Raw genomic sequence first — 288,358 nt, forward strand, 5'->3', positions numbered from 1 at the left:
GTGCATGTGCAGAAAATTCTCCCACCATGATGCAGCTGCTCCTGTGAGATAGTGCGGGGCATATAGTACCTTCTCGGGATCTGAACATTTTGCAATAATTAATTTTCTCTCCATATCTTGAAGCCAATCCTCGGCTTCAAGAGGCTTGTCAGTATGAGAAAATGTTTGGGAACGTGTCTTCTGTAGCTCAGATAACTTGGAATGCTGCTGATACTGTCCATGGTGATTTCCCATGTTGATGACTTGGTTCATCATTTCCCGATGTTGTTGCTGACTCTGCTCATAAAGGCGACACATTTGTGAAAGTGCCGATTCACTGCCCTGTTGGCTTGACTGTCTCTGTGTGAACTTGGTGCTGGGTTGTGTATCATAATTTTCCTCTGGTGGAGTTGGCATGGAGCGAGTCCAAGGACGAGACATTTTTCACTCTGGGGATATATTTTGTAAAACCCATAAGAAAAGCGAAAAGGGGTCGCAAAAATAATTCCATAAATGCACAAAGCTGGCAAATAAATTAAATAACCAAGCTTACTAAAAAAAATCAATTTGCGCACGGAGAAGGACTGCTCATTACATATCTTACACGCGGGCGGTAATTATACAATACATCACTCAGGATATGCGTACATAATCCTGACATGTTATTTAGGCTAGTGCACTCCTCCAGATCCTACATGATGCGCAAACAGGCTACTTCTCACAACCTATGTACATATAAACATATCGTACAAAGCGGTACATTGCATGGCGGCTAAGCGTACTCAGGCGGAGATGTTGACGATCTCCTTTGCCCTGCCGAGGGTGAGGCGTAGCGAGGCTGGGGACTCGACTTCCTCCTCGCTAATAGGCTCCATACGTGTAGTGTTGCGCCGAGTAGATGGAGTGGGTGCCAGGGGCGGAACAACACGAACAGGAGTGGGCGCGAAGGGTGGTGTAGTGCGCGTTGGAGTGGGCGCAATGACTTGATTGAACTCTTCGGTAGAAGGCAGGCGACGAGTAGGTGCATAAGATGCTGAGGACGAGACAAAAGTCAGTGGCGGTGCGTTGGGTAGGAGTTCCCTCCTGTTGGCGGCACAGCCATGGACTGAGTCCATGCGGGCAGCCACGAAGTCGTCCACCAGGTTGTCGAAGGCTGCCTCCAGGGCCCGGAGATACTCAATAAGCATCTCAAAAGCCTCGTCTCGTTCTCCTCTGGGGCAGGAGAATGAGTAGTGACAGGTGTATGGCACATGGCATGGAAGATAACGGTAACGACGAGTCTTCATCACGGGGAGGACATCCCTGAGACGAGCTATCGCCTCGTGGGCTGCCATCTGCATAGCATGTCTCTCCGTAGGCATGGCTCTTCCCAAGAACCGGAAGCGGCGTAACTCACCACGCCCTCCCTTGAACTGCACCGTGGCCTGGTGCATGGTCAGACTGTCGTTGACTTTGTGCTGGCAGAGTGTGAAGACTGGGCGCACAGATGGCCCCATCGCGACCTGAACGATGAAGGAGAGAAGCTTGACGAACCCATCGGGCACGTTGGCAAAGGTCTGAGACTCGCAGCTGTTGTCGGCCATCTACAAAAGTAGGCAAAAATTCTGAATGGTCAGATCATAAATTTATGCTGACTGTCAGAAAATGACTACAATTGCAAAAATGTGATTTAGCTCTAGCATGCTAATAACCAATTAGCGATCGCACCTAGTGGCTTCCTACAGTCAGCCTGGCTCTGGTACCAAGCTTGTCACGACCGGTTTTCCAATAAAAATGTTTATTGAGAAACCAATCTTTTGAGTCCAGCATGAGAAAGATCCTCCTTACTGGTAGACAAATTCTTGATACAATAAGCCAGTAGCATAAAATATATTACAGGGTCGAGCTACGGTTGCTCAACCAAATTATTACAAGCACGTCAATAATTATACATAATGGCGGACATGACATAGTGGTGTGGAGGCATACTACTGACTCGAGGATAGGGTGGTGGTGGAAAAACACAGCGGGGAGTGAGATACATGACTCTAAAACTGGCATCTCATCGAGCGTCGAGGTGAGGCTCGATGAATTTATTTGGTAGCGGAAGCAGATATAATACAGTGACCAAATCCAGGGTCGCACGAGACTGACTGGGATTCCTCTAGGCGTCGGACTCGCTATCAAATTCTTCATCCATGAGATCGCCTTCGTCAGCATCTGGCCAAATCAACAAGCCAGGTGAGTACTTTGAAAGTACTCGCAAGACAGTTCGGATGGAAGATATAACAAATGCATGCATGGATGCGTCATGATTAATTTACCAATGCACATTCAAAATTTAGCAAGCAAGGTAAGTAAAAAGGGAGTCGGCGGTAGTCCGCCCGGAAACCCAACAGAATAACTGTAAACCCAATTGGGTGTCTGAAGCGACACCTCTATAGGAAGATAAATAAATAAAGCACGCCGCAGTTGGGCGTCTAGGCGACACCACATAAAGGGCTTTAAAGGAAATGCCACAGTCGGGCGTCTGAGCGACGCCACATAAAGGGCTTTAAAAGTAATGCCATAGTCGGGCGTCTGAGCGACGCCACATAAAGGGCTTTAAAAGAAATGCCACAGTCGGGCGTCTGAGCGACGTCGCAGAAAGGGCTTTTATTGAAAGTAAAATATAACAATGCCACAGTCGGACGTCTGAGCGACATCGCAGAAAGGGCTTTCATTGAAAGTAAAATATAACAATGCCACAGTCGGATGTCTGAGCGACATCACAGAAAGGGCTTTTATTGAAAGTAAATAATAACAATGCCACAGTCGGACGTTTGAGCGACATCACAGAAAGGGCTTTTATTCACAAGTAAATAATACTCATAATAAATATTCAATTCATGAAAATAAACGGGTTAGTCCATCCACAGGAATAAACATTTAACCGGACTTAGCACTCATGTGATTCACCGGAGTCTCTGTCATCAAAACTGACATTTGTCAGGATAAGATAATACCGAACTTGGACATGGAATAGATGGTTCAAAGGAATATATGACTCTGCAGAGTTTGTACGAAAATCTTTCCCATAGCCAACGGATTTCCGTAGTCACGAAGGACTAGTTCCGTTTACGGTATTTCGGAAGAAAACACAGCTAACCAGTACACACCCATCCTACCTCTTGATGCCAGGAATCACCCTAGACATCATCCAAGAAAAACTTTTGAGACGGGGAGATCACAATCTCGAATAGCATGGGATCAAATTTATATACGCGCGCTCTAAGGGGTGCCCCCCTCTCGGTCCCAACCGGAAACACCCATGCCCCCTGACCGGATGACTGGCTTTAATCCAGGGCCATGGAACCATCATCACGGCCTCTCCTTTTGGTGTGTACCAAGAAAGCGGTTTGCAACTTACTAAGCCATATTCCTTGCGAAAAACATGTGGTAGTACAGGGAAGGAAAAGTGGAAGGAACTGGATCGATACGGGTTGACACTAACGTCATATAGTCTGGCGTAAGACTGGCATGCTACAACACTGCCATCTTACCCATCCTCATGCCAACACATGGCCATGCATACTCACATCCATCCACTTATGGATTTTCGAAACTCACTTGCCTCATCGTTGCATGTAACATGACATTCGTCGGTATGTTCATCAACATGCCATGAAACTACTTAAAGCAAACATGCCAAAACAATCATCATATCAAAAGTTCAAACATGCTTGCCTGGTTCAGAGTAGTCAGAGCCTAGCTCGGTGAAGTTCGCGGTCCCGTCACCTCCTTCGGTATCTATGGCATAAAGAAAATATACGCGCTATCATGAATACCGTGAGGTGCACAAAAATTATTCCAAATATTTTTCAAATAAATATGATAAAAAACTAGACAAAAATTTGAAGAGGACAGAAAAAGAATCACTCAAAAATTCCTTTCTGTTAAAAAGTTATAAGGGTTTTAACCCAAGGACCCATCTATAATGAAACAGAAAACCTCCAGGGGCTAACTTATAAAAACAGAAAACGTTTCGATTGAAAATACGCCGGCCCAGAGGGGTGACGTACTTTGGCAGAAGACGCCTTTAGAAAATGGTTCGTTTAGAAAGAACTGAGAGGCTGACGGGCGGGTCCCACTCGTCAGGTTTGAATTTTCAAAAGAGGCGGCAGAGCTCGACGGTGCCCGAGAGCTGCGGTGGTCGCCGGCAGCGATCCACGGCGAGGCAGGGAGATCGGAGAGTACCTCCGTGTTCAGGGCGCCATTCCACGTCTGTGGGAGGTGGTGGTGGTCGCCGGCGAGCACCACGTCGACGGCGGCCCTTGCTCCGGCGGACGGTGGTTCGGGCGTTGATGGAGCTCGCCGAGGAGGGCTGCAAGGATCGAATTGAAGTGGGGGTTAGCTCTCTGGTTGCTCGAGGAGGGTACTGACGAAGTTTGGGCGCCGGGGACGGCCTCACCGGAGCGAATCGAGACGGAGGCCGAGGCGGAACGGGGCGGCCGGAGTCGGGGGAGGAGACCTCCTCGAGGTCCTCCTAGTGGCCTTGCGGGGCGTTGGTGAGGTGCAGTGGTGGTGCGTGCTCGAGGGTGAGCTTGGGGTTCCCTTTTATAGGAGATCCGAGGCGGTCGCCGTGGACGGATAAGTCCGGTGGTGGATTACGGCGGCGCAGTGGCTGGACGGGGAGATTAGGGAGTTGGGCGTCATCGTGGAGGTCTACTGGTCCCATTCAGACGCTAAGCGGACTTGGATTAGGAGCTTGAGTGGGTTTCGACGGAACGGGGCGGCGCGGGCCCGTCGGCGGCAGAGAGCATGCCCTGTGCTTGCCGGGCCACGGCGACGGTGCTGCGGGGTGCGCTGGCGTGCATGAGGCCACGCGGAGCTACCAGGAGGGTTGGGCGGCGCCGAACGTCGTTCTGCCGCGGTGTTGCCCCCCTGTCGGCCGTTACGGTGGTTCTGCCGCCGCAAAGCACGCCGGCGCAGGCGGCCCAGGGCGCCACCGATGCCAGGAAGGCGCCAAGCACGCGTGCGGGGTGCTGGCTAGGGAGAAGGGGCTGCGTGCAACGCGCCAGGATGCACTGTTGACAAGTGACAATTCTCTGACGAAGAAACAACACTGAACTTCTCTGAACTTTCTGAATTTTACTGAAAGTGCAAAGTAATAGTGCCGGCCAGGTGTTCGACAGAATGATTCTGGCATGTAGGGATTTTTCCTTGAGCTGATTTTTGGTGGAGTGGCCTCTCATTGCACCAGGAGACTGCGTGAATTTTTGTGGAAATTTTGGAGAAGTGTAGATATGAATTTCACCAAATTTGTCAAATCTGGTCCAAACTTGCAGTGAGTGAAATTTGAAAAATTTGAAAAGAAGAAGAGTGGATCAAGATGGTTCTAGGTTGTGGGTACTAAGGACTATCCAGGGGAGTTGGTTTGGGATCAAGGATCAAAGGCATTAGGGTACTTGCTTTGCAAATCACCTAGGTTCACAAGAAAGGACAGAATTGTTTTGGGAAAAGAAATAATTGGAATAAAATCCAAAAATGGATTTTATTAGTTTGGACAGAATGTTTGGGTTGTACCCAAGTGGGAGGAGAGGTTTTGGGGGAGTTTTACCATAAGAGGCATGGTAAACAAGAATGGACCAGAAATCAAATGAAAGCCCCAAAACAAAAGGTTTTCTTTCTAAAAGAAACTAAATCCAGAAAAAGATTTTTGAGAGGGCAAACTCAGAAGAGGGTTTTTAAGAAGGGTTTAAATGACCTTCTTCAAACCAAGCAAGGCTCTTTCTGAAAACAAAACCACAATTTTTTTTGGAGTGTCACACATATGTACGCGACAATGATCACGAATAGTCTATTGTATTTTTTTCTAGGGGGGGGGGGGCTCCCCGGCCTCTGCATCAGAACGATGCATACAACCAACTTTATAAATAAGCAAATATGTTCAACAAGGTCTTAAAGTCTCAAAAGAAAGTAAAGGAAAGCTCACAAAGAGCCAAAGGGCCAATAACAAAACTAGCCAAAAAAGCCACAACCGGCTGGCATAAGAAAGATAGGTAAACTAATTGCCTATCCTATTACAAGACCGCCAACCAAACCGGTTGAAAATATCCCGTGCTACCATCTCCCACCGGATAGATCCAGTAACCAAACGCCCTTGGCCTCCGTCGGAGTGAGTAGCGACCACATACGGATCAACGGAGTGGCTCGGAAGATAACCTACAAAAAATGAATATTGTTGTTCTGTTAAAAACCAAATCATTTCTGCAGTTTCAGACTGCCCATAATAAAGCACATACTCCTACGCGAATGTGTCTCGCTGTTTCGGACTCTATCCCGTTAAGCCACATTCCAAATAACGTACTGACAGAACTCGGAGGAGTAATATTAAAGGCAATGTGGACCGTCCGTCATAGAACTTTGGCCAATGGGCAATCAAGAAAAAAGTGTTTGATGGTTTCATCCCGATCACAGAAACTACACCTAGTAGGTTCTGTCCAGTTATGCTTGGCCAAATTGTTCTTGGTTAAGACTTGTTTATGTACAAACCACATAAACACTCAAATGAACTTTGATTGCCCAAACATATTTGGAACTGGGAATAGAGCTTGAATTGATAACATCAAGATACATTGATTTAATTGTAAACTCTCCAGACCTAGTAAGCTTCCAGCGTAATTTATCGGGTTGTTGAGACAGCTGAACCTCCATCAGTCTACTCACTAGATGGAGCCACTCTTCCCAACGATTACCGACTAGCGTCCTCCTGAACTGAATATTAAGGGGAATGGATTGAAGTACCGTTGCAACGAAAGCATCACGTCGTTGAACAATATGATACAGAGACGGGTATTGAAGTGCAAGTGGGGTCTCTCCGAGCAAAGTATCCTCCCAGAATCGTGTGGTAGCACCATTGTCGATAATAAACTTTGTCCTATTAAAAAAGACTACTTTGACTCTGATAAGCCCTTTCCAAAAAGGTGAGTCAGTCGGCCTCGCTCTCACCTGGGACAAAGTTTTGGAGTGAAGATACATGCTACGAAGGATCTGCGCCCAAGTGGCATCAGTCTCGACAGATAACTTCGACAACCACTTGCTGAGAAGACATCTGTTCTTGACCTCAAAATTCTCAATGCCAAGACCCCCTTGGTCTTTCGGTCGACAGATAATATCCCACTTGGCGAGTTTGTACTTTCTTTTTAGTTCATCGCTCTGCCAGAAGAATCGGGATCGATAAAATTCCAATCTTTTTCTAACTCCAACTAGGACTTCGAAGAAAGACAAGAGAAACATAGGCATACTCGTGAGAACCAAATTTATCAGAATTAATCGGCCTCCGTATGACATGAGCTTGCCCTTCTAGCAACTCAGTTTCTTTTCAAAGCGATCCTCAATACACTTCCATTCTCTGTTTATTAGCTTGCGATGATGAATTGGTATACCTAAATATGTAAAAGGTAAAGTCCCCAATTCGCACCCAAACAATTGTAGATAAGCCTCGTGTTCCTCATTAGCTCTTCCAAAACAGAAAGTTTGCTTTTGTGAAAGTTAATCTTTAACCCGGTCAATTGTTTAAATAAGCATAACACCAGCTTCATATTTCTCGCTTTTGCCAAGTCATGCTCCATAAAGATGATCGTGTCATCAGCGTACTGTAGAATAGACACACCTTCATCAACTAGATGAGGCACCAATCCACCCACCTAACCAGCCTCCTTAGCCCTTCCTATCAGGATTGCCAACATATCAACTACAATGTTGAACAAAATAGGAGACGTCAGATCCCCTTGTCTCGGGCCCATATGTGTCTGGAAATAATGACCCATGTCGTCATTCACTTTAATTCCAACACTCCCTTTTTGCATGAATGATTCGACCTGGAGTCGCCAGGCTTCATCAAACCCTTACATATACGCAAGGCCTGTTGAAGGAAAGGCCATTTGACTTTATCGTACGCTTTCTCGAAATCCATCTTAAAAACAACCCCATCTAGTTTTTTTGTGTGAATTTCATGGAGCGTTTCATGAAGGATCACAACCCCTTCTAGGATGTTTCTGTCCGGCATGAAAGCAGTTTGGTAATGCTGCACCACAGAATGCGCAATCTGTGTGAGCCTATTAGTCCCAACGTTGGTGAAAATTTTGAAACTAACATTAAGAAGATAGATCGGCCTGAACTGCTCAATTTTCACAACCTCTATTTTCTTAGGAAGCAATGTTATTGTTCCAAAATTCAAGTGAAATAACTGAAGCTGTTCAGAGAAACACAACCTCTGTTTTCTTAGGAAGCAATGTTATTGTTCCAAAATTTAAGTGAAATAACTGAAGCTGTTCAGAGAATAAATCATGGAACATTGGTAGCAAATCCCCCTTAATAATATGCCAATACTTTTTATAGAATTCTGCCGGAAAACCATCCGGCCCTGAAGCCTTATTGTTTTTCATCTGCGTAATGGCTTCAAACACCTCTTTCTCAGAAAACATGGCAATAAAAATATCATTCTCATCAGCAGTAAGTTGAGGCACATCCTCAATTCTGGACTCAACTAGGTGTTGGGTTTCGTAGTAATTTCAAAAAATTTCCTACGCACACACAAGATCATGTGATGCATAGCAACGAGAGGGGAGAGTATTGTCTACGTACCCAATGCAGACCGACTGCGGAAGCGATGACACAACGTAGAGGAAGTAGTCGTACGTCTTCACGATCCAACCGATCAAGCACCGAAACTACGACACCTCCGAGTTCGAGCACACGTTCAGCTCGATGACGATCCCCGGACTCCGATCCAGCAAAGTGTCGGGGAAGAGTTCCGTCATCACGACGGCGTGGTGATGATCTTGATGCACTACAGCAGCAGGGCTTCGCCTAAACTCCGCTACAGTATTATCAAGGACTATGGTGGCAGGGGGCACCGCACACGGCTAAGGAATAGATCACGTGGATCAACTTGTGTGTTTCTGGGGTGCCTCTGCCTCAGTATATAAAGGAGCCAAGGGGGAGGGGGGCGCCAGCCAGGAGGAGGGTGCAGGAGGAGGGCGCAGGAGGAGTCCTACTCCTTCCGGGAGTAGGACTCCCCCCAATCCTAGTTGGACTAGGATTCCCCGAGGGGGAAAGAGGGAGAGGGGGGCCGGCCACCTTCTCCTAGTCCTAATAGGACTAGGGGAGGGGGGAGGTGCGCAACCACCTTGGGCTGCCCCTTTCTCCTTTCCACTAAAGCCCATTAAGGCCCATATGGCTCCCGGGGGGTTCCGGTAACCTCCCGGTACTCCGGTAAAATCCCGATTTCACCCGGAACACTTCCGATATCCAAACATAGGCTTCCAATATATCAATCTTTACATCTCGACCATTTCGAGGCTCCTCGTCATGTCCATGATCACATCCGGGACTCCGAACAACCTTCGGTACATCAAAATGCATAAATTCATAATATAACTGTCATCGTAACCTTAAGCGTGTGGACCCTACGGGTTCGAGAACAATGTAGACATGACCGAGACACGTCTCCGGTCAATAACCAATAGCGGGACCTGGATGCCCATATTGGTTCCTACAAATTCTATGAAGATCTTTATCGGTCAGACCGCATAACAACATACGTCGTTCCCTTTGTCATCGGTATGTTACTTGCCCGAGATTCGATCGTCGGTATCCAATACCTAGTTCAATCTCGTTACCGGCAAGTCTCTTTACTCGTTCTGTAATACATCATCCCGCAACTAACTCATTTAGTTGTAATGCTTGCAAGGCTTAAGTGATGTGCATTACCGAGAGGGCCCAGAGATACCTCTCCGACAATCGAAGTGACAAAACCTGATATCGAAATACGCCAACCCAACATCTACCTTTGGAGACACCTGTAATGCTCCTTTATAATCACCCAGTTACGTTGTGACGTTTGGTAGCACCCAAAGTGTTCCTCCGGCAAACGGGAGTTGCATAATCTCATAGTTACAGGAACATGTATAAGTCATGAAGAAAGCAATAGCAACATACTAAACGATCGTGTGCTAAGCTAATGGAATGGGTCATGTCAATCAGATCATTCTCTTAATGATGTGATCCCGTTAATCAAATAACAACTCATTGTTCATGGTTAGGAAACATAACCATCTTTGATTAACGAGCTAGTCAAGTAGAGGCATACTAGTGACACTTTGTTTCTCTATGTATTCACACATGTATTATGTTTCCGGTTAATACAATTCTAGCATGAATAATAAACATTTATCATGATTATAAGGAAATAAATAATAACTTTATTATTTCCTCTAGGGCATATTTCCTTCAGTCTCCCACTTGCACTAGAGTCAATAATCTAGATTAGACCGTAATGATTCTAACACCCATGGAGCCTTGGTGCTGATCATGTTTTGCTCGTGGAAGAGGCTTAGTCAATGGGTCTGCAACATTCAGATCCGTATGTACCTTGCAAATCTCTATGTCTCCCACCTGGACTAGATCCCGGATGGAATTGAAGCGTCTCTTGATGTGTTTGGTTCTCTTGTGAAATCTGGATTCCTTTGCCAAGGCAATTGCACCAGTATTGTCACAAAAGATTTTCATTGGACCCGATGCACTAGGTATGACACCTAGATCGGATATGAACTCCTTCATCCAGACTCCTTCGTTTGCTGCTTCCGAAGCAGCTATGTACTCCGCTTCACATGTGGATCCCGCTACGACGCTTTGTTTAGAACTGCACCAACTGACAGCTCCACCGTTTAATGTAAACACGTATCCGGTTTGCGATGTAGAATCGTCCGGATCAGTGTCAAAGCTTGCATCAACGTAACCTTTTACGACGAGCTCTTTGTCACCTCCATATACGAGAAGCATATCCTTAGTCCTTTTCAGGTATTTCAGGATGTTCTTGACCGCTGTCCAGTGATCCACTCCTGGATTACTTTGGTATCTCCCTGCTAGACTTATAGCAAGGCACACATCAGGTCTGGTACACAGCATTGCATACATGATAGATCCTATCGCTGATGCATAGGGAACATCTTTCATATTCTCTCTATCTTCTGAAGTGGTCGGGCATTGAGTCTTACTCAATTTCACACCTTGTAACACAGGCAAGAATCCTTTCTTTGCTTGATCCATTTTGAACTTCTTCAAAATTTTGTCAAGGTATGTTGTTTGTGAAAGTCCAATTAAGCGTTTTGATCTATCTCTATAGATCTTTATGCCTAATATGTAAGCAGCTTCACCGAGGTTTTTCATTGAAAAACTCTTATTCAAGTATCCCTTTATGCTATCCAGAAATTCTATATCATTTCCAATTAGTAATATGTTATCCACATATAATATCAGAAATGCTACAGAGCTCCCACTCACTTTCTTGTAAATACAGGCTTCTCCGAAAGTCTGTATAAAACCAAATGCTTTGATCACACTATCAAAGCGTTTATTCCAACTCCGAGAGGCTTGCACCAGTCCATAAATGGATCGCTGGAGCTTGCACACTTTGTTAGCTCCCTTTGGATCGACAAAACCTTCTGGTTGCATCATATACAACTCTTCTTCAGAAATCCATTCAGGAATGCAGTTTTGACATCCATCTGCCAAATTTCATAATCATAAAATGCGGCAATTGCTAACATGATTTGGACAGACTTAAGCATCGCTACGGGTGAGAAGGTCTCATCGTAGTCAACCCCTTGAACTTGTCGAAAACCTTTTGCGACAAGTCGAGCTTTGTAGACAGTAACATTACCGTCAGCGTCAGTCTTCTTCTTGAAGATCCATTTATTCTCAATTGCTTGCCGATCATCGGGCAAGTCAACCAAAGTCCATACTTTGTTCTCATACATGGATCCCATCTTAGATTTCATGGCTTCAAGCCATTTTGCGGAATCTGGGCTCTCCATCGCTTCTTCATAGTTCGTAGGTTCATCATGATCTAGTAGCATGACTTCCAGAATAGGATTACCGTACCACTCTGGTGCGGATCTCACTCTGATTGATCTACGAGGTTCAGTAGTATCTTGATCTGAAGTTTCATGATCATTATCATTAGCTTCCTCCCTAACTAGTGTAGGTGTCACTGAAATAGTTTTCTGTGATGTACTACTTTCCAATAAGGGAGCAGGTATAGTTATCTCGTCAAGTTCTACTTTCCTCCCACTCACTTCTTTCGAGAGAAACTCCTTCTCTAGAAAGTTTCCAAATTTAGTAACAAAAGTCTTGCCTTCGGATCTGTGATAGAAGGTGTATCCAATAGTTTCCTTTGGATATCCTATGAAGACACATTTCTCCGATTTGGGTTCGAGCTTATCAGGTTGAAGCTTTTTCACATAAGCATCGCAGCCCCAAACTTTCAGAAACGACAACTTTGGTTTCTTGCCAAACCACAGTTCATAAGGCGTCATCTCAACGGATTTTGATGGTGCCCTATTTAACGTGAATGCGGCCGTCTCTAGAGCGTATCCCCAAAACGATAGCGGTAAATCAGTAAGAGACATCATAGATCGCACCATATCTAGTAAAGTACAATTACGACGTTCGGACACACCATTACGCTGTGGTGTTCCGGGTGGCGTGAGTTGCGAAACTATTCCACAATTTTTCAAATGTACACCAAACTCGTAACTCAAATATTCTCCTCCACGATCAGATCGTAGAAACTTTATTTTCTTGTTACGATGATTTTCAACTTCACTCTGAAATTCCTTGAACTTTTCAAATGTTTCAGACTTATGTTTCATTAAGTAGATATACCCATATCTGCTTAAATCATCTGTGAAGGTGAGAAAATAACGATATTCGCCACGAGCCTCAATATTCATCTGACCACATACATCTGTATGTATGATTTCCAACAAATCTGTTGCTCTCTCCATAGTACCGGAGAACGGTGTTTTGGTCATCTTGCCCATGAGGCACGGTTCGCAAGTACCAAGTGATTCATAATCAAGTGGTTCAAAAGTCCATCAGAATGGAGTTTCTTCATGCGCTTTACACCGATATGACCTAAACGGTAGTGCCACAAATAAGTTGCACTCTCATTATCAACTCTGCATCTTTTGGCTTCAACATTATGAATATGTGTGTTACTACTATCGAGATTCAACAAGAATAGACCACTCTTCAAGGGTGCATGACCATAAAAGATATTACTCATATAAATAGAACAACCATTATTCTCTGATTTAAATGAATAACCGTCTCACATCAAACAAGATCGAGATATAATGTTCATGCTTAACGCTGGCACCAAATAACAATTATTTAGGTCTAATACTAATCCCAAAGGTAGATGTAGAGGTAGCGTGCCGACTGCGATCACATCGACTTTGGAACTGTTTCCCACGCGCATCGTCACCTCGTCCTTAACCAATCTTCGCTTAATCCGTAGTCCTTGTTTCGAGTTGCAAATATTAGCAACAGAACCAGTATCAAATACCCAGGTGCTACTGCGAGCATTAGTAAGGTACACATCAATAACATGTATATCACATATACCTTTGTTCACCTTGCCATCCTTCTTATCCGCCAAATACTTGGGGCAGTTCCGCTTCCAGTGACCAGTCTGCTTGCAAAAGAAGCACTCAGTTTCAGGCTTAGGTCCAGGTTTGGGTTTCTTCTCTTGAGTAGCAACTTGCTTGCCGTTCTTTTTGAAGTTCCCCTTCTTCCCTTTGCCCTTTTTCTTGAAACTAGTGGTCTTGTTTGACCATCAACACTTGATGCTCCTTCTTGATTTCTACCTCCGCAGCTTTCAGCATTGCGAAGAGCTCGGGAATAGTCTTGTTCATCCCTTGCATATTATAGTTCATCACGAAGCTCTTGTAGCTTGGTGGCAGTGATTGAAGAATTCTGTCAATGACGCAATCATCTGGAAGATTAACTCCCAATTGAATCAAGTGATTATTATACCCAGACATTTTGAGTATATGCTCACTGACAGAACTGTTCTCCTCCATCTTGCAGCTATAGAACTTATTGGAGACTTCATATCTCTCAATCCGGGCATTTGCTTGAAATATTAACTTCAACTCCTGAAACATCTCATATGCTCCATGACGTTCAAAACGTCGTTGAAGTCCCGATTCTAAGCCGTAAAGCATGGCACACTGAACTATCGAGTAGTCATCAGCTTTGCTCTGCCAGACGTTCATAACATCCGGCGTTGCTCCTGCAGCAGGCCTGGCACCCAGCGGTGCTTCCAAGACGTAATTCTTCTGTGCAGCAATGAGGATAATCCTCAAGTTACGGACCCAGTCCGTGTAATTGCTACCATCATCTTTCAACTTTGCTTTCTCAAGGAACGCATTAAAATTCAACGGAACAACAGCACGAGCCATCTATCTACAATCAAACATAAACAAGCAAGATACTAATCAGGTACTAAGTTTCATGATAAATTTAAGTTCAGTTAATCAAGTTAAAGAACTCCCACTTAGATAGACATCCCTCTAATCCTCTAAGTGATTACGTGATCCAAATCAACTAAACCATAACCGATCATCACGTGAGATGGAGTAGTTTTCAATGGTGAACATCGTTATGTTGATCATATCTACTATATGATTCACGCTCGACCTTTCGGTCTCCGTGTTCCGAGGCCATATCTGTATATGCTTGGCTCGTCAAGTATAACCTGAGTATTCCGCGTGTGCAACTGTTTTGCACCCGTTGTATTTGAACGTAGAACCTATCACACCCGATCATCACGTGGTGTCTCAGCATGAAGAACTTTCGCAACGGTGCATACTCAGGGAGAACACTTCTTGATAATTTAGTGAGAGATCATCTTATAATGCTACCGTCAATCAAAGCAAGATAAGATGCATAAAAAGGATAAACATCACATGCAATCAATGTAGGTGATATGATATGGCCATCATCATCTTGTGCTTGTGATCTCCATCTCCGAAGCACCGTCGTGATCACCATCGTCACCGGCGTGACACCTTGATCTCTATCGTAGCATCGTTGTCGTCTCGCCAAGCTTATGCTTCCACGACTATCACTACCGCTTAGTAATAAAGTAAAGCATTACATCGCGATTTCATTGCATACAATAAAGCGACAACCATATGGCTCCTGCCAGTTGCCGATAACTCGGTTACAAAACATGATCATCTCATACAATAAAATTCAGCATCATGTCTTGACCATATCACATCACAACATGCCCTGCAAAAACAAGTTAGACGTCCTCTACTTTGTTGTTGCAAGTTTTACGTGGCTGCTACGGGCTTAAGAAAGAACCAATCTCACCTACGCATTAAAACCACAACGATAGTTTGTCAAATAGACTCCGTTTTAACCTTCGCAAGGACCGGGCGTAGCCATACTCGGTTCAACTAAAGTTGGAGAGACAGTCGCCCGCAAGCCACCTATGTGCAAAGCACGTCGGGGGAACCGGTCTCGCGTAAGCGTACGCGTAAGGTTGGTCCGGGTCGCCTCGTCCAACAATGCCGCCGAACCAAAGTATGACATGCTGGTAGGCAGTATGACTTATATCGCCCACAACTCACTTGTGTTCTACTCGTGCATATAACATCAACATAAATAACCTAGGCTCGGATGCCACTGTTGGGTTTCGTAGTAATTTCAAAAAATTTCCTACGCACACGCAAGATCATGTGATGCATAGCAACGAGAGGGGAGAGTCTTGTCTACGTACCCAACGCAGACCGACTGCGGAAGCGATGACACAACGTAGAGGAAGTAGTCGTACGTCTTCACGATCCAACCGATCAAGCACCGAAACTACGGCACCTCCGAGTTCGAGCACACGTTCAGCTCGATGACGATCCCCGGACTCCGATCCAGCAAAGTGTCGGGGAAGAGTTCCGTCAGCACAACGGCGTGGTGACGATCTTGATGCACTACAGCAGCAGGGCTTCGCCTAAACTCCGCTACAGTATTATCGAGGACTATGGTGGCAGGGGGCACCGCACACGGCTAAGGAATAGATCACATGGATCAACTTGTGTGTTTCTGGGGTGCCTCTGCCTCAGTATATAAAGGAGCCAAGGGGGAGGGGGGCGCCGGCCAGGAGGAGGCGCAGGAGGAGTCCTACTCCTTCCGGGAGTAGGACTCCCCCCCAATCCTAGTTGGACTAGGATTCCCCGAGGGGGAAAGAGGGAGAGGGGGGCCGGCCACCTTCTCCTAGTCGTAATAGGACTAGGGGAGGGGGGAGGTGCGCAGCCACCTTGGGCTGCCCCTTTCTCCTTTCCACTAAAGCCCATTAAGGCCCATATGGCTTCCGGGGGGTTCTGGTAACCTCCCGGTACTCCGGTAAAATCCCGATTTCACCCGGAACACTTCCGATATCCAAACATAGGCTTCCAATATATCAATCTTTACGTCTGGACCATTTCGAGGCTCCTCGTCATGTCCATGATCACATCCGGGACTCCGAACAACCTTCGGTACATCAAAATGCATAAACTCATAATATAACTGTCATCGTAACCTTAAGCGTGCGGACCCTACGGGTTCGAGAACAATGTAGACATGACCGAGACACGTCTCCGGTCAATGACCAATAGCGGGACCTGGATGCCCATATTGGTTCCTACATATTCTACGAAGATCTTTATCGGTCAGATCGCATAACAACATACGTTGTTCCCTTTGTCATCGGTATGTTACTTGCCCGAGATTCGATCGTCGGTATCCAATACCTAGTTCAATCTCGTTACCGGCAAGTCTCTTTACTCGTTCTGTAATACATCATCCCGCAACTAACTCATTTAGTTGTAATGCTTGCAAGGCTTAAGTGATGTGCATTACCGAGAGGGCCCAGAGATACCTCTCCGACAATCGGAGTGACAAAACCTAATCTCGAAATACGCCAACCCAACATCTACCTTTGGAGACACCTGTAATGCTCCTTTATAATCACCCAGTTACGTTGTGACGTTTGGTAGCACCCAAAGTGTTCCTCCGGCAAACGGGAGTTGCATAATCTCATAGTTACAGGAACATGTATAAGTCATGAAGAAAGCAATAGCAACATACTAAACGATCGTGTGCTAAGCTAATGGAATGGGTCATGTCAATCAGATCATTCTCTTAATGATGTGATCCCGTTAATCAAATAACAACTCATTGTTCATGGTTAGGAAACATAACCATCTTTGATTAACGAGCTAGTCAAGTAGAGGCATACTAGTGACACTTTGTTTGTCTATGTATTCACACATGTATTATGTTTCCGGTTAATACAATTCTAGCATGAATAATAAACATTTATCATGATTATAAGGAAATAAATAATAACTTTATTATTGCCTCTAGGGCATATTTCCTTCACTGGGGACACACATTATCCATCGAAGGCCCAAACAACTGCTTGTAGTATTCGGTTATGTATTATTTTAGGTTATCCTGTCCTAAAATCGTTTCTTCATCTTGTTCAAGCTGAAAAATTCTCTTCTTTCTGTGCTTGCCATTAGCGATCAAGTGAAAGAATTGAGTGTTCGCGTCCCCCTGGACAACTTTGCGAACCTTAGCCCGCAGCGCCCACTTTAATTCCTCTTCACGGAGAAGCTCTTTCAACCTCATCTCCGCCTCCAGTTTAGCATGAAGCTCCGTGGCTTGCAGAATTGTGGATTCGGCTTTCAAATCTAGGGACTGAATAAGTGTAAGGAGCCTTTCCTTTTCGATCTTATAAATCCCACTAAGATGCTTAGCCCACCCATGCAAAAAACTTCTCAAATGCCTTATCTTATTCTGCCAGCGCTCAACCGAAGTCCTACCTCCTGCATCCTTAGCCCATTCCATGGCTACCAAATCCAAGAAGCTCGTTAGGACTCAATCCAGTTTTTCAAACGTCGGATTTGGCAAAGCATTAGCCCAAGTAAATTCTCTACCCGAAAGCTCTATCTCTCTTAGATCCAAGCTTTCGATAATGATATTAAACATAAACGACCACCTGTCGTTGAAATTATCATTGTTCTTTTCCTCTCTCCTCCTAATGATATTCAAATCACCCCCAACCAGAATCGGGAGTTGCTCAGAGCCGCAGATCCTAACAAGATTCGCCAAGAACTCTGGTTTAAGCTCAAGCTGTATAAACTAACCTATGCTTAACAAGGGAAATACGCTAATTAAGATTAAAATTCAGACATGCTTATCCGGTACAAGCATTTATGCTTTTCAATGCGAACAACATTACAACTCTTTTCATAAGCACACAAGGGTTAAAACCACATGACAAATGGCCTGAATATATTTTTATCCATACATCAAAGTTTGTGTGTAACTGATGATTATTCTGAGGATGGAGAGGGAGTCAATCCAACATTAATCAGAACACAAAATAAACAAGTAACCGTCCAAATAACACAACTCATTTTGGGATGTCGGCTGGTGGGAGTACGCCCTTGAGGAAAGAGTAGAGAAGAACAAGCGCTCTCTTTGGCTGGTAACTAGGAACCAGATGGCCAGCACCCCTCACTGATGCAAACGTGAAGCCTCCCTTGTACTGCTGAACATAGCCTCCAACCTAAATCCACCACTACCCCATTAATTTCATCACAGGATCAAGCACACATCATATCGAATTTACTTGGCTTTTTCCGATGTCCATTTCTGAACACCCAGCAATTACCTCGCTGTCTGGGGTGTACCAAGGGCGCCATGGCTTCGTGATGGGTAGGTTGAGATCGTTGACGGAGTACCTCGTCGCGGTAATGGGGCACACATCATCCATATCCCCACTGAAGAAATGGTGGTTGTTCTAGTTAGAAACCTGAAGCGTAGCTACTTTATTCTGCTCAATGCTCAATGTGTGCATGCATATATATAGTACCTGTAGAGCCATACACTTAACCCACGTTTGACTAGCCTTCTGATGGTTGGCACCATGGAAACTGGGCCGTCGTTATAGTCCAAGTCTGGGCTGAAAGAAATGAAGTTGCGTAGTGCAAATTAGTTAGACCGGGCGTTGCGCTCAAAGGAAAAGAAAAAAAAAAGATTGGGAAGACGTGCTCTGTAGCAGGTATTGTTTGTAATATACAGTACTTTTTTTGCGCGCGGTAAGTACTATACAGTACTTACCTGCAAGCTGTCCAACTTGTGTTGGCCCGGGCGTGCAGAGCTTGTTGCACCTCGCCATTGTTGAGGTAAGCCAGGACGTAGTGGTCGATGCACGGATCGTAGCCAGCCAGCTGATAAACCATAATTTATAAACACGTACTGTGAATGGTCAAAGATTTTTTTTCTTCATTCTTATAGCTATCTTATGTAGCTGTTCGAGTAGTAGAAATGTTTGCATTGCTGCCCATAGAAATGTTTTATTTTCATTGGGAAAAAATGATCGCGACTAGCCGATCAACGGTGTGATCTTACGTAGCCGGACGAGTGGTACGTGCCGTCACGTTCCGACTTGAGGCAGATCGGGGCGTATATGTTGTGGAGATCGATGTTGCCTATCCGGGGCTTGCGCGACGCCACGAAGCACTGCCAGTCGTCTTTCGAGGTGAAGGTGCAGTTTTCACGGATATTGGCCCACCCCTCGTCGGAGATCACCCCGTGGTTCCATAAGAACTCGAGGCTCCCCTTGTCGTTCATGAAATCGTCAAGGTACGGATTGCCGACCTACATATATATAACGTGACGAGAAATGGATATAAGTGTGTAATAAGTTGCGGGACAAAAGGAGGTGAATCAAACTAGGCACTAGTACTTACCAAGATGCCGCGGAGGTTTATGAGAGTGGCGCCGTAGAGCTCGTTCATGTATTCGATCACGGTGGCGAGCTGCGGCACGTAGTGGCCGCCGTAGCTCTCTCCGGCGATGTAGAAGTCGCGGCCCTTGTACTCCGGGAACCGCTCCAGCCATTTGAGCAGGAAGACGAACGCGTCCTTGGCGGTTCTCGGGTCGCCAACGTTGTCGTTATTGTTCGGGTTGTTGCTCGCGTAGGAGAACCCCACGCCGGCCGGTGACTCCAGGAAGATCACGTTAGCCACTGCACATAGTAATCTTCTCAGTTCAGTATAAAACAATGATCAGTGATATCTACTCCGCTCAGAAGACAGTTCGACTTAGACACTTACGGTTGTTCCAGGCATGCTTGTTCCTGCTCAGGGTCTTGCCGTCGGGGTTCACTCGGAACGGGCCGAGCTCCGTCATGGCGCCGTACCCGAGCGACGAGCACCCGGGCCCACCGTTGAGCCAGAGGAGGAGCGGCTTGGAGGCCGCCTCGTAGGGGGCCTCGACGAAGTAGTAAAAGAGCTCCCGGCCGTGCTTCTCGCTCACCGTGACGTAGCCGGAGTACTGGTCGAAGTTGACCCGCGGCGGCTGGCCGGGCAGCGCCGCGATCTTGTCGGCCGCCTTGGCGCCCAGAGGTGGGAACGGAAATTGCGTTGGCAGGTGGCTGAAGCTGCTGGCGTCGGCCCATGGGTCGGTTTCCTCAGGCACGTTCGCACTACTGGCCCTTAAAGCTTGCCTCTTCTTGGCCGTGGACAAGATGAACTTCTTGAGCTGGTCCTCCTGGGAGGCATCTGCAAGTGATGCACCCAGCAGAACCAGCAGCAGGAAGAAGGTAGTCCCAACCATCTCGCCTGTGACTTTGTGATCTTGTGAAAGATCAATCTGCCTGTCGAGGTGTATATATGGAGTAGGAAAATGCATATTACTCCTAGGTGAGTAACTGAGATCCGATAAACAACGGTCTGAATAGAAGCATGCAGCTCGGATTCTCCAAGGCTGTTGGCTAGCTATACTTGCCGGGTTTGGATTCCCCGATGGTAATTTTTGAGTTTACATGGCGCGAACGGTCAGGTGAGACGATGATAGCTAACCATGGAGTATATCGGAAGGACCCAACTCTAGCGGTGGGTTAAGAATGCCGGCCGGCGGAAGCAAATTTTAACACAATGGGCTTACTGACAATTTACTTCGATTAAGACCAAGATGGAAATGGTAAATGTTCGCTTAGAAAAATGATGTTTTAAGTTCCAGGCTTCCAGATGTGAACGCACTTGATTACGTCATAACATTCCTTTGGACGCATACCATAGCCAAACTGCGAAGAGTAGGTATGTTTAGAGCATTTCTAATCGATGCCCTAAATACCTTTAGAAGAGCAAAATGAGGAGTTCACCACACCTAGCCGAACTCTCAAATATTTAGGGTATCTTTGACACCGACTCTCAAACCGCCTGCATACGTCTGGATCACGCTGTCCGGGCCGTGGAAGCCATTCAATACGGGCTTATGTTGATCCGCAGGGCGGACCAGACGCACTTTCTCCCACAAACTCGAGACAAATGTGGGGGGGCTTTGTGGGCGTCCAGACAGTACCAACATCCGCTTTTTACCACCCTGACCACCCAAACCCCTCCTTCCTTGGCCGCATGCATTTCCGTCCGGCGCCGGATGCCCGCATTCATGTCGTTGTAGAACGTACCTGCACATTGAAGACGGCTCAGGGCGGACGCGACCTCTCACCGCTTCCGTCATTGAAGCGGCGCACCGGTCGAGGATGTCGCACGCGACGCGCCTTTGGTGTCCGCGCCTATTCAATGCTGCTGACGTGTTACTAGACAGGACGGATATCTACCACGCCCGCTCAATGCCCCGTTCGTCTGTATGCCGCCGTTAAGCAGGCTCGTCGGCCGAGAAACCAACTCTGACGCCGTGCATTGACGCACCCGGACGCCTGGTCTCACCGAAATCCGGAACTTAAAGGCGGCCACACCTGGCTAACTTCACGCCACAACACAAGCCTCTCCACATCCTTAACCCTTGTGCCGTATCCGCCATGACTGCAGTGTAGCACCCTCGATGCGACTATAGCTCCCACGTGTCGAGGCACGACTTAGAGACATAATCGCATTGAAGGCATATGTCGCAAGTTAGGCAATCTTCATAACATCCCATGTAATAATAATAAAAGGGGAGATAACATAGTTGGCTTACACTCGCCACGTCAATCAAGTACATTAATAACATTACATCATCCATACACTCAAGGCCCGACTACGGCGCAAAAATAAAAGAGAACCCAACATGCGACACGGTCCCGATCACCCCCAACTGGGCACCACTACTAATCGTCGGGAAAGGAAACGTAGTATCGTTGAGAGTCTTCGTCGAACTCCCACTTGAGCTCACACGCGTCTCCTGGAGCGGAATCATCAGGCCCTGCATCTGGTGTAATAGTAATTTGTGAGCCACAGGGACTCAGCAATCTCGCACCCTCGCGATCAAGACTATTTAATCTTATAGGTGTGACAAGGTACAATATGAGCGGAGCTGCAGCAAGCGACTAGCAAATATGGTAGCTAACTTATTCGCAAAGGAGAGCGAGAAGAGGAGGCAAAGCGCGAGCGAGAAACTAGAGAGCAACCTGCGCAAACATTACTCCAACACCGTGTCCACTTCCCGGACTCCGCCGAGAAGAGGCCATCACGGTAACACACTCAGTTGATTCATTTTAATTAATTAAGGTTCAAGTTGTCTACAACCGGACATTATCAAATTTCCATCTGCCCATAAACGCGAGCACGGCTTTCGAAAGTTCAATCCCTGCAGGGGAGTCCCAACTTAGCCCATGACAAGCTCTCACGGTCAACGAAGGAATAGACCTCCTCCCAAGATGTTCCGATCAGACTCGGTTTCTCGGTAATTCAAGACACTTCGACAGGTTAAAACAAGACCAGCAACACCGCCCGAATGTGCCGACAAATCCCGATAGGAGCTGCACATATCTCGTTCTCAGGGCACACTCAGATAGGTCAAGCTATGAGTAAAACCAACCCTCAAGTTTCCCCGAGGTGGCCCCGCAGGCTGCCCGGTTTGGACCAACACTCACAGGGAGCACTGGCCCGGGGGGGGGGGGGGGTTAAAATAAGATGACCCTTGGGCTCCGGTAACCCAAGGGAAAAAGAGGCTAGGTGGCAAATGGTAAAACCAAGGTTGGGCATTACTGGAAAAGCTTTAATCAAGTCGAACTATCAAGGGGTTCCCATTATAACCCAACCGCGTAAGGAACGCAAAATCCGGGAACATAACACCGATATGACGGAAACTAGGGCGGCAAGAGTGGAACAAAACACTAGGCGAGAGGCCGAGCCTTCCACCCTTCACCAAGTATATAGATGCATTAAGATAACATGGCAATATAATGATATCCCTACAAGTAAATAAAAAATGTTCCAACAAGGAACGGCCTCCAATCTTCACCTGCAACTAGTAACGCTATAAGAGGGGGCTGAGCAAAGCGGTAACATAGCCAATCAACGGTTTGCTAGGACAAGGTGGGTTAGAGGTTTGACATGGCAATTTGGGAGGCTTGCAAGCAAGTGGTAGGCATCGTAGCAATGGCATAGCAAAAGAGCGAGCAAACTAGCATAGCAAAGATAGTAGTGATTTCGAGGGTATGATCATCTTGCCTGCACAGTTGTCAGAGTTGACTGGATCCTCAAGAGCAAACTCAACGGGCTCCTCGTTAGTGAACTCGTCTCCCAGCTCTACCCAAACAAGACAAACAAGCAACAAGGATACAATCAAACACGTGCAAGATCAAGCAATATGATGAAATGATGATATGCTATGCGGGATGCGATGCGGGATGCAAAATGCAAGATATGACAGGAAATGCATGAACCTGGCCTCAACTTGGAAATCCAAGTGTGCCACAGGAAAGATGAGATGAAATCGCTTGAAAACGATATAAAGAACGCCGGAATCGGAGTTACGGTTTGGAAATGGCAAGCGATTCAAAAATGACACCGGTCTGCGATTTACAGCAAGTAGGCATCTAAATGCAATGAAATGAACATGCTACAGCACCCAAACATGACAACAAAATACATGGAAGGGATGCACACAAGATTCTTAACAAAAGTCTAGCACCGAGCCACGGCCAAATCATCCATTAACAGGTTCAAACAAGCATGGCAAAAACGCAAATGGTAAAACAGATCTCAGACTTAGTGAAATTAACACTTGTCTGGAATTTCAGATCATATAGCCCTCTTCGGAACAACAAAACAATATGCTACAGGACCTGAACATGACAAAGAAAGACATGGCATGGAGCTACTCAACAAGCTTAACAAAAGTCCCTTAGTGACCTTGAGCGAAAAGGGATCACAAAATATACTAACAAGCACACGAACATAGTAAAAACATAATCAGTTTTCAGACTTAGTGAAAACTGGGACATGCTGAAACATAACTCACGAAGGAATGTTTACGAGCTCGATGCACTCACTACGGTGCAATTCATGGCAAGACAAGCATACATGCCTTAAGAAGGCACAAAATTCAAGCTAGACATGGCAAGAACAATGGCATAGCATGCACGGAACAACTACAATAACATCGACAAAATCACAAACAAGTTGACGATCTGCCCAGATTCGCAACGAAGCAAAAGTAGAGCTCGATTGACTCAAGCTAGGGTGCTCCATAAATGCAAACAAAGACATGGATGGATAGAGCACTACAACATTAACAAAACTCCTTTACTGATGATCCTTAAAAGAGGCACGGATCACTAGAAAACAACATGAACATATGGCATCATGAACTAAACAATCCCAGGACTTGGTGAAATCACTAAGTACCTGAAAACAGAATTAGCAAGTGCACCACTTTGCAAGCTTGCACAAGTCACCACACACATCCTAAAAATACATGGGTTGCACCTCTGGGAAGATGAAAAAACTCTTAACAAAACATATGAAGAACTCACGGGCATATCATGCACACATTAATCATGGCAAAAATGACAAAAGTGCTAAACGGAGTAAGAGATCTGACAATTAACTCAAGTAGCCCTCTTCTAACAGCATTTCGGACATCAAGATGAGCTCAAATGAAAATGATGCAATGGAATGAAATGATGTACTCTCTGAGATGAACATTTTGATATGCTATATGCATGAATCGGAGCTACGGATGCAAAATTACGGAGCCTCGAACAGGAGCACTTGAACTAAAAATTCTGGGGACTTAGGAAAAAATCAACCTCCGGATCTGGATCTAGGGTTTGCACGGAAACCGAGGCACGACGCGGCACTGTAGCTGTTCGAGGACCGCCGGAAGAAAAGAGCCGCAGCGGCCGGAGCTCTCGCCGGAGAGGCCGCCGGCGACGAGGAGGCGGGGCGGCGGCCGCGGGGCGCGGGGCTGCCGGGCGACGAGCTTGGCGGCGGGGGCGGCGAGGAGAGGCGGCGGTCGCCGGCCGGTGCGACGGGGCCGGCAATGGCGCGCGGTGGCGCCGGCCACCGGGCGCGGGGACGAGGGAGGCGCGAGGGCGCGGGCCGGGAGGGCCGACCGCGGGCCGCGGCGGGCTGGCGGTGGAGGCGGCGGGCGCAGCCAACGGGGCGGCGCCACGTGGCGGCAGCGGGCGGTGGCGGACACGTCCGACCCGAATCGGACGTGTCCGTCGGTAGGAGGAGCAGTTTTAGGGTTTCGGGGAGGACGAAGATCCGAAAATGGAGGGGTGTATATATAGGCCTAGAGGAAGCTAGGAGAGTCCAAATGAGGTGCGGTTTTCGGCCACGCGATCGTGATTGAACGCTCTAGGACATGGAGTAGAGTTTGGTGGGTTTTGGGCCAAATTGGAGGTGTGTTGGGCTGCAACACACACGAGGCCTTTTCGGTCCCTCGGTTAACCGTTGGAGTATCAAACGAAGTCCAAATGGCACGAAACTTGATAGGCAGTCTACCGGTAGTAAACCAAGGCCGCTTGGCAAGTCTCGGCCCATTCCGGAAATGTTTAATACCCACATACAAAAAAAGCTAGAAATGGCCACCGGAGGAGAACGAAGCACCGAAATGCAAAACGGACAACGGGGAAAATACTCGAATGCATGAGACGAACACGTATGCAAAATGCAATGCACATGATGACATGATATGAGATGCATGACAACGACAACAACACAAGGAGACAAAAACCCAAACCCGAGGAAATAAACATAACTTAATGCCGGAAACGGCAAGAGTTGGAGTACAAATTGGGAAAGTTACATCCGGGGTGTTACATGCAGTCAGCGAAGCTCTGTGGGAGACCCCCCTCCACGGAGATGAAGCACGAGGTGGCCGCCCTTTGGGCCGCCTGGCAGAGCGGCCGTGCTAGGCGGATCGAGGTTGACTTGCCTGCCAGCTCGCCTGAGGTCTCCGACGACGAGGATGACCCCACGATGGAGACGGGGTCCAATGACACGGCACCAGAACCCGGGCCTGTGCACGTTGGCTTCACCATGGAGCAGGCGCACGCGCACTACAACGCCGCCAGGGCGCCTATGTCGGCGTTCTAGCAGGCGCAAGAGAAACACCGGTACAACCTATTTCTCCTGCAGTAGCATCGGCTGGCAGAGGGCCAGATCGATGGCGAGCATGCGAGCGAGGAGGCCGTGGCGGCCTTGGCCTCGGTGAACCCCAACTTCGTCGCGAAGTAGCTTGCGATCAACGAGACCGTCTGCGCTAAAGCCGCAGCTCGCCAGGAAGCAGCCGCCGCGGAGGCGCAACTGCAGGCGATCGCAGAGGAGAACAACGTCAGCTGCGCCTCCTACATGCCTTCAAAGAACTATCAAGTGGCCCGGTGGGACGACGACAACGCTGGCGCCACCATTTCCACCGTGGATCTCACGTCCACCAGTGACGGACAGGGTGCAGACTCCTTCGAGAATAAGTAGGACACGGGAGGTGGCACGCCCTGGTGTACCATGTGGGCCGGTCTGTCTCCGGTGTTCTACTCTTACTTGCCGAAGACCGCACCTTCACTTCATTGTTCTTATCACCGGTGCTCATGAAGACGAGGGATGAAGGAGGCGGTCCCAGAAAGAGAATAACAAGGGCTTGGACGCCGGCGCCCATCATAGTTTTTTCTTTGTTCTAAATGTTAGAAGTGTCATGCAAATCCGCCGTGTTTGCATGAATGTCGTCCGTTAATATAAATTATATCCGAACTTGAATGAAATCCGATCATGTTTGCACGAATTTCGTCCACTTTGTTTGAATGGTAATTGAAATGTATGCAAGCAGCGTTGGATGACGTTCTTCTGCATCCGTGTCCGTGGACTGGTCCTCCCTATCTAGAAACGGATGTGGAAAGAAATTTGCGGATGCAAACTGTTCCCCTTTTGTGTGTTGTTCGTGCCTGGTGTATTAGCCGGATGCGTGTGTGGTCTGCAGTGGCCGGTGTGCATGCGCATTGTCATACACTCAGGCGTGGTGGTGTGTGCTATATGTGCCTCCGTTCCGGCCTCCCATCACCGTCCCAAGCGCCTCTTCTAACCCGTTGTTATCTCTGTCCTAGTCGCTGGAAGGAAGAAGGAAGAAGATGGACAAAAACTTCCATGTAGAGTCAGTTTGTTTGAGGGGTTAAATTTCAGGGTTTAGTTAGGTCTGGCCACTATTTAACTCCTTAAATTATAAGGAGTTAAAGTTTAGGGGATTGGTTGAAGATGCTCTTGTGATTCGTGTTATTAGTACAAGTGTTTGTAGATATAATATCGAGAACTAACATATAGTTGGTTGATCCAAAATTTCTTTGTACTCCAACACACAACCCCTATTTTGTCATATGTCTCATTAGAGCGGATTATCATTTAAGTAGGAAGTGAAGTTTACATCAATAACAAGGTGTAAGTGGTGGTTTTTTTCAATCTTTATGTCCCGTGACTCTGGTCTTTAGTAGGCACTACCTGAGTGTATAAATGTGTTGTTGGTGGTGTTGTGTGTGGTGTGTCTACCTTCTGCTTGATGTTTCTCAAAGATACTCCCTCTGTCCTACAATATAAGACGTTTTTGCAAGCTATGTTAACTTCCATAAACGTAAATATAATGTTGATCAACACATCATATTGTGAACTAAAAAACAACATAAATATCAGCGGTGGCGCCCACAATACATCATTCCTTGATCATGTACATGAGTATAAGTATCTAGTTGGGCAACAAAATGAACTCGTCGATAGACTTTGATGGCGTATGTGAGTTCAGGCAGGATGTTTATGTAACTTAAATGTCTTGCTTTAGCTTACTGCATCCCTACTTCTTTTAAGGAGATCAAAAGATTGGGGGTGCCAACCATCCCTCTCTTCATACAGTTTCATGTGACCTTCAAGAACACATATTTTTATTCGTCTTCATAAGAAGAGAAAATTTCTTATTTGGCCCTTCCATTATTTGCCCTAAAATCTTTTTCCTCTTTTTTTGACACTAGAACTTCATTTTGTTCCATCAAAGACATTTTGTCACTCTTGGCCACTAATACCACTAGATGACTTGTTGCGTTGAACACATTTTGTTAGTTTTGGCCACTCATACCACTAGATGACCTGTTGCGTTGAACCCATTTTATTGGAGACCCACTAGGATGTATTTTAATTCACCCTTTTCTCCCAACGATTTCATAATTGGGCGTTGAGCCCATTTTATTGGAGACCCACTAGGACGTATTTGCAAATATTTTTCAGGATTCTATCTTTGCCAGTATTCCTCCGTGAATTGGGATGATCTGAACATTTTCCTGGCAAAAAAATCTCGGGCAATAAGAAATGTTTCACAATGTTAACAATGAGCACAATAAAAGATGAGGATGGACAAGAATCATGTTTTTTCACCCGTAGCCACAATGATGACTTTTGTGACTCAGATTCAACAAGACTTCTATTGGGGGGTAATGAAATTCCCTTAGGATCCCACCCAGTCCTACATGGTAGCAACATAGTGAAAATTCATACTGAATCAAATAAACACAATTAGACAAGTCTGATAGAGGCTAAGGTGTCCCGATGTTTCGATGAGATGGTGGCTATCATTTTCTGTGGGAGTCGACCTTGACGATCCGACTACGAACGTGCGAGACGTCGCGCCTTAGCAATCGCTAAACCAACTTCCGATGGTTATTGACCACGCCGGAGCACGATCAACCTGACCACGAGGGTCTGTTTCCTGCGAACAAACGAAGAACAAGCAAGAAATTGAGATTGCAATCGGGATATTGCGAATATAAGATGAAAGCTTTATTGATCAAGGTGGGGTTCTGTGACGTCTTGGTCTGGTCGTTGGACACAAATGAAGTACGCGAAGTTGCAGCTATGGCGAACTTTTAATCTAAACAAAACCCAAAGTCTAAACGATGCCCTAAGGGCTGTATATATGGAGGAAGAGGGGGGAATTTCGTGGCCCTTGAGGGTGGGGTCCGAAACCAGCCCTAACTCTTGTTTCCCCACACATACGGACTCTAAAAATAGCCTATACTTAAGTATTTCGAAATTACATGGGCCTGGCCCATTAATAAGGTGACGCAGCACCTAGAATAGCCTATGGACGAATATTATGAAGTGGCATCTTGTATATTTCGTCCAAGGCTTCATGCACTCCTTATGGCGGCTTCAAAGTCCTGAAATCATCACTTGTAACTCCGTTCTTGATCCCCTTGCGCATGCATCAACTCCATGCGTGTTCTTGCTCCAATGTTCATCCTTCTCCAAGCTAGGCCCTTCATTTGTAAGCAAAACAAATGTATCCAATTTAGGCAGCATCATAATCTCATGAACATTAGAATCATTACCAAGAAACGAAAGTACCTGGTAATTTAATTGGCGTGCGCGAGCTCTAGTAGTTGGTCCAGTATATGTAACAGTAGGGGCTGTGGGTGTAACAATGGTATTGATGTCCTCATCATCCTCCCCTTCTTGAAATGAAGTCGTCCTCGACGGAAGCGCATCTTCCTCACCCAAATAAGGCTTCAAATCTGCAATGTTAAAAGTGGGACTAACCCCAAAATCTATAGGCAGCTCAAGTTTATATGCATTATCATTTATTTTCTCTAACACCTTAAAATGACCATCAGCACGTGGCATTAGCTTTGATTTGCGCAGATTAGGAAATCTATCTTTACGCAAATGTAACCAAACAAGATCTCCAGGCGCAAACACAACATGTTTTTTACCCTTATCTCCAGCAAGTTTATATTTAGCATTCATACGCTCAATGTTTTCCTTAGTTAACTCATGCATTTTTAAAATCAATTCAGAACGTTCTTTAGCATCAAAATTAACCTTCTCTGAAGATGGAAGAGGCAACAAATCAATAGGTGCACGAGGTAGGAAACCATACACAATTTCAAAAGGGCACATCTTAGTAGTAGAATGCAATGAACGATTATAAGCAAATTCAATATGAGGCAAGCATTCTTCCCACATTTTCTTGTTATTCTTCAAAACAGCCCTAAGCATAGTAGACAAAGTTCTATTGACTACTTCAGTTTGTCCATCAGTTTGGGGGTGACAAGTAGTACTAAAAAGCAGCTTAGTCCCCAACTTAGCCCATAAACATCTCCAAAAGTGGCTAAGAAATTTAGTATCACGATCTGAAACAATAGTATTTGGCACACCATGTAAGCAAATAATTTCATGAAAGAACAAATCAGCAACATTAATAGCATCATCGCTTTTATGATATGGTATAAAGTGTGCCATTTTCGAGAACCTATCTACGACAACAAATATGCTATCCCTCCCCTTCTTTGTTCGAGGTAAACCTAAAACAAAGTCCATAGATATATCCTCCCAAGGAACACTAGGTACAGGCAAAGGCATATATAAACCATGAGGATTGAGTCGTGACTTAGCTCTTTGACATGTAGTGCAGCGAGCAACAAAACGCTCAACATCCCGTCTCATCTTTGGCCAAAAGAAATGTGTAGCAAGTATATCCTCCGTCTTCTTGACGCCAAAGTGTCCCATTAACCCTCCTCCATGCACCTCCTTCAACAACAAAAGACGAACGGAGCTAGCTGTAATGCATAGCTTGTTAGCACGAAACACAAATCCATCGTTAAGAACGAACTTGTTCCAAGTTCTCCCTTCCTTACAATTCTGCAATACATCTTTAAATTCAGCATCATGAACATATTGATCTTTGATGGTCTCCAAACCAAATATTTTAAAGTCAAGTTGTGAAAGCATAGTATAACGACGAGACAAGGCATCAACAATAACATTTTCTTTACCCTTCTTGTGTTTAATGACATAAGGGAAAGTCTCAATGAATTCAACCCATTTAGCATGTCTACGGTTCAGTTTTGCTTGACTTTTAATGTGTTTCAAAGATTCATGATCAGAATGTATAACAAATTCCTTGGGCCATAAATAATGTTGCCATGTTTCTAAGGTCCGAACAAGAGCATAGAATTCTTTGTCATAAGTAGAATAGTTCACACTAGGCCCACTCAATTTTTCAGAAAAGTATGCAACAGGTTTTCCATCTTGTAATAACACACCTCCTAATCCAATTCCACTAGCATCACATTCAAGCTCAAAAGTCTTATTGAAATTAGGAAGTTGGAGTAAAGGAGCATGTGTCAACTTATCTTTCAATACCGTGAAGACTTCTTCTTGTGCGGTATCCCAAACAAAAGGCACATCCTTTTTTGTAAGCTCGTTGAGAGGTGCAGCAATGGTGCTGAAATCTCTCACAAAACGCCTATAGAAACCAGCGAGGCCAAGGAAACTCCTCACTTGTGTGACCGTTTTGGGCTGCGGCCAACTCTCAATAGCTTCAATCTTGGCTTTATCAACTTCAATTCCCTGTGCAGTAACAACATAGCCAAGAAAAGATACTCGGTCGGTGCAAAAGGTGCACTTTCCAAGGTTTCCAAACAAACGTGCATCACGTAGAGCAATAAAAACAGCACGTAAATGTTCCAAATGTTCCTCCAAAGATTTGCTATAAATCAATATGTCATCAAAGTAAACTACCACAAATCGTCCAATGAAAGCACGTAAAACTTCGTTCATTAACCTCATGAAAGTACTAGGTGCATTAGTTAACCCAAAAGGCATGACTAACCACTCATATAATCCAAACTTAGTTTTAAATGTTGTTTTCTATTCATCTCCCAATTTCATACGAATTTGATGGTATCCACTACGCAAATCAACTTTGGAGAATATTGTAGAGCCACTCAATTCATCAAGCATATCATCTAACCTAGGAATATGATGACGATAACAAATAGTAATATTATTAATGCCTCTACAATCAACGCACATACGCGACGTACCATCCTTTTTCGGCACTAAAATGATAGGAACAGCATAAGGACTAAGGGATTCGCGTATATAACCTTTGTCGAGCAGTTCTTGTACTTGACGCATAATCTCCTTCGTCTCCTCTGGATTGGTACGGTATGGTGCACGGTTGGGTAGCGAAGCACCGGGAATTAAGTTAATTTGATGCTCAATCCCTCGAATAGGTGGTAATCCTGGTGGCACGTCTTGTGGAAAGACGTCAGCGAACTCCTGCAAAATGTTAGTGACAGCAGGGGGCAAAGAGGAAGGCACGTCCTCGAATGAAAATAATGCCTCTTTGCACACAAAAGCATAGCAAACAGATTTGCTAAAATCTAGCTAATCAATATCAGATTTGGTGGCAAGTAAATATGCACTTTTCAATTTAATTTCAGAAACAACAGTAGATGGTTTATTATTAGGCTTCATTTGGTGCTCAAATTCTTTTGCCACAATCTGATTTTCACTCTTATTTGTCTCCTGTTTTGTTTTATTAGTTCTATTAATATCATCTTTCAAAATGGAATCAGGTGTCATAGGAAGCAAAGTAATATTTTTATCGTTATGAACAAGAGTATACTGATTGTTTCTACCATGGTGTACAGAATTTTTATCAAATTGCCATGGTCAAAGTAATAAGGAACATGCTTGCATAGGTACCACATCACAATCAACATAATCAGCATATGTAGAGATACTAAAATGCACACGAACAGTACGTGTTACCTTAATCTTGCCGCTGTTGTTGAACCATTGGATGTAGTAAGGATGTGGATGTGGTCTTGTGGTGAGAGATAGCTTCTCCACCATCTCCATGCTAGCCGAGTTATTGCAGCTCCCTCCATCTATGATCACGCGAACAGAACGTTCCTTCACAACTCCCTTTGTATGGAACAAATTATGCCTCTGATTTTGCTCAGCTTGTGTAACCTGCACACTCAAAACACGTTGAGCAACTAAATATTCATACCTGTCAGCATCTTCAGGAGCCATGTATTGCGTCTCATGATCAGAATCGTCTCCACAGTGTTCGTCACGTGTAATAAGAGCCAAAGTCTCCTCATCATAGTCACTAGCGGACTCATACCCACCATCCTCAGTAACAATCATCACACGCTTAGATGGGCATTCTCTCGCATAATGACCTCCACCCTTGCAACGTCGACAAATAATATCATGTGTTTGCCCTGTTGATGCCATGGATGAAGAAGAGCTCTTTGCAGGCCCAGAAGGTGTGCTCTTGGCAGATAGTGGTGATTGTGCCTGCTTTATTGTATCACGGTTGGAGGTGGCAGCCGACGGAGGCGCCGGTGTAGCAGAACGTGTGGAAGTAGATGATGCACGTGGTGTCCATGATGAAGGTCGACCTGCAGAAAAGTTAGTCCGCGCCAATGCCTGTCGATCCTGCACTTCACGTTCAGCTTTACAAGCAAGATGGAATAAACGAGTGATATTAGTATACTCCTTATACTCTAGAATCGTCTGAATCTCTCTATTTAATCCACCCATAAAACGTGCAAGCATAGCTTCATTCTCCTCAACAATACCACATCTAATCATGCCAGTTTGTAATTCCTGATAATATTCTTCTACAGAATTTTTTCCCTGTCTTAAGCGCTGCAATTTTTGAAGTAATTCACGTTGATAATATGGTGGAACCCAACGAGTACGCATAGCAGTTTTCAAAGCAGCCCAAGTAGCCGGAATAGGATATAATCTACAATGCTCAGACCACCAAACACATGCAAAACTAGTGAAAGCACAAACAGCAGCAGGAACACGTCTCTCCTCGGGATATTGTAAACATGTAAATCGTTGTTCAGTTTCTAACTCCCAAGTAAGATATATATCAGGAACATATCTTCCCTCAAATGGTGGAATATTCAATTTTAGTTTAGGGAGATGGTCATGATCTCGTACCTGAGGGTGAGCCCTACCATTGCCATTATTTGCATGTGGACGACTTGGTGGTTGCTGTGCTGGTGGTGGCACGTAGTTCTGATTTTGATCAACCTCATCCTCATAATCTCCCACATAATCATCCTCCTCCACATCAGCAGTAGGAGCCACAGAAGTATCAACAGCAGCACCAGCAGTTTGGCCCGACTGAAGAGGGACACGGCTCGCTCGGCGGAGGGCTGTTTCCCGACGTGGAGGTAGTCGGTGTTGTTGCTGTTGTTGCAGAGGTGCGGCAGGAGCAGCCGGTGGTGGTGGTGGAAAACGCGAAAGCAATTCAGCAAACTTGTTATCGAGCTTTGTTTCAAACGTCTTCTCCATGCCATCTATCTTCTCCATGGCCTCCTCAAATCTGTTTATCACATCTTGCACCTGTCCACTCATCATTTGCTGAAACGTATCATGAAGCTCCTTGTTCGTCAAGTTCTCCCAGTCAGTCTCGTCGGCTTGTGATCCTGGCATGGTTAGCAGCAATAGAAACACACAAGAATATGATCCTACAGACTACTAACAAGTGGTGGTGGTGGTGGGTGTCACAAATCCGTCAAGTAAATCTCAAATTCTTACCAGTTCTTACCCAGCAGCAGGCGGTGATCGGCAACCATTGTAATCAAAACTCTCAAAAGCTTGGATAGAGCGATTGCCAGGGAGAGTCAAACGCACCACGTAGATGTATGTGGAGCTGGGAAGGCTTATAGTATGGTAGCAAAAAGGGTCAGCAATAATCAATTCAGAGATGCAAAGTTGAATAAACGCTCAACGACGGTACTGTGCTGGTCCTAGGCTAGACCGTGCTAGAGACACGAGCCTAGAACAGTAACAAAATCACGGCGCTGCACGTAAATAAGGGAAAAGCACACTCTGGAACTCTCTTTTTTTTCGCTCTTTTTTTTGCGCTCCTTTTTTTGCGCTCCTCTTTTTTTTTGCGAAAAATCACTATAATGGCGAGTGTCTCAAAACTCTTCCCTCCTCAAACTGATAGGATGGGCACGGAATTTTTTTTCACTTTTTTTTCGGAAATCAGGGCAGCGACGATGAAAAAGTGCGACAAAAAATCACTATGATGGCACGTGGCTCAAAAGACTCAGAAAAGCCTAAAAATAGGATAGGGAAAAAAATTTGCCCGTGAAAATTTTGGCCTAAAAACTGCCCGGGGGTCTCCAGACTTTTTTTTTCCGAGACATACGCACGCAAGGAAACACGAATCGGAATTTAGATTGATCTCAAGAACAAACCTAATATGAGAAGAACTCGGATTGGTGGTGGATATATGGTTGTGGTATATGGCAGCGGTGGTGGTATATGGTAGCGGTGGTGGTATATGGATAGAGATTGGTGGTGGTATATGGATACAGATTGGTGGTGGTATATGGATATGGATTCAGAGCGGTGGCGGATAAGCAAAAGTGGTAGATGGGCGATGATGATGGTGCGGCGGCGGCGTGACAACTTATGACCAGAACTCGAAACTCTAAAAGACTAGACTCTAAGACCAGCAACTTGACACGACGATGCAACCGCAAATTCAACAAAGCAAAAACCCTAAAAAGATTATGCAAAGGCTCAGATTGGTTCGGATATGATGAACTAACCCTAATTTTTTGTGTGTGGCTTTTTCATGGACTGTAGGTATGAAGAACAGACTTGATCTAATCTACAAAAAACTGTAAAATCTCACCGAGCAACCTGGAAATCGGATACCACTTGATAGAGGCTAAGGTGTCCCGATGTTTCGATGAGATGGTGGCTATCGTTTTCTGTGGGAGTCGACCTTGACGATCCGACTATGAACGTGCGAGACGTCGCGCCTTAGCAATCGCTAAACCAACTTCCGATGGTTATTGACCACGCCGGAGCACGATCAACCTGACCACGAGGGTCTGTTTCCTGCGAACAAACGAAGAACAAGCAAGAAACTGAGATTGCAATCGGGATATTGTGAATATAAGATGAAAGCTTTATTGATCAAGGTGGGGTTCTATGACGTCTTGGTCTGGTCGTTGGACACAAACGAAGTATGCGAAGTTGCAGCTATGGAGAACTTTTAATCTAAACAAAACCAAAGTCTAAACGATGCCCTAAGGGCTGTATATATGGAGGAAGAGGGGGGAATTTCGTGGCCCTTGAGGGTGGGGTCCGAAACCAACCCTAACTCTTGTTTTCCCACATATATGGACTCTAAAAATAGCCTGTACTTAAGTATTTCGAAATTACATGGGCCTGGCCCATTAATAAGGTGACGCAGCACCTAGAATAGCCTATGGACGAATATTATGAAGTGGCATCTTGTATATTTCGTCCAAGGCTTCATGCACTCCTTATGGCGGCTTCAAAGTCCTGAAATCATCACTTGTAACTCCGTTCTTGATCCCCTTGCGCATGCCATCAACTCCATGCATGTTCTTGCTCCAATGGTCATCCTTCTCCAAGCTAGGCCCTTCATTTGTAAGCAAAACAAATGTATCCAATTTAGGCAGCATCATAACCTCATGAAAATTAGAATCATTACCAAGAAACGAAAGTACCTGGTAATTTAATTGGCGTGCGCGAGCTCTAGTAATTGGTCCAGTATATGTAACAGTAGGGGCTGTGGGTGTAACAATGGTATTGATGTCCTCATCAAAGTCCATGCTAACAGGCATGGTAAAAAAGTAAAAGAATGAGATAATAAATGAAAGACAATGTCAAAGTAGAAGCCCCATGAAGAAAAAAACATTTATGTTGAGGAATTATTGCTAGTCCACTATGGACCATGTGCCATCTCCTCATCCTTATCCCTCCATGGACTAGTTGGTCTACACGTATAACTATGTACCCCTCTTTCCTATTACCTCAGAAGGTAGCATTGGTCTTTTTCAAGGACCGCTGACATATAGAAACCCCTAAGGGTAAGGGGTAGAGGCTCATTCATCTAAAACTCATTACGAGAGGAGGAGGAGGGGGGGGGAGGGGGCTAGTCTCTTGACATCCGAGAAGTTCCATATAGCCTGGAGTCGAGAATCAAGACTAGCGGTCGCCTCAGAAGGCTCGATCTAATCTCTACATAACATCTTTCATGTCATAGGAGTAGGCCACACTCCAACAAGGTGACCAAACCTATTTAAAACATATCAAACTGTCCATCTTGTCAGTGTCTGACGACCTTCACTACAAGTCCATGTACACGCACCCCTAATAATCTTTGTTGTGACTATGTTATTATGATAGCCCCTACTCTCCTATTGTCCCGAGACAACAATACTATATAAACTTGAATATGCCTAACAAATGGAGATACACTATGATTAAAATTCAAACATGTTTACCTGGGACAAGCTATGATATGCTAATACTTTTATTATCTTCAATATGAACAAAATTGCAACTCTTTTCATCATCACACGAGGGTTAAACCCTTAGACATACGCATGGATAAATTGTTATCCATATCTTGAAAGGTGTAAGCAACGATTTATTGTGAGGCTGGAGGGAGTCAATCCAACATTAACGAAAATACACTTAGACATGTGAGTATCCAAATAGCCCAATTCAGTTGGGGATATCAGCAGGTGGTAGCATGCCCTTGAGGAAAGAGTAGAGGAGCAGAAGTGCTCTATTTGGCTCTTAGTACCATATGTTTCTGCTCATCCATTAATTACCTCATTGTCTGGGGTGTACCAAGGGTGCCATGGCTTCGTGATGGGTAGGTTGCGATCGTTGATAGAGTACCTCATCGAGGTAATCGAGCATATGGAGTCCATATCGCCACTGGAGGAAAGGTGCTCATTCAAGTTAGAAACCTCATGCTTGCTTTATTCTACTCAATGCTCACTTGCTCAGTGTTCAATTCATGCATGAAATTGGAATGGAATATAGATATCACATTTACAGTACCTGAAGATCCATACGCTTAACCCACATTTGACTAGCCTTCTGATGGTTAGCACCATGGAAACTGGGCCGTCCTTATAGCCCAAGTCTAAGCTGAAAGAAAAGAAGGATCGTAGTGCAAATTAGATTGGGGTGTTGCACTGTTGCGCTCAAGAGCAAGAACAAAAATAAAATGGGGTGAAGTGCTCTGTAGCAGCAGAGCATTAGAGTGTGGCGTTGCAAAGACCGGGCTCCATGGAGCTCATTTTGCCAAAAAAATAAATGTATTTAAAAGTTTCAAAAAATGTCAAAAAAAATCTGCAAATGCATATGCATATTCTCCAAGAATGTATAAAATTTTATTAAATAATTTGATTATTTGCGTCCTACACACAAAAGACAAATATCTGACACAAATACTGCAAAGAAAAATCCTATTTTAATCCGTGTATTTGTCTCGTTTGTGTACATCACATATGAATATATACATTCATGAAATTTTATACATGTATACTACAAGTATATATCTACATGAAAACTATTTTTCAGATTTTTTCGAGATGTGGAAAAGATATTTTTACTGAAAAAATAAAGAGCTCAATGGAGCTCGGCCTCTGCGGGCACTTTCCACAGAGCATTATGCATATAGACTACATATAACTTACTCGCAACCTGACCAACTTGTGTTTGTCCGGGCATGCCGAGCTTCTTGCACCTCGCCATTGTTTAGGTAAGCGTCGACGTAGTGGTCCATGCACGGATCGTAGCCAGCCAGCTGACAAATCAAAATGGCAAAAACTGTGACCATGGCCAATTATTTTTATTATTATTATTATTATTATTATCATTGTTGTTGTTGTTATTATTATTATTATTATTATTATTATTATTATTACTATTATTATTATTGTTATTATTATTATTATTAGTAGTAGTAGTAGTAGCAGCAGCAGTAGTAGTAGTGTTGCGAAAAACTGTGATCTCGTTATCTTATGTAGCTGCTGGAGTGATAGGTGCCGTCACGTTCCGACTGAAGGCAGATCGGGGCGTATATGTGTTGGGGAATGCAGCAAAATTTTAAAATTTTCTACGCATCACCAAGATCAATCTATGGAGTCATCTAGCAACGAGGGAGAGGGGAGTGCATCTACATACCCTTGTAGATAGCGAGCGGAAGCGTTCAAGAGAACGGGGTTGATGGAGTCGTACTCGTCGTGATCCAAATCACCGATGACCGAGCGCCGAACGGACGACACCTCCGCGTTCAACACACGTACGGTTGGGGAAGACGTCTCCTCCTTCTTGATCCAGCAAGGGGAAGGAGAGGTTGATGGAGATCCAGCAGCACGACGGTGTGGTGGTGGAAGCAGCGGTGATCTCGGCAGGGCTTCGCCAAGCTAACGAGAGGGAGAGGTGTTACGAGGGTAGAGGGAGGCGCCAGGGACTTGGGTGCGGCTGCCCTCCCTCCCCCCACTATATATAGGGCCCCTAGGGGGGGCACCGGCCCTAGGAGATCCCATCTCTAAGGGGGGGGGGCGGCCAAGGGGGGACTTGCCCCCCAAGTCAGGTGGGGCGCCCCCACCCCTAGGGTTTCCAACCCTAGGTGCAAGGGGAGGCCCATGGGGGGCGCACCAGCCTACCAGGGGCTGGTTCCCCTCCCACTTCAGCCCATGGGGCCCTCCGGGATAGGTGGCCCCACCCGATGGACCCCCGGGACCCTTCCGGTGGTTCCGGTACAATACCGATTACCCCCCAAACTTTCCCGATGGCCGAAACTGGACTTCCAATATATAAATCTTCACCTCTGGACCATTCCGGAACTCCTCGTGACGTCCAGGATCTCATCCGGGACTCCGAACAACTTTCGGGTTACCGCATACTAATATCTCTACAACCCTAGCGTCACCGAACCTTAAGTGTGTAGACCCTACGGGTTCGGGAAACACGCAGACATGACCGAGACGACTCTCCGGTCAATAACCAACAACGGAATCTGGATACCCATGTTGGCTCCCACATGTTCCATGATGATCTCATCGGATGAACCATGATGTCGAGGATTCAATCAATTCTGTATTCAATTCCCTTTGTCAATCGGTACGTTACTTGCCCGAGATTCGATCATCGGTATCCCAATACCTCGTTCAATCTCGTTACCGGCAAGTCACTTTACTCGTACCGTAATGCATGATCCCGTGACCAAACACTTGGTCACATTGAGCTCATTATGATGATGCATTGCCGAGGGGGCCCAGAGATACCTCTCCGTCATACAGAGTGACAAATTCCAGTGTCGATCCGTGTCAACCCAACAGATACTTTCGGGGATACCTGTAGTATACCTTTATAGTCACCCAGTTACGTTGTGACGTTTGGTACACCCAAAGCACTCCTACGGCATCCGGGAGTTACACGATCTCATGGTCTAAGGAAATGATACTTGACATTGGAAAAGCTCTAGCAAACGAACTACACGATCTTGTGTTATGCTTAGGATTGGGTCTTGTCCATCACATCATTCTCCTAATGATGTGATCCCGTTATCAATGACATCCAATGTCCATAGTCAGGAAACCATGACTATCTGTTGATCAACGAGCTAGTTAACTAGAGGCTCACTAGGGACATGTTATGGTCTATGTATTCACACATGTATTATGATTTCCGGATAACACAATTATAGCATGAATAATAGACAATTATCATGAACAAGGAAATATAATAATAATCATTTTATTATTGCCTCTAGGGCATATTTCCAACAGTCTCCCACTTGCACTAGAGTCAATAATCTAGTTACATTGTGATGAATCGAACACCCATAGAGTTATGGTGTTGATCATGTTTTGCTCGCGGAAGAGGTTTAGTTAACGGATCTGCGACATTTAGATCCGTATGTACTTTGCAAATATCTATGTCTCCATCTTGAACATTTTCACGAATGGACTTGAAGCGACGCTTGATGTGCCTGGTCTTCTTGTGAAACCTGGGCTCCTTGGCAAGGGCAATAGCTCCAGTGTTGTCACAGAAGAGAGTGATCAGCCCCGACGCATTGGGTATGACTCCTAGGTCGGTGATGAACTCCTTCATCCAGATTGCTTCATGCGCTGCCTCCGAGGCTGCCGTGTACTCCGCTTCACATGTAGATCCCGCCACGACGCTTTGCTTGCAACTGGACCAGCTTACTGCCCCACCATTCAAAATATACACGTATCCGGTTTGTGACTTAGAGTCATCCAGATCTGTGTCGAAGCTAGCGTCGACGTAACCCTTTACGACGAGCTCCTCATCACCTCCATATACGAGAAACATATCCTTAGTCCTTTTCAGGTACTTCAGGATGTTATTGACCGCTGTCCAGTGTTCCATGTCGGGATTACTTTGGTACCTTCCTACCAAAATCACGGCAAGGTTTACATTAGGTCTGGTACACAGCATGGCATACATGATAGACCCTATGGCTGAGGCATAGGGGACGACACTCATCTTTTCTCTATCTTCTGCTGTGGTTGGACATTGAGCTGAGCTCAATTTCACACCTTGCAACACAGGCAAGAACCCCTTCTTGGACTGATCCATATTGAACTTCTTCAACATCTTATCAAGGTATGTGCTTTGTGAAAGACCTATGAGGCGTCTCGATCTATCTCTATAGATCTTGATGCCTAATATGTAAGCAACTTCTCCAAGGTCCTTCATTGAAAAACACTTATTCAAGTAGGCCTTAATACTGTCCAAAAGTTCTATATCATTTCCCATCAAAAGTATGTCATCCACATATAATATGAGAAATGCTACAGAGCTCCCACTCACTTTCTTGTAAACGCAGGCTTCTCCATAAGTCTGCATAAACCCAAACGCTTTGATCATTTCGTTAAAGTGAATGTTCCAACTCCGAGATGCTTGCACCAGCCCATTGATGGAGCGTTGGAGCTTGCATACCTTGTTAGCATTCTTAGGATCGACAAAACCTTCCAGCTGCATCATATACAATTCTTCCTTAAGAAAGCCGTTAAGGAATGCCGTTTTGACGTCCATTTGCCATATCTCATAATCATAGTATGTGGCAATTGCTAACATGATTCAGACGGACTTCAGCTTCGCTACGGGTGAGAAGGTCTCATCGTAGTCAACCCCTTGAACTTGTCGATAACCCTTATCGACAAGTCGAGCCTTATAGATGGTAACATTACCATCTGCGTCCGTCTTCTTCTTAAAGATCCATTTATTCTCTATCGCTCGCCGATCATCAGGCAAGTCTGTCAAATTCCATACTTTGTTTTCATACATGGATCCTATCTTGTATTGCATGGCTTCAAGCCATTTGTTGGAATCTGGGCCCGCCATTGCTTCTTCATAGCTCGAAGGTTCACCGTTGTTTAACAACATGATTTCCAGGACAGGGTTGCCATACCATTCTGGTGTGGAACGTGTCCTTGTGGACCTTCGAAGTTCAGTAGCAACTTGATCCGAAGTACCTTGATCATCATCATTAACTTCCTCTCTAGTCGGTGCAGGCACCACAGGAACATCTTCCTGAGCTGCGCTACTTTCCGGTTCAAGAGGCAGTACTTCATCGAGTTCTACTTTCCTCCCACTTACTTCTCTCGAGAGAAACTCTTTCTCCAGAAAGGACCCGTTCTTGGCAAAAAAAGATTTTGCCTTCGGATCTGAGGTAGAAGGTATACCCAATGGTTTCCTTAGTGTATCCTATGAAGATGCATTTTTTCCAGGTTGAAGTTTCTTGACATAAGCATCGCATCCCCAAACTTTTAGAAATGACAGCTTAGGTTTCTTACCAAACCATAATTCATACGGTGTCGTCTCAACGGATTTAGATGGTGCCCTATTTAAAGTGAATGTAGCTGTCTCTAGAGCGTATCCCCAAAATGATAGCGGTAAATCAGTGAGTGACATCATAGATCGCACCATATCCAATAGAGTGCGATTACGATGTTCGGACACACCGTTACGCTGAGGTGTTCCAGGCGGCGTGAGTTGTGAAACGATTCCACATTTCCTTAAGTGCGTACCAAATTTGTGACTTAAATATTCTTCCCCACGATCTGATCGTAAGAATTTTATCTTTCGGTCACGTTGATTCTCTACCTCATTCTGAAATTCCTTGAACTTTTCAAAGGTCTTAGACTTGTGTTTCATCAAATAGACATACCCATATCTACTTAAGTCATTAGTGAGAGTGAGAACATAACGATAGCCACCACGAGCCTCAACGCTCATTGGACCGCACACATCAGTATGTATAATTTCCAATAAGTTGGTTGCTCGATCCATTGTTCAGGAGAACGGAGTCTTGGTCATTTTACCCATGAGGCATGGTTCGTACGTGTCAAATGATTCGAAATCAAGAGACTCCAAAAGTCCATCTGTATGGAGCTTCTTCATGCGTTTGACACTGATGTGACCAAGGCGGCAGTGCCACAGATATGTGGGACTATCATTATCAATCTTACATCTTTTGGTATTCACACTATGAATATGTGTAACATCACATTCGAGATTCATTAAGAATAAACCATTGACCAGCGGGACATGACCATAAAACATATCTCTCATATAAATAGAATAACCATTATTCTCGGATTTAAATGAGTAGCCATCTCGTATTAAACGAGATCCAGATACAATGTTCATGCTCAAAGCTGGCACTAAATAACAATTATTGAGGTTTAAAACTAATCTCGTAGGTAAATGTAGAGGTAGCGTGCCGACGGCGATCACATCGACCTTGGAACCATTCCCGACGCGCATCGTCACCTCGTCCTTCGCCAGTCTCCGCTTATTCCACATCTCCTGTTTTGATTTACAAATATGAGCAACCGCACCGGTATCAAATACCCAGGAGCTACTACGAGTACTGGTAAGGTACACATCAATTACATGTATATCACATATACCTTTAGTGTTGCCGGCCTTCTTGTCCGCTAAGTATTTGGGGTAGTTCCGCTTCTAGTGTCCCTTTCCTTTGCAATAAAAGCACTCAGTCTCAGGTTTGGGTCCATTCTTTGGCTTCTTCCCGGCAACTGATTTACTGGCCGCGGCAACTCCCTTGCCGTCCTTCTTGAAGTTCTTCTTACCCTTGCCTTTCTTGAAACTAGTGGTTTTATTGACCATCAACACTTGATGTTCCTTTTTTATTTCCACCTTCACTGATTTCAGCATTGAAAATACTTCAGGAATAGTTTTCACCATCCCCTGCATATTGTAGTTCATCACAAAGCTCTTGTAGCCAGGTGGGAGCGACTGAAGGATTCTTTTAATGACCGCCTCGTCCGGGAGGTTAATGTCCAGCTGGGACAAGCGGTTGTGCAACCCAGACATTTTGAGTATGTGCTCACTGACAGAACTATTTTCCTCCATCTTACAACTGTAGAACTTGTCAGAGACTTCATATCTCTCGACCCGGGCATGAGCTTGGAAAACCATTTTCAGCTCTTCGAACATCTCATATGCTCCGTGTTTCTCAAAACGCTTATGGAGCCCCAGTTATAAGCTGTAAAGCATGCTGCACTGAACGAGGGGGTAATCATCAGCACACGACTGCCAAGCGTTCATAACGTCTTGGTTCTCTAGGATGGGTGCTTCACCTAGCGGTGCTTCTAGGACATATGATTTCTTGGCAGCTATGAGGATGATCCTCAGGTTCCGGACCCAGTCCGTATAGTTGCTGCCATCATCTTTTAGCTTGGTTTTCTCTAGGAACATGTTGAAGTTGAGGTTGACATGAGCGTTGGCCATTTGATCTACAAGACATTTTGCAAAGGTTTTTAGACTAAGTTCATGATAATTAAGTTCATCTAATCAAATTTAATGAACTCCCACTCAGACAGACATCCCTCTAGTCATCTAAGTGATACATGATCCGAGTCAACTAGGCCGTGTCCGATCATCACGTGAGATGGACTAGTCATCATCGGTGAACATCTTCATGTTGATCGTATCTTCTATACGACTCATGGTCGACCTTTCGGTCTTCCGTGTTCCGAGGCCATGTCTGTACATGCTAGGCTCGTCAAGTCAACCTAAGTGTATTGCGTGTGTAAATTTGGCTTACACCCGTTGTATTCGAACGTTAGAATCTATCACACCCGATCATCACATGGTGCTTTGAAACAACGAACCTTCGCAATGGTGCACGGTTAGGGGGAACACTTTATTGAAATTATTGTGAGGGATCATCTTATTTAAGCTACCATCGTTCTAAGCAAATAAGATGTAAAACATGATAAACATCACATGCAATCAAATAGTGACATGATATTGCCAATATCATTTTGCTCCTTTTGATCTCCATCTTCGGGGCGCCATTATCATCATCGTCACCGTCATGACACCATGATCTCCATCATCATGATCTCCATCATCATGTCTTCATGAAGTTGTCTCGTCATCTATTACTTCTACTACTATGGCTAACGGTTTAGCAATAAAGTAAAGTAATTACATGACGTTTATGTTGACACGCAGGTCATAAATAAATTAAGACAACTCCTATTGCTCCTGCCGGTTGTCATACTCATCGACATGCAAGTCGTGATTCGTATTACAAGAACATGATCAATCTCATACATCACATATATCATTCATCACATTCTTTTGGCCATATCACATCACACGGCACATGCTGCAAAAACAAGTTAGACGTCCTCTAATTGTTGCTGCAAATTTTTTACGTGGCTGCTATAGGTTTCTTAGCAAGAACGTTTCTTACCTACGCCAAAACCACAACATGATGTGGCAATTTCTATTTACCCTTCATAAGGACCCTTTTCATCGAATCCGATCCGACTAAAGTGGGAGAGACAGACACCCGCTAGCCACCTTATGCAACTAGTGCATGTCAGTCAGTGGAACCTGTCTCACGTAAGCGTACGTGTAAGGTCGGTCCGGGCCGCTTCATCCCACGATGCCTCTGAACCAAGATAAGACTAGTAACAACAAGTAAATTGACAAAATCGATGCCCACAACATCTTGTGTTCTACTCGTGCATAGAAACAACGCATAGACCTAGCTCATGATGCCACTGTTGGGGAACGTAGCAGAATTTTAAAATTTTCTACGCATCACCAAGATCAATCTATGGAGTCATCTAGCAACGAGGGAGAGGGAAGTGCATCTACATACCCTTGTAGATCGCGAGCGGAAGCGTTCAAGAGAACGGGGTTGATGGAGTCATACTCGTCGTGATCCAAATCACCGATGACCGAGCGCCGAACGGACGGCACCTCCGCGTTCAACACACGTACGGTTGGGGAAGACGTCTCCTCCTTCTTGATCCAGCAAGGGGAAGGAGAGGTTGATGGAGATCCAGCAGCACGACGGCGTGGTGGTGGAAGCAGCGGTGATCTCGGCAGGGCTTCGCCAAGCTCCAACGAGAGGGAGAGGTGTTACGAGGGGAGAGGGAGGCGCCAGGGACTTGGGTGCGGCTGCCCTCCCTCCCCCCACTATATATAGGGCCCCTAGGGGGAGCGTCGGCCCTAGGGGATCCCATCTCCAAGGGGGGGGCGGCCAAGGGGGGACTTGCCCCCCCCCCAAGTCAAGTGGGGCGCCCCCCACCCCTAGGGTTTCCAACCCTAGGCGCAAGGGGAGGCCCATGGGGGGCGCACCAGCCCACCAAGGGCTGGTTCCCCTCCCACTTCAGCCCATGGGGCCCTCCGGGATAGGTGGCCCCACCCGGTGGACCCCTGGGACCCTTCCGATGGTCCCGATACAATACCGATTACCCCTGAAACTTTCCCGATGGCCGAAACTGGACTTCCAACATATAAATCTTCACCTCCGGACCATTCCGGAACTCCTCGTGACGTCCGGGATCTCATCCGGGACTCCGAACAACTTTCGGGTTACCGCATACTAATATCTCTACAACCCTAGCGTCACCGAACCTTAAGTGTGTAGACCCTACGGGTTTGGGAGACAAGCAGAACCGAGACGACTCTCCGGTCAATAACAAACAGCGGGATCTGGATACCCATGTTGGCTCCCACATGTTCCACGATGATCTCATCGGATGAACCACGATGTCGAGGATTCAATCAATCCCGTATTCAATTCCCTTTGTCAATCGGTACGTTACTTACCCGAGATTCGATCGTCAGTATCCCAATACCTCGTTCAATCTCGTTACCGGCAAGTCACTTTACTCGTACCGTAATGCATGATCCCGTGACCAAACACTTGGTCACATTGAGCTCATTATGATGATGCATTACCGAGTGGGCCCAGAGATACCTCTCCGTCATACGGAGTGACAAATTCCAGTCTCGATCCGTGTCAACCCAACAGATACTTTTGGGGATACCTGTAGTATACCTTTATAGTCACCCAGTTACGTTGTGATGTTTGGTACACCCAAAGCACTCCTACGGCATCTGGGAGTTACATGATCTCATGGTCTAAGGAAATGATACTTGACATTGGAAAAGCTCTAGCAAACGAACTACACGATCTTGTGCTATGCTTAGGATTGGGTCTTGTCCATCACATCATTCTCCTAATGATGTGATCCCGTTATCAATGACATCCAATGTCCATAGTCAGGAAACCATGACTATCTGTTGATCAACGAGCTAGTTAACTAGAGGCTCACTAGGGACATGTTATGGTCTATGTATTCACACATGTATTATGATTTCCGGATAACACAATTATAGCATGAATAATAGACAATTATCATGAACAAGGAAATATAATAATAATCATTTTATTATTGCCGCTAGGGCATATTTCCAACACTGTACGTCACGTTCTGACTGAAGGCAGATCGGGGCGTATATGTTGTAGCGATCGATGTTGCCTCTCTGGGATGCGTGTGCCGCCACGTAGCATTGATAGTCGTCTTTTGGGGTGAAGGTGCTGTTGGCATGGATCCCTGCCCAGATCTCATCGGAGATCACCCCGTTGCTCCATAGGAACTCCAGATTTCCCTCGCCGTTCTTGTAATCGTCAAGGTACGGATTGCCGACCTAGATGACACAACCGAAAGATGATATGGCCGGTACAACTACAAGCATGTCCCATGCAAAACAAACCAAAATAATTCTGCAAAGGCACATGCGAAAGGCACTTACGAAGATGCCGTGAAGGTTGATGAGAGTGGCGCCATAGAGCTCGTTCATGGATTCGATGACGGTGGTGAGCTACATGACGTAGTGGCCGCCGTAGCTCTCTCCGGCGATGTAGAAGTCACGGCCCTTATACTTTGGGAACCGCTCCAGCCGTTTGAGCAGGAAGACGAACACGTCCTCGACGATTCTAGGGTCGCCAATGTTGTTGTTGTTGTTCGAGTTGTTGCTCGTGTAGGAGTACCCCACGCCGGTAGGCGACTCCAGAAAGATCACGTTAGCCACTGCACACATCCAATCACGTTATCCATTAGTACTCCCTCCATCCCATAATATAAGAATGTTTTTGACACTAGTGTAGTGTCAAAAACTTTCTTGTACTATGGGTTGTGTTACTTGGGTGATATACTATACTAGTTGTGTACCACTCTAATTTGTAGGCTTCACTTACGGTTGTTCCAGTCGTACTTGCACTACAACAGGAACCCCCATATAGCAACACATTTTTCCGTATCTAAGAGTCCATATATGCGTTGCTAGTGTCTTTACCAACGGTTTTGGATGCGTAGCCTTATCCAGTGTTGCTAGCGCATAATGCAACGCTTATATTGTCGTTGGTAAAAGGGACTGTTGCAAGACTACAACAGATAAAATGGACTTCTACATCACTTCTATATGTTGGTGGTCAATGCACATGAATCAAAATCCAATTGCTTGGCAACGGAGAATTTCCAACGCTTCAAGTGTTGAACATATATCATGTGAATAATACTATTTTATATATTAAATTAATTCTCCACGTAATGGTCATAATTATGTATTTTCATGTGAAGGAAAACAAGAGAATATACTCCTGAGAGGAAGAAATCATATAATAGATAAAGTTGTTGGATTACAATGGTGGATATTGAAGGTGGAACATCATCCAAATGTTATGCATAACCTAACTATTTTCTTGACAGCGAAGCTTAAACTGAAAGCATCCATCAACATCCATACAACTTAACTAAAACATAAACGAGGAACAACATCCAATGGGAATGTCATCCCTACAACTTAACTAAAACGTCACCATGGACCGGAACATCATCATCATCATGGAAGTATACTCGCCATGCACCCATATACTCATCCATTTATCTTCTAAATCTGCAAACAAGAAAACAATATGAACTGTTAAAACACAATGAGGCAAGATATTACTCACATGCAAAGGTTGAAGGCCACACACTCTTTGTTTTTTCTTTATTACCGCGAGTATTGCAGTTTTGCAACTACGTACCATATTTTCAGTTTTCACAAGTGCCATATCAAAAGGCCCTGTCCAGAATTCATTTCTAATTTCTGCACCATCAAGTTTAACTCTAGGATCACACCATACACTTGCAGCAAGAGCTACGTCCCTGTTACAATTTTTCAGTCTCTTCAAAAATAATATAGTTCCAGCCTGATAGAGAAGATCAAAGTTACCATTGTCAGAATCATCCTCATCACCCATGAAAAACAGAGTCAAAACAGGGGAACATATGAAATGAATTTCATCACTCCTACAAGTAGTTCGCTCGCACCCAACCAACTCAGCGAACTACCACTTTGAGCACTCTTACTAGCTACATTAGTACCTTTTGTTGTTCTTTTGGTCTGGGCAGCAGTCTGATAGCAAAGAAGTAATAAACAAATAAAAAAGCTACCACTATAGTTTGAACAGTTTGTATGTGATTATGGAAAGATACCAGCTTCTTTACAACAGAAGTTTTTTCTGCCTGACATGCACTCACATTCTCAAGCAAAGTTTCTTTGTTCTAAACAGAATTCTGATAGCAAGATGACCACCAGATACATAAACATCGTAGCAATATATTTTGGACATATTGTATATGGTAATGGAAATATACCTTGTGTTCAGCAGAATTTATTTCCCCTTGCCGTGTATTGAAATTCTAATCAAAATTTTCTTGGTTCCGGACAACACACTCATAGCAGAAAGTAAACACATAAACATGGGAGCACTATAGTTTAGATAATTTTGTATGTGAGACTATGAAGATACCATGTGTGCAGCAGAACATTTTTCTAGTTGTCATGCACCGCCACCATTATGAATCATAGCTTCTTTGTTCTGGGATAAAAGGATACACATCAAGTTCTGGGTACTGTATATGTAATTGCAAAAGGTGTAAGCATAACAACTTAATCCTCGGCAATGACATGTTCCAAAGAGTATTTAAGTAAATAGACCTCCTTATCTGGAATAGAATGGTTGTTTGATGCTTGCAAATCTGCACTATTTGAACCACCTGGCTTGTTCTGTAAATTATTGGGTCATTTTTTAACTAGTCAGAGTCCATCAACTGAAGGGGCAAGCACTCTCTACAGATAGCATAACAAAGTATTAGTTGAGACCATAATTTTTTGAGTAAAATTTGAGGAATTTTATTGTGTACTTCAACAAGATACATACTTTTATGTTTGAGTTATCTCTATCAACCGAAGGCTCAAGCCCAATTGTAGCCATTGGATCCTAAATTTCCTATCATAGAAATACAGAAAGGTTTGTCCAAAAAATAAATGAAGGTACTAAACTTACCATATTCATTTTCATATGCATTAGCGTCATGACAATATGTGAAGCCTTCTTCATCATTAGTAGCTATTTCTTGGACATCTTTTTCAACAGAATTGTGATGTTCGATTGATTCTTCCGACATATATTCCTCATTGGATTCAACAACGTTTGTTATTGTTAGTGACATATCTGCTGCAAAATGAAAATGACAAAAAATTTAAATAAATTATGAAAATACAATATAGGTTGTTTGGGAAACTACAATATAGAGCACACAGCAACCACGAGTTCAGTGTTTTTCTTTACAATGTGTTTATGTATCATTTTATAGAGCCTCAAAAAATGTAATTGGCAAGCAAGGATTTAGTAGTTTCTAGTACTCTTGCAGTGAATTTTGTATATTATTTACAATGTCACACTAAATGTAACTCTACTGCAAAGCTATAGTAATTCTGAAGTTTAGTCCTAAATGGTTTATTTTTCCTAGTGTTTTTAGCTGAATTTTGTTTGCTACTCCTAGTAGGTACTAAACTACTTTATTGATGGAAATATGCCCTAGAGGCAATAATAAAGTTGTTATTTATATTTCCTTATATCATGATAAATGCTTATTATTCATGCTAGAATTGTATTAACTGGAATCTTAGTACATGTGTGAATACATAGACAAACAGAGTGTTAGTAGGATGGCTCTACTTGACTAGCTCGTTAATCAAAGATGGTTAAGTTTCCTAGCCATGGACAAGAGTTGTCATTTGATGAACGAGATCACATCATTAGAGAATGATGTAATTGACTTGACCCATCTGTTAGCTTAGCATTATGATCGTTTAGTTTATTGCTATTGCTTTCGTCATAACTTATACATGTTCCTATGACTATGAGATTATACAACTCCCGAATACCGAGGAACACTTAGTGTGTTATCAAACGTCACAACATAACTAGGTGATTATAAAGATGCTCTACAGGTGTCTCCGATGGTGTTTGTTGAGTTGGCATAGATCAAGATTAGGATTTGTCACTTCGATTGTCGGAGAGGTATCTTTGGGCCCTCTGGGTAATGCAGGTCACTATAAGCCTTGTGATATGTTTCCAACGTATCTATAATTTTTTATTGTTCCATGCTATTATATTATCTGTTTTGGATGTTAATGGGATTATTTATACACTTTTATATTATTCTTGGGACTAACCTACTAACCCAAGGCCCAGTGCAAATTGCTGTTTTTTTTGCCTATCTTAGTGTTTCGCAGAAAAGGAATATCAAACGGAATCCAAACAGAATGAAACCTTCGGTAGAGTTATTTTTGGAACAAACATGATCTAGAGGACTTTGAGTGGACGTCAAGAAACCAATGAGGAGGCCACGAGGCAAGGGGCACGCCTACCCCACTAGGTGCGCCGTCCACCCTCGTGGCTCCACCGACCTACTTCTTCCTCCTATATATATACCCGAAATCATCTGGGAGCACAAAGAAACCCTATTTCCACCGCCGCAACCTTCTGTACCCAAGAGATCCCATCTTGGGGCCTTTTTTGGAGCTCCGCCGGAGGGGGAATCAATCATGGAGGGCTTCTACATCAACACCATAGCCTCTCCGATGATGTGTGAGTAGTTTACTTCAGACCTTTGGGTCCATAGTTTTTAGCTAGATGGCTTTTTCTCTCTTTGGATCTCAATACAATGTTCTCCTATATCTTCTTGGAGATCTATTTGAAGTAACTCTTTTCGCGGTGTGTTTGTCGAGATCCGATGAATTGTGGGTTTATGATCAAGTTTATCTATGAACAATATTTGATTCTTCTCTGAAATCTTTTATGTATGATCGGTTATCTTTGCAAGTCTCTTCGAGTTATCAGTTTGGTTTGGCCTACTGATTGATCTTTCTTGCAGTGGGAGAAGTGCTTAGCTTTGGTTTCAATCTTGCGGTGTCCTTTATGTTGGAAATATGCCCTAGAGGCAATAATAAAATGGTTATTATTATATTTCTTTGTTCATGATAATTGTCTATTGTTCATGCTATAATTGTGTTATCCGGAAATCGTAATACATGTGTGAATACATAGACCACAACACGTCCCTAGTGAGCCTCAAGTTGACTAGCTCGTTGATCAAAAGATAGTCATGGTTTCCTGACTATGGACTTTGGATGTCATTGATAACGGGATCACATCATTAGGAGAATGATGTGATGGACAAGACCCAATCCTAAGCATAGCTCAAAGATCGTGTAGTTCGTTTGCTGTAGCTTTTCCGAATGTCAAGTATCATTTCCTTAGACCATGAGATTGTTCAACTCCCGGATACTGTAGGAGTGCCTTGGGTGTGCCAAACGTCACAACGTAACTGGGTGACTATAAAGGTACACTACAGGTATCTCCGAAAGTGTCTGTTGGGTTGGCACCAATCGAGACTGGGATTTGTCACTCCGTATGACGGAGAGGTATCTCTGGGCCCACTCGGTAATGCATCATCATAATGAGCTCAATGTGACCAAGTGGTTGATCACGGGATCATGCATTACGGCACGAGTAAAGTGACTTGCCGGTAACGAGATTGAACAAGGTATTGGGATACCGACGATCGAGTCTCGGGCAAGTAACGTACCGATTGACAAAGGGAATTGAATACGGATTGATTGAATCCTCGACATCGTGGTTCATCCGATGAGATCATCGTGGAGCATGTGGGAGCCAACATGGGAATCCAGATCCCGCTGTTGGTTATTGACCAGAGAGGCGTCTCGGTCATGTTTGCATGTCTCCCGAACCTGTAGGGTCTACACACTTAAGGTTCGGTGATGCTAGGGTTGTAGAGATATTAGTATGCAGTAACACGAAAGTTGTTCGGAGTCCCGGATGAGATCCCGGACGTCACGAGGAGTTCCGGAATGGTTGGGAGGTAAAGATTTATATATAGGAAGTCTAGTTTCGGCCATCGGGAAGGTTTCGGGGGTCGCCGGTATTGTACCGGGACCACCGGAAGGGTCCCGGGGGTCCACCGGATGGGGCCACCTATCCCGGAGGGCCCCATGGGCTGAATTGGGAGGGGAACCAGCCCCTAGTGGGTTGGTGCGCCCCCCTTGGGCCTCCCCTACGCCTAGGGTTGGGAAACCCTAGGGGTGGGGGCGCCCCCCACTTGGCTTGGGGGGGAAGCCACCCCTTGGCCGCCGCCCCCTTGGAGATCCATCTCCCTAGGGCCGCCCCCCCGAAGGCCCCTATATAAAGAGGGGGAGGGAGGGCAGCCGCACCCTTGCTCTTGGCGCCTCCCTCACCCTCCGTAACACCTCTCCTCCCCGCTTGCGCTTGGCGAAGCCCTGCCGGGATCCTGCTGCATCCACCACCACGCCGTCGTGCTGCTGGATCTTCATCAACCTCTCCTTCCCCCTTGCTGGATCAAGTTGGAGGAGACGTCTTCCCAACCGTACGTGTATTGAACGCGGAGGTGCCGTCCGTTCGACACTTGGTCATCGGTGATTTGGATCACATCGAGTACGACTCCATCAACCCCGTTCTCTTGAACGCTTCCGCGCGCGATCTACAAGGGTATGTAGATGGACTCCTCTCTCCCTTGTTGCTAGATGACTCCATAGATTGATCTTGGTGATGCGTAGAAAATTTTAAAATTCTGCTACGTTCCCCAACACTTTCCCAGTGACAGCAGGGGCAGCAACGCACGTATTGTATTGTTGCCATTGAGGATAAAAAGATGGGGTTTATATAATATTGGTTGAGTTTATCCCTCTACATCATGTCATCTTGCCTAATGTGTTACTCTTTTCTTATGAACTTAATACTCTAGATGCATGCTGGATAGCGGTCGATGTGTGGAGTAATAGTAGTAGATGCAGAATCGTTTTGGTCTACTTGTCGCGGACGTGATGCCTTTATACATGATCATGCCTAGATATTCTCATAATTATGCACTTTTCTATCAATTGCTCGACAGTGATTTGTTCACCCACCGTAATACTTATGCTATCTTGAGAGAAGCCACTAGTGAAACCTATGGCCCCCGGGTCTATCTTTTATCATATAAGTTTCCAATCTATTTTACTTTGCAATCTTTACTTTCAATCTATATCATAAAAATACCAAAAATATTTATCTTATTATTATTATCTCTATCAGATCTCACTCTCGTAAATGACCGTGAAGGGATTGACAACCCCTTTATCGTGTTGGTTGCGAGGTTATTATTTGTTTGTGTAGGTACGAGGGACTTGTGTGTAGTCTCCTACTGGATTGATACCTTGGTTCTCAAAAACTAAGGGAAATACTTATGCTACTTTGCTGCATCACCCTTTTCTGTTCAAGGGAAAACCAATGCAGTGCTCAAGAGGTAGCAAGAAGGATTTCTGGCGCTGGTGCCGGGGAGATCTACGCACAAGTCAAGACATACCAAGTACCCATCACAAACTCGTATCCCTCGTATTACATTATTTGCCATTTGCCTCTCATTTTCCTCTCCCCCACTTCACCCTTGCCGTTTTATTCGCCCTCTTTATCCGTTCCCCTTCTCTTTTCCATTCGACTCTTTTCGCTTGCCTCTTGTGTGCTTGTGTGTTGGATTCTTTGTCATGATGGCTCAAGACAGTACTAAATTGTGTGACTTTTCTAATACCAACAATAATGATTTTGAAATCACTTTAGGAGAAGCTACCAAACTCCTAGATAATATTATGGTTAATTATTCTCAATGGCACACTGAAAGATCTACTAGTAAAAAGGTGCATGCAATAGAAGAAATTAATGTTTTGAGTGGAAAGATGGATGAACTTATGAAATTGTTTGCCAATAAGAGTGTTTCTTCTGATCCTAATGATATGCCTTTGTCTACCTTGATTGAGAATAATAATGAATCTATGGATGTGAATTTTGTTGGTAGGAACAATTTTGGTAACAACGCGTATAGAGGAAACTTTAATCCTAGGCCTTTTCCTAGTAATTCCTCCAATAATTATGGTAATTCCTACAATAATTCTTATGGAAATTATAATAAGATTCCCTCTGATTTTGAATCTAATATTAAAGAATTTATTAGTTTGCAAAAGAGTTTCAATGCTTTTATTGTAGAAAAATTGTCTAAGATTGATGAGTTGGCTAGGAACGTGGATAGAATTTCTCTTGATGTTGATTCTTTGAAACTTAGATCTATTCCACCTAAGCATGATATCAATGAGTCTCTCAAAGCCATGAGAATTTCCATTGATGAGTGCAAAGAAAGAACCGCTAGGATGCGTGCTAAAAAATTGCTTCATAAAAACGTGTTCTTCTAGTTTTGATGATAATACAGATGAAGATCTAAAAGTGATTGATGTGTCTCCTATTATATCTTTGTTTTGCAATATGAATCTTGATATTGATGGGACTGGAGATGAGTTAACTTTAGTTAAAAGGCGTCCCAATGATTCGGAGTTTTTAGATCTTGATGCAAAAATTGGTAAAAGTGGGATTGATGAGGTCAAAACTTTACATAGCAATGAACCCACTATTTTGGATTTCAAGGAATTTAATTATGATAATTTTTCTTTAATAGATTGTATTTCCTTGTTGCAATCCGTGCTAAATTCTCCGCATGCTTATAATCGAAATAAATATTTTACTAAACATATCGTTGATGCTTTAATGCAATCTTATGAAGAAAATCTTGAATTGGAAGTTTCTATCCATAGAAAACTTTATGATGAGTGGGAACCTACTATTAAAATTAAGATTAAATATCATGAATGCTATGCTTTATGTGATTTGGGTGCTAGTGTTTCCGTGATTCCAAAAACTTTGGATGATGTGTTAGGTTTTCGTGAATTTGATGGTTGATCTTTAAATTTGCATCTTGCGGATTCCACTATTAAGAAACCTATGGGAAAGATTAATGATGTTCTTATTGTTGCAAATAGGAATTATGTGCCCGTAGATTTCATTGTTCTTGATATAGATTGCAATCCTACATGTCCTATTATTCTTGGTAGACCATTCCTTAGAACAATTGGTGCAATTATTGATATGAAGGAAGGGAATATTAGATTCCAATTTCCATTAAGGAAAGGCATGGAACACTTTCCTAGAAATAAAATTAAATTACCTTATGAATCTATTATGAGAGCCACTTATGGATTGCATACCAAAGATGATAATACTTAGATCTATTCTTGTTTTTATGTCTAGCTAGGGGCGTTAAACGATAGCGCTTGTTGGGAGGCAACCCAATTTTATTTTTGTTCCTTGCTTTTTGTTTCTGTTTAGTAATAAATAATTCATCTAGCCTCTGTTTAGAGAGGGAGTCTATCTCGCGCGCGCGCTGCGACGCACGAATTTCGACATGCCACACTCGCCCGTTTTAGCAAGTCTTGTGCTATTGTTTAAAGTAAATCTGGGCCCCACCCCAGGCCGAAATCAGGGGGCCGGTGAGATTAAGTTTTACGAGAGAGAGAGAGTAGGAGGGTCCAGCGCACATGTGGGTTGATGCGTCTTCGTGGGTGGGCCCATCTGTCGTCGGCTTCCGACAGTGTGAGGAAATGAGATTGCTCGTTGTGATGCTCACTCGCGAAGGAGTGTTTCCACTGCTTAGATGTGGTTTTATGCTTTTAATTAGTGTTTGTGCCAAGTAGAACCTTTGGGAAGACTTGGGGAAAGTCTTTGCGATCTTGCTGTAAAAAATAGAAACTTTAGCGCTCACTAGATTTGGTGCCATTTTTACTGGAGAGTGCGATTAGGTTTATTCTTTTTGCAGATGATTAATATATAAATTCATCACGTCCAGAAATTTGTTTTAGAATTTTTGGGGTTACAGAAGTATTCGAAACCTACAAATTACTACAGACTATTCTATTTTTGACAGATTCTGTTTTTCGTGTGTTGTTTGCTTATTTTGATGAATCTATGGCTATTATTGGAGGTTATGAACCATAGAGAAGTTGGAATACAGTAGGTTTAACACCAAAATAAATAAAGAATGAGTTCATTACAGTATCTTAAGTGGTGGTTTGTTTTCTTATACTAACGGAGCTCATGAGATTTTCTGTTGAGTTTTGTGTTGTGAAGTTTTCAAGTTTTGGGTAAAGATTTGATGGATTATGGAATAAGGAGTGGCAAGAGCCTAAGCTTGGGGATGCCCAAGGAACCCCAAGGTAAAATTCAAGGACAACCAAAAGCCTAAGTTTGGGGATGCCCGGGAAGGCATCCCCTCGTTCGTCTTCTTCTATCGATAACTTTACTTGAGGCTATATTTTTATTCACCACATGATATGTGTTTTGCTTGGAGCGTCTTGTATGATTTGAGTCTTTGCTTTTTAGTTTACCACAATCATCCTTGCTGTACACACCTTTTGGGCGATACAGACACGAATTGGAATTTATTAGAATACTCTATGTGCTTCACTTATATCTTTTGAGCTAAATAATTTTGCTCTAGTGCATCACTTATATCTTTTAGAGCATGGTGGTGGTTTTATTTTATAGAAATTATTGATCTCTCATGCTTCACTTATATTATTTTGAGAGTCCTTTAGAACAGCATGGTAATTTTCTTTGGTTATAAGATTAGTTCTAATATGATAGGCATCCAAGACGGGTATAATAAAAACTATCATAAAAAGTGCATTGAATACTATTAGAAGTTTGATACTTGATGATTGTTTTGAGATATGAAGATGGTGATGTTAGAGTCATGCTAGTTGAGTAGTTGTGAATTTGAGAAATACTTGTTCCAAAGTCTGTGATTCCCGTAGCATGCACGTATGGTGAACCGTTATGTGATGAAGTTGGAGCATGATTTATTTATTCATTGTCTTCCTTATGAGTGGCGGTCGGGGACGAGCGATGGTCTTTTCCTACCAATCTATCCCCCTAGGAGCATGCGTGTAGTACTTTGTTTCGATAGCTAATAAATTTTCGCAATAAGTATGTGAGTTCTTTATGACTAATGTTGAGTCCATGGATTATATGCACTCTCACCCTTCCACCATTGCTAGCCTCTCTAGTACCCCACAACTTTCACCGGTACCATAAACCCACCATATACCTTCCTCAAAACAGCCACCATACCTACCTATTATGGCATTTCCATAGCCATTTCGAGATATATTGCCATGCAACTTTCCATCTTCCGTTATTATAACACGCTTCATCATTGTCATATTGCTATGCATGATCATGTAGTTGACATCATAATTGTGGCAAAGCCACCATTCATAATTCTTTCATACATGTCACTCATGAGTCATCGCACATCCCGGTACACCACCGGAGGCATTCCCATAGAGTCATATTTTGTTCTAAGAATTGAGTTGTAATTTTTGAGTTGTAAGTAAATAAAGTGTGATGATCATCATTATTAGAGCATTGTCCCATGTGAGGAAAGGATGATGGAGACTATGATTCCCCCACAAGTCAGGATGAGACTCTGGACGAAAAATGAAAAATGGAGAAAAAAATAGAGAGGCCATAAAAAAGGAGAAAAGGACCAAATAAAAAAAATGAATAATGAGAGAAAAAGAGAGAAGGGAAAAATGTTACTATCCTTGCACCACACTTGTGCTTTAAAGTAGCACCATGATCTTCAGGATAGAGAGTCTCCTATGTTTATCACTTTTATATACTAGTGAGAATTTTACATTAAAGAACTTGGCTTGTATATTCTAATGATGGGATTCCTCAAATGCCCTAGGTCTTCGTGAGCGAGCAAGTTGGATGCACACCCACTTAGTTCTTTTTGAGCTTTCATACACTTATAGCTCTAGTGCATCCGTTGCATGGCAATCCCTACTCACTCACATTGATATCTATTGATGGACATCTCCATAGCCCATTGATACGCCTAGTTGATGTGAGACTATCTTCTCCTTTTTGTCTTCTCCACAACCACCATTCTATTCCACCTATAGTGCTATGTCTATGGCTCACGCTCATGTATTGCGTGAAGATTGAAAAAGTTTGAGAACATCAAAAGTATGAAACAATTGCTTGGCCCGTCATCGGGGTTGTGCATGATTTAAATATTTTGCGTGGTGAAGATGGAGCATAGCCAGACTATATGATTTTGTAGGGATAGCTTTCTTTGCCCATGTTATTTTGAGAAGACATAATTGCTTTGTTAGTATGCTTGAAGTATTATTATTTTTATGTCAATATTAAACTTTTGTCTTGAATCTTTCGGATCTGAACAGTAATGCCACAATAAAGAAAATTACATTGAGAATTATTCTACGTAGCATTCCACATCAAAAATTCTATTTTTATCATTTACCTACTCGATGACGAGCAGGAATTAAGCCTGGGGAGGCTTGATACGTCTCCAACGTATCTGTAAATTTTTATTGTTCCATGCTATTATATTATCTGTTTTGGATGTTAATGGGCTTATTTATACACTTTTATATTATTTTTGGGACTAACCTACTAACCCAAGGCCCAGTGCAAATTGCTGTTTTTTTGCCTATTTCACTATTTCACAGAAAAGGAATATCAAACGGAATGAAACCTTCGGGAGAGTTATTTTTGGAACAAATGTAATCCAGAGGACTTGGAGTGGACGTCAAGAAACCAACGAGGAGGCCACGAGGCAGGGGGCGCGCCTACCCCCTGGGTGCGCCCTCCACCCTCGTGGGCCCCTCGTAGCTCTACCGACCTACTTCTTCCTCCTATATATTCGTATACCCCAAAAACATCCGGGAGCACCACGAAACCCTATTTCCACCGCCGCAACCTTCTATACCCAAGAGATCCCATCTTGGGGCCTTTTCTGGAGCTCCACTGGAGGGGGAATCAATCACGGAGGGCTTCTACATCAACACCATAGCCTCTCCGATGATGTGTGAGTAGTTTACTTCAGACCTTCGGGTCCATTGTTATTAGCTAGATGGCTTCTTCTCTCTCTTTGGATCTCAATACAATGTTCTCCTCGATCTTCTTGGAGATCTATTTGATGTAACTCTTTTTGCGGTGTGTTTGTCGAGATCCGATGAATTGTGGGTTTATGATCAAGTTTATCTATGAACAATATTTCATTCTTCTCTGAAATCTTTTATGTATGATTGGTTATCTTTGCAAGTCTCTTCGAATTATCAGTTTGGTTTGGCCTACTAGATTGATCTTTCTTGCAATAGGAGAAGTGCTTAGCTTTGGGTTCAATCTTGCGGTGTCCTTTCCCAGTGACAGCAGGGGCAGCAAGGCACGTATTGTATTGTTGCCATTGAGGATAAAAAGATGGGGTTTATATCATATTGCTTGAGTTTATCCCTCTACACCATGTCATCTTGCCTAATGCGTTACTCTATTCTTATGAACTTAATACTCTAGATGCATGCTGGATAACGGTCGATGTGTGGAGTAATAGTAGTAGATGCAGAATCGTTTCGGTCCACTTGTCGCGGATGTGATTCCTATATACATGATCATGCCTAGATATTCTCATAATTATGCACTTTTCTATCAATTGCTCGACGGTAATTTGTTCACTCACCGTAATACTTATGCTATCTTGAGAGAAGCCACTAGTGAAACCTATGGCCCCCGGGTCTATCTTTTATCATATAAGTTTCCAATCTATTTTACTTTACAATCTTTACTTTCTATCTATATCATAAAATACCAAAAATATTTATCTTATTATTATTATCTCTATCGGATCTCACTCTCGTAAGTGACCGTGAAGGGATTGACAACCCCTTTATCGCGTTGGTTGCGAGGTTCTTATTTGTTTGTGTAGTTACGAGGGACTTGCGTGTAGTCTCCTACTGGATTGATACCTTGGTTCTCAAAAACTGAGGGAAACACTTACGCTACTTTGCTGCATCACCCTTTTCTCTTCAAGGGAAAACCAACGCAGTGCTCAAGAGGTAGCACCTTGCAAGCAATGTGACTAATGAGTTAGTTACGGTATGATGCATTACGGAACGAGTAAAGAGACTTGCCGGTAACGAGATTGAACTAGGTATAATGATACCGACGATCGAATCTCGGGCAAGTAACATACCGATGACAAAGGGAACAACGTATGTTGTTATGCGGTTTGACCGATAAAGATCTTCGTAGAATATGTGGGAGCCAATATGAGCATGCAGGTTCCGCTTTTGGTTATTGACCGGAAATGAGTCTCGATCATGTCTACATATTTCTCAAACCCGTAGGGTCCGCATGCTTAATGTTTGATGACGATCGGTATTATGATTTTATGTGTTTTGATGTACCGAAGGTTGTTCGGAGTCCCGGATATGATCACGGATATGACGAGGAGTCTCGAAATGGTCGAGGCATAAAGATTGATATATTGGATGACTATATTTAGACACCGGATGAGTTCCGAGGGTCACCGGTGATATATCAGAGTGCCGGAAGGGTTATTGGAACCACCGGAGAAGTAATGGGCCTTGTTGGGCATAGGGGAGAGAGAGAGGGGCTGCCAAGGGCTGGCCGTGCGCCTCCCATAGGCCTAGTCCGAATTGGACTAGGGGGAGGAGTGGCGCCTGCTCCTTCCTTCTCTCCCCCTCCTTCCTTCTTCTCCTAATGGGACTATGAAAGGGGGGAGTCCTACTCCTACTAGGAGGAGGATTCCTCCCCCTTGGCACGCCTATGAGGGCCGGCCGGCCTCCCCCTCCCTCCTTTATATATGTGGGGAGGGGGGCACCCTAGAACACATCAAAGTTTATCTTAACCGTGTGCGCTGCCCCCCTCCACAGATTTCCACCTCGGTCATATCATTGTAGTGCTTAGGCAAAGCCCTCTACATCGGTAACTTCGTCATCACCGTCACCACGCCGTCATGCTGACGAAACTCTCCCTCGGCCTTAGCTGAATCAAGAGTACGAGGGACGTCACTGAGCTGAACGTGTGCAGATCGCGGAGGTGCCGTGTGTTTGGTACTTGATCGGTTGGATCGCAAAGACGTTCGACTACATCAACCTCGTTACTTAATGCTTCTGCTTTAGGTCTACGAGGGTACGTAGACGCACTCTCCCCCTCTCGTTGCTATGCATCTCCTAGATAGATCTTGCGTGATCATAGGAATTTTTTTGAAATACTGTGTTCCCCAACAGTGGCATCATAGCTAGGTCTATGCGTAGATGTTATATGCACGAGAAGAACACAAAGGAGTTGTGGGTGTGGGTATATACATATTGTTTGCCTTCACTAGTTGATTCTTAATTCAGCGGTATTGTTGGATGAAGCGGCTCAGACTGACATTACGCATATGCTTACGCGAGACTGGTTCTACCGATGTGCTTCGCACACAGGTGGCTAGTGGGTGTCTGTTTCTCCAACTTTAGCTGAATTGGTTTCAATGAACATGGTTCTTTCTGAAGATCAAAGAGCAATCACTATACTACGTTGTGGTTTTGATGCATAGGTAAGAACGGTTCTTGCTAGAAGCCCGTAGCGGCCACGTAAAACTTGCAACAACAAAGTAGATGACGTCTAACTTGTTTTTGCAGGGCATGTTGTGATGTGATATGGTCAAGACGTGATTATATAAATTGTTGTATGAGATGATCATGGTTTGCAACATAGTTATCAGCAACTGGCAGGAGCCATATGGTTGTCGCTTTATTGTATGAATTGCAATCGCCATGTAATTGGTTTACTTTCTCACTAAGCGGTAGCGATAGTCATAGAAGCAATAGTTGGCGAGACGACAACGATGCTTCAATGGAGATCAAGGTGTCAAGCCAGTGACGATGGTGATCATGACGGTGCTTTGGAGACGGAGATCAAAGGCATAAGATGACGATGGCCATATCATATCACTTATATTAATAACATGAGATGTTTATCCTTTATGTATCTTATTTTGCTTAGTACAGCGGTAGCATTATAAGATGATCCCTCACTAAATTTCAAGGTATAAGTGTTCTCCCTGAGTATGCACCGTCGCTACAGTTCGTCGTGCCGAGACACCACGTGATGATCGGGTGTGATAAGCTCTACGTTCACATACAACGGGTGCAAGCCAGTTTTGCACAAGCAGAATACTGATATGGCCTCGAAACACTGATACCGAAAGGCCGAGCGTGAATCATATAGTAGATATGATCAACATAGTGATGTTCACCATTGAAAACTACTCCATCTCACGTGATGATCGGATATGGTTTAGTTGATATGGACCACGTGATCATTTAGATGACTAGAGGGATGTCTATCTAAGTGGGAGTTATTAAGTAATATGATTAATTGAACTTTAATTTATAATGAACTTAGTACCTGGTAGTACTTAATGGAACAACAACACGGGCCATTTATCTACAACAACATAGACATGCAAAATACTACCAGGTACTAAGTTCATTATAAATTAAAGTTCAATTAATCATATTACTTAATAACTCCCACTTAGATAGACATCCCTCTAGTCATCTAAATGATCACGTGGTCCATATCAACTAAACCATGTCCGATCATCACGTGAGATGGAGTAGTTTTCAATGGTGAACATCACTATGTTGATCATATCTACTATATGATTCACGCTCGACCTTTCGGTATCAGTGTTCCGAGGCCATATCAGTATTCTGCTTGTGCAAAACCGGCTTCCACCCGTTGTATGTGAACGTAGAGCTTATCACACCCGATCATCACGTGGTATCTCGACACGACGAACTGTAGCAACGGTGCATACTCAGGGAGAACACTTACACCTTGAAATTTAGTGAGGGATCATCTTATAATGCTACCACTGTACTAAGCAAAATAAGATGTATAAAGGATAAACATCACATGCAATCAATATAAGTGATATGATATGGCCAACATCATCTTGTGCCTTTGATCTCCATCTCCAAAGCATCATTATGATCACCATCGTCACCGGCTTGACACCTTGATCTCCATCGTAGTATCGTTGTCATCTCGCCAACTATTGCTTCCACGACTATCGCTACCACTTAGTGATAAAGTAAAGCAATTACATGGCGATTGCAATTCATACAATAAACTGGCAACCATATGGCTCCTGCCAGTTGCCGATAACTGTGTTGCAAAACATGATCATCTCATACAACAATTTATATAATCATGTCTTGACCATATCACATCACAACATGCCCTGCAAAAACAAGTTAGACGTCCTCTACTTTGTTGTTAAGTTTTACGTGGCTGCTACGGGCTTAGCAAGAACTGTTCTTACCTACGCATCAAAACCACAATGTGGTATAGTGATTGCTTTTTGATCTTCAGAAAGAACCTTGTTCGTTGAATCTGATTCAACTAAAGTTGGAGAAACAGACACCTGCCAGCCACCTGTGTGCAAAGCACGTCGGTGGAACCAGTCTCATGAACGCGCTCATGTAATGTCAGTCCAGGCCACTTCATCCAACTATACCGCCTAATCAAGAAACAACTGGTGACGGCAAGCAATATGTATATACCCACACCCACAACTCCTTTGTGTTCTACTCATGCATATAACATCTACGCATAGACCTGGCTTGGATGCCAATGTTGGGGAAAGCAGTATTTCAAAAAAATTCCTATGATCACGCAAGATCTATCTAGGAGATGCATAGAAAAGATAGGGCAGAGTGTGTCTACGTACCCTCGTAGACCGAAAGCGGAAGCGTTGAGTAACGCGGTTGATGTAGTCGAATGTCTTCGCGATCCAACCGATCAAGTACCGAATGCACGACACCTCCGCGATCTGCACACGTTCATCTCGGTGACGTCCCTCGAACTCTAGATCCAGCTGAGGCCGAGGGAGAGTTTCGTCAGCACGACGGCGTGTTGACAGTGATGGAATTACCGACACAGGGCTTCCCCTAAGCACTACAATAATATGATCGAGCTGGAAATCTGTGGAGAGGGGCACCGCACATGGCTAAGAAATCAACTGTGTGTCTATGGGGTGCCCCCTCCCCCGTATATAAAGGAGTTGAGGAGGGGGCCGTCCGGCCTCATGGGGTGCGCCCCAAGGGGGAAATCCTACTCCTACTAGGAGTAGGCTCCGCTTTTCCTAGTCTAACTAGGAGGCGAAGGAAAGGGAAGAGGGAGAGAAGGAAAGAGGGGCCGGCCTGTTGTGGTTCTAAGTTTGACAATAGAATGGGGGGTAGGGATGTAGAGGCGAGATCCTAGCTATGGAGGAGTTGTACACGCGAGTTTTACGAGTTCAGGCCCTTCTCGGAGGAAGTAACAGCCCTACGTGTCGGAGCCCGGAGGCGGTCGACTGGATTATATGCGTGTGTGTTACAAGGGGTGCGAACCCTTGTCCCTGAGGAGGGGGGTGGCTTATATAGAGTTTGCCATACCCCTCCTGCCCTCAGTTACAAAGGGTTTAAGGTACATAAAGATGGGGACGTTACTGGTAACGCCTGCAATAAAGATACATAATGACCATTAATTAAAGCTATGACTTAATTCCCGACCGTTGCAGAGTGGAGTGACTCTAGATCTTCTGGTAGTCGAGTGATTGTCCATACGGTCGAGTGTCCTCGAGACTGTCGAGTGGAACATAGCTTAATGGTCAATTGGATGATGATTTTTCTTCGAATGCTTCTGGTTCTTTTAGAGATGTCCTTGGGGAGGGTATCTTGGACAGATCCATGACCCTACCCTAGGTACATAGCTTCATCATTATCCCCCGAATGGATCAGGGTTTGAGTGAGGAAGGAGTTGAGAACACTTCTGACTCATTTTTCGTGCTATTAGTATATCTTGTTCTGGACCAATGAACTGAGGTGACGACACCAACTTCCTTTTCAGTCGCCTTGATCCATTCTTAGTTTTTGTCGAGTGAACTTTTACTGAAGAGTTCCGAGTGATGATGTGAAGGATGTCTTCCGTCTGATAAGTTGTTCTGCTATCCGCGGATTTCGCGGGATTCGAATTTTGGGAAGCGCGCCGGATGGGGGAGGCCATGGTAATCGGGATGGATTAGGCAGGTCACCTCGATCCCCGTGCCACCTTTTCTGCCACGTATCGCGAACGCGACTGTTGCGGGATTTGATAAGATCATCCGGGCCTACAAGTCAGTCACTCGGAAGTGTCCTTATAAAAGGCACCGGACCGGGCTTTTGAACAGTGCACCCTCATTCTCCTTCTTCTTTCTCATATTTCTCTGCTGCGCCTGCTTCCGCTCTCGGCGTCGTAGCCCCGCTGGACTCGATTCACTGCCATGGGGAAGGAGAAGACGGTGGCGTTGGAGCGTGCAAAGAAGGCGACGGCGAAGGAGAAAGGAAAGAGGACCAGCCGGGGTAGATCCTCGTCAAGGTCCGGCCTGCCGCCGGGCTAGATCCAGGGCGACTGGATCCGCTCGACGATAAGCCAAGACGACATCGACGATCTGGTTGAGGGGGGACTGATCCCCCACGAATCGGCGCGGCTCCCGGGGAATGAGACCGAGCCACGGCCGCAGGAGGGTGAGTGGGTTCTCCTCGCCACTCATGTCGACCGCGGGTTTTCTTTGCCTCCCCACCCTTTCTTTCGTGGTTTTTTGAACTTCTTCGGGGCTCAACTCCACCACTTTACTCCAAACACCATCGTGTACCTTGCTGCCTTCGTGTCAATGTGCGAGAATTTCTTGGGTTGCCGACCGCACTGGGGTCTCTTCAAGCACATATTCAAATGTCGCTCCCAGACGGTCAAGAAGGACAACTCGAGTGACGAGAGGACACACGTGATACAGATGTGCGGGGGCCTTGGAATTCAAATGAGGAACAAGAGCACCTTCCTAGCTATGATCCTTCCCGACTCGGTCCGGGGCTAGCAGTCGACCTGGTTTTACTGCAAGGATCAGCCGACCCCGGGTCAGTCGACTGGACTTCCCCCCCTTTTCCCTGGCTCGAGTGGAGAATCCCTCCTCCTTCAGGGTGATCCCGGAAGAGAAGGCACAGGTGAAGGTGTTGGTCGAGCGGGTCGTCCAACTTGTCCGTGATGGAGTGACTGGTATGAACCTACTGGAGGTCTTTCTCAGTCGACGCATCCAACCACTCCAAGCCCATGACCATCCGATGTGGATGTACTCAGGACTCGAGGATTCCACTCGGATCCATCCGGAGGACGTCAGTGAGGACACGGTGGAGAAGAGGCTGAGAGGAATCACCGGCAACAAAGATAATCCCTGGGGGTCCAGGAGGGTGATTCCATTCGACCATTTGCGCCAGCCGGAACAGGTATGATTCTGCATTGTTGAGTGTCTTCTTGATTCACTATGTAACATCTTGTTGACGGTCGACTGTATTTATTTTGTTCATTGTCTTTTCAGGCTCTTATTGATATGTACTTGATGCCCAATGGAGTGCAGGAGCAAAATGTCGAGGAAGGGGCGAGCGGGGGAGAGAGTGGTGAGTGGCACTCGGATGCAGAGGAGGACGAGGAGAGCGACGACTCGAGTGATGAAGAAGAGGTCGACTCGCCTCCTCACAGAGAGAGGAGGTCCAAGCATGCTCATGACCCGACTTGAACCCCTGACCTAGCGGCCGCACCAATCGGGCATTCTTCGAAGCGCCCTCGAACGTCTTCTCCGGTGCCGACTGAGAAGGTATCGAAACAGCTCAAGACTGTGCCACTGATACGTCCATTTTGCATCGTGCTTTTATATCGATATTTATTGCATTATGGACTGTTATTTCACTTTATGTCACAATACTTATGGCTATTCTCTCTAATTTTACAAGGTTTACATAAGGAGGGAGAATGCCGGCAGCTAGAATTCTGGGCTGGAAAAGGAGCAAATATTAGAGACCTATTATGCGCAACTCCAAAAGTCCTGAAACTCCACGGAACATCTTAAAATAAATAAAGAAAAATACTTGCCAAAGATGAAGGCCAGGGGGCCCACACCCTTCTCATGAGGGTGGGGGCGCGCGCCCCCTCCTAGGGCGCCCCCCTACCTCATGGGCCCCCTGATGGGTCTCCGACGTCCATCTTCTGCTATATGAAGTCTTTCGATGAGAAAAAAATAAGGAGGAACCTTTCGGTACGAAACTCCGCCGCCACGAGGCGGAAACTTGGCGGATCCAATCTAGAGCTCCGGCAGAGCTGTTCTGCCGGGGAAACTTCCCTCCGGGAGGGGGAAATCATCACCATCGTCATCACCAACGCTCCTCTCATCGGGAGAGGGCAATCTCCATCAACATCTTCACCAGCACCATCTCATCTCCAAACCCTAGTTCATCTCTTGTATCCAATTCTTGTCTCAAAGTCCGGGATTGGTGCTAGTAGGTTGCTAGTAGTGTTGATTACTCCTTGTAGTTGATGCTAGTTGGTTTATTTGGTGGAAGATCATATGTTCAGATCCTATATGCATATTATTACCCCTCTGATTATGAACATGAATATGCTTTGTGAGTAATTACGTTTGTTCCTGAGGACAAGGGAGAAGTCTTGCTATTAGTAGTCATGTGAATTTGGTATTCGTTTGTTATTTTGATAAGATGTATGTTGTCTAGCCTCTAGTGGTGTTATGTGAATGTCAACTACATAACACTTCACCATTATTTGGGCCTAGAGGAAGGCATTGGGAAGTAATAAGTAGATGATGGGTTGCTAGAGTGACAGAAGCTTAAACCCTAGTTTATGTGTTGCTTCGTAAGGGGCTGATTTGGATCCATATGTTTCATGCTATGGTTAGGTCTACCTTAATACTTTTATTGTAGTTGCGGATGCTTGCAATAGAGGTTAATCATAAGTGGGATGCTTGTTCAAGTAAGAACAGCACCCAAGCACCGGTCCACCCAGATATCAAATTATCAAAGTACCGAACACGAATCATATGAACGTGATGAAAACTAGCTTGACGATATTCCCATGTGTCCTCGGGAGTGCTTTTCCTATTATAAGAGTTTGTTCCGGCTTGTCCTTTGGTACAAAAAGGATTGGGCCACCTTGCTGCACTTTATATACTTTTGTTACTTGTTGCTCGTTACAATTTATCTTATCACAAAACTATCTGTTACCACTTATTTCAGTACTTGCAGAGAATACCTTGCTGAAAACCGCTTATCATTTCCTTCTGCTCCTCGTTGGGTTCGACACTCTTACTTATCGAAAGGACTACGATAGATCCCCTATACTTGTGGGTCATCAAGACTCTTTTCTGGCGTTGTTTCCGGGGAGTGTAGCGCCTTTGGTAGGTGGAATTTGGTAAGGAAAAATTTATATAGTGTGCTGAAATTTACTGTCACTTGTTACTATGGAAAGTAATTCTCTGAGGGGCTTGTTCGGGGTATCTTCACCCCGTCTAGTACAGCAAAGAGTTGCTCCTCAACCTACTGAACCTATTGAAAATGAAACTCCTTTTGAATTTCCTTCGGATATGATGGAAAAACTGCTAGCTAACCCTTTTACAGGAGATGGAACAAAGCATCCTAATGAGCACTTAATATATGTGGATGAAGTTTGTGGATTATTTAAGCTTGCAGGTATACCCAATGATGTTGCTAAGAAGAAGGTCTTCCCTTTATCTTTGAAGGGAGATGCATTGATATGGTATAGGCTATGTGATGATATGAGATCATGGAACTATAAAAGATTGAAATTGGAATTTCATCAAAAGTATTACCCTATGCATCTTGTTCATCGTGATCGCAATTATATATATAATTTCTGGCCTCGCGAAGGAGAAAGCATTGCTCAAGCTTGGGGAGGCTTAAATCAATGTTATATTCATGCCCCAATCATGAGCTCTCGAGAGAAATAATTATGCAAAGTTTTTATGCTCGGCTTTCTCATAATAATCAAACCATGCTCGATACTTCTTGTGCTGGCTCTTTTATGACGAAGACTATTGAATTCAGATGGAATTTATTGGATAGAATTAAACGCAACTCTGAAGATTGGGACCTCGACGAAGGTAAGGAGTCAGGTATGACACCTAAGTTTGATTGTGTTAAATCTTTTATGGACACCGATATTTTCTGTAAGTTTAGCACTAAATATGGACTTGACTCTGAGATAGTAGCTTCTTTCTGTGAATCTTTTGCTACTTATGTTGATCTCCCTAAGGAGAAGTGGTTTAAATATCAACCTCCCATAGAAGTAAAAGTAGCTGCACCTATTAAAGTTGAAGAAAAGACTATCACTTATAATGATCCTATTGTTCCCTACTTCTTATGTTGACAAACCACCTTTCCATGTTAGGATAAAGGATCATGCTAAAGCTTCAACTGTTGTTCGTAAAAGCAATATTAGAACTTATACACCTCCTGGGAAAGTTAAAGTAGAACCTAATATTACTATTGTTAAAGATCTCTTGTCTGATAATATTGATGGGCATGTTATTCAGTTCGAAGGTGAAACTGCTAGAATTGCTAAACCTTGTGCTAAAGATAAACATAGACCTGTGGTAGGAGTGCGTGTTATTTCTGTTAAAATAGGAGATCATTGTTATCATGGCTTATGTGATATGGGTGCTAGTGCTAGTGTTATACCTTATGACTTGTATAAAGAAATCAAGCGTGAAATTGCACCTGCTGAATTAGAAGATATTGATGTCACAATTAAACTTGCTAATAGAGATACTATTTCAGCGATGGGAATTGTTAGAGATGTTGAAGTCTTGTGTGGGAAAACTAAATATCCTGCTGATTTTCTTGTTCTTACTTCTCCACAAGATAGCTTTGTCCCATTATATTTGGTAGACCCTTCTTGAACACTGTTAATGCTAGGATAGATTGCGAAAAGAATGTTGTTACTATTGGCTTGGATGATATGGTTCATGAGTTTAATTTTTCTAAATTTAGTAAACAACATCGTGAGGAAGAATTACCTAGTAAGGATGAAATTATTGGTCTTGCTTCTATTGCCGTACCTCCTAGTGATCCTTTAGAACACTATTTGCTAGACCATGAAAATGATATGTTCATGAATGAAAGAAGGGAAATAGATGAAGTAATCTTTAAACAGGAACCTATTCTGCAACACAATTTTCCTGTTGAAATTTTAGGGGATCCTCCTCCACCCATGGGTGATCCCGTGTTTGAGCTTAAACCTTTGCCTGATAATCTTAAATATGCTTATCTTGATTAAAATAAGATATATCATGTTATTATTAGTGCTAAAGTTTCAGAGCATGAAGAAGAAAGATTATTGAAAACTCTGAAGAAGCATCGTGCTGCTATTGGATATACTCTTGATGATCTTAAGGGCATTAGTCCCACTCTATGTCAACATAAAATAAATTTGGAAGCAGATGCCAAACCAGTTCGTGATCCTCAACGACGTCTGAATCCTAAAATGAAAGAAGTGGTAAGAAAAGAAATACTCAAGCTTCTGGAGGCAGGTATAATTTATCCCGTTGCTGATAGTCAGTGGGTAAGTCCTATCCATTATGTCCTTAAGAAGGGAGGTATTACTGTTGTTCCTAATGATAAAGATGAATTGATTCCACAAAGAATTATCACAGGTTATAGGATGGTAATTGATTTCTGCAAATTAAATAAAGCTACTAAAAAAGATCATTACCCCTTACCTTTTATTGATCAAATGCTAGAAAGATTATGCAAACATACACATTACTGCTTTCTAGATGGTTATTCTGGTTTCTCTCAAATATCTGTGTTGGCTAGAGATCAATCAAAGACTACTTTTACATGCCCTTTCGGTACTTTTGCTTATAGAAGTATGCCTTTTGGTCTATGTAATGCACCTGCTACCTCTCAAAGATGCATGATGGCTATATTCTCTGACTTTTGTGAAAAGATTTGTGAGGTTTTCATGGACGATTTTTCCGTCTATGGTTCCTCTTTTGATTATTGCTTGAGCAATCTTGATCGAGTTTTGCAGAGATGTGAAGAAACTAATCTTGTGTTGAATTGGGAAAAATGCCACTTTATGGTTAATGAAGGTATTGTCTTGGGGCATAAAGTTTCTGAAAGAGGTATTGAAGTTGATAAAGCCAAGGTCGATGCTATTGAAAAGATGCCATGTCCCAAGGACATCAAAGGTATATGAAGTTTCCTTGGTCACACCAGATTTTACAGGAGGTTCATTAAGGACTTCTCAAAAATTTCTCGGCCTCTGACTAATTTATTGCAAAAAGATATACCATTTGTCTTTGATGATGATTGTGTAGAAGCATTTGAAATACTTAAAGAAAGCATTAGTCTCTGCACCTGTTGTTTAGCCACCTGATTGGAATTTACCCTTTGAAATTATGTGTGATGCTAGTGATTATGCTGTAGGTGCTGTTCTAGGGCAAAGAGTTGATAAGAAATTAAATGTTATTCATTATGCTAGTAAGACTCTAGACAATGCTCAAAGAAATTATGCTACTACTGAAAAAGAGCTTTTAGCAGTTGTATTTGCTTGTGATAAGTTCAGACCTTATATTGTTGATTCTAAAGTAACTATTCACACTGATCATGCTGCTATTAAATACCTTATGGAAAAGAAAGATGCTAAACCTAGACTTATTAGATGGGTTCTCTTGCTACAAGAATTTTATTTGCATATTGTTGATAGAAAGGGAGCTGAGAACCCCGTTGCAGACAACTTGTCTAGGTGAGAGAATGTTCTTGATGACCCACTACCTATTAATGATAGCTTTCCTGATGAACAATTAAATGTTATAAGTACTTCTCGTAGTACTCCATGGTATGCTGATTATGCTAATTATATTGTTGCTAAGTTTATACCACCTAGCTTCACATACCAGCAAAAGAAAAAGTTTTTCTATGACTTGAGACATTACTTTTGGGATGACCCACATCTTTATAAAGGAGTAGATGGTGTTATTAGACGTTGTGTACCTGAGCATGAACAGGAACAGATCCTACGCAAGTGTCATTCCGAGGCTTATGGAGGACACCACGCTGGAGATAGAACTGCACATAAGGTATTGCAATCTGGTTTTTATTGGCCTACTCTCTTCAAGGATGCCCATAAGTTTGTCTTGTCTTGTGATGAATGTCAAAGAATTGGTAATATTAGTAGACGTCAAGAAATGCCTATGAATTTTTTTCTTGTTATTGAACCGTTTGATGTTTGGGGCTTTGATTATATGGGACCTTTTCCTGCCTCTAATGGATACACACATATTTTAGTTGCTGTTGATTACGTTACTAAGTGGATAGAAGCTATTCCAACTAGTAGTGCTGATCATAACACTTCTATTAAAATGCTTAAAGAAGTTATTTTTCCGAGGTTTGGAGTCCCTAGATATTTAATGACTGATGGTGGTTCACACTTTATTCATGGTGCTTTCCATAAAATGCTTGCTAAGTATGATGTTAATCATAGAATTGCTTCTCCTTATCACCCATAGTCTAGTGGTCAAGAGTTGAGCAATAGAGAGCTCAAATTAATTTTGCAAAAGACTGTTAATAGGTCTAGAAAGAATTGGTCCAAGAAACTTGATGATGCATTATGGGCTTATAGAATTGCATACAAAAATCCAATGGGTATGTCTCCGTATAAAATGGTTTATGGAAAAGCATGTCACTTACCTCTCGAACTAGAACATAAGGCATATTGGGCCAACTATGATTTCAAACTTGCCGGTGAAAAGAGGTTATTTGATATTAGCTCACTTGATGAATGGAGAACCCAAGCTTATGAAAATGCCAAGTTGTTTAAAGAAAAAGTTAAAATATGGCATGACAAAAGGATACAAAAGCGTGAGTTTAATGTAGGTGATTATGTATTTCTATACAACTCTCGTTTAAGATTTTTTGCAGGAAAACTTCTCTCTAAATGGGAAGGCCCCTATGTTATCGAAGAGGTCTATCGTTCCGGTGCCATAAAAATCAACAACTTTGAGGGCACAAATCCGAAGGTGGTAAACGGTCAAAGAATCAAACATTATATCTCAGGTAATCCCATAAATGTTGAAACCAATATTATTGAAACCGTAACCCCGGAGGAATACATAAGGGACACCTTCCAGACCGTTTCAGACTCCGAAAAGGAATAGGTATGTGGTACGGTAAGTAAACCGACTCCAAAACAATTTTTAAGGCAATATTTCTCCGTTTAGGAATATTTAGAAAAATATAAAAATAAGTAGCAGTCCGGGAAGGACACGAGGGTGGTGGGCGCGCCCTACCCCTCTGGGCGCGCCCCCTACCTCGTGAGCACCTCGTGTGCCTTCCGGACTCCGTTTTCTTGCATGATATGTATTTTGGTCGGTAAAAATTCATTATATAACCTCCCAAAGGTTTTTACTCCCGTATCACACAAATATCCTTTGTTTTCGTTTTGAGCTGTCCCATTGCAGATTAAATCAACATGTCTTCCCAGGATCCGGAAGAAGAAAGCTATGTGGATGATTACTTAGCAAATCCAAAGGCCTATGGAGATGTGGAACACGATGGATGGACCACGGAGGAAGAAGAGGACTATGGAGCCAAGGGGAAGGAGGAGACGAGCTCAGATGAAGATGAAGCACCATTACCTCAACCTGGGGACATGCATGTGGAGTTCAAAAAGTCAAGTCTCCCTGATAGGGTAAAGAAACCCAAGTTCGAGTTTATCCCTTTTTGTCTCTTGCAGGAAAATAAGCAGGACCTATGCAAAAAGATATTAACCCTGGAGTGGGAGATTGATGATCTAAGGGATCAAAATGCCGTCCTCAGGTGCAAATTAAGGGAGAAGCCTAAGCCATCAACTAAGCCAACATCACCACCACCTTCTTCACCGACAAAGGAGACATAATCACATGGGTATGGGTACTCCCCTTGGTAACTGCCAAGCTTGGGGGAGGTGCCCCGGTATCGTATCACCATCAAAACTCCTATCTTTATCGATTTTCTTAGTTCGATCCTATTAGTAGTATCTTGATCTAGTAGAATAAAGTTTATGGCATGATCTAGTTTTGAGTTTTGCTTTATGATCTCTCTTTGTAATCGAGTCCGTGAGCTATATATAATAAAGATTAGTGTTGAGTCAAGGGCTTGATTATTTTGCCATGATCTTGGGTGAATAAAATAAAGAAGAAAAGAATAAAAAGAAACAAAAAGTTCATATTGATCTTATTGAGAGTAATGACTTCACATAGAAAGAGTATGATGATTAAAAGTTGTTGGGAGTTGGCAGACATAGCTTTGGTCATTGTTGCAATTAATAGGAAGTAATAAGGAAAGAGAGGTTTTCACATATAGATATATTATCATTGACATCTTTTATGATTGGGAGCACTCATTAAAATATGACATGCTGAAGAGTTGATGTTGGACAAGGAAGACAACGTAATGAGTTATGTCTTTCTTATATCTAAGATAAAGTATGTTGTCATGGATCCTCTAACTTGTTGAGCTTGCCTTTCCCCCTCATGCTAGCCAAATTCTCATTACCAAGTAGAAATACTACTTGTGCTTCCAAAATCCCTAAACCAGTATTGCCATGAGAGTCCACCATATCCACCTATGGATTGAGTAAGATCCTTCAAGTAAGTTGTCATCGGTGCAAAGCAATAAAAATTGCTCTAAATATGTATGATTGATTGGTGTGGGAGAAATAAGCTTTATACGATCTTGTGATGTGGAAGTAATAAAAGCGACGGACTGCATAATAAAGGTTCATATCACAAGGGGAAATATAAAGTGACGTTCTTTCGCATTGAGATTTTGTGCATCCAACCATATAAGCGCATGGCAACCTCTGCTTCCCTCTGCGAAGGGTCTATCTTTTATTATTATCTTCTACCTTATGCAAGAGTCACGGTGATCTTCACGTTTCCTTTTTCATTTCATCCGTTGGCAAGCTCAGCATGTTGGAAAGAACATGATATATATATATATATATATCTAATTGGATATAGGGGAGCATGAATTATTATTGTTGACATTACCCTTGAGGTAAAAGGTTGTGGGGCAAAACTATAAGCCCCTATCTTCCTCTCTGTCCGATTAAAACTTCATAACCACAAGTATTGCGTGAGTGTTAGCAATTATGAAGGACTAAATGATAGTTGAGTATGTGGACTTGCTTTTTAGCTCTGACATAGACTCTTTCCGATGTTATGATAAATTGCAATTGCTTCAATGACTGAGATTATAGTTTGTCGGAGCCTAATCAGGTTTATGATTTATACTTTTGCATTGTGAATAGATCATCACTTGGACATAAGTAATCATATGACAAAATCTATATATGTTGCTGTTATGAGAATAATCATGATGCCTTCATGTCCGTATTTTATTTTTATCGACGCCTCTACCTCTAAACATGAGGACATATTTATTGTTATCGGCTTTTTGCTTGAGGACAAGCGAGGTCTAAGCTTGGGGAGTTGATACGTCCATTTTGCATCATGTTTTATATCGATATTTATTGCATTATGGACTGTTATTTCACTTTATGTCACAATACTTATGGCTATTCTCTCTTATTTTACAAGGTTTACATAAGGAGGGAGAATGCCGGCAGCTGGAATTCTAGGCTGGAAAAGGAGCAAATATTAGAGACTTATTATGCGCAACTCCAAAAGTCCCGAAACACCACGAAACATCTTAAAATAAATAAAGAAAAATCCTCACCAAAGATGAAGGCCAGGGGGCCCACACCCTGCTCACGAGGGTGGGGGCGCCCCCCTAGGGGGGGGGCGCCTACCTCATGGGCCCCCTGATGGGTCTCCGACGTCCATCTTCTGCTATATGAAGTCTTTCAATGAGAAAAAAATAAGGAGGAACCTTTCAGGACGAAACTCCGCCGCCACGAGGCGGAACCTTGGCGGATCCAATCTAGAGCTCTGGCAGAGCTGTTCTGCCCCAGAAACTTCCCTCCGGGAGGGGGAAATCATCACCATCGTCATCACCAATGCTCCTCTCATCGGTAGATGGCAATCTCCATCAACATCTTCACCAGCACCATCTCATCTCCAAACCCTAGTTCATCTCTTGTATCCAATTCTTTTCTCAGAGTCCAGGATTGGTGCTAGTAGGTTGCTAGTAGTGTTGATTACTCCTTGTAGTTGATGCTAGTTGGTTTATTTGGTGGAAGATCATATGTTCAGATCCTATATGCATATTATTACCCCTCTGATTATGAACATGAATATGCTTTGTGAGTAATTACGTTTGTTCCTGAGGACAAGTGAGAAGTCTTGCTATTAGTAGTCATGTGAATTTGGTATTCGTTTGATATTTTGATAAGATGTATGTTGTCTAGCCTCTAGTGGTGTTATGTGAACGTAGACTACATAACACTTCACCATTATTTTGGCCTAGAGGAAGGCATTGGGAAGTAATAAGTAGATGATGGGTTGCTAGAGTGATAGAAGCTTAAACCCTAGTTTATGCGTTGCTTCGTAAGGGGCTGATTTGGATCCATATGTTTCATGCTATGGTTAGGTCTACCTTAACAATTTTGTTGTAGTTGTGGATGCTTGCAATAGAGGTTAATCATAAGTGGGATGCTTGTTCAAGTAAGAACAGCACCCAAGCACCGGTCCTCCCACATATCAAATTATCAAAGTACCGAACGCGAATCATATGAACGTGATGAAAACTAGCTTGACGATATTCCCATGTGTCCTCGGGAGCGCTTTTCCTATTATAAGAGTTTGTTCCGGCTTGTCCTTTGCTACAAAAAGGATTGGGCCACCTTTCTGCACTTTATTTACTTTTGTTACTTGTTGCTCGTTACAATTTATCTTATCACAAAAACTATCTGTTACCACTTATTTCAGTACTTGCACAGAATGCCTTGCTGAAAACCTCTTATCATTTCCTTCTGCTCCTCGTTGGGTTCGACACTCTTACTTATCGAAAGGACTATGATAGATCCCCTATACTTGTGGGTCATCAGCCGCCTCCTGCGCCGAAAGCATCGAAGGCCACATCCTCCAAACCACCGAAGGCTTTGCCCAGGATCAAAGTTACCATCCCCACCATCTCTGAGTAATTATCTGACCCAATCTTTTCTATGACTCGAGCAACAGAACATAACCTACTGAATGATGACATTTGCAGTGCTGCTTCATCTAGAACTTCTTCCTACCAATACCAAGACGATGAAATGGAAGACGCGATTACCTCCAACCCGGGTAAAACTCTCATGATCTTGTTTTTGATTATTTGGTCGATTAAATTCTGGCGGTTCACTTGGTTTCGACTGATTTATTTGCAGCCCCACCCAACGTCATCGAGCTTCCGTATGATGAAGAAGATGTGGCCCTATGCCCAGAAAGAACAAAAAAGTAGCAGCTGGCAAGACGTCTCAGCAGGGACCGATGACAACACCAACCGTTCGGCAATCTGAAGACGTAGGTGGGGCCTCTGTAACTTTTGCTGTCCCATTGTCGAGTGAGCGCCCTGCACCGTCGATTGTACCGGTGTTTCCTTCAGTCGTCCAACCTCATGCTTCGGAGCTCCAAGCTGCCACACCTGGGTTGTCTGTCCCCTTCTTCACCAACTACCATGTTCCGGAAAACTAGTCGGACGTGGCTGCGGAGGCCATCCGTCAGGCTAACGTGATGATGGAGCGGATGAAGACGGTGCACGAGAACAGCCAGGATGCTTACGATGCCAGCGCGGCTCTTCGGGCCAATGTCTAGGTAAGTAGGCTTTTGACTGGCCTTGTTCTATTAGGATATGCTACCTGAAATATTTTCTTTCATACAATCTCTTATTGTTTGCGTCGAATCTGTACACCCACTGGGTGTTTTGTTGTCTTTAACATTTGCGCTCTTCCACTCGGCCTGGGCGAGTGGGATCTAAACTGGTGGGGGCACGCTAAGTGCACCCACTGGGTGTAGTCCCCGAGACCGCAGTCGACTGCGGGTAGTTGATAACCCACAAGTATAGGGGATCGCAACAGCTTTCGAGGGTAGAATATTCAACCCAAATTTATTGATTTGACACAAGGGGAGCCAAAGAATATTCTCAAGTATTAGCAGTTGACTTGTCAATTCAACCACACCTGGAAACTTAGTATCTGCAGCAAAGTGTTTAGTAGCATAGTAATATGATAGTGGTGGTAGCAGCAACAAAAGTAAAGACAGCAAAAGTAATGTTTTTGGTATTTTGTGGTGATTGTAACAGTAGCAGCGGGAAAGTAAATAAGCGAGAACCAGTATATGGAAAACTCGTAGGCACCGGATCAGTGATGGGTAACTATGCGGGTGCGGTTCATCATGTAACAGTCATAACATAGGGTGACACAGAACTAGCTCCAATTCATCAATGTAATGTAGGCATGTATTCCGTATATAGTCATACGTGCTTATGGAAAAGAACTTGCATGACATCTTTTGTCCTACCCTCCCGTGGCAGCGGGGTCCTATTGGTAACTAAGGGATATTAAGGCCTCCTTTTAATAGAGAACCGGAACAAAGCATTAGCACATAGTGAATACATGAACTCCTCAAACTATGGTCATCACCGGGAGTGGTCCCGATTATTGTCACTTTGGGGTTGCCACATCATAACACATAGTAGGTGACTATAGACTTGCAAGATAGGATCAAGAACTCACATATATTCATGAAAACATAATAGGTTCAGATCTGAAATCATGGCACTCGGGCCCTAGTGAAAAGCATAAAGCATAGCAAAGTCATAGCAACATCAATATCAGAACATAGTGGATACTAGGGATCAAACCCTAACAAAACTAACTCGATTACATGATAGATCTCATCCAACCCATCATCGTCCAGCAAGCCTACGATGGAATTACTCACGCACGGCGGTGAGCATCATGAAATTGGTGATGGAGGATGGTTGATGATGACGACGGCGATGAATCCCCCTCTCCGGAGCCCCGAACGGACTCCAGATCAGCCCTCCTGAGAGGTTTTAGGGCTTGGCGGCGGCTCTATATCGTAAAACGCGATGATTTCTTCTCTCTAATTTTTTCTCTCTGAAAGCAAATATATAGAGTTGGAGTTGGCGTCGGAGGGCATCCAGGGGGCCCACGAGGGAGGGGGCACGCCCTAGAGGGGGGGCGCGCCCCCCACCCTCGTGGACAGGGTGTGGGCCCCCTGGTCTTCATCTTTGGTGAGGATTTTTTATTATTTTTTCTAAGATGTTCCGTGGAGTTTCAGGTCATTACGAGAATATTTGTTTTCTGCCCATAAAACAACATCATGGCAATTCTGCTGAAAACAACGTCAGCCGGGTTAGTTCCATTCAAATCATACAAGTTAGAGTCCAAAACAAGGGCAAAAGTGTTTGGAAAATTAGATACGACGGAGACGTATCAACTCCCCCAAGCTTAAACCCTTGCTTGTCCTCAAGCAATTCAGTTGACAAATTGAAAGAAAGAAAAAAACTTTTACAAACTCTGTTTGCTCTTGTTGTTGTAACTATGTCAAGCCAGCATTCAAGTTTTCAGCATAGATCATTACTAACCACATTTTCAATAATTCTCAGGTCCCATAATTACTCATATCAATAGCATAATCAACTAGCAAGTCATAATAATAAATCTCGGATGACAACACTTTCTCAAAACAATCATAATATGATATAACAAGATGGTATCTCGCTAGCCCTTTCTGAGACCGCAAAACATAAATGCAGAGGACCTTTAAAGATCAAGGACTGACTAGACATTGTAATTCATGGTAAAAGAGATCCAATCATAGTCACACCCAATATAAATTAATAGTGATGAATGCAAATGACAGCTGTGCTCTACAGCTAGTGCTTTTTAATAAGAGGGTGATGACTCAACATAAAAGTAAATGGATAGGCCCTTCGCAGAGGGAAGCAGGGATTTGTAGAGGTGCCAGAGCTCGGTTTTGCAATAGAGATAAATTGTATTTTGAGCGGTATACTTTCATTGTCAACGTAGCAACTAAGAGATGGCGATATCTTCCATCCTAAACACATTATAGGCGGTTCCCAAACAGAATGGTAAAGTTTATACTCCCCCTCCACCAACAAGCATCAATCCATGACTTGCTCGAAACAACGAGTGTCTCCAACATACATCAGGTCCCAGGGGGAGTTTTGTTTGCAATTAATTTTGATTTACTTTGCATAAAGCATGGGACTGGGCATCCCGGTGACCAGCCATTTTCTCGTGAGTGAGGAGTGGAGTCCACTCCTCTTGAGAATAACCTGCCTAACACGGAAGATAAGGACAGCCTTGGTTGATACATGAGCTATTCGAGCATACAAAACAGAATGTTTATTTGAAGGTTTAGAGTTTGGCACATACAAATTTACTTGGAACGGCAGGTAGATACCGCATATAGGAAGGTATAGTGGACTCATCTGGAATAACTTTGGGGTTTAAGGGATTGGATGCATAAGCAGTATTCCTGCTTAGTATAAGTGAAGGCTAGCAAAAGACTGGGAAGCGACCAACTAGAGAGCGACAACAACCATGTACATGCATTAAAATTAATAAACATTGGATGCAAGCATGAGTAGGATATAATCCACCATGAACATAAATATCGTGAAGGCTATGTTGAGTTGTTTCAACTACATGCGTGAACATGTGCCAAGTCAAGTCACTTAAATCATTCAAAGGAGGATACCACCCCATCATACCACATCATAACCATGTCAATAGCATGTTGGCGCACAAGGTAAATCATTATAACTCATAGCTAATAAAGCATGGCACAAGCAACTACGATCTCTAATTGTCATTGCAAACATGTTTATTCATAATAAGCTGAATCAAGAACGAGGGGATCATCATATTTACACAAACAAAAGAGGTCGAGTTCATACCAGCTTTTCTCATCTCAGTCAGTCCATCATATATCATCATAATTGCCTTTCACTTGCACGACCGAACGGTGTGAATAATAATAAGAGTGTACGTGCATTGGACTAAGATGGAATCTGCGAGCATTCCATAAACAGAAGAAGACAAGGCAATATGGGCTCTGGGTTAAATCAACAATAATGCATATAAGAGCCACTTCAACAATTTAATTATGGTCTTCTCCTACTGACCCCCAAAGAAAAGAAAAGAAATAAAACTATTTACACGGGAAAGCTCCCACCAAGCAAAAGAAGAACGGGAAATATTTTTGGGTTTTCTTTTTAATTATTACTACTGCAGCAGAAAAATAAACTACTACTAATTTTTTTGGTTTTTCTTAAGGTTTAACAAACACACAAGAAGAAAGCAGGAAAAGGAAAATAAACTAGCATGGATATTACAGTGAAAGAGTATGAGCACCGACATCTAGTAATGAGTGTGTGTGAACATAAATGTAATGTCGGTGAGAAATACGTACTCCCCCAAGCTTAGGCTTTTGGCCTAAGTTGGTCTATTGCCAGGGATAGCCTGGCGGGTACCCGTAGGTGTAGCTGGGGTCGTACTGCGATGAAGAATAGTTGGGATAATACTGTGATGAAGAAGAAGACTCTGACTGCCATTGGCTGACAGTCATCTCTGGATCTAAAGAATAAACAAATTGTCGTGGAGGCTCATCTTGTGGTTCCTGTTCCGGGGCTGGTACAGGATTCTTGTAAGCTTGGACGGCAGCCCACGTAATGAGGTAGGGTCCTACAAAATTAAACAAAGAAGGAGCAGGCAACGTAATAGTTTCAGGATAATGTTTATCAAAGTATAACTTATATTTGAGCTCTCCATTCCTGTCCTTAACAAGAAAATCATGAGCTATCATGCTCTTATAGTCTAGATAAGCATTAGGCAGCAATTTTTCTTCTTTCTCATAATGCCTAATAGCTATGTTAAAGTGTGCAGCAAGGCGAGAAGCACAAATGCCTCCAAAGATGGGGCCTTTAGTACGGTTCAGACTCAACCGCCTAGCAATAATTCCGCCCATACTGACAGTGTTGTCGCGGTATAAACCATGGAATAGAATAATAATATCAGGAACACTAAGGTTCCCACAGTTCCCATGACCAATCAAGCATCGACTAGCAAATAAAGAAAAATAGCGTAACACAGGAAAATGTATGCTAGTGATTCTTGCATCAGAAACCTTCCTGGTTTCTCCCATAGAGATACGGTTAATAAATGGTTCCAACTCTTTACGAGGTGGTTCCTCTAAGATACCATCAGGAGGTATGTTGCAGACTGCGCAAAATTCAGATAATGGCATTTTCTTCACAATGTCATATAAATGAAACTCTACTGAAGGAGGTGCTCTTTAGGGAAAAAGTAGAAGTTTTGCACAAAAGTATTTGTGAGTAAGAGATACTGTGGACGTTGGTCGTGGACGAAATCGGTGAGGCCAGCTTTCTTAATCAATGAATAGAAATCCTCATAAATCCCGGCCTCTCTCAAGAAATTATCAGAAGGCCATTCACACGGCTGGATCTCCGCGGTACGAGGCAAATTATATTTGGGCCTCTAAGCTTCTTCATTTTGTTTATCCTTTGAGCTTCGGCTCGATGAACCCCTCAAAAGTCTCCTCATTATTTTTCTGAAATAATCTGAAATTTTTAGTAAATTCAAACAAAAGTGAACCAACTTCAATAAAACTGATAGCAACTACTCCTACAAGTGCCTAGAGCCTAAATCAAGCATTAGAACTACTTGGAACCATATAAATTTGACATGCAAGCTCAAGAACATGGTCACCTATGCAGCACAAATTTGCAAAGAATAAAGCACTAGAACAAAAACTAATTGGACCAATGGAGGAGTCACATACCAAGGAACAATCTCCACAAGCAGTTTTGCGAGAGGTGCTTTGAGCAAGGAGATCGAAAATCACAGCAAAAGTGGCTGGAACTCGTGCTTGAGTTGGTTTTTCGGGTTTGTGTGAGACAGAGGAAGAAGATGGGTGCTGGAATAAGTGGAGGAGGGCCACCGTGGGCCCACGAGGCAGGGGGCGCGCCCTAGAGGGGGCACGCACCCACCACCCTCGTGGCCAGGTGGCAGCTCCTCCCGTGGTAATTTTTGCACAGTAAATCCTTAAATATTCCCGAAAAAATCATAGTAAATTGGCATGGCATTCTGAGGACTTTTATTTTCGGGATATTTTTATATTACACGGATAAGCCAGGAAACAGATAGAAAAATACTATTTTTACTTTATTTCTACTAATTAACAGAAAATATAGAGAGGGTATAGAAGGTTGTGCTTCTAGTTTCATCCATCTCATGCTCATCAAAAAGAATCCACTAACAAGGTTGATCAAGTCTTGTTAACAAACTCATTCTGATAATCATGAAACCAGAGAAATTTCGAATAACACTAAGTTACCTCAACGGGGATATGCACATCCCCTATAATAAGTATATCATATTTCTTTTTGACAGTAGGAAGAGGAAATTCAAAACCTCCAATTATAATCGATGGAATTTTTCCAATGGAGTTGATACTATGAACTTGAGGTTGTTTCCTCGGAAAGTGTACCGTATGCTCATTACCATTAACATCAAAAGTGACATTGCCTTTGTTGCAATCAATAACAGCCCCTGCAGTATTAAGAAAAGGTCTTCCAAGAATACTAGGCATACTATCATCCTCGGGAACATCAAGTATAACAAAGTCCGTTAAAATAGTAACGTTTGCAACCACAACAGGCACATCCTCACAAATACCGACAGGTATAGCAGTTGATTTATCAGCCATTTGCAAAGATATTTCGGTAGGTGTCAGCTTATTCAAGTCAAGTCTACGATATAAAGAGAGAGGCATAACACTAACACCGGCTCCAAGATCACATAAAGCAGTTTTAATATAATTTCTTTTAATGGAGCAAGGTATAGTAGGTACTCCGGGGTCTCCAAGTTTCTTTGGTATTCTACCCTTAAAAGCATAATTAGCAAGCATGGTGGAAATTTCAGCTTCTGGTATCTTTATTTTATTAGTAATGATATACTTCATATATTTAGCATAAGGATTTGTTTTGAGCACATCAGTTAATCGCATACGCAAAAAGATAGGCCTAATCATTTCAGCGAAGCGCTCAAAATCCTCATCATCCTTTTTCTTGGATGGTTTTGGAGGAAAAGGCATGAGTTTCTGAACCCAAGGTTCCCTTTCTTTACCATGTTTCCTAGCAACAAAGTCTCTTTTATCATAACGTTGATTCTTTGATTGTGGGTTATCAAGATCAACAACAGGTTCAATTTCTACATCATTGTCATTACTAGGTTGAGCATCATCATGAACATCATCATTAATATTTTCATTAGGTTCATGTTCATTACCAGATTGTGTTTCAGCATCAGACATAGATATATCATTTGGATTATCAGGTGGTTCAGCAATAGGTTCACTAGAAGTTTGCACAGTTCTATCATTTTTCTTTTTCTTCTTTTTTGAAGAACTAGAAACATCCATATTATTTCTCTGAGAATCTTGCTCGATTCTCTTAGGGTGGCCTTCAGGATACAAAGGTTCCTGAGTCATTCTACCAGTTCTAGTAGCCACTCTAACAGCATAATCATTTTTCTTACTATTCATTTCATCAAGCACTTCTTTTTGAGCTTTAAGCACTTGTTCTACTTGCGTGGTAACCATAGAAGCATGTTTGCTAACAAGTTTAAGCTCACCTTTAATATTAGCCATATAATCACCCAAGCGTCTAATCATATAAGCATTTTCTTTTAATTGTCTACCAAAATAAGAATTGAAGTCGTCTTGCTTAAACATAAAGTTATCAAACTCATCCAAGCACTGACTAGCAATTTTAGTAGGAGGGACTTCAGCTTTATCATATCTATAGAGAGAATTTACCTTTACTACCTGTGTTGGGATATCGGGATCAGGAGGTTCTTCAATAAATAAAGAATTAAGATCATATGTTTCTTCAACAGGCGGTATATTAAGACCATGTATTTCTTCAATAGGAGGTAAATTCTTAACATCTTCAGCTTTCATACCTTTTTCTTTCATAGATTTCTTTGCCTCTTGCATATCTTCGGGACTGAGGAATAGAACACCTCTCTTCTTCGAAGTTGGTTTAGGAATAGACTCAGTAATTGGAGCTGGAGCTGGCTCACACTAGTGTAGAACCGGGCAATAGCACCGGTTCGTAAGGCCCTTTAGTGCCGGTTCCATAACGGGCACTGAAGTGTGGGCACTAAAGGCCCCCCCCTTTAGTACCGTTTCAGCACGAACCAGTGCTAAAGGGAAACCACGTGGCACGAGCTAGCTCCGGGGGCCGGGAGCCCTTTAGTACCGGTTGGTAACACCAACCGGTACTAAATGTTTGTGGGTTTTTGTTTTATTTTGTATTTTTCAATTAAATTTGTGTTATCAATTTAATTTAGGATTGTTTTACGTTATAATGAGTTGTAGTCGTCATCATCATCATCATCATCATCATCATCATCGCATATTAATAAATAAATAAACTCTAGCTAGCTAAAAATCATCGTAGTCGTCTAATTACCACTATTTAATCATCATAGTCATTACCGCTAGCTATCTAATCATCACCAACACTGGCTAGCTTAAAGAGGAAACATTCACTTTGTAACAGAAGCAAAGATATCATCGAGTTCAACATAATCATCACCAACATCGAAGTTCAGGACACGGACATGAGACACTAATTAAGAGGATGAACTAGTGCTGCTCCCTCTCAGGTAGAATAGCATAGAACATGTATAGCTCTCCTGATTCATCATACTGGAGCATGCAGATGAATCTGTCTCCTAATCTTGGGTTGCGCTTCTCCTTGCTGCCCCCTAGTACTTCTCTGCGATCGTTAACAATTTTGCTCCAATCTTTCACTATTAAGCATTCTTCGCTTTCAGAATTCCTGAATGCACTCATGTGCAATGTAGGATATCTTGGCCGTAAGCTAACCATTGACATGTCACCTTTAGTCTCGATCCACTGAGGCACAACTATCATCGGAAGTCCCTGTTGAAGAACATCGTATAGTAATTAATATACTAAGCAATGAAAGTTTAGCTTCAAAAATAATGTATGCAAAAGATGCACTAATTAAGGACAAATAGTTAAAATCTTACCATATTTCGATTATAGATGTGACAGTAGTTCAATATGATCACCATTGGTCGCACGTTTTGAGTACTAACATTTCTAAGTTCAGGAAAAAAATTGTCTTGACAGTATTAAGATCCTCAAGCCATGAAACATAATGACTTATCTCCTCGCAGTTTAGTTCAGCCCCGGGGCAGTAGTAGGTCCTGTCTACCAAGCGCCGGACATGTTTGCTTGAACCGAAATAAGCTGACAATACAAATTAGTTGTCAACTATTTTTGAATAAACTGTATCAAAGACATAAACATATGCATGCATGGTTGAGAAAAACTCACATAATGGTAGAACTAGAGGCGTTTGCACATCGACCCAGATGTCTATATTACCTTCAATATCATCTTCCGGACGAATATCAAAGGTGACAACCATACCAGGCCCAAATGCATAAGCCTTGCATAGTGCTTGCCAAGTTTTGCATTCAAAATGGGTGTATGTGTCTCCATTATATAATTTGACGTTGAAAGTATACCCATGCTCCGTCTTCAAGTAAACTCTCTTTACCTCCATATCATCTATAGCACTAAAACCTATCTTATCCGAGACAAAAATTCTTGCATGGCAGGGGATGCGCTAGTAGAATAGTGAAAATTTAAAATTATAAGTTGAAGCAAATGAAGCATAAGTTTTGCATTCAAATAATAATTGACAAAGTGACTTACTGTATCAACTTCGAATGTCTCATCCAGCTTGATGCTGAAGCGCCTACCATCAACAAGGAAATTTCTGTCGCATAGCCGCGCTGGTCTTCACAGTGTTCGCACATAATGAAATCTTTTTCGTCGTCAGATGACATTTCCTATGTTCATATAGGTGAAACATTAAACACCTATTACTATCTAACATTAATTAATATCTAGCCAAATATATATTCATCTAACATTTGACATTAATATATCTAACTATATTCATCTCTAACAATTGACATTACTATATATTTAACTTTTCTATCTAATTCATCTAACATTCGACATTAATCTAACATTTATATAAACTCAAAATATATAAAAAATTAAATAAACAGAAAAACTCATTAACAAATAATATTTTAATTTGATCATCAAATCTCAGATACCTAAATATTCTTACTAAAAATAAACTAGTTATATTAATTATTGAACTAGTTCAAATATCATATACCTAAATAAACTAGTTATATTAATTATTGAACTAGTTCAAATCTCATATACCTAAATAAACTAGTTCGACAATTTTCTTACTAAAAATAAACTAGTTATATTAATTATTGAACTAGTTCAAATCTCATATACCTAAATAAACTAGTTCGATAATTTTCTTACTAAAAATAAACTAGTTATATTAATTATTCAACTAGTTCAAATTTCTAGTTCGACAATTTTCTATGTAGATAATTCATCTAACATTCGACATTAATCAAACATTCGACCATCTAATTAACTTTTCTAAAAAATAGAAAATAAGTAAAAAATGTGTGTGTGTATATGTGTGTGTGTGTATGTGTGTGTGTGTGTACTGTGTACGTATATATGCATGTGTGTGTATGTGTGTATGTGTGCGGCCCCGTACGCCGCCGCCCCATACGTACGAGCGGGGGCGCCGGCGTACGGGGCAGGGGCGGCGGCGTATGTACGGGCGGGGGCGCCGCCATACGGGCCGGGTGCGACGACGACGGACGGCGGCGCGGTGGGTATACGCGAGAGCGAGATATGTACGGGACCACGGCGGGACGACGACGGACGGCGGCGCGCGGCGTTCGGGGCGGCGGCGCGAGACAGCGACGACGACGGGCGGCGGCGGGGACAGCGATGACGACGACGGACGACGGGCGGCGAGGACGGGTTCGAGCGACGCGCGAGAGGTTGGAGACGAAAGAAGTGGGAGATCTAACTGAATTTTCGTAAGTGTTGTATATATAGGAGAGGCCTTTAGTACCGGTTGGAGCCACCAACCGGTACTAAAGGCCAACTTTGGCCAGGCCAAGAGGCGGGAAGAGCAGGCCTTTAGTACCGGTTGGTGGTTCCAACCGGTACTAAAGGGTGGTCTTTAGTACCGGTTGGAGCCACCAACCGGTACTAAAGGCCTCGCGCTGCCACCCCAAAGTTTAGTCCCACCTCGCCGGGCGAAGGGCAGCCGCACTGGTTTATAAACCCAGCCGCGGCTACCTCTTTGAACTCCTCTATATAGCAGGCTTCTGGGCCTAATTAATTAGGGCGCGCTGCCCTGTGAGCCTGCTGGCCCTTCTGGGCCTGCATTTGCACACCCTAGGTCTGGCAGGCCCACTGGGCAGCGCGCCAACAAATTTTTTATATAGTTTTTTCTTTTCTGCATTATTTATTTTCTTCTATTTATTTTTTAGTAGTTTTTATATAGTTTTTTATTTTCTGCATTATTTATTTTCTTCTATTTATTTTTGAGTAATTTTTTTGTATAGTTTTTTATTTTCTGCATTATTTCTTTTCTTCTATTTATTTTCTTCTGGAAATTGAATGCTGCATACTGAACAATTAGGTAAATGACCGAAAAACAACAAATGATGTCAGAACATGTTGGAAATTGATGACGTCGCTTTGAATGCTGCATACTGAACAGAAAAGAAGTCCGGAGTTCAAATAAGTTTAAAAAACATTGAAGTGGCCGTGTAACAGATGAGTTCTCGTCCGAAACCCTGATACTCTGAAAGAGTATGTCCAGTTTGTACATGAAGTGCGTCCAGTTTTTGCCGTGACCCTCTCTACTCTTTCGCGCATGTTATGCGGGTGATATGATGATACCATGCCAAGTTACAACGTTTTCAGGATTCATTTTGTAGTGATTTTCAATTTCACGGTCATTTAGCTCTCTAAACAATTAGGTAAATGACCGAAAAACAACAAATGATGTCAGAACATCTTGGAAATTGATGACGTCGCTTTGAATGCTACATATTGAACACAAAAGAAGTCCGGAGTTCAAATAAGTTTAAAAAACATTGAAGTGGCCGTGTAACAGATGAGTTCTCGTCCGAAACCCTGATACTCCGAAAGAGTATGTCCAGTTTGTACACGAAGTGCGTCCAGTTTTTGTCGTGACCCTCTCTACTCTTTCGCGCATGCTATGCGGATGATATGATGATACCATGCCAAGTTTCAACATTTTCTGGATTCATTTTGTAGTGATTTTCAATTTCACGGGCTCTCTAAACAATTAGGTAAATGACCAAAAAACAACAAATGATGTCAGAACATGTTGGAAATTGATGACGTCGCTTTGAATGCTGCATACTAAACACAAAAGAAGTCCGGAGTTCAAATAAGTTTAAAAAACATTGAAGTGGCCATGTAACAGATGAGTTCTTGTCCGAAACCCTGATACTCTGAAAGAGTTTGTCCAGTTTGTACACGAAGTGCGTCCAGTTTTTGCCGTGACCCTCTCTACTCTTTCGCGCATGCTATGCGGGTGATATGATGATACCATGCCAAGTCTCAACATTTTCAGGATTCATTTTGTAGTGATTTTCAATTTCACGGTCATTTAGCTTTCTAAACAATTAGGTAAATGACCAAAAAACAACAAATGATGTCAGAACATGTTGGAATTTGATGACGTCGCTTTGAATGTTGCATACTAAACACAACAGAAGTCTGGAGTTCAAATAAGTTTAAAAAACATTGAAGTGGCCATGTAACAGATGAGTTCTCGTCCGAAACCCTGATACTCTGAAAGAGTTTGTCCAGTTTGTACAGGAAGTGCGTCCAGTTTTTGCCGTGACCCTCTCTACTCTTTCGCGCATGCTATGCGGGTGATATGATGATACCATGCCAAGTTTCAACATTTTCAGGATTCATTTTGTAGTGATTTTCAATTTCACGGTCATTTAGCTCTCTAAACAATTAGGTAAATGACCGAAAAACAACAAATGATGTCAGAACATGTTGGAAATTGATGACGTAGCTTTAAATGCTGCATACTAAACACAAAAGAAGTTCGGAGTTCAAATAAGTTTAAAAAACATTGAAGTGGCCATGTAACAGATGAGTTCTCGTCTGAAACCCTGATATTCTGAAAGAGTTTGTCCAGTTTGTACACGAAGTGCGTCCAGTTTTTCCGTGACCCTCTCTACTCTTTCGTGCATGCTATGCGGGTGATATGATGATACCATTCCAAGTTTCAACATTTCCAGGATTCATTTTGTAGTGATTTTCAATTTCACGGTCATTTAGCTCTCTAAACAATTAGGTAAATGACCGAAAAACAACAAATGATATCAGAACATGTTGGAAATTGATGACGTTCCTTTGAATGCTGCATACTAAACACAAAAGAAGTCCGGAGTTCAAATAAGTTTAAAAAACATTGAAGTGGCCATGTAACAGATGAGTTCTCGTCCAAAACCCTGATACTCTAAAAGAGTTTGTCCAGTTTGTACACGAAGTGCATCCGATTTTTGCCGTGACCCTCTCTACTCTTTCGCGCATGCTATGCGGGTGATATGATGATACCATGCCAAGTTTCAACATTTTCAGGATTCATTTTGTATTGATTTTCAATTTCAGGGTCATTTAGCTCTCTAAACAATTAGGTAAATGACCGAAAAACAACAAATGATGTCAGAACATGTTGGAAATTGATGACGTCGCTTTGAATGATGCGTACTAAACACAAAAGAAGTCCGGAGTTCAAATAAGTTTAAAAAACATTGAAGTGGCCATGTAACAGATGAGTTCTCGTCCGAAACCCTGATACTCTGAAAGAGTTTGTCAAGTTTGTACACGAAGTGCGTCCAGTTTTTACTGTGACCCTCTCTACTCTTTCGCGCATGCTATGCGGGTGATATGATGATACCATGCCAAGTTTCAATATTTTCAGGATTCATTTTGTAGTGATTTTCAATTTCACAGTCATTTAGATCTCTAAACAATTAGGTAAATGACCGAAAAACAACAAATGATGTCAGAACATGTTGGAAATTGATGACATCGCTTGGAATGCTGCATACTGAACACAAAAGAAGTCCGGAGTTCAAATAAGTTATTAAAAATAAAAAAGAGGTGCAATGCTAGTTAATTTGCTTCAAGCCATTCGGAATAGTGTAGACTGCACTGCACATAGCTCAGTGCAATCTATGCTATTCCGCAAGGCTTGAAGCTAATCAACATGTAGGTGAGCATTGCAACTCTTCGTCATTGTCTGTGCACTCACGGCTTATAAACTGCTCATACTGCCTCTCTCTTGGCGAGGTGGGACTAAAAATCAGCTTACAAAGAAACTCTAGTACCGGTTCATGGCATGAACCGGTACTAAAGGTCTTCGTGGGGGCCCCAGACTGACCATAGCCTGACACGGCCTCATTAGTACCGGTTCGTGGCATGAACCGGTACTAAAGGTTACCCACGAACTGGTACTAATGATGCCCACCCGCCTAGCCGTTGGAACCGGTACTAATGGTCACATTAGTGCCGGCTCAAATTCAAACCGGCACTAATGTGCTTCACATTTGACCCTTTTTCTACTAGTGTCAGGAGGTGCCCAATTATTTTCATTTGTCAACATATTATTCAATAGAATTTCAGCTTCATCCGGTGTTCTTTCCCTAAAAAGAGAACCAGCACAACTATCCAGGTAATATCTGGAAGCATCGGTTAGTCCATTATAAAAGATATCAAGTATTTTAGGTTTCTTAAGAGGGTGATCAAGCAAAGCATTAAGTAACTTGAGAAGCCTCCCCCAAGCTTGTGGGAGACTCTCTTCTTTAATTTGCACGAAGTTGTATATTTCCCTCAAAGCAGCTTGTTTCTTATGAGCAGAGAAATATTTAGCATAGAAGTAATAAATCATATTCTGGGGACTACGCACACAACCAGGATCAAGAGAGTTAAACCATATCTTAGCATCACCCTTTAATGAGAACGGAAATATTTTGAGTATATAGAAGTAATATGATCTCTCATCATTAGTGAACAGGGCAGCTATATCATTTAAGTTAGTAAGATGTGCCACAACAGTTTCAGATTCATAGCCATAAAACGGATTAGATTCAACCAAAGTAATTATATCAGGATCAACAGAGAATTCATAATGCTTATCAGGAACACAAATAGGTGAAGTAGCAAAAGCAGGGTCGGGTTTCATTTTATCTCTAAGTTATTCTTTGTTCCATTTAACTAATAACCTCTTGAGCTCATATCTATCTTTGCAAGCTAAAATAGCGGCAGAAGATTCCATATCAAAAAGATAGCCCTCAGGAATAACAGGCATATTTTCATCATCACTTTCATCATCGTATTCAGATTCAATAGTTTCTTTTTCTCTAGCCCTAGCAATTTGTTCATCAAGAAATTCACTAAGGGGCACAGTAGTATCAGGCATAGAAGCAGTTTCATCATAAGTATCATGCATAGCAGAAGTGGCATCATCAATAACATGCGACATATCGGAACGAATAGCAGAAGCAGGTTTAGGTGTCGCTAGCTTACTCATAACAGAAGGTGAATCAAGTTCCTTACCTCCCCTCGTAGTTGAGGGATAAATTGTTGTCTTAGTGTCTTTCAAGTTCTTCATAGTGTCCAACAGATATAAATCCCAAGTGACTCAAAGAATAGAGCTATGCTCCCCGGCAACGGCGCCAGAAATTAGTCTTGATAACCCACAAGTATAGGGGATCGCATCAGCTTTCGAGGGTAGAGTATTCAACCCAAATTTATTGATTCGACACAAGGGGAGCCGAAGAATATTCTCAAGTATTAGCAGCTGAGTTGTCAATTTAACCACACCTGGAAACTTAGTATCTGCAGCAAAGTGTTTAGTAGCACAGTAATATGATAGTGGTGGTAGCAGCAACAAAAGTAAAGGCAACAAAAGTAATGTTTTTGGTATTTTGTAGTGATTGTAACAGTAGCAGCGGGAAAGTAAATAAGCGAGAACCAGTATATGGAAAACTTGTAGGCACCGGATCAGTGATGGATAATTATGCCGGATGCGGTTCATCATGTAACAGTCATAACATAGGGTGACAGAGAACTAGCTCCAATTCATCAATGTAATGTAGGCATGTATTCCGTATATAGTCATACGTGCTTATGGAAAAGAACTTGCATGACATCTTTTGTCCTACCCACCCGTGGCAGCGGGGTCCTATTGGAAACTAAGGGATATTAAGGCCTCCTTTTAATAGAGAACCGGAACAAAGCATTAGCACATAGTGAATACATGAACTCCTCAAACAATGGTCATCACCGGGAGTGGTCCCAATTATTCTCACTTCGGGGTTGCCGGATCATAACACATAGTAGGTGACTATAGACTTGCAAGATAGGATCAAGAACTCACATATATTCATGAAAACATAATAGGTTCAGATCTGAAATCATGGCACTCGGGCCCTAGTGACAAGCATTAAGCATAGCAAAGTCATAGCAACATCAATCTCAGAACATAGTGGATACTAGGGATCAAACCCTAACAAAACTAACTCGATTACATGATAGATCTCATCCAACCCATCATCGTCCAGCAAGCCTACGATGGAATTACTCACGCACGGCGGTGAGCACCATGAAATTGGTGATGGAGGATGGTTGATGATGACGACGGCGATGAATCCCCCTCTCTGGAGCCCCGAACGGACTCCAGATCAGCCCTCCCGAGAGGTTTTAGGGCTTGGCGGCGGCTCTGTGTCGTAAAACGCGATGATTTCTTCTCTCTAATTTTTTTCTCTCTGAAAGAAAATATATAGAGTTGGAGTTGGCGTCGGAGGGCATCCAGGGGGCCCACGAGGTAGGGTGCGCACCCTAGAGGGGGGCGCGCCCCCACCCTCGTGGACAGGGTGTGGGCCCCCTGGTCTTCATCATTGGCGAGGATTTTTTATTATTTTTTCTAAGATGTTCCGTGGAGTTTCAGGTCATTCCGAGAATGTTTTTTTTCTGTGCATAAAACAACATCATGGCAATTCTGCTGAAAACAGCATCAGTCCGGGTTAGTTCCATTCAAATCATACAAGTTAGAGTCCAAAACAAGGGCAAAAGTGTTTGGAAAAGTAGATACGACGGAGACGTATCAACTCCCCCAAGCTTAAACCCTTGCTTGTCCTCAAGAAATTCAGTTGACAAACTGAGAGAAAGAAAAAAAACTTTTACAAACTCTGTTTGCTCTTGTTGTTGTAACTATGTCAAGCCAGCATTCAAGTTTTCAGCATAGATCATAACTAACCACATTTGCAATAATTCTCAGGTCTCATAATTACTCATATCAATAGCATAATCAACTAGCAAGTCATAATAATTACTCATATCAATAGCATAATCAACTAGCAACTCAACCTTGACTTGGAGCTGGCCCAACAAAAGTTGAAGAAAGCTCAAGATGAAGCTGCTGGTATGGAAGGTAACTGCCTGTCGACTATTCACGTCGATCGTCTTTTAAGATATTTCTTTGATCTCTTCTTTGATCTGATTGCTTCTTTTGTAGAGAAAATGAGGTTGGCTCTGGAGAAGAAGGACTTGGACCTTGCAGCTGCGCAGAAGGAAGCTCAAGTTAAGACTGCCCTTGCAGACCAGAAGCTGGCTTCGGTCGGAGCGTTGGAAGGAGAAGTAAACAAGCTGAAGTCCTCTCTCAATGAGTCCAACCGAGAGGTAACTCATCTGAAGAAGGATAAGATTGCTCTGAATGAGAAGCTGGATTCCGCGGTCCGTAAGAGAAATGACACGGAAGCCTATCTGAGAACTCTTGCCAAGAAGCTCTATCTTATGTTGGAAGGTACTCCTTTTAATCCGACTGCTTTACTGCTTGCAAGTTAATCATGTCCAGTCGACTCACTAACTCTTTGACTGTAGAATTCTGCCAAAACTTTGACGAGGAAACTGGAAGGATCGAGACGGGTTTAGACCCTATCGTTTCTCCGGTCGGCGACGAGGCTGCCATAAATGTGATTCGACTGGAATCCCGTGTCGCCAGCGTCACAAGTTACCTCGCTCGTCTGAAGGTGGCAGTTTCATGAATCGACTCATCACTCTGGCCAAGGGCGACGCTTCAAAATGACCTTGAATCTCTGATGACTCAGCTCAACGAGATTCCTGGTCGAGTGCAAGAGTGGAAGAAGTCCTCTGCCCGGTGTGGTGCTGACGTGGCGTTATCCTTGGTAAGGGTCCACTTCAAGGAAGCTCGTGAAGACAAGTTGGCGGCGATCAAGGTCGCCAACACCAAAAGGCACGACTTCCCGTCCTTTATGGAGACTTTCATCACTGCTGCCACTCGGATCGCACATGGAATCAACTTGGACGAATTTGTCGAACCCGCCAGCCCTCCTCCTGCCGAGTGAACACACTATGAGATTTAAACCTGTCTTAAATTTGCCTCGGAATGCCGAGTGGTTGTTGTAACCATTAAACTCCTTCGGGCTTGATGCTCGAATACTTTTGATTTGTCGCTTGGAACTTTAGGATTTATCCGAACTGCTTTCGAATATGCTTGCGATTGCTTTTGGAATGTGCTCCCTATTTGGAATGACCTTCGTGTTTGAGATGCAGCCTTGAAATGGAGACTTCATCGAACTGCGCCTTGTCATCCTTGCGGACAAGGATGGAGCGCATGTTGTATTTGTGGCGTAGCTCGAAGGAGAAGGTTGCAGTCGACCTGCGCCTTGTCGTCCTTGCGGACAAGGATGGAGCGCACGTTGTATTTGTGGCGTAGCTCGAAGAAGAAGGTTGCAGTCGACCTGCGCCTCGTCGTCCTTGCGGACAAGGATGGAGTGCACGTTGTATTTGTGGCGTAGCTCAAAGAAGAGGGCCGCGGTCGACCTGCACCTCGTCGCCCTTGCGGGTAGGGATGGAGCGTACGTTGTACTTGTGGTGCAGCTCCAAGGGAAAGGATTGCAGTCGACTTGCACCTCGTCGTCCTTGCGGATGGAGATGGAGCGTACGTTGTATTTGTGGCGCAGCTCCAAAGGAGAAGGACGGCTCACCACTCGGTAGGTTTTTACAAACTTAGGCGAGTAGTGGACTGCAGCTAAACCCCCGAGTGGGAGGATTGCTCCCCACTCGGTTGGATTTTACAAACTTAGGCGAGCACTGGACTACAGCTAAGCCCCTGAGTGGGAGGATTGCTCACCACTCGGTAGGATTTTACAAACTTAGGCGAGTATTGGACTGCAGCTAAGCCCCCGAGTGGGAGGATTACTCACCACTCGGTAGGATTTTACAAACTTAGGTGAGTACTGGACTGCAGCTAAGCCCCCGAGTGGGAGGGTTGCTCACCACTCGGTAGGATTTTACAAACTTAGGCGAGTACTGGACTGCAGCTAAGCCCCCGAGTGGGAGGCTGGCTCACCACTCGGTAGGATTTTACAAACTTAGGCGAGTACTGGACTGCAGCTAAGCCCCCGAGTGGGAGGATTGCTCACCACTCGGTAGGATTTTACAAACTTAGCCGAGTACTGGACTGCAGCTAAGCCCCCGAGTGGGAGGATTGCTCACCACTCCGTAGGATTTTACAAACTTAGGCAAGTACTGGACTGCAGCTAAGCCCCCGAGTGGGAGGATTGCTTACCACTCGGTAGGATTTTACAAACTTAGGCGAGTACTGGACTGCAGCTAAGCCCCCGAGTGGGAGGCTGGCTCACCACTCGGTAGGATTTTACAAACTTAGGCGAGTACTGGACTGCAGCTAAGCCCCCGAGTGCGAGGCTGGCTCACCACTCGGTAAGATTTTACAAACTTAGGTGAGTACTGGACTGCAGCTAAGCCCCCGAGTGGGAGGCTGGCTCACCACTCGGTAGGATTTTACAAACTTAGGCGAAACGGATTCGCATCTAAGCCCCCGAGTGAGAGGCTTGCTCACCACTCGATAGGATTTTCTTTCGGACTTAGGCGCAACGGATTCGCAGATAAGTCACCCACTGGGGGATTTCAGACGTAAATAAAAGCAACAACAATTGTTCGAGAGGACTGTAAAGCTCGTGTCTTTGATGAACAAATTACAAAGGTATTTCTTATTACATTTTATTCGAACGAGTACTTAAGTAAAAAAGGGGCGGAGCAGCTCCGCATTCCAAGCCCGTGGCTCCTCCTTCTTATGCTCAACACTGTAAAGGTGGTATGCTCCATTGTGGAACACTCTGGTGACAATGAAGGGACCTTCCGAAGCCGGGGCGAGCTTGTGTGGTTTCTGCTGATCCACTCGAAGAACCAAGTCTCCCTCTTGAAAGGCTCGACCCTTCACGTGTCTAGCGTGGAATCGACGCAAGTCTTGCTGATAAATGGTCGACCGGATCAAGGCCATCTCTCTTTGCTCCTCTAGGAGGTCGACTGCGTCTTGCCGAGCTTGTTCTGCTTCATCTTCAGAGAAGAGCTCAACTCGTGGTGCATTATGAAGCAAGTCACTCGGTAGAATAGCTTCAGCCCCATAGACCAAGAAGAATGGAGTTCGGCCAGTCGACCGATTAGGAGTTGTCCTCAATCCCTAGAGAATTGATGGAAGTTCATCAACCCAGGCGCCCACTGCTTGCTTGAGATCTCACATCTGTCGGGGTTTCAGTCCTTTGAGAATCAGGCCATTTGCTCTTTCTGCTTGTTCATTCAACTGGGGATGGGCGACTGAAGCATAGTCGACTTGTGTGCCTTGTGAGGCGCAGAAGGTTCTGAACTCACCAGAATCGAAGTTCGATCCATTGTCAGTGATGATGCTATGCGGAACCCCATATCTGAAAAATCAACTCTCCGATGAAGCTGACAGCAGTACTAGCTTCAAGATTCTTAATAGGCTTGGCTTCGATCCATTTGGTAAACTTGTCGACTGCTACAAGCACATGAGTGAAGCCGCTCCTACCAGTCCTAAGTGGACCAACCATGTCCAATCCCCAAACAGCAAAGGGCCAGACGAGTGGGATGGTCTTCAGGGCTGATGCAGGTTTGTGCGACATATTGGAGTAAAACTGGCAGCCTTCACATCTGTCGACTATATCTTTCGCCATTTTTTTGCTCGTGGCCAATAAAATCCAGCTCGGTATGCTTTGCCCACAATGGTCCGAGAGGACGCATGGTGACCACAGGTCCCCGAATGGATGTCGTGGAGTATCACTCGGCCTTCTTCTGGTGTTATGCATTTCTGGCTGACCCTAGTTGCACTTTCTCTGAACAGTTGTCCTCTTATTATAGTGAAGGCCTTGGATCGACGGACGATCTGTCGAGGCTCTTCTTCATCCTCTGGGAGCTCTTTCGTAAGGATATATGCAATGTATGGCACTGTCCAGTCGGGAGTGATGACCAACACCTCCATGATTAAGTCGACCACGGCTAGGACCTCGGCGTTAGTCAGATCTGTGGCACTCCTAGGCTGCGGGGGCTTTTCAACGAAGGGATCTTCTTGAACTTAAGGTTCATGAATATGCTCCAAGAACACATTGCTGGGAATAACTTCTCTCTTGGAGCCTATCTTTGCAAAATCATCTACTGCTTGATTTTTCAGTCAGGGTACATGATGGAGCTCTAACCCCTCAAACTTCTTTTCCAACTTCCTCACCGTGTTGCAGTAACCAGTCATGGCTGGGCTTCTAACGTCCCGCTCCTTCATCACTTGACTGACTACCAAATCTGAGTAGCCATAGACCATGAGGCGACGGACGCCGAGTGAGATGGCCATACACAACCCATACTGGAGTGCTTCATATTTTGCTTCGCTATTGGAGGAATCAAAGTGAATCTGGAGGACATGTCTGAGCTTGTCTCCTCGGGGGGATACCAGTACCACCCCAGCACCGGAACCATTCAGCATCTTGGAACCATCAAAGAACATGGTCCAGTGCTCCGAGTGAACTTGAATCGGCAGTTGTTGTTCAATCCACTCGGCGAGGAAATCTGCTATTGCTTGGGACTTAATAGCTTTCTTTGCCTCGAACTTGATATCTAAGGGAAGGATTTCAATCGCCCACTTTGCCACTCGACCAGTTGCATCTCTATTGTTCAGAATCTCTGATAATGGAGCGTCGCTGACGACTGTAATGGAGTGATCAGAGAAGTAATGTGCAACCTTCTTCGTGGTCATATAAATCCCGTAAAAAAGCTTCTGATAATGTGGATATCTTTCCTTTGATGGAGTCAAAACTTCAGAGACATTGTATACTGGGCGCTGAACTTTGTAAGCTTTTCCTTCTTCTTCCCGCTCGACCATAAGTACTGTACTGACGACTTGTCCAGTGGCTGCAATGTAAAGCAGTAAAGGCTCTTTGCTGATTGGAGCAGCAAGCAACGGCTGGGTGGAAAGCAGGGCTTTAAGCTCTGCAAATGCTGCATCAGCTTCAGGAGTCCACTCGAACTTATCTGACATCTTCATCAGTCGGTAAAGAGGTAGTGCCTTTTCACCGAGGCGAGAAATGAATCGACTTAGGGCGGCCAAACAACCAGTAAGCTTCTGGACATCGTGCACACGCACAGGGAGTTTCATCCGGAGTATGGCACCCACTTTCTCTGGGTTAGCGTCGATCCCTCGTTCGGAAACGAGAAAACCGAGTAATTTTCCGCCTGGAACTCCAAACGTGCACTTTGATGGATTAAGCTTGATATCATACCTTCTGAGGTTGGCAAAGGTTTTAGCAAGGTCAGCCAGTAGGTCAGAACCTTTACGTGACTTGACCACAATGTCATCCATGTATGCTTCCACATTCTAACCGATCTGAGTGAGCAAGCACTTCTGAATCATCCACATGAATGTGGCTCCAGCGTTCTTCAAACCGAATGGCATAGTGACATAACAGAAGCACCCAAATGGGGTGATGAAAGCTGTTTTTTATCTCATCGGGTCCATACAGACGGATCTGATGATACCCGGAATAAGTGTCCACAAAGGACAAACGCTCACACCCTGCAGTCGAGTCGACTATTTGGTCGATGCGAGGGAGAGGAAAGTGATCTTTCGGGCAGGCCCGATTGATATGTTTGAAGTCGATGCACATGCGAAGTGAGTCGTCCTTCTTTTGGACCATGACAACATTAGCTAACCACTCGGAGTGGTAAATCTCTCGGATAAACTTAGCTGCCAGATGCCGAGCCACTTCTTCACCGATTGCCTTCCTCTTCTGTATGGCGTACCGTCGAAGATGTTCTTTGACAGGTTTCACTTTTGGGTCGACTCGCAAACGATGCTCAGCCAGTTCCCTAGGAACACCTGGCATGTCAGAAGGTTTCCATGCAAAGATGTCCCAGTTCTCACGGAGGAACTGGATGAGTGCTTCTTCCTATTTGGAGTCGAGTGTTGTTGAAATGTGAGTCGGAGCAGCATTGGGATCCGTCAGGTGAATGTGAATCGACTTTGTTACGCCAGACGACTGGAATGCTGAATCCGTGGCAGGCTTCTTAGCTCTCAACAAATCACTCGGATCTGCATTTTTTTGTTATTCCTGCAATTCCACTACTGCCATCTGTGCATCGGCGATCTTTGAGCCCTTCTGGAAGCACTCTTCTGCCTTCTTTCGATTGCCAGTGATAGTGATCACCCCTTTGTGACCAGGCATCTTCAATTTCAGATACACGTAACATGGTCGAGCCATAAAACGTGCATAAGCTGGCCTGCCCAAAATAGCATGATAAGCACTCTGGAAATCTACAACTTCAAATGTCAACTTTTCTTTGCGGTAATTCTTGGAATCACCGAACACTACATCAACGGCGATCTGGCCGAGTGATGCAGCCTTCTTGCCAGGAATGACTCCATGGAAACTCATATTGCTTTCACTGAGTCTGGACATTGAAATGCCCATTCCTTTCAATGTCTCTGCATACAGTATATTCAGGCCACTGCCACCATCCATCAGAACCTTAGTCAATCGAGTGCCTTCGACTACTGGGTCCACCATGAGCGCTTGCCTCCCAGGGGTGGCTATGTGCGCTGGGTGATCGAACTGGTCGAATGTGATGGCAGTCTGAGACCACTTCAAATAACTGGGTGTCACCAGAGCAACCATGTTCACTTCTCTGTTGATGACTTTTAGTCGACTCTTACTCTCAACATTAGCCAAAATCATCAGAGTGGCATCGACGTGGGGGTAACCATCATCGTCCTCTTCCCCATCCTCAACTTTGTCTGTTTCCTTCTCCTTTTCCTTGGGTTGTTTCTCTCGGAATTGCTGGATTAGGAGTCGACACTGTCGAGTGGTATGCTTTGGGTAAATGAAATTACCCTCTTCATCTTTCTTGGTGTGAATGTGGCATGGTAAATCCAGCATATCATTTCCATCCTGATCTTTTACTTTCTTGGGGTTCCACGGTCCTTTGGGTTTCCCCTTGAACTTCCCTTGAGTCACGGCTAAGGCTTCACCGGGAGCGGCTGGCTCGGCTTTGCGCTTCTGCTTCCGACTGGAGTTTCCTCCTCCAGTTTCGTGGGCGACTGTTTTGTGCTTGCCACACCGGAGTCGGTCTTCTTCTTGACCATTGGCGTACTTGGTGGCTATCTCCATCATCCAAGTCAGAGTCATATCTCCTATCTGACCGACTTTCAGATTCAACTCCCGATACTTAACGCCTTCTTTGAAGCCACAAATTGCTTGGTGATCTGACACATTCTCCACTGTATGGTGCAACGTGATCCATCTCTGGATATAATCCCTCAAAGTTTCATTCGGTTTCTGAACGCAACACTGTAAGTCTGTCAACCCTGCTGGCCGCTTGCAAGTACCTTCAAATGTTCTGACAAATACTCGAGCAAGATCTTCCCAAGTATAAATACTCCCAAGAGCTAACTGATTCAGCCATGCCCTGGCCGAGCCATCTAGCATCAAAGGAAGGTGCTTCATGGCCACTTCATCGTTGCCGCCACCGATCTGTACAGCCACTCGGTAATCTTCAAGCCAAGTGTCAGGCTTGGACTCACCAGTGAACTTACTGACTCCAGTCGCCAACCTGAAGTAGGGAGGAATCACCGCAGCCCTGATGGCTTTGCTGAAGCACTCTGGGCCTGAGACATACACTCTGCTGCTGGTTGGAAAGTCTCTGTCGGGGCCTTCTCTGTGAGCTCTGTTTCTGTCGACCAGACCCTGAACGAGAATAGATCTCGCATCAAAGCCCGGTTTCCTCGGGTCGACTGGAATCCTTCGCCCACCACTGTGAGGGCGTCTGTTATCCTGCTGCCGAGGCATGTATGATCCACTCCATGGGGGAGGCGTGGCCCTCGACGACGATCATTGTGATCGAGTCGGTGATCATACTGCTCACAGTTTCTGTACTGATCTTGTCAGTCTCCACGTCCCTCACGCCTCGGGGGCGATCTTGGGCTGTGAGCCAACTGGACTGTGTCTGCAACCACAGATCTGTTGTGAATCCTATTCCGCGACTGAAATACTACTGTATTCTGCTCTCCTGCGGCTCGGAGCAAGGCCCGGATCTGCACCAAACCTCGACCATCTTCTGACTGGGAAGGTTGAATTGCCTCCGCTATTCGGGCCGCAACTGCGAGATTCTGGATTGGAGTTTGGTATACCTGAGTCGGAGGTGGAAAAAGTTGACGTTGACTGGATTCAGGAGCACGCTACCAAGCACGCTCGTCGAGTGCGCGCTGGAGGTTCTCCAGTCCAGTGCGCTCAGCCAAGTTGGCCGGGCGCGCCTCCTCCAAGGCCTGGTCCTCAGGGGTTTCTCCAACGATAGGAGTGCGAAGTGCATCCATGTTCCGGCGGCGAAGTTCCTCCCTCCTCTGTGAAGAGAGGGGTTCGGGTCGGTACTCTTCGTGGACACGCGACGGATCGCCGCCACCATCGCCTCCATCCTCACGGGTGAAGCCAGGAGGACTACGTGGGCCATTGACCATCAAAACTTCCGCCGCGGGGTCGCTGCTGTGGCACTCGGATGCAGTCTCTATGGAGCCAGTCGACGGGTCGAACAGGCTGTAGAGAGTTTCGTCGAGCTCGATTGCCGCGACCTAGGGGGTGGCCGATTGGCGAGCCATTGCATGCCTCACCCACCGCTGAAGCCTCGACCGACCGGAACGTTTGCCCCGGCGGGCTACAGGGAGGGAGGTCAGCACAGGAGCCGACCGATAGTGAGTCGACGGCTACCGTAGGAGGATGCCACGGACGCGCGCACGAAAATGTGTTGCCCCACGGACGGGGAGCGCCTCAACGTCGAGTGGCGCTTCCTGGAGCCAAGCGAAGTCGTCGGCGATGAACACGAGCACACCGAGACAGATCTTGTGGCCCTTGGCCTAACCTCCGCCTGAAACCATGTTGATGGGGATCGTAAAAATCACAACTTCTCCAACAAGTCGCTAAGACACCTGCCCCACGGTGGGCGCCAACTGTCGTGGTTCTAAGTCTGACAGTAGAATGGGGGGTAGGGATGTAGAGGCAAGATCCTAGCTATGGAGGAGTTGTACACGCGAGTTTTACGAGTTCAGGCCCTTCTCGGAGGAAGTAACAACCCTACGTCTCGAAGCCCGGAGGCGGTCGACTGGATTATATGCGTGTGTATTACAAGGGGTGCGAACCCTTGTCCCTGAGGAGGGGGGTGGCTTATATAGAGTTCGCCAGACCCCTCCCGCCCTCAGTTACAAAGGGTTTAAGGTACATAAATATGGGGACGTTACTGGTAACGCCTGCAATATATATACATAATGACCATTAAAGCTATGACTTAATTCCTGGCCGTTGCAGAGTGGAGTGGCTCTAGATCTTCTGGTAGTCGAGTGATTGTCCATACGGTCGAGTGTCCTCGAGACTGTCATGTGGAACATAGCTTCATGGTCGAGTGGATGATGATTTTTCTTTGAATGCTTCTGGTTCTTTTAGAGATGTCCTTGGGGAGGGTATCTTGGACAGATCCATGACCCTACCCTAGGTACATAACTTCATCACGGCCCCCCTCCCAATTCGGATTGGGCTTGGGGGGCGCCCCTCCACTTCACTCCCTCCTCCTCTCTTCCACTAAAGCCCATGAAGGTCCACAAACCCCCCCGGGGGGGGGGTCCGGTAACCCCCGGTACTCCGAAAAATGCCCGAACCTATCTGAAACCTTTCCAGTGTCCAAACCTAAGCTTCAAATATATCAATCTATATGTCTCAACCATTTCGATACTCCTCGTCATGTACGTGATCACATCTGGGACTCCGAACAACTTTCGGTACATCAAATCACATAACTCACAATACATATTGTCATCGAACGTTAAGCGTGCAGACCCTACAGGTTCGAGAATTATGTAGACATGACCGAGACTCATCTCCGGTCAATAACCAATAGCGGAACCTGGATGCTCATATTGGTTACTACATATTCTATGAAGATCCTTATCGGTCAAACCGTATAACAACATACGTTGTTCCCTTTGTCATCGGTATGTTACTTGCCCGAGATTCGATCGTCGGTATCATCATAATTAGTTCAATCTCGTCACCGACAAGTCTCTTTACTCGTTCCGTAATGCATCATCCCGTAACTAACTCATTAGTCACATTGCTTGCAAGGCTCATAGTGATGTGCATTATCGAGAGGGCTTAGAGATGCCTCTCCGACAATCGGAGTGACAAATCCTAATATCCATCTATGTCACCTCAACAAACACTATCGGAGACACCTGTAGAGCATCTTTATAATCACTCAGTTATGTTGTGATGTTTGATAGCACACTAAGTGTTCCTCCGGTATTCGGGAGTTGCATAATATAATAGTCATAGGAACATGTATAAGTTATGGAGATAGCAATAGCAATAAACTAAACGATCATAGTGCTAAGCTAACGGATGGGTCTAGTCCATCACATCATTCTCTAATGATGTGATCCCGTTCATCAAATGACAACACATGTCTATGGCTAGGAAACTTAATCATCTTTGATTAACAAGCTAGTCTAGTAGAGGCATACTAGGGACACTCTGTTTGTCTATGTATTCACACATGTAATAAGTTTCCGGTTAATACAATTCTAGCATGAATAATAAACATTTATCATGATATAAGGAAATATAAATAACAACTTTATTATTGCCTCTAGGGCATATTTCCTTCACGCAGAAGCCTCCGCACGGCACAGGTGGAAGCGAACGGTTCCCCCGCGAGCACCAGGTTGCGGCCAAGAAGGGTTGTCATGCCTCGGTGCCCTTCCGCCACTAGAAGGACTACTCGGGCTACGACAACAACATGGATGACGACGAAATTGCGTCCGGCTAGGGCGGCTACGCATATGAGGTCACCGTCCGCTACAAGTTAGCCAAGTTTCTTGAGGTTTTAGTTCAACGGACGAAATATCGTCTGTTTTATGTAAATTATGTACGAACTTTATAAATTCCCTCGTGTTTGGTGAAATTCGTCTGGTTCATTCTAAATTGTTTTGAAATGGATGCGAGCATGGTTGCATGGCCAGCTACCGCATCACTGTCTGCGGACCAGATCGAACCAGTCCACGGAAAAATGGTGTGTCTGTTTTTGCATCAGCGCCAATACAGACCCACAAAATGTTTGCACACATCCGGATTGACATTCCTGATGCAGTTTGTCTTCCAACATGGTACCCATCAGTCCATATGGACCAGTCTAGTTTTTCTGAAATCACGCAAACTGGCTGCAAACCAGGGACCACCAAAAAGATCTCCCACGCGAGTGCCTCTCCCATGTGAACGCTCCTTCGCTCTTTGTGCCGCATTCATGCCGGCCCAGAGTGGGCGCGGGCTGTCACTAGAGCCGGCAGTGAAGCGGCAGGTCGGTCGAGAGCAACTCCCGTGCCGCATTTGGGTCTCCGCACCTGTTACATGCCGGAGAGACATGATTTGATGCAATGATCTGGGTCATCGACCAGTCGAACACCATGACAGAGACCAGAAAGCTATGTCTCCGCCTTCTTGATGAGGAGATGCTGAAGTACGGCAAATAGTGATCTCTAAGCGAGACAACGACGCTGCCACCTCCGGTATGTCCCATCGCCCATCTCTCCCCTCGCCCATCCACAGTGTCCGCGGCTGCACTGTGCGCGACGCAGGAGCAAGCGAACGAGATCATCCGTGAGTCCGTGGCCGCATTGCGCGCGATGTAGGAGCAAGTGAACAAGATCATCCGTGAGCGCTAGATGGCGGCCGGGAAGCACTGCCGCGACCCTGCACCCTTTCGCGGTTGGAAGCCGGACAATGATGACCGAGGTGTCGTCGGTCAGCCGGCCAGGCGTAGTAGGTCACCGTCAAGTATAGGGTAGGATTGGTTTGTTCTTTGAAGTTTTAATTCATGAGAGAAAATATCATCCGGTTTTATGTTAAAAATATCTAAGTTTGAACGTAAAACGCCCAATCTATTTAAATTAGCATCAGATTTGTTTTTTTGGTTAAATCACGTGCAAATCAAAAGCGAAAGAAAGGAAAACATTTCTGTTTCTTCTGCTTTAATGCCGTGCGAAACAAACTGCTATCTGAAGAAAAGCTACAGTTAATTGAAGGAACGCTACACCTAACTGAAGGAAAGCTACAGCTACATTACTCTGGTGCAAAGAAATTAAAACTAACACTCTACTACTATTCCCCTCCAAGTTAGAAATGCCCTCATGATATATTGGCAAAAGACAACCAGCATCAATGTATTGGTCGAGTTCGTGGAACAAGCCTATTTAACAATTTGATGTTTAAGAGATAAGCAACAACACAGATGTAGGTACATATGAACATGTGTAAGAATGTGTAGGAAACAGAACAACCAACACCAACATATTTAGGATCAAGTCACACTTACAAATCTTGTTGTCCGAAATATAAAGTACATGAACATAAAAGAAAAAATAGCGAATAACACTAATGAATCCGTCACTTCAACTAGGCTCCACATTTTTAGATCAGTGACTTTCATTATCCATCGAATCTGCATGCAGAAGCAATAAAGTAGTAAGTTTCATGTCCAAAATGACATAAGTTGCAGCAACAATACTAAAAATACAAATAACAGAAACATTGAGGTACTGTGTCATCAATTGGCACTATAGGAGCATCTACAGTTTCTCCCTCTATATCTGTTCTCATCCAATTTTGTTTATGATGGGTGTCGGTGTCAAAACCGGTGGATCTTGGGTAGGGGGTCCCGAACTGTGCGTCTAAGGCGGATGGTAACAAGAGGCAGGGGACACGATGTTTACCCAGGTTCGGGCCCTCTTGATGGAGGTAATACCCTATGTCCTGCTTGATTGTTCTTGATGATATGAGTATTACAAGAGTTGATCTACCACGAGATCAGAGAGGCTAAACCCTAAAAGCTAGCCTATGGTATGATTGTATGTTGTCCTATGGACTAAAACCCTCCGGTTTATATAGGCACCGGAGGGGGCTAGGGTTACACAAGGTCAGTTACAAAGGAGGAGATATGCATATCCGTATTTCCTAGCTTGCCTTCCATGCCAAGTAGAGTCCCATCCGGACACGGGACAAAGTCTTCAATCTCGTATCTTCATAGTCCAACAGTCCGGCCAAAGGATATAGTCCGGCTGTCCGGAGACCCCCTAATCCAGGACTCCCTCAGTAGCCCCTGAACCAGGCTTCAATGACGATGAGTCCGGCGTGTAGTGTTGTCTTTAGCATTGCAAGGCGGGTTCCTCCTCCGAATACACCACAGAAGAGTTTGAATACGAGGATAGTGTCCGACCCTGCAAAATAAGTTCCACATACCACCGTAGAGAGAATAATATTTCCACAAATCTAATCTGCTGACACATTTTGACAGCATGACATCACGAGATGGCCCGGTTATTATTTGAATCATTTTTCTTAACTAGCCCCGCACATAACGCGAGGCGGTGTTCTTGACACGTCTTGTCAAAGCAGAGATCGTGTTCCCCTTATCACGGGATTCTCATCAATACAAACGTGGGTAACCCAACCACGCCTGTTGGTATGACTCTTAGATCTTAGGTAAGTCTCAAACGGCCACGAGGAGGACGCCTGATATTCACCCTCTTTATAAAGGGGACAAGGCTTTTTATTTTTTCCCTCCCGCGCTCAATCGAGTCCTTCCCCCGCTCGAGTTCTAACACCCAAAGCTCAGGTCAGGTGCTTCGGACCTTCAACTATGTCCGGATCCAACCTTCAAGGTCAGTAGATGCCTTCCTCCGTCATAGAGGAGGACATCAAGAAGTTGAGGGAGGCCAGATATCTGACTGCCGAAATTTCGCATAGGCTGCCCGCCCGAGGGCAGGTCGTCCCTACTCCCGAATCCAATGAAAGCATTGTGTTCGTCTCCCACTTCCTCCGAGGACTAGGCCTCGCTCTGGATCCCTTTGTTAGGGGTCTCATGTTTTATTACGGGCTGGATTTTCACGATCTGGCCCCAGATTCCCTTCTTCACATCTCGTCATTTATTGTCGTATGTGAGGCCTTCCTCCGCATTACCCCTCACTTCGGACTGTGGCTCAAGACCTTCGATGTGAAGCCGAAGACGATCGAGGGGCAACACGCAGCGTGCGGAGGTGCTTTAATAAGCAAAATCGCTGACGCTCCATGGCCAAAGGGTTCCTTCCCAGAGGTGTCCGGATTGTGGCAGCGGGAGTGGTTTTACATCATAGCTCCCCGCAGTGCCAAGTGGGTAGCTGCCCCTACCTTTCGCTCGGGCCCCCCACCACAACTGATGTCATGGATCAGCAGGAGGCTGAGCTGGGGTCCAGCCAAGGACGTGCCAATACTGCAGAGCCGTATCCGAGATCTCCTCGAGGGAGATATCAATCTGGTTATGGTAATGCAAGTTATGCTGGTTCATCAAGTCCAACCTTGCAAACGCCGGCCCCTCCGCATGTGGGAATTCAACCCGGAAGGACCGCGTGCTATTCAGCATTTCCTCGGCATGACGCGCAAAGAGATGTACAAATTGTTCTTCGGACCCCAAATAGAGTGCCCGGACACCACCGAGGACGTGGGTCTAAGCTGCAACCGCCCCGCTGCCCAAGTAAGTAATCCCATGCCAAACCCGCTGTCCTTTTATTCATTATGACATCATTCTAAAGGGCCGCCTTTTGACCAGGACTGGATAACAAAGGCGATGATGATCAGGTGTTTGGCCCCCCTTCCTGAGGGCTTGGACAATCCGGTACTGGACAAGATGCTCGAGTCGTCGCCTTATCTAGTGTCCTCAAAGGAAGATGATGGGGGGAATAAAGAGGGCAAAAGCGGGCCTCACTCGCTACTTATTCCAACCGGGGGAATGAGCACCTCCGCGAGGGAGGACAATCAAAGGGAGGAATCTGACATTCCCTCCCCCCGGGGAAGGAAGAGGACTACCTCTGAAGATCCAGAAACTAAGGTTTCCAAACGGGAAAAGAAATTTTCATCAGAGGGTCCTGCCTCGGAGGGTATTCTTGCCGCACAATGTCCGCGCGGGGATCAGCCCTCTACCGAGCTGTAAGTAATCGAAAAGTACTTTAATAGTGGAAATATTATACCTTACTTCCGAAGACAATAACCAATGCTTATAAATTGTAGTCCGGATCATAGCCCTTCTCCACAGAGTTCATCTTCGGGGGATCTTCTTTCGGAGATGATGGAGAGCGAAATGCCTCCCCCGGAAACCCCGCCTCAAGAATCAGGCGACCTTCAACTGTTGTCGCGAAGGGTATCTCCGGATCCACTAGGGCCAGAGGATAACCCTTTGGCTACCTGGAATCCCCAGTATCTGGCTCCTAAGGAGAGCGACAGCAAGGGTCCGTACAATGTGCGGTCGGACGCGCTGAAGGATCTTCTGGGGCAAGCAGCCGTCTCAGAAGCGCATCGTACGCTAATGGGTACGGTAATTGAAAGGATATCATCCGCTGAAAGCGGTTTGCGTGAAGCCTTTATGAGTCTGCTGAAAGGCTTCGAGATACGTGAAATAATGTATGGTTTTAACAGTACCGTATACATTAGGTATGCCCTATGCAGATAGTAGCCCCTGAGACTCTGGTTGTCGTCGAAAACGGCGGCAAACAAAGGATCATAGTCCCAGGTAACAACCAGACCGCCTTTATGTGCAGGTGGCTGAAGCTCCGGTGGCTAGCCATACTGATGGGTTTGCCGAGCTAAAGCGGTAGACGCCGACTTCGTGCTTGTCAACAAGCAGCTTGATGAGGCACAGGGTGAGTGATTTTTCTGGTGATCGTCACATAATAAGAGTAGCATGATGCCAGTATCTTTAATGTGGTGTGACTGCAGATGGAGCTGCCACCATGGAGACTCCTGCATCATCTTACCATTTTACTAGAGTTTTTTTCCAGTAAGTTTAACATGAGCGGAATTGGTGTACTTGACCAGTAGTGAACTCTCAGTTGTGTTCGATAGTCGGTTACGAGTTCCCATATCTTACGCAACCTTACCTTTTCTTACTATGGGCCAAATTGCGGAGGAAAGCAGAATCACTGTTTTTCGTAGAACTCACTTTTGCTACTGGAGAGTACCTTCCACCAGGTCAGAGCCATGGATCCAAAGCCTACTAGTTAGCTTTGAAGGTTTAGGCTTGAGAGAAATCTTGAACAGAACACCGCACTCCCTCCTATCAACTTATTCAGATTTGCTTATTTCTTTCTCTTTCGTTTTTGTAGATATAGGCTTTGGCGGATTCTCTCAAGGCTCGAGTGAAGTGACAAGCACATATTACCGGAAGCTAGTGATCCCGCCCGGCCAGCTCAGCATGCTTTAGAGCTCCTTGATTGGTACGAGGTAGTGATAGCAAGAGGCAACTCTCAATTGTTGTAATATAGAGACCTCTTTCAATGATTATAGATCCAAAGGATCGTTATTGATAGGAAACTGCCAGTAGCCCTTGACTTTGACTTGAAGAATTGAATCCGCCTTCTTCTTCTTATTCTTCTGAAAGTCTCCCAGGCGTGGTATCATCGGATCCACAAGGTCAATTTGTATCCATTTGTTCGGAAACCGGAAATGCCAACTACTCACTTCTTGCTGAGGATGAAGGTGCCATGGGTGATAGCGCCAGCCATTCCCTCATTGAAAAGAAAGCGCCAACCCTGCTACTAAAGCTAAGGCCAACCGCAGCCCAGTGAAATGAAATGCGTATGAAAAATAACATAGATTAATCTTGATGCGATCGATGCAGACACACTTCTTTTCTTACAGGCTACAGTCAGAAACAACAACTTCGCAAATCACCCTAAGAGTGCCATACGAAAAAACAAAAGCAACTGTGGGTATAGACCAATTTCCTGCCCCAGAAGAGGCTCAGCCTACCAAACCCTGCTCTTTGCCTGCTTACCGAGCTCTCCTCATACCGAGTATCTAGGCATTTCTTCTCACAGACCGGTTGGGAGAAAGTTGGCATTCTTTAATATGTCACTGGGGACCCGTACTTACTTGATGGAATGAATGGGATGATGTGTTTCAGTTCAGCCAGTAGTGGAGGTTTCCTCGGCCTAGTCGCGTAAGAGCCCCCTTCTTTTTCTAGTTAGTTGAAAGAAAAGCAATGGGGAAGGTTGGCTTACCAGTTAATTGGTCTGTATCATATCTTGCTATGGTGGGACATCCTCTTCAGTTTAGGTATCTGGGCTGGCTGTTAGCTTTAGTCGTTCGGCACTCTTCCTTCATTCTCATTCAACAAGGAGAAGTGTCTAATCAAAATCATTGGTTGAGCCTCGCGTATATTATATGATGTCGTCCTGGAATTGAACTAGCGTTTAAGGTCGATCAAGTTCAAACAATTCGGCTCTGCAAGATCAATCAGATATCAAGTAAGAGATAGGCGCTTCCTATTAGTTATAGACTGCTTCTGTGACAAGTGGATCCCTTTAGGTTTAGTTGTTAATTGTACTATTCTCTTCAATAATTAGGTCTTCCGTATTCCTATTGGGGTCAGTGGTCTTCACCACTCACTGAGTCTGGATTCGTTTCATGGGTATTATTTGATGAGTGATCATCAATCTCTTCCATTGCTCCTATGTGCTGCTATACATACAAGGTACATGGGCCATGGGGCCTAACACACACTATACAGCCCAGCCCAATACTCAACACTCCCCCGGCTAAAGATATCTAACATGCCTATCTTGATACAAATTGCTAAACCCTCACAAGGACCTACTCGTTTAGTAAAACAATCAGCTACCTGTTCACTATACTTAATGTTACCCCCTTCTTCGACCGAACAATCTCAATCCGAAGGAAGTATCGAAGAGGTCCAAGATCCTTTACCTCAAATGCTTCTCCCAGTCTTGCCTTCAAACATTTGATTTCTTCAACATCGTCTCCAGTAATCACAATATCATCCACATACACCGCCAAAATGGTGATATGGATTCGTCTATGCCGGTACTGTATGATCTCCATTACACTGAGAGTAGCCCATACCACAAACAACTCTCCTGAACCTGTCCATGCCCGTGGCGACTGTTTCAAGCCATACAAAGATTTCTTGAGCCTACACACCTTCCCATCAGTCTGTTTGTTCCAAAACCTGGAGGAATGTCCATATGGATCTCTTCTTGTAAATAACCACCATGAAGAAAAGCATTCTTCACATCTAGCTGATGTAAAGGCCACCCAAAGTAAGTTGACTGCGCATGAGATTAAGGTTCTCACCGTGTCCATCTTCGCCACTGGTGCTTTGGTCTCATCATAGTCTATCTCCCGTCTTCCTATAACCTTTTGCAATTAGCCTTGCCTTCTATCTATCCACCTTACCCTCTGGAGTCTGTTTTACGGTGAACACCCATTTGCATCCAACTGCTCTTTTTCCTGCTGGGAGTGGAAGAAGATCCCACGTCTTGTTCTTCTGAAGTGCACCAAGCTCCTCCTTCATTGCGTCTTTCTTTCCACCGGGGATCCAGCTTTGCAGCCTTCCAATCCTTTGGAATAGACACTGATTGTAGAGATGCAATGAATGCTTTGTGTGCGGGTGAGACATAAGAGTCTGAAACTCAATTTGCAATGTCATGCTCATAGCCATATCGGACCGGAGGCTTTCCAGCATTAGTCCTAGTCTCTCTGCGTAGTGCAAGCGGCAATTCCAAAGAAGTATTACCACCTGTCTCATTTTAACCTCCATCTTGCTCTTGTGGCTCCTCCTCGACTACCTCAGGTTGCTCTTGTGGTTCTTCATCCAAGACCACTAGTGGTACAAGAAGAAGGGGTCCCGGCTCGGGGGCGGGGGTATCTTACTTCTTTTCCTCTGCGTTCGTGACAAGCTAGTAGGCACTCTTGTGTGGGTTGGCTCATTCCCCTGGAAAACGAATATTAAGAAGATAGATACCATTCCGTCGATACTAGATTCATTCTTTCTGCTCAAAAAGAACAAAGCCTCTATTGTGGGAAAAGTCTTTGAAACCCGAAGTTCTAAAATAGAAAATGGAATGAAGAAGGGGTGTGACCTTATGGCCAACTATACTAGCTCCCCTAGAGGGATAATATAGCTCCTAAAGGATGATTGTTTATGGTATATTACCGTAATTGGAGAATTTGACCTGGTGCTGACTTGCTGCTGTTCTGAGAAGGGGACCTTGCAAAGCTTGACAAGTTTTTTTTATATTTATCGATCCAATCTGTCTACAGATAGGCGCCTGCTGTGGCAGCAATTAATTAATCTCCGCCTTAGCATACAAGGACCATGGCTCGCAGCGGGTAGTTACGGTGGTTTTGAGGAGACCCGCTCAAGGTCGCTGGTTCGGAGCTATTCCGAGATCTCAAGGAGCGCCAAGCTCAATACGTGCAAGAAGAAAGAAAGGCTTCCACCTACGACTGCAGCTGCTGGTACTTTATCTCTGTCGCTTTCAACTCCCACTCCTTCTCCCTTTGGTTTCTAGAGGAAGTGAGAAAGAATAATATATCTTGTGTAACTAATCTTTCTTATCGAAAGGTTATAGTTCGTAGATCATTTCTATAAGGACTATTTGAGCCATATCCGGTGCTTTGGACCTCTTTTAGCTGCTAGGTATCTACTGGGTTCAATCCCCACTTCCGCTTGAAATGAGTAAGTCAATCCTCTTGCTCGGCTGTGATACGAATACTATTCATACGCAGACCCGGATCCAAGATATGGGGCATAGACAGATAAGAATGGCTTCTGAGTTGCATTCATTGCACTCTGGAATGTGGGGCTCCTTGGCTGATGTGATGGAGCGGTATCAGCAGATACTTGCAAAGATCAAATCAAGCAGAAGAAACAAGGAAGTTAACTCAGCGCCATCGGCCACCTTAACACGAACAGCTTGGGACAGAGGTGTAATGCCTGACAGAGAATCAGCAATAGAATGCATTTTGCATGCATTTTTCATCGAGTGAAACTACTTGAATAAACTGGAAGTTTTAAACCAAGTACTCTTGAAATCGCTACCCCCTGGGATGGAAAAAGAGGCTCAGGTTTTAGCCCTCCGTTTTACCCCGGAAGTCGTTGTTCGTCTTTCGATATGAGAGGATGGCAAGTGTCCGCAATGACTTAGCGACTTAGCCAATTGGTTACAGATTCTAGACTGATCGATCAGATCACATCATCTCGAGCAAAGAGCTGAGAGCAGAGAAGCGACATCGCTTCGACACTCCTTCCTCTTTTCATTATGAAACCAATATCAAGCAAGATATGAAGAAGAGGGTGGCTCCCTGGATTGAACACATAAAGTAGTGCCAAGATCTCCTCTATGCGAGAGAGAAGTTCTCAGAAATGATGGAGCTGTTGGTTTCGGTCATTGTACGCTTGGTTGCTAAACCGCACCCTTTACGGCGTCTGTAGGAAGAATTCATTCTGGTCCCAAAACTTATAAGAGATCTCGGTAGTGAATATGCAATGCTGAATTCCAATAAGTTGGTACTTCGCACAAGGAAGAAGCTTGTGTTAAAGATAGTTTCATCCAGACCGAACCCTACCTTAGCGTCTCATCCCCACCCACCAAGTCTTTATCCGCGGTGAAAGGAGTGGTTTAATTCGATGCAAGGTGCAAACGAGCTTTTCCAAAGATGGAGTCCTTTCAGAAATACATGTGCCAGAAGAAAGCAGATTCTTTTTCTATCATAAAATGAATCTGCTTTCTGATGGCCATTTCGGTCCGTTGTGGGACCACGGCTTGCAAAGAAGGTATTTAGCGCAAAGAACTTCTTCCGCTTTTGGGGATTCCACTAATTGATAGAAGGAAGTGGATGCGGCAGGATTGGCCCCAATTGAATCACTAGTAGAAGAGATCCACGTGCAGAGACTGTTAGGGAGATGCAGATGGAGGGACGTTTGGATTGCTGCTAGAAGGGCTTACGACGAATAGATTGTTGGAATGGCTTTAAGTGAAAGGGAATCCGGCAGCTTATGTGAAAACTTCCCTTGTGGTTTAAAGTTCAAATAGATCAGGTGCCTATGTTGTTGATACACCGAAAGATACTAACGCTATGCTCCAATGCGGGATGAGGGCCAACGATTGTGATGAGTGGGGACCTTAGAGCTGAAAACCTACATACAGTGACCCTTATGGGCAGTGCCCTGGGCTGGCTATGTACGAGACATCAAACCGTCTCCCGGGTCCAAAGTTTCCATTTCCAGGCCTGATAGTCTTCAACTGAAAAAAGTAGGGCGGAGAACTAGTAAGAATTGTGCCTGCCATTCAATTCGTGACGTGGATGATCCGCCGACGGAATCGATTAGGTGAAACGGCTCTGCAAAGTTTGTTTGTTCATAAAGGCTGCATGCAGCCATGCAATTCGTACTGCATGGCGATATTACTCTACCACTCTATAAATGGTATATAGATATCTTCACTTCATCACAAAGAAATTGAGTACTAGCACGCATTGCTATGGATGCTGCAACCGCAAACAGGCTTTCTGCAATTGCTACCGAAACGGAGCAACTGAAAAATGAGATTGAAGGGCACCGTAGAGTGCTAAACAACCAGTTGAGAAGTGTTAGAACAATGGATCCTGCAAAGAAAGAAGCGCGCATTCGCGCTACCAGAGAGCGCATAGAGGGTTTGGAGGAGAGGCAGGAAGCGCTGCGGGTGGAGCAGCAAGTGCTCTTTATTCGTCTAGCATCTCGCTAGAATAGAAGAGTCCGTAGACTCTTTTTAGTTTTCTAAGGTTGGTTTAAATTCAATAAGTGTCTGGAGACATTTGTTTTCATGTCAGGTGTTCTTTGTCTTAGTTTGATTCCGATCTACTCTATGCTAAGTGTCTTTGATTGGTTTGATTTCTTGTGTTTGCATGTATGGGCTAGCCGTCAGTGTTCAATGCTTATGTTAATATAATAACGCCAAAATGTGCTGCAAATTCATGTTCAAGTTGAAATAAGGCCGAAGGGCTAAGTGTACTACTGGAGATTATATATTCCAGCTCTGAAGTTTCCTTTTGAGCCCCCGTTCTACTATGGTTTGGATTCTAGTTGAAGCGTGCGACCATCTATTCAGATGAGGAGACCGAGTAAGAAACCACTAAGCGGAGAGCAAACAGATCAATCTCTATCTATGAGTTTCTCAACCAAGATCCACTATTCAACCAAGACCCGCTAACTAATACTTTTACGCGAGCTTAGTTATTGGAAGTTGCAGCCGAGGAACTCTTATCCCTAGCCACAGTTGTTGCAGCACAAGGCTTTGTCGTGATTGGGTCATATGTCAGTACTCTCACATTCCCCGTGGTCTCCCTAGTATGCTGAGCTGAACTGAAGTGAAGTGAAGCTGCGGGCGATGATGGACTGATCCCATGCTATTCAGGCGCCTGACAACGCTGGCTCCGACGGTGATGAGTCTGACGGTGGCTCAGATGTTTCTCTTCCTGATCCTTCAAGGTCCCCCGTTCCTGACATCGTCCAAAGGCCGTTGGCGCTCTCCCATCTGACAGTGCGGGCTCTGCGTGTCGCCTATGGCAACACTACCCGAGTGGTCTATTGCATAGTGGATCCACGGGTACCCCGTCGCTGCTTCGTTTTTATCAACATCCGGTAAGCAGAACGGACAGAGAACTGTCCCGATTTCTCGTAATGCCAGGCCCAAAAGTCCTCCATCCGCATAGCAGCAAAAGTAGGCATTTCTTTGATACTTACTCACCTGTGGCTAGATTTACCACCATTCGAGTACTACTATCACGGGCTGCCTCGCACGGTCTTCTCGTTCATCAGATGGGCAGACGGCTTTCCTTAATGGGGAGTTGGATGAGGAAATTTACATGGAGCAGCCAGATCAAGAGTACCCGCGCATTCGCCTAACCCCGGGTTTTTTCGATCAAAATGAAGATTTTTTAGAAAATAAGCCCAAAAAGCATCTGACCTTGAAAAGAATCACCAATTACTTGATCCATCCCTGCGGTAAGTGGGAACGAATGTGACAGCCGATGGTAGTAGGATTTCCACAGGTTGAGCTCCTTATCTTTTGACTTTTCTAAGGATAGCCGAGTAGATATACTAGAATGGGATGAATCGAGCACGAGAAATCACTAGGCACAGGGGAGCCGTAAGGAAGAGGAGTAATATCGTTATAAAGTTCACGAATTCGATTCATTTTGGAATCGATAAGTGAACACGGAATCTCGTCTTGTTCCCCTTGGTTCCGAGGGAAATAAAGGGGAAATCACTGATTCATTTGGAGCTGTTTTCTAACTGACTCATTGACATGAGAGATTGGATGCGATGCGCCAGTCACTCGTACTACAGCGGACAAAGGTCACCGGCAAACGACCGTTCCACAATGGAACCTGGCACTACTGTTTGCCCTAAGGGCCGACCCACCTTTTCAGAGAAACAGACACATGACATCACTATATTACGCATTTTCGAGATAAGAAAGTGGAGAATGCACTCTTCCCTTTTTTTTACATTTTAAACTCATGTTCATGGTCTGTTTTATTCCCAATTGTTGCCCGTGTGAAAAGAAAGAAGAGAAATTGGGCCATGTTTCCCGAGAGAGACTGCCTTCTCTCAGGCCAGCAGTCTTATACTTATAGTCGACTGCTCTATGACGATCTGACCTCTTTCCTGGGCTCTGCTTGCTCGTCTACGCTCCGACCAATTCAGTCAAAATCAAAAAAATGATGTTTCCTTGAAAAAGTCTAAGAAATAGTAGTAGTAGTCAAAAAGTGCACTTTTTCCATATATTTCGATTTATAGGGATCCCTATCTTTATCTCTATCCACAGAGATACCTATCTATATAGAGAGAGATTTTTCTCAAAATTGATCTAGACTATCCTCTATCCGGATAGATATGTCCCTATGAGCGACTAGGCCGATCTTTTTTTATATGTTTTGGCCACGTCCGTTTCCGCTCCGAAGAGGAAGGTTTGGATCTTTCAATCTTATGTCGTGAGGGATGTGACCTATGTTAGGTCCATAAGATACCACAGCTTTTAGTGTTCTATGATTCACCTCCGAATAATGAGTAGGTAGTTCGATCCTTTTGATTCTTATCTTCCTAGTAAACGGGGATCCGGAGCAATAGGTCGAATTACTATATAAAGAAGACTTTTCTACAAAAGGACTTATTGTTCGAGTAGGAAGATTTCGGTTTTTCTCCTTCCCTCTTTTCAATAAGAAGAAGTATTTGAAATGAAACAAATTCCTCTTCATTCTGTTGTGCTCAGCGAAGGAACTGCCTAAGCATACTTTTGCGGATCCAAACTTCTTTATTCTTTCAAAGTCTTCTTCTTGCATATAAGAATGCAACTTTTGCAATTCCTTGGATTTGAGTAGTAAGCGGCATCCCCTCTGAGTTGTGAGTAAGCGGAACCATTCTTTTTTTGTTCTTCTCCAGATTCTGGCCGGTAGGAATTTGCCTCTTCTTTTTCCAACTGATATGGCCGATAGGAATTTGCCTATGATTTTTCCAACTGATATGTCGATATAGAAAGATCTCCTTATTTCAAAACCGCGGGTTCTCGCGTCATTTTCTTTAAAAGATATTAGATCACCGTCGGAAACTTTCAAATGAGTAATGGTTACCAGTCCATTATTCAAACAAACCCTTCGATGACTTATCGGCTGCCTTGCTTGAGGAAGAGTGTCACTAAAATGGAGACGAACCGGAATCACGTCCGATCTTGTTTCTTGATTGAGTAAAAAAGGGATATATGAAGTTCGTTCTCTTCCTCTGTGCATCTCCCTTATGGGTAAATCCCCATAATAAAGAGACAACTTTCATGTAGTTTGTGATTTGATGTTACTGTTTAGATTTTCTCTCCGAGAAAGATTTCTTTTAATGGATCTCCTCTTGTTCCTCAATCTTCGGAGAATACGGCGTTGGATTAGAGAAAGTTCTCTGTTCCGAACATTTCCTGGAAGTAGACGACACATTTTAAATCTTAATGCTGGCATGGCATATTTCGTTGAATCAGTCTTTTTCGCCACATCGCGTATAAAGGGAATCGAACCCAACTCTTCCACGAACCCCCCACGAATGGCCCTCCCTTAATTCAATGAACTATGAGAATTCCTTTTTTCGTTTTTTTCTTTTCAGTTCTCATAAGTCCTTGATATACTAGCAGAAACTCAATACTTGACCGACTGCGTCACAGTGCTCAGGTAAAGTGGCAGTGGTTGAAAGCGAGCGGAAACGTCAGTGTTTTCTGTGCGTTACGATAGTAGTGGTGAAATAAAATCCAATTCAAATATCTCAACGTAAAAGGAAAATCGTTTCACTTTGAAAGGAAAGCTAGCTATATGAGATCGAAATCACTCTATCTACGATATTCATTGCACCATGATTGAAGGACAATGAGGGGCAGGTTATATTCCCTTTCTTCTGATCGATTGAGGAATCGCTGATAATGACACCACGTCTGTAGCATCTACTGCTATTGCAAGGCCCGAAGCACGTGGGAGAATGTTCGTTTTTTCTGGATCGGATTAGCAAAAGCAAGCAAGCGTGTGATGTGGCGGGGAAGCCTAAAAGAAGCCTTTGGGAGGCAGTGTGGTGACGCCTGTTTGGCGCATGGGAATTAACTAATCTAATGATATATTGGTAACTGCCTGTGGGTCCGCACACCACTCCTTATGTTCAGCTAAAAAGCCTTCCGGGTCGAATTTATTAAGAAATAATCAAAGATTAGAATGCCAATGTGAATTTAGGTTCAAAAGGATCAATAGCACATGACGAAGTTCAAGTGTCTTCTCTTCAAGAGAATAGAGCATAATTGTAGGATTATATGGATATCAGTGCTTTTATTCAATTCCCGAGGCACTCTTCAACGATTGAGGAGATTCCCGAGGCAGTCTTAGTGCTATCGTCAGGGTCACCAGCTTACTGTACCCCTTATTCTGGCTTAGCCTTGCTTAAACAGAAGAGGCTTGGTTAGCATCCTTTCTATCAGGTGCTGTTCTTTGCTACCAACAATTCTTTAAGTACGCGGTGAAGTAAATAATAGTGCACTTGCTGACAGTAGAACCCCCAAGAAATATCACAGTATAGGCCGATATCTTTGTGCAATGTCATTTACAAGCTATGCTCCAAAGTCTTGGCAAATAGGCTGAGAGAAGTACTGGATGAGATCATTTCCAAGGACTTATTAAATAGGGGTGCTTTTTCTACGAATATAATCAATTCCATAATGCTATCCGCTTTGACGAAGCAAATCAGATGACGGGCGATCTACGCCTCGAAAAGGAGAAGAAGTGGTTCTCGATACTGAGCAAAAAGTCACTTTCGATGCAGAAAGTAGGAAACCAAGGAAGCAGGCATTGGCAAAGAGTGAATCTTTATCCGATCCTATAATGGCTCAATCCGATCCAACAATGGTACTTCCAAAGGCTCCTCGGCTAAGAAAAATAATAGTTGTATTGGCAAGGCATGAAAGGGATTTTCTAATGCTATCCGAAGACGAATCGGAATACGGAACCGGAAGCCGTAGCCCAGAACCTTTAGCTTGAGCGGAAGGGGAGGAAACCGGCTATTCGAACTGGCGGGTGGATGGATACCCTAGTGCTTATTGCTTTGTCGGAGCAGGGGCGGAGAGGGATTCATTAGTTTGACAACACAAGGGTGTCATGTGGAGAAAGAGAATTGAACTATTCTCCGGTACTGGTACTGCTTAAGCCCAAGCAAGTGAAGAAATCCTGTAAGATGGACTTGATTTACTTTCCTTTCCAAGACCTATACCATATGGTTTGGGTATACCACTATCACCTATCGAAATGAAACACTAACCTGCCCACGACCCCCTATACCGGATACCTTTGCTTTGAAACCAATGACTAGTAGAGGATTTCGAGGAACAATAGCAAAGGGAAGTAGGGATGGGCTTTCCTCGGATTAGTATTCGGATTTCGCTGGTCTTGCCAATGGTTGTTATTCAAAAGAAGGGTTCGCACCGGCAAAGAAGAATATATTTTCTAGTTGTAGCTTTCGAGGAGAAGAAGGATTGAATCAAAGGGACGAGCAAAGGCAAAGCAATGGCATGTTTGGAATTCCATAGAGGAATCCCCAAGCAAAGGCCAGGACGCTAACGCTAACGCTATTGATATTCCTAGCGCTTGTTTTCGTAGGATGCCGAGGACTCTTGCTTGAATACAAGTAGAGAATTATCAAAAGAATACGACTAGCTCTTTACCGCGGGGATGCGTTGAGAGGAATCAATTGTTTAACTCGGTGACCGGATAGGAGCCGTGACTGTGTGGGTAGCATTATCAAAAGAAGGAAATTCGCAACGCTCTAAATTTCTCTATTTTGATTCTTTTTTTAGTGATTGCGCCGTTACTGTACCTGCTTTCGCTATTGCTGTTCCGCTTTGCCGTTATCCGTCCCTTTGTTAGCATAATAGGAGGGTGCCTTTTTAGCGCAAGACGATGAAATAACAACCTAAGCTTATCGGCATTAGCAAATTGAGAAATCGAATAGATCCCCGGCCGTTGGATAGGAGCACTGCCGTTACCGTGCTTAGAATTGATGAAATTGGATTTCTTACAAAACCCAGGATCTTCCTATTCGTAGTTTTCTTACAAAACCCAGGATCTTCCTATTCGTAGGTGGTATACAACTACCCCTATCCCTATTGTTTTGATACATGGCGTATTGGCTTTTCGTTTTTCTAGCTAAAGATCCATCTTTCCTGGATTAGTGATTACTTCAATCCATACCCCTATGGAATAACAAAAAGCAAGGGCAGAGGGACCTGGATCCGGAACCAGACAATAATTCGTAGGAATCCACACCGGATAGAGGGCCGTCCCTTCCTCTTAAGAGGTGTAATTCTGTTTGGGGATGACATTAGATAATCCGAATCGTAGTCCTCGCGGGAATGGTCGCAAAATGCGAAGGAGTTTTGTTGTCGAAGCTAGGGATCTAGATAGGTACCGATCTCGGTGGGGATTTTCCTATTTTTTCTATGGAATTTGTTTCATTCCTTTCATGCACAGATGAACCTTCTGAGCTTTGGAAGTACCTTTGCCCTGGAGGATTGTCCCGTGATTGAGGGATTTCTCTACAACTATTGCGATTAAAGACATATGCAAATCCGAAACAGGGAAGTACGAAACTAAAGGGACTTTCTCTCGATGAACTCCCTAGTTCCTATGTTTGCTTTGAGGCAGTGCTAATTGCTAATGTGTGAACTATCACTATAGAAAAATAGATTGGAATCACTTCTAACATCAAAGATAGGAAAATCTGGCCTATTGGGTGCCGATCCACTCGATCCTTGTGACGCCCCCGATTCAATCGTACACTAATCATACACGCAAACGTGTACGATCAAGATCAGGGACTCACGGGAAGATATCACAACACAACTCTACAAATAAAATAGGTCATACAAGCATCATATTACAAGCCAGGGGCCTCGAGGGCTCGAATACAAGAGCTCGATCATAGACGAGTCAGCGGAAGCAACAATATCTGAGTACAGACATAAGTTAAACAAGTTTGCCTTAAGAAGGCTAGCACAAACTGGGATACAGATCGAAAGAGGCGCAGGCCTCCTGCCTGGGATCCTCCTAACTACTCCTGGTCGTCGTCAGCGGGCATCACGTAGTAGTAGGCACCTCCGGTGTAGTAGGAGTCGTCGTCGACGGTGGCGTCTGGATCCTGGGCTCCAACATCTGGTTGCGACAACCAGGAAGAAGGAAAGGGGGAAAGGAGGGAGAAAGCAACCGTGAGTACTCATCCAAAGTACTCGCAAGCAAGGAGCTACACTACATATGTATGCATTGGTATCAACTGGAATAAGGCTATTATATGTGGACTGGACTGCAGAAAGCCGGAATAAGAGGGGGATAGCTAGTCCTTTCGAAGACTACGCTTCTGGCAGCCTCCGTCTTGCAGCATGTAGAAGAGAGTAGACTGAAGTCCTCCAAGTAGCATCGCATAGCATAATCCTACCCGATGATCCTCCCCTCATCGCCCTGTGAGAGAGCGATCACCGGTTGTATCTGGCACTTGGAAGGGTGTGTTTTATTAAGTATCTGGTTCTAGTTGTCATAAGGTCAAGGTACAACTCCAAATCGTCCTGTTACCGAAGATCACGGCTATTCGAATAGATTAACTTCCCTGCAGGGGTGCACCACATACCCCAACACGCTCGATCCCATTTGGCTGGACACACTTTCCTGGGTCATGCCCGGCCTCGGAAGATCAACACGTCGCAGCCCCACCTAGTCCAACAGAGAGGTCAGCACGCCGGTCTAAACCTAAGCGCCCAGGGGTCTGGGCCCATCGCCCTTAGCACACCTGCGCGTTGCGAATGCGGCCGAAAGCAGACCTAGCCTAGTGGCCTTCCAGTCCAATCCGGCGCGCGCCACTCAGTCGTTGACGTCACGTAGGCTTCGGCTGATACCACGACGCCGGGATACCCATAACTACTCCCGCGTAGATGGTTAGTGCGTATAGACCAAATGGCCAGACTCAGGTCAAATACCCAGATCTCGTTAAGCGTGTTAAGTATCCGCGAACGTCGACCAGGGCCAGGCCCACCTGTCTCCTAGGTGGTCGGAACCTGCCCTGTCGCTCCGCCTCAAAGATCCACTCGCGGGTGCTCCTCAAGCCGACCCGTCTTTAGTCACCACATGTATCATGTATAAAGTATATAGTATATCCCCGTGATCACCTCCCGAGTGATCACGGCCCAATAGTATAGCATGGCAGATGGACAAGAATGTAGGGCCACTGATGATAAACTAGCATCCTATACTAAGCATTAGGATTGCAGGTAAAGGTAACAACAGTAGTAGCAAGGATAGGCTATGCATCAGGATAGGATTAACGGGAAGCAGTAACATGCTACACTACTCTAATGCAAGCAGTATAGAGAAGAGTAGGCGATATCTGGTGATCAAAAGGGGGGCTTGCCTGGTTGCTCTGGCAAGAGAGAGGGGTCGTCAACACCGTAGTCGTACGGGGTAGCAACGGCGTCAGTCTCGGTGTCTAGCGAGAGAAGAGGGGGAAGAAACAATAAATATAATGCAAGCATATGCATAGTGATGCATGACATGACAAGTAGCGGTGCTAGGGGTGCCCTATCGCGGTATGAGGTGATACCGGTGAAGGGGGAAAACATCCGGGAAAGTATTCCCGGTGTTTCGTGATTTCGGGCAGAGGAGCCGGAGGGGGAAAGTTGCGGGTTCGATAGGTTAGGGGTGTGTGGCGGACGAACGGATTGCGTATCCGGATTCGTCTCGTCGTTCTGAGCAACTTTCATGTTGAAAATATTTTAATCCGAGTTACGGATTAAAAGATATGATTTTCTAAAGATTTTATTAATTTCTGGAATTCAATTAATTAATTATTTAATTCGAAAAATGAATTTATGACGTCAGCATGATGTCATGCTGACGTCAGCAGTCAACAGGGTTGACTTGGTCAACCTGACGTGTGGGTCCAGCGGGGCCCACCTGTCATACCCTGTTTAGGCTAATCAGGTTTTAGCTAAACTAATCACAGTTTAATTAGACTAATTAGTTAATTTGATTAATCTAATTATGATTAATTAACTTAATTAATTCCTTAATTAATTAATTAATTAATTATTTTTATTATTATTAATTTTAATTCCCCTTTTTTTTTATAAAACGTTCTGGGCCGTGGGGCCACCCGGTCAGTGACCCAGGGGCATAACGGGCGCGCGGGCGTGCGGGCGCTGGCGCCCAGCCCGAACGGGCGCACACCCAAGGGCGGCCAGATCCGGCGCGGCACCGGGCGGGGACGCAGCACCAGGGGGGGGTCGCGGGCGGCCAAGCGCGTGCTCGCGCGGCGAGGCACGGGCGAGGCCAGGAGAGCGCGGGGGCGACCGGAGGCGAGGTCAGGGGGCCAGCGTCGGCGGTGGCGGACAGCAAAGGCAGGGGCGGGAGCTCGTGACGCGGGGAGCAGGGGAGCGGCCAACGCGAGCGCGCGCGTCGCGCGGGACGCAGCCAACGCGTGCGGTGAAGGGCAAGGCAGGGCTTGGTCGACGCGGGGCACGCCGGCCGAACGCAGCACGGGCGAGGCGAGCGCCGGCGAGAGGGGACGGGGAGAAGGAGGACCGGGGTCCTCACCGAGGGAGCGTAGGGCACGGGGCAGCGGTGGTCGAGGGGGGGCGACGGGGACGAGCGGCGGAGCGAGAGGCAGTCCGGCGGGGGAGCGTGCCGGCGCGGTCCAGGCGGCGTGGGGGCGGCGCAGTCGTCGCCGCAGGGTCCGTTCCCCCGATCCGACCTGGATCGGGGAGGAGGGGGAAGAGCGAGGGGGGCGCGAGTGGGTGGCGGTTCCCGGCGCCGGCGGGCGGCGGCCTCAGGGGTGCGGCGGCTCGGGTGCCCGCACCACCGAGTGTGCGTGCGTGCGTGCGTGGCGGCGGAGTGGGAGGATGAGGGAGACGTGGGGAATGGGGGGGAGTGGGGCGACGGGGTGGGCTAGGGTTTCGTCGTGAGGGGGGTTAAGGGAGCGGGGTGGGCCGGCCAGTTGGGCTGGTGGCCGGTCGAGCGGCCTGGAGGCCAGCTGGGCCTCTTGGCCCAGCGGGGGGGGGCCTTCTCTCTTTTTTTTTTGTTAGTTTAGTTTTTTTTATTTATTTATTTTCCTTTTCTGTCTTTATTTATTTTAAAATACTTAGGCAGTCTATAAAATTTTGTTTATTACACCATATTGACCTATGTAAAATATGGCATCTCCCGAACACTTTTGTTTTAAATTTTGAAAAACTTTTATTGTTTGCTTTGATTTTGAAATTTGAATTCGAATGGGATTGAATCAACGCGAGGTTTACCACAGTAAAAGTGGTGACGAGGCATCATTAGCAGAGGTTACTGTAGCTTGATTATCTGGGCGTTACAAATCTCCTCCACTACAAGAAATCTCGTCCCGAGATTTAGGAGGTAGGAGGAAACAGTGCAGGGTATTCATCGCGAAGACGATCCTCGCGTTCCCAGGTGGCTTCGTCTTCAGAGTGATTCGACCACTGGACCTTGAGGAATTTGATCGCCTTCTGACGTGTGCGGCGTTCAGCTTGGTCAAGAATGCGGACCGGATGCTCTTTATAAGAGAGGTCCTGTTGCAATTCGAGCACTCCATGATCCACCGCTCGGATTGGATCCTTGAAGCAACGGCGGAGTTGTGACACATGGAACACATCGTGAACCTGAGAAAGGTTCGGCGGAAGCTCCAGTTGATATGCCACTTTACCACGCCTTTCGAGAATAGTGAAAGGACCAATATAGCGGGGAGCTAGCTTTCCCTTGATCCCGAAGCGGTGAGCACCCTTCATTGGTGTAACTCGAAGATAAGCCTTTTCGCCAGGTTGATAGACCATGTCTTGGTGATGACGGTCATACTGACTTTTCTGACGTGACTGAGCAGCCTTGAGATTCTCGCGAATAATGCGAACTTGTTCTTCGGCCTGTTGTATAATATCCGGACCAAAGAGTGGACGTTCCCCAGTTTCTGACCAGTTCAGAGGGGTTCGACACTTTCGTCCATATAGCACTTCGAAGGGGGACATCTTTAGACTAGCTTGATAGCTATTATTATAAGAGAACTCGGCATATGGAAGAGATTCCTCCCATTTCTTGCCGAATGAGATTACACAAGCTCGAAGCATGTCTTCGAGAACTTGGTTGACACGTTCAACCTGCCCTTGCGACTGAGGATGGAACGCAGTACTGAACGACAGATGAGTCCCCATAGCTTCTTGGAAACTCGCCCAAAACCTTGAAGTGAATAAGCTGCCACGGTCTGAACTGATAACCAGTGGGATACCGTGAAGTGAAACAATTCTAGCCATGTAGAGAGTAGCAAGCTGACTAGCAGTGATTGTCTCTTTGACCGCCAGGAAATGGGCAACTTTGGAAAGCCGGTCAATGACGACAAGAATAGCATCATTACCTTTCTGCGATTTGGGAAATCCAGTGACGAAGTCCATCTCAACATGGTCCCATTTCCATTCAGGAATAGAGATAGGTTGCAGAGTTCCAGCAGGCCTTTGATGCTCTGCTTTGATTCGGCGACAAACGTCACACTCAGCAACATAACGAGCAATGTCCTGCTTCATATTAGACCACCAGAATCTTTGACGAATATCCTGGTACATCTTTGTACTACCAGGATGGATGGACAGAGGCGTATCATGGGCTTCTTGCATAACCCTTTTAGTCTTATCCAGGTTTTTCTTCGAACATGGTACCACTAAGCGGCCTTTGAAATACAAGGCGCCATCGTCGGCGATCGTGAAGAATGAGGGCTTCCCCCTTTTGAGGTCGCGCTTAATCTTGAGGACTTCATCGTCACACTTCTGTATCCATTTGATGGTGTCCACAAGATCTGGTTTCGCAACCAGGGTATTGAGAGAACCCTTGGGAACAACATGGAGGTTCTGTTTGGGGAAACCTTCGGGAGGGGGAGCGAGTGATCCCGGGGGAACAATATGGAGGTTCAGCCCTCTAAATTCTTCGACAAGCGAGGGCTGAACTTTGTGGACCTGGAGGTGGTTGCAGTAAGACTTGCGGCTCAGGGCATCAGCCATTACATTAGCCTTGCCGGGGGTATATGATATATCCACGTCAAAGTCTGCAACAGTCTCCATCCATCTTTGCTGGCGTAGGTTCAAATCTGGCTGAGTAAACAGATACTTCAGACTTTGATGGTCGGTGAAGATCTCGCAACGATTACCGAGAAGGTAATGTCGCCACTGCTTCAGTGCATGAATGACAGCAGCAAGCTCGAGGTCGTGAACCGGGTAGTTTTCTTCGTGAGGGCGCAATTGACGAGAGGCATAAGCAATCACTCTGCGCTCTTGCATTAGGACACAGCCTAATCCTTGACGGGAAGCGTCGCAGTAAATGACGAAGTCCTTCTTAGTATCAGGTGGAGCAAGTACGGGGGCAGAAGTCAACTTGTCTTTGAGCGCCTGGAAACTTTCCTGACACTTGTCTGTCCAGTCGAACTTGACACCCTTATGCAACAAATTAGTCAGAGGCCTGGCAATCTTGGAGAAGTTCTCGACGAATCGACGGCAATAGCTGGCGAGGCCGAGAAAACTTCGGACTTGCTTCACATTCTTCGGAGGAGTCCAATCGAGAATAGCCTGAACTCGTTCAGGGTTGACGGCAATACCATCTTTGGAGATGACATGCCCAAGATAGGTTACTTCGGGAAGCCAGAATTCACACTTGGAATACTTAGCATACAGCTGATGTTCTCGAAGCTTCTCTAGCACAAGACGCAGATGTCCAGCATGTTCTTCCTCGTTCTTGGAAAATACAAGGATATCGTCCAAATAAACCACGACGAACTTGTCGAGGTAATCCATGAATATATAATTCATCAGACGAGAGAAGGTGGCGGGAGCATTCGTTAAGCCGAATGACATGACGGTGTACTCATATGACCCATACCGAGTCACGAAGGCGGTTTTTGGGATGTCCTCTTCACGAACACGGATCTGGTGGTAACCCAACCTCAAGTCAAGTTTGGAGAACACTGATGAACCAGCCAGTTGATCGTAAAGATCATTGATCCGAGGAAGAGGGTATTTATTCTGAATGGTAGCTTGGTTTATAGGACGGTAGTCTTGGACCAATCGGTTTGTCCCATCCTTCTTCCTAACAAAGAGAGAAGGTGCTCCCCAAGGAGAGCAACTTGGGCGAATGAAACCTTTGACAAGAGATTTGTCGATTTCCTCCTTAAGCTCAAGGAGTTCATGCGGCGGCATCTTGTAAGGTCGTTTAGCTATAGGGGTAGTGCCAGGTTTCAAGTCGATGATGAATTCGACAGCTCTAGCAGGGGGAATCCCTGGAAGTTCTTCTGGGAATACATCTTGGAATTCACGAACGACGAGAACGTTTTCAATGCCCTCGAGTGGTGCAGCGTTCAACGCATTCAAGGCATAAAGTCGTGCCTCGGCGTTCTGAACTAGACGAGCTTGGTAAGCTATTATTTCGTCAGAAGGGTGTAGCAGATGGACGACCTTAGTGGCGCAAACTATAGAAGCAGTATGCGCTTTCAACCAATCCATTCCCAGAATGAGGTCGATGCTACAGGACTTTAGTACGATGGGGGAGGCAAGGAATTCCAGCCCTTCAATTTCCACGGGGACGTTGTGACTAACCATAGAGGTTTGACACTGGCCCGCAGGAGTGTGTACCACAATCGCAGTGTTCATCTCTTCGTAGTTAATGCCATGCATGAATGCAAACTCAGCTGATATGAATGAATGTGATGCTCCTGTATCAAACAAAACAGATGCTGGTACTGAATTTACGAGGAGTGTACCCATCACGGTAGCAGGCTGGTCTAGAACTTCATTGAGATCAACATGGTTGGCATGAACACGACCATAAGACTTGGCACTGTTGTTGCGAGGCTGGCTGCTTCCACGGCCAGTTGCTGGAAGGGCCAGTTGACTCTGTTTCTGGTTGCATTCCCTAGCACGGTGCCCTGGTTGTCCACACCTGTAGCAGAGGCCATTATTGGGAGTGGGAACAGGAGCTTGTGGTGGTGGAGCTGGAAGTCTTGTCTGCCTAGTTGGAGGAGCAGGCAGACGAGGTGCAGCATAGGACTGCCTTGGGGCAGGTGCATCCGGCTGGTACATGCTGTTGGGGATCCATATCTTGCGCTTCTGCGAGGACGGGCCCGAAGATGAGCCCGTGTCACGGCTGCGCTTGTGAGAGCTCTGGTATTCCTGCAGACCAGTTTCGACGTTGATGGCTTTGTTCACCAGAGTGGCGAAATCAGCAAAGTCGTGCACTAGAAGTGCGAGCTTGATGTCAGCTTGAAGGCCATCACGGAACTTCTCCTGTCTGCGTGCATCAGTTGCGATGTCTTCTTCAGCATAGCGGGACAAGTCAAGAAACTCCCGCTGGTAAGCTTCCACAGTTTTATTGCCTTGGGTGAGGTTGCGGAACTCACGCTTCTTCCGGTCCATAACTCCCTGAGGAATGAAGCGAGCACGGAAGGCAGCTTGGAAGTCTGACCAGGTGATGATTGTTCCAGCTGGCAGAGTACGCCTGTGGCTATCCCACCATTGAGCTGCGGGTCCCTTCAGGAAGAAGGAAGCAAAGGTGACATAGCTGGCAGGGGCTACATCAGCAGACTCCATCTCATAGGTGATGTCTCGGAGCCAGTCATCAGCATCCAGAGGCTGAGTTGAGCTGCGGTACACCGTTGGGTTCAGGCGCATGAAATCCTGCAGAGTTACTGGGGCTGGCTGCTGGTTCATATTGGGGCGAGGAAACTGAGCCATAATATTCTCCATGAACTGATGATTCAGCTCAAACTGTTGCATCATCCCAGCCATGTACTCAGGTGGTGGTGGGGCGTTGCCACCACGACCACGACCACGACCACCTGGTCTAACCATCCTGCTAATATATAACAGGGGTAGTTCAGTATTGAGAAATGTGCAAAGACGAGAATCATTCATGATGAAACATGCACAACGAAAGCAGCACGATAGATACTACATAGTAGTCGGCATATCTTACAAAAGAGATCATGCATGGAGTTCGTTACACAGAGTCTGGTACATAGACTAAGACATCATAGGCGGCACACAGGCTCGCGGCGAATGCAGCTAACACTAACAAGCAAGTCTACGTCAGTCCCATGCGGTACTGCGGAGGTAGGTGTAGCCCGACAGCTGGTAGTGACGCGAAGGAAAGACCTCTACACGAGTAGCCTGGGGCCCACGGATACTCTGGTGTGGAACCCGATGCGCAGGTGGCAGGAGAGGACCCAATGCAGGAGAGTAGCCTCCCACATCTGGCCAGCCGACGCCCTGGGGCATCACGGTCCGGGCAGGGTAGATCGCAGAACGCGATAGCTCCCCAGATCCGACGAAGGGGTGCAACATCGTCAGAGCACGGTAGAGGTGCTGACGAGTGGTGTACAACTCGTGGCGAAGAGCTCGGTTAGCTCGATCCAGCCCATCAGCATGCAGAACCAGGTTCTGATGGTAGAAGGGCTCTCGGGTGACAGTGGAGTAGGCAGCAGTGTAGTAACCCTCCGCACCAACATCGGATGCGATAGCAATGTGCCTGAAGGGGGAGGTATCCAACTCCTGATACTCTCCACGGAGACGTGTCAGAGCAGCATAAGCAGCATCGTGGACCGCCATATCGATAGTCACTCCAACACCATGAGCAGTGTGCAGCACGGTAGTGGAGTCATACTCCCGAGAGTAGAGGTGGACGATGGCACGGTACTGCTCCTGGTTGAAGTCCTGATACTCCTCATAGACGGTGTACTCAGGGTGCCAGCGATAACCCAGATAGGTCATCATCTCAACCAACACAGCAGGTGATCCTGAGGCACCAATGGCCGTTGTGTGGCGCACGACCTGCCCCGTGGGTTCCATCTGAAAACAAAGATGTTTTCACAGGAGTCAAATGACAATGTGGATAATGTTCAAGTACTACTCTAAAGAATAACTAGGGCTTATCCAACTTTGGGGTGAGCGTGGTCACGGGAACCTAGTGTTAGAGTTAGTAAAATCGTTTAACCCAAGTAAAAGAGAGTTCAGAGTCCCAGAGTAAGGATCGAGGAGTAAAAGATCCTAATACCACCCAGATGGCGACGTGGGCCCGTAAGGCACACAGCCATGTTAGTAAAAGTTTTAGTAATGTCTAGACTCAACTTCGGCCAAGGAGTGTGGAAGGGGGGTTCCTACAGGCAGTCGGCTCTGATACCAACTTGTGACGCCCCCGATTCAATCGTACACTAATCATACACGCAAACGTGTACGATCAAGATCAGGGACTCACGGGAAGATATCACAACACAACTCTACAAATAAAATAAGTCATACAAGCATCATATTACAAGCCAGGGGCCTCGAGGGCTCGAATACAAGAGCTCGATCATAGACGAGTCAGCGGAAGCAACAATATCTGAGTACAGACATAAGTTAAACAAGTTTGCCTTAAGAAGGCTAGCACAAACTGGGATACAGATCGAAAGAGGCGCAGGCCTCCTGCCTGGGATCCTCCTAACTACTCCTGGTCGTCGTCAGCGGGCATCACGTAGTAGTAGGCACCTCCGGTGTAGTAGGAGTCGTCGTCGACGGTGGCGTCTGGATCCTGGGCTCCAACATCTGGTTGCGACAACCAGGAAGAAGGAAAGGGGGAAAGGAGGGAGAAAGCAACCGTGAGTACTCATCCAAAGTACTCGCAAGCAAGGAGCTACACTACATATGTATGCATTGGTATCAACTGGAATAAGGCTATTATATGTGGACTGGACTGCAGAAAGCCGGAATAAGAGGGGGATAGCTAGTCCTTTCGAAGACTACGCTTCTGGCAGCCTCCGTCTTGCAGCATGTAGAAGAGAGTAGACTGAAGTCCTCCAAGTAGCATCGCATAGCATAATCCTACCCGATGATCCTCCCCTCATCGCCCTGTGAGAGAGCGATCACCGGTTGTATCTGGCACTTGGAAGGGTGTGTTTTATTAAGTATCTGGTTCTAGTTGTCATAAGGTCAAGGTACAACTCCAAATCGTCCTGTTACCGAAGATCACGACTATTCGAATAGATTAACTTCCCTGCAGGGGTGCACCACATACCCCAACACGCTCGATCCCATTTGGCCGGACACACTTTCCTGGGTCATGCCCGGCCTCGGAAGATCAACACGTCGCAGCCCCACCTAGTCCAACAGAGAGGTCAGCACGCCGGTCTAAACCTAAGCGCCCAGGGGTCTGGGCCCATCGCCCTTAGCACACCTGCACGTTGCGAACGCGGCCGAAAGCAGACCTAGCCTAGTGGCCTTCCAGTCCAATCCGGCGCGCGCCACTCAGTCGTTGACGTCACGTAGGCTTCGGCTGATACCACGACGCCGGGATACCCATAACTACTCCCGCGTAGATGGTTAGTGCGTATAGACCAAATGGCCAGACTCAGGTCAAATACCCAGATCTCGTTAAGCGTGTTAAGTATCCGCGAACGTCGACCAGGGCCAGGCCCACCTCTCTCCTAGGTGGTCGGAACCTGCCCTGTCGCTCCGCCTCAAAGATCCACTCGCGGGTGCTCCTCAAGCCGACCCGTCTTTAGTCACCACATGTATCATGTATAAAGTATATAGTATATCCCCGTGATCACCTCCCGAGTGATCACGACCCAATAGTATAGCATGGCAGACGGACAAGAATGTAGGGCCACTGATGATAAACTAGCATCCTATACTAAGCATTAGGATTGCAGGTAAAGGTAACAACAGTAGTAGCAAGGATAGGCTATGCATCAGGATAGGATTAACGGGAAGCAGTAACATGCTACACTACTCTAATGCAAGCAGTATAGAGAAGAGTAGGCGATATCTGGTGATCAAAAGGGGGGCTTGCCTGGTTGCTCTGGCAAGAGAGAGGGGTCGTCAACACCGTAGTCGTACGGGGTAGCAGCGGCGTCAGTCTCGGTGTCTAGCGAGAGAAGAGGGGGAAGAAACAATAAATATAATGCAAGCATATGCATAGTGATGCATGACATGACAAGTAGCGGTGCTAGGGGTGCCCTATCGCGGTATGAGGTGATACCGGTGAAGGGGGAAAACATCCGGGAAAGTATTCCCGGTGTTTCGTGATTTCGGGCAGAGGAGCCGGAGGGGGAAAGTTGCGGGTTCGATAGGTTAGGGGTGTGTGGCGGACGAACGGATTGCGTATCCGGATTCGTCTCGTCGTTCTGAGCAACTTTCATGTTGAAAATATTTTAATCCGAGTTACGGATTAAAAGATATGATTTTCTAAAGATTTTATTAATTTCTGGAATTCAATTAATTAATTATTTAATTCGAAAAATGAATTTATGACGTCAGCATGATGTCATGCTGACGTCAGCAGTCAACAGGGTTGACTTGGTCAACCTGACGTGTGGGTCCAGCGGGGCCCACCTGTCATACCCTGTTTAGGCTAATCAGGTTTTAGCTAAACTAATCACAGTTTAATTAGACTAATTAGTTAATTTGATTAATCTAATTATGATTAATTAACTTAATTAATTCCTTAATTAATTAATTAATTAATTATTTTTATTATTATTAATTTTAATTCCCCTTTTTTTTTATAAAACGTTCTGGGCCGTGGGGCCACCCGGTCAGTGACCCAGGGGCATAACGGGCGCGCGGGCGTGCGGGCGCTGGCGCCCAGCCCGAACGGGCGCACACCCAAGGGCGGCCAGATCCGGCGCGGCACCGGGCGGGGACGCAGCACCAGGGGGGGTCGCGGGCGGCCAAGCGCGTGCTCGCGCGGCGAGGCACGGGCGAGGCCAGGAGAGCGCGGGGGCGACCGGAGGCGAGGTCAGGGGGCCAGCGTCGGCGGTGGCGGACAGCAAAGGCAGGGGCGGGAGCTCGTGACGCGGGGAGCAGGGGAGCGGCCAACGCGAGCGCGCGCGTCGCGCGGGACGCAGCCAACGCGTGCGGTGAAGGGCAAGGCAGGGCTTGGTCGACGCGGGGCACGCCGGCCGAACGCAGCACGGGCGAGGCGAGCGCCGGCGAGAGGGGACGGGGAGAAGGAGGACCGGGGTCCTCACCGAGGGAGCGTAGGGCACGGGGCAGCGGTGGTCGAGGGGGGGCGACGGGGACGAGCGGCGGAGCGAGAGGCAGTCCGGCGGGGGAGCGTGCCGGCGCGGTCCAGGCGGCGTGGGGGCGGCGCAGTCATCGCCGCAGGGTCCGTTCCCCCGATCCGATCTGGATCGGGGAGGAGGGGGAAGAGCGAGGGGGGGCGCGAGTGGGTGGCGGTTCCCGGCGGCGGCCTCAGGGGTGCGGCGGCTCGGGTGCCCGCACCACCGAGTGTGCGTGCGTGCGTGCGTGGCGGCGGAGTGGGAGGATGAGGGAGACGTGGGGAATGGGGGGGGAGTGGGGCGACGGGGTGGGCTAGGGTTTCGTCGTGAGGGGGGTTAAGGGAGCGGGGTGGGCCGGCCAGTTGGGCTGGTGGCCGGTCGAGCGGCCTGGAGGCCAGCTGGGCCTCTTGGCCCAGCGGGGGGGGGGGCCTTCTCTCTTTTTTTTTGTTAGTTTAGTTTTTTTTTATTTATTTATTTTCCTTTTCTGTCTTTATTTATTTTAAAATACTTAGGCAGTCTATAAAATTTTGTTTATTATACCATATTGACCTATGTAAAATATGGCATCTCCCGAACACTTTTGTTTTAAATTTTGAAAAACTTTTATTGTTTGCTTTGATTTTGAAATTTGAATTCGAATGGGATTGAATCAACGCGAGGTTTACCACAGTAAAAGTGGTGACGAGGCATCATTAGCAGAGGTTACTGTAGCTTGATTATCTGGGCGTTACAATCCTATGCTATGCATTTGTGACCAATAGAGGTAAGATCATGAATACAAGATGGCGATGAGTCATGCCAAGTTTGGGGAGTGTTGCTCGTACCCTCATTGCATGTTTTCAAATAGGGCATACTGCCAGTGATTTACTATTGAAAAACAAGTCGACAGGAGAACCCGAGTGCAACCAGATAAGAGTTCGCTTTCGAAAGACGACAATGGCAAGTCTCAATCAACTGTCATTAGATCAATAGTAAACAGGAGATTGCTTTGCGTATCACGGATCGAGCACACAATAGAATGCTCGAACTACACTCTCCTAGCAAAAGGCAGGGCAAGTGAGTTCTACACGATATTCGATAATGAAACGAGCCTTCCTCCTTCCGAAACCCACCTTAATCCATTTTATAAGGAATCTGTCTCCTTCCGTAATCCATTCCTCCATCCCACACTCTTCTTATAGTTATGAGTGAATCTGAATCAAAAAAAATATATACTATACCGAAGACAAAGAGAAGACATCAGGGAGCGGAGAGAGAAGAGAGCGGTTGTTGGAACAGCAAGCCCTACTTCCTTCACTGGGACACTGGCACCAAACAAAAACAAAACTAGACTGCCCGAACAACAAGTCCTGCCCCTTCCTCCCGGATCTGCACGTTGAACAAACAAAGACACTCCCCCTCATCCGAAAAAAACGAGTATTATTTCTCAGCTGGCAACAAAGAAACGCCTAGCAGAAGAAAGTAGTTATTCTTGCATCTCTGCTACTAGGAAAGTAAGTCATTGACAAAGGACCCAACCCTTCTGAATTCGCTGAGCGAGACCTAAGATCAGAATGAACAGCAGTCGAAACCCTGAGCCCATCGTGTCTGCCAGCTATGCAATGGCTCTACTTGAGATTCCGTAGGGAGAGCAGTCGCTAACCTTTCCTTCAGTCAATCACGAGAAATTTGCGAATCGAATCCGTTGTCATTAGAGTGATCAACTATATACGCTAATTATTCAAACAGATGCTCTCCGGTGGAAATGAACCACGAGAGACTAAGCCCTGCCGATAGCAGTAGAAGCGTTAGCCACAGAGTGACTTTTTAATTGACACCCACTAGTGGTCAGTTTCTACTTCCAAGTTGACTGGACCAGGTACCACATTTACCATAGGATATGCTTATCTGACGAGGTCCCTCGAGTCATCTCTGCCACTTGGAATTGCTTATGAGCTGTTCTTAAATGCTCTTCTTGGTATGAAATTGCCTACCTTCCTTAAGTCTTGCTTTCCCGAGAGCCCTCATTTCATAAAATTCCACTGGCCAGTTAATTCTTTATGCTTATTTTTCAATGAAAGTTGCATCCGAACATGTTTCTCAACACGAAAAAGAAAGTCATATTGAGTTGTTAGAGAAATCAAGTTATAGCAAAAATAGTGTACCATCACATGGTTTTGATACTAAGCAGGAAAGTATAGGAATGCAATGAGGAAAGACAGATAAACACATCGCCTCGTTTAATACTTTCAAAGCATCAGTTGAATGACTATTCTGCTCCATTCGGAAATACGCAAAAGTATGTCCCTTATTTGAGATCTCTTAAGATCAGCTATTTGCTAATATGACAAAGGTGGACGCTGTACTTGTCTGAAAACAGAAACTATGATGATTCACATTACTGGCTTGCTGTCCTTTGGCGGGAAAGCTAACAGGTGAACTTGCTCAACATAAAGTGGAAGGAAAGTGTAGTAGAGATATTACTCGCTGTCTGAGAAGATCTACTTGAGACCTCTGAACCAACTTCATTCCACAGGAACGAAAGCTGAATGAAAGTACTCAAGCTTCAAACTCCTTGCTAACCGATAAAAGGAATCAAGCTTCAAGGACTATATGACTAGCTCTTCCACATCCTCGCCACCATTCATAAGGCTTTCAAGGAATATTGAGATATCTACAGAAAAGAGAAACAAACATTCTCAGTTGGTCCACTATTAGCGAGGCCTAAAGTCTTCACTTCATCAGTCTAGGAATAACACTAAAGTAGCACCCCTCACTACATTCTTGTTCACTGAACATAGATCTCTAAAGAACAGTGCACTGGTACACGATATGATCTGTCGTCATGACCCATGAACTGAGCTTCTCACTAATCGAAATGGTCCTCTCAGCATGTTTCAAGGGAAGCAAGAGATCATTTTCTCAGGATATTAGTCACCCAATCTTCCCAATAGTATTCCTTAACTCATGAATTGATACACTTGTTCATTCTCTTTCTATTTCTACTGGTTTCTTTTGTTCACTTGCAATGCGGCATTTGAATCCATTTTACTCCACTTCTCTCTCTTTTCTTCCTGATGAGGGTGATGTACTCCGGGTACCTGATCATCATGACTGGAATTCTAGAGGATTCCTTGAGTACTCGTTACTTCGAGGTCAAATGGTGCGATGGTATTCATCCAAAATAGGAAACTGGTAGCGACTTGCATTTGATGGACTCTTCCTTCCTGTAGGAATAGGGGAGAGTGGTAACGTGAGCCACCTTTCCTTTATACAGCAGTAATAGCACATGCAAGTTCCTAGGGTCTATATAGCTAGTCAAGGATCATAAAACAATTAGCAAATCATCATGTGGAATGATGTAAACTAGCCTAAAAAGTGAAAGAAGCCCTCATACCCACTCCTCTTTCCCCACCAAACCAACAAGTAGTAGGTTGGTGGGCCTCGGTATCTCTATTTGCTAAGATGGATACCTACACCACTCAATAGTTCCAATTCATTGTTTTTTATCCCATAGGAAAGAAAATGCTTCAAGCAATTTTGTCCTTTCCTCCTCCGTCATATGACGGTCTTCACAACCTTCCACCGGAGGCTTTTCTCTGTTTTCCTCCTCTTTAGCCATTGCTTCTTGAATCATATCTTTGATCTTCTTTAGGGGCAATTTAAACATGTTCGCATCCCGCGGGAAGCGGAAAGCCAGAAAGAGAATTTCCTCCGTTTTAAGAACCGAAAGGAGTTTATCCAGATTTTGTACCAAACCCGGGAAAAACCCTAAATGTTGTCTTAAAAAATCTATATAAGCAGGGTTATAGGAATCCTGAGATTCCCCTCCCTCCGCTTTGGAGGAGAAGCTTCTTCTATGGCTATGGCCAAAAGGAGAAATAGTCCTGTTCATTATATTCCTCCTAGAATCCAAGGCATTTCGTCGGAATACATCCTGTCTTTTCACCTTTGTAGTCCTATGCATAGTAAGTACTATAGCCCCAATCATAGCTACTAATAAAATCAGACTAGAAACCAAAAACCAGACGGAATAGTAGGTATAAAGCAAATTGCCCAATGTTTCCAAATTAGTCCAACTTCGTACCTTTCCGGCATAAACCGTATATCTCAGAGAGGTCGTATTTCTGTGGGTTGGTAGTAATGGAATGGTTTCATTATCTAAAATGAAGAACATTTCCCACCAAAAGATCAGTCCAATAATACCACTCACTGGTAAATAGCGCAATACTTCTTCGTGAATCTCCGCTATTTGAATATTGAACATCATAACCACGAATAGGAATGAAACGGCAATAGCTCCTATATGAACTACTGGGGAGATCATAGCGGAGAAGTCGAGACCTAAGAAAATAAGTAAACCAGAAGTGTCGCAAAAGACTAGGATGGGAAACAAAACGGAATGTACTGGATTTTTAGCACGTACAACCATCAAACCAGAGACCAAAGCAGGGCTCGACAAAACAGAAAGTATCATGGTACGTCGTCCTCCCTTGAAATGGAACTTGAATGCTGGAGCAAGAAGACGCATTCAAGTCGATCTATTACAACCAGCGCGGTTGTTCGTATTTCATTTTCTTCTTCCAAGCCGACGCTCTTCTTATAAAAGAAAGCACTCACTGAATTACTTACTGAATCTCGTCTTTCTCTCGGCGCCGAGAATTTTTTACGTGTCCGGGTCGATCAGAGGTTCGGCTTGCTTCTCCCCCACCCTCGCCTATGAAATGGATAACCCTTGCTGCCATAGCAGCAGGATTTTAAGGGCTTCTGTTGAAGCGGAATAGGAGGAAGCCATGCATTCTTTCAAGAATCTCCAACCCCCCCCCCCTTTACCTTCTCTTTCTATTCTATAAAAAGGCGAACATCTAATCTAGGCCCGGTCGCCTTTCTATGAAGGCGAGCAGCCCAGCCCCCTTGTTGAAATTTGGATATTAAGGAAGCCGTATTTCGCAATAGCAGCTCCGAGAAGCTGGGCTTAGGGTGCGCCTCCTGCGGTCGTTTCAGTGACTCAATTGGCTGGCTTCCCTCAGCTCAGACTGGTGTCGCCACCTCTCCCAGGACCGGAATGATTATCCCCGCCCGATGGGTCTACATTCATCCCTGAATGTCGTCGGGTACTCTTCACTTCCCCGCCATTCTTGTAACCGTCACCTGTAATCCGCGCAGGTGTGTCCGCACCCCCTAGAGTGGACGAGAAAGAAAGGATTTTTTCTCGGAGCAACCCCCCCAGGTTCCAGACCCAGGAGTTCACTTTCCCGTATGAGCATTCGGTACATATATAAGTCAGTGGAAGAGTCAAAGGGTCACCACTACTGAGGATCTCCCCCCTTATCTTAGAAGGGTCGTCTGAGGGTTCGCCGCGGTTCATTGCTGTGCTTACACACTAGGCTACCCTTCTCCGAAAGCTCCGCGGGACCACCTATCACTAGTCTTCGGCCGGAGGGGTTTATTGCACAAAAAGGCTGGGACGCGGGCTCCCGCAGAGGAAAGCCCAACGAATGTCAGATGCAAAGCCCCGCACCTCATATCATATTGGCATACTCTCCTAAAAAAAAGAGCAGACCCCATTGAAGACGGGAGTGAGGTACAACAAGGCCATTTCCGTCCACCTTCTCACGGAGCCGTACGTGGACGTTACCGCTCATACAGCTCCCAGCCAGCAAGCAGTTAGCTTTCCTCTAGAAGTCATGGAAGTGTGGATAAATCGACAGAAGGTTTTTATTTCTTAAAAAATCGCCCTAACCGTCCTAAATATGGACGGAGAGCGGTCTCGAGTTTTTCGGGGTCCTCGAGATCGCATTTTAGGTCGAGTAGAGACGCTAGGGAGTCTGTGGGCTTCCCTTGGCATTTCAAGATGGCCTCTATCGTCTTTTCGAGAGCCTCCCGTTTGCCCGTCAAGGGGCATTTGACATCCAGAGACAAAAGCAGTCCCACACGAAACTGGGAATTTTCCCCAATGGACGTAACCAGCTCTGCTTTCGCGGTCTCAAAAGGAGAAGCCCCGAACGCTTGCAGTTGCTTTTTTCTCTTTATTCCTTCTAAGCGAGCCTCTAAAGACTCTACTCCTACTTTAAACTTAGAGTCCGATTCTTCCAATTCTTCCAAAGACAAAGTAGAACTTCGTTTTGAGGAGTTTGCCCCCCGTTCGCCGCCGTCCAGCCGGCGGCTACTCTGGGATGGATCGAGGTTTAGGCCAGGGGGCTTGCTCCCTTTCTTCTGGAGCTAAGGAAGGACCTGCGGGTGGCGTTTCCGGTAAAGGGGGAATCTCAAGGAGGGTCTCCAGACCTTCGAAGTGCCCCACCACCAGGGTTGGCGTTGTGTCGACGACCCCCTCTGGCTCCGGGCTAGAGGTAATTTCGATGATCTCCCCAGCCCTTTGTTCCTCATCACCATCGCAATAACAAGAAGGAGACGCGGTGACGTCGTCATCCAGAAGGAAAAAGAAAACCCCAAAGGTATCGAATGGAATTCTACTTGTCGGGCTTGGATTCGTTTCGTTTATCAAAAATCGAAATAATAAATAACAACCCATAAATAAAAGAGAAATTACGATAACAAATCTAAAGTGAAGCCAATCGCTTATAAAAATAAACCAGTCTCCTTTTAAAAGGAACTGGCCAATTCACTTCGAAAAACTACGTTCTAACTTGAGCAGAAAAATTGGTGGCATTTGACATCTAAAGTTTCACCACCCCTACTACTGCCCGAAATCCTGCTTTGGTGAGCTTTCCCCAAGGTGACACCGAAGGTCTACCTCCTTTCGTGCGCCCCTCACCTCCTCCATGAGGATGATCCACTGGATTCATTGCAACATCATGAACAATGGGGCATCTGCCTAAGCACCGGCACCCCCACCACGCTTACGGCTCTATACCTACTAGACCTGTATTCGGTAAAGCTTTCTTTCTATATGCTAATTCTCATGCAGTTCATATTGTCGATATGAGTATAATTGCCTCGAGAAATAGATAAGAATTCCTTCCTTTACCGGTAAATGAATAGGAATCAGGTTAATAAAACCGGAATTGTTTCCGCCTTCCTCTCGAACTGAGCTATTTCTCTGAAATATACAGTTTCACATCATTACAGGAAATCCTATACCTGTGTATTACCACCCGGTATGGAGCCATCGTCGTCTTCGGCGTAGCGTGAAGACCTTCCCACGGTCTTCGAGTCGTTCTTGACTGGCTAGCAAGCACCAGTGGAATTTAACCGCCTTGTGGTCGGGACACCGCCTTCTTCTCTAGAATCACGCAAGTGGTACCGCTCCCCACGGTAAGGAGAAAGACCCTAAGGCATAAACGTAGAGCCTGAGTCCACAAGATAGTATTTTCTCGGTGACGATAGTGGCCATTTTCCGGTTCAGTGGTTGTATCCAGAAAGATTCTAGAGTCATTTGCCGTACCCTCCCAACCAACCATCACATATGTGAAACTCATGTGAAAATAAAAAGCACACAAACTCTTCTGTGTTGGCGAAACTCGTTTTCCACGATAACGTATTTGGTTTGCTGTTGGAACTCGGGCAGAAATGTGTGTCCCGGCTCCAACGCTATTCTAGAAATGCAAAAAATAGAATAATAGATGAATTAGAAAACTCAACTGTTCTTTGTGATTCGGTACCGCTTGAACTAACTGGCCCAATTCTTGGTAGGTACTTATTAGGGGGAGGGCCAACCACCGAATGAACAACGATCTCCCAGTCCCACTTGATTCCTGGGGAATTTAGGGAACCCTGCGGACTTGACTCTTTTAAGAGGAAGAAATTCGAAGTGAAATATCTAGAATATGCTTTACACTCCATTTTCACACAGGTATCCCCCCCTACCTTTCTGTAGATTGATGCACTAATAAGACTCCAAATCCTTGGTTTGAGCATCCCTTTCTTTTGTAACCTCTCTTAGGAACTTCAAACGGAACAAGGCTAGGATCCTAATCTCTATTCCTTCCTCCTTGGCGTCAGATAACTCCAATAAAGCATGACTGAAGTAGATATAAAACGTGTCGAAGAGCAATAGACTCTTTTTTTATAGAGCTTATCATTGTCATTGATTGACCAGCATGACTTATGGATTGCATTTTATACTGTGCTATTTGAATAGCGAGATTCTTGAAAGGCGGAGGAAATAGACTTTCTTGCTCCTGCATCATTCTTGCTAAGGGCATCTAAGGAACAAACATTATCTCCGCCACTACTGTATTTTTTTAATTCTTTTTTTTGCAAAACTACTAATGGCGCACCGTGTCATAGTGCACCATTACTAGTTTAAACTAGTAATGGCGCACTACGCAACGGTGCGCCATTAATATATATATATATAATTTTTTATTTTTTTGAAAAACTACTAATGGCGCACGGCCAGCAGGTGCGCCATTAGTATATTGGGTTACTAATGGCGCATGTGTGGTTGGTGCGCCATTAGTAACCTGGGACCAGCTAGATATTTTGGACAGCCACACCTACACACTCACTTTCCCCACTTCATTCCCTCCACCTCCTTCTCCAAGCTTGTCGGCTGCCTCCTCCTCCTCACCTCATTTGCACCATAGATTCATCAAAATTAAGTGGTTAAATTACCTTTTTTGATAGGTAAGTAAGGAGAAAGCTATCTTTATGTTGTAGATCTACTTTTTCTCTCCCTAGCTCGCTCCAACAACGTGCACATGCACTTTTTGTGGCCTAGCTAGATCTATATATGTTTGTGGTGTTGCATATGTTTGTGGTGTTGCATATATGTTTGTGTTTGCAGGTACCGGTATTTGAAATGCGATAGTTGCCAATATTTTGCCGGAATGTTGATTCATTTCCGTTTCGGCGAGAATTTTGGCACTATGCATTCTTTTTGGTCCTATTTTTAGGGAAAGTCATGCCAAAAAAATTTCTTGGTTCTAAAATATCGTTTTGCTCTACCCCGCGGGCGACCATGGTCCGCACGATGACCGAAGGCATCGTGAATAGGTTTTTGAGCTCCGCGAAGGCCGAGATGCTTCAAAAGAATGAGACGGAGATAAGATGTCCGTGTCGAAGATGCAAGCTGGAGAGCCTTATTGCGGACCCGGATTCCGGGCAGGTGCGGGACCACCTGCTCTTGCGTGGTTTCATGGATGGCTATCAGTGGCAAGGTGATGAATATGACTATGAAGTCGTCCATGGGGGCTGGGCAAGAAATGAGGAAGGGCAGCAAGACAACCACCGCGGCTCGGGCGGGTGAGAAGACGAAGAATCTCCAGGACATGATCACGACGGTGATGCTGTAAACAGTCATCATGTAGAAGATGCCGGACATGATGATGAGGAAGATCAAGACGAAGGGCATGATCATGAAGATGAGGATGCCGGAGCAGACGACGATGGAGGCTGGGTGCAAGACCCTCATATTCAAGAGCTGCTTCTCAAGCAGACGGATAATGCAAGAGCTGCCGCATGAGAGAAAGCCAAGCTGGATCAACTGGAGATAGACGCGGTTACTCCATTGTATGAAGGATGCAGGCCCGAGGATACCCGCCTGAAAGTAACGCTCATGGCTCTGGAGATGAAGGTAAAACACAAAATGACCGACGCATGCTTCGACGAGAACATGTCATTCTGGCACGAACGTCTTCCCAAGGGGAACAAGTGCCCTACCAGTTTCGAGGAGGCGAAGAAAATCGTGTGTCCTCTGGATTTACCTCACGTGAAATACCATGTGTGCATGAACAATTGCATCAATTGTCGGGACGAGCACGCGGAGTCTACCATATGTCCGGTGTGCGGCGTCACTTGATACAAGAAGAGGAAGAAAGCTCCTCGAAAAGTGGTGTGATACTTTCCGATCACTCCTCGTCTGCAGCGGTATTTCGCGGACCCTAAGGTAGCAAAGCTCCTGCGTTGGCACACGGATAGGGAGGAGAAGAAGCGAGAAGATGACGGAAATGATCCGGAGATAGATAAAAAAGACAAGATGCTGAGTCACCCTAAGGATGCGAGACAGTGGCAAGCGTTGAACTTCAAAGACCTAGAATTTGGGAACGATCCAAGGAACATCGTGCTGGGCGCGAGCACCGATGGAGTCAATCCGTTTGGCAGCCAGAGAAGCACACATAGCACCTGGCCTGTGTTTGTGTGGATGTACAACCTCCCCCATGGTTGTGCATGAAGAGGAAGTACATTCACATGAGTATGCTAATTGAAGGGCCAAAACAACCAGGGAACGACATCAATCTGTATCTGGGGCTGCTGAAAGAGGAGCTAGACACGATGTGGAAAACGCCAGCCAATACGTGGGACGCCGCAGAGAAAGAATATTTCCCTATGAGAGCCGCACTGCTCACGACGGTGCACGACTATCTCGGTTACGGATATCTCGCGGGGCAGGTGGTCCATGGATTTTCTGGATGTGTCAGGTGCATGGATGACACAACGTATCGCCAGCTAGATAGAGATCCCGGGTCTTCGAAAACCGTGTTCATGTGACATCGAAGGTGGCTTCGCGACGATGACCCGTGGAGGAAACACAAGGATCTGCTCGATGGTGAAACCGAACCCCGAAGACGCCCGCATACAAGGAGCGGCGAGGAAATAGACGAGCTGTTGAAAAATTGGAAAGATTGCCCACTGACGGGAAAGAAGAAAAAGGTGCCAGAGCCAGAAAATAAGCAAAAGGCGCCAGAGCCGCTGCTGAAGGTATGGAAAACGAGGTCTGTTTTCTGGGACTTGCCGTACTGGAAGATCCACCGTGTGCCTCACAGCCTTGATGGCATGCATATCACGAAGAACATGTGCGAGAGTCTGCTTGGTACCCTGCTCAACATGCCAGAGAGGACCAAAGATGGGCCGAAAGCAAGGGCAGACTTGAAATCAATGGGCATCAGGCAGGAGCTTCATGCTAATGATGATGATGATGAGGCGAAGCAGGACATAGAAATTCGTCGCAAAGGCAAAAAGGCCAAGAAGACCGGAAATGACTACCCTCCTGCGTGCTTCACTCTAAGTCAGGAGGAGATCAAGCAGTTTTTCACCTGCCTCGTAGGAGTAAAACTTCCTTACGGTTACGCGGGGAAGATAAGCAGATACCTAGACCCAGCGAAGCAGAAGTTCAGCGAGATGAAGTCTCACGACTGTCACGTGTTGATGACGCAGATACTTCCAGTTGCAATCCGTGGGATCATGGACGCGCACGTCCGTGAAACGCTATTTGGCCTATGCAACTTTTTTGACGTCATCTCTCGGAAGTCGGTTGGCGTGAGGCAACTCAGAAGGCTACAGGAAGAGATCGTGGTGATACTATGCGAGCTTGAGATGTACTTCCCGCCCGCATTCTTCGATGTTATGGTGCATCTGCTGGTCCATATCGTGGAGGATATCATCCAACTTGGGCCGACGTTCCTGCACAGCATGATGTCGTTCGAAAGGATGAATGGTGTCATCAAAGGATACGTTCGCAACATGTCACGTCCAGAGGGAAGTATAGCCAGGGGCTTTCTGACCGAAGAGTGCATCTCCTACTGCACGAATTATCTAGGCATCGAGAACCCCGTTGGTCTGCCCGTCAACAGGCACCTCGGCAGGCTCGCTGGATGGGGTCACCGTGAGGGTCGCCGCAAAATGCATGTCGACTTCGAGGGTCGACTCGCCGACTTTGAAAGAGCAAACCTAGTCGCGCTACAACACATAGACGTGGTCGATCCTTGGGTGGTAGAGCTCAAAACCTTTATTGAGAAGACGTACAATGACCGAGGCCAACAGAGGACGGACAGAGATATAATCAAAGAGCACAACTCATGTTTCACGTGTTGGTTCAAGCAAAAGCTTCTGTCGTACCCTTTACATGAGGATTCTTCCACGGAAGAACAACTCATATTCGCCTTGTCACAGGGTGCCGATCACAACCTGATGACCTATGAGGCGTACGATATCAATGGCTACACATTCTACACCGAGGACAAGGACATGAAGAGCGATGGTTATCAGAACTCCGGGGTAACGATGGAATCCTACACCGGTAACGACAAGGACAGATACTACGGAAGGATCGAGGAGATCTGGGAGTTGAGCTACGTTGGAGAGAAGGTCCCGATGTTCACTACAAGAAATATGTCAACTTGTGACCACCACTATTGGTCACTGAAAGGTCATGGTTTTTCATTTGCGACCTTTTTGTGACAAAAACAGAAGGTCAAAAGCTGGCGGTCATAAACTGACTATAGCGACCTTTCTTCTGGAATGCTTGTAGACGTTTATGACCAAAATATGTCCACTGTGGCGTTTTGGTCACTAGCAACCTCCCTAGGCCACGTAGGCATCCAGCGTGGCAAGATGATGTGGCACAAGATTCAGCCCGGTCCAATTCGGTTTTCTACATGGGCCTAGCCCAACAATTCGGCGTTTTTACTATATATTTTCTCTATTAATTTTCTCTAGCTACATGGGCCTGGCCCAACAATTTGGCCTTTTTTATTTCATGGATCATGGCCTTTTGTGATCTATTTCGTTTTTGGGCCTAAGCCTTTTTATTTACTTGGCCATCGCCTTTTCACAATTGATTCTTTTAGTAATTTTGTTCATTTTTCCTGAATTGTTTGATTTGTGGCCTTTTTAGGGCCCAAATAGTATATGTTTCATTTCCGACATATCAACAATAAAGTAACCAGTATTTTGGTCCAAAGAGCCCCAATCACACAAATTTTCATAAATGGCGACCAAAATGAGTATATTATATATATTACAATCATGCCATAGTTCACATCATCCAGGAATTTAGAACAACTACAAAAGTGCTACTATGAAATACTATAACAGCCATTCACATCATCTAGGAACATATAATTAGCTACAAAGATGAAGCGTTCCCTTTTTCCAACGTCTTGAGCTGGAGCTCCTGTAAAAGACAGGAAACGATCATTATCATGGCTGTGAATTCAGAATGAAAGCAATATCCTCAAACATACAACAGCTAGGAAAAGAATATTGAACAAAATAATACACAAATACACAAGCAGCTAGGGGTCGATCCTAATGCCAGCAAGCTCTAAGAAGACTCCAAGAAATTGATGGCTCATAATACAATCATGCTTTTGACAACAAATACTACTAGAATTAAGGCACAGAACATACTCTAAGCAGTGTTAACATCATGGCAGTAACAATTAACAGTAGCAGCTAGCAGGACATCAATCAAGCACAACAAAAGTACAACACCACACTTGGGATCTCGGGGCAAGAAAAAGATCATGTTGCTTAGGAGCTACCACAAATGATACTGATCAAGGGCAAAAACAAGTTGGTATGATATCATTCATTCATTCATTCTCATCACGGTCATACATTGAATTCATTAAAGGTTACAGATTCATTTTTTGACATAGCATTGGAAAATCACAAGAATAGTATATGAACCAAAGTGTCTAGATAAGTAGATAACACATGGAGGTCACAATCACATAGCAAAGGAAGAGTGGGATAGACCGAGGACTTACCCTCTGGACAAATCAAAGACTTCACGCTTCCTCTTCCTCGGTGGACAAATCAATGACTTCACTTCCTCTTCCTCATGCACCAACAGGAAGACCATCTCAAACACCTTGGTGCCAACAAGAAACTGTACTCACACAGTGAATAGAACAAAAGAACAGAAAGCACACATATATACTGAACAAAAGAAACAGCCAGGAATAGATGACTTAACAGTTCATGTTTGTTAACAAAACAAGTGTGGACATCTCACAGTGAGTTAACTATCTGATGACTTTAGTAAAACACATACTAGCATTTGGTGCTACAAGAGACAACAGGAATCCAACTATCCCAACATCCCAAATTGGTAAATCCATGCTGCTAAAAGGCCAATCCTAATCGGGTTGGAACTGGACCTGGTTTCAAACATGTGATCTACAACTATTGTAATACCACTGCCCAAAAAAACCTACAGATCCATCAAACTACTGTTTGTAGGTCTGGCATCAGTGGTGTCACAACGTACAGTCCACTTACAGTCATTTGGGAGAAAATTAAAGTGATAATTAGACTGCCATTACAATCTGCTGGTAACTTGCAGTCTACTTACAGCTACAATGATATCTTAAGAGTTACAGTCTAAATACACAAAACTTAAGAACATGGGAATAAACAGGCCAACCCCCACATTCCAATAATTCAAACACTCAGCAGTCAAATGTGTGTGCGTGTGCATGTAAATGTACCAATGTTATGCAAAACTATGGTGCATTCAAACTATGAGATCATTTGGTTCGCACATTTAGATCATTTAACACAGAGAAAAGAAAAATTACAGAGGACTGCATATGAATGTATGTGTCGGTTCCAGGATAAGTTGGCACATAGAATGCCACCAATCAGGATATAACACACAACATAGAATAGCTTGTAGTGTCCGAGACTAATCGCCATGAGGAACACAAATCATCCTCAGGAATTGGTAATGAACGCACATCAATCAAAACAAACATCAGCCAGAGATTCTACATATGAACAGACATAAGCAGGCACCACCATGCATATCAACGGCTAACATCAGCACACTGGAACTCGGTGACACACCACCATATGAACACTTTGAAAGGGACACAAAAAGAATGAACCTGGACACACACTGGCTCAGACCTCAGATACAGGGAATGGATGATCTAAAAAAGGGTACAAAAAAGTAACTCGCTCACAATAAATAAATAGTCTAGGATAACCCTAGTCAGGAATCCAGGAATTACATCAAAGCAAGTAAATTGAGCGTTTGATTGAACAGGCATAAAATCAGGAGGCACAATAGTCTTTCAATATCATACTAATGCTAAGTGGGCTAACTAGCGAGTGCACTCACTGCTACACATTGCCAAGTGCTGCTGCACTAAGCAACCATGCAGAAAAATTAAATTGTACGCCAGCCAGCACCCAGCAATTAACAATCAAACAAGACGACTGCTGCACATCCAGGCAAAACCAGCATCGGCGCAAAACCAACATCAGGTGCAAAACCGTGCGCAAGTGCATTGACATCAGTTTAATTAAGTCAATCATATTCATTAGCAAGCTTACATAGGAAGCAACATGAATAATTCATAAGCATGTCATCTCATCGCCAGCAACATGAATAATTCAGGGCCTACTATGTAACACAAGGACATTTCCATGACACATAAGAAGCTGAACATAACACAACGCATATGCTAAACTCATAAGCATGTCAGGTCCGCTTGTGGCCTAAATAGGTACCTGCATGAGGTAGGGAGGAGGGAGCGGGCATGCAGACGGGACCTGGAGGGTCGTGTAGTCATGGGCGAGCTTGTAGTCCTTGTAAGGAGTAGCCACCACTGTTAGCAGCCCTGACCCGGCCTAGACGCTGCCGAGCGTGTTCTTGCGGCCACTGCTGTAGGACCTTGAAGTAGATGTGTCTAGAGGGGGGTGATTAGACACTTCATGCTAAAGTTGCAATTTTTAAGCTTTTTCGGTTTAAGTGGAGTTTAGGCATAATTTCAACATTCACAATACATATCAAGCAAGTATGCAAAGAGTATATAGGCAGCGGAAAGTAAAGCATGCAACTTGCAAGAATGTAAAGGGAAGGGTTTGGAGAATTCAAACGCAATTGGAGACACGGATGTTTTTCCCGTGGTCCGGATAGGAGGTGCTATCCTACATCCACGTTGATCGAGACTTCAACCCACGAAGGGTAACGGTTGCGTGAGTCCACGGAGGGCTCCACCCATGAACGGTAACGGTTACGCGAGTCCACGGAGGGCTCCACCCACGAAGGGTCCACGAAGAAGCAACCACCCACAAAGGGTCCACGAAGTAGCAACCTTGTCTATCCCACCATGGCCATCGCCCATGAAGGACTTGCCTCACTAGCGGTAGATCTTCACGAAGTAGGCGATCTCCTTGCCCTTACAAACTCCTTGGTTCAACTCCACAATCTTGTCGGAGGCTCCCAAGTAACACCTAGCCAATCTAGGAGACACCACTCTCCAAGAAGTAACAAATGGTGTGTAGGTAATGAACTCCTTGCTCTTGTGCTTCAAATGATAGTCTCCCCAACACTCAACTCTCTCTCATAGGATTTGGATTTTGTGAAAAGAAGATTTGAGTGGAAAGCAACTTGGGAAGGCTAGAGATCAAGATTCATATGGTAGGAATGGAATATCTTGGTCTCAACACATGAGTAGGTGGTTCTCTCTCAGAACATATGAGTTGAAATTGTGTATGTGTTCTGATGGCTCTCTCCACGAATGAAGAGGAGGTGGAGGGGTATATATAGCCTCCACACAAAATCCAACCGTTACACACAGTTTTCCAATCTCGGTGGGACCGAATCAACAAACTCGGTCAGACCGAAAGGGTAAACCTAGTGACCGTTAGAGATTTTCGGTGGGACCGACTGGATCAACTCGGTGGGATCGATGTGCTAGGGTTAGGGTAAATCCAAAACTCGGTTTGACCGATTACTCAAACTCGGTGGGACCGATTTGGGTAATAAGTGAAACATAGAGTTGGCCAAGCAAACTCGGTGGGGCCGATTGCATATCTCGGTGGGACCGAAAATATTGCAATAGGTAACAGAGAGTTTGCAAGCCCATCTCGGTGAGACCGAGATCCCATCGGTGAGACCGAACTGATTAGGGTTTCTGGCAGTGGCTATGACAGGTGAAACTCGGTGGCGCCGGATAGGAATAATCGGTAGGTCCGAGTTTGGCTTTGGGTTTAGGTCATATGTGGAAGTGGGAAAGTAGCTGAGGATTTTGGAGCATATCATTAAGCACATGAAGCAAGAGGCTCATTAAGCAACACCTCATCCCTCCTTGATAGTATTGGCTTTTCCTATGGACTCAATGTGATCTTGGATCACTAAAATGTAAAATGAAGAGTCTTGAGCTTTAAGCTTTAGCCAATCCTTTGTCCTTAGCATCTTGAAGGAGTTCCCACAACCTTTAGTCCATGCCACTCCATTGTTGAACTTATCTGAAACATGCTAGATAGAAATGTTAGTCCAACAAGAGATATGTTGTCATCAATTATCAAAACCACCAAGGGAGCACTTGTGCTTTCAATCTCCACCTTTTTGGTAATTGATGGCAACATACATCAAAGCTTTAGATAAAGATATAAAGAACAGCAAGTAAAGCTTTGGAAGGGCATGTAACAAGCATAGGCTCCCCCTACATGTATGCACTCATGTAAATATGAAATATAGAGGCATGTGAGAGCATAACCATGACAGAGTAGGCAATGTGTTACATGTGTCTTGGCCATATGCATCAGAGCAAAAGATTATCAAGGAAAATACCTTCATACCTTCATGCTCATGAGTCCTTCTTGCAAACAGTATGTACATAAGCAAGAATTCCTCATACTCATGATTTTGATGCATACACTTACCTTGTAGTCTTTGGTTGGCTTAGGATGGAATGAACCTGCACAAACAAAGTTAGATAACACAGGTACATCCATTAGCCAGGGCAAACAAAAGAAACCACAAGAGTACCAAGACTGGGATGACATGTAGAGAGTAAGTACTAGGTACTACATTGAATTCAACATGTCCCCAAGAGTAAAGATATGCAATGAATTTGACTGATTTCTTTCCCTTAGGTGTCTTGCTCCCCCTGAATCTTACATGGGATATTGGGAGAAGATAGGAAACAGAAAATCAGAGCTGAAAGATACAACTGGATAGAACTTAATGCAAATAAGCGTATATGAACATGTCTTTCCCCCAAAAAGACATGTGACATCTCTCCTCTTGAACATCAAGCATCTGGGATCCTTGAGTATTTTCTCTCCCAGGAAATCTCTCTCTCCCCCTTAATAACATCTGGGAAATCTCTCTCTCCCCCTTAACAACATCTGGGATCCTTGAGACTTTCTCTCCCCCTTGAGCTTCCCTTAACAACATCTGGAATCCTTGAGACTTTCTCTCCCCCTTGATCTTTGATGTGATCTCTTTCTCCCCCTTTGACATCAATTTCCAAGAAGGGCTTTCTGGAATCCGTCGTATAGGTTTGGTCCTTGAGACTCAGCACAAAGCAAAGGATAAAATTGTGATGCTTGTAGAGGACAAGATTCATTGAGTGGAGCTGGATCAGAAGAAATGTAGAACAACTGGCAAACTGTTTTTCTGATTGCAAAGTCGGTGGCACCGAGTGGCATATTTCGGTCGTACCGAAAAGATTCGGTTGGACCGAAAATTGCAAGTCAGTGAAACCGAGTTTACACAGAGAAAAACACTTGTCACCTCAGCTCACTAGACATGTAGGATCTCACAAAGATTTGCAATGAATTACCTGAAGGATTTGCAAGGAATTAAATGCAGAAAATGCAGAACAAAAACAAAGAGAAAAGAGAAGAAACTGAAAGATCTAGATGAAGTTTTTTTTTAAAAAGAGAAAGAAAAATAAACATGCATGAGACAAATGCAATAACACAAGGAAATAACACAAGAGAACTTCATCTAGAGTTGGGCGGTGACATAGTCACCTATGTTAGAGTATATTGACTTAGGAGTCAAGTGAGAACACTTGATCATAGGTCATACTCATCGTTTAAGCTCAAAATGGGGTTACCATTTTTCGTTTAAGTATCTTGATGTATTCACATCTTGTTGAGTTGCTTTGACTCATGTCTTGGAGTAAAGCTTCTCTAAGATGGAATAACATACCTTGGGTGGTGGTGTGGTTCTTGCTCAAGTAGTTGAACTTGTGTGGGTGCTCAAGGTTGATGTAGCTCATCAAGAGTTGGGAGCACCACTTGGAGTTTGAGTTCATCTACCTACATGGGTTAGTTCTTGCAAGGAAGAGCACTTGTGTATCCAAAAATGACAATCATGAAGCTCAACATAGAATTTGTCAAAGGATATGTTTGAATGGTTTTGTGCTTCCTTGTCTTCAACCACCATTGTGTAGAGTCTTGGTGATGTAGAGATTGCTCAAGATGTGAGTGAGTCGCAATCTCATGGAATTAGATTCAACCAAGCACCTACATGGGTTAGACAACATGCAAGGTGCAAATATATCCAAGACATAAGATAGTTATCATAAGAGATATATCATGGCTTAGTCATAAGCTCATGTCTTGCATGTATCCAATGGAGTTTCTACTCCAAGTTCGAAGCATCAATGATGTTCAATTCTCCTCTCAACCTGCAAAACACTTTCTCATCAAGAGGTTTAGTAAATATATCCACTAATTGCTTATCGGTGCGAACATGCTTAAGATCAATGTCACCCTTAGCAACATGATCTCGAATGAAATGATGACGAACTTCAATATGCTTAGTTCGAGAATGTTGTACAGGATTATGACCAATTTTGATAGCACTTTCATTGTCACAAAGTAGTGGAACATGTTTCACATAGATCCCATAATCTTTAAGAGTGTGGGTCATCCAAAGTAATTGAGCACAACATGAACCAGCGGCAATGTATTCCGCTTCGGCGGTGGATAAGGATACCGAGTTTTGTTTCTTGGAAGACCAAGACACAAGAGATCTACCAAGAAATTGACAAGTACCTGAAGTGGACTTTCTATCAACCTTGTCTCCGGCATAATCCGAGTCAGAATAGCCAACAAGATCAAAAGAAGACCTCTTAGGATACCAAATGCCAAAATTTGGTGTATGGATTAAATATCTCACTATCCTTTTCACAGCCTTAAGATGACATTCTTTAGGAGCAGCTTGATATCGTGCACACATGCACACACTTAGCATAATATCGGGACATGAAGCACATAGGTATAACAATGAACCAATCATAGAGCGATAAACCTTTTGATCAACCGGTTCACCATCTTTGGTCAAATCATTATGTCCACTAGTAGGCATGGGTGTAGTCATACCTTTGCATTCTTGCATATTGAACTTCTTGAATAAGTCCTTGGTGCACTTTGTTTGAGAGACAAATGTACCTTCCTTAGTTTGCTTGATTTGCAAACCGAGAAAGAATTTGAGTTCACTCATCATAGACATCTCAAACTTCTCTGACATTAGCTTTCCAAACTTTTCACTAAAGAGAGGGTTAGTTGAACCAAATATGATATCATCGACATAAATTTGGCATACAAATAGTTCTCCATTAACCCTTTTAGTAAAAAGAGTAGAATCAATTTTACCAATTTCAAAACCACTTGTAATAAGGAACTTGGTCAAGCATTTATACCATGCTCTAGGAGCTTGTTTAAGACCATAAAGAGCTTTGTGAAGTTTGTAAACATGATTAGGTTTCTTAGGATTGACAAAGCCGGGAGGTTGTTTGACATAAACTTCCTCCTCTATTTCACCATTTAGAAAAGCACTTTTAATGTCCATTTGGTATAAGGTGATATTATGGTGATTAGCATAGGCAAGTAAGATGCGAATGGACTCAAGTCTAGCAACGGGAGCATATGTCTCACCATAGTCCATACCTTCGACTTGTGTGTACCCTTGGGCGACGAGACGTGCTTTGTTGCGAACCACTTGTCCATCTTCATCTTGCTTGTTGCGAAACACCCATTTGATACCAATGATGTTGTGGTTGTTGTCGGGCTTCTCAACCAATGTCCAAACTTGGTTTCTCTCAAAGTTGTGTAGCTCTTCATGCATAGCGTTTATCCAATCCGGATCTTCCAATGCTTCTTCAACCTTCATAGGTTCAATGCTAGAGATGAATGAATAGTTTTCGCAAAAGTTAGCAAAACGAGGTTTTGAGCGAGTGATTCTCCCGGTTTGTATATCATTTAAGATTTGCTCGACGGGATGATCTTTGGCAATTCTTGCTCGAACTCGTGAGAGCTTTTGCTTGGGTCTTCGTTGAACATCTTCTTCATCTTGTTCTTCTTCTTGGCCTTCTTCATTGTTGATGTCGTCGTTCTCTTGTCATGGTGGAGAAGGAGGTTGTTGATGTTTGTCTTGATGCATTTCCGTGTCTTCTTCATCTTCGTGTGTCCCACTTGTGGATGCTTCCGTGTCGATTCTTGGTTCACCTTGTCGTGAAGTAGAAGCTTCCACTTGGACGGATGAAGTACTCTCCTTCACCTCCGTTGGACGAATTTTGCCAATGGACAGGTCTTGGATTGCTTCTGAAGGGTCTTTGTCTCCTACATCAATTGGCAATTGCTCTACTTGCGAGCCATTAGATTTATCAAACTTCACATCTACCGTCTCTTCAACCTTTCGGGTGAAATTGTTGTAGACACGGTAAGTGTGAGAGTTTGAGCCATAACCAAGTAGGAAACCTTCATGAGATTTAGGAGCAAACTTTGAACGACGATGCTTATCAAGAATGTAGCACTTTGAGCCGAATACTCGAAAGTATCCAACTTGGGGTTTGTTACCGGTGAGAAGCTCGTATGCCGTCTTGCCGAGTAGCTTGTGAAGGTATAAGCGATTTGTTGCATGACAGGCTGTCTCAACCGCTTCTGCCCAAAAGTGCTTCGGCGTCTTGTATTCATCAAGCATCGTTCTTGCCATTTCGATGAGCGTCCGGTTCTTCCTCTCAACAACTCCATTTTGTTAAGGTGTGTGCGTAGCCGAGAACTCGTGTGAAATCCCTTCTTCGTCAAGAAAGGTGTCCACATTTGTGGTCTTGAACTCCATTCCGTTGTCACTCCGAACCTTCTTGATCTTCACGTCAAACTGATTTTGGGCCTTCCTAGCGAAGTTTCTGAAGATCTTCTGGACCTGCGACTTGTCATTAAGAAAGAACACCCACGTAAATCTTGAAAAATCATCAACTATAACTAGACCAAAAGAATTTCCACCGAGACTCTTGTAGGCGTTGGGACCAAAAAGATCCATATGAAGTAGCTCGAGTGCCTTCTTGTGGTCATGATGTTCTTCACGGGATGCCTTCCTCCAACCTGTTTACCTGCTTGACGAGCACTGCAAAGTCTATCCTTATCAAATATGACATCGTTAACTCCAAGGATATGATTTCCTTTAATAAGCTTGTCAAGGTTTCTCATGCCAACGTGACCTAGTCGTCTATGACACAACCAACCTTTTGAGGATTTAGCAATAAAGCAAGTTTTAGGTTGTGCCTTTTTAGAGAAATCGACAATGTAAAGATCACCTCTACGCATACCGGTAAACACCATTTGATGATTGTCTCGACGTAATACTTGGCAATCTACCTCAGTAAATAGGACATTCAAACCGAAATCAGCAAGTCTAGATGCTGAAAGTAAGTTGTAGCCAAGAGATTCAACGAGCATGACATTTTGAATGGAACTATCATGTGAGATGGCCACCTTACCAAGGCCAACCACTTTACCCTTTGAATTATCACCAAAGGTGACATATTTCCGAGGGCCGTCATTTTCAGCAAGCTCACGGAACATCTCTTCATCTCCAGTCATATGATCAGTACATCCACTATCAAGAACCCATTCCTTTCCTCTTGACGCATATCCCCGAAGATTTGCCGTAAGACCAAAATGTCTCATTGCATCGTCAAGATCGAAGTCACTATCATCATCATCATCATCATCATAGTATCCATGTTCATCATGATCTTGTGACTCATCATTTCCTAGAGAGGGTAATTCATTAGATAAATGATCATCAAAGTGGTCACTTTTATGAATTCTTATAGCTTCGAATATAATATCACTAATGATTCCAACATCTCCTTTAGCATGCTTAAGATTGGTAAGTTCAAATAGACAATTACCAAAACTAGGATCACTAGAGTTCATCTTACTCAAGGCAATAGATTTATGGAGAATTTCATCCAAATTTTTCAAGGAATGATTGGGAAATCGTTCCTCAAGAAATTTCCATATAGTATAGGTACAATTAAGAGTAGGCAAACTAGCAATCAAATTTTTGGGCAATCCTCTAATGATGAGCTCAATAGTTCTAAGATTGCGAATCATGTCAATATCTTCATCTAGGGTAGGATGCAAAGGATCAATATGAGGTGCACAAGGGCTAGCAATATACTTGTTCAAATGATATTGATTGAAAATTACAAGCATCTCATTTTTCCACTCATGAAAATACTCTCCATCAAGAATAGGCACTCTATGTCTAAGACTCCCTAAGGTAGACACATCCATCTTCCTCCAATGGTGATTAAACCAAGGCAATGGAGACCAAACCTCTGATACCACTTGTAGGACCTTGAAGTAGATGTGTCTAGAGGGGGGTGATTAGACACTTCATGCTAAAGTTGCAATTTTTAAGCTTTTTCGGTTTAAGTGGAGTTTAGGCATAATTTCAACATTCACAATACATATCAAGCAAGTATGCAAAGAGTATATAGGCAGCGGAAAGTAAAGCATGCAACTTGCAAGAATGTAAAGGGAAGGGTTTGGACAATTCAAACGCAATTGGAGACACGGATGTTTTTCCTGTGGTTCGGATAGGTGGTGCTATCCTACATCCACGTTGATGGAGACTTCAACCCATGAAGGGTAATGGTTGCGCGAGTCCACGGAGGGCTCCACCCACGAAGGGTAACGGTTGCGCGAGTCCACAGAGGGCTCCACCCACGAAGGGTCCACGAAGAAGCAACCACCCACAAAGGGTCCACGAAGTAGCAACCTTGTCTATCCCACCATTGCCATCGCCCATGAAGGACTTGCCTCACTAGCGGTAGATCTTCACGAAGTAGGCGATCTCCTTGCCCTTACGAACTCCTTGGTTCAACTCCACAATCTTGTCGGAGGCTCCCAAGTAACACCTAGCCAATCTAGGAGACACCACTCTCCAAGAAGTAACAAATGGTGTGTAGGTAATGAACTCCTTGCTCTTGTGCTTCAAATGATAGTCTCCCCAACACTCAACTCTCTCTCATAGGATTTGGATTTTGTGGAAAGAAGATTTGAGTGGAAAGCAACTTGGGAAGGCTAGAGATCAAGATTCATATGGTAGGAATGGAATATCTTGGTCTCAACACATGAGTAGGTGGTTCTCTCTCAGAACATATGAGTTGGAATTGTGTATGTGTTCTGATGGCTCTCTCCACGAATGAAGAGGAGGTGGAGGGGTATATATAGCCTCCACACAAAATCCAACCGTTACACACAGTTTTCCAATCTTGGTGGGACCGAATCAACAAACTCGGTCGGACCGAAAAGGTAAACCTAGTGACCGTTAGAGATTTTCGGTGGGACCGACTGGATCAACTCGGTGGGACCGATGTGCTAGGGTTAGGGTAAATCCAAAACTCGGTTTGACCAATTACTCAAACTCGGTGGGACCGATTTGGGTAATAAGTGAAACATAGAGTTGGCCAAGCAAACTTGGTGGGGCCGATTGCATATCTCGGTGGGACCGAAAATATTGCAATAGGTAACAGAGAGTTTGCAAGCCCATCTCGGTGAGACCGAGATCCCATCGGTGAGACTGAACTGATTAGGGTTTCTGGCAGTGGCTATGACAGGTGAAACTCGGTGGCGCCGGATAGGAATAATCGGTAGGTCCGAGTTTGGCTTTGGGTTTAGGTCATATGTGGAAGTGGGAAAGTAGCTGAGGATTTTGGAGCATATCATTAAGCACATGAAGCAAGAGGCTCATTAAGCAACACCTCATCCCTCCTTGATAGTATTGGCTTTTCCTATGGACTCAATATGATCTTGGATCACTAAAATGTAAAATGAAGAGTCTTGAGCTTTAAGCTTTAGCCAATCCTTTGTCCTTAGCATCTTGAAGGAGTTCCGACAACCTTTAGTCCATGCAACTCCATTGTTGAACTTATCTGAAACATGCTAGATAGAAATGTTAGTCCAACAAGAGATATGTTGTCATCAATTATCAAAACCACCAAGGGAGCACTTGTGCTTTCAATCTCCCCCTTTTTGGTAATTGATGGCAACATACATCAAAGCTTTAGATAAAGATATAAAGAACAGCAAGTAAAGCTTTGGAAGGACATGTAACAAGCATAGGCTCCCCCTACATGTATGCACTCATGTAAATATGAAATATAGAGGCATGTGAGAGCATAACCATGACAGAGTAGGCAATGTGTTACATGTATCTTGGCCATATGCATCAGAGCAAAAGATTATCAAGGAAAATACCTTCATACCTTCATGCTCATGAGTCCTTCTTGCAAACAGTATGTACATAAGCAAGAATTCCTCATACTCATGATTTTGATGCATACACTTACCTTGTAGTCTTTGGTTGGCTTAGGATGGAATGAACCTGCACAAACAAAGTTAGATAACACAGGTACATCCACTAGCCAGGGCAAATAAAAGAAACCACAAGAGTACCAAGACTGGGATGACATGTAGAGAGTAAGTACTAGGTATTACATTGAATTCAACATGTCCCCAAGAGTAAAGATATGCAATGAATTTGACTGATTTCTTTCCCTTAGGTGTCTTGCTCCCCCTGAATCTTACATGGGATATTGGGAGAAGATAGGAAACAGAAAATCAGAGCTGAAAGATACAACTGGATAGAACTTAATGCAAATAAGCGTATATGAACATGTCTTTCCCCCAAAAAGACATGTGACATCTCCCCTCTTGAACATCAAGCATCTGGGATCCTTGAGTATTTTCTCTCCCTGGAAATCTCTCTCCCCCTTAGTAACATCTGGGAAATCTCTCTCTCCCCCTTAACAACATCTGGGATCCTTGAGACTTTCTCTCCCCCTTGAGCTTCCCTTAACAACATCTGGGATCCTTGAGACTTTCTCTCCCCCGTGAGCTTTGATGTGATCTCTTTCTCCCCCTTTGACATCAATTTCCAAGAAGGGCTTTCTGGAATCCGTTGTATAGGTTTGGTCCTTGAGACTCAGCACAAAGCAAAGGATAAAATTGTGATGCTTGTAGAGGACAAGATTCATTGAGTGGAGCTGGATCAGAAGAAATGTAGAACAAGTGGAAAACTGTTTTTCTGATTGCAAAGTCGGTGGCACCGAGTGGCATATTTCGGTGGTACCGAAAAGATTCGGTTGGACCAAAAATTGCAAGTCGGTGAAACCGAGTTTACAAAGAGAAAAACACTTGTCACCTCAACTCACTAGACATGTAGGATCTCACAAAGATTTGCAATGAATTACCTGAAGGATTTGCAAGGAATTAAATGCAGAAAATGCAGAACAAAAACAAAGAGAAAAGAGAAGAAACTGAAAGATCTGGATGAAGTTTTTTTTTGAAAAAGAGAAATAAAAATAAACATGCATGAGAAAAATGCAATAACACAAGAGAACTTCATCTAGAGTTGGGCGGTGACATAGTCACCTATGTTAGAGTATATTGACTTAGGAGTCAAGTGAGAACACTTGATCATAGGTCATACTCATCGTTTAAGCTCAAAATGGGGTTACCATTTTTCATTTAAGTATCTTAATGTATTCACATCTTGTTGAGTTGCTTTGACTCATGTCTTGGAGTAAAACTTCTCTAAGATGGAATAACATACCTTGGGTGGTGGTGTGGTTCTTGCTCAAGTAGTTGAACTTGTGTGGGTGCTCAAGGTTGATGTAGCTCATCAAGAGTTGGGAGCACCACTTGGAGTTTGAGTTCATCTACCTACATGGGTTAGTTCTTGCAAGGAAGAGCACTTGTGTATCCAAAAATGACAATCATGAAGCTCAACATAGAATTTGTCAAAGGATATGTTTGAATGGTTTTGTGCTTCCTTGTCTTCAACCACCATTGTGTAGAGTCTTGGTGATGTAGAGATTGCTCAAGATGTGAGTGAGTCGCAATCTCATGGAATTAGATTCAACCAAGAACCTACATGGGTTAGACAACATGCAAGGTGCAAATATATCCAAGACATAATATAGTTATCATAAGAGATATATCATGGATTAGTCATAAGCTCATGTCTTGCATGTATCCAATGGAGTTTCTACTCCAAGTTCGAAGCATCAGTGATGTTCAATTCTCCTCTCAACCTGCAAAACACTTTCTCATCAAGAGGTTTAGTAAATATATCCGCTAATTGCTTATCGGTGCGAACATGCTTAAGATCAATGTCACCCTTAGCAACATGATCTCGAATGAAATGATGACGAACTTCAATATGCTTAGTTCGAGAATGTTGTACAGGATTATGACCAATTTTGATAGCACTTTCATTGTCACAAAGTAGTGGAACATGTTTCACATAGATCCCATAATCTTTAAGAGTTTGGGTCATCCAAAGTAATTGAGCACAACATGAACCAGCGGCAATGTATTCCGCTTCGGCGGTGGATAAGGATACCGAGTTTTGTTTCTTGGAAGACCAAGACACAAGAGATCTACCAAGAAATTGACAAGTACCCGAAGTGGACTTTCTATCAACCTTGTCTCCGGCATAATCCGAGTCAGAATAGCCAACAAGATCAAAAGAAGACCTCTTAGGATACCAAATGCCAAAATTTGGTGTATGGATTAAATATCTCACTATCCTTTTCACAGCCTTAAGATGACATTCTTTAGGAGCAGCTTGATATCGTGCACACATGCACACACTTAGCATAATATCGGGACGTGAAGCACATAGGTATAACAATGAACCAATCATAGAGCGATAAACCTTTTGATCAACCGGTTCACCGTCTTTGGTCAAATCATTATGTCCACTAGTAGGCATGGGTGTAGTCATACCTTTGAATTCTTGCATATTGAACTTCTTGAATAAGTCCTTGGTGCACTTTGTTTGAGAGACAAATGTACCTTCCTTAGTTTGCTTGATTTGCAAACCGAGAAAGAATTTGAGTTCACTCATCATAGACATCTCAAACTTCTCTGACATTAGCTTTCCAAACTTTTCACTAAAGAGAGGGTTAGTTGAACCAAATATGATATCATCGACATAAATTTGGCATACAAATAGTTCTCCATTAACCCTTTTAGTAAAAAGAGTAGAATCAATTTTACCAATTTCAAAACCACTTGTAATAAGGAACTTGGTCAAGCATTTATACCATGCTCTAGGAGCTTGTTTAGGACCATAAAGAGCTTTGTGAAGTTTGTAAACATGATTAGGTTTCTTAGGATTGACAAAGCCGGGATGTTGTTTGACATAAACTTCCTCCTCTATTTCACCATTTAGAAAAGCACTTTTTAATGTCCATTTGGTATAAGGTGATATTATGGTGATTAGCATAGGCAAGTAAGATGCGAATGGACTCAAGTCTAGCAACGGGAGCATATGTCTCACCATAGTCCATACCTTCGACTTGTGTGTACCCTTGGGCGACGAGACGTGCTTTGTTGCGAACCACTTGTCCATCTTCATCTTGCTTGTTGCGAAACACCCATTTGATACCAATGATGTTGTGGTTGTTGTCAGGCTTCTCAACCAATGTCCAAACTTGGTTTCTCTCAAAGTTGTGTAGCTCTTCATGCATAGCGTTTATCCAATCCGGATCTTCCAATGCTTCTTCAACCTTCATAGGTTCAATGCTAGAGATGAATGAATAGTTTTCACAAAAGTTAGCTAAACGAGTTTTTGAGCGAGTGATTCTCCCGGTTTGTATATCATTTAAGATTTGCTCGACGGGATGATCTTTGGCAATTCTTGCTCGAACTCGTGAGAGCTTTTGCTTGGGTTTTCGTTGAACATCTTCTTCATCTTGTTCTTCTTCTTGGCCTTCTTCATTGTTGATGTCGTCGTTCTCTTGTCGTGGTGGAGAAGGAGGTTGTTGATGTTTGTCTTGATGCATTTCCGTGTCTTCTTCATCTTCGTGTGTCCCACTTGTGGATGCTTCCGTGTCGATTCTTGGTTCACCTTGTCGTGAAGTAGAAGCTTCCACTTGGACGGATGAAGTACTCTCCTTCACCTCCGTTGGACGAATTTTGCCAATGGACAGGTCTTGGATTGCTTTTGAAGGGTCTTTGTCTCCTACATCAATTGGCAATTGCTCTACTTGCGAGCCATTAGATTCATCAAACTTCACATCTACCGTCTCTTCAACCTTTCGGGTGAAATTGTTGTAGACACGGTAAGTGTGAGAGTTTGAGCCATAACCAAGTAGGAAACCTTCATGAGATTTAGGAGCAAACTTTGAACGATGATGCTTATCAAGAATGTAGCACTTTGAGCCGAATACTCGAAAGTATCCAACTTGGGGTTTGTTACCGGTGAGAAGCTCGTATGCCGTCTTGCCGAGTAGCTTGTGAAGGTATAAGCGATTTGTTGCGTGACAGGCTGTCTCAACCGCTTCTGCCCAAAAGTGCTTCGGCGTCTTGTATTCATCAAGCATCGTTCTTGCCATTTCGATGAGCATCCGGTTCTTCCTCTCAACAATTCCATTTTGTTGAGGTGTGTATGTAGCCAAGAACTCGTGTGAAATCCCTTCTTCGTCAAGAAAGGTGTCCACATTTGCGTTCTTGAACTCCGTTCCGTTGTCACTCCGAACCTTCTTGATCTTCACGTCAAACTGATTTTGGGCCTTCCTAGTGAAGTTTCTGAAGATCTTCTGGACCTGCGACTTGTCATTAAGAAAGAACACCCACGTAAATCTTGAAAAATCATCAACTATAACTAGACCAAAAGAATTTCCACCGAGACTCTTGTAGGCGTTGGGACCAAAAAGATCCATATGAAGTAGCTCGAGTGCCTTCTTGTGGTCATGATGTTCTTCACGGGATGCCTTCCTCCAACCTGTTTACCTGCTTGACAAGCACTGCAAAGTCTATCCTTATCAAATATGACATCGTTAACTCCAAGGATATGATTTCCTTTAATAAGCTTGTCAAGGTTTCTCATGCCAACGTGACCTAGTCGTCTATGACACAACCAACCTTTTGAGGATTTAGCAATAAAGCAAGTTTTAGGTTGTGCCTTTTTAGAGAAATCGACAATGTAAAGATCACCTCTACGCATACCGGTAAAGACCATTTTATGATTGTCTCGACGAAATACTTGGCAATCTACCTCAGTAAATAGGACATTCAAACCGAAATCAGCAAGTCTAGATACTGAAAGTAAGTTGTAGCCAAGAGATTCAACGAGCATGACATTTTGAATGGAACTATCATGTGAGATGGCCACCTTACCAAGGCCAACCACTTTACCCTTTGAATTATCACCAAAGGTGACATATTTCCGAGGGCCGTCATTTTCAGCAAGCTCACGGAACATCTCTTCATCTCCAGTCATATGATCAGTACATCCACTATCAAGAACCCATCCCTTTCCTCCTAACGCATATCCCCGAAGATTTGCCGTAAGACCAAAATGTCTCATTGCATCGTCAAGATCGAAGTCACTATCATCATCATCATCATAGTATCCATGTTCATCATGATCTTGTGACTCATCATTTCCTAGAGAGGGTAATTCATTAGATAAATGATCATCAAAGTGGTCACTTTTATGAATTCTTATAGCTTCGAATATAATATCACTAATGATTCCAACATCTCCTTTAGCATGCTTAAGATTGGTAAGTTCAAATAGACAATTACCAAAACTAGGATCACTAGAGTTCATCTTACTCAAGGCAATAGATTTATGGAGAATTTCATCCAAATTTTTCAAGGAATGATCGGGAAATCGTTCCTCAAGAAATTTCCATATAGTATAGGCACAATTAAGAGTAGGCAAACTAGCAATCAAATTTTTGGGCAATCCTCTAATGATGAGCTCAATAGTTCTAAGATTGCGAATCATGTCAATATATTCATCTAGGGTAGGATGCAAAGGATCAATATGAGGTGCCCAAGGGCTAGCAATATACTTGTTCAAATGATATTGATTGAAAATTACAAGCATCTCATTTTTCCACTCATGAAAATACTCTCCATCAAGAATAGGCACTCTATGTCTAAGACTCCCTAAGGTAGACACATCCATCTTCCTCCAATGGTGATTAAACCAAGGCAATGGAGACCAAACCTCTGATACCACTTGTAGGACCTTGAAGTAGATGTGTCTAGAGGGGGGTGATTAGACACTTCATGCTAAAGTTGCAATTTTTAAGCTTTTTCGGTTTAAGTGGAGTTTAGGCATAATTTCAACATCCACAATACATATCAAGCAAGTATGCAAAGAGTATATAGGCAGCGGAAAGTAAAGCATGCAACTTGCAAGAACGTAAAGGGAAGGGTTTGGAGAATTCAAACGCAATTGGAGACACGGATGTTTTTCCCGTGGTTCGGATAGGTGGTGCTATCCTACATCCACGTTGATGGAGACTTCAACCCACGAAGGGTAATGGTTGCGCGAGTCCACGGAGGGCTCCACCCACGAAGGGTAACGGTTGCGCAAGTCCACGGTGGGCTCCACCCACGAAGTCTCCACGAAGAAGCAACCACCCACAAAGGGTCCACGAAGTAGCAACCTTGTCTATCCCACCATTGCCATCGCCCATGAAGGACTTGCCTCACTAGCGGTAGATCTTCACGAAGTAGGCGATCTCCTTGCCCTTACGAACTCCTTGGTTCAAATCCACAATCTTGTCGGAGGCTCCCAAGTAACACCTAGCCAATCTAGGAGACACCACTCTCCAAGAAGTAACAAATGGTGTGTAGGTAATGAACTCCTTGCTCTTGTGCTTCAAATGATAGTCTCCCCAACACTTAACTCTCTCTCATAGGATTTGGATTTTGTGGAAAGAAGATTTGAGTGGAAAGCAACTTGGGAAGGCTAGAGATCAAGATTCATATGGTAGGAATGGAATATCTTGGTCTCAACACATGAGGTGGTTCTCTCTCAAAACATATGAGTTGGAATTGTGTATGTGTTCTGATGGCTCTCTCCACGAATGAAGAGGAGGTGGAGGGGTATATATAGCCTCCACACAAAATCCAACCGTTACACACAGTTTTCCAATCTCGATGGGACCGAATCAACAAACTCGGTCGGACCGAAAAGGTAAACCTAGTGACCGTTAGAGATTTTTGGTGGGACCGACTGGATCAACTCGGTGGGACCGATGTGCTAGGGTTAGGGTAAATCCAAAACTCGGTTTGACCGATTACTCAAACTCGGTGGGACCGATTTGGGTAATAAGTGAAACATAGAGTTGGCCAAGCAAACTCGGTGGGGTCGATTGCATATCTCGGTGGGACCGAAAATATTGCAATAGGTAACAGAGAGTTTGCAAGCCCATCTCGGTGAGACCGAGATCCCATCGGTGAGACCGAACTGATTAGGGTTTCTGGCAGTGGCTATGATAGATGAAACTCGGTGGCGCCGGATAGGAATAATCGGTAGGTCCGAGTTTGGCTTTGGGTTTAGGTCATATGTGGAAGTGGGAAAGTAGCTGAGGATTTTGGAGCATATCATTAAGCACATGAAGCAAGAGGCTCATTAAGAAACACCTCATCCCTCCTTGATAGTATTGGCTTTTCCTATGGACTCAATGTGATCTCGGATCACTAAAATGTAAAATGAAGAGTCTTGAGCTTTAAGCTTTAGCCAATCCTTTGTCCTTAGCATCTTGAAGGAGTTCCCACAACCTTTATTCCATGCCACTCCATTGTTGAACTTATCTGAAACATGCTAGATAGAAATGTTAGTCCAATAAGAGATATGTTGTCATCAATTATCAAAACCACCAAGGGAGCACTTGTGCTTTCAACTGCACCACCCACATCCTGAAAAACCAGACACACAACAAAAACGTCAGATCTGAGTCATATACAGTAACTTCATAGGCCTCATTAGACTAACTAGTAAAGAGAGTCTGCTCATATACAGTAAGCAGAGCGCTAGAATTTGATCACATACTGGTCACATAGTGGCTTACATAAATTTAATAGTCCAGTAGTGCTGCAGTACAAACAAGGAGCCTGAATTATTTCGAGCAACTCTCCTAAATTATGTAGTGAACAAATATCTTGTTATTACAGCTTGCAGGCCACTATCTGTTTTCATTCCCAAATCTGATGCATGGTTTAATTTGCTGGGACATCAAACTGAACAAAACAATTTCCTGGAACATGGTATCAACTAATCATATCTACTAATCATATCTAAATCAAAATTTTGATAATAAACCCACTTCCCAACTGCTTGTCTACAGTTATTCTACAAGAGTTTGCTCGAAACTAGGCAATGCTATTGAAATAGCCTGAAGTACTGAACATTTAGTCAGTTCCAGGTTAGAATATATCATCTGCCTATCAGTGCATTACTAGTGGAACTCGTAGAATAGCCTGAAGCAAACTTAACCAACATCCACAGAAATAAATCTAGATCTTGTGGCTAACAACACCGTTTGTATACTAGATAGAGTAGGAGAGATGGGATGCGCGTGGTTGTTACCCCAGTGGATGCAGTAGAAGGCGTCCTCGGTGACCACCCTGCAGGCGCCGACCTGCACACGTACATTGGATCAGAGTCAGACACATTTCAACATACAGACATTGGATGGAAGAGGAGGGAGGAAGGGGCGCGTACGGCGCCGATCTTGAGGAAGCCGTCGATGGTGCGGTTGAGGAGCGGGTTCCCGAGGTTGATGGCCTCGATGCTGGAGCAGAGGTGAACGAGGACGACCGCGATGGGGCGGCGCCCTGGTCTCCTCCAGGTCACGCAAGAGAAGAGGGAGGAGGACGTCGACGTGGGACGCCGGCCAGCCCCTCCTGCGCCAACTCCAGGGACGCCGACGGCGAGGAGTGCCGTGCGCGTACGTGGTCGCGGCGGGGCACGCCGCCATCCTGGCCGTGGACTGCCTGCCTATGGTCGCCGGGCCGGTGAGACGAGGCGCTGCGCAGCAAAATCCAAAATGAAAAGCGGGGGGTGGCAGCGGGAACCGCGTCGAGGCGGGCGGGCGGGCGCACCTGGGACTCGGAGGCGGGGTCGAAGCCGATGAGCGCGAAGCGCACGCCCGTGAAGATGCGCTCGTCGCGGTCGCCGGCGCCGGCGCCGTCGTCCTCGCCGTCGTGCGGCTGCATGGAGGGGGATCCGGGTCGGAGGGACGGGGCGGCGGGTAGGGTTCGAGGATTTGGGATTGGTCCATTCGTCTGCGCGCGAGGGTGGGGGCGGCAACGGTGTGGGAGAAAGGCAGCGAGGTCGCCGGCGGGGAAGCCTAGCACCGGTGGAGATGAGGGGCGGCGGCGGCCACGGGATCGAGGAAGAGGGCAGAGGAAGTGGGTTGGGCTTGGGAGGGAGACGAGGGGAGGGATGGGATCGGGGTGGGTGGCGGCGACGATGTGGGAGAGGGGGCTGCTAGGGTTTGAGTTGGGTTGGGTTGAGAGGGGACCTGAGAGACGTTGGATACGTCAGATGTGGACGGTCCAGATCGGCTAAGGGGGGGGGGTGATCCGTGTGAAGAGCTCTGATTGGTTCAGAAAATTTATGATTTAGAATAGTTTCTAAGTACTAAAACTAGGAGGGTTTTGTGAAGTAGCTATCAAAAGTATTTTGCAAAATGGCACAACTAAAATCTTCTATCAATTTAGACCATATTTTATGGATGATAGCCAGTTTGAATGCAATTTTTTATCTTTGTAGCTATTTTTAATCATTATTCGAGTGCCCAAAATGAGTTTTTTTGTGAAGGGCCTACCAAAAAATTGTTGCAAAATTGTACCAAATCAATTTTCTAAAATACTAGGACATATTTAAACCATAATTGACCAAATGGTTGGGTGTAAAAAGTTTTGATCCACCTCTCATGAAAAAGACAAATTCCCGTCGATTCAGATGGAAGCGGGTCAAATTTGAACTAACGCTGCTTCGTAGTTATCTCTTTATTTTTTCCAAAAAACATTTCTAGGTACATAAGTATCTATTTAATCAGAGAAACATCAAAAAATTTCCAAGATTCAACCACTAGCTAGGAACGGTCAAGCCCGCCGTTTTGACCGCATTTTGAAACGGGCATAAAAAATTCAAAAAAATCAAAAAATTGGAAAACCTTCGCATTGTGTCATTATATGTGGCCAAGTTTCCAGGAAAAATAATAAACTTGTAATACGGCAATTATTTTTAAAAAGTGTTCTCAGAAATGAGCTATCATGTGTGAAGATTCATGACTTTCAAGCCAAATGATCAATCTTATGGCCACATTCATGCCATAGTTTGTTCAAATGACGTCATATCGTGCACAAGGGTGCATCTTGGAATGACAAACAATGTTGCCTAAGGAACTTTTCATTTTCTTTGGACAAAAAATTCATTTTCCATTTTTCGAGTGCCCGAAATGAGTTTTTTTTGTGAAGGACCAACCATATATTTGTTGCAAATTTGTACCAAATCAATTTTATAAAATACTAGGCCATATTTAAACCACAATTGACCAAATGGTTGGGTGTCGAAAGTTTTGATCCACCACTGGTGAAAAAGACAAATTCCCGTTGATTCAGCTCGAAGCGGGTCAAATTTGAACTATAGCTGCCTCGTAGTTATCTCTTTATTTTTTCCAAAAATCATTTCTAGGTATATAAGTATCTATTTAATCAGAGAAACATAAAAAAATTCCAAGATTCAACCACTAGCTAGGAACGGTCAAGCCCGCCGTTTTGACCGCATTTTGAAACGGGCATAAAAAATTCAAAAAAATTCAAAAAATTGGAAAACCTTCGCATTGTGTCATTATATGTGGCCAAGTTTCCAGGAAAAAATAATAAACTTGTAATACGGTAATTATTTTAAAAAAAGTGTTCTCAGAAATGAGCTATCATGTGTGAAGATTCATGGCTTTCAAGCCAAATGATCAATATTATGGCCACATTCATGGCATAGTTTGTTCAAACGACCTCATATCGTGCACAACGGTGCATCTTGGAATGACAAACAATGTTGCCTAAGGAACTTTTCATTTTCTTTGGACGAAAAATTCATTTTCCATTTTCCGAGTGCCCGAAATGAGTTTTTTTGTGAAGGACCTACCATATATTTGTTGCAAATTTGTACCAAATCATTTTTATAAAATTCTAGGCTATATTTAATGCACAATTGACAAAATGGTTGGGTGTCCAAAGTTTTTATCCACCTCTAGTGAAAAATACAAATTCCCGCCGATTCAGCAGGAAGCGGGTCAAATTTGACCTGCAGCTGCGTCATCTGGCCATAAAATAGGAGGGTTCTAGATAACACTTGCTTTGCAATGTGCCAATCTGGCCATAAAATAGAAATTGAACCTGGGCTCACGTAGATGATTTGACTGAGCTGCAATTTGAAGGAGGGAGATAATTTTGGCATATGAAGGAACTGTATTAATTTCATGTCATTTGGATATATAAAAATGGTACTTCCTTCACATTCCAAATATTTGTTACAAAACATTAGACCACATTTCATGTACAAATCACCAAATGGTTTCATGTAAAAAGGTTTCCATACACCTCTCGTGAAATTGACAAAATTTTCACTAATTTCTCAATTTCAAACAAAGTTTAATATTTTTAAATACTTTTTTTGAAAAACCTAGAAAATATTTGTTGCAAAGTGGAACGACACCATTTTCAATACATATTTAACATTTTGGAGTGCAAGTTTAACATTTTTTGAAAACTTGGTCAAAATTTAATCACAAAATGTTTAACATATTTTTTCCAATGCTTCGATTAAATTTTTTAAAATACATGATAAACCATTTAGTATACATTATATATTTTTGTATAAAAAATTTCTTATACATGAGAAGTTGAAAAAATCATGAAAATTAAAAAACTTAGCGTTGCGTCACATTTGTCACATAGTTAATAAAAAAATTACAAACTTGGAAATGATGATTTTGAATTGATGATTTTTTTGAAATTTACAATCATTTTTTGTGAACTTTTTTATGAAAAAATTATGAAAATTTTTTGAATTAAAAAAGTTTGGGTCAAATTCACAAGCATGATTTCAATACGCGAACATTTCTTCAAAATCATGAACTTATTTTAGTCCGCGTACATTTTATGATTTCACGTACTTTTTTCTAACAAATTCATTTTTATGTTTGAAACTTTTTGGAAATCCCAAATTATTTGAAAGAAGAAGAAATGAAACATATTTTTTTAATAATAAGCATACATTTCAGACCTAAAAATGCCTGCTAATAGGCTATGGGCCGTGAGCCCACTCGGCGGACCGTTGTGTTAATGTAAAAAAGAAGGAGAGAAGGGGAGGCCTATCACGACTTAGGCCCAAGCCCAGGAAACGATCTTATCTATAAAAGAACGGATTGCGGTAGCATATCACTATCGAGATGGTGGCGTGGTGGTGTGGCTCTGCGGGTTTGTGTGCTGCGGCGCGGGTTCGAATCCCCCGTTGCCATATTTCTTTTCTACTTTTCTCCATTGACAGTGGTGATGCCTCATGCCAATTGGTGGGTCCTGCTTGCCAGGTAAGTGGTGGGACCCGCATGTCAGTTGGCGGGTGCTGTGTGGTCAGGTCGTCCTACCCGTCAGGTCGGTGGTGGGACCCGCATGTCGGGTCAGTTTATTGGTGGGTCCTCCATGTTAGTTTGGTGGGGCCCATTTGTAAGTGGTATATTCAAACCAGTGCCATGTGCATGACATATAGGCAAAAATGACACATGGCATGACACATAGGCAAAACTAGTGAGGTGGCACCTAGTCATAGCAATGCACCACAATTTACAAGGCTATGACCATCTATATTGGTCGTGATTATCTAGAAATTATGCATCGGACCAGTGTTGTTTGCTTTATGACCATTTCGTGTAAGGAAATTACGACCTTTCTGACCAAAATGGTCGCAATGGTTTAGAGTTTGGAGCCCCTCGAACAGCTTTTGACCAATTGGTCTCAAATGGTTATAGATCTATGACCAATTATTTCAAGGTCACTGACAGAAGGTCACTAGTTAACATATTTCTTGTAGTGGTTCCTTGTCAGATGGAACAAGAGCGTCCTAAAAGAAGACCGGTATTTCACCACCATGGTTATACCCGAAGCCAAATCCAAGACTGCGGGCGCAAACGTCACCGTGAAAAATGAGCCATGGGTACTGGCTTCCCAAGTGGACCAATGCTTCTTCATTACCGACCCGTCAAAGCCCAGTCGTGTTGTCGTGAGGAGAGGCAAAAGGAAGATCATCGGAATGGATGGAGTAGCCAATGAGCAAGACTTCGACAAGTACGGGTGCTGTGTGGGTGCTGTGTGGTCAGGTCGTCCTACCCGTCAGGTCGGTGGTGGGACCCGCATGTCGGGTCAGTTTATTGGTGGGTCCTCCATGTTAGTTTGGTGGGGCCCATTTGTAAGTGGTATATTCAAACCAGTGCCATGTGCATGACATATAGGCAAAAATGACACATGGCATGACACATAGGCAAAACTAGTGAGGTGGCACCTAGTCATAGCAATGCACCACAATTTACAAGGCTATGACCATCTATATTGGTCGTGATTATCTAGAAATTATGCATCGGACCAGTGTTGTTTGCTTTATGACCATTTCGTGTAAGGAAATTACGACCTTTCTGACCAAAATGGTCGCAATGGTTTAGAGTTTGGAGCCCCTCGAACAGCTTTTGACCAATTGGTCTCAAATGGTTATAGATCTATGACCAATTATTTCAAGGTCACTGACAGAAGGTCACTAGTTAACATATTTCTTGTAGTGGTTCCTTGTCAGATGGAACAAGAGCGTCCTAAAAGAAGACCGGTATTTCACCACCATGGTTATACCCGAAGCCAAATCCAAGACTGCGGGCGCAAACGTCACCGTGAAAAATGAGCCATGGGTACTGGCTTCCCAAGTGGACCAATGCTTCTTCATTACCGACCCGTCAAAGCCCAGTCGTGTTGTCGTGAGGAGAGGCAAAAGGAAGATCATCGGAATGGATGGAGTAGCCAATGAGCAAGACTTCGACAAGTACGGCGACCCGAATACCGAACATGACGACGACGATGAAGTAGCAGCATACACCACAAGAAGAAGCAGGACCACCCTACCTAAAGGACGTCCATTTGCGAAAAAGAAGGGCAAGAAGATTGTGAACAGATAGCTAGCTAGCTAAGATCGATTGAATTTAAATTGTAGTCTTCATTTCTCGATTGTATTTCATGGGCACTTTTTGAACTATCATGAATATTTTTAAATGTTTTGGGCACTTTTTGAATTCATGAAAAAATATTGAATATTCATGAGGACACTCGATCTCGATCCCCCTCCATCTCGATCGCTATCCCCCCTCGCCAGATCCCCCTCGCCGCCGAGCACCCCCCGCATCCTCCCCCGCTCCACCACCGCCGACGACCCACGCACCCTCCCCCGCTCCACCGTCACAAATGATTGCAACTAAAAATCCAGAAAAAACAAATTTGATTATATTTTCAAAAAAATTGATTATATTTTCAAATAAAAAATTTGATGATATTTTTTTATATTCATAAATATTTTCAAATAAAAAATCCGATGATATTTTTTAAAAAATTATTACTATGTTTATAAAAATTTATTACTGTTTCATATTCATATTCATTTTCTAAAAAATTATTAGATGCAACAAAATAATAATAAAAATCTTACTTATGGCGCACGGCTGGCTGGTGCGCCATTGCTATCTAAAAAAAGAATACTTATGGCGCACGGTCCCGCTGGTGCGCCATTGCTATCTAAAAAAAGAATACTTATGGCGCACGGTCCCGCTAGTGCGCCATTGCTATGAAAAAAACATTCTAATGGCGCACCGCCAGGGGGTGCGCCATTAGTAATCTTTCCCCATCCATACACTTCGTCCATCCCTCGTCTCTCCCTCTCGCCAAACACTTCGCCCCTCTCCTTCCACCGCGCCGCTCCCTCCTTCGTCCCTCCCTCCACTGCGCCGTCGCCGCCGCTGCCCCAACCCACTGTGCCGCAGCCGCCCACGCGCCCCCGCCGCCTCCCTCTCCCCTTCCTCCCCCTCGAGCGCCGCCTCCCCCCCGAGCCCTGCCTCCCCCCCGAGCGCCGCCTCCCTCGCCTCCCTCGAAACCCTAGAAACCCGCCATAGATTTGGAGCCTCGGAGCCGCCCCACGTCCACCAGGAGAGGAGGCCCGCGACCTCCCCGCCGTCTATCCCCGCCTCCCCCAAGCTCGTCGTCTCCGCCCTCCGTCATCTCCGCTCCGGCCACCACCTCATCGTGTTCAGGTAACCCTCCTCCCTCTGCCTCTCTTCTCCTCTCTTCCTCCTCTCCTTAGCTAGTAGTGTATAATAATGGGAATTGGAGCTCATTAAGTTAGCCATGGTTGGGTGTCGGTAGATTCAGGCGCAAGCTCTCGTGATTTTGTTTACTTCTATACTAGTACTACTCTCCATTGAGTAAACCCTAGATCAATTGGGCCACACACATTAAATAATCTGAAACCATTGGGTTAACCCGAACCTAATTTTGTGATGGTGCATTAGGAGGATCAGGAGGCAAGTTGCAGTGCTGCAAGTGGCAAGAAGAAGAGCAGCAAGCATTAGATGCTTGCACTCCTGCTCTTATTTGCTTTTGAAGCAAAGTTTTTTTCCTAGCACAAGGCTCGAGTCCGTGTGTCCATTTCTTTGAGGAGTTAACCACACACCAAAAAATTTCTGTCTCTCCTTAATCCCTTTCTGATTTGCTACCAGGCTGGGTTCGTTGCTTTTCTCATTTGCAAGATTGTTATCTTTCCATGTTAGAATGTGTGTCTCATCTCATCGCCTGTCCTTCTCTGACCTGCGGCCCGTGCCCTCTTTTCTTTCCCACTGCTGCTATCTGCGCCGGACTGACGGAGAAAAGCTGATGCCACAACACACCTCGCAAGAACACAGCGTGTCCATAGCTTAAGCCAGGGAAGTTCTAGAAGTAGAGGGAACCAAGGTTGGGTGTCAAGAGCTCACTTTGGCTTCCCCAATGGTTAAACCTCACATGATTGATGTAAATGAAGCTTTAAATAGCCGGAGTACCGTACCCCAAAAGAGGGAAAGTGAAGAACTCCTTTTGAGTCCTTTTTGTTGCCATTTCGCGAGCTAGCAACGGCAGTACTAGTAGTTTACCTGCGCATAGTTGTATGCGCCGCTTTAAATTACCGCTGAAGCCTACTACAGGCTACAGCTGGAATAACACAGTAAAAAAGAAGTGTCTGAACAAGTTGTTGCTTTTTGCTGTGAATGTGCATGTGTTCCTGGGCTAAGGGAGAGGATAGAGGCAGGATGAGGAGAAGAGCACCTGGACCAGAGGTGAGAATGAATGAGCTGGTGTTTAAACCATGGCTAACTTAATTTGTGTTTGTGGTTGGAGCTGGGAAAGAGAGACAGAGGGATAGGAGGGGGAGGGGAAAGAGAAATGTTTATTTCAGGGTTTAATTAGACTCAAGATTCTGGTGTTTAACCCTGTTGTGTTGCTTCTAGAAATAATATAAAAGCTGTGAAAAAGAAATATGTGGAGTTGGCACTTTACATAAGGTTGTAAATCATTGTAGTGTCCTAATGTCTAAGACTGTTGCATTGGAGGTTCATCTTGCAAACATATCAGAACTTGCAAACATTTTATTACTTGTTGCATTGGAGGTTCATCTTGTCTTGAGGCAAACAAATCAGCATTGGAGGCTCATCTTTGAGGCTCATCTTTATTACATATCAGAACTTGCAAACAAATCTGTGAAAGACTTGTAAAGTTGCTGGGTTTTGTCTCCGACCATTGTGTCGTGATGAATTTGCAGGTACCCCGAGAGGCCCTTGAGTTTGCCGGAATGTCAATTAACTTCCGTTCCGGCAAATTCGGGTACTCCATATGTCCTATTTTCAGCAAAGGTCATGCTGAAATTTTCCGTGAATTTTAGCATGACTTTGCTAAAAATAGGACATATGGGGTACTTGCAACTAATGCATGGGCCGGGGTATCTTAGTACTTAGTTAAGTAGGATCAACTGCCCCGCCATTCTTGCTGCATTAAACCATAGGTGGCAATAGAGCCAAGTGATTAGGCCACTTAGAATTCTCCTTAGCATCGATAAACCCTAGATGATAAACCCAACATAGGTGGCAATAGAGCCAAGTGATTAGTGCCAAGTGATTAGGCCCAACCTAGGGTGCCTCGGCATCGATAAACCCTAAATGATGAAAACTTAACTTGGCTTCTATAGGGTGCCGCGGTGTCGATGATAACCTAAATGATGTACGCTTAGGCTTTTAGGGTGCCTCAGCGTCGACAAACCCTAAATGATAAAAGCTTAGCTTATAGGATGCCTCGGTGTCGAAAAACCCTAAATGATGAGACCATGATCTTGTTCCTTGACAATAACCAACTTTTTGACCAAACTTTTTTCCTATTTAGAGCGAAACATGGCCCACAATGATGAGGCTGGCGGTTCGGGCGGCAAGCAATTCTGGGAGCTGTCCCAGGAGTTGGAGGAAGAACCTCGCCGCTATGAGGACGCCGCGGAAGACAACGATCCTGACTACACAACCCCTAGTGGCGTCGGGGATGACACCACTGATGATGGTGCCGCGGATGCCACCACTGATGATGGCGGCGCACGCACAGATGGCAACCAACCGAAGAGGCAACGGAAGGACCGGCGCCCGAGCGTGCTCGGCACCGTCAGGGAGGAATTTACTGAAGTGATCTCCGATGGGCATCCGACGGCGCCCAAACACGTAGTCAAGGGGTACTCAGTTCAGCTCGGGTGCATTCTCCGGAGCACCGTCTCGATCAACAGCGAGAACCTAAGGCATAAGGACCGAGGGAATTTGCGCAGCCTCCTCTTCACGAAGCTGCACAAACGATACAAGTTCGCCGCTGAGTTTGCAAACACACGCCTCTCAGGGAATAAAGTGAACGGTGCCGCCCTCACAAGGATGAGCACGGCCCTGTCTACTTAGAAAAGCACGGTGAAGGCAATGATTGAAAAAGGTGATAGTTATGAGAAGATTAAGGCAAAATATCCTTTGATGAGTGAAGATGACTAAAAGGAGTTCAAGATCAAGTGCGAGAGCAGCGCAACCTCCGAATCAAGTCAGTGGGGGAAAGAAATGCGGAAGTTGAACTTAGGGGTCCACCAACTCGGTCCCGGCGGTTACAGAGTGGCGGAGCCTATATGGGACAAGGAGGACGCGGAGCGTGCCGAGCAAGGCCTACCGCCCCGCTTCGAGAAATACCGTGACAAGCTGACCAGGAACTTTCTCAGGGCCCGGTACAAGGACCCGGTAACAAAGGAGCTTACCACGGATCCGAAGACCAGGGCGCTTGAGCTTGTTCTGGTGAGGAATACATCCCCCGCGTAATTAGCTCCATATGGTTGCATTCTAATTAATCCCCAATATTTCTAAATGGTTCATGTTCCTTCCGCAGGACAATGAAAGCAGTAGCGCGGGGTCGTCTCAGAGCTCCCCTTTCGACACCCCTTGAAATAGGGCGTTGAACGTAATGAAAAACAAGGATAAGGTCAGTAAGCCGACGTCAGCTGGTTGTGTAGCCGGCAAAGGCTTGTCCACAAAATGGACGTCATACTATACCGCTGGTGGGCGAAAGGAGAAAAGGAACAGCTCGGAAAGCCAGTCGCGCGAGGTTGAAGCACTCAAGGCACAAGTGGCGCGGATTCCAGAGATTGTCCAAGAGCAAGTGCAACAATAACTGGGAACGACGCTCAACGCCATGGTGCCTACGTTGATTCATCGGCTGACGACGTGGATTGCGGGCGGCCAACAGGGGCCTCCCCCGGTTCCTAGCTTCACGGCCAGCAACTCGCACAACGCGCAGGCGGCGCCATTGGTGTCTCCGGCGGAGGCGGTATTCATGTCTCCAGCGCCGGCACGGGCATTGGAGCTTAATGCACCCGGGTGTACGCCGTCTGGCACCTCGCCAGCAAGCGGCCCCTCCGTCAGTTGCACGCCCACCGTTGGCGGTGCCTCGACATTAGCCGAGCTCGACGGCATCACGGTAACTAAGCCTCTCGGCCGATGACTTCATCTCCTTGCCTTTGACTGGGCATCCCTGACGCCCTACATGTTTTCGCAGGGCGCCGCCGACATTCCTTGCACTCTCCTGCACTTCGTGGGCGGTGAGTTGGTCGATGTCGCCAAGGGCAGAATCGTTCAACCGGGCAACCCCGTGTTCCACGGTAATCCGATGCCACCCACAGTGTATAGGGTTGAAGTGGTTTGGGTGCTGCCAGGCTGCGACGAGCTGTTACCTCCGATTCGACCCGCTGGGGCCGACGAAGAAGATGAGATGACCCTCAGCACCTGCGTAAGTTGGCCCCTGCTTTGGCCGAAGAGCCAGATTCGTTTGGGGGCGGGGGACACCACCCCACAGACAAGACTGCCAGTCGTGTCGGCGCCAAGCCATGGCAAGAATGCCGCAATGCTACCGGACATGCCGGACATCCCTATGGCACAGGATCCGGACATGCATATGGCACATGATCCGGACGACGACAACGACGACGGTACATTTACCAACGTCGATAAGTACTTTGCCAAACATGGGTACGGTGACGAGTTCTGCGGGCCTCCTTCTCAAGAACCCAACCAAGACGACCGTGATCTAGCTGGTACGGCGGAGAAACCCAATTGCAACAGGCGTCGTCTGGCATTCAGTTCTCAGGAGACGCCTCCAGCTGCCGCCTTCACCGAGCCTCAGATAGCTGAGGTGCGGAATATTATTTGCCCCAACACGCTTAAGAAGGCGGTCTGTGAGTAGAACTCGGTCCCATTACAGCAAATCAAGAATAAGGGACGAAAACGAAAGGCTAAAAAGGGTACCGGTGCGAGCCAGCCGGCACCGAGTACGATCCTTGCTCAGGACGGGCCACCTTCACCTAAGGATATCTCGAGGAGGGTGCATGTGGCAGGTAGGGCGATGCTACCGACAAATATGCTCAATGCTGCAACCGGTGCTGTGCGGAGTCTGCATGAAAGTCTTCTTTCTTTGGAGAAGCGGCGTCTTAGAGAGAATGATGTGGCATACCCGGTTTTCGTGGCCAAGGTGCCAGAGGGCAAGGGCTTTGTGGATGGCGCCATCAGGGGTACGATCGTCCTGCAGTTTGATGACATCTTTGCTATGTTTAACCTTCATCCGCTGCACTACACCTTCATTCGGCTGTTTTCGCTGAGTATGGAGATGCGGATCATTAGGGACAAGACCCCGGACATCGTGATAGTCGACCCCTTCTACATGCGTGCCAAGCTCTTGGGCAACGCTAGGGACCGCCAAGTCGCGAGTTCACACCTTGAAGGCGTCATTCTGGCAAACCCAGATAAGGATAACTTCCTCGTGTCTTACTTTCCCGAGTAAGTCATCCCTTAACCGCCCCGAAACAAATGATTTCTTAGATTTCGATCGTTCTTTCTTTTTTCTAACATTCCGTGTTCCGTGCAGTGACACATATTGCACACTCATCCTCTTAAGCCTGAAATATTCCATGGCCACGTATTTCAAACTGAACCGTGACTCCAAGATAGACTACACAAATATCAAGAAAGTTCTTGATGATGTTCTCCCCGGCTACGCCAAATCTGGAGGTACCTTCACCAGGCCAGTTCGTAGGTACGGCAGGCACGTGTTCACCCACAATACTAAGTTTTGCTGCGTCAAGCAGCTGCCTGGCGGTCAGAAGGATTCCTACTACGCCCTCCATCACATGCGGGCGATCGTACGGGACCATCATCACCTTCTGCTACCAGATAATCTCAAAGGTTGGGCCGTGAGCTTGTCGGCAATCCAGGACGCGGACATCAGACAAGAATTCTTTCGCATCCAGTCGGAGTTAGCGGAAATCATCCATCAAGATGTCCTTCATACCTCGGGGCAGTTCTACCTCAGATATCAACCATCCAACAGTGAGATAGACACAATGCTACAAATGCAGGCTGACAATGCCCGCGATTTCATGACCATCATGATAGACGGCGGCTTCATCCATGCTCCGGTCCCATGAGTCGAGTCGAAAGTAGTGATGCTATGTGTACTTCTGAAACATTCATTGGCTCATGTTGTAATTAAAATTTAATGAATTGTATGTCTCTTTGGTTTGGACAGTCGTTCAACTTAGATGTAATCGATGCTACTTATTAGTAGGACCATGAATCGTGCTATTAATGTCTTGCTTTTCTCTTCCGATCCTTTTGTTGCATACTTATATATTGCTTATGTATTGTCTGTTGTTTGGCTTGTGCATAGAGATGCCGTCGTATGTCGTGTACAAGGGTAAGGTTCCCGGAGTCTACGACTACTGGGAGGAGTGTCGGAGACATGTTCACCGTTTCAGCGGTAACAGTTACAAAGGGTGCACCACTAGGGTGGAGGAGGAATCTAGATACGCCCGCTATCTAGCGGGAGAGAGGAGGGAGCGTTAGAGGAACCGGATGAAGACCAGTTTCATCGTGATGATGCTCATCGTGATGACCGCAGCTCTCTTATATGTGATGGTAGTTTAGATGATCGATATCGACTTGTAATGTAAAGACAAACTCGCTACTCGCGGTCTCGAGACTTGTAATGTTTTATCTTTGTTCGGCCTTTTGAATTCGGAAACTAATATGATGAATTGTATTCGGAGACTAATCTTCTATTGTATTCGATGAATCTGCTGTTGCTGTGTGCTGCTGTCTATATTCTGTCCAATAATATATTTTGTAACCTGTGCAAAAATCAGAAAAGTAAAAAAACCTAATTTTAATACTAATGGCGCATCACCTCAAAGTGCGCCATTAGTATGCCAAAGGATACTAATGGCGCATCACTACACAGTGCGCCATTAGTATGCCAAAGGATACTAATGGCGCATCACCCCACAGTGCGCCATTAGTATGCCAAAGCACGTGGGTAAATATGGCCCCCTGGGAGGCATACTAATGTCGCATGGTGGTCTATACTAATGACGCACGGCGTGGTGCACCATTAGTAAAAATTACTAGTGGCATGGTACTAGTGGCGCACCAGTAGTGCGCCATTAGTAGGCAAAACTGGTGCGCCACTAGTAGGCCTTTTCCTAGTAGTGACCGGGCGAAGGCGACGGACCTGGAGAAGGCTTGGGTGGCTTCCAAGGAAGCCCGCTCGAAAATTAGAGCGACGAAGGAGGAGCTGAATCAAGCTGCAGATATCGTGTCTGGGAAGCCCTTCTTGTTGCGGACTAAGTTCGGAGATCCGAAGTATGCTCCTCTGGACTGGCTATGGAGTTCTGCGGATGCGTACATGGATTTGGTTGCAAGTGCTGCTGATGCGGCCGAGTACTTCAAGGATCAGAAAGGTCCCGAAGTGGAAAAGTTGTTCTGGTCACAGTTTCATGCTCTAGTCCGTCCGCTGCTGTTGAATGAGCGATTGGCCGAGTGGGACGAGCTCCATAGGTTGTCCGGACTTGCCATGAGGTCTGTTGTGGATCACCTGTGGCCGGGAGGGCCAAGGTCGAATTGCTACTTTAGCTTAGTGCAACAATTCCTTGGTGCTGTGCCACACATCGATGCTGTAAAGAGGTCAGCATGCATAGAGGGTGCGCGGATGGCCTTTGCCTGTGTCAAGACATACTGGGCGGAGATGGAGGCCACTACTGTTGCGACACAAGGTTCGGTCGTAGGCCGAGCGGCTGCCGAGCACTACTTTGAAGAAGTTCTTGAAGGCGCTCGTTCGATAGAGGCTCAGTGCTCGAAGAATGTTATGTTCAAGTGACATGTATTCCCATTGTAAAAACGATGTTTTATTGAATTATCAAGGCTGTATTTATACTTTTGCCCGAAAGTACTATGGTGCCTCCTGTGCGGCCGTTTATGTATATATGTGTATAACCTGAAAGTTTGCAGTCGTTGACTTCCGCCCCCACATATATAATGCGGGGGTGTTCGCAAAAGATGCATATCCACACTTGATCTAACGTCTTGGTCCGTTAAGGAGGTGATAGCGTAGCGAACGAGGCAATCAGACTATATTGCTTTAACACTTTCACTTAGCCATAGGAGTTTGACAATGGGGCTACTATATAGCCCCTGGTACTTCTGCGCTCGTCCGAATACGGGGCGCGTACGTACATGACCGGGAATCAGACCTTCGTTAATGCGGAGGAATCCCAAAGATTCCGATGAGTCATCGAGTGGTTGACCAGTCTCTCGCTATATCATGACAGCCAGTTTTTGGCTTTCTCTACTGAGGTGCTCATCCGGATGAACCAGGGCACAATCGCAGTAGTTCTCCCAGTGCTACCTTAGCCGATATAACGGAACGTAAGGTACCAAAATGTGGGAGCCAGGCAAACCCAACATTTGACCAAAGCCATGATTCGGAGCTGATGCATATAGGGCCAAACTCGCGACCCCGAACACTCCCTAAGGTGTTCGGTCTTTATAACATATACCGGGCTAAACAATGCCCTTAATAAGAAACCCCATGTGACCAGGTACATGCAAAATTCTGGCGTGGCCACATGCCAATAATGCCAGCATCCTTCTCGGTTGTGTGGAGTATCCGGAGGATGTGAGCAACAAGAGATAGTAAAAAAGGTTTACGCAGGGTCTTAATCTAAAAAGAAACCTTTGGGCGGGTCCCTGCTGCACGTCTGCGCCTGTGTCTCCATTGTGCCGTGTCCTGGACGGGTGTAGCACGTTTGTCATCTGCAAAAGGAAAGAGCTTAGGTGAAAGTTGCCGTGCCAAAAATAAGAATTGGTTATTGTCAATGAACTATCAAAATACAAGAGAAGCCAAGTTGAACCGGGATGGCCCTGGTTACACGCGGGAAGCCCCTGGTTACACGCGAGAAGCCCCTGGTATCGTGTATGAGGGTTTGATCATCGAACCCATCTCATGTACATGTGATGGAACGCCGGACTCGTCTAACCGTGTCCGTGGTCTTGACGACCTGCCATTTTTTTGGTTGGTAAGGCCGTCTAGTTTGCGGCTGCTAGAGCCGCTGCATCCTCTTTCGTACGCGGGAAGCGTTTGGTATTTCCGCTAACCGAGATGATGCCACATGGACCGGGCATCTTAAGCTTGAGAAAAGCATAATGCGGTATTGCATTAAAACGAGCGAAAGCCGTTCTTTCGAGTAGTGCTTGATAGCCACTTCGGAATGGGGCAATGTGAAAAGTTAACCTTTCGCTTCGGAAGTTATCGGGAGAACCGAATACCACCTCTAGTAGTAGAGAGCCCGTACAGCGGGCCTCTTGGCCTGGTATTACTCCCTTGAAGGTAGTATTACTGTGGCTTATTTGTGTCGGATCTATCCCCATTTTGCGGACTGTGTCCTGATATATCAGGTTTAGATCACTGCCGCCGTCCATGAGGACCCTTGTGAAATGGTACCCATTATTATTGGGTCTAACACCAAGGCCGTCAGTACTTCACGCCAGATATTTTTATTGTGATCCCTATGATCAAAAGTGATCGGGCAGGCCAACCAGGGGTTGAACCTAGGGGTGACGGGCTCTATGGCGCGTGTGCATCAGAGTGCGTGATTGCTTCTCCCCTTTGTTACATGGATCACATTTACTGTTTTAACCTCTGGTGGGAACTTTTCCGTCCTCCGGTGTTTTGCTGGCGAGGTTCATCCTCGTCTTCGATTGGTGTCTCTTCCCCTTTGTGTTCGGCGTTTAGCTTACCGGCCTGCTTGAAGGCCCAGCATTCTCGGTGGGTATGATTTGCAGGTTTGTCTGGGTGTCGTGAATCTGACAGAGTTTGTCAAGAATTTTTTTAGGCCAGATTGTCCTTCTCTGCTGCCTTTGAAAGGCTTTTTCCGCTGACCTGGTCGGGAGCCCCTGAATCCGGCATTTACCGCCGTGTTATCTGGGCTACCTTCTTTATTTCGATGCTTGTTTTTGTTGCGTCGTAGTTTACCATTGCCATCCCTGACTTCAGATGTGCTTGGGCCGCTAGTGCTGCTACGGGCCAACCAGCTGTCCTCGCCCGCGCAAAAGCGGGTCATGAAGCTTGTTAGGGCTGCCATTGTTCTCGGTTTTTCTTGACCGAGGTGTCTGGCGAGCCATTCATCTCGGACGCTGTGTTTAAAAGCTGTTAAGGCTTCGGCGTCCGGACAGTCGACGATTTGGTTCTTCTTGGTGAGGAACCTATTCCAAAGCTTTCGGGCGAACTCTCCGGATTGTTGGATTAATTGTCTGCATCCGGAGGTTGGAGATAAGTCCCTTGAAAATTGGCCCGAAAAGCATCCTCTAGCTCCTCCCAACTTCTAATTGAGTTTCCAGGGAGGCTTTTCAGCCAGTGCCGAGCTGGCCCTTTAAGCTTGAGGGGCAAGTATTTAATGGCATGGAGATCGTCTCCACTAGCCATATGAATATGGAGGATGAAGTCCTCTATCCAGACTCCAGGGTCTGTGGTTCCGTCGTATGCCTCTATGTTCACCGGTTTGAATCCCTCCGAGAATTCGTGATCCAGCACCTCATCAGTGAAACATAAGGGGTGTGCGGCACCCCTGTATTGGGATGCGCCATGGTGTTCGGACGGCTGTAGTATTCGGTGTTGGTTGTGTACCGTAGCGCACTTCCTAGAACCATAGATAGATCTGGTCGCGCCGGATTTTTGACGCAAGTTCTCACGTAGATCGTGTGTTGACTTATGCATGACTTTGTTAGCCGCTCTATCGCGTTCACAGGGTGGTGGATCTGGCCGGTCGGCCGTATCACTTTTTGGCTGTATGGGCTCTAAGGCCTCATCATCGAATTCCGGTAATAGTTTGCGCTTTGGATAGCTATTTTTATGGTAACTTCCACCATACTTTGTTACTTTATTCCACTTGCTGTTGAGCGTATCTTGTGCGACCTTGATCCTTTGCTTCTGTTTCTTCAGGCTCCTCGCGGTGGCAATAAGCCTTCTGCGGAGGTTCTCTTGCTCCAAGTGTGTTTCCGGGATGATGCGTGCATCTTCGTCCGGACTGTTTTCTTCCCTAGACGGGGATTGAGGAGGCTTATCTTTGGCGTCATCGTGTTCGGACGTCGGATCCGTACTATGTTTGCAGTTTGCATCTTGATCATGCTCTGCCACCGGGGTGGTGCAGTCGTCGTTTCTTCTAGAGTCGACTGGACTATTATTTCCTCTTGCACTGTTATCGCTGTTTTTGCTATGGCGGGACTTAGAGCGGTGCCGCTGACGTCGGCGCCGGGGTTGCTTGGAGGGGGCATCCTCCGCTGTCTCTTCACCATTGCCCTCTCTGGGTGCATCCACCATGTATACGTCATGTGATGAAGTAGCGGTCCAGCGCCCTATGGGCGATGGTTCCGGTTCGTCTCCTGCAACGTCGTCCACACCATCGATGTCTTCGGGGTCGAAGTCGAGCATGTCGTTTAAGTCGTCGACAGTGGCTACTAAGTGGGCGGTTGGTGGGCTGCGAATTTCTTCGTCGTCCGCATCCCATCCTAGCCGGACATAGTTCGGCCAAGGTCCTCCTGATAGGGAGAGAGACCTTAATGAATTTAGCACATCTCCGAAAGGTGAGTGCTGAAAGATATCCGCGGAGGTGAACTCCATGATCGGTACCCCGTCGGATTCGACAGGCACGGATGTAGGCGGCCCAGAGTCCGTGGCCGGAGATGAATCCAGTGGTTCGGCGACACGGCTCTCGTAAGGGGTGAAGTCAGTATCTGGCTCTATCGCCACTGAGAGTGCGGCCTCTATGGTGGGGTCTATCCCTCCGCTCTCAGACGACGCGGTTTGCTTCGGATTAAAGGCCGGAGTAGCTGTGGATGAGATCTCCCGAACACTGTCCGACGGCAGAGTTACGTCTTGCTCGTCGCGACTATGCGGCGCGTCCGGCATGGGCTCGAATCCGTCGAAGATCAAGTCTCCGCGGATGTCAGTCGTGTAGTTCAAGTTTCCAAATCTGACCTGATGGCCAGGGGCGTAGCTTTCGATCTGCTCCAGATGGCCAAGCGAATTGACCCGCAGTGCGAAGCCGCCGAATACGAAGATCTGTCCGGGGAGGAAAGCCTCACCCTGGACCGCATCACCAGCGATGATCGAAGGAGCCATCAAGCCTTATGGTGAAAACACAGTGGAACTCTCAATGAAAGCACCAATGTCGGTGTCAAAACCGGCGGATCTCGGGTAGGGGGTCCCGAACTGTGCGTCTAAGGCGGATGGTAACAGGAGGCAGGGGACACGATGTTTACCCAGGTTCGGGCCCTCTTGATGGAGGTAATACCCTACGTCCTGCTTGATTGTTCTTGATGATATGAGTATTGCAAGATTTGATCTACCACGAGATCAGAGAGGCTAAACCCTAGAAGCTAGCCTATGGTATGATTGTATGTTGTCCTATGGACTAAAACCCTCAGGTTTATATAGGCATCGGAGGGGGCTAGGGTTACACAAGGTCGGTTACAAAGGAGGAGATATGCATATCCGTATTGCCTAGCTTGCCTTCCACGCCAAGTAGAGTCCCATCCGGACACGGGACGAAGTCTTTAATCTCGTATCTTCATAGTCCAACAGTCCGGGCAAAGGATATAGTCCTGCTGTCCGGAGACCCCCTAATCCAGGACTCCCGCAATGGGCAGTATCAAAAAGCTCAAGGAATTTGCTGACATGATAAGGTTCTGTTTCCATCATCCCGTTCTTCACTCATCAAAATTATCTCGAGGTTTCATCTTCAAAACAATTGACCATCCTGGATAAGGTCATCCACGTAGAACACTTGGTCAACTTGATTGGCAAATGCAAAAGGTTCATCCGGTCATGTAGCTTCTTGGTGTAGCTAGCTAAGTTAGGTTCAGTTGCTTAAGGTGTCAAAACTACAGTAAAATAGTACTCCTTCTGTAAACTAATATAAGAGCATTTAAATCACTAAAGTAGTGATCTAAACACTCGAGCCAAACATATCGGCAGTTTCACTAAAACTGAGAAAATTTCTGCTTTTAGAAACTGCAGTATTCATTGCTAACGCATCATAATACCGAAGTTTTGCAACGGGCGGTATTTTGAAAACTTCTGCATAAAAGTTTCATGTAATTTCGTCCAAAGCTTGCAGATTCAGAGATCAGGGGACGCGGGGATGAGGTACCTCTCTGAGCTGAGCAAGGGATGAGGATTGGGGAGGACCGGAGGATCATCAGCTGAGGAAGCGACCACGGAGCGCACTGGAAGTGGGCGGCTCCAGCAATCCGGTCGGCAGGGAGCGGTAGTGCGCCAGCTGCGCGCCTGCGCGGACAGTTGCCGATCGGGCGCCAAGCGAGGAAGGCAACAACAAGTCCTGGGTGCCAGCCTTCAGGCCGGTCAGGGTCATAGGGCGGTCTACCGGTGGCTCCGGGCGGCCGGGCAGGGATGGCGAGGCAGACGGCTCGGCTGGCTTCCAGGCGGCGGATCGAGTATTCCTGGGACTGGAGACGCAGGGTTGACCAACTGTGCGTGGCTGCTTAAGAGCATCTCCAACAACCGCGCCAAAAGACGCGCACGCGGGGTAAACTGACTTTTTAGCGCGCGAGGGACGTTTTCGAGCGCTCCAGCGGTGGCGGGAAATGATTTTGCGCGCGCGTGGGAAAAGGCGGCAGCTCGCGCGCTACATTTGGTGCGCGCATCCGGCGCGCCTATAAATTGCGGCGCTCGCCACGCGGCTATCCACACTGCCACGCGCGCTCTCCCCCACTTCCTCATAGCTCCCTTTGCTTCCTCGCCGCTCCAGCGCCCCGGCACCGACGCGCCACCATGCTGCCGCGCCGCCGAGGAGCGTCGAGCTACCGTGGTGTCCGCCAGCGCCCCAACGGCTGGTACTACGCCGAAATCAGGTCCGGCGACGTCCGGCTCAGCCTCGGCACCTTCGAGACTATGCACGAGGCCGCCCGCGCATACGACACTATGGCGTGGCGCCTAGACAGGCCGCACACGCAGATGTACTTCCAAGACGTCCACACGCGCCAGGAGGCGTAGGACGTCGCCCCTCCGCCTCGCCTTATCACGGACCAGGACCGTGCAGAGTACACTCGGTGGCAGCGCCGCCTCCTCATCGTCGAGGAGGACGAGCGAGGCATGGCGGAGTGGCGCCGGCGCCACTCGGAGGACGTCGCCAACGAGCAAGCCCACTGGGCGGAGAGGACGGCAAAGCGCCGCACGGATTGGTTGGATAGGCGTCAGCGAAAGGCCCTGGCGTTATCGCGGTGCGATATCGTTGAAGCAGGTGGGCAGTCGATCTTTACGGATAATGATCCTCGTTGGGAGGACACGTGGCTCGATACCTCGAACCAGACCAGCGAGGATGATGATGAGGAGGAGGAGGACGACTCGGAGTAGGTTGTAGTTGCACTATCTAGTCGTTTTTTATGTCGTTGCACCGTAGTTTTATCTATCTATACTATGGAACTATGTAAAATATCTATGTATCGTTTTTATCTATTGTTTTTTTAATATGTATGCAATGTTCGTGCGATAACGCGCGCTGCATTTTAGCGCGGCTGCTGGAGCTACACGTGCGCTAAATTTTAGCGCGTCTGCTGGAGCCAGCGCCGCCCGACGTGCAAAGTACTTTTTAGCACGCCGCGCATTGGCCGGCTGTTGGAGATGCTCTGATAGATTTGAGCCATTGATTTGATTAAATAGTGGTTTGATTTACTCTTACCTTCTTATCTTCCATGTGAAAATGAGGGTAAGAGGGAGCATGTTAAAATTATTTTTTGGGTGTGTCTAGGGCACATCTAAATGTGCTCTAGTTATTGCACATCTAAGTGAGTGAAGCAACCATAAAGCGGAAAAGATCAATGACATAGGACTTAGATGTGCAATATTTATGGCACATCTAGATGTGTTTTAGCAAAACTGTTACGCTTTTTTTATAAACTTGGTCAAACATAAAACGTTTGATTTTCAGAAAATTAATACATCTTATATTTTCTAATAGAAGGAATAGATCCGTAACAAATTTTCCATAGATATGTAGCACTACTCTAAATTTATTCCATACCCAACAAATGGAGGAGACGTTGGATGAATTCGAGACAGATGAGAACCCAACCAACCATCACGTGCTTGGCTCCTACCTACTCTGCCACGCCGCTACCTACCTACCTACCTCCTGCACCAACAGCGGTATAAACATCCATCCATCGACACCAGGCAAAGATCCACCGACTATCGAGACCAACATGGGTGCCGATAGCAATCTCCGCGTCCTGGACGCCGGCGTGGTCAGGCCGTCCGACATCAACCTCCCGGCGCACTCTCTCCCGTTCACCTTCTTCGACGTAAGATGGCTCCGCCGGCCGCCCGTCCAGCGACTCTTCCTCTACCGTCTCGAACACCACCACCACCACACCGTCCAGCAGCTCATCTTGGGCCTCAAGGCCTCCCTCTCCAAGGCCCTCACTCTCTTCTACCCGCTCGCTGGCCACGTCCGCTTTGCCCCCAACACCAACCGCTACGAGCTCTTCTACCAGCCCGGCGACGGCGTCGCCTTCACCGTCGCGGAGTGCGACACCGACGTCAACGACCTCGCCCGTTCCTCCGACGGCGAGCCCGTGCAGGTCGCCAGCCTCGCGCCTCTCGTGCCAACACTTCCAAACGGCCGCGCCGTGCTCGCCCTGCAGGCCACCGAGTTGCTTGGGGGGCGCGGCCTCGCGCTCGGCGTAACTGTGCACCACTCCGCTGGTGACGGCGCCAGCTCCACCCACTTCCTGCACACTTGGGCCGCCGTCTGCAACGGCGCGGTTGAAATGCCTCCGCCACCCGTCATCGACCGCACGCTCATCGCTGATCCTATGGGCCTCTACGACATCTATTGCAAAGAAATGCCCACTGACGACGGCGAGGTCGAGTTCGTGACCAGCAGCGTGTCCTCTCTCCCCGACGACCAGCTCGTCGCCACGTTCACACTGCCTCAGGAGCTCCTAAGTGGCATCAAGGACACGCTTGCCCGAGAAGCGGCCAGGCTGCACGCTGCGCCCCCGCACAGATGCTCGTCGATGCTCGCGGCCTACAGCTTCATCTGGTCATGCTACTGCCGAGCCAAACAGGAACAGAACCAAACAAAAACTACTTATTTCCTCTTCGCTGTGGATCACCGGGCACGGCTGAAGCCGCCCGTCCCTGCCACATACTTTGGAAACTGCATCAACCCGGCCATCGCCGCCGCGCGCCACGACGAACTCGCAGCAGCCGGAACGGGAGGCCTCTTCACGGCATTCATGGCGATCGCGAGCGCGCTGGAGGAAGAGGTGGGGGAGCGTTCGCATGAGAGGTGGGATGGATGCATCGAGAGGGCGAGGGGGGCCATGAAGGCCGGCGCGATGTTCGTGGTGGGGTCGCCGAGGTTCCGCGTGTATGGCATCAACTTCGGGTTCGGGAGGCCAGGGAAGGTTGTGGCAGTGTCCGCGGCGAAGACCGGCACGATGCCGATAGCAGATGCGCCCAACGGCGTTGCCGGTGTCGAGGTAGGGGTCTCGTTTCCGGCGGGAGGAATGGAGCATTTCCGGCACTGCTTTGACGATGCCATGCATGCCATCGGCATGCAAGAGCACGTCTATCTTTAACGGGAAAAGTCCTTTAGATGGACCGACATGCATGTTCTTGATTGGTGTAGCAGCTTTATCCAAGACATCTACCAGCGCAAGTATCATACTAAGAGTATCATGCACGGGCATTTAAAGAGAAAATAATGTGGTACTGCAATTAACGATGTAAGAGAAGATTGTAATATCATATTATGACACAATATCATTGTAATATCATATTATGATACAATATCATCGGTCATCTTGCCATCACTAGTAGAAAAAGGGTCAAACGTGAAGCACATTAGTGCCGGTTTGTATTTGAGCCGGCACTAATGTATACATTAGTGCCGGTTTCAACGGTTAGCCGGACCGCTTTCACTAGTACCGGTTCGTGGCGAACCTTTAGCACCGGTTCGTGCCACGAACCGGTACTAATGAGAGTGGTGGCAGGATGTTGTCAGACTGGGGCCCCTCTAGCCCCTTTAGTACCGGTTCTTGGCACGAACCGGTACTAAAGGTCGTCCTACATAAACCCTTCGTCCACCCGAGCTCGCTCTGTTCTTCCTCTTTCCCCTCTCCTCTCTCTGTTCTTCCCCTCTTCCTCTCAAGCTCATCACACATTTTGCCCAAAATTTGTCAAGATTTGAAGGCCCCCATCCATTCAAATGATCACAAAGGTTAGCAACTTTGTCCTTTCATCTCTCATTGCTAGATTAGCTCTTGCAATGCTTTATATAGTGATTAATTTGTGAGTTTAGTAATTTGGGAGGATATATATATGTGTGTGTGCTAGTATTTGATTTATATGCAATTTGAGGTCAAAAATAACACTTAGTTTGTATATGTAGGTGTGGTTTACTTAGTGCCTTCTAAATCTCCGTCGTAACCATCGTCGATCGCCGGCACCGTCCCGTCGCCGGCACCACCTTGTGGTGAGCCTCTTGTTCATGAAATTTTATATAAAAATTGATGTTTGTGTGATTTGGATATATAGTTACTCGTATAATTATCTTACCCGTACGTTGTTTGTTATACATATAGTGCCATGGTTTTGATATCCATCCCCGTCGGCCCTCGTCCTTGTTATGATTCGGATGTGGTATATATATTCTCTTTTAAAACTAGTTGCATTTCGTGTTTATGACAAATTATGCCCATCAAGTTGACATAGAAATTTTTTCTAGGAGGTATGTGAACCGGAAATTCCAACCGACCCTATTGTTGAGAGGTTAAATTTAGTTGAAAGAGAAAACGAGTACTTGAAAGAAAAATTGAAAAGAATTGAGGGGGAGAAGATGGAATTGGAGTTGCATGTTGCCGATGTCGTCAATGATCACAAGATCAAGATGGAGAAAATGCGCTTGAAGATTAGAAAGATTAGAAAATATGCCATCGATAGTGAGGCTTGGTATCATTATGCTGTTGGATCCATTGTTACCTTAGTTGCGATCTTGATCGCATTTGTTGTTGCATTTAAATGCTTTAGCTAGAGAGTTATTTGTTTGTTGCATTTAAGTGTTGTATGAACTTTATGTATGACCTTGTATTAATTTGGTCTATTCGGTGTTGTGTAATGAAGATGAGCCGGCAATGGATGTACGATGACCGATGCTCTCCCCAGTTCGTTGAGGGCGTGCATACTTTTCTTCTTGCGGCTGAGGCAAACAAGCGGGCGGATGGTTTTATGCCTTGTCCATGTGCTGGCTGTAAGAATGGTCACAATTACTCTACGTCAAGAACCATTCACGTCCACCTGTTTAAGTCCGGTTTCATGCCCCACTATAATGTTTGGACCAAGCACGGAGAAAGAGGTGTTATGATGGAAGACAATGAAGAAGAGGACGACGACAGCTATCCTGGCCATGGGTTCCCTGAATACGATGATACAACAATGGGGGAAGAAGCTGAGCCGGTAATGCGGGAAGAAGCTGAGCCGGGCAATGCGGGAAGAAGCTAAAGAAGAGGCATCAGATGAGCCCGTTGATGATCTAGGTCGGGCCATTGCCGATGCAAAGAGAAACTGCGCAAGTGATTTGGAGAAGAAGAAGTTGCAGCGCATGTTAGAGGATCACAAAAAATTGTTGTACCCGAATTGCGTAGGTGACAAGAAAAAGCTGGGCACCACACTGGAATTGTTGCAATGGAAGGCAGAGAATGGTGTATCTGACAAGGGATTTGGAAAGTTGCTGGTAATGATAAAGGATATGCTTCCAAAGGACAACGAATTGCCCGAGAGTACGTACGAAGCAAGGAAAGCTGTCTGCCCTCTAGGGTTAGAGGTGCAGAAGATACATGCATGCCCTAATGATTGCATCCTCTACCACGGTGAGTACGAGGATTTGAACGCTTGCCCGGTATGTGGTGCATTGCGCTATAAGATCAGCCGCGATGACCCTGGTGATGTCGAGGGCGAGCGCCCCAGGAAGAAGATTCCTGCCAAGGTGATGTGGTATGCTCCTATAATACCACGGTTGAAACGTTTGTTCCAAAACAAAGAGCATGCCAAGGCGATGCGATGGCACAGAGAAGACCGTAAGAAAGACGGAAAGTTGAGAGTACCCGTTGACGGGTAGCAGTGGAGAAAAATCGAAAGAAGTACAGGAAGGAGTTTGCAGATGACGCAAGGAGCGTATGGTTTGGTCTAAGCGCAGATGGCATTAATCCTTTTGGGGAGCAGAGCAGCAACCATAGCACCTGGCCTGTGACTCTATGTTTGTATAACCTTCCTCCTTGGTTGTGCATGAAGTGGAAGTTCATTATGATGCCAGTGCTCATCCAAGGCCCTAAGCAACCCGGCAACGACATTGATGTGTACCTAAGGCCATTAGTTGAAGAGCTCTTACAACTATGGAATGGAATAGGTGTACGTGCGTGGGATGAGCACATGGGGAAAGAATTTGACCTAAAGGCGTTGCTGTTCGTGACCATCAATGATTGGCCTGCTCTCAGTAACCTTTCAGGACAGACAAACAAGGGATAACGCGCATGCACGCACTGTTTGGACGATACCGACAGTATATATTTGGCTAATTGTAAGAAGAATGTGTACCTGGGACATCGTCGATTTCTTTCGAGCAGGCACCCCGTAAGAAAAAAAGGCAAGCATTTCAAAGGTGAGGCGGATCACCGGACGAAGCCTCGCCACCATACTGGTGCTGATGTACATGATATGGTCAAGGATTTGAAGGTGGTCTTTGGAAAGGGTCCTGGTGGACAACCTGTTCCGAATAACGCTGACGGACGAGCACCCATGTGGAAGAAGAAATCTATATTTTGGGACCTGCCCTATTGGAAAGACCTAGAGGTCCGCTCCGCAATCGACGTGATGCATGTGACGAAGAATCTTTGTGTGACCCTACTTGGCTTCTTGGGCGTGTATGGGAAGACAAAAGATACACCTGAGGCATGAGAGGACCAGCAACGTATGCACGGAAAAGACGGCATACATCAGGGTCATGCAAGCTACGCTCTTACCAAAGAAGAGAAGGAAATCTTCTTTGAATGCCTGCTCAGTATTAAGGTACCGTCTGGCTTCTCGTCGAATATAAAGGGAATAATAAACATGGCAGAGAAAAAGTTCCAGAACCTAAAGTCTCATGACTGCCACGTGATTATGACGCAACTGCTTCCGGTTGCATTGAGGGGGCTTCTACCGGAAAACGTTCGATTAGCCATTGTGAAGCTATGTGCATTTCTCAATGCAATCTCTCAGAAGGTAATCGATTCAGAAATCATGCCAACGTTAGAGAATGATTTGGTGCAATGTCTTGTCAGTTTCGAGTTGGTGTTCCCACCATCCTTCTTCAACATCATGACGCACGTCCTAGTTCACCTATGCGAAGAGATTAACGTTTTGGGTCCTGTATTTCTACACAATATGTTCCCCTTTGAGAGGTTCATGGGAGTCTTAAAGAAATATGTTCATAACCGTGCTAGGCCAGAAGGAAGCATCTCCAAGGGCCGTCAAAATGAGGAGGTCATTGAGTTTTGTATTGACTTTATTCCTGACCTTAAGCCGATTGGTGTTCCTGAATCGCGGTATAAGGGCAGACTGGATGGAAAAGGCACGCTAGGAGGGGAACAAATAATATGTATGGATGGACATTCTCTCACTGAAGCACACTACACAGTTCTACAGAATTCCGCCTTGGTGGCTTCGTATATGGATGAACACAAGAATTTGCTACGCTCCAAACACCCGGAGCGGTCTGATGACTAGATTACACGTGAACAAACCAGGAGTTTCGCCAGCTGGTTGCAGACACGTACCATGCATGACACCTCTATTGAAGATGACCTGTACTTGCTGTCCCAGTTACCATCTTCGAATATAATGACTTTCAAAGGGTACGAGATAAATGGTAATACATTTTACATGATCGCCCAAGATAAGAAGAGCACCAACCAAAACAGTAGTGTCCGCTTTGATGCAGAAACCAAGACGGGAAAGGAAACATATTATGGTTATATACATGACATATGGGAACTTAACTATCGACGTGGTTTGAAGGTCCCTTTATTTCGGTGCAAATGGGTCAATATGACACGAGGCGGGGTAATGGAAGACCCGCAGTACGGAATAACAACAGTGGATCTCAACAATCTTGTGTATGCAGACGAACCATTCGTCCTAGCCAATGATGTGGCACAGGTTTTCTATGCGAAGGACATGTCTATCAAGTCAAGAAAAAGAAAAGATAAGGAAGCGAATGCATCGTACGATGAGCCAAAGCGACACATCGTTTTTTCTAGGAAGAGAAACATCGTGGGAGTGGATGACAAGACAAACAAGTCAGAAGATTATGAAAAGTTTGATGAAATTGCTCCATTCACAGTGAATATTGACCCGAGCATCCCGTTAAATGATGAAGATTTTCCATGGTTACGGCGCAAAGGGACACACGCGAAGAAAAAGTTTCACACCCAAAGATCTGGGATGTGATCGGCTTCACTATCATCACGTTCTTCCGTGTTTCACACCCAGAAGGGAATCTCTGTAATAGTTAGGGTAGTTAATTATGTGTTTTGGCATTTGAAACGCGAAGAAATTTTATGTGCAAACAAATTCTTTCATGCCTTTATTGATTTTTAAAGTTAAGTTATTCACAAACTAGTGATTCACACTAATTTCAAATAATTCAAAATTTAAACTATTCAAATTTGAAAACTACGGGCACTAATAGAAAGTTTGTAATTTTTTGTATCTAAAACAAAAATATTCACAAAGAAACTCTAAATACACAAAAAATAACTCAAAAATAAATAAAGCAAAAAAAGCCCGCCTACTAGGCCAGAGCGGCCTGCATAGACTAGAAACCCAACCTGTTGTTGTGCCAGGATGCAGGCCCGCAAAGGCCCAGTAGGCCAACAGGGTAGCACAGAACATGTAGGCCCAGTAGGCCTACTTTGGAGAGGAGCTCGAGAGAGCTACCGCATGGGGGTTTATAAACCAGTGCGGTCGCCCCTCGGCTAGCGAGGTGGGACTAAACTTGCGCACCGCACCTGCGCCAGCGCACCCCCTTTAGTACCGGTTCGTGGCACCAACCGGTACTAAAGGGGGGCCTTTAGTACCGATTGGAGCCACCAACCGGTACTAAAGGGGGTGCGGTTCCCGCCGCTTGGCCTGGCCAAAACAGGCCTTTAGTACCGGTTGGTGGCTCCAACCGGTACTAAAGGTGCCTTCTATATATACAACACTTACAAAAATTTCATTCTCCCTCTGTTTCCCCATTGAAGCACCGCCCGCGCGCCCCGATCGATCGACGCCGTCGCCACCCCCGTCCCCGTCGCCGCCCTCGTCTCCGTCGCCGCCCCGGGCCCGTCCCCGTCGCGCCGTCCCCGCGTCGCCGCCCCCGCGTCACGCCCCGGCCCGTCGCCGCCCCCGCGTCACGCCCCGGCCCGTCGCCGCCCCCGGCTGTCGCCTCGCCGTCGCCGTTGCCCCGCTGTGAGCTCTCCCCCTCTAACCCCTCTCCCTCGCCCCCGGCGGCCACCATGGGCGCCGCCCCTCCCCGAGCCCCCCCCCCCCACACACACAAGCATGATGAACACACACACACACACACGTACATATGTATGAATTAATGCATGTATATATTAGTATATATGTATTTTGTATGTTTAATTAGTTTAGATTTTTTAGATTATTATTTTTTCACTAGTATATATGTATGAACGCATGTTAGATGGATATAATTAGTGTTTAATTAGTATGGAATTTTTTTATATAATGTTGTTTTTCAGTTTTTTAATGGATGTATAAAAGTTGTGTTTTCTGTTTTTAGTGTTAGATGCTTAATTAGTATGAAATAGCATATAGAATTTTGACATATGCAATGATAGCATAATTAGTGTTATATAGAAATGTTAGAAATTTTAGTTATCAAAATCCAATCATTAAAAAAATGTTACTTTTTGCGGGCATATAGCTAGTATTTGTTCTCGACGATGCCCGGCCCACATCCTCGTCGTCGACCCGTCCGCGACGACGTCCGACTGACCCATGTCCGGGACTGGGCTCCGCCGGGCTGGCACTGGGAGGTGCTTCCTGGAGGGGCGCGCCGCTTGATGAGGAACCCGGCCCTGGGTCCCGTCGTCGACCCTGATCTCGTTTGGCGGCGTTCGCATGGGCCAGTTTCGGTGCGGAGGGAGCCGGCCCCGCCGGAGGTGGTACGTCGCCGTGTCAGGGAGGAGGACGAGCACGTCCATCGCTACATGGTTGCGTTAGAGGGCGGCAGGTTCTCCAATACCTGGCAGTTTCTTCAGGGATCTCACTTCAGCTATGATCCTGTGAGGGTTCCTTCTCTTTGGGTGTCCACCGCCCGCGCCGCAGGAACCGCGAGTGTCCTAGATTCTTCTGTAGTATTCGATCTTTAATTAGCTACCTAGCCAGTGATGTACTATTCAATATTATATATTACTCGAGACGATGTATTCGAGATTACATCTATTATTCGAGACGATGTATTCGAGATTATATCTATTATTCGAGACGATGTATTCGAGATTATATCTATTATTCGAGACGATGTAATTTGAATACTAAATTGTTTTATATTTCTTTTGGCATAGTTAAATAAAAGCTATGGTGGACAATACCGACAGAGAGGGAGAACAGACCATGTTCGATATAATACGCGGGCCAGATGATGATCAAAATGAAGAAGATTATGACGGCTCCGAATTTCTAAACAACACCGGAGAGGGTGATATGATATTCGATCGCGATGACCGAATTAATGAAGTCATGAACTACGATTATGACAATGACGAAGAACATGTTGATCCTGAAACAACAAAGACCGGCGAGGTATATATATTTATATAAGCATGCATCTGGTGATCATCACATGTTTTAAATGAGTTGAAGATATATTAACGAATCGATTTTTCTTCTTTCAGCCATCCGGATCGAGCAAATCTTCAGGCAACAGGACGAAACGAGGCCCGAACAAAAAGTTGAAGGAGGGCGTAAAGTATAATATCGAGGCAATCAGCCCTAATGGCGAACCATTGGCGCCTAAGAAGATTGCGGACAAGTTCGTTCGTTAGTGCAAAGTTCTTGTGAAGGACCAACTCCCGATCTCCCTTCAAAAATGGAGAGAGCCAGCAAAGCCACGTCCAGATCTTACTTTTGTCGACGACAAACAAAAAAGTCTGCATTGGGATACTCTCATGGAACATTTCACCCTACTAGATCATTTCACAGAAGCAGATGTGCAGAAAGTCAAGGACGCTACTCTTAGGAAGATGGCGGTTGCATTCAAGAACCACAAGAATCGTGAATGCGACAAGTACGTCAAGGGAGGAAGGAAGACTCCAGTATTCGAGGGAACACTAGAGAATCAAAGTGCTCATTGGGACGATTTTGTGAAATTCAAGGATTCAGAATTAGCTAAGGAACGGTCGAGAATAAACAAGAAGAATGCCGAAAAAAGATAAGTTCCATAAGCTGGGGCCAGGTGGCTACGCGGTGGCAATGCCTAAGTGGGATAAGTCTGAGAAAGAGATGGAGGATGCAGGTGTCACTCCGGTTACTAAGAGCTGGCCCCCCAGGTGTAGGACTTGGTTCTATGCGCATGGGGGGGAGTTGGACCCAAAGACAGGCAAAGTTTCGACGAAGGCATGTCTGAACGGAGCCGACGATAATATACTTGTTGCAATAGAAGAGGCTCGAACGGGGGTGTTCCAGCCCAACAGAGAGAACGACGAGCTTACGCGTGCCCTGGGAAATCCTGAACACCCGGGAAGAACACGAGGCAAGGGCGCTATTCCGTGGTATGAGGGGTTTTCGGACTGGAACGCCGACTACAGAACCCGTGCAAGAAGGAAGATTGCGGAGGAGAAGCAGAGGAAGATGGAGGAGGAGAAGAGGAAGCTGGACTATGAACGCCTTCAAGGCCTAGAATCAGCGCACGCGGACTTGGTAGTCAAATTCCAGCGGCAGCAGGAGCAGATCGACTCACTTAGCCAGCAAAGGGGGTCTCAGCAGCTGCAGCAGCTAGCGGATGATCCAGCATTGGATACTACTGCCCCATCCATGCCGAGAAGCAGCGTGGGTTCCGCCCCGTTTGACGCAATGCTGGATAGATACCCCGTGGATGACATCGCGGAGAACACTAACTGCGAGCTACACTTCAAAATTAAGAACATATCCTTGAAGGTGGCGGACGGCGTTGCTTATACAAATTCCCCCGATGCAACCTTCCATTGCAACCCGATTCCAGCAGGCTATGCTCGTGTCGTGGTTGATGAGGTGGTGGACCAATATTCGGGGCTAGAGCTTAACATTCTTGGAGGTGACGAGGAGCACACACTCGGAGATACCAAACATCGTCTCATCCTATGGAGAAAGGATTGCATCATCTTTCGAAGGCCACCGACACCGCGTCACCCGACTCCTCGTCGAAGTCCGCCACCGAGTCAGCAGACTCCCGCTCCTCCAAGTCCACCAACGCGTGAGGCCACTCCTCCTCCTCCAAGTCCAGCAAAGTGTTAGGCCACTCCTCCTCCAAGTCCGACACAGCGTCAGACGTCCACTCCTCCTCCAAGTCCGGCACAACCTCAGGCCACTCCTCCTCCAAGTCCGGCACAGCTTCAAGCCACTCCTCCTCGTCCAACTCAGCCCTGTGAGCCGTCTCCGCCGCCTCAGCAATCGCAGAAGAGACACCCCGCAACTATGGTGCGTAGCGGTACGAGTCGAGGTCATAGTACAGGAAGTACAGGCGGAGGCAAGCGATATAAATATGGTCCAAACCTCACTACTCCTCTTCCTGAGAGGGCTTACGACAGGACCGAGGAGCAAACCAATGCCATAGTGCGGGCAGAAGTCGACGCCCATTTTGGACCGAAACCGCCACCGCCGCCAAGGGAGAAAATGCCTGTGGAAGTAGTTGACCACTTCATTCGTATGGCTCAACCACCAGCTCCTAAGCCTGTTGACACAAACTATGAGCGCCACATCAGGAAGTTACATCGACAACGTCTACAGAAGGAGGCGAGCGCGAGCTCGAGCAAACAACAAGCAGCTGTCAAAAATGCGGGAAAACTGTTGCCCAGCTGGGAGAACAGGCGGCGCAATCGATCCCCCCGCTTGTTGTGCCGCCAACAACACGTGACAGTACGCGCGCCCAATATTATTGTGGGCAAACAGTTTACGTTTCCGAGGTGGGCGATGTGGTAATAACCCAGGAGCATATAATGCAGGCTGAAACTCTCAACATCACTGTTGGACAACTCCTTGAGATCGAGGACATGCCTGTGCTTACAGAGAAGGAAATAAAACGGAAATATGTCCGGGGCCAACCTTTGGTCAAGCCAGAAGAGGTCAAGAAGCTCCCAACGAGAATGTATGAATTGCATCAATGGTACATGGACATTACCAAGAGATCCGATCTAGAGTCCCTCATGGTGCAAGTCAAGAAGGATCATTACTACCATCAGAAACCTGTGACCGTTGAGTATTCTGAACTGTTTCAGTTATACAATCAAGACGCACTCGACAAATCTATCGTCAGTTGCTATTGTTTGTAAGTGATTTCTTTCTGTAATTTAAGTCTCAAGCTAGCTGTAGTGATCATTTTGATCAATCATTACCTGTAATTATCCTCACTATATTCTTTTCTGTGGTATTATGCAGGATGAAGATGTATGAAATGAGAAAAGGTGGACGCTATGGCATTGGGTTCATTGACCCAAACACCGTTAATGAATACACATGGAAAATAAACAAGCATCATGAAAAGCAGGTAGAGGACAGCATGCTAGAGTTCTTGAAGCGCCTCAAATACAATGAAGATATACTACTTCCTTACAACTTCCAGTGAGTCACACTTTCTTGTACTACAAATTCTCTGTTTTTGCCTACTAGCTAGCTACATGTTTTTGCTTACATATGCCCGCTTAATTAAGACATGCAAACGTGTGTGCATGCATATTTCACTGGATCTTGTGTATCATTAAAGTTGACGCTGGAACAGTTGAAATACTGGACTCACTACTCAAAGCAAATAGTGACTATAGCATCTTGTTTGGGATAGTCAACAGGTAATTTCAATCATTATTAACTATATATCTCGGCCTATTTAGTACGTCATTTCATGATATGAACTATTTAATAACCCCTTTATTCATTTTCTTTGTCGGCGGGCAGGGCTTGGGCAAGGTTCATCAGCGTTACCGAAGGCGAATGGAAACGACAGCTGAAATGGTTTCGACCCAAGGTAAGTAATTAAGTAGTACTAGCTAGCTAGCTAGCTGCCATCTCTTTAATTATCATGCTTGATTAATTATTATCTGATCAAATTAAATTCCATTCTCGTAATAAAGGCCCTGAAGCAGGAGCAAGGGACTGATCTGTGTGCATTCTGCGTTTGCGAGAACATTCGCATGATGGCGTCCGAAAGGAGCAGATCTCAAAGACAGGAATGGGTACGCTTGTCAGAACACTATTCACAATTTTTACACCATTATCGATATCTAGTCACACAACTAATACACATGCATATTGATCTCCTTCTTAACAGTTCACAGAGGTGCGGGACAAGCTTCAGAAATGGAGCGCGTAGAAGCACTTCAAGAGGAAATAGCGGGATTTTTGCTCGACTGGGTCATAAATCCGAAGAGAGAATACTATTACCTGCTACCGCCCCCATCGATCAGGTCATGAACCACTTCCAATTGTCATCGTGCTCCGAAGGCACCAATTAGGCTAATGCCACTGGCTCCGAAGGCAACATGCATATGTAGGAGAAATTGTATATAGCTATACATGTGTGTATGTGTGAATTAATATGGTGGTTTGTGAGACATTGATGATATATATATGATTGGTTCTACTAGAAATTCTATTTATATTTATATATTTATATATATATGCATAACGTGTACAATGTGTAGTATCGTAAAATACCAGCAAACGAAAAAGAATTAAAATGGAAAACACAAAATTAAATGAAAAAGAAATCATAAAACCAAAAACCCCCCCAAATATTTTAGTACCGGTTGGTGTTACCAACCGGTACTAAAGGGTTCTCGGCCCCCGGAGCTGGCTCGTGCCACGTGGTTGCCCTTTAGCACCGGTTCGTGCTGAACCGATACTAAGGGGGGGAGGCTTTAGTGCCCACACTTTAGTGCCGGTTATGGAACCGGCACTAAAGAGCCTTACGAACCGGTGCTATTGCCCGGTTCTGCACTAGTGCATGCTGTTCAATGTGAGAAGTTTGCATTTTTTTTTGCGCTACTTCTATGCTCCTTGAGGATTATTTAAATTTTCCTGTATTTGAGAACCTAAGGACCTTGTCCCTAGATGAATGTTATATTACCGACGATTTTCATGGGGTTGGGGCCTTACTTACGAAACTCGCCTAGAAGCTCACCACATTGGCTAGCCCAATTTTGATAGCAAACCAAGCATCATCCCTTATTTTTGGCAAGCCTTGGCTTTCCCAATTTTTCAGATCGGTGACTTTCATTATCCATCGAACTTGCATGCAGAAGCAATAAAGTAGTAAGTTTCATGTCCAAAATGACATAAGTTGCAGCAACAATACTAAAAATATAAATAACAGAATCACAATGGAAGTTGACCTTTATTGAGGTACGGTGTCATCAGTTGGCACTATAGAAGCATCTACAGTTTCTCCCTCTACATCTCTTCTCATCCAATTTTGTTTATGATGGGCAATATCAAAAAGCTCGAAGAATTTGCTGACATGATAAGGTTCTGTTTCCACATCATTCCATTCTTCACTCATCAAAATTATTTCGAGGTTTAATCTTCAAAACAGTTGACCATCCTGGATAAGGCCATCCACGTAGAACACTTGGTCATCTTGATTGGCAAATGCAAAAGGTTCATCCGGTCGTGTAGCTCCTTGGTGTAGCTAGCTATAGGTTTAGTTGCTCAAGGTGTCAAAACTACGGTAAAATAGTACTACGAGCCAAACATATCGGCAGTTTCACTAAAACTGAGAAAATTTCTGTTTTTAGAAACTGTAGTATTCATTGCCAACGCATCATAATACCGAAGTTTTGCAACGGGGCGGTATTTTGAAAACTTCTGCATATAAGTTTCATGTAATTTCGTCCAAAGCTTGCAGATTCATAGATCAGGGGACGCGGGGATGAGGTGCCTCTCTGAGCTGAGCACGGGATGAGGATTGGGGAGGACCGAAGGATCAGCGGCTGAGGAAGCGACCGCGGAGCGCACTGGAAGTGGGCGGCTCCGGCAGTCCGGTCAGCAGGGCGCGTTAGTGCACCCAGCTGCGCGCCTGCGCGGCAGCAGCCAGCCGGGCGCCAAGTGAGGAAGGCAGCAGCAGGCCCCCGGTGTCAGCCTTCAGTCCGGTTAAGGTCACAGGCCGGTCTACCGGTGGCTCCGGGCGGCCGGGCAGGGACGGCGAGGCTGGCTTCCAGGCGGCGGATCGAGTATTCCCGGGACTGGAGAAGCAGGGTTGATCGACTGTGCGTGGCTGCTTTCGCTTCGGCACGACACGACGAGCAGGGTAGACTGTTACTGGGCTTATATTTTTCTCCAAGCCCATCTCCTATATTACCTATGTGTGGTATACAGGCTGGGCCAAAATTCCAGGGGGCAGCGTGGCCCACCCTGTGCCTCCTCCAATGATTTGGAAAAGAAAGGGACTATGCAAAATTTGATTTTTGCTCGAACGGATTTTCGCGCCACACTCCTTGTGTGTAGCAGATATAATTGGCAACACATACATGACAACATATAAAATCTGTTGCAATCTATGTAGGGCACTATGGTCACGAACAACAACTCGACAACGCATATGCTACAACGCTTATATGCGTATCTCTTGTGAATTTTGCAACTTATAGTCAAAACGTCATAGAATATGTGTTGCTTTATAGGGGGTACCCTTGTAGTGTTGTTCCTGCTCAGGGTTTTGCCGTGGGGGTTCACTCGGAACGGGCCGAGCTCCGTCATGGTGCTGTACCCCCGCGACAAGCATCCCTGCCCACCATTGAGCCAAAGAAGTAGCAGCTTGGAGGCCGCCTCGGAGGGGGCCTCGACGAAGTAGTAGAAGAGCTCCCGGCCGTACTTCTCACTCACCGTGACGTCCGGAGTACTGGTTAAAGTTGATGCGCGGCGGCTGGCCGGGAAGCGCCGTGATCTTGTCGGCCGCCTTGGCGCCCACAGGTAGGAAAGGAAATTGCGCCCGCAGGTGGCTGAAGCTGTTGGCGTCGGCCCATGGGTCGGTCTCCTCGGGCACGTTTGCACCACTGGCCCTGTCAGCTTGTCTCTTCTTGGCTCTGGACTCGATGAACCTCATGAGCTGATCCTCCTGCCAGGCATCTGCGAGTGATGCGCCCAGCAGAACGAGCAACAGGAAGAAGGTAATGGTGTGCCCAACCATTTTAGCTTGTGGCTTTGTGATCGTGTCAAAGATTCGTATGTTGGGGTGTTTATATAGTGTTGGGACATGACTGGAGAACTGTCTAAAGCATGCAACTCGGATTCTCCAAGGTGGCTGCCTACTTGCCTGGTTTGGATTCCCCGGAGATAATTATGAGCTTACATAACACGAATGGTCAAGTGAGGATAATAGCCAACTTTGTTACATCGAAAGCACCCAACTCCTAGCAGTGGGTTAAAAGCGCCGACGAAAACCAATTTTAACTTGCTGGCTGCCAATTTACGTCGATTAAGACCAAGCTTTTGGAAAGTCTATTTTATGCATTATAAACTGGCCCTCTAGATGGATTATACAGGAATGGTAAATTTTTTGGCGAAAGAGGGTCCAGAAGGACCCGAAGCTGTATTAGTAAAGACAGGTAGGTACCCATGGCAAGTTATATCAGGACCCAAACTAAAAGAAAATAGCAAACTGGCCCATCACTATTTTACAAATAGAACCCTAGAGAAGTGATGGAAAACACAATTGGGTCCAGTGATTCTTCTCAACGGACACAACCTCATCATTACCGCACCACTTGTGACGACAAGACCTCCGTGAGACAGAGATTCCATCCCGCAGACTCCATGAAGAAGCAACGTTGCCTCCCTTTTGGCTCCATGGTCTGTAGGCAGAAGAATGGTCGCCATACAGGCAACAGATATAATGCCGAGGTAAGTCGATTCTTTTGTCAAGATTTCTGCTTATTTTTTACTTGTATTGTTTAGGCTGATTTTCGACTTGCCCCTTTTTTAGGTAAGTCATTTACTTCTTAAGCTGAACTTTTGACTTAAACTTGTTTGTGGTAAGTCGATTTTTTTCTTAGGCTCATTTTTTGACTTGCCCCTATTTGGGGCAAGTCAGTTTTTTCTATTGGGCTTGAAGCCCTTACGCATTGCGCTTTTTTTTCTTTCTATGCATTTTTTAGCTTTTACTTTTATTTTTTATTCTACCCGGGTTTTTTTTCTACATGGATATTTGTTGCATATTGGATGAGTGGAAATGTACACACCCAAGTACTATACAGTATGTGTGTAAATGACACTAGAATGTGAAAATGACACCATTATATGCTTATTCCTTGCATATTTAAAAAGAATGCAGTTTATATGCATATTTGTGTGCAAGTTTCTTAAAAATACATATTTATGCTTAAAGGGTTATACCAAATGCCAATACTTCATGCTTCCTTACAATACTTCATTGTTTTGATTTTGATTTTGTTTTTATTTTATTTTCTTTCATCTTTAAGAGTAATACCATAATTCATTCCTTCTTATAAAACTTCTTTTTAAGAAATTCAATTATTATATTTTTATTTTTCCATACTATAAAAAACACAATTTCTTTGTAAAATATGCGCAAAATTAACCATTATTTATTTATTTTATATTTTCTTCTTAATGGGAATAACAGTGCCACTAATTCATTCTTCCTTAGAAAACTTTATTATTTTGCTTTTTTGCTTTTTATTTCATTTTGTTTCTTCTTTAAAGGTTAAAAATGGCACTCATTCATTCCTTTTTACGAAACTTTCTTTTGCAAATATCCCACTATTATATGTTTATTCTTGCATATTATAAAAAGTGCAATTTTTTATGTATATTGTGTGCCGATTTTGTCAATGTTTGTTTTAGATTTTGTTTTCAGTTTCTTTATTCTTAAAGAGTAATACCAAGCATGCAATTCTTTCTTTCTTAGAAAAACTTATTATTTTCATTTTGTTTTACTTTTCATTTTATTTTCTTTTTTAAAGTGTAATACCAAAGCCACAAATTTATTTTTCTTAGAAACCTTTGTTATTTCGATTATTTTGGATTTAATTTAATTTTCTTTCTTCTTTAAGGCTAATACTAGTCCACTTATTCACTCCAACTTAGGAAACTTCCTTTTTCATCAAAATTTCACTACTATATGCTTTTTCTTACATATCATGAAAAATTGGTTTTTGTATGTGTTTGCAATTTTATATTGTTTGGTTTAGATATTTTTTATTTTTTCTTCTTAGAGAGTAATACCAATGGCACTAATTCTTTTCTTCTTAGAAAGTTTCTTATTTGGATTGTTCTTTTAGTTCTTATTTCATTTTCTTTCTTCTTCGAGGGTAATACCAATGCCACTAGTTCATTTTTCCTTATATAACTTTATTATTTTGTTTTTTATTTCATTTTCCTTGTTCTTTGCGGGTAATACTAATGCCAGTAATTCATGTCTTTTTAGGAAACTTCCTTTTGCAAAAATTCCACTATTATATGCTTATTCTTGTATCTTTTTAAAAACGCAATTTTTTTGCATCATGTGTGCAAATTTTGTCACAGTTTGTTTTAGATTTGGTTTTTCATTCTCTTTCATCATAAAGGGTAATACCAATGCCACTAATTCATTTTTCCTTAGAAATCTTCGTTCTTTTGATTTTATTCTAGTTTATTTCTTTCTTAGAAAAGTTCACTATTTTGGTTCTGGTTTAGTTTTATTTTATTTTTATTTTTAAAGGGTAATATCAATGTCACTAGTTCATTATTGTTTATAAACCTACATTATTTTGATTTTTTCATAGTTTTTGTTTCATTTCTTTCTTCTTCAAGGTAATACAAATGCCACTAATTCACCTTTGCTAGAAATTTTCATTATTTTGATTTTGCCTTAGTTTTTTCACGTTGTTTTTATGTAAGGGAAATACCAATGACACTTATGCAATCCTTCTCAGGAAACTTAAATTCTAATATCATATGTTTATTCTTGCATATTATAGAAAACTGTATTTTTATGTAAATTTTGTGCAATTTTTTTGTTATTTCTTTTACCTTTGTTTCTTTTCTTCTTCTTAAAGAGCAATACCAAAGCCACTAGTCATTCTTCTTTAACAAAACTATTATTTTGATTTTTTGTAATGTTTATTTCATTTTCTTTATTTATAAAGTGTTAATACCAATGTCACTAATCAATTAATGAGTAATGTACCCCTAGCAACATACATAAGAGTGCATGGGCTGAAACACAGTGACACGGACTGTGCATGGATGTGAAATACAGTGCATGGGTCGTTAGGATTCATGCATGCATGTGCATGTTCTTCTCTAATCTCTATCTACCGCTTGTGATTAAACTCCTACTATTCCACTACTACTTGCTTCCTCGTACCTAGCTAGCTAAGTGAATTAAGAAGCACAACATGTGTGAGGTATATCCCCTTGCTAGGAAAAAGTTATTGACCCCAACTAAGAATTCAGTCCATCGACACCTAGCTACTTTTGTAGAAATTTATAATATTTTACTAGCCTATTAATTTAGTGTCAAGAGTCAGTTGTTTTTTTCTATATGCTTTTGGTTTTACGTAAAATCCATATTACAGAGCTCAAAATAACTTGGAAAATTTTGGGGAATTTCTTGGGAAGTAGAAGAGTTCGGAAAGCATCGGAAGATGCCGGGGGGCCCCAGACGGCCAGATGGCAAGGCCAGGGGTACCCCTGTTTGCTTTCTATTAGGAGTGGTTTGGTGACCCCCAAGTGTAAGGGTGATGTAAACCTAGGAATAAGTATTTCCCTCGATTGAGAATCAAGATTTATTAAACCAGTAGTAGTTTCTGTAACAAAACATAAAATCATTGGTACATGCACACAAAACACAAGATACTCTTGCCCTCAACGTTTCAAGAAGGTTGTCGGTAAATAGTATGGTATGGCAGGGTTAACAGATAGATAAAATAAATAAAATGGTACAACAATGTAAAGTATTTCTAATGATGTTTTCAGTAAAGGAAAATAGACCCCTGGGGCCATAGGTTCACTAGAGGCATCTCTCGAAGCAGCATAAATGTGGTGTGGTGAACAAATTACAGTTGGGCAGCGATTAAATTGCTATTTTATATTTATGACTATGGTCATTCATGGCATAATCTTGGATAGGAATTACACCCGTGATATGAAGACCGTTATTCAACTTCATCTACAACTAGTACTCTACCCCAAGACCGCTATCCAGCATGCATCTCAAAGTACTACATTATGACAAACAAATCAATGCAATAAGCATGCTGACATAATGTAGATAGTAAAACTATCATCTAAGTGTGATAAACAAACCATCATTTTATCCTTAGTGGCAACAAAACAACATGTGTTCATTCCCTTTTTGTCACTGGGATGAATCACCGCAAGATTGAACCCACTACCATGCACAAGTCGCTCTAAAGAACTACCAATGATTCTGGGCCAGAGATGACAAATAGATTGGAGAGCATAAATGTCTACTTAATAATGCAGAAAAATTTGAAAAAGATTCAATATAATTTAATGAACAATATGATCATAAAGTAAAAATTTATCATATCCCAACAAACACAACCACCGATTACATCACATTGATCCCGGTCATTTGAGACAGCTCATGAGAACTTTGTATCGAATCACAAGGGGAGAGAGGATGCCATGAAGCTACTGTTATGGACCCTAAGTTCCTAAGGAAATTACTCACACATGGTCATGGTGGTAGCAAGGTTGATGTAGATGGCTCCGGTGATGAATTTCCCCTTTGGCAGGGTGCCAAAATAGGCCTCCAGATTTGGTCTCCCTGGAACAAGAACTTGGGGTGGCGAAAAAATCATGAAAATAATGGTATGGAGAGTTTCTTGAATTATGAGATTTATACACGAAAGAACCAGTGTAAAGCGGTGGCCAGGGGCCCCACAGGTCCTCCCCATGTTGGTGGCCCCTATTTGTGCCACCTGGTCGTGTGGAGGCCTGGGTGGCCCCTGTTGCATCATGAAATTTTCTGGAATCTTCTGGAGTTGGAAAAAACTGTCAAAAATCCCCGTGGTATTTTAAGCTCCGTATATATGGATTTTCTGAAAAGGTAAAAAACATGCAGAAAATAGCAACTTGCTTTGGGCACTCAATTAATACGTTAGTCCAACAAATTTAAAAATGGTAAAAAGTAGTCAAAAGTGATATTATACTAGGATGAAACAATAAAAAATTATAGATACATTTGCTTAGTCCCTACCTATCATCGAGTAGGTAGGTGATAAACAAAGATATCTTTTATGTGGAATGCTACCTAGCATATTCTTAATCTAATGATGTAAAGTGTTGTGAACTCATGATAGTAATTGATTCAGGGCAATAGTCTATCAATTTGACATTAAACAAACAATAAATGGGCATATATATATATATATATATATATATATATATATAAACAACCATTGCCTTTCAAGAATAAAGATGCTAAAGAACATGTTTTCGTACAAGAAATTAAAATAAGCAGGTGTATTACCGAAAGCATAGCACGCTATGTTTTCCTTGTATAATGGCATTTGAATAAGGCTCGGGCGCAAAACCGGGTACTTGAGCTACACTCACCTCGAATCAACTACTATGCCCCAATGCAATACTTGAGCGTGAGCTCTGACCCTTTAGCACTTCTTGGATGACAAATACATAGAGGTTTAAAAAAATTCAAAAATTAAGAAAGTCTCACACTAAAGCAGCTGATCATTAGGCAATGGAGAAGCCTTACAATTGATATTAATGTGAGGAGTAGGGATTGAAATGCAACAGATGCACTAGAGATATACGTGTATGAAATCTCTTCAATTGAACTAGTGGGTGTGCATCCAACTTGCTTGCTCATGAAGAGCTCGAGCGTTTTGAGGAAGCTCATCCTTATGAAAGCCAAGTTCTATAATGTAAACATCCCCACTAGTATGACAATGGAATATATGAAAACCCTCTATATGAAGCGCATGATTCTACTCTAAACCACATGTGTATATACAAAGGACAGTAGTGTGTCCTCCCTCTCTTTATTCTCTCTCCTTTTTTCCTTTTTTTCTTTTTTTCTTTTGGCTCTTTGGCACTGTTTTCTGTCTTTCTCCTTTTTTCCTTTTCATTTTATTTCCTCACTCGTAGGGGCGGCACCCTAGAAAACATTACACTTTTATTTACTCATAACACAGAAAATATGATGACTGCAAATAAATGCCTCTAGCAGTGTACCAGAATGTGCAATGATCTAGCGTAACATGTAAAACTGTGGTGAACGGTGGCCGTGCCACAAATATGCTAGCTCCATATGATCATGCAAAGCAAATGACTGTGGAAAGCACATCGAGTCACGTAATGTAAAGTAACAATGGAAGTTGCACGACAATATATCTTGAAATGGCTATGAAAAAGCCATAATAGGTAGGTATCATGGTTGTTTTGGGGAAGATAGTTGTTTTATGTGTAGGAGAACAAGAGGAAGGTCTCCCACGGGTTTTGGATGTACCGACGAAGTTTGCACCAAGTCTCGAGGCGAGAGTGGGCAATGCACAGTACCATAGAGGCTAGCAAAATATGGATACCTGGGAGTACGTAAAAGACCAAAAAATCACATTAGTAATAAAGAGCTCATACTTAATTATTGCAAGAGCCTAATAATGAATTTCCCTCACACAATCCCTTTTGTGTCTGGAAATAATGGCCAACATCATCATTTACCTTAACTCAAACACTACCTCCTTGTACAAAAGTCTCAACTGGCTTCCACCAAGCCAGGTCAAAGCCCTACATACGCAAAGCTTGATTGAGGAAAGGCCACTTAACTTCATCATAGGCCTGTCAAGTTTCTTCGAATGAATTTCATGTCAAGTTTCATGCAAGACAACAAAACCCTCCATTATGTACCCTCCTAGCATGAAAGCAGTCTAAATCAACTTAACCACAAAATATGTGCAATCCTCGTTAGACGATCATACCCACTTTGGTAAAAAATCAAAATAACATTGAGAAGGAAAATGGGCCTGAATTGCTCAATTCTAACCGCATCTTCCTTCTTAAGCAACAAAGTAATTATCCCAAAGTTAAGTTGGAAGAACTGAGGTTGTCCATTGCTACCTCTTGACATTCGTTGGTTTTCCCTTGAAGAGGAAAGGGTGATGCAGCAAAGTAGCGTAAGTATTTCCCTCAGTTTTTGAGAACCAAGGTATCAATCCAGTAGGAGACTACATGCAAGTCGCCTAGTGCCTGCACAAACAATCAAGAACCTTGCAACTAACATGATAAAAGGGTTGTAAATCCCTTCACGGCCACTTGTAAAAGTGAGATCTGATAAAGATAATAAGATAAATATTTTTGGTATTTTTGTTGTATAGATTGAAAAGTAAAGATTGCAAAATAAATAGTAAACTAGAATTATAGATCGGAAACTTATATGATGTAAAAGCAGACCTGGGGGGCATAGGTTTCACTAGTGGCTTCTCTCAAGATAGCATATATTATAATGGGTGAACAGATTACTATCGAGCAATTGATAGAAAAGCGCCTAGTTATGAGAATATCTAGGCATGATCATGAACATAGGCATCACATCCGTGTCAAGTAGACCGAAACGATTCTGCATCTACTACTGTTACTCCACACATCGACCTCTATCCAGCATGCATTAGAGTATTAAGTTCATAAGAACAGAGTAAAACATTAGGCAAGATGACATGATGTAGAGGGATAAACTCAAGCAATATGATATAAACCCCATCTTTTTATCCTCGATGGTAACAATACAATACTGTCGGTTCCCTTTCTGTCGCTGGGATCGAGCACCGCAATATTGAACCCAAAGCTAAGCACTTCTCCCATTGCAAGAAAGATCAATCTAGTGGGCCAAACTAAACCGATAATTCGAAGAGACTTGCAAAGATATCAAATCATGCATATAAGAATTCAAAGAAGAATCAAATATTGTTCATAGATAATCTTGATCATAAACCCACAATTCATAGGATCTCGGCAAACACACCACAAAAAGTATTACATCGAATAGATCTCCAGGAACATCGAGGAGAACTTCGTATTGAGAACCAAAGAGAGAGAAGAAGCCATCTAGCTAATAACTATGGACCCGAAGGTCTGTGGTAAAATACTCACACATAATCGGAGAGGCTATGGTGTTGATGTAGAAGCCCTCCGTGATCGAATCCCCCTCCGCCAGATCGCCGAAAAAGGCCCCAAGATGGGATCTCACGGGTACAGAAGGTTGCGGCGGTGGAAAAGTGGTTTCGTGGCTCCCCTGGATGTTTTCAGGTGTTGGGGAACGTAGTATTTCAAAATTTTGCCTACAATCACGCAAGATCTATCTAGGAGAAGCATAGCAACGAGTAGGGAGAGTGTGTCCACGTACCCTCGTAGACCAAAAGCGGAAGCGTTAAGTAACACGGTTGATGTAGTCAAACGTCTTCGCGATCCAACCGATAAAGTACCGAACGCACGGCACCTCCGCGATCTGCACACGTTCAGCTCGGTGACGTCCCTCGAACTCTAGATCTAGCTGAGGCCGAGGGAGAGTTTCGTCAGCACGACAGCGTGGTGACGATGATGATGAAGTTACCGATGCAGGGCTTCGCCTAAGCACTACGACAATATGACCGAGGTGGAAATATGCGGAGGGGGCACCGCTCATGGCTAAGAAACCAACTTGTGTGTCTATGGGGTGCCCCTTCCCCCATATATAAAGGAGGGGAGGAGGAGGAGAGCCAGCCACAAGGGGCGCGCCCAAGGGGGGGATTCCTACTCCTAGTAGGAGTAGGTTTCCCCCTTTCCTAGTCCAAGTAGGAGAAGAAGGAAGGAGAAGGAGAGGGAGATGGAAACAAGGGGGCGCCTCCCCCTCCCTAGTCCAATTCGGACCAGCCCATGGGGAGCATGCGGCCTCCCCTTGTGGCCCTTCTCTCCTTTCCACTAAGGCCCATGAAGGCCCAATACTTCCCCCGGCGAATTCCCGTAACTCTCTAGTACTCCGAAAAAAACCCGAACCACTCAGAACCTTTCCAATGTACGAATATAGCCTCCCAATATATCGATATTTACGTCTCGACCATTTCAAGACTCCTCGTCATGTCCGTGATCTCATTCGGGACTCCGAACAACCTTCGGTACATCAAATCACATAAACTCTTAATACCAATCGTCATCGAGTGCGGACCCTACGGGTTCGAGAACTATGTAGACATGACCGAGACACCTTTTCGGTCAATAAACAATAGCGGAACCTGGATGCTCATATTGGTTCCTACATATTCTACGAATATCTTTATCGGTCAAACCGTACAACAACATACGTTGTTCCCTTTGTCATCGGTATGTTACTTGCCCGAGATTCGATCGTCGGTATCATCATACCTAGTTCAATCTCGTTCCCGAAAAGTCTATTTACTCGTTCCGTAATGCAACATCCCACAACTAACTCATTAGTCACATTGCTTGCAAGGCTTATAGTGATGTGCATTACCGAGAGGGCCCAGAGATACCTCTCCGACAATCGGAGTGACAAATCCTAATCTCGATCTATGCCAACTCAACACACACCATCGGAGACACCTATAGAGCATCTTTATAATCACCCAGTTATGTTGTGACGTTTGATAGCACACTAAGTCTTCCTCTGGTATTCGGGAGTTGCATAATCTCATAGTCATAGGAACATGTATAAGTCATGAAGAAAGCAATAACAATAAACTAAACGATCATAGTACTAAGCTAACGGATGGGTCTTGTCCATCACATGATTCTCTAATGATGTGATCCCATTCATCAAATGACAACACATGTCTATGGCTAGGAAACATAACCATCTTTAATAAACAAGCTAGTCAAGTAGACGCATACCAGGGACACTCTGATTTGTCTATGTATTCACACATGTACTAAGTTTCCGATTAATACAATTCTAGCATGAATAATAAACATTTATCATGATATAAGGAAATATAAATAACAACTTTATTATTGCCTCTAGGGCATATTTCCTTCATCAGGGTATAAGAGTATATATAGGCGAAAGAAGTAGGTCGGTGGAGCTACGAGGGGCCCATGAGGGTGGGGGCGTGCCCTCCTGCCTCGTGGCTGCCTCGTTGCGTCTCTCACTTCCACTCCAAGTCTCCTGAATTGCGTTTGTTCCAAGAAAGATCCTCACGAAGGTTTCGTTCCGTTTGGATTTCGTTTGATATTCCTTTTCTGCGTACACTGAAATAGGCAAAAAACAACAATTTGCACTGGGCATTCGGTTAATAGGTTAGTCCCAAAAATAATATAAAAGACTATATTAAAGTCCATTAAACAACAAAACATATAATATAATAGTATGGAACAATCAAAAATTATAGATACTTTGGAGATGTATCATCCATTGAAAAGATCATGGAACATGTGCATCAAGTCTCCCTTAATAGTCCCTAACATCTCTGACAAAACTCTGTCGGGAATCCATCCGGACTAGGTGGCTTATTATTCTTTGTCCGCGCAATGGCCTCAGAAACCTCCTTCTCCATGGAGGGGGCATTGAGCACCTCATTCTCCTCCTTAGATAATTGTGGGATATCCCCCACCGTACTCTCATCTAGAGATGCAAAATTATCTATCGGAGTGCAGAAGAGCTTTTTATAGAAATTTTAGATAGATGTGCAATTTAAGGTTTTTGTGACCTACAATTGTACCTTCATCCCATTGAAGTTCGGCAGTTGTATCTTTCCTATGTTTTCCATTCGCAATTAGATTGAACATGTACTATGTGTTATTATTCCCTTGTACGACATCTCGTACTTTAGCTGTTTGTGCCCACTTAATATCTTCCTCTCTGAGAATGTCCTCAAGACTCTCACTTAGCCACACTATTAGCCATATCAAGAGGATTCGTTTCGGCCTGAATATCAAACTCATTGATAAGGTGCAAGAGCCTTTATTTTTTTTCCACTTTACAAATCAGACTACCATTTTACCGAAAAAGGGTTTCCCCCTGCTTTGTATTCCAAAGCAACCAAAACCGATACAAGGATCGCTGGGGCGAACAACACAGCAAGCCCAAAAGAAAACAGAAAAAGAAACAAATGCCAACAACGGCAGCTCGACAAAGTGCGGATGACCCGCCACCGCTACGCCCTCCAGACACAAACCACCACAACCCGAGGCTCCGAACCGCCGCGTACCAAGCAGCACCTCCAAGAAGGAATGCGACGCCGACGACGCTGCTGCCCGGACATGTCCTACAGTTTCCCCCAGCACGCGGAGGGAGGTAGGGGATGGATATCACCGACACCCTCCAGGGAGGAATGGTGGCACCCGCAGGTGTCACCGCATCGAAGCCGAAGAACCGGCAAGGATTTCTCCCGCACTTCATCCCCACCGCCCAACGGACCGGAGCCGACCAGCCAGACCACCGCCCACCACCATGCGTCATCGCGGTTGCGCCGCCACCCACGCCGCCTCACTGTGGACACCAACACGAGGCCAAGAGGACCGGAGAGAAGCGCCCCGCGGAGGGAGAAGCAACACCGAAGCCGAACGGGAGGGAACCACCTCCACCGCCGTCGTGTGGGAGGCCACAACCTCCGGCACAGTCGCGGTAGCCGTCCGGACGTGGCAGCAGGGCATGCCAGGCCACCCCTGGCCCGGCCAGGCCCGAAACGGGCCCGCTAAGCCCCGCCGCCAAGCCGCAGCAAGCCGGCGATGGCGCCGCCAGCACCCTGCCGTTCTTCGCCTCTCCCCCGCCTCCTGGAGGACACGCCGCAGCCGCACCCCACCGCCAGCCCGCCCGGGCCCAGATGGGGCCTGAAGGGCCCAGATCTGGGCCGAGCGGGTGCCACCAGATCGCGCCGCCGTGCTACCCCGCCGCCAACGGCGACGCCACCGCCCAGCCATCCGCCCGCGCAGCGCCAGGACCCCGCCGCCACGCCGGACCGCCGCTGCCTAGGGACACCCCCCAGCCCGCTCCGTCCCGCGCCAGAGGAGAGCCGAGAGGGGAATTGCGAGGGGGCCGCCGCCGCCAGCGTCGCCCGGGCCAGGCCCGGCGGCGAGCGCCGACGACGGCAGCAGGGAGGGAAGGAGGGGGGGCTGGAGAAGAGGGTCACGGCGCGGCCGGTCGCCCGCGGGGGCGACGCGGTCGCGAGAGTCCAGACTACCATTTTTAGCCCAACCCAGTAAGATTTTTCTCAAATGTCATACTTTAAACTGCCATCTTTTCACATTAGACTCCCCTCGGTTTTCTTTACCCCAGTCCATGGCCACCAACTTCAGAAAGTCCACTCTTTCACTCCATGATAATTCTAAAGAGAAGATAGTTTTGTCTCTCAGGTGAGCCACGTCACCAAAGTAAAAAGTAGATGAGTATGATCAGACAACCCCCTTTGTAATGCTGGCACCGTTACTAGAGGGAATTTCTATTCTCATTCCACACTAGCAGAGGGAATTTCTATTCTCATTCCACACTAGCTAGAACCCGATCCAACTTCTCATATGTTGGATTAGAATTGTTTTCCCACATATATTGTCGACCCGTGAGAGCCATCTCCTTCATGTCCAGACTTTCATTTATAGCATTAAATATAAACGACGAACAACCATTAAAATTATCCTTATTTTTCTCTTCCATCTGAAGCCATCGAATTTTGATCGCACATGAAACTTGACAGCATATAAATTTGGAGAGAATTTCACTTCTCCCGGCCTCTACACCAACCAGGGCTGCACATAGCTAGCCTTTTTTTTATATGAATACCATAATTTTTATCTTGAATTGAATTCCCACCACATGTCAAGCATGGTCCTCGGAGATTTTTCCTATGAGTACCATCATTTTATCTTGATGTGTGGTCCCACTACACACCAAGGTTGAACAGTAAATGGAAAAAAAACCTATGCATTACCTGTCAATTCTAAGAATTAAACCCGGGTGGTTAGGCTGTACAACCTCAAGCTTAACCACTAAGCTAAGACTCTCTTTGCAGCAGTGCTAGTGCTGCTGGATGGATCTTGCAGCCGCAGATTGCAAACCTGGCCGTGCGTGTGACAGCTCATGGTGTATTGTCCGGGGACCAGCGGACATTCTCAGATTTACCACTTGCATACACTTGCGTCAAAGGCATGAAATCACCTCAACGTCTCTAACATGAGATCTTTGGCAACAACATCTTCATCCCGGACAATACACTGTTCCCAACAGCTAGGCTTCTCACATAGTGTGTGCGTAGTTTTCAGATCGCATGCTTGTGTCCATGTACGGATCGTGTTTGCTTGTATCATATTGTTGGGTATACAACTGCCATGCGTAGGATCGTCATTGTCTCTTTTTTTTCATCAATGTAGCATACCTACTCGGTCTGGATGTGCCTTGAGGCTATATTATAAGTCAATAAAAGTGTCCTTCATTCAAAAGAAAAATTATTCTGCGTTGAGACATTTCTGAAGGTGCACCTTTGAGTTTCATTTTATGTAGTATGATTATGTTCCTAGTACATAATGAATTTCTTTTAACAAAAGATCTAATGAGACTGGTTTGTTTTTCTCAATAATTTGTCTACAGAGTAATGCGTCGACCTGCGAGTTCACCAGCCAAACGAACTTGCAGCCCACACCCCCACAAGATCAGTTATCGTATGCTCTCTTACGTTTGTTTGCAGATCTCCGACCCTTACTCATTTTGTGCATAGCTTGTATATATAATTGGATCCATCTTTTATTAAAAAGTTTAACAAATAAATGGCCATCACACTCTCAGCCTTTGATTTAGTAATCAACGCTAATCTAGGTACTCCTCCATCGACCCTTATGCCGATGCCTTATAACTTCTTAACCGATTTCTTCTGTACTATATGTAGAGCTTTATTCGACAACACTAAGCAAAGCATAATACATTATATTATTGAGTTAATATAATTAACCCTACATTTGTGGGGACAACATACACAAGGTGGACAACGAATCATTTTACAAAAGAACTTCTCCAAGATCTAACCAGGGACCTTGATATGATATCACACTTATTTATTTGTGTCCGACTGGACAAATTGGTTTTTCCAGCCTCTTGCAAACTTAGACCCCACTCCATACTGAGACCCCAGGTGGCAGAGCACCAGGTGGCAGAACTCCTTTCATGAAGGAGTATAAAAGAACAAGTGATCTCTTGGGCTGGAAGCTAGGGACGAAATGGCCAGCTCCTCGCACGGACGCGAATGTGAACCCTCCTTCGTATTGCTGAGCGTAGCCTCCAACCTAAAATTGGCCATAATTCAGTTTAGTACACAATCCAGTCGAAAAATTAGTAGTACGTACTGTAGGGTTTATTGCATATATATGGTTACCTCGTTGTCAGGGGTGTACCATGGACGCCACGGTTTTGTGATGGTCAGATTGAGATCCTTGACAGCGTACCTCGTCGCGGTAATCGGGCACGCATCATCCATGTCACCACTGTCATCGAATTAGCCACCATGTTACGAGACAAGAGCACGTATATATTATTTGGCTGTGTGCATCATGATGATGCAGAGGCCGGGGTCTTTCCCCTTTTCTAAAAAAGAAAAAAAAAGTATAGCAACTATGGCAGAAAAAAAAGATCTCCATTTTGTGTTTTGAAGGACCTGTGAATGCTTGAAGTAGGAGTAATAAAGTTACCTGTAGATCCAGACTCTTAATCCCTTGTCAACAAGCCGACCGATGGTTGGCATCATGGAAACTGGGGAATCGGTCCAGCCGTTCAATGACTCTCTATGTCAAAATGTAATGCATATTAGTTCTGTTCCAAGTCAAAATTTATGAAAACTGACTATAAATCTATAGAAAAAATATATACGGAAGAAGGTGGGGTAAATATCAAGTATAGGGAGCCTCTACTGAATATAAGAGAGAGTTCGTTAGCAAGTGCGTTACTTACGAGCACTCTGACCAATCGGTGTTGGTTCTAGCATGCATAGCCTTCTGCACCTCAGGATTGTTGAGGTAGGCGTCGATATAGGCATCGATGCACGGATCATAGCCTGGCAACTGTATCAATTACAGCGGCTAATTAGTCAGTACCACCACCTCTGATTTGCTAATGCTGAATAATTTTTCCTTATAAAATAGAAAGACTGCGTGTATCTTTGCTATTGAAGCGGAATTACATTCTTTGGAGGTAATTAATTTTTGCACTGGACATGATCATTGGTGGGATGCTGCAACAGCAATATATGTAGAAATCTTGGACTTGGCTACGGATATAGGGAAGGTCAATTGTATGCACTGTTTTAGAGGGGTTAATAGTGTTGCTCACGAGCTAGCTCAATTTAGTTTTCATAATAAAGTTTCTAGTATTTGGGATGGTGATCCCCTAATTTCCTCCTCGGTAAACTAGCCGATGATGTAAACATTTTATTGAGTTAATAAAGCTACCTATAATGGCCTTCCCTAAAAAAAAGAGCGCATGTATCTTGTGCAGCAGTACGTACGTAGCTGCTGGGGTGGATACTCCCGTCTGGCGACTGGATGCAGACCGGGGCGTAAATGTTGTACGTATCGATGTCGCCCTCATCGAACGAGTCGTCGCACCCGCTGTCCTGCCCGGAGTTGCACGGCCCGTTGACGTTGGCCCACACCTCGTCGGAGATCACCCCGTGGCTCCACAGGAACTCTAACGATCCATATGAGTTATTGGACTTATCGAGCAGCGGATTGCCGACCTGCAGAGATGAACCCGGATTTCTGTTAGTCAGAGATACGACCAATACAGGTCAAAGCTCGCAGCGACGGCGGCCATGATCAGGCAACTTACGAAGATGCCCTTGAGGTTCATGTTCGTGGCACCGAGTTCGCGGAGGGCGAGGATGACGGCGGCGAGCTGGGGGACGTAGTGTCCGGCGTAGCTCTCCCCGGAGATGTAGAAGTCGCGGCCCTTGTATTCGGGGAACCTCTCAAGCCAGTGGAGCAGGAACATGTAGGCGTCCACTGCAGTCCTCGTGTCGCCGCTCGGTATCGATGCGTTCGAGTAGGAGAACCCGACGCCCGCCGGCGACTCCAGGAAGATCACATTTGCCACTGCACGACACCACAAACCATCAGAGATCACAGCGTGCATGAAGTTGTAACAGGATCTATCAGGCACCCACAATTGTTCCAGGCATGCCTGTTTCTGCTCAGCGTCTTCCCGTCGGGGTTCACACGGAACGGGCCGAGCTCCGCCATGGCGCCGGAGCCGAGCGACGAGCAGCCGGGCCCTCCGTTGAGCCAGAGCACGAGCGGCTTGGAGGCGGCCTCGTAGGGGGCCTCGACGAAGTAGTAGAAGAGCGCGCGGCCGTACTCCTCGCTCACGGTGACGTAGCCGGAGTACTGGTCGAAGTTGACGCGCGGGGGCTGGCCGGGCAGCGCCGCGATCCTGTCGGCCTCCCTGGTGCCCGCCGGCGGGGCGTCGCACTTGGCGGGCAGGTGGCGGAAGCTGCTGATCGGGTCGGCCCACGGGTCCGGCTCCCCAGGCCCGTCCGCGCGCGTCTGGGCCCTCGATTTGATGAAGGCCCTTAGCACATCCTTCTGGTTGGCCGCATTCGCCAGCGATCCTCCTCCCAGTAGGATCACCAGTACTACTACCGTGTAGTGCATGGTATTGATCCTCATCGTAACCTGCGAGGAAACTACGTAGATCGTCTTGGTGTTTTTATACTGATACGTTGTAGGTATTTCGGATATTCCAAGCAGAAACTTTGCGGTTTAGAGTTCTCCGAAGTTAGCTACGAGATACATACTTCGCATCGATGCTTGACTGAGCTCAACAATGTCATATTCCAGATAGCTTCGTTCGATAGTGCCGGACATTTTTGGCGTATACGTACAGCAATGAACTCGACACCGAACTTGGCCGTCGATGCCGAGGTGAAACTTCTAGGCAACAAGCTGAACGATACAATAATACTATACACACGGACTAATACGTGGGGTTTTACTTAATTTCCCAAAACCATAACTCTCTCCCCCCTGATTTTTAAGGGGGTGGTTCCCACCCGTTTAATCCAAATTCAAACCTTCACGTTAGCAGCTCCGTGAAACCCATAAATAAAACATCCCCGTGAGTCTAGCATTGCTTTAGACGATAAGACAAGTGAAACTTCTTCCGCTGACCAGCGGTTGACGAACGTGCGTCTCCTTCACAGAATGTATTTTCCTCCTACCTAGCACCCGTGACCTAGGTGACAGGCGGGGCCAGTCTACTCTACTCCCCCACGAGACCGAGGGCCCCCTCTTCGTCGTCAATCGTTCCGACAGTAGAAGGTGGCGGGTACCCCATAGATTCGATGGGGTGGTAGGGCTAGGGATAGATTTAGGGATTGTGTTCGATCAATGGTGACGGGGCGTTGACGTCTTTGTCTGCGTGGAAGAGCGTCTACTCACCTTTCCCTCCCTCACTCTGGCAGTGCTTCTTCTTGTCGACAAAGGCATGTGAAAGATGGTGTGGCCGAAATCTGGTTCTCTAGGTCCGTTTTTATCTTCTACATGCTTGTCTCGGTCGCACTGTCTTCTGGAGCGGGCAGCATGGTTGTGCGCCTAGGTCCTCTGGCTTCAGTTGTGACTTATGAAGGTTAGCCAATCTCGACCTCCTTGGGGAGCGTGTGAAATTTGTGTTTCCTAGCTCTATTTGACTGGATGGGGCATTCTAAAGCCCTCTATGGTGTTTTTACTGCCACCGGCGTCTTCTAGTCTACATCGATGACTTTAGTTTCTAGTCACTGTTTATACAAGTTCATGGGTTGAGAAGTTTGCTTCGCTAAGACGGAGGCCCAATGGCACCAACAAACTTTTCTCATGGTGCGTCGCTAGTGGATGCATGAGAAAGAAGACTTCGGCACTTCTAAGGACTTGGATGTGTTTAAAATTTTCCAAAAGGGTGGTTTATAAGGTTTTGTGCTACTTAATACATGGCATTTGGCCTTTTCACAAAAAAGCATATCCATTGATACGAATATAGTTTTCGTCCATGTAATCACGATTCAATTTTTACTTAGAATTCTGTAGACTTGATGGTCCATTAATACCTATACGCACCACTTGGGCTACATGTTGTGAACCAGCCAAAAAATATGTGTAATTTGTTGGGAACGTAGCATGCAATTTTAAAAAAATTCTACGTTCATGCAGGATCTATCTAGGAGATGCATAGCAACGAGACGGGGAAGTGTGTCCATGTACCCTCGTAGACCGAAAGCGGAAGCATTAGCTTAACGCGGTTGATGTAGTCGAACGTCTTCTCGATTCGACCGATCAAGCACTGAACGTACGTCACCTCCGAGTTCTGCACACATTCAGCTCGATGACGTCCCTCGAACTCTTGATCCAACAAAGTGTTAAGGGAGAGTTTTGTCAGCACGACGGCGTGGTGACGATGATGGTGTTGGTGATGTGATCCGTGCAGGGCTTCACCTAAGCACTACGACAATATGACCGGAGGAGTAAATGGTGGAGTGGGGCACCGCACACGGCTAAGAACAATTGATGTCCTTAGAGGTGCCCTCCTGCCCCCGTATATAAAGGAGGGAGAGGGAGGAGGTCGGCCTAGGCGCGCCCCCAGGGGGGGAGGAGTCCTACTAGGACTCCAAGTCCAATTCGGACCCCCTTCCTTTTACCGGAGGGGGAAAGGGGGAAGGAGAGGGAGATGAGGAAGGAAAGGGGGGTCGCGCCCCCTCCCCTTGTCCAATTCGGACTCCCCATGGGGGGGGGGCACCTCCTTGTGGGCTGCCCTGCCTCTCCCCTATGGCCCATATGGCCCATTACTTCCCCCGGGGGGTTCGAGTAACCCCCCGGTACTCCGATAAATTCCAAAAACGCTCCGGAACCATTCCCGTATCTGAATACTATCGTCCAATATATCAATCTTTACCTCTCGACTATTTCGAGACTCCTCGTCATGTCCCTGATCTCATCTGGGACTCCGAACAATCTTCGGTCACCAAAACACATAACTCATAATACAAATCGTCATCGAACATTAAGCTTGCGGACCCTATGGGTTTGAGAACTATGTTGACATGACCGAGACACATCTCCGGTCAATAACCAACAGCGGAACCTGGATGCTCATATTGGTTCCTACGTATTCTACGAAGATCTTTATCGGTCAAACCGCAATCACAACATACGTCATTCCCTTTGTCATCGGTATGTTACTTGCCCGAGATTCGATCATCGGTATCTTCATACCTAGTTCAATCTTGTTACCGGCAAGTCTCTTTACTCGTTCTGTAATGCATCATCCCATAACTAACTCATTAGTCACATTGCTTGCAAGGCTTATCATGATGTGCATTACCGAGAGGCCCAGAGATACCTCTCCGATACTGACAAATCCTAATCTCGATCTATGCCAACCCAACAAACACCTTCGGAGATACCTGTGGAGCATCTTTATAATCACCCAATTACGTTGTGATGTTTGATAGCACACAAGGTATTCCTCGGTATTCGGGAGTTGCATAATCTCATAGTCAAAGGAATATGTATAAGTCATGAAGAAAGCAATAGCAATAAAACTTAATGATCATTATGCTAAGCTAACGAATGGGTATTGTCCATCACATCATTCTTCTAATGATGTGATCATGTTCATCAAATGACAACACATGTCTATCGTCAGGAAACTTAACCATCTTTGATTAACGAGCTAGTCAAGTAGAGGCATACTAGGGACACATTGTTTTGTCTATGTATTCACACATGTATCAAGTTTCCGGTTAATACAATTCTATCATAAATAATAAACACTTTAACAACTTTATTATTGCCTCTAGGGCATATTTCCTTCAGTCTCCCACTTGCACTAGAGTCAATAATCTAGATTACATTGTAATGATTCTAACACCCATGGAGTCTTAGTGTTGATCATGTTTTGCTCGTGGAAGTGGCTTAGTCAACGGGTCTGCCACGTTCAGATCCGTATGTATTTTGCAAATCTCTATGTCTCCCTCCTTGACTTGATCACGGATGGAGTTGAAGCGTCTCTTCATGAGTTTGGTTCTCTTGTGAAATCTGGATTCCTTTGCTAAGGCAATTGCTCCAGTATTGTCACAAAAGATTTTCATTGCACCCAATGCACTAGGTATTACGCCTAGATCGAATATGAACTCCTTCATCCAGACTCCTTCATTTGCTGCTTTCGAAGCAGCTATGTACTCCGCTTCACACGTAGATCCCGCCACGACACTTTGCTTGGAACTGCACCAACTGACAGCTCCACCATTCAATATAAATACGTATCCGGTTTGTGACTTAGAGTCATCCGGAGCAGTGTCAAAGCTAGAATCAACGTAACCATTTACGACAAGCTCTTTGTCAACCTCCATAAACGAGAAACATATCCTTAGTCCCTTTCAGGTATTTCAGGGTGTTCTTGACCGCTGTCCAGTGATCCACTCCTGGATTACTTTGGTACCTCCCTGCTAAACTTATAGCAAGGCACGCATCAGGTCTAGTACACAACATTTCATACATGATAGAACCTATGGATGAGGCATAGGGAATGACTTTCATTTTCTCTCTATATTCTGAAGTGGTCGGGCATTAAGTCTGACTCAACTTCACACCTTGTAACACAGGCAAGAATCCTTTCTTTGACTGATCCATTTTGAAATTCTTAAAAACTTTATCAAGGTATGTGCTTTGTGAAAGTCCAATTAAGCGTCTTGATCTATCTCTATAGATCTTGATGCCCAATATATAAGCAGCTTCACCGAGGTCTTTCAATGAAAAATTCTTATTCAAGTATCCTTTTATGATATCCAAAAATTCTATATCATTTCCAATAAACAATATGTCATCCACATATAATATTAGAAACGGTACAGAGCTCCCACTCACTTTCTTGTAATTGCAGACTTCTCCAAAAGTCTGTATATAACCATATGCTTTGATCACAGTATCAAAAAGTATATTCCAACTCCGAGATGCTTGACCAGTCCATAAATGGATCGCTGGAGCTTGCACACTTTGTTAGCACCTTTAGGATAGACAAAACCTTCTGGTTGCATCATATACAACTCTTCTTTGAGAAATCCATTAAGGAATGTGATACGTCCATTTTGCATCATGCTTTTATATCGATATTTATTGCATTATGGGCTGTTATTACACATTATGTCATAATATTTATGCCTTTTATCTCTTATTTAACAAGGTTTACATGAAGAGGGAGAATGCCGGCAGCTGGAATTCTAGGCTGGAAAAGGAGCAAATATTAGAGACCTATTCTGCACAACTCAAAAAGTCCTGAAACTCCACGAAAGTCAGTTTTGGAATATATATAAAAAATATTGGGTGAAGGAAGCACCAGAGGAGGGTCACCCACTGTCCACGAGGGTGGAGGGCACGCCCTACCCCCCTAGGTGCGCTCCCCGCCGCGTGGGCCACCTGGAAGCCCCCCCGATGCCCATCTTCAGGTATAAGGTGTCTTTTGCCCTGGAAAAAAAATCAGAAGGACGCTTTCAGGACAAAGCGCTGCCGTCTCGAGGCGGAACCAATCTAGGGCTCCGACGGAGCTGTTTTGCCGGGGAAACATCCCTCCAGGAGGGGGAAATCGTCACCATCGTCATCACCATCGATCCTCTCATCGGGAGGGGGTCAATCTCCATCAACATTTTCACCAGCACCATCTCCTCTCAAACCCTAGTTCATCTCTTGTATCTGATCTTTGTCTCAAAACCTCAGATTGGTACATGTGGATTTCTAGTAGTGTTGATTACTCCTTGTAGTTGATGCTGGTTGGTTTATTCGGTAGAAGATTATATGTTCAGATCCTTTATGCACATTAATACCCCTCTGATTATGAACAAGAATATGATTTTTGAGTAGTTACGTTTGTTCCTGAGGACATGGGAGAAGTCTTTTTATAAGTAGTCGTGTGAATTTGGTATTCTTTTGATATTTTGATGAGATGTATGTTGTGTTTCCTCTAGTGGTATTATGTGAACGTCGACTACATGAAACTTCACCATAGTTTGTGCCTAGGGGAAGGCATTGGGAAGTAATAAGTAGATGATGGGTTGCTAGAGTGATAGAAGCTTAAACCCTAGTTTATGCATTGCTTCGTAAGGGGCTGATTTGGATCCATATGTTCCATGCTATGGTTAGGTTTACCTTAATTTTTCTTTCGTAATTGCGGATGCTTGCGAGGGGGGTTAATCATAAGTGGGATGCTTGTCCAAGTAAGGGCAGTACCCAAGCACCGCTCCACCCACATATATCAAATTATCAAAGTAACGAACGTGAATCATATGAGCATGATGAAAACTAGCTTGACGATAATTCCCATGTGTCCTCGGGAGCGCTTTCCTTTATATAAGATTTTTTCTAGGCTTGTCCTTTGCTACAAAAAGGATTGGGCCACCTTGATGCACCTTGTTTACTTTTGTTACTTCTTACCCGTTACGAATTACCTTATCATAAAACTATCTGTTACCGACAATTTCAGTGCTTGCAGAGAATACCATACTGAAAACTACTTGTCATTTCCTTCTGCTCCTCGTTGGGTTCGACACTCTTACTTATCAAAAGGACTACGATTTATCCCCTATACTTGTGGCTCATCAAGACTCTTTTCTGGCGCCGTTGCCGGGGAGTGAAGCGGCTTTGGTAGGTGGAATTTGGTAAGGAAAAATTTATATAGTGTGCTGAAATTTAATGTCACTTGTTACTATGAAAAATAATCCTTTGAGGGGCTTGTTCGAGGTATCTTCACCCCGACCAGTAGAGCAAAGAGTTGCTCCTCAACCTACTGAACCTACTGAAAATGTTTATTTTGAAATTCCTTCGGGTATGATAGAGAAACTGCTAGCTAATCCTTTTAGAGGAGATGGAACATTACATCCCGATATGCACCTAATCTATGTGGATGATGTTTGTGGATTATTTAAGCTTGCAGGTATACCCGAGGATGTTATCAACAAGAAGGTCATCCCTTTATCTTTGAAGGGAAAGGCATTAACATGGTTTAGGCTATGTGATGATATTGGATCATGGAACTACAACCGATTGAAATTGGAATTTCATCAGAAGTTTTATCCTATGCATTTGGTTCATCGTGATCATAATTATATATATAATTTTTGGCCCCGCGAAGGAGAAAGTATCGCTCAAGCTTGGGGGAGGCTTAAGTCAATGTTATATTCATTCCCCAATCACGAGCTCTGAAGAGAAATTATTATTCAATTATGCTCGGCTTTCTCTCAATAATCGCTCCATGCTCAATACTTCTTGTACTGGTTCTTTTATGATGAAGACTATTAAATTCAGATGGGATTTATTGGAAAGAATTAAACGCAACCCTGAAGATTGGGAACTCGGTGAAGGTAAGGATTCAAGTCTAACACCTAAGTTTGATTCTGTTAAATCTTTTATGGATACCGATGCTTTTCGTGAATTTAGCACTAAATATGGACTTGACTCTGAGATAGTAGCTTCTTTCTGTGAATCATTTGCTACTCATGTTGATCTCCCTAAGGAGAAGTGGTTTAAATATCATCCTCCCATTGAAGTAAAAGTAGTTGAACCTATTAAAGTTTAAGAAAATACTATCACTTATAATGTTGATCCTATTGTTCCTACCGCTTATATTGAGAAACCACCTTTCCCTGTTAGAATAAAGGATCATGCTAAAGCTTGAATTGTGGTTCGTAAGAGTAATACTAGAACACCTACACCCTCTGAGCAAATTAAAGTTGAACCTAGTATTGCTATGGTTAAGGATCTCTTGGTCGATAGTATTGATGGGCATGTTATTTACTTCTGTGATGAAGCTGCTAGAATTGCTAGACCCGATAATCAAAATAAACATAGACCTGTTGTTGGCATGCCTGTTGTTTCTGTTAAAATAGGAGATCGCTATTATCATGGCTTATGTGATATGGGTGCTAGTGTTAGCGCAATACCTTATACTTTATACAAATAAATTATGCAGGATATTGCACCTACTGAGATAGAAGATATTGATGTTACTATTAAGCTTGTCAATAGAGATACTATTTCACCAGTTGGGATTGTTAGGGATGTTCAAGTCTTGTGTGGGAAAATTAAATATCCTAATGATTTTCTTGTTCTTGCTTCCCCACAAGATGATTTTTGTCCCATTATATTTGGTAGACCCTTCTTGAATACTGTTAATGCTAAGATAGACTGCGAAAAGGATATTGTTACTGTTGGTTTAGGGGATATGTCTCATGATTTAAATTTTGCTAAATTTCGTAGAAAACCCCATGATAAAGAATTGCCTAGTAAAGATGAAATTATTGGTCTTGCTTCTATTGTCGTGCCTCCTAATGATCCTTTAGAACAATATTTGCTAGACCATGAAAATGATATGTTTATGAATGAAAGAAGGGAAATAGATGAAGTATTCTTTAAACAGGGACTTATTTTGAAACACAACTTGCCTGTTGAAATTCTAGGGGATCCTCCTCCACCCAAGGGTGTGATCCCGTGTTTGATCTTAAACCATTACCTGATACTCTTAAATATGCTTATCTTGATGAAAAGAAGATATATCCTGTTATTATTAGTGCTAACCTTTCAGAGAAGGAAGAAGAGAAATTATTGAAAACTCTGAAGAAGCACGATGCTGCTATTGGATATACTCTTGATGATCTTAAGAGCATTAGTCCCACTCTATGCCAGCACAAAATAAAATTGGAGAAAGACGCTAAACCGGTTGTTGATCACCAACGACGGTTAAATCCTAAGATGAAAGAAGTGGTAAGAAAAGCTTCTGGAGGCAGGTATAATTTATCCCGTTGCTGATAGTCAGTGGGTAAGTCATGTCCATTGTGTCCCTAAGAAGGGAGGTATTGCTGTTGTTCCTAATGATAAAGACAAATTGATCCCACAAAGAATTGTTACAGGTTATAGAATGGTAATTGATTTCTACAAATTAAATAAAGCTACTAGAAAGGATCATTACCCTTTATGTTTTATTGATCAAATGCTAGAAAGATTATCCAAACATACACATTTTTGCTTTCTAGACGGTTATTCTGGTTTCTCTCAAATACCTGTGTCAAAAGAGGATCAGGAAAAGACCACTTTTACTAGCCCTTTCGGTACCTTTGCTTATAGACGTATGCCTTTTGGTTTATGTAATGCACCTGCTACCTTTCAAAGATGTATGAATGCTACATTCTCTGACTTTTGTGAAAAGATTGTTGAGGTTTTCATGGATGATTTCTCTGTGTATGGAACTTCTTTTGATGATTGCTTAAGCAACCTTGATCGAGTTTTGCAGAGATGTGAAGAAACTAATCTTGTATTGAATTGGGAGAAGTGCCACTTTATGGTTAATGAAGGTATTGTCTTGGGGCATAAAATTTCTGAAAGAGGTATTGAAGTTGATAAAGCTAAAGTTGATGCTATTGAAAAGATGCCATGTCCTAAGGACATTAAAGGTATAAGAAGCTTCCTTGGTCAAGCTGGTTTTTATAGGAGGTTCATTGAAGACTTCTCAAAAATTTCTAGGCCTCTGAGAAACCTCTTACAAAAAGATGTTCCTTTTGTCTTTGATGATGATTGTGTAGAAGCATTTGTAATACTTAAGAAAGCCTTGATTTCTGCACCTATTGTTCAGCCACCTGATTGGAATTTACCCTTTGAAATTATGTGTGATGCTACTCATTATGCTGTAGGTGATGTTCGGGACAAAGAGTTGATAAGAAATTAAATGTTATCCAATATGCTAGTAAAACTCTAGACAGTGCCCAGAGAAATTATGCTACTACTGAAAAAGAATTTTTAGCAGTTGTATTTGCTTGTGATAAGTTCAGACCTTATATTGTGGATTCTAAAGTAACTGTTCACACTGATCATGTTGCTATTAAATATCTTATGGAAAATAAAGATGCTAAACCTAGACTTATTAGATGGGTTCTCTTGCTACAAGAATTTGATTTGCATACTATGGATAGAAAGGGAGCTGAGAACCCCGTTGCAGACAACTTCTCTAGGTTAGAGAATGTTCTTGATGACCCACTACCTATTGATGATAGCTTTCCTGATGAACAATTAGCTGTCATAGATGCTTCTCATGTTACTCCATGGTATGTTGATTATGCTAATTACATTGTTGCTAAATTTATACCACCTAGTTTCACATACCAGCAAAAGAAAAAAATTCTATGATTTAAGACATTACTTCTGGGATGACCCACACCCTTATAAAGAAGGAGCAGATGGTGTTATTAGGCGTTGTGTACCTGAGCATGAACAGGAACAGATACTACGCAAGTGTCACTCCGAGGCTTATGGAGGACATCACGCTGGAGAGAGACTGCACATAAGGTATTGCAATTCGGTTTTTATTGGCCTACTCTTTTCAAAGATGCCCATAAGTTTGTCTCGTATTGTGATGAATGTTAAAGAATTGGTAATATTAGTAGACGTCAAGAAATGCCTATGAACTATTCACTTGTTATTGAACCATTTGACGTTTGGGGCTTTGATTATATGGGACCGTTTCCTTCCTCTAATGGGTATACACATATGTTAGTTGCTGTTGATTACGTTATTAAGTGGGTAGAAGCCATTCCAACTAGTAGTGTTGATCATAACACCTCTATTAAGATGCTTAAAGAAGTTATTTTTCCGAGGTTTGGAGTCCCTAGATACTTAATGGCTGATGGTGGTTCACATTTTATTCATGGTGCTTTTCGTAAAATGCTTGCTAAGTATGATATTAATCATAGAATTGCATCTCCATACCACCCACAGTCTAGTGGTCAAGTAGAACTGAGTAATAGAGAGATTAAATTAATTTTGCAAAAGACTGTTAATAGATCTAGAAAGAATTGGTCCAAGAAACTTGATGATGCATTATGGGCCTATAGAACTGCATATAAAAATCCTATGGGTATGTCTCTATATAAAATGGTTTATGGAAAAGCATGTCACTTACCTCTCGAACTAGAACATAACGCATATTGGGCCATTAAAAAGCTCAATTATGATTTCAAACTTGCTGGTGAGAAGAGACTATTTGACATTAGCTCACTTGATGAGTGGAAAACACATGCCTATGAGAATGCCAAACTGTTTAAAGAAAAAGTTCAAAGATGGCATGACAAAAGGATACAAAAGTGTGAGTTTAATGTAGGTGATTATGTTTTGTTATACAACTCTCGGTTAACATTTTTTGCAGGAAAACTCCTCTCTAAATGGGAAGGTCCTTACATTATCGAGGAGTTCTATCGTTCCGGTGCCAAAAAAATCAACAACTTCGAAGGCACAAATCCGAAGGTGGTGAACGGTTAAAGAATCAAACATTATATCTTAGGTAATCCCATAAATGTTAAAACCAATGTTATTGACACCGTAACCCCGGAGGAGTACATAAGGGACACTTTCCAGAACATTTTAGACTCGGAAAAGGAATAGGTATGTGGTACGGTAAGTAAACCGACTCCAAAATAGTTCTAATAGCAACTTTTCTCTGTTTTGGAATATTTAAGAAAATAGGAAAATAAGAAGTAGTCCGGAAAGGACACGAGGCATCCATGAGGGTGGAGGCGCGTCCTACCCCCTAGGCGCGCCCCCTGCCTCGTGGGTACCTCGTGTGCCCTCCGGACTCCGCTTTCTTGCATGATACTTCTCCTGGTCCGTAAAAATTCATTATATAATCTCCCGAAGGTTTTGACCACCGTACCACGACAAAATCCTCTGGTTTTGTTTTGAACTTTTTTTATGACAGATCTAGATCACCATGACGTCTTCAAGCGCCCCCAAGGACAAATTTTTCAAGAAGGTCATCAATCCCTACCTCGCAGAGGTGCTGCAACACCCTCAAACCATTGAGATGCGTGAGGGGGTGCTGCACATCCGCGATGTTGAGGGACCAAGGAGGACCGGAAGTGTGGAGACAAGACTCGAAGCAATGGAGCAACAAGTTTTCAAGTGCCAGGGGATGGTGGAACGTGGACTCAACGCCAACCACATGATGATCGCGGAGTTCACCAACAACCACAAGCTAGATGCCAAGAACATTGGGGAGACCATGCATATTCAAGCTTCACGAGAAAATCGAGCACCTCCAAGCCCAGATCTATGACCTGCAAAACCAAATCTGTGAGTATGAATATAGATTCAAGAGGATAAGTTTGGCTGCAGATTTGAGGATCCAGGAGACTCGACCATCCTTCTATGATGGTGAGCCTATGCCATGGATGATGGACGACAAGCCTACATCATCAACAACTCCATCATCACCACCTCCGAAGAAAGAGATATAAATACATGGGTATGGGCACTCCCATTGGCAACTGCCAAGCTTGGGGGAGGTGCCCCGATATGGTATCTGTTAGGTAACGTAGTAATTTCAAAAAAAATCCTACGAATACGCAAGATCATGGTGATGCATAGCAACGAGAGGGAAGAGTATCGTCCACGTACCCTCATAGACCGTAAGCGGAAGCATTATGAGAACGCGGTTGATGTAGTTGAACGTCTTCACGATCCAACCGATCCAAGTACCGAACGCACGGCACCTCCGAGTTCAGCACACGTTCGGTTCGATGACGTGCCACGAACTCCGATCCACCAGAGCTTCACGGGAGAGTTCCGTCAGCACGACGGCGTGATGATGGTGATGATGTTGCTACCAACACAGGGCTTCGCCTAAGCATCGCTACGATATGATCGGGGTGGATTATGGTGGAGGGGGGCACCGCACATGGCTAAGGGATCAATGATCAACTTGTGTGTTCTGGGGTGCCCCCTACCCCTATATATAAAGGAGCAAGGGGGGAGGCCGGCCGGCCCTCCTAGGGCGCGCCAGGAGGAGTCCTCCTCCTAGTAGGAGGAGGAAAGGAAGGGGGAAGGGGAGAAGGAAGGAGAGGGAGGAAAGGGGGGCCGGCCCCCTAGTCCAATTCGGTTTGGGCTAGGGGGCTGCGCGCCCTGCCTCCTCTCTTCCACCACTTGGCCCATGAGGCCCAATACTTCTTCCTCGTATTTCCGTAACTCCCCGGTACTCTAAAAAATACCTGAATCACTCGGAACCTTTCCGATGTCCAAATATAGTCGTCCAATATATCGATCTTTACGTCTCGACCATTTCGAGACTTCTCGTCATGTCCCCGATCTCATCCGGGACTCTGAACTACCGTCGGTACATAAAACCGCATAAACTCATAATACCGATTCACCGAACGTTAAGCGTAGGGACCCTACGGATTCAGAACTATGTAGACATGACCGAGACATGTCTCCGGTCAATAACCAATAGCACAACCTGGATGTTCATATTGGACCCTACTTATTCTATGAACATCTTTATCGGTCAAACCACATAACAACATACGTTGTTCCCTTTGTCATCGGTATGTTACTTGCCCGAGATTCGATCATCGGTATCTCAATACCTGGTTCAGTCTCGTTACCGGCAAGTCTCTTTACTCATTCCGTAATGCACTATCCCGCAACTAACTTATTAGTTGCATTGCTTGCAAGGCTTATAGTGATGTGCATTACCGAGAGGGCCCAGAGATACCTCTCCGACAATCGGAGTGACAAATCCTAATCTCGATCTATGCCAACTCAACAAGTACCATCGGAGACACCTGTAGAGAACCATTATAATCACCCAGTTACGTTGTGACATTTGGTAGCACACAAAGTGTTCCTCCGGTAATCGGGAGTTGCATAATCTCAGTCATAGGAACATGTATAAGTCATGAAGAAAGCAATAGCAGTAAACTAAAACGAGCATGTGCTAAGCTAACGGAATGGGTCAAGTCAATCACATCATTCTCTAATGATGTGATCCCGTTAATCAAATGACAACTCATGTCTATGGCTAGGAAACTTAACCATCTTTGATTCAACGAACTAGTCAAGTAGAGGCAAACAAGTGACACTCTGTTTGTCTATGTATTCACACATGTACTAAGTTTTCGGTTTAATACAATTCTAGCATGAATAATAAACATTTATCATGATATAAGGAAATATGAATAACAACTTTATTATAGCCTCTAGGGCATATTTCCATCAGTATAACCGTCACACTTCTATCTTTACCTTTTTCTTAGTTCGGCCCTTTTGGTTATATCTTGATCTAGTAGAATAAAATTTAGTATGATTTAGCTTTGAGTTTTTGTGTTGATCCTTAGCTATGTAATCGACTCTGTGAGCTATATATAATAAAGATTAATCTTGAGTCAAGGGCTTGGTTATCTGGCTATGATCTTGAGGGAATAAAAGAAAAAAAGAAAGAAAAAAGAAATAAAGAGAGCATATTGATCTTATGGAGAATAATGACTTCACATAGAAAAAGTATGATGAATAAAAGTTGTTGAGAGCTGACAAACATAGTTCTGGTCATCGTTGCAATTAATAGGAAGTAATAAAGAAACAGAGGTTTTCACATATAAATATACTATCTTGGACATCTATTAATATTGTGGGCACTCATTAAAATATGACATGCTAAAAAGTTGATGTTGGACAAGGAAGACAACGTAATGGGTTATGTTTTCTTATATCTGAAATAAATTATATTGTCATGGATCATCCAACATGTTGAGCTTGCCTTTCCCCCTTATGCTAGCCAAATTCTTTGCACCAAGTAGAGATACTACTTGTGCTTCCAAATATCCTTAAACCCAGTTTTGCCATGAGAGTCCACCATATCTACCTATGGATTGGGTAAGATCCTTCAAGTAAGTTGTCATTGTTGCAAGCAATAAAAAATGCTCTCTAAATATGTATGATCTATTAGTGTGGAGAAAATAAGCTTTATACGAGCTTGTGATATGGAAGAAATAAAAGCGACGGACTGCATAATAAAGGTCCCTATCACAAGTGGCAATATAAAGTGATGTTTTTTTGCATTAAGATTTTGTGCATCCAACCATAAAAGCACATGACAACCTCTGATTCCCTCTGCGAAGGGCCTATCTTTTATTTTTGTCTTATACCTTATACAAGAGTCTTTGTGATCTTCACCTTTCCTTTTACACTTTATCCTTTGGCAAGCACTATGTGTTGGAAAGATCCTGATATATATATATATCCAATTGGATGTGGGTTTTCATAAATCATTATTGTTGATGTTACCCTTCAGGTAAAAGGTTGGGAGGCAAAACTATAAGCCCCTATCTTTCTCTGTGTCCGATTAAAACTTCATACCCATAAGTATTGCATGAGTGTTAGCAATTGTGAAAGACTAAATGATAGTTGAGTATGTGGACTTGTTGAAAAGCTCTTATATTGACTCTTTCTGATGTTATGATAAATTGAATTGCTTCAATGACTGAGATTATAGTTTGCTAGTTTTTCAATGAAGTTTCTGATTCATGCTTTAAATTGTGAATAGATTGTTACTTCAGCATACGAAATCATATGACAATATATATATGTTGCTATTCTAAGAATGATCATGATGCCCTCATGTCTGTATTTTATTTTATCAACACCTCTATCTCTAAACATGTGGACATATTTTTCAATATTGGCTTCCGCTTGAGGACAAGCGAGGTCTATGCTTGGGGGAGTTGATACGTCCATTTTGCATCATGATTTTATATCAATATTTATTGCATTATGGACTGTTATTACACATTATGTCACAATACGTCTGCCTTTTCTCTCTTATTTTACAAAGTTTACATGAAGAGGGAGAATGCCGGCAGTTGGAATTCTGGGCTGGAAAAGGAGAAAATATTATAGACCTATTCTGCTCAACTCCAAAAGTCATGAAACTCCATGAAAGTTAGTTTTGGAATATATAAAAAATATTGGGCGAAGGAAGCACCACAGGGGGGCCACCCACTGTCCACGAGGATGGAGGCCGCGCCCCTGCCTCGTGGGCCACCTGGAAGCCCCCCGATGCCCATCTTCTAGTATAAGATGTCTTTTTCCCTGTAAAAAATCAGAAGGAAGCTTTCGGGACGAAGCCTTGCCGTCTCGAGGCGGAACCTTGGCGGAACCAATCTAGGGCTCCGACGGAGCTGTTCTGCCAGGGAAACATCCCTCCGGAAGGGGGAAATCGTCACTATCGTCATCACCATCGATCCTCTCATCGGGAGGGGGTCAATCTCCATCAACATCTTCACCAGCACCATCTCCTCTCAAACCCTAGTTCATCTCTTGTATTCAATCTTTTTCTCGAAACCTCAGATTGGTACCTGTGGGTTGCTAGTAGTGTTGATTATTCCTTGTAGTTGATGCTAGTTGCTTTATTCGGTGGAAGATTATATGTTCAGATCCTTTATGCACATTAATACCCCTCTGATTATGAACATGAATATGATTTGTGAGTAGTTACGTTTGTTCCTGAGGACATGGGAGAAGTCTTGTTATAAGTAGTCATGTGAATTTGGTATTCTTTCGATATTTTGATGAGATGTATGTTGTCTTTCCTCTAGTGGTGTTATGTGAACGTAGACTATATGACACTTCAGCATTGTTTGGGCCTAGGGGAAGGCATTGGGAAGTAATAAGTAGATGATGGGTTGCTAGAGTGACAGAAGCTTAAACCCTAGTTTATGTGTTGCTTCGTATGGGGCTGATTTGGATCCATATGTTTCATGCTATGGTTAGGTTTACCTTAATTCTTCTTTTGTAATTGCGGATGCTTGCGAGGGGGGTTAATCATAAGTGGGATGCTTGTCCAAGGAAGGGCAGTACCCCAAGCACCGGTCCACCCACATATCAAATTATCAAAGTAACCAACGCGAATCATATGAGCATGATGAAAACTAGCTTGACTATAATTCCCATGCGTCTTCGGGAGCGCTTTCCTTTATATAAGAGTTTGTCCAGGCTTGTCCTTTGCTACAAAAAGGATTGGGACACCTTGCTGCACCTTGTTTACTTTTGTTACTTGTTACCCATTATGAATTACCTTATCACAATACTATCTATTACCGATAATTTCAGTGCTTGCAGAGAATACCTTACTGAAAACTGCTTGTCATTTCCTTCTGCTCCTCGTTAGGTTCGACACTCTTACTTATCGAAAGGACTACGACAGATCCCCTATACTTGTGGGTCATCAGAATGCAGTTTTGACGTCCATTTGCCAGATTTCATAATCATAAAATGCGGCAATTGCTAACATGATTCGGACAGACTTAAGCATCGCTACGGGTGAGAAGGTCTCATCATAGTCAACTCCTTGAACTTGTCGAAAACCTTACGCAACAAGTCGAGCTTTGTAGACAGTAACATTACCATCGGCATCAGTCTTCTTCTTAAAGATCCATTTATTCTCTATGGCTTCCCGATTATCGGGCAAATCAACCTAAGTCCACACTTTGTTCTCATACATGGATCCCATCTCAGATTTCATGGCCTCAAGCCATTTCTCGAAATCTGGGCTCATTATCGCTTCCTCATAGTTCGTAGGTTCTTCATGGTCTAGTAACATGACTTCCAGAACAGGATTACTGTACCACTCTAGTGCGGAACATACTCTAGTTGACCTACGAGGTTCGGTAGTAATTTGATCTGAAGTTTCATGATCATCATCATTGGCTTCCTCACTTATTGGTGTAGGCATCACTAGAACTGATTTCTGTGATGAACTACTTTCCAATTTGAGAGAATGTACAATTACCTCATCAAGTTCTACTTTCCTCCCACTCACTTCTTTTGAGAGAAACTCCTTCTCTAGAAAGGATCCATTCTTAGCAATAAAGATCTTGCCTTCGGATCTGTGATACAAGGTGTACCCAATAGTTTCTTTTGGGTATCCTATGAAGACGCATTCTCCGATTTGGGTTCGAGCTTATCAGGCTGAAACTTTTTCACATAAGCATCGCAACCCCAAACTTTAAGAAATGACAGCTTAGGTTTCTTGCCAAACCATAGTTCATACGGTGTCGTCTCAACGGATTTAGATGGTGCCCTATTTAACATGAATGTAGTTGTCTCTAAGGCATAACCCCAAAAGGATTGTGGTAAATCGGTAAGAGACATCATAAATCGCACCATATCTAATAAAGTACGGTTACGATGTTTGGACACACCATTACGCTGTGGTGTTCCAGGTGGCATGAGATGCGAAACTATTCCACATTGTTTTAAATGTAGACCAAACTTGTAACTCAAATATTCGCCTCCGTGATCTGATTGTAGAAACTTATTTCCTTGTTACGATGATTTTCCACTTCACTCTGAAATTCCTTGAACTTTTCAAATGTTTTAGACTTGTGTTTCATCAAGTTGATATACCCATATCTGCTCAAATCATCCGTGAAGGTAAGAACATAATGATACCCGCCGCGAGCCTCAACACTCATCGGACCACATACATCGGTATGTATTATTTCCAATAAGTCAGTTGCTCGCTCCATTGTTCCGGAGAATGGAGTCTTAGTCATCTTGCTCACGAGGCATGGTTCGCAAGCATCAAATGATTCATAACCAAGTGATTCCAAAAGCCCATCTCCATGGAGTTTCTTCATGTGCTTTACACCAATATGACCTAAACGGCAATGCCACAAATATGTTGCACTATCATTATTAACTTTGCATCTTTTAGCATCAATACTATGAATATGTGTATTACCAGGATCGAGATTCAACAAAAATAGACCACTCATCAAGGGTGCATGACCATAAAAGATATTACTCATATAAATAGAACAACCATTATTCTCAGATTTAAATGAATAACTGTCTCGCATCAAACAAGATCCAGATATAATGTTCATGCTCAACCTTGGCACCAAATAACCATTATTCAGGTCTAAAACTAATCCCGAAGGTAGATGTAGAGGTAGCGTGCAGATGGCGATCACATCAACCTTGGAACCATTTTCAACGCGCATCGTCACCTCGTCCTTAGCCAATCTTCTTTAATCTGTAGCCGCTGTTTCGAGTTGCAAATATGAGCAACAGAACCAGTATCAAATACTCAGGCGCTACTACGAGCATTAGTAAGGTACACATCAATAACATGTATATCAAATATACCTTTTATCACTTTGCCATACTTCTTATCCGCCAAATACCTGGAGCATTTCCGCTTCCAGTGACCAGTCCCTTTGAAGTAGAAGCACTCAGTTTCAGGCTTAGTTCCAGACTTGGGCTTATTCCCGGGAGCAGCAACTTGCTTGCTTTTCTTCTTGAAGTTCCCCTTCTTCCTTTTCCCTTTTTCTTGAAACTAGTGGTCTTGTTTACCATCAACACTTGATGATCCTTCTTGATTTGTACCTCCGCAACTTTGAGCATTACGTAGAGCTCGGGAATTGTCTTGTTCATCCCTTGCATATTATAGTTCATCACAAAGCATTTATAGCTTGGTGGCAGTGATTGAAGAACTCTGTCAATAACACTATCATCCAGAAGATTAACTCCCAGCTGAGTCAAGTGGTTATGGTACCCAGACATTCTGCATTTATAGCTTGGTGGCAGTGATTGAAGAACTCTGTCAATAACACTATCATTTGGAAGATTAACTCCCAGCTGAGTCAAGTGGTTATGGTACCCAGACATTTTGAGTATGTGTTCACTGACATACCTGTTCTCCTCCATTTTGCAGCTATAGAACTTGTTGGAGACTTCATATCTCTCAACTCGGGCATTTGCTTGAAATATTAACTTCAACTCATGAAACATCTTATATGCTCCATGACGTTCAAAATGTCTTTGAAGTCCCGATTCTAAGTCGTAAAGCATGGCACATTGAACTATCAAGTAGTCATCAGATTTAGCTTGCCAAACGTTCATAACGTCACAAGTAGCAAGCAGCGAGGCGACAACGGCGATAGAGAGAGAGAGCGAGTGTGAGGGGATAGTGAGGGAGACCGCAAAACGAGTGCGCGGGGTGGATAAGGTACTCATAGTAGTAGCATGGGTACATACCCCGCACTGCTACTAAGCCCACTAGTTGTACTGTTGGGGTATATAACACGCGCTGCTACTAGGAGGTGCCTAGGAGCTGGGCCCGTGTATATACAGTATCAGCGCCGGTACTAAAGCTCACGCTACTGCTACATAGTTACTTGTAGCGTGTGTTCTGCCACCCATGCTACTACTACTATGGCCAGCCCCGGGGGACACGGTGGGGACCACATAGTAGTAACGCGGCCTATGCAAAGCCTGCGTTGCTACTAACGCAACCAGTTCTGGGCCCGCGCCACTACTAAATAGCAATAGCGCCAGCTAGTTACCCCATGCCACTGGTAAGTGTCTACCTATAGGGTTTTCCCTAGTAGTGAATGTAAGGAGTAGGGATTGACATGCAGCAGGTGCACTATAGCTATATGTGTATGAAAGGTCTCCAAATGTACTAGTGTGTTGTGCATCCAATTAGCTTGCTCATCAAGAGCACAAGCGTTTTGGCGGAAACTCATCATTATGCAAGCCAAGTTCTATAATGTAAGCATTTCAACTAGTATGCCAATGGAATATATAAAAAATGTCTATATATAGCACATGGTGCTACTTTGAATCACAAGTGTATACAAAGGATAGTAGTGCACCCCCTCTTTCTTAATTTTGTCTTCTTTTTTCTTTTGGCTCTTTGGCGGTGCATGTGACTGCTCATTGTGTATTATCCGGAGACTAGTGGACATTCTCATATTTACCACCTGCGTACACTTACGTCAAAGGCGTGAGACCTCCTCAACGTCGCTAATATGAGATTTTTCACAAGAACATCTTCATTCCTATACACTACTAGGGAAAACCTTATACACAGTATATTAGCAGCACCGCGACACAAAAAGAAGCGCTGCTGCTAATTAGCAGTAGCGCGGCCAGGGAAAACATGCTACTGATGTGAATTTAGTAGTAGCGCTTGGGGTCTAAACCGCGCTGCTACAAAAATCCACCGACAGTAACCAACACCCTAAGTTTAGCAGTAGCGCGGTGTCGTGGGGCGCGCTACTGCTACAGAAATAGTAGTAGCGCACTTTTTGCTGAGGTCGCTGCTGCTAATTTTGAAATTGTCCACGCGGTTGGCCCCGTTTAGTAGTAGCATGTGCGAGAAACATGCGTTGTTGCAACGCTATTAGCAGTAGCGCGTTTTCTCTCCCGCGCTACTGCTAAGTCACAAGACCCCACCACCTTTTTCCACCCACCCATCCTCCTCTCCCCCATCCTCCCTTTCCCCTCCCTCCCATCCTCCCTCTCCCACTCTTCTTCTTCCTCAATACTTCTCCCCACATTACTCTCCCTCTTCTACCTACCTTTCTCTCTCTTCATTACTCCTAGCTAACACCACCTCCATTAATGCACCTCCTTTCTCTTTTTTCTTCCCCCTCCACTAGTTGAAGTTGTCTCCTCCCAAATTAGCTACCTAGGTAGATGTAGCATTTAGTGAAGTGACCAATATTTCCCCCTAACTAGATCTATCTTTTTCAAGAAGAGCTTTGTGCACTTTTGATCTCCCTACATCATCATCTCCACCATGTGATCGATCTCGAGAAAGAGGTGATTAAAATTTCATGCTTTTGCAAAATGGAAATATGTGCATGTGTGTGTGATATGATAATTGGGCAATATGATGGAAATTGTGTGTGTGGCATGTGTTGACGCCAAATTGTGCTTTTGAGTTGCCCATGTTTTGCCGAAATGTCGATTTATTTCTGTTTTGGCGAATTCCGGGCAAACTCTAGATCTATATATGTCCTATTTTTAGGGAAGGTCATGCCGAATTTTTGTATGACTTTGATGCATGCACGCATTTTTATAATCAATTTGTTTATTATTACCGTGCAGACGTTCATGATGGTCAGTGGAACGATCATGGACAGGTGGGTGCGGTCGGTGGTGCAGGACATGAAAAAAAATAACCGGATGGAGGTTTTATGTCCATGTCGAAAATGCAAAGGAATAGTTTGGCTCAACCCCTATGACGATGGTCGTGTCGAAGCGCACCTGCTCATGACTGGTTTTATGGATGGCTATACTCGGTGGATAATTGAAGATGAGGATGACGATGTTGAGGACGCCGACGGGGCAGGCAATGACGACATGGGGCAAGACGAAGAGATGATCGATAATGGCGGCGGGGAAGAGGCCAGACATGGCGGCGGAGAAGGGGCCGGACATGGCGGAGTAGAAGGGGTCGGACATGGCGGCGGAGAGAACGTGGACTCCACGCAGCAGAGTTCATCGGTACTAAGTTCAATCATGCGGGACCCTCATGTTCAAGCACTGCTTCGCAAGGAGACAAGTACCGAGAGAGCTACTTCTAGAGAGGGGGCTAAGCTGGAGCAACTGGTGGTAGACTCGAACACTCCATTGTATGATGGTTACAATCCTGAGGTGACCCGCTTGAGTTTCACGCTCCAACTCCTCAAGACGAAGGCTAAAAACAAATGGACCGACACTAGCCTCGATGAGCATCTCAAGTACCTGAAGGATGTTCTTCCCACGGGGAATCTATGTCCTACTAGTGTTGATGAGGCCAAGAAGATCGTGTGCCCTCTTGCTCTGCCGCATGTTAGATACCATGCATGCATCAATGATTGCATAATTTGTCGGAAGGAGCACGAGGAAAAAACAAGCTGTCCGGTGTGCAATGCTTCTCGATACAAGAAGGTTGGAAAGAAATGTCCCTAGAAAGTTGTATGGTACTTACCGATCACTCCCCATCTCCAGTGGTATTTCGTAGATCCCAAGGAAGCAAAGCTAATGCGCTGGCACGCGGAGAGGAAGAAGCCCGACGATGGAGATGATCCAAAGTTGAGACACGTCAATGATGGAAGCCAGTGGAGAGGGTTGAACAGCTTCTATCAGTATTTCGAATGTGATGCAAGGAACATCGTGCTCGGCGAGTGTACCGATGGCATGAATCCATTTGGCAACCAAAACACCAACCATAGCACATGGCCTGTGTTTGTATGGATGTACAACCTCCCCTGGTTGTGCATGAAGTCGAAGTACATTCACATGAGCATGCTTATTCAAGGGCTGAAACAACCAGGAAATAATATTAATTTGTATCTGGGGCTACTTCAAGAGGAGTTAGACACTTTATGGAAATCACCGGCCAAGACATGGGACGCCAGCAAAGGCGAGTATTTCTACATGAGAGCCGCGCTGATCACGACAGTGCATGACTATCTCGGTTACGGATATGTCGCAGGCCAGGTGTGCCATGGATATTGCGGATGCACGCGATGCATGGATGATACGACGTCTCAGCAACTAACGTCAAGGAAAGATGGCGGGTCTGGGAAAATCGTGTACATGGTGATACGTCCATTTTGCATCATGCTTTTATATTGATATTTATTGCATTATGGGCTGTTATTACACATTATGTCACAATACTTATGCCTATTCTCTCTTATTTTACAAGGTTTACATAAAGAGGGAGAAGGCCGGCAGCTGGGATTCTGGGCTGGAAAAGGAGCAAATATTAGAGACCTATTCTGCACAGCTCCAAAAGTCCTGAAACTTCACGGAAGATGTTTTCAGAATATATAAAAAATACCGAGTGCAAGAAGTTCACCTTGGGACCACACCCTGCCCACGAGGATGGGGGCGCGTCCTACCCCCTGGGCGCGCCCCCCTACCTCGTCGGCCCCCTGGTGGCCCTCCGATGACCATCTTCTGCTATATGAAGTCTTTCGATGAGGAAAAAATCATAAGCCATCTTCTCGGACGCAACTCCGCCACCACGAAGCGGAACCAATCTAGGGTTCTGGCGGAGTTGTTCTGTCGGGGAAACTTCCCTCCGGGAGGGGAAATCATCGCCATCATCATCACCAACGCTCCTCTCATCGGGAGAGGGCAGTCTCCACCAACATCTTCACCAGCACCATCTCCTCTCAAAACCCTAGTTCATCTCTTGTATCCAATTCTTGTCTCCAAGTCCTGGATTGGTACCTGTGGGTTGCTAGTAGTGTTAATTACTCCTTGTAGTTGATGCTAGTTGGTTTATTTGGTGGAAGATCATATGTTCAGATCCTATATGCACATCAATACCCCTCTGATTATGAACATGAATATGCTTTGTGAGTAGTTACGTTTGTTCCTGAGGACATGGGAGAAGTCTTGTTATTAGTAGTCATGTGAATTTGGTCTTCGTTCGATATTTTGATGAGATGTATGTTGTCTCTCCTCTAGTGGTGTTATGTGAACGTCGACTACATAACACTTCACTATTATTTGGGCCTAGAGGAAGGCATTGGGAAGTAATAAGTAGATGATGGGTTGCTAGAGTGACAGAAGCTTAAACCCTAGTTTATGTGTTGCTTCGTAAGGGGCTGATTTGGATCCATATGTTTCATGCTATGGTTAGGTTTACCTTAATACTTTTGTTGTAGTTGCGGATGCTTGCAATAGAGGTTAATCATAAGTGGGATGCTTGTCCAAGTAAGGATAGTACCCAAGCACCGGTCCACCCACATATCAGATTATCAAAGTACTGAACGCGAATCATATGAGCGTGATGAAAACTAGCTTGACGATATTCCCATGTGTCCTCGGGAGCGCTTTTCTCTATATAAGAGTTTGTCCAGGCTTATCCTTTGCTACAAAAAGGATTGGGCCACCTTGCTGCACTTTATTTACTTTTGTTACTTGTTGCTCGTTACAAATTATCCTATCACAAAACTATCTGTTACCACTTATTTCAGTACTTGCAGAGAATACCTTGCTGGAAACCGCTTATCATTTCCTTCTGCTCCTCGTTGGGTTCGACACTCTTACTTACCGAAAGGACTACGATAGATCCCCTATACTTGTGGGTCATCAAGACTCTTTTCTGGCGCCGTTGCCAGGGAGTGAAGCGCCTTTGGTAGGTGGAATTTGGTAAGGAAAAATTTATATAGCGTGCTGAAATTTACTGTCACTTGTTACTATGGAAAGTAATCCTTTGAGGGGCTTGTTTGGGGTATCTTCACCCTGTCCAGTAGAGCGAAGAGTTGCTCCTCAACCTACTGAACCTACTGAAAATGAAAATGAAAATGGAAATGTCTGCTTTGAAATTCCTTCGGGTATGATAGAAAAACTGCTAGATAATCCTTTTGCAGGAGACGGAACAATGCATCCTGATGAGCACCTAATATATGTTGATGAAGTTTGTGGATTATTTAAGCTTGCAGGTGTAGCCGGAGATGTTGTTAAGAAGAAGGTCTTCCCTTTATCTTTGAAGGATATGCATCGACATGGTATAGGCTATGTGATGATACGGGGTCATGGAACTACAAACGATTGAAATTGGAATTTCATCAAAAGTTTATCCTATGCATCTTGTTCATCGTGATCGCAATTTTATATATTTATATATATATATATATATATATATAATTTTTGTCCTTGCAAAGGAGAAAGCATCGCTCAAACTTGGGGGAGGCTTAAATCAATGTTATATTCATGCCCCAATCATGAGCTCTCAAGAGAGATGATTATTCAAAATTTATATGTTCGGCTTTCTGATAACAATCGCACCATGCTCGATACTTCTTGTGTTGGCTCTTTTATGACGAAGACTATTGAATTCAAATGGAATTTATTGGAGAGAATTAAAGGCAACTCTGAAGATTGGGACCTCGACAAATATGGATATCGATGTTTTTCGTAAATTTAGCACTAAATATGGACTTGACTTTGAGATATATAGTAGCTTCTTTGTGTGAATCTTTTGCTACTTATGTTGATCTCTCCGAGGAGAAGTGGTTTAAATATCATCCTCCCATAGAAGTAAAAGTAGTTGCACCTATTAAATTTGAAGAAAAGACTATCACTTATAATGATCCTATTGTTCCTACTTCTTATGTTGACAAACCACCTTTCCATGTTAGGATAAAGGATCATGCTAAAGCTTCAACCGTGGTTCGTAAAAGCAATATTAAAACTTATGCACCTCCTGAGCAAATTAAAGTTGAACCTAATACAGCTATTGTTAAAGATCTCTTGTCTGATAATATTGATGGGCATGTTATATATTTCTGTGATGAAACTGCTAGAATTGCTAAACCCTGTGCTAAAGATAAACCTAGACCTATGGTAGGCATGCCTGTTATTTCTGTTAAAATAGGAGATCATTGTTATCATGGCTTATGTGATATGGGTGCCAGTGCTAGTGCAATACCTATTAGCCTATATGTAGAAATTATGCATGATATTGCACCTGTTGAGTTAGAAGATATTGATGTCACAATTAAACTTGCCAATAGAGATACTATATCACCAATGGGAATTGTTAGAGATGCTGAAGTCTTGTGTGGGAAAACTAAATATCCTGCTGATTTTCTTGTTCTTGGTTCCCCACAAGATAGCTTTTGTCCCATTATATTTGGTAGACCCTTCTTAAACACTGTTAATGCTAAGATAGATTGCAAAAAGGATGTTGTTACTATCGGTTTAGATGATATGTCTCATGAATTTAATTTCTCTAAATTTAGTAGACAACACCGTGAAGAAGAATTGCCTAGTAAGGATGAAATTATTGGTCTTGCTTCTATTGCCGTACCTCCTAGTGATCCTTTAGAACAATACTTGCTAGACCATGAAAATGATATGTTTATGAATGAAAGAAGGGAAATAGATGAAGTATTCTTTAAACAGGAACCTATTCTGAAACACAATTTGCCTGTTGAAATCCTAGGGGATCCTCCTCCACCCAAGGGTGATCCCATGTTTGAGCTTAAACTGTTACCTGATACTCTTAAATATGCCTATCTTGATGAGAAAAAGATATATCCTATTATTATTATTATTGCTAACCTTTCAGAGCATGAGGAAGAGAGATTATTGAAAACTCTGAAGAAGCACCGTGCTGCTATTGGGTATACTCCTGATGATCTTAAGGGCATTAGTCCCACTCTATGCCAACATAAAACATATTTGGAAGAAGATGCTAAACCAGTTCTTGATCATCAACGACGGTTGAATCCTAAAATGAAAGAAGTGGTTAGAAAAGAAATACTAAAGCTCCTTGAGGCAGGTATAATCTATCCCGTTGCTGAAAGTCAGTGGGTAAGTCATGTCCATTGTGTCCCTAAGAAGGGAGGTATTACTGTCGTTCCTAATGATAAAGATGAATTGATTCCTCAAAGAATTATTACAGGTTATAGCATGGTAATTGATTTTCGCAAATTAAATAAGGCCACTAAAAAGGATCATTACCCCTTACCATTAATCGATCAAATGCTAGAAAGATTATCCAAACATACACATTTTTGCTTTTTAGATGGTTATTCTGGTTTCTCTCAAATACCTGTGTCTGCCAAGGATCAACCAAAGACTACTTTTACTTGCCCTTTTGGTATTTTTGCTTATAGACGTATGCCTTTTGGTTTATGTAATGCACCTGCTACCTTTCAAAGATGCATGATGGCTATATTCTCTGACTTTTGTGAAAAGATTTGTGAGGTTTTCATGGACGATTTCTCCGTCTATGGATCTTCTTTTGATGACTGCTTAAGCAACCTTGATCGAGTTTTGCAGAGATGTGAAGAAACTAATCTTGTCTTGAATTGGGAAAAGTGCCACTTTATGGTTAATGAAGGTATTGTCTTGGGGCATAAACTTTCTGAAAGAGGTATTGAGGTTGATAAAGACAAGGTTAATGCTACTGAAAAGATGCCATATCCCAAGGACGTCAAAGGTATAAGAAGTTTCCTTGGTCACGCCGGTTTTTATAGGAGGTTCATTAAGGACTTCTCAAAAATCTCTCGGCCTCTGACTAATTTATTACAAAAAGATATACCATTTGTCTTCGATGATGATTGTGTAGAAGCATTTGAAATACTTAAGAAAGCATTGATCTCTGCACCTATTGTTCAGCCACCTGATTGGAATTTACCCTTTGAAATTATGTGTGATGCTAATGATTATGCTGTAGGTGTTGTTCTAGGGAAAAGAGTTGATAAGAAATTAAATGTTATTCAATATGCTAGTAAAACCCTAGACAATTCTCAAAGAAATTATGCTACTACTGAAAAAGAATTCTTAGCAGTTGTATTTGCTTGTGATAAGTTCAGACCTTATATTGTTGATTCTAAAGTAACTATTCACACTGATCATGTTGCTATTAAATATCTTATGGAAAATAAAGATGCTAACCTAGACTTAATAGATGGGTTCTCTTGCTACAAGAATTTGATTTACATATTGTTGATAGAAAGGGAGCTGAGAACCCCGTTGCAGACAACTTGTCTAGGTTAGAAAATGTGCTTGATGACCCACTACCTATTGATGATAGCTTTCCTGATGAGCAATTAAATGTAATAAATGCTTCTCATACTGCTCCATGGTATGCTGATTATGCTAATTACATTGTTGCCAAATTCATACCACCTAGTTTGACATACCAGCAAAAGAAAAAGTTCTTCTATTATTTGAGGCATTACTTTTGGGATGACCCACATCTTTATAAAGAAGGAGTAGATGGTGTTATTAGACGTTGTGTACCTGAGCATGAACAGGAACAGATCCTACGCAAGTGTCACTCCGAAGCTTATGGAGGACACCATGCTGGAGATAGAACTGCACATAAGGTATTGCAATCTGGTTTTTATTGGCCTACTCTCTTCAAAGATGCCCGTAAGTTTGTCTTATCTTGTGATGAATGTCAAAGAATTGGTAATATTAGTAGACATCAAGAAATGCCTATGAACTATTCACTTGTTATTGAACCATTTGATGTTTGGGGCTTTGATTATATGGGACCTTTTCCTTCATCTAATGGATATACACATATTTTAGTTGTTGTTGATTACGTTACTAAGTGGGTAGAAGCTATTCCAACTAGTAGTGCTGATCATAACACCTCTATTAAGATGCTTAAAGAAGTTATCTTTCCAAGATTTGGAGTCCCTAGATATTTAATGACTCATGGTGGTTCACATTTTATTCATGGTGCTTTCCGTAAAATACTTGCTAAATATGATGTTAATCATAGAATTAATCTCCTTATCACCCTCAGTTTAGTGGTCAAGTAGAATTGAGTAACAGAGAGCTCAAATTAATCTTGCAAAAGATTGTTAATAGATCTAGAAAGAATTGGTCCAAGAAACTTGATGATGCATTATGGGCCTATAGAACTGCATATAAAAATCCTATGGGTATGTCTCCGTATAAAATGGTTTATGGAAAAGCATGTCACTTACCTCTCGAACTAGAACACAAGGCATATTGGGCTATTAAAGAGCTCAATTATGATTTCAAACTTGCCGGTGAGAAGAGGTTATTTGACATTAGCTCACTTGATGAATGGAGAACCCGGGCTTATGAAAATGCCAAGCTGTTTAAAGAAAAGTTAAAAGATGGCATGATAAAAGGATACAAAAGCGTGAGTTCAATGTAGGCGATTATGTATTGCTATACAACTCTCATTTAACATTTTTTGCAGGAAAACTTCTCTCTAAATGGGAAGGTCCTTACGTTATCGAGGAGGTCTATCATTCCGGTGCCATAAAAATCAACAATTTCGAAGGCACAAATCCGAAGGTGGTGAACGGTCAAAGAATCAAACATTATATCTCAGGTAATCACATAAATGTTGAAACCAATGTTATTGAAACCGTAACCACGGAGGAATACATAAGGGACACTTTTCGGAACTTTCCAGACTCCGAAAAGGAATAGGTATGTGGTACGGTAAGTAAACCGACTCCAAAACAGTTTCTAAGGCAATATTTCTCCATTTTGGAATATTTAGAAAAATAGAAAAATAAGTAGCAGTCCGGGAAGGACACGAGGCCTCCACGAGGGTGGAGGGCGCGCCCTACCCCCCTGGGCGCGCCCCTATCTCGTGGGCACCTCGTGCGCTTTCCTAACTCCATTTTCTTACACGACACGTATTTTGGTCGGTAAAAATTCATTATATAATCTCCCGGGGGTTTTGACTCCCGTATCACGCAAAAATCTCCTGTCTTTGTTTTGAGTTGTTTTCTGTCATGGTTGTCAAGGCCAGGCACTATGTCGTCTCCCTCCTCCTCCAACCATGGGGGCAACTATGCTTGGCTAATGAAGATAGAGCTAAAGAGAGAAGAACCCATGGAGATCAGAAAGGATGAAGGGACCAAGAAGGCTACGGAGGACCAAGTTCTGGCAACAGAAGACATCCTTTAACTTGATCACAATCTTCTTACCCCAACTGAGATTGAAGCTTTCAAGAAGATTGAGTTAGCTCGTATACAAAATAAGTATCTCACACATGAAAATATTTTGTTGAAGGAGCATATCATCGCAATCAAAGGCATTATCCACAAGTTAGAAGACCTCCTACGCTCGATGTGTGACTATACATCATCAACAACTCCACCTTCTTCACCAACGAAGAAGAACTAAGCATCGGGTATGGGCACTCCCCTTGGCAACTGCCAAGCTTGGGGGAGTGCCCCGGTATCGTATCACCATCACTTTTATCTTTACCGTTTTCTTAGTTCGATCCTTTTGATAATATTTTGATCTAGTAGAATAAAAGCTTTTAGTATGATCTAGTTGTGAGTTTCGCTTTATGATCCCTCTATGTAATCGAGTCCGTGAGCTATATAATAAAGATTAGTGTTGAGTCAAGGGCTTGATTCTTTTGCCATGATCCTAAGTGAATAAAAGAAAAGAGAAAGAATAAAAAGAACAAAGAGATCATATGAATCTCATGGAGAGTAATGAGCTCACATAGAAAAAGTATGATGAATAAAAGTTGTTGAGAGTTGATAAGCATAGTTTTGGTCATCGTTGCAATTAATAGGAAGTAATGAAGAAAGAGAGGTCTTCAAATATAAATATACTATCTTGGACATCTTTTATGATTGTGAGCACTCATTAAAATATGACATGCTAAAGAGTTGACATTGGACAAGGAAGACAACATAATGGGTTGTGTTTTCTTACATCTGAGATAAATTATATTGTCATGGATCATCCAACATGGTTGAGCTTGCCTTTCCCCCTCATGCTAGCCAAATTCATCGCACCAAGTAGAGATACTACTTGTGCTTCCAAATACCCTTAAACCAGTTTTGCCATGAGAGTCTACCATACCTACCTATGGATTGAGTAAGATCCTGCAAGTAAGTTGTCATCGGTGCAAGCAATAAAAAATTGCTCTCTAAATATGTATGACTTATTAGTGTGGGAGAAAATAAACTTTATACGATCGTGTGATATGGAAGAAATAAAAGCGACAGACTACATAATAAAGGTCCATATCACAAGTGGCAATATAAAGTGATGTTCTTTCGCATTAAGATTTTGTGCATTCAACCATAAAAGCGCATGACAACCTCTGCTTCCCTCTGCGAAGGGCCTATCTTTTACTTTTATCTCCTACCTTGCATAAGAGTCATGGTTTCACCCTTCCTTTTTACATTTTATCTTTTGGCAAGCACAGTATGTATGGCTAATTGGATGTGAGTTTTCATGAACTATTATTGTTGACATTACCCTTGAGGTGAAACGTTGGGAGGCAAAACTATAAGCTCCTATCTTTCTCTGTGTCCGATTAAAACTCCATACCCATAAGTATTGCATGAGTGTCAGCAATTGTGAAAGACTATATGATAGTTGAGTATGTGGACTTGCTGAAAAGCTCTTATATATTGACTCTTTCCTATGTTATGATAAATTGCAATTGCTTCAATGACTGAGATTATAGTTTGTTAGTTTTCAATGAAGTTTATGATTCATACTTGAAATTGTGATTGAATTGTTACTCTAGCATAAGAAATCATATGACAAGAATTATATAAGTTGTTGTTCTAAGAATGATCATGATGCCCTAATGTCCATATTTTATTTTTATCGACACCTCTATCTCTAAACATGTGGACATATTTTTCGATTTCAACTTTCGCTTGAGGAACAAGCGAGGTCTAAGCTTGGGGGAGTTGATACGTCCATTTTGCATCATGCTTTTATATCAATATTTATTGCATTATGGGCTGTTATTACACATTATGTCACAATACTTATGCGTACTCTCTCTTATTTTACAAGGTTTACATAAAGAGGGAGAATGCCGACAGCTGGTATTCTGGGCTGGAAAAGGAGCAAATATTAGAGACCTATTCTGCACAGCTCCAAAAGTCCTGAAACTTCACGGAAGATGTTTTCAGAATATATAAAAAATATAGAGTGCAAGAAGTTCACCAAGGGGGCCACACCCTGCCACGAGGGTGGGGGCGCGCCCTACCCCCTGGGTGCCCCCCTACCTCGTGGGCCCCCTGGTGGCCTTCCGATGACCATCTTCTGCTATATGAAGTCTTTCGATGAGGAAAAAATCATAAGCCATCTTCTCGGACGAAACTCCGCCGCCACGAGGCGGAACCTTGGCGGAACCAATCTAGGGTTCTGGCGGAGCTATTCTGCCGAGGAAACTTCCCTCCGGGAGGGGGAAATCATCGCCATCATCATCACCAACGCTCCTCTCATCGGGAGAGGGCAATCTCCACCAACATCTTCACCAGCACCATCTCCTCTCAAAACCCTAGTTCATCTCTTGTATCCAATTCTTGTCTCCAAGTCCGAGATTGGTACCTGTGGTTTGCTAGTAGTGTTAATTACTCCTTGTAGTTGATGCTAGTTGGTTTATTTGGTGGAAGATCATATGTTCAGATCATATATGCATATCAATACCCCTCTGATTATGAACATGAATATGCTTTGTGAGTAGTTACGTTTGTTCCTGAGGACATGGGAGAAGTCTTGCTATTAGTAGTCATGTGAATTTGGTCTTCGTTTGGTATTTTGATGAGATGTATGTTGTCTCTCCTCTAGTGGTGTTATGTGAATGTCGACTACATAACACTTCACCATTATTTGGGCCTAGAGGAAGGCATTGGGAAGTAATAAGTAGATGATGGGTTGCTAGAGTGACAGAAGCTTAAACCCTAGTTTATGCGTTGCTTCGTAAGGGGCTGATTTGGATCCGTATGTTTCATGCTATGGTTAGGTTTACCTTAATACTTTTGTTGTAGTTGCGGATGCTTGCAATAGAGGTTAATCATAAGTGGGATGCTTTTCCAAGTAAGGACAGTACCCAAGCACTGGTCCACCCACATATCAGATTATCAAAGTACTGAACGCGAATCATATGAGCGTGATTAAAACTAGCTTGACGATATTCCCATGTGTCCTCGGGAGCGCTTTTCTCTATATAAGAGTTTGTCCAGGCTTATCCTTTGCTACAAAAAGGATTGGGCCACCTTGCTGCACTTTATTTACTTTTGTTACTTGTTGCTCGTTACAAATTATCCTATCACAAAACTATCTGTTACCACTTATTTCAGTACTTGCAGAGAATACCTTGCTGGAAACCGCTTATCATTTCCTTCTGCTCCTCGTTGGGTTCGACACTCTTAATTATCGAAAGGACTACGATAGATCCCCTATACTTGTGGGTCATCACATGGGGCATCGAAGATGGCTCAAACAGGACGACCCGTGGAGAAACCGTGGAGATCTATTCAATGGTCACGTTGAGCATCGAGGACCTCCACGTAAGCGGAGCAGTGCCGAAATCGATGAGCTGTTGAAAAACTCGAAGGAGTGGCCCGCGCCGGGAAAGACGATGAAAAAGGCGCCGAAGCTGCTGCTGAAGGTATGGAAGACGAGGTCTGTGTTCCGGGACTTGGAGTACTGGCACAAACTCGATACAACTCATTGCCTTGATCAAATGCACATCTGTAAGAATGTCCTTGAGAGCTTGCTCACGACACTGATGAACATGCCGGATAAGGCCAAGGATGGGCCGAAGGCAAGAAGAGACTTGCAAGATTTGAATATCAGGGAAGATCTGCACATGCCGCCCCGTAAACAGTCGGACGAGACAGAGACGGAGACAGAGGCGTGGGAGAAGAAGGGCAAGAAAATAAAGAAAGAGGATTATTGGCCCCCTTCTTGCTTCACCTTAAGTCAGGCTGAGATTGATCCATTCTTTAAGTGCCTTACCGAAGTCAAAGGTAGTTCCGGTTACTGTGGCAAGATAAGCAGATATCTAGACACGGACAAGAAAAGGTTCAGCGGGATGAAGTCCCATGATTGTCATATGATGATGACGCAGATACTACCTGATGCCCTTAGATGGATAATGGACAAGCACGTCCGTGACATGCTTATTGGTCTCTGCAACTTTTTTGACGTCATCTCTCGAAAGTCGATCAGTCTGAAGCAGCTCCGAAGGCTACAGGAAGAGATCGTTGTGATACTGAATGAGCTTGAGATGTACTTCCCGCCCGCGTTCTTTGACGTGATGGTGCATCTGTGTGTCCATATTGTGGATGACATAATAGACTTGGGGCCGTCATTTCTGCACAACATGATGTCATTTGAGAGGATGAATGGGATCATCAAAGGATTCGTTCATAACATGTCCCGCCCGGATGGAACCATAGTCCAGGGCTATCTGTGTAACGCCCTCGATGCGGCTATATCTCACACGTGTCGAAGCATGACTTAGAGGCATAACCGCATTGAAAGCAATGTCGCAAGTGAGGTAATCTTCGCAAACAACCCATGTAATACAAAAGGGACAGAGATACATAGTTGGCTTACAATCGCCGCTTCACACAATACATGAATAAAGCATTACATCATCCAAATACAATCAAGGTCCGACTAGGGAACCAAAATAAAAGAAGAACCCCAAATGCGACACGGTCCCCAATCGACCCCAACTGGGCTCCACTACTGATCAACCAGAACAAAACAACATAAAGGACACGATCTTCGTCGAGCTCCTCCTGAGCTTGGTTGCATCATCTGCACGGTTCAACGACACCTGCAAGCTAGTTTTGAAGTAATCTGTGAGCCACGGGGACTCAGCAGTCTCGCAACCTCGCGATCAAGACTATTTAAGCTTATGGGTAAGGTAAAGGTATGAGGTGGAGCTGCAGCAAGCGACTAGCATATATGGTGGCTAACATGCGCAAATGAGAGCGAGAAGAGAAGTCAAAGCACGATCGAGAAACTATGATCAAGAAGTGATCCTAGAACAACCTACGTCAAGCATAACTCCACACCGTGTTCACTTACCGGACTCCGCTGGAAAGAGACCATCACGGTTACACACGCGGTTGATGCATTTTAATTAAGGTAAACTTCAGGTTTTCTACAACCGGACATTAACAAATTCCCATCTGCCCATAACCGCGGGCACGGCTTTCGAAAGTTCATATCCCTACAGGGGTGTCCCAACTTATCCCTTGACAAGCTCTCACGGTCAATGAAGGATATTCCTTCTAGCGGGAAGACCTGATCAGACTCGGAATCCCGGTTACAAGACATTTCGACAATGGTAAAACAAGACCAGCAAAGCCACCCAGACGTGCCGACAAATCCCGATAGGAGCTGCACATATCTCGTTCTCAGGGCACACCGGATGAGCCAGACATCGGGTAAGCCAGCCCAGAGTTGCCCCTGGTATACTCGGACATCGCTCAGTTGGACCAACACTTAGAGAAGCACTGGCCCGGCGGGTTAAATTAAAGATGACCCTTGAGTCTGTGAAACCCAAGGGAAAAAGGCTAGGTGGCAAATGGTAAAACCAATGTTGGGCATTGCTGGAAGAGTTCTATTCAAGGCGAACTGTCAAGGGGTTCCCATTATCACCCAACCGTGTAAGGAACGCAAAATCCGGGAACATAACACCGATATGACGGAAACTAGGGCGGCAAGAGTGGAACAAAACACCAGGCATAAGGCCGAGCCTTCCACCCTTTACCAAGTATATAGATGCATTAATTAGATAAGAGATATTATGATATCCCCACAAGTAAACATGTTCCAACAACGAACAACATCTCCATGTTCCAACAAGGAACAAACTTCAATCTTCACCTGCAACTAACAACGCTATAAGAGGGGCTGAGCAAAGCGGTAACATAGCCAAACAACGGTTTGCTAGGGCAAGGTGGGTTAGAGGCTTGGTTCAACAATATAGGAGGCATGAAAAGCAAGTGGTAGGTATCGCAGCATAGGCATAGCAAAAGAGCGAGCATCTAGCAAGCAAAGATAGAAGTGATTTCGAGGGTATGATCATCTTGCCTGAAATCCCGCAAGGAAGAAGAACGAGTCCATGAGGAAGACAAACGGGCGTAGGCAAACGAGTCCTCACAAACACGACGTTACCGGAACCAACCCGAAGAAGCAAACACCGGAAAGAAGCAAACAACATAGTAAACAACCACTACAACAACATGGCATGATGCACAACAAGTATGATGCATGTCCGGTTTAAAGAGGGCATGGCATGGCAAAGTGCAACAAACAACACTACAAAATAAGTGGAGCTCAATATGCAATGGAGTTACATATTGAAGAAAAACACCACATGACTTATTTAGTTCTCTCTCGTTTATGTACCCAACAAGATTAAATGTTGTTAGCATGGCAAGAGGTGAAGCATGATGAAACTATCTAATCTAGGCAAGTTTAAATGAGGCCGGAACAACAAAACAACAAGTCCGGAAACTCCTCATATGCATATATTAGGTTTGTTACTGTTCTTCCCTAAACATAATTTTAGATTTGTTAAACATGCTAGGTGAGTGCAACATGTTAAACTAGCCATTTTTCTACCCCATTTACACATAAAGTTTATTACAAACCGAGTTACGGTTATTTAGTTATGAATTAAATCATTTTAGCAAGTTATTTAAGCAAATTTAAACAAACAACATTTTAAACATTTTGCCAAGGGTGAAAGGTGCATATTATGACAGTACATGAAATCCTAAGCATTTTACATATATTACATGCTTTATTAAGATGCATGGGTATTTAGATATGAGCAAAGCAAATTAATGGCATTTCTGAAAATATGCATGCACTGGAAATATGCCAAAATCACAGAGTGGAAAAAAACATGCACGGGCCTGATTGTAGCGGCCCGGGAGCGAATGAGGCCCGACTGAGCGCTGCGTGTGTGTGCAGCAGTAAAGGGAAAAATAGAGCAAAAAATGGGGCCTGTTGGGACTTGATCCCACGACCTCCTGCGTAGGGGAGCAGAGCGTTTGCCAGCTGGCCTGACTGAGTGTTTGTGATAAGGAAGGGGCATAGTTCTTTTGAACAAGCAGAGGCTCGGTCTTGGAACCGCCATGAACGCACAGCAACTTCCCGGCGACGAGGACGAGCAAAGCAGCGGCTACAGGTGCAACGGATCATCGGCGGGGGTGCGGAAATGTGCTAGGGTGCGCGCTTGCGAGCGAAGGTTGCTTCCGGGGGTGGCGTGCATGCAGGCACTTGTGCACGAGCAGGAGCTCGTCTCGGACATGGGGAAGACGACGACCGAAGCCGCACGGGTGGTGTTCCGCGGCTGCTGCGCGTGCAGCGCTTCGGTCTTGCGTGTGCGAGCGCGAACATAGAGGGTTGAGCGTGTGCGGGAGTGTGCAGGGGCAGCGAGGTGAGTTCCAGAAACTCAGCCATGGCGGATATGGGGTTGGCGGCTCGAGAAGACGACTACGGCGACGGATTGAACAAGAGAGAGGCTGGGAAGAGCGTATGCTCACCGAGGGGGGGCTGCTGGAGTTGTATGAGGTCGTCGGAGACCAAAGACGGCGAGAAGGTGCGCTGATCGGGGCGGCGATGGATTAGCCGGAGGAAGAAGACGATGTAGAGGACGTCGTGGAAGGAGCTACGGGACTGTGTGGACGTGTGCGTAGTCGAGGAAGACGACGACGAGGCACGAGAGGCTCCGGATGAAGAAGACGGCAGCTGCTTGTCAGATCACGACGGAGAGAAGCTCGGTCTCCTGAAGAAGAGGAAGCAGGGGAAGACGACGGCGACGTGGACGTGGACGACGGCATGGAGGCGATCCAGTTCGACCACCCATCAGAATCGGCCGAGGATGGAGACGGGGTGCAGGAGGACATGTCAAAGACGAGCTTGAGGCCCTCTAGCCGCGAGAATGACGACGGACATTGACAGGCTTATCTCCCTGCTCTCGGTGCATCTGATTTGTGGAAGAAGCAGAGGGATGGGAAGGAGGTGGCGGCGGCAAGAGGGGAAGAGGGGAAACCCTAGGAGAGGGAGCGGGGAGGTCTTATAGGGGGCGCGGGCTCAGCTGGCTCGCCACCGTGGCCATGGCGTGCGTGTAAAGGAGAGGGGAGAGGTAGGAGAAAGGTGGGTTAGTGCTACAGAAAAGCCACTGACGCGTGGGTCTAGCTATGCCACGTGGGACGAGTGAGAGAGAGGGGTATGTGAGTATCAGGTGGAAAAAGGATCTGCAGGGCTAGGTGGGTTGTTGCGGGTGCGCTGAAGATGGGCCACTGCCGGGCTGCTCCCTGCTGCGCTGAGTTGCTGCTGCTCTTCCTTTTCTATTTCTTCAAACAGAAATAAAAGAGCAAAAGCACATAGGAATTGGAGAGCGTTTTGAGAGATATAAGAATATCCCTGGAGTCCAGAATTTGTGCAGAATTTGAATAAATTGCTTTGGGAATTTTGAAGGACAGAAAAATAATTCAAGTTTGAATTTAATTCAAACTTGAGCCATTTTTGAACCCTACCAAAACAACTCCAAAATGGATGATATTTGACAGAGAGGTATAAGGCATGGAATAAGATCATCAGGAAATAAATGAACATTAAAGGAGGAGGGAATAATGTCACTTGCAAAAACATGAGGAAGAAGGAAAGGAGAGGTGATAATACATGGGACATATGCATAGGGCAAGCAACAGTGTAACATGCATGAATACAGACACACAATGCACATGATGACATGACAAGATGCAACACGCAAGCGAATGACATGGCAACAACAGCGAATAACTGGAGGACACCTGGCACATCGGTCTCGGGGCGTTACAACACTCCACCACTACGAGAGGATCTCGTCCCGAGATCTAGAATGGCACCGGAGGGGCAACGGAAGAGAAAAGAGGAGAGGCAAAACTAAGTTGCTTCTTGATGAATGAGTGAAACCAAAGAACCTTGAGAAGTTGAACAACTTGAAAGTAAGAATGCAACGAAGTAGAACAAAGTTGAAAGCACTCCAGTAGGGAAGAGGAACAAGGAAGAACAAATTCGTATGGCACTCCGGTTAAAAGAGATGTAAGACTTGATAAGGCGAAAAGAACTTGAGCAAAAGGGCACAACACTCCGGTTAAATGGATAGGCATTAAAAGAACATGATCTTTGACAAACGAGAAGATGGGTTGAAAAGAGCAACATCACAATGCCTCCGGAACGAAAGAATAGAATATAGATAATTGAAATAAAAGAATTGAGAAGCAAATGCCAACTTCTGTCACAAAAAGAGTTTGAGAAGGCATCCTTAGGAGAAGGGTCGAACGGAGTTGTTGGAACACCAACAACGAAAAGAATAATCTTGATATGGTCTTATGGCATACATCTCAAATTATGAGGTGACAACCTGCCACTCACGGGAAGAAGAATTGGATTGATATGAACAAGGAGACGAGAAAGCTTATTCACCCGAAGGATAAAAGAAGAACTTGGGTCATTTATAAGCACCATAAATAGCAACAATCCTTAGGGAAAAGCTTTAGGTGAAACATGACACCAGATAACTCCAATGAAGAGGTTGGTGGATTTGAAATACCTCATTCTTAACAACATGTGAATCATGAAACATGAACTCAAATTATCAAGAATGACATAATACCAGCTCCAATGATACGGTTGAAAGAATTGCACTCCGGATAGCAAGATGAAGAAAACTTGAGCTCCTCAGAAAAGAATCTCAATGAACGCTAGGAGAAGGAATTATTTCTTTGATGAACCATCCTGTATAGCCTCCATAAAGAAACTCCGGTAACAAAAGAATAAAAAGAAGGAGAAATTGAAAACACAAGGTGAATCCTTGCAATGATTTAGATGGATCTTCGTGATGATATAATGCGGAACACATGGAACTCCGGAAAAGAAAATATAAGCATCTCGAACTGAGAATGTGATACGATGAACCACTCCGGAAAAGAAATTGAATAAACTTGATGAAACAAGAATAAGAATTACATTATGCTTTATCCTTCACCAATTAACTTGATGACAATCGATGGCTTTGGCATACTACTTATTCTTGTAGAAAGAATTAAGATAGATATAGAGTCGACTTGGAAAAGGTCTTCAACGAACCACTGGTAGGATTGAAAACAACGAATAAATTGATATGATAAACGAAGGAAGAGGAACTGTTGAACGAACCACCGTAAGAATTAAAAATGAACGAAGAGAAGATAAAGAAAACACCGGGAAGAATTAGCAAATGAATGAAGATTCTTGAGAGAATTTATATATGAGAGAACGAAGAGATCATGCACTGATTAGAGGATATTTGATCGATGCACCGGTAAAATTAGAAGGATGAGAGCTAAAAGCTAAAATGAATAATTCCGAAATGATGGCCTTCGGAGAATCAAACTAAAAATAATCTGAATTCCTCCGGATGGGTGAAAAGAAATTCTCAAAACCGAAACAATTATGGGAGGGTGGCAGAGAATGGGGCAAGATTTAAAAGAAGCTCTTCTTCGGTCTTCAAAATTTGAGAATGAAGACGAGAAACACCAACAATAATTGTAGAGGCACTCCGGAATGAAGAATGGAAAGGTTGATCCAATGATGAAAAGAATTTGAAAGATCTTGGAGAAAGTCATGTGACGGATGATAACTCATTCTTACGTCAACTTCGAAAAGAAAATTTGAGGATAGCTCCGGGAAAATAAGAAGAGTCAGGTAAGATCCTGGGAAAAGACCTGTGGGTTAGGGCCCACTCAAAAGAAAACACCGTAGACCGATTTAAAAGAGAGAAAGCACCGGTTAAATAAAATGGCCTGAATGAGATAACAACCTCGGATTAGGTTGAACTGATCTTGAATGAAAAGACAAGCCTTCTGAGATATTTTGAGCACTCCGGGACAATAGAATAGCGAGAGGTGAACGATTAAGAATTGCACCAGCATGAGAAAACCTTGAAATGAGGAAAAGGGTAAAGAAACACCAAAAGCTTGAATTGAATCCACCGGAGGAGAAAAAGAATGAAAAATGATGAACTTGAAGCTCCGTTAAAATCTTCATGAGAATCACCAGATAAGAACATTGACGGAAAAGGAATGGAGAGACTTCACAAGAATAAAAGGATACTTGATTAAGACATCTGAGTCCTTGAGGAAAAAGGGGTGGGCGGGCGGGAAAAAACAAAGGCAGCTTGGAACGAATGAAACAAACATCGTTGAAAAGGCTTGAGTTGATCTTGCGCATGTTGAAATGATCGGATCCACTTGAAGAGAAACACACCGGTTGAAACGGATTGACATGACCATCTCGATGATCATGAAGGATTGGTATTCACATAGGAACATGAGAACACCGCTTAGGAAAGGTATGGAATCAACATTTGACTTTGAAGCAACTCGAATACCACAACTCAAAAAAAAACAAAGGATTGGCTTGCAGAATAAGCCGGAACAAACATATGATAGAGATTTCGTCCGAAGTTTTCGTGGTGGGGCCTACACGGGCTCAATCGTACAGCACCATCATGTACAAGGCAGTGCACATGACATACGAAGCGTCCCCGAGTCGGCATAGCCAAGGACTCTTTAAGACACAACGAGACCACTGTAAAACCAACCGTGAATAGGTGGACCACTAGACGTCGAACCCCAATTTCATATCATACATCTGTCGAATAGATATCCTAAGAGCTACTTGAATTCCCACTTATAAACTCCCGAAATTTTCCAATTATGTAATTAGGTGTTGGGGATACAGGGGAAGCATAATATCTCACCCAAAACTAGCAAATCCTACATCCAGCTGTATCCATCCTTCAACACATAACCAAGAAACCTTCGGAAATCATCTACCTCAACCTTCGAAAAGCATCCGTTATACGAGTTATGGCAATACTCCCGAACTCCCGCCCCAGTACTGGGTGGCATCGAGGTTATCTCACCAACAACTGCATAAAAGAGATTTTCGATGTCGGCGAAACTAAACTCAGGTATTCCAGAACTGCAACGATAAAATTGTGATGACAACACCTCGGAGCTCAACTCCCCGGGACACTGCCACAACCCCTAAATGACAGGAGGCACCAAGAACAATGTTCTCGTCACAAATCCATCGGAATGATTCCAAGATACCCGCATGATCCTAAAAAAAAATTTAGGTGAAATTTGAGAAGAGAAGAGTCAAAACTCTACGTCAGGATGCCTTACCAGAGCGATGAGGGGACTGGGGAGTAAAAAGAATTCCTAAACTCTCCGATATATAATTCCTAGAAGACTCAAAACATTTTTCTAAACTCAAGTCGTCAGCTAATTCGATCAAGCAGTGGGGGCTCCTAAGGTCGGGGAAGGCTCTGATACCAACTTGTAACGCCCTCGATGCGGCTATATCTCACACGTGTCGAAGCACGACTTAGAGGCATAACCGCATTGAAAGCAATGTCGCAAGTGAGGTAATCTTCGCAAACAACCCATGTAATACAAAAGGGACAGAGATACATAGTTGGCTTACAATCGCCGCTTCACACAATACATGAATAAAGCATTACATCATCCAACTACAATCAAGGTCCGACTACGGAACCAAAATAAAAGAAGAACCCCAAATGCGACACGGTCCCCAATCGACCCCAACTGGGCTCCACTACTGATCAACTAGAACGAAACAACATAAAGGACACGATCTTTGTCGAGCTCCTCCTGAGATTGGTTGCGTCATCTGCACGGTTCAACGACACCAGCAAGCTGGTTTTGAAGTAATCTGTGAGCCACGGGGACTCAGCACTCTCGCACCCTCACGATCAAGACTATTTAAGCTTATGACTAAGGTAAAGGTATGAGGTGGAGCTGTAGCAAGCGACTAGCATATATGGTGGCTAACATGCGCAAATGAGAGTGAGAAGAGAAGGCAAAGCACGATCGAGAAACTATGATCAAGAAGTGATCCTAGAACAACCTACGTCAAGCATAACTCCACACCGTGTTCACTTCCCGGACTCCGCCGGAAAGAGACCATCATGGTTACACACGCGGTTGATGCATTTTAATTAAGGTAAACTTCAGGTTTTCTACAACCGGACATTAACAAATTCCCATCTGCCCATAACCGCGGGCACGGCTTTCGAAAGTTCATATCCCTGCAGGGGTGTCCCAACTTAGCCCATGACAAGCTCTCACGGTCAATGAAGGATATTCCTTCTAGCGGGAAGACCTGATCAGACTCGGAATCCCGGTTACAAGACATTTCGACAATGGTAAAACAAGACCAGCAATGCCACCCAGATGTGCCGACAAATCCCGATAGGAGCTGCACATATCTCGTTCTCAGGGCACACCGGATGAGCCAGACGTCGGGTAAGCCAGCCCAGAGTTGCCCCTGGTAGCCTCGGACATCGCTCAGTTGGACCAACACTTAGAGAAGCACTGGCCCGGGGGGGTTAAATTAAAGATGACCCTTGAGTCCGCGAAACCCAAGGGAAAAAGGCTAGGTGGCAAATGGTAAAACCAATGTTGGGCATTGCTGGAAGAGTTTTATTCAAGGCGAACTATCAAGGGGTTCCCATTATCACCCAACCGTGTAAGGAACGCAAAATCCGGGAACATAACACCGACATGACGGAAACTAGGGCGGCAAGAGTGGAACAAAACACCAGGCATAAGGCCGAGCCTTCCACCCTTTACCAAGTATATAGATGCATTAATTAGATAAGAGATATTATGATATCCCCACAAGTAAACATGTTCCAACAAGGAACAACATCTCCATGTTCCAACAAGGAACAAACTTCAATCTTCACCTGTAACTAACAACGCTATAAGAGGGGCTGAGCAAAGCGGTAACATAGCCAAACAACGGTTTGCTAGGGCAAGGTGGGTTAGAGGCTTGGTTCAACAATATAGGAGGCATGAAAAGCAAGTGGTAGGTATCGCAGCATAGGCATAGCAAAAGAGCGACATCTAGCATGCAAAGATAGAAGTGATTTCGAGGGTATGATCATCTTGCCTGAAATCCCGCAAGGAAGAAGAACGAGTCCATGAGGAAGACAAACGGGCGTAGGCGAACGAGTCCTCATAAACACGATGTTACCGGAACCAACCCGAAGAAGCAAACACCGAAAAGAAGCAAACAACATAGTAAACAACCACTACAACAACATGGCATGATGCACAACAAGTATGATGCATGTCTGGTTTAAAGAGGGCATGGCATGGCAAAGTGCAACAAACAACACTACAAATTAAGTGGAGCTCAATATGCAACGGAGTTACATATTGAAGAAAAACACCACATGACTTATTTAGTTCTCTCTCATTTATGTACCCAACAAGATTAAATGTTGTTAGCATGGCAAGAGGTGAAGCATGATGAAACTATCTAATCTAGGCAAGTTTAAATGAGGCCGGAACAACAAAACAACAAGTCTGGAAACTCCTCATATGCATATATTAGGTTTCTTACTGTTCTGCCCTAAACATAATTTTAGAGTTGTTAAACATGCTAGGTGAGTGCAACATGTTAAACTAGGCATTTTTCTACCCCATTTACATATAAAGTTTATTACAAACCGAGTTACGGTTATTTAGTTATGAATTAAATCATTTTAGCAAGTTATTTAAGCAAATTTAAACAAACAACATTTTAAACATTTTGCCAAGGGTGAAAGGTGCATATTATGACAGTACATGAAATCCTAAGCATTTTACATATATTACATGCTTTATTAAGATGCATGGGTGTTTAGATATGAGCAAAGCAAATTAATGGCATTTCTGAAAATATGCATGCACTGGAAATATGCCAAAATCACAGAGTGGAAAAAAACATGCACGGGCATGATTGTAGCGGCCCGGGAGCGAATGAGGCCCGAGTGAGCGCTGCGTGTGTGTGCAGCAGTAAAGGGAAAATAGAGTGGAAAAATGCCAAAATCACAGAGTGGAAAAAAAACATGCACGGGCCTGATTGTAGCGGCCCGGGAGCGAATGAGGCCCGAGTGAGCGCTGCGTGTGTGTGCAGCAGTAAAGGGAAAAATAGAGCAAAAAATGGGGCCTGCTGGGACTTGATCCCACGACCTCCTGCGTAGGGGAGCAGAGCGTTGACCAGCTGGCCTGACTTAGTGTTTGTGATAAGGAAGGGGCACAGTTCTTTTGAACAAGCAGAGGCTCGGTCTTGGAACTGTCATGAACGCACAGCAACTTGCTGGCGACGAGGACGAGCAAAGCAGCGGCTACAGGTGTAGCGGATCATCGGCGGGGGTGCGGAAATGTGCTAGGGTGCGCGCTTGCGAGCGAAGGCTGCTTCCGGGGGTGGCGTGCGTGCAGGCACTTGTGCACGAGCAGGAGCTCGTCTCGGACATGGGGAAGATGACGACCGAAGCCGTGCGGGTGGTGTTCCGCGGCTGTTGCGCGTGCAATGCTTCGGTCTTGCGTGTGCGAGGGCGAAGAGAGAGGGTTGAGCGCGTGCGGGAGTGTGCAGGGGCAGCGAGGTGAGTTCCAGAAACTCAGCCATGGCGAATATGGAGTTGGCGGCTCGAGAAGACGACTACGGCGATGGATTGAACAAGAGAGAGGCTGGGAGGAGCGTATGCTCACCGAGGGGAGGCTGCTGGAGTTGTACGAGGTCGTCGGAGACCAAAGACGGCGAGAAGGCGCGCTGATCGGGGCGGCGATGGATTAGCCGGAGGAAGAAGACGATGTAGAGGACGTCGTGGAAGGAGCTACGGGGCCGTGTGGACGTGTGCGTAGTCGAGGAAGACGACGACGAGGCACGAGAGGCTCCGGACGAAGAAGACGGCAGCTTCTTGTCGGATCACGACGGAGAGAAGCTCGGTCTCCTGAAGAAGAGGAAGCAGGGGAAGACGACGGCGACGTGGACGTGGACGACGGCATGGAGGCGATCCAGTTCGACCACCCATCAGAATCGGCCGGGGATGGAGACGGGGTGTAGGAGGACATGTCAAAGACGAGCTTGAGGCCCTCTAGCCGCGAGAACGACGACGGACGTCGACAGGCTTATCTCCCTGCTCTCGGTGCATCTGATTTGTGGAAGAAGCAGAGGGATGGGAATGAGGTGGCGGTGGCAAGAGGGGAAGAGGGGAAACCCTGGGAGAGGGAGCGGGGAGGTCTTATAGGGGGTGCGGGCTCGGCTGGCTCGCCCCCGTGGCCATGGCGTGCGTGTAAAGGAGAGGGGAGAGCTAGGAGAAAGGTGGGTTAGTGCTACAGAAAAGCCACTGACGCGTGGGTCCTGCTATGCCACGTGGGACGAGTGAGAGAGAGGGGTATGTGAGTATCAGGTGGAAAAAGGATCTGGAGGGCTAGGTGGGCTGTTGTGGGTGCACTGAAGATGGGCCACTGCCGGACTGCTCCCTGCTGCGCTGAGTTGCTGCTGCTCTTCCTTTTCTATTTCTTCAAACAGAAATAAAAGAGCAAAAGCACATAGGAATTGGAGAGCGTTTTGAGAGATATAAGAATATCCCTGGAGTCCAGAATTTGTGTAGAATTTGAATAAATTGCTTTGGGAATTTTGAAGGACAGAAAAACAATTCAAGTTTGAATTTAATTCAAACTTGAGCCATTTTTGAACCCTACCAAAACAACTCCAAAATGGATGATATTTGACAGAGAGGTATAAGGCATGGAATAAGATCATCAGGAAATAAATGAACATTAAAGGAGGAGGGAATAATGTCACTTGCAAAAACATGAGGAAGAAGGAAATGAGAGGTGATAATACATGGGACATATGCATAGGGCAAGCAACAGTGTAACATGCATGAATACAGACACATAATGCACATGATGACATGACAAGATGCAACACGCAAGTGAATGACATGGCAACAACAGCGAATAACTGGAGGACACCTGACACATCGGTCTTGGGGTGTTACAATCTAACACAAGAGTGCATCTCTTTCTGCGATAATTTTCTATATGGCACAGACCAGCCGCCTGGTGTTAGCGTTGGTTTTCCCATTAACAAGCACGATGGGAGGCTCGAAGGAGAAGGTCACTCCAACGGTCGCAGGGAACTGCACGTGGCATACTCAGATCGATGCAGCGACTTTGACAGAGCAAACTTGGTAATGCTACAACACCTAGACGAGGTAGATCCTTTCGTGGCACTGCACAAAGAAATTATCGCAAAGAAGTATCGTGACCGGGGGGTATGAAGGACGGATGCCGAAGTTACTAGAGAACACAACTCCACTTTCCTGCATTGGTTCAAAGAGCATATTATTGCTAATCCCCCGGAGGAGGGCTCTATGGACGGATTGCTCATATACGCCTTAGCACATGGCCCCTCGCCCAACCTCCTAACCTATCAGGCATACGATATCAACGGATACACGTTCTACCCGGAGGCCAAAGATATGGACAGTGATGAGCAGAACTTAGGGGTGACGATGGAATGCATGACCGGCAGCGACAACGGCGCAACTAAAAGATTTTACGAAAGGGATGAGGAGATCTGGATGCTTGACTACCCTGGACTGCACAACACGACGATGTTCCGTGTCAGATGGGCTAAGAATGTCGAAAGAGAAAACCGGAATTTCACTACCATGACTATACCCGACACCAAGAGCGCTACCGTGAACACTATCGCAAAAAATGAGCCATGGGTACACGCTAAGCACGTGACACAATGCTTCTTCATAACCGACCCGCACAATCCCAGCCGTGTTGTCGTGAGTAGAGGCAAAAGGAACATCATTGGAATGGATGGAGTCGCCAACGAGGAAGACTATGATCACTACGGCAACCCAATGAGGGAAGATGATGATGATGAAGAAGAAGTATACGTCAAAAGAAGAATCAATACTACATTACCTAATAAAAATCGTACTCCATGGAAAAGGCAAAGTCACAATGAGGGCTCAATTATTCTTCAACGAACAAGAAGGGAAAGAAGCTAACTCAAAAATGAAAACGTCAACGCTGAGGAACCGTATGTTATCGGTCAAATGATGTAATATATATGTTCCTATTTTGTATACACACTTAGCCATTATTATGCATGGGTCCAATGATGTAATATATATGTTCCTATTTTGTATACATATTTAACCTTCAAATGATGCAATATATATCGCCTCAATTCCCTTCATTAATTGCTCTCGGAAAAAAATGTGAGAAAATAAAGGAAAAGAAAATAGAAGGAAACAAACAGGAAAACTGTTATATAGGTACTGGTTATAGCAACAGTGCTTTTTTGAGAAAAGAGCTACCGCTATAGCTACCTGGAGTAGCTATAGCGTGTTTTGCCTAAACGCGCTACTACTATGCCCACTTAACCCCGAAAATCCCCGCTCCTCCCTTCATCCCACCTCTTTTCCCCCAAATCCCCACACTCTCTCTTCCCCCGTCTCACCGCCGGAGCCCTCGCCGTGCCTCTGCCCTCGCCCCCGACCCCAACGCCAACCGACCCCGGGGCCGCTCCGGCCCCCGACCCCGACCTCGGCTCCGGCCCTGGCGCTCGCCCACGGCCCCGACCCCTCCCAACCTCGGCCGTCGTCGGGCCTGCACCCTCTGTAAGCCCCCCACATCTCCTCCTCTCTCTGGTAGCTAGGTTTTCTTGGTTAATTTAGTTAGGGAAGATGGTTAATTAGTTTATATATTTAGTTAGGTTTTAGTTAGGGAAAATTTGAAGTGGACATGTGATATGTGGACATGTGATGTTTTGGACATGTCATATTTGGAAATTTGGACATGTCATTTGGACATGATAATTATGTGCAGGGTAAATGATCCGAGTGGCCTATGTTACGCGGGAATGTTGATTCATTTCCGTTCCGGTGAATTTCAGGCGCTCGATATGTCCATTTTTTAGCAAAGGTCATGCCGAAATTTTCCATGAATTTTGGCATGATTTGTGCTAGATAATAGGCATATCGAGTGCTAGGAAACGACATTCCGACAAACATAGATTTATTTTTATGTCATTTCTCATTTTTTTCATAGTTTTAGAATTAAACGAGGAGACTTAATCATAGGAAACATGTCGAACAACGAAGAAACTGGGCCTTCTGACCAAGATGCAGACGAGATGGATTATGAGGGTGAACAAGAGTACCTCGACTTTTTGACTGCTAAGAAAATGCAAAGTGAAGGTTTGCAGGCCGGCCTCGATGATGGTACTGACGCCAACATCGACACCGACGGCGCCGGCACCGATGGAGGCGCCGTGACCGGCGGGGAAGGTAGTAGAGAGGAAGATACCGGCGGGGAAGGTACCGGTGCCGATGCCGCTACCGAGAAGAAGAAGCAGAAGAAGCAGAGGATATGAAAAACTAAAAAACTAGGGATTGGACAACTGGTGATCAGAAAGATGGCACCTGGCAAGTTTGAGCCATTAGAGCCGGAAGAACCTCGCAAGTGCTATGGGAACCAAGTAGGATGCATCCTACGGGAATGCATGAGCATCAACGACGATGACTTAAGGAGTAAAGAACATTTGACGCAGTTGCTCCTGACGAAGTTGCACAAGAGATTCAAGTTCCCCGACCGGGATGATATCATAGGACAACCGTGGGATGATCCGAAGATGAAAAAGATTAACAATCACGCCATGGGCATGTTCAACAATGATTTGGATTCCTGGAAAGGGAGGGTGAAACAAGCTATTGAGGCTGAGGAACCCCTGTCCAAGATTCTGGAGGAAAATACGACACTTACGGAAGAGTTCGAAAAATTCAAGGACACTTGCGCTACCGAGGCAGCCAAGTCTAAGGCTGCGAAATTCAAGAGCCTTCAGCAAAGGAACACGGGGAAGCATCGCCTCGGAAGCCGTGGCTACCTCGGTAAAAGGCCCATATGGGATAAGGAGGATGCGGAACGTGAAGCCGCGGGTATCCCAGACCCCTTCGCGAAGTTCACCAACCCCTTGGAGCATGACTTCATCAAGGCCCGCTACAAGTGGGACAAGGAAAAGAAGGTTTTTTACATGGACCAGATCACGAGGAAATTGATTAGACTACTGGTAATTATTCTTTTACCACCTTACATTTAGCTTCAGATCTAGTCGACTACACATTCCTAAACGGTTCAAGCTCCTTCTGCAGAAGAAGCAACACCAGCTTGCAGCCGAAAGCCCTACTTCTCTGATGAGGCCCAAGTGGGACACCCCTCTCAACCGGGCCTTGAATGAACTTAAGGGACTCCCTTTGGGCTAGCGGCCGCAATATGATCGTGTGCACGGCGCTGGAGACGGCGCCACGTGGAAGGTGTTTTACAAGGAGGGCCCGAAGGCCAAGAAGCAGAAAAAGAAGTTTAGTCAGGCGGACATCGGTGAGAAGGTGAAGCTTGCGTTCGAGAAAAAAGCAGCTGAGGATGCAAAAAAAACAGCCGAGAAGAAAAATGAGTTGCTACAGCAGGCAGTCAATGCAGCTGTAAGTGCCTGCAGAAATGATTTCGCTACTAACTTGGTTCCAGCTATCATCAATTGGACGAAGGAAAATCCAGACAAGAGGGTACATGATTTCCCGTTGCCCAGTTTCGTCGGGAGCAACTCCGTGAACAACAACACCACCGCACCATCACTTGCTCACGCAACCGGGCCTCCTCCCGCAGTCGCTCCCACTCATAGTAGCCCGTCCTCAGTCTCTGGCGCGCTAGGTGGGCCTTCGTCTTTGGCTGAGCTCGACGCGCTCACGGTAATTACATGTCGCACCAATATATATATATATATATAGAATATAGAATATTCCATTTTCGTTACCTTTCGGATGTTTTACGCCATAGACATGTGTTTGCAGGCCGAAGAAACCCCGTGCACCATACTCTACTTGATCAAAGGCCAGAATGTGGACGTGGGAAAGGGGATGATAATGAACCCCTTGCAACCCACGTTCCACAACCACCCGTTCCCCGCTGGGCACTTCGGAGTTAACTTGTCCACTGTGAAATCGGGGCACAAGCATTTGCCTCCTGCCGAGAGCCTGTGGTAGAGGACGACGAGACCCCGCCGTGGATTGGAAACTGCAAGGGTTGGGTGCTGCTATGGACGAAGAATCTTATTCGTCTGGAGCCGGCCGAGAGCACACCACTAACCACACATCAACAACCATGTGCGGAGACCACCACCCCGCCTACGCAATTACCAGCTCATGTAGTGCCGGGTGAGAGCGGCAGACGACGTGATGAAGGGGGTGCAATAGTACTGGCTGATGTAATCAGTCCTGTAGAACATAGAATGGATGATGAGACGGAGGTCAACCCAATGGGTTTCCTCAATACAAACGCGTATGACTGTGACATAGATATGATGAGTCAACCATATGACGAATCGAGCTATCAGCATGCTAATGAGGATATGGATGATCTGCCCGGGCAGGAAAGTCATAGCAGGGATTGCAAAAAGTCTCTCTTCATGAAATCCTCACAGGACACGCCTGAAAATGCCGCCTCAACACAGGCTCAACTAGCCGAGGTTCGTACAGTGCTTAGCTCGGGAACACTGGGGCAAGGGTTAAGGAAGGGTCTGGAAGGTGTGCCCAAGAAAAAGGAGAGGAAGAGATCGGGGAAGATAGCTGCATCCAAACAAGCCAGAGCACATAGCAGCCAGATGATGGATTCTGAAGAGCGTGTACCCGTGAAAGGTGCGGCCATGTTCCATCTCACGGGCGAGCTGATGCTACCGTCGAAACCGCTGGAGGCACTATCAGGGGATCTCAGGAGACTACACGACCATGTGATGTCGACTGAAAAAAGCCTACTAGCCTCGAAGGATCCAGGATATCCGACTTACGCGGCTCCTGTGCCTGAAGGGAAGTGCTATGTCGACACACGGCCCGCGGAGGTGTTCTTCCTGTGGTTTGACCATATCTTTGAGATGTTTCTGACAAGGCGCCTCGATTTTACAATCGTCCGCCTTTTTGCGCTACATATGAGCTCCATCATGAAGAGAGAAGAAGTCTCGCAAATCTGTGTAGCGGATCCGTACTACATGCACGATTCTTTCTTGAGTCTCGGCGACTTTGAGCGTGAAACTGTTAGGGACTACCTCCAAGACTTCATGGTACAGAATAAGGATCAGGAAATTGTTCTCCTGCCTTATCATCCAAAGTAAGTCAGTTCCAGACAACCCTTTCGTACATTTCAATCATTCCTTCTCGCTCATATGGAGAATAATTTGAGGTGTCTTTTCCCCGCAGCAATGGGCGTGCCGCCCTTATCGTTCTTTGCCCGCGAGTCTCCCACGCCGTGTATTTCGATCCTTCCAGAGACTACAAGAAGAAGGACTACACCCACATAATGAATATTCTAGATGATGCTCTCCAAGGCTTCAGCATTAGAGGTGGCCACATGCAGATCAGGAAACAAAGGAACAAGAAGATGGGTTTCACGCATAAAACTAACTTCTGCTGCATCCATGTCCCAAAAACAAGCAAGAAGGATGGATTCTACATCCTCCATCTCATGATTGAGTTCAGCAAGGATCACCAAAAGCTTTGCATGACAAGCAGAAATGATGATCATATCCACAAGTGGCTAGAATCTCATGGAGAAGCGGATTATAAACTTAGAGATGACTTCTTTCGCATCCAAAGGGACATTGCGATGATCATCGTGAAAGAAGTCGTCGATGAGAAGGGGATGTTCCACCACGGCCCTATATCGCGAGCTGACGTCCGAACTCGCATAGGCATGCAACGTCAAGACCTCACGCCGTTCAAGAATCTAGGGTCCATCCTCGATGATATGGAAGGATGGAACTTCTAGTGATTTACGATGTCGATGATGATGATATGTGTCGGTTGAACTTGTATACTTTTTGTAGCGATGAAACTTTGTAATGTCCACGGTCCCTGCCGAACTTGCGTAACGCTACTTTATTTGTTTCGGTACGATGACTTGCATACCTCTAGTTAATTAGTTTGCATATTGTATGTTGCATCTACTTGCTAATTAACTCTTTCTTTTTCGTGTTGCTCTAATATATTTTGTTGCATAGGATTGTACATCCTTTTGATGAAGATGCATCTCTAACAGGTACCTAGTTTGTATGTGTATCATGATGACATTTGTATCTGCTAAATATTCTTGTATAAAGCATGTTCAAATACAAAACAAATATGCAGAAAAAAAACAAAAACTACTAAAATTAGCAGTAGCGAGTGCAGAAAGTTAGCAGCAGCACCACAGTAGCAGTAGCGCATCCAGGCAAAGCGCGCTAAAGCTATTAGTAGTAGCGAGCTTCCACGAAGCGCGTTGCTGCTACACTTGTATAGCAGTAGCGCGGGCGTGCACGCGCTACTGCTACGGGTTAGCTGTAGCGCCTTATTAGTAGCGTCGGTCCTCGCGCTACTGATATACCTAGAACCCGCGCTGCTGCTAACCTTTTCCCTAGTAGTGTGATATGTTCTTGGCTCTACAAACTTTTCCCGACAGCTGGTCTGCTCGCATAGTGTGTGCACGGTTTTCAAAATGCATGCTTGTGTCCATGTGCGGATCGTGTTTGTTTGCATCTTGTTGGGTATACAACTGCCATGCGTAAGATCATCATTGTTTTTTTCTGTGAATGTAGCATACCTACTTGGTATGTATGACTTTGCTCTTTGACGCGTTGAGGCTATATTATGAGTCAATAATAGTGTCCTTCATTGAAAAGAAAAATTATTCTGTGTTCAGACATTTCTGAAGGTGAGCCTTTGAGTTCGATTTTATGTAGCATGATTTTGTTTATAGTACATAATGAATTTTCTTACAAAAATCTAATAAGACTGATTTGTTTCTCAATATATCTTTTACATAGGAATGCGTCAACATCTGAGTTCACTAGCAAAACTAACTTGAAGAGACAAAAAAGAGTTTCCTCGCTTTATATTATAAAGCAACCATCACTGCAATACATCAGAGAGACCATACAAACTCGTGCTATCTCCGCGCGCGCGCGCGCACACACACACACGCAAGGCAAGACACAAAGGTGTCAGGCACCGACACAGCACCTCACTGACCACCAAGCACACTATGGATGTGCGAAGAAGACCGCTCGGAGCCAACGGAGACCTCCATCATGGAAATCCACAATGGAGAGGTGAAACGGACAATGACAATGCCAGGACACCAGAGCGGTGCCTCCCAGAAGGGTATGGTCACAGATAGCTGCCACCGCCTTATCGCGCAGATCAAGTTTTCACCCGAAGTATGACAAAGGGAGTGGGGACGCCGCGGCAAAGCCTTCATGAAGGATATGACATCGGACACTGCCACCATCGGCCAGTACCGAGACTGGACAAGTGATGTATCCCAGCGCACACACTCCTTCGTCCGACCATAGCTTCGCCAACCACCCGCAACCAAGCCACTCACATGGCCATGGCTGCCCGCCCGCACCTGAGATGCACGCACCGTCCACAAACGCAACGTCTCCCGCTGCCAGGGCCGCCGCCCAACAGCCAGACACCCCCAAGCCATCCCAAAGAGGTCGGCTTTGGTCAAAGGGGACACACTCTACTGGCCAAACTATCTTGAAGTCCACACACCCAATACATCCGTTATCATATGCTCTCTTACGTTTGTTTGCACATCCCCGCCCCTTACATATGTTGTGCATAGCTTGTATATATAATTGGATCCATCTTTTATTAAAAAGTTTAACAAATGAATGGCCATCACATCCTCAGCCTTCAATTTAGTAATCAACGCTAATATAGGTACACCTCCATCAACGCTCAAGTCGATACCTTATTACTTATAACCAATTTCTTCGGTGTATGCTCCAATAATAGGCTAGGTGTTTAGTCATCTTGACCTATTTTCGTTGGCTGTGGCAACTTTTTTATCACTTCATCGTGTTATTTTCGCTCTTCTTGAGAGCTTGTACTGAACCTCAGACCGTTTTTGAATCTTTTACTTAATAATATGGTTGCATGCATCATTCAGATGCAGAGGCTAGGGGTGACCATCCTTTAAAAAAAACTCCAACAGGGTACACTATATATAGAACTTTATTCAACAACACTAAGCAAAGCATAATGCATTATATTATTGATTGAGTTAAATAAGGACGTGTCCCTAACATTTGTTGGGACAACATACACCAGGTGAACAACAAATCATTTTAGAAAGAACTTCCCCATGATCTAATTAACCAGAGACCTTGATATGATATGACACTTATTTATTAGTATCCGGCCTCTTGCAAACTTAGACCCAGCTCCATTGTGAAAACCCAGGTGGCAGAGCACCAGGTGGCAGGACTCCTTTCATGAAGGAGTACAAAAGAACGAGTGATCTCTTGGGCTGGAAGCTAGGGACCATATGGCCAGCTCCTCGCACTGACGCGAACGTGAACCCTCCCTCGTATTGCTGAGCGTAGCCTCCGACCTAGATTAGGACATAATTCAGATTAGTACACATTCTAGTCGAAAAACTAGTATTGTAAGGTTTATTGCATATATGTGGTTACCTCGTTGTCAGGGGTGTACCATGGACGCCACGGTTTTGTGATGGTCAGATTGAGATCCTTGATAGCGTACCTCGTTGCGGTAATCGGGCACGCATCATCCATGTCACCACTGTCATCGGATTAGCCATGCATGATGTTATGAGAGTGACAGGAGTGCGCAGCAACTATGGGAGAAAAAGAATCTCCATTTTGTGTTTTCAAGGAACTGTGAATGCTTGAAGTGAAGTTACCTGTAGATCCAAACCCTTAATCCGTTGTCGACAAGCCAACCGATGGTTGGCATCATGGAAACTGGGGAATCGGTCCAGCCGGGCAACGTCTCTCTATGTCAAAACGTAATGCATATTAGTTTTGTTCCAAGTAAGAATATATGGAATTTGACTAAATTTATAGGAAAAACATATACGGGAGAAGGTGGGGTAAAATATCCGGCTCTGAAGTATAAGGAGCCTCTACTAATAAATATAAACACAGAGTTTGCAAGTGCGTTACTTACGAGCTCTCTGACCACTCTGTGTGGGTTCGAACATGCATAGCCTTCTGCACCTTAGGACTGTTGAGGTAGGCGTCGATATAGGACCCGATGCACGGATCATATCCTGGTAACTGTATCAATTACAACGGCTAATTAGTCAGTATCACCACGTCTGATTTGCCAATGCTGAATAATTTTTCTTTTCCAGTAAAAGAGAAAGAGCCCATGTGTCTTGTGCAGCAGTACGTACGTAGCCACTGGGGTGGTGAGTCCAAGGCGTCAATAGAAACAGATAAGGCAGCCGCCGTCTTCAAAAAGCTAGGGTTCTTTGCCTCTCATCGGTGTCGGCGCCGACGCTGGTTCGCCCCGTCTTCGGTGGCCTTAGGACCATGGAGACGAAGTGGATCTCGGCTCTTGCCGATGGGAGGGCTACGTTTTTAGATATTTTTTCAAGCTTTGTTAGGGTTTGTGTTCTGCTCAGGAAGGTGAGACGGCGGCGGCTCCCTGAAGATGGAATAAAGGTCTCGCCGCCTAGCCCCCGTTTCGGTGATGCGTCTAGCATCATCGGTGGGCGTGTGGAGGTGTCTCCGGCGGATGTATCTTTGGTGGATTTGCTCGAATCTGTTCGTCGTTCGTCTTCGTTTGTGTGTCTTCAGGTCGGATCCTTTTGATCTACACTATTCATCTACGGCGGTTGCTGTTCTGATGCATTGGTTGTATGAGGTCTTAGCACGATGACTTCCCGACTGTCTACTACTATAACGTTTGCCCGACTCCGGCAAGGGAGGGGCGATGACAGCGGCGCGCCTTCCGCTCGCTTCAGTACCTGTAGTCGTTGCTAGGTGGTCTACGAATCTTGATGTATTTTTATTATTTCTAGTGTTCGTTGTACTACTATGATTGAACATGAATAGATTGAAAGTTTTTTCCATAAAAAGAAAAGAAGAGAAAGAGCCCATGTGTCTTGTGCAGCAGTACGTACGTAGCCACTGGGGTGGAGACTCCCGTCTGGCGACTTGATGCAGACCGGGGCGTAAATGTTGTACCTATCGATGTCGCCCTCATCGAATGAGTCGTCGCACGCTTTGCCCTCGAACTGCCCGGAGCTGCACTGCCCGTTGATATTGCCCCACACCTCGTCGGAGATCACCCCGTGGTTCCACAGAAACTCTAACGATCCATATGTGTTATTGGACCTACTATCGAGTAGCGGATTGCCGACCTGCAGAAATGAACCCCGATTTCTGTTAGTCGGAGATGGCATCAATACGGATCAAAGTCACGAAGATGCCATGATCAGGCAACTTACGAAGATGCCCTTGAGGTTCATGCTCGTGTCACCGAGTTCGCGGAGGGCCACGATGACGGCGGCGAGCTGGGGAACGTAGTGCCCGCTGTAACTCTCGCCGGCGACGTAGAAATCGCGGCCCTTGCACTCGGGGAACCTCTCGAGCCAGTTGAGCAGGAACATGTAGGCGTCCACCGCGGTCCTCCTGTGGCCGCTCGGCACCGACGCGTTCGAATAGGAGAACCCGACGCCCGCCGGTGACTCTAGGAAGATCACATTCGCAACTGCACGGCACCACAACACAAATCATCAGTGAGTGTGACATTACACGACACAAGCGAAGTTGTAAGAGGATCTGTCAGCCACCCACGATTGTTCCAGCCTTCCAGGCATGCCTGTTTCTGCTCAACGTCTTCCCGTCAGGGTTCACACGGAACGGGCCGAGCTCCGCCATGGCGCCGGAGCCGAGCGACGAGCACCCGGGCCCGCCGTTGAGCCAGAGCACGAGCGGCTTGGAGGCGGCCTCGTAGGGGGGCTCGACGAAGTAGTAGAAGAGCGCGCGGCCGTACTCCTCTCTCACGGTGACGTAGCCGGAGTACTGGTCGAAGTTGACGCGCGGGGGCTGGCCGGGCAGCGCCGCGATCCTGTCGGCCTCCCTGGTGCCCGCCGGCGGGGCGTCGCACTTGGCGGGCAGGTGGCGGAAGCTGCAGATCGGGTCGGCCCACGGGTCCGGCTCCCCAGGCCCGTCCGCGCGCGTCTGGGCCCTCGATTTGATGAAGGCCCTTAGCACATCCTTCTGGTTGGCCGCATTCGCCAGCGATCCTCCTCCCAGTACGATCGCCAGTACTACTACCGCGTAGTGCATGGTATTGATCCTCATCGTAACCTGCGAGGAAACTACGTAGATCGTCTTGGTGTTTTTATACTGATACGTTGTAGGTATTCCAAGCAGAAACTATGCGGTTTAGAGTTCTCCGAAGTTAGCTTTGCTATAGCTAGCTAATAGCTACGAGATACATATGCTTCGCATCGATGCTTGACTGAGCTCAACAATGTTATATTCCAGATTTCTTCGTTCGATAGTGCCGAGCATTATTGGCGTTTACGTACAACTTTGAGATCGACACCGAACTTGGCCGTCGATGCCGAGATGACATTTCTAGGCAACAATCCAAACGATGAGACTGAGGTGCAACTTCTTCTGCTAACCACCAGCGGTTGACGGACGTCTCCCTCACAGAACGTGCTTTCCTCCTACCCGCGACCTAGGCGACAGGCGGGGCCGGTCTAGGGATAAATTTAGGGATTGTATTCAATCGGTTGTGACGGGACGATGGCATTGTTGTCGGCGTGGAAGAGGGTCTCCTCACCTTGCCCTCATCTTGCAATGCTTCTTCTTGTCAACCAAGGCGTGTGAAAGATGGTGTGGCCGAAATCGGGTTCTCTAGGTCTGTTTTTATCTTCTACAGGTTTGCCTCGGTCACGCTGTCTTCTGAAGCGGGCAGCATGGTTGTGTGTCTTGGTCCTCTGGCTTCAGTTCTGACTTATGAAGATTAGCCAATCTCGACCTCTTTGGGGCGAATATGGCGAATCCTAACAGACTGCGCGCGTAACACGAATCCTCGCCGTCGCTGAATCATGTAGATCAGCGCACCCATTTCTCGTTTCTCACGTCTCTTCGCTAGATTCCCTAGGCCCACTGTTGAAATGATGGATCAAATGCATGCTTGACACTAATACAGCTAGCAGAAGCTGCATGTGCCTATGTTATCTACCTTTAAAGTAAAATTGCACTACAAATAAATATATCACCATATCTTTTAATTGCTTTTGTGAAAAAATAAATTTCTTTATTTATTTGGCTTCTCTATGGTGAGCACTTCGAAAGGAGCCCAATATCAACATATTTAAATTTGGAGATGGAAATTACTATATATATCAAACACATGACATATACCACAAAGTTCTTTAGAATTTTCATACAAAGTGCCAGCTAGGTAAGTAAATGTAATATTTCATAAAAAAATCTCAATTGGCAAAACTGACCAGCACATTCAACCATAAAGTTTATTAAATTATACAACAAAGTTCTTCAGAATTTTCATACAAAATGCGAGCTAGGTAAATGTAAAGCTCATTGTTTTTTCCATAAAGTTTGCTGATTATAACATTAAAGTTCATTGGACTATTTCCATAAAGCTTGCGGATTATAATCGTAAAGTTCATTGGATTTTCCCCATAAACTTCGTTACATCCATATGTTTTCTTTGGAACTATCAAGTAGTAAATTAACAACAGTATATTTCACATTATTATTTAAGAATAATTAACCACAGATCAGCCCATTTAATTAAACACGTTTAAAATCATCTATTAACCCTTTATTAATGATGCATGATCAAGTAGTACCTGGGAGAGAGATTCCTGTCCTAGATGGTGGTGTCAGCTTACAATCAATTCGTGCATCGCAGCATGCAGTTGATGTGACATGCATGAAAGATGAGTGGAGGAGATATGGGTTGTGCGCACAACCAGTTAGGATAAATCCACATCCGGGAGCGTGTAAAATTTGTGTCCCCCAGCTTTATCTGACTTGATATGGGGCATTCTACATGCCCATTATGGTCTTTTCATTGCCTCTTCCAGTCGATGACTTTCTAGTCACTGCTTATACAAGTTCATGGGTTGAGAAGTTTGCTTCGCTAAGACGGAGGCCCGGTGGCAGCAACAAACTTTGCTCATGGTGCTCCGCTAGTGGATGCATGAGGAAGAAGATGTCAGCACCTCTAAGGACTTGGATATGTTTAAAATTTTCTAAAAGGGCGATTTATATGGGTTTGTGCTACTTAATACATGGCATTTGGCCTTTTCCCAGAAAAACATATCCGTTGATACCAATATGGTGTTCGTCCATGTAATCACGATTGAACTTTTTACTGAGAATTTTGTAGACTTGATTGTCCATTATTACCTATACACACCACTTGGGCTACATGTTGTGAACCAGCCAAAAAATATGTGTAATTTTGACCCAATAAGAAATAAGGATAGGAAAAATGCAAAGCCCGAGGGGACAAGAGAATCTAAAAACACCGAGCAGCTGCACTTTGCCCCGCACCAACAGCCTACAATTTCCTCCGCATTGGCCTCTCTTGCCACCACTGTCGTTGATCCTCGCCATGGTGACGGCGAGCCCTGCTACCTATGGTGGCAGGAGGCTCTCGATTTCTCATGGAGGTGTTGGTAGATGGCCAGACCGAGTTGGGCACCGTCGACCGTAGGAACTGGTGGCGCTCCAATCATCGATGTAGCACTGTTGCATGTAAGGACACATCGTATTAGGGGGGCATGAACCTAGTCTTGATGGCAAGGATGTTTTGATGAGGTGGTCAAAGTGTTTGGATTCATCAAAAACAAAGAAGAACCCTCTTCTTCTTACAAGAAGTTTAGTGATATGTAAATCGCATATTATTGATTCAGAATGACATTCCAATGCTTGAATCTGTCAAGGACTCGCTGAAAAATAGTTTTTCATGAAGGACGTGAGAGAAACGGTTTATTTTGGGAATCAAGGACCGGGGAGATAGATCGAGGAGGCTAATTGGATTAACCAGAGTACATTTGTCAACTGGGTTTTGAAGCGGTTCAACATGCATGAGGACAACAAAGGGTGCTTGCCTATGTTACATGGCATTAGTCTCAGAAAGACTCAGACTCCCGCAAATTTTTTGATGAGCGAAGTTACATGGATGTGATTTTGTATGCTTCGGTTGTCGGGTCCATCATGTATGTTATGTTATATACAAGACTAGATGTTTCTTATAGTCTAAGTATTACTAGCAAATACCAGGCAGATCCATGTGAGTGTCATTAGACGGCAGATAAAAATATTGTTACGTATTTGAGCAGGACTAAGGATATGTTATTGGTTTATGATGGCGAGAAAGGGCCGATACTAGTTTCCAAACCATTAAGGATGGCTATCGCTCGCAATATGGATTTACATTCATTCTGAACAGATGTGAGGTGATGTCTACTACACAACCTTCTTCTTGTAGACGTTGTTGGGCCTCCAAGTGCAGAGGTTTGTAGAACAGTATCAAATTTCCCTCAAGTGAATGACTTAAGATTTATCAATCCGTGGGAGGCGTAGGATAAAGATGGTCTCTCTCAAACAACCCTGCAACCAAATAACAAAGAGTCTCTTGTGTCCCCAACACACCCAATACAATGGTAAGTTGTATAGGTGCACTAGTTCGGTGAAGAGATGGTGATACAAGTGCAATATGGATGGTAGATATGGCTATTTGTAATCTGAAAATATAAAAACAGCAAGGTAGCAAGTGGTAAAAGTGAGCACAAACAGTATTGCAATGCTTCGAAGCAAGGCCTAGGGATCATACTTTCACTAGTCTAAGTTCTCTCAACAATAATAACATAATTGGATCATATAACAATCCCTCAACCTGCAACAAAGAGTCACTCCAAAGTCACTGATAATGGAGAACAAACAAGAGATTATTGTAGAGTACGAAACCACCTCAAAGTTATTCTTTCCGATCAATCCATTGGGCTATTCCTATAAGTATCACAAACAGCCCTAGAGTTCGTAGTAAAATAACACCTTAAGACACAAATAAACCAAAACCCTAATGTCACCTAGATACTCTAATGTCACCTCAAGTATCTGTGGGTATGATTATACGATATGCATCACACAATCTCAGATTCATCTATTCAACTAACACAAAGAACTTCAAAGAGTGCCCCAAAGTTTCTACCAGAGAGTCAAGACAAAAACATGTGCCAACCCCTATGCATAAGTTCACAAGGTCACTGAAACCGCAAGTTGATCACCAAAACATACATCAAGTAGATAGCGTGAATATCCCATTGTCACCACAGATAAGCACATGCAAGACATACATCAAGTGTTCTCAAATCCTTAAAGACTCAATCCGATAAGATAACTTCAAAGGGAAAAATCAATCCATTACAAGAGAGTAGAGGGGAATAAACATCATAAGATCCAACTATAATAACAAAGCTTGCGATACATCAAGATCGTGCCATATCAAGAACACGAGAGAGAGAGAGAGAGAGAGAGAGAGAGATCAAACACATAGCTACTGGTACATACCCTCAGCCTCGAGGGTGAACTACTCCATCCTCGTCATGGAGAGCATCGGGATGATGAAGATGGCCACCGGTGATGGATCCCCCCTCCGGAAGGGTGCCGGAACAGGGTCCCGATTGGTTTTTGGTGGCTACAGAGGCTTCGGTGGCGAAAATCCCGATCTAGGTTAAGTTCTGGAAGTTTGGGGATTTATAGGAGAGGTTGGCGTCGAGAACAAGTCAAAGTGCCCCACGGGGAGTCCACGAGGCAGGGGGCACGCCCTCCACCCTCGTGGAGCCCACAGGATTCCCCTCCGGTAACTCTTCTGTAACGCCCCAAGACCGGAGCTTCAGGTGCCTTCCATGTTTTCCGGGTTTCGTCGTGTGTTTTGTTTCGCTTGTTGCATTCATCATGGCATCATGTGCATTGCATCATGTCTTCTTGCACCTCTTCTTTAAAACTCAACTAAATAAAATGCATAGATCTTTGATCTATTTAAATTGAGGGAACTCACCTGGTGATTTCTCTATACAACACATCCTCTCGATATTTAGAGAGCTACAGTAAATATTCCAATTATTTGGATTTACCGCAAACACACTTGCAATTTAAAACTCTCAGGTCTTTTCTGCTTCGAGTTGCTCCTCAAACCTTGCCATATATTCTTTCTTCACTTTCCGGAGTTCCATCAAAAACCTCAACATTATTGGACACTTCTATAACCAAGTCCTAGTTCAAACCCATTTGAATTAAATTCAAATGAGTTTGAATTTATATCTTTCGGTCATGCCATTTCTACTTTTCTTGGGTCAAACTCATTTTTTTGACTCCGAGAAAAAATACCCTCCTGCTCAAGCTTATTCCCTAACCTCTCTTTCTTTTCCTTCTCTTTAATCCTTTTTTGCTAAAGAGTCATGAGAGGGAAGAGATGCCAGCCCACCAGGTCATTTAGGACCAGCTAGGCCATCCTTCACTGCAGCCCCGGCCCATCTTACTTCACGGTCCCAGGCCGGCCCAACCACCCTTCCAACCCTAACTCTCTCCCGATCCCTTTCCTCCCTCCCGTAGCGCCGCCACCTCTCTCTCGATCTCTTTCCTCTCTCCTGTGCGCTGCCAGAGAGAGAACCACAGCCTCTGCCCTCCCCATCTCCTCGATCCCCCTTGTCTCCCTCTAGCGCCGCTGCACACACAACGCAGTAGAGGGCGCGTCGACCATCTTATTCCCTGATCCCCTCGCTCCCTCTACTCTACCCCGCCTCCATCGCGCGCCCGTTTCCCCATGGCGAGCCCCAAGCTCCTTAGAAAGATGTGCCGCCCGCCTCTGGACTCAGCTCCAACGGGATCCGGGCATCCCCGCACTGGAGCCGTCGTCCCAGCATCGTCGCCGGCCCCGCGGCTCCACCGCGTCGCCCCCTTCCCGTGGCCGCCTGAGCTTCTTCCCTGCTTCTTCTCTAGGAAGGCTCGAGCTCCCGCAACCACAGCACAAGGGAGGAACCCCGACACCCGCGCCTTCGGCCGCCTTGCGTCAGACGCCCCTGCCTCTTCGTCCCTAATGTGCGTCTCCTCTGCCGCCTCGCACGCCACCAACTCTGTCCCGAGCTCCCGCAAAAGCTCCTCCGGCCTCCCCGTCCTCTGCTTCGTCTCCTCGTCAGCGCCCTGCTTTGCTGGAGCCCAGTGCCATCACCTCCCCTGCCGGTTGCATGGACGCCAAGATACCTTTTGTTTTGCCAAGACGCGACAACCAGGAACGCCCAAGGACGCCTCCGTGGAATCCACCAAGTTCCACTACCGATGAACGTTTTGGAATCGCCAAGTCAGACTACAACGCGAAGACCATGTACAACTACTGACACCCGTGGATTTCACCAAGTACCTATACCGACGACCGAGACCCTGGTTTCGAGAAGTTTGCGAGTACGACCACTTCCCACGAACGTGAATGACTACCGTCGCAAGAACGGGATCGGAAAGTCCAAAGACCCCAAGTACCTCGACACCGACAACATGAACATCTACGGAAGCTCGTGCAACGATATACATGTACCACTACCGTCGCCGAGATCACGAGAACCTCTACCGTCGACCCTAGAGCGTGCGAGAACGACTACTTCGACTACCGTCGCGTGAACCACTACTTCCCTCGACGTCTGAGAACGTCTACTTCCACTACCTCCTCTACACCGCTTGACCCGAACCGCTCCGATGACGCACGCTACGAAGGTATAACCCCGAGACGACCGCCGTGAACTAATGCATGTGTGATGTATGAGATGCTCGTGCTTGCATTGTGCTCGATTTGTCGGTGCATGTTGCCATCTTTTACCTTGTCACCATCATGTGGGAACCCGGTAACCGGGAGCACCCCACCTTCTATCGCATGTCACGCTCCCGTCGCACTTTCTTTGCACCGGGATCTCAATCGAGTTACCAGAACCGGAATGTTGCCGTGGCACCATTTCGTTATCGTTGCCGAGGCTCCCCTTTTCATTTCCGCCACGTTGACAAATGCATAAAACTTGCTCATGTCACCCGCACAATGATAACAACAACTAAAATGTTTAAAATTGTTGTTTGCATTAAATTGCTAAATGCATATGGGGAATTTCCGGACTTGTCGTTTTGTTGTTCCGGCCTCATTTAAAATTGCCTAGATAGATAGTTTCATTATGCTTCACCTCTTGTCATGCTAACAATATTTAATATTGTTAAGTACCTAAACGAGAGAGAACTAAATAATTCATGTGGTGTTTCGTCAATATGCAACCCGTTGCATATTGAGCTCCATTTAATTTGTAGGATTGTTTGTGCATTTTGCCATGACATGCCTCATTTAAACCGGACATGCATCATACCTGGTTGTGCATCATGCCATGCTTATGTAATGGTTGTTTACTTTGTTGTTTGCTTCTTTCCGGATTGCTTCTCGCGTTAGCTTCGGTTTCGTTCCGGAGTTGTGAGGATTCGTTTGACTACGTCCGTTTGTCTTCTTCATAGACTCGTTCTTCTTCCTTGCGGGATTTCAGGCAAGATGACCATACCCTCGAAATCACTTCTATCTTTGCTTGCTAGTTGCTCGCTCTTTTGCTATGCCTATGCTGCAATACCTACCACTTTCTTATCATGCCTTCCATATTGTTGAACCAAGCCTCTAACCCACCTTGTCCCAGCAAACCGTTGTTTGGCTATGTTACCACTTTGCTCAGCCCCTCTTATAGCGTTGTTAGTTGCAGGTGAAGACTGAAGTTTGTTCCTTGTTGGAACATGGAGATGTTGTTCCTTGTTGGAACATGTTTACTTGTTGGGATATCACAATATCTCTCATTTAATTAATGCATCTATATACTTGGTAAAGGGTGGAAGGCTCGGCCTTATGCCTGGTGTTTTGTTCCACTCTTGCCGCCCTAGTTTCCGTCATATCGGTGTTATGTTCCCGGATTTTGCGTTCCTTACGCGGTTGGGTTATAATGGGAACCCCTTGACAGTTCGCCTTGAATAAAACTCTTCCAGCAAGGGCCAACATTGGTTTTACCATTCGCCACCTAGCCTTTTCCTTTCCCTTGGGTAGGCCTGCCTAAGGGTCATCTTTATTAAACCCCCGGGCCAGTGCTCCTCTAAGTGTTGGTCCAAACTGAGCGATGTCCGGAGCTACCAGGGGCAACTCTGGGCTGGCCCACCCGACGTCTGGCTCATCCGGTGTGCCCTGAGAACGAGATATGTGCAGCTCCTATCGGGATTTGTCGGCACATCTGGGTGGCTTTGCTGGTCTTGTTTTACCATTGTCGAAATGTCTTGTAACCGGGATTCCGAGTCTGATCGGGTCTTCCCGCTAGAAGGAATATCCTTCGTTGACCATGAGAGCTTGTGATGGGCTAAGTTGGGACACCCCTGCAGGGATTTGAACTTTCAAAAGCCGTGCCCGCGGTTATGGGCAGATGGGAATTTGTTAATGTCCGGTTGTAGAAAACCTGAAGTTGACCTTAATTAAAATACATCAACCGCGTGTGTAACCGTGATGGTCTCTTTCCGGCGGAGTCCGGGAAGTGAACACGGTGTTGGAGTTATGCTTGACGTAGGTTGTTCTAGGATCACTTCTTGATCATACTTTTATCGACCGTGCTTTGCCTTCTCTTCTCGCTCTCATTTGCGTATGTTAGCCACCATATATGCTAGTCGCTTGCTGCAGCTCCACCTCATACCTTTACCTTACCCATAAGCTTAAATAGTCTTGATCGCGAGGGTGTGAGATTGCTGAGTCCCCGTGACTCACAGATACTTCCAAAACCAGCTTGCAGGTGCCGATGAGTCCGTGCAGATGATGCAACCAAGCTCAAGGAGGAGCTCGATGAAGATCTTGTCCTTTGTGTTGTTTTCGTTCTAGTCGATCAGTAGTGGAGCCCAGTTGGGGTTGATCGGGGATCTGCGTAGCATTTGGGGTAGTCTTCTTTTATTTTGGTTCCGTAGTCGGACATTGTGTGTATTTGGATGATGTAA

The 288,358-nt window shown here is 44.8% G+C and overlaps 4 protein-coding genes, 1 non-coding gene and 1 pseudogene across 5 annotated transcripts; 1 reads left to right on the forward strand and 5 right to left on the reverse strand.

The window, feature by feature from the left end:
* Positions 1-18,256: 18,256 nt before the first annotated feature.
* LOC125507103 (serine carboxypeptidase 1-like) lies at positions 18,257-20,466 on the reverse strand. Its single transcript, XM_048671794.2, has 7 exons — positions 19,965-20,466; positions 19,599-19,876; positions 19,258-19,506; positions 18,967-19,076; positions 18,719-18,808; positions 18,518-18,626; positions 18,257-18,412 (listed from the first exon to the last, which is right to left on the reverse strand). Exons 1-7 carry the CDS (start codon positions 20,464-20,466, stop codon positions 18,257-18,259), a joined length of 1,494 nt encoding a protein of 497 aa, XP_048527751.2.
* Positions 20,467-37,433: 16,967 nt separating this feature from the next.
* Positions 37,434-205,922, reverse strand: LOC147971848 (serine carboxypeptidase 1-like; annotated as a pseudogene).
* LOC125517800 (small nucleolar RNA snoR80) lies at positions 150,201-150,334 on the reverse strand. Its single transcript, XR_007287808.2, has one exon. It is a non-coding gene; the product is annotated as a small nucleolar RNA snoR80 (small nucleolar RNA).
* On the forward strand, positions 190,667-192,263 carry LOC125529334 (phenolic glucoside malonyltransferase 1). Its single transcript, XM_048693751.2, has one exon. The coding sequence runs from the start codon at positions 190,699-190,701 to the stop codon at positions 192,079-192,081; it is 1,383 nt and encodes a 460-aa protein (XP_048549708.2). The 5' UTR covers positions 190,667-190,698; the 3' UTR covers positions 192,082-192,263.
* Positions 205,923-219,799: 13,877 nt separating the features above from the next.
* On the reverse strand, positions 219,800-222,352 carry LOC125507105 (serine carboxypeptidase 1-like). The gene is made up of 7 exons (XM_087524152.1): positions 221,851-222,352; positions 221,517-221,779; positions 221,194-221,424; positions 220,641-220,750; positions 220,382-220,474; positions 220,069-220,177; positions 219,800-219,979 (listed from the first exon to the last, which is right to left on the reverse strand). The coding sequence occupies exons 1-7, from the start codon at positions 222,350-222,352 to the stop codon at positions 219,800-219,802; spliced, it is 1,488 nt and encodes a 495-aa protein (XP_087380278.1).
* Positions 222,353-276,726: 54,374 nt separating this feature from the next.
* LOC147971849 (serine carboxypeptidase 1-like) lies at positions 276,727-279,631 on the reverse strand. The gene is made up of 7 exons (XM_087524153.1): positions 279,135-279,631; positions 278,773-279,040; positions 278,446-278,685; positions 277,485-277,594; positions 277,219-277,311; positions 276,989-277,097; positions 276,727-276,906 (listed from the first exon to the last, which is right to left on the reverse strand). Exons 1-7 carry the CDS (start codon positions 279,629-279,631, stop codon positions 276,727-276,729), a joined length of 1,497 nt encoding a protein of 498 aa, XP_087380279.1.
* Between the last annotated feature and the right edge of the window lie 8,727 nt (positions 279,632-288,358).

Source organism: Triticum urartu, chromosome 5A (assembly GCF_056163025.1).
Source record: "Triticum urartu cultivar PI428250 chromosome 5A, HENAU_Tu73, whole genome shotgun sequence".
Classification (NCBI taxonomy): Eukaryota; Viridiplantae; Streptophyta; class Magnoliopsida; order Poales; family Poaceae; genus Triticum; species Triticum urartu.

Coding starts and splice junctions, on each gene's coding strand:
- LOC125507103 (XM_048671794.2), bottom strand. CDS start 20,466: ATGGTTGGGACTACCTTCTTCCTGCTGCTGGTTCTGCTGGGTGCATCA. Junction 19,507..19,598: donor TAAACCTCCGCGGCATCTTG/GTAAGTACTAGT, acceptor ATATATATGTAG/GTCGGCAATCCGTACCTTGA. Junction 18,627..18,718: donor TTAAGTGTATGGCTCTACAG/GTACTATATATA, acceptor CCATTTCTTCAG/TGGGGATATGGATGATGTGT.
- LOC125529334 (XM_048693751.2), top strand. CDS start 190,699: ATGGGTGCCGATAGCAATCTCCGCGTCCTGGACGCCGGCGTGGTCAGG.
- LOC125507105 (XM_087524152.1), bottom strand. CDS start 222,352: ATGAGGATCAATACCATGCACTACACGGTAGTAGTACTGGTGATCCTA. Junction 221,425..221,516: donor TGAACCTCAAGGGCATCTTC/GTAAGTTGCCTG, acceptor TCATCTCTGCAG/GTCGGCAATCCGCTGCTCGA. Junction 219,980..220,068: donor GGTACACCCCTGACAACGAG/GTAACCATATAT, acceptor GGCCAATTTTAG/GTTGGAGGCTACGCTCAGCA.
- LOC147971849 (XM_087524153.1), bottom strand. CDS start 279,631: ATGAGGATCAATACCATGCACTACGCGGTAGTAGTACTGGCGATCGTA. Junction 277,595..278,445: donor GTCTCCACCCCAGTGGCTAC/GTACGTACTGCT, acceptor TAATTGATACAG/TTACCAGGATATGATCCGTG. Junction 276,907..276,988: donor GGTACACCCCTGACAACGAG/GTAACCACATAT, acceptor GTCCTAATCTAG/GTCGGAGGCTACGCTCAGCA.